This window comes from Mastacembelus armatus, chromosome 24, assembly GCF_900324485.2.
Source record: "Mastacembelus armatus chromosome 24, fMasArm1.2, whole genome shotgun sequence".
Lineage (NCBI taxonomy): Eukaryota > Metazoa > Chordata > Actinopteri > Synbranchiformes > Mastacembelidae > Mastacembelus > Mastacembelus armatus.
This window is the reverse complement of record NC_046656.1, coordinates 9451396-9690027: the sequence shown is the minus strand read 5'-3', so window position 1 is coordinate 9690027 and position 238632 is coordinate 9451396. Positions and strand designations below refer to the sequence as shown.

The following is a 238632-nucleotide window of genomic DNA, read 5'->3' as shown; positions in this document are numbered from 1 at the left end:
CGTGTTGACGTTAGTTATTCCAGTTTGGACAGATTTCGTAACGTGTTGACGTTAGTTATTCCAGTTTTGGACTGATTTCATAATGTGTTGACATTAGTTATTCCAGTTTGGACAGATTTCATAACGTGTTGACATTAGTTATTGCAGTTTGGAGAGATTTCATAATGTGATGATGTTAGTTATTGCAGTGTGGTGAAAACAGGGAAGCTACAGTCCTATCAGTGTCACTCCTACACTGTAAATCATCATTAGGCGGAGTAGCCAGGTTGCCTGAGGACCATACAGTCCACATGGTTACAGATAATTTGCAGAAATGTGACCCAAAATTAAATTTATTTAACACTTTTGATGTAGAATTGAAAAAATAAACCTTTAAACCTTTCTTCATTGCTGTTGGTTGACTGTGGAAAACATTGGGTGTGTTTACTATACATTCATTGTAAGGAAAGCAATTGTTAAAATTTGAAATCCTGAGACTCTTTTTTGTTTTGAAAATGGCCTTTTAATTAATAATTTATCAGTTTATTGTTTATTGTCATCTCATTAGTTGCTGATTAGTTGCTATTAGTCTATCAACTAAAGGATTAATTGTCTGATTATTTTGTGGTTGGTACAGAGGCAGTTACCTGTATTGAGTCTGATTTAGATGATCTTTTACGCTCAGAACAGACTGTTTCTTCAAGATAATTTCCAGTGTTGAAGTGGCTGTGGTGAGTGAAAAATTGGATTAAAGGGCTGTAACTCAAAAATGTTGTGACAGAGGATGATATATGGCTTCCATGTTGCTGAAACAAACAGGTGGAGCTGACACAAATGCTCTATTTGTTTTCAATTAGATTTGTTCATATTGCTCATTTGAAGGTCCACTGTCAGACAACAAAATCAATACCTCATCCCAGCAGCTTTTCATCTGACAGTGTATCTGTCACGTTTTACTAGACAGACTTTCATTTGAACACTCTCTCTTAAAACCAATACAGGACAGAAACAGGACAGTGTTGATTCCAGCAATTTATTTCAACAAACAGAATACTGCAAGATTGCATCAGCTGAGGTTTATGCATAGACTTTGTTTCTCAAAATATTAGACTTTTTTTTTTTTTTTTTTAATTGTTAACCTCTCTGTACTTTCATAAACATTTTCATATGGCGTTTGGATAAAGTCTCCACTCTTTAGCGAACAGTTTTTCATGTATGTTTATATATCTTTTCTTTTTTTAATGTCTTCCACACGTCAGTGTGGAAAAAAGATCGGAAGTCAAAGCAAGAACATCGCAACTCTGGATGCCACACTGCACACACTACACGACTTGTCCACGGTCAACACTATAACTGCATTCAAAAATTAAACAAAAGGAATTCTTGAACAGAAATATGATTAGCAAATACAGAGCCAACAATAGGTATTGGAAATGATGTAGCAGCAGTTTTAGAGAGAGAAATAGAGGATAAGACAACAAACTGTTGGCTAATTACAGCAGAAGCTCAGGCAATGTCTGATATTTCTTCCAAAGACAAGTTGGGTAAAAACGGCTAAAGTGATAAAGAGTCCCAGTGACGTTAGGGGAAGAATAGGTGAACCGTGACCTCAAATTGGTGCTTTTCAGATGACCAAGAACCCTCAGTTTGAACACAAATCAATTATATTTTCAGAAAAGCATAAATTAATATTTTATTTTGTAATCGTTGTAATGCAGACCATGAATTTATGGCATTAAGGTTCATTTCAGTAGCCAGGTAAATAAGGTTTTGGTGGGTTTACCCTCCAACTACATCCTTGCTAGGCCGCAGGCTGTCCCATCAACTAGTGTTTCAGCTGTTTAATAGTTCCAGTGGGCCTACAGTACAGGCACACGTTTCTCTGTCAGGGATTCAGCCCATGTCAGGGCATTTTTCTCTGTGGTGGTGGGTCTGGGATATCGAGGAGACAAGTCTTTGAGCAGGTTAGGTTTGGAGAGAGCTGAGGGAGCTGCCAACTACATGTTCTTGTACATGGAGCGATCTCTGGGAAGCTGGGGCTGGTTTGCTGTCAGCTTGAGGTGGAAGTGGTAGACAGTGAGTGTGATGACAATTATGAGGCCTAAAATGAGCCCCAGGATAAGAGGGAGGGTTTCCTCCAGGTGCTCCCGCTGGTCGGTGATACACTGGTAGGCTGCAGTGGAATAATGAACACAGTCAGCATGATAAGGTGATTGACCTTCACTGACAAGGGTTTATTTTTGCATTCCTGCTTGAAAAGTGATGCAAAGAAAATTGTTTATCAAAATAGTTGCTAGTTTCCTGTTGATTGGCTGATTTATCAAGTAATTATTTCACCTCTACCTGTTGTATCATTACATTGTTTTATTGAAATTGTGGATTAAACTTTAAAAAGTAGCTGATTATATGTATTTTGTTTAACACCTTTACATTTTATTTAATGTCATAATGTTAAATATTGTATAAGGTTAGGCTATTGTGATATTAATTTCAGATCATGTCCTTGATGGTATTTGTTAAATTCACAATGTAAATTCAGTCTTAAACAGATCGTACAGTGTGTGTGCGTGTGTGTGCTTCTGAGGTTTTATTTGCTAAATGACACAAATTTCAGCCAGACTGTTTCGGTCATGACAGCTGGGTATGGAGTAGGTCTATGTGGTTTAAAGTCGGAGGCGTTTCTCTTCTCTGGACAGCAGTAATGTTCACTAGGAGGAAGGCAGTGAAGCATAGCACAGCCTAGTTTACAGCAGCACAGAGCAAATGATTCTTCCAAGGTGATGGCTTCAGAGGACAGCCAGGTACTTTGAGTATGTCTGTATAAGCTGCATGGAGGGCAAGGGATGTGACTGCACTCAGTCCTAGTGACTGCCACCATTTTTTTCCCTTCACCTCTCTCTCTCTCTCTTTCCTGGTCTCTTCATGTCTTTGTGTCTCTCTTGGATCTCCACCCCGACTTCTTTCATTCCCCTGCCCCCTATGTGCAGGCCTACATAGTCCCCATACTGCAGCAATAATCCACCAGAGAGCCCAGACTGTGGATGTGTGGGTGTGTGTCAGAGAGATGTAAAGCTGTAAAACCCCCAGGATTTCTCTTCATGTTGTCATAATGTGAGACTAGACAAAGGTGCAGCAGTGTGTAGCAAAGGTTGACTTTCATGACTTTGTTTCTTTAAAGGTGTCATAGGATGGAGGTTCTTACGTTCACTGAAAATGAAGTCAGAGGAGATATCAAAGGGCTGGATCTGGGTGTCATAGATGGAGATGGTGACGCCCTTCTGGTGGTCACTAGAGATGAGTGTGAAGGACTGCTGTGCCGTGCACACGTAGGAGCGCCCGCTGGGAGTCACCAGGGCTGACAGCCGGTGGGTGCTCGCTGTGTGCTTTCCAGCTACAGAGAAAGAAAGTCGTGAATAATATTTATTCATGTCTTACTTACAGTAAACATCAACGTGAGGACTTTAAGTTGGTCTTCATCATGTATGTTAGAATTAGGTTTGGGTCAGGCATTAACAGTGTGACCATTGTGATAGGAGGCCCAGACATGACTGTGTGATTGACTTCCTGTCACTTTATATACAGTAGGCAAACAAGTTAATGATAATAATAATAATTGGATGTATGCACCGTTTATTTAGTAATGCTCATTTGTATATGATTTTTCAGATCATACACATACTTTTAGATAAAACGCTGAGATTAAAAATCTGTAATAACCTCGATTTAAAATAGTTTCGTTCTAAAGTCAAATAAGATACAGACGTAGGAGCAAATCATAAATCATAAATTGCAGCTGGATTAAAGCAGCAGGCGGTGGAAATGCGCTGAGTAGCTGTTAGAGCCTATTGCGGGTTACTCACGGTTGTATGCGTTGATGAAATTGGATGTCTCCGAGGTGTCGTAGACGAACTGGACCTTACTAACCTTCCACACCTCAGTGCCCTTGTCACGGAACTCCTGCAACAGGCAGACAACAGGCAGACAACACGCGTGAAACCGGGCAACAACATAAGCCTTTTTAGATTTCAGTTAATTAGTTAATGTACGTTCTTAGAATTAGTGAAGTCCTTGTTTTAACTAAATTATTTTATAATATTTAGAAAGTGTCCCAGCAGAATAAGAAAAGTCATTCCGCTGCTATGACCAGAAACACCTTTCAATTGAAAGAAAAAAGCTAAATAAATCAGAAACAATGTGGGAGTTAATTTCAAACGCCTCAGACTCCAAGTGACAGTAAATTCGTGAGAAGGTATGTTTGTTATATGTGGCGCTGTGTTGTCTTCATACTCCCGGTGATTCTGACTTTTATCACAAATGCAGATATGTTACACTTTATTATTCAGCATGGCCATTTCGTTGCGCCATTGCTCGCCCACCTTAGAGAAGTAGATGCGGAGGATGTAGGCATTGTTCTTCCAGCTTATGTGAATCTCTGACTCCGTGCTCCCACATTTCCCCTCGATTTCTGCTCCACGGGGCAGCGTGAACGACGCTTGTTCCGTGATCAACTGCAAATTAGAGTCAACACAAAAAAAAGTTGACAAACGGGGAGATGGACTGAAAATGTCGCTGGAGGGACGTTTTGTCATCAGCCCGTTTTTTACGCACAAATGCGTCACCAAATATCCGGAGAGAAATTAGTGGTTGTTACAAACGGAAACAAACAGCGATCAGTCCAATGAGGTTTGACAATGAAACAGTCTCCAACTTTCTGAATAACGGGACTTATATCGAGACGTCAGCATTTTACGCACCACTGCGGATCTGATGCAAATGTATCATGGTAGATGTTTGTCAATGATACGACTGAAACACATTGGACAATATTTTAACACCTTCCACATAAAGCGACGTTTTCTGCAGCCTTCATGCTGCCAGCATGGAAATGACCAGTGTGTTTTATTACATCCAGGATCCACATGTACTGAAATGCACGGGGGATTCCTTACGTCTATCCCGTTGAGCGCGAGCACGTCATATGGCACGAGGAATTTCACGGCGAACTCCACCATCAGGCATGTGGTGCCGTTCTCCCGCACCGCGAAGATCGCTTTGTCTGGGTTGTTGGACAGCCCCGACAGGTTCTCCGCTTCCTGCTCCGCCAGCACCACGGACAGCGCCAGCACACCTGCAGCAACACCGGAGAAAGGAGCAGAATATGGAGAAGTTGGCGGTGGGGGCACATCGTGAATCAGATAGCAGATGGGGCACACACACACTAGAACATGCCGAATCAGCAAAATCAGAACCGTAATGGGTTCCTGTGAGCTGAGCTGAAACCATTTAACACCGGGATCACTGGCATATCATACATTTCCTCACGGCAAAGTCAAAATGAGGACCGGAGACCGAGAGCTGCAGTATGAGCAGCCACTGCAGCCGGAACAGCGTCAGGAAGTGATGAACTCTAACTTTGATCACGTCCTTTTGATTCACGTGAGGAGGAAATAACAGGTGAGATACTGTGTCTGCTCATCGACAAGAGAACACGCACTCACACTCTGGCACACAGGCACAAACACACTGCAGTGAGGAGTCACGACAGCTGCGCACTGACACGCGCGCGCGCGCGCGCGCACACACACACACACACACACACACACACTTACCAAACACACTGAGCAGCAGGGGTCTGGCGCTCTCCGTGGTGCTGAAACCGAGTCGTCCCATCTCTGTCCACTTCCCCAGCGCTGAAAAAGGGGCTGACTGTGGCTGGCCTGTGCTGAAGCCGCGGAAAGAACAGAGAGAAAGAAAGGCGGAGAGAGGAGGTGGGAGAGAAAGAAATGAGAGAGGGAGAGAGAGGGAGGGGAGCAACCTACTCAGCTCCCAGAAGTCTCTCTCAGATCATCGTGAATGCAGCAAAAATATCTCCAGGTTGGATGTGAGATCCGGTTTGCGCTGCGGAAGCAGCTGGGACCGAGAAGTTGCGGCTGTTAGAAGCGATCTTCTTCTCCAGGTTGATGGGTTTTAACCCAGTGACTGACTCCTGCTCATCATTAACGTCAGGAACAACCAGAACAAGTCCGCACACTGAAATTGTCTGTTAGATGACTCACATGCAGTTATTCCCGCAGTGCTGTAGTCTGTTCTGTGTGGTAGCAGCTGGAGGTTGGGCTGAAATGATGCCTGGAGGGAAACCAGCCCCCCCCCCCAATACACACACACACACACACACACACAGACACCCCCAGACACCCCCCCCCCCCCCCCCCCCCCTCACAAACGCCACTTCTGCAATGTTGCAGCTGGGAGTGTGTGAACACAAAATCCCACTAATCCCATATATAACTTTTAATACTGGATGGAGCGATACCTCACAGCACGTTTCTTGTGGTGTGAAGGAAAGATCTTTGTTCTGTGTCATAAATCCTGAGCTCTGCAGGGAGACTGAGAAATGAGTTACCCTCAAGTTAACCTGGTACAATGTCCCTCTTCTTCCACGAAGCTCAGTTTGACAGAAATACCCCCAAATACTGTGCAAAACACGCACAACGGCAAACTGAGCCTTTCAACGCACCGTGCACAGTAATGGTTTGTGTCACACATGCACTACACTTACACACTCCCATCCAACACAGGGCATCATGTTCATTTCGGACACTGAGCTTTTATTCATTAGCGCCCATAGAGTACCACGCTCAGACTGTGAACCTGTATATAATTTATTGCACCTGCCCTAGTGCCGCCCCCACCCACTGCCAGAGGAGGGAAAACGCTGCTGGACACAGGAACAACCACATTCACTGAAACTACAATTTGCACCTTGCGCTCCAGTCCGTTCACTCTGTATCCAGCTGACTGTTTCTGACGTGCACGCTAATATTCTACGCACGGTACTTCCGACGTTGTTCAAGTCTTAGGTTCGTTTTTACTCCCTCTGTACTTCGGCTGATGACGAGCTCTAGCAGAGCCGGTGTGTTTTAGAAAATGTTGTCTCTTTGATCCCTTGTTGTCTTTACATTGGTGGTGGTTAAGAGACTTTTTACGCACGACGCACTGTGAGGTTTAAGAGCTGGGCGTTCTCAAATGAAAGTCAAACTCGCACTTTACGGAGCTGATGCTTTCGATGCTGGGTTTACTGCCAACCTGAGGATGGTTTGTGTCCTGAGGGAAAGTTTCTGATCTCGGGATCCGCCCTGAAGTCAACACCAGATCCTCATCCAACTCTTTCACGTCCTTTTTAAACTCCGGGGAGGTAAATCGGCGCAAGAGTTTGTTGCTCAACACCGAGAAAGTGGTGGTTGAAGTGGCGGCAGCTGGTGCGCTCACCCGAAGAGCCTCAGCCTTGCAGGGGGACGCTTCGCTCCGTCTTGCGGTTCTGGATTTATGCAAAGACACCACTGTGCGGTCTGGAGGTGTGGGGCTGAGGATACTGGTTGGGAGACTACACCTTTTCTGGTAGTAACTGTCGTGAAATCTGCGCACACCGAAGTCTAACATTTTCGGGTTTTCTGCTCTCGATTCAATCTCGCTGTTGTGGGCAAGAATGGGGGTCAGTAAGACGCCCAGGGCAGAGGGCGCCGCAGGTTGGGGCGTGTTTCTGCTCGGCCGAGGGGAGAAGAAAATGGATGTTTGAGCCTCACAGCTCTGTGTAAGAGGCGGGAGCTGATCCTTAGATGCTGTTGGCCTCTCCGTGTTTTTAGGGTGTTTAGGGTTGACAGAATACTCAGAGGTCCGTGGAGGGGGTCTAGGAGTTAGGACTCCCGAGAAGAGCAGCTCCTGTTGTTGAGGCAAAGTTGATCCATCGTTCTCCCTTTCAAACTCCTCTATGGAGTCCATCGATGGCAGCCGACTCTGCTTTATCCGAGGCCTTGGTAGCCAAGCGCAGTTTTGAACCAGCAGGTAATCTGCATGGTTGCACGTTTGGAGGATCTCAAGTTTGTTCACTAAATGTCCAACTTTCGTCTGTAACTTGTCATTTACATCAACACAGCACAAACCGAGTCGCAGCTGCGCATTTCCCAGAGCGCCTCCTGCAGACTCACGGCCCTGCCTGGTGTTAGTGAGCGCAAAGATACATTCAGTGTGGCCAAGAAACTTGGCAACCTCAACTGCAGAGTTGCCAACTTTATTCTGTCTGTGAATCTGGAGACCCAACCTTTTGAAAGCTCTCACCAGAAACTCAACAACGGGGGAGTGACCTGCTGCCGCGGCGTACATTAACGCAGTGTTCCCCCAGAAGTCCACAATCTCCGGGTCTGCGTTGTTTCGGACCAGGATCTTCACAGCATCCAGGTAGCCTTTCTCACAGGCGTAACTTAGCGCGGTGCGCCCGGTGTCGTCCTGGCAGTTGACGCTGGCCCCTCTCTGCAGCAGGAGCTCAACAAACTTGCACCGAGTCTGACCGTCAGGCAACAGGACGGAGGAGATGAGGGGAGTCTGTGCGCCCTCTGTTCTGGAGTCCACGATTTTCCCATCCAGCGCGTCCAGAACGAACCTCGCCAGGTGGACTTTATCCTGGGACATCGCCTCCAGGAGGATCTTGGTGCCCGCATGTCCGTCAGATTTCCCGGAAGACTTTAACATGATTCTGAAGTGGGTCAAGACTCACCGGAGAGATGTCATCCTTCTTTAATTTGGAGCGGGTTTGCAAACCTCCTCACCCGAGGACTGCTGGGAAAACGACCCCATCAGTCCTATTATACAGTGGAGAGGGGAGCCAAGGAGTTGCTGGGCAACGCAAACCTAATTACCGCGCGTTGTTTGTCTTTCTAATGGAAATACTTTGTTTATCATGACAATGAAAAGCTTCAGCAGTGGAGCCTGGACATGAATTCACCCTGCACTTGTTGAATGGGATCAGAGGGCAGCGGCCAGTCTTTGGAAAAATAAAGGTGTGGGTGGTGTGTGTGCGCGCGCCTGTGGGTCAGTGTGGCTGTTGACAGTAAATGTGACCAACGATCAGAGCTTAAAGCAGCAGACTGAGGGGGGACAGTCTCCATTGTTGGCATCAGGAAAACATTTGAACGACAATAAGGCTTTGATTTCACAGGAAGTTTGTGTTGCTCTTTTCAAGTATACAAACCCTCCAAGCACCAAAGCACCACCCTAATATGTAGTGTTACTACTATGTCCTCACAAATAACACGATTGCCCAAGAACAGACAGGAGCCACATATTTCCCATTTTACACCAGGATTTATTGGTACACATACTATAAAACAGTATTAAAGGAGCTTGATAACAACAGTATTTTCATTGCTATAAGTTTAACAATACAACATAAATAAAAAACACAGAGTGGGTTGTCGACAGGCTACAATTTAAATAGAAAACAGAGGATACAGTAGAAACTGAGGAACTCAGATCTGTGACATTGCTCTGCAAAAATAATCTGCTTTTTTTTTTTTTTTTGACAAACTAGAGCCAAAGGTTACATGTAATCACACAACAGAAACATTCAACTAGTGCAAAAAAGCCTCTAACAAACATAGTAATCTTAAACTACTCATTAGATCATATATATATATATATAATATATATTCATTTATTTATATATGTCTTCATATAAATAACCCCTTAATTTGGCATTTTATTGTTAATAAAATAATTTAAACGTCCTAACAGACAGAGTGGCACATTTGAAAGCAATGGAATAAAATTTAAAAGCACTTTTTACTCATTAATTTCTGCACTAGATATGTGGTGAGAGCTGTATATTGTGTTGTGTGGTGCAGTAAGGGCAGACTGGAAAAAAGAAAACAAGAAAACCCAGTGGTTGAGAAATGTCTTTCCCCAACATCCAGTAGACCCACACCATCCCCGAGCCCTTGTATGAACACAATTATTCAAAAAGGAAATTAAACTACATACATTCCAGTATATACAAGAATACCCCATCTACCCTTTATGCGGTTTACAGCAGAATTAAACAGAAAAACATTAGAAAGGCCAAAAACCTGGAGGTGCTTCTATTCCCATGTTTTTGTATGTTTTCATATCATCATAATGACGTCTTGTCATTTTGGTCAATCTTAGTGTTATTATGCTGTGCTGTGTGAATGCCTGGCTTCTTCTTGTGTACACATACATTATAGTGTAGTACCAACAGGAATTACATTACAATAGACACAAGAGGACAATTCATTGCAGTGGCTTTTTGTCCAGCAGTGTTGGCAGGGCTGATTACTATACTGCATCCTTAGACCTTTTCCCCACAAGCTGTTACATTTAAAGGGAACCATTTGGGACCAGAGGTAGACCTCGTCTGATACTCCTGATGTGGACAGCGTGGGGCAGCCATGTTGCAGGCTTTGTCACGGTCATTCTGCCAGATCTCTCCTGACCAAAGCCCAGCATGAGAACAATGAGAACTACAAGCTGAGGTTGCTAAGGTGCAGTCAAGAAACTATTAAGGGAACACGTCACTTCAGTCTTACTGAGTATTAAACTGGTGAGACTTGCAGTTATATATTTTCAGTTAGGTGTGGTAACAACTAAATATCATTGCCTCGGTTAACAATAACAAGTACAAGTACAATAACTTTCATCATTACATCAAAGGCATAAAAACACCACATTTTAGTTACCATTACTGTAATATTATGTACGTTCTTTTAGGTGCTGCTGTAAAATCTCCTGAGAATTTTTTACACCCTAAACCTTGAGGTATAGTGTCCATCCTTAGTACGTGTGAGTTCGAGGTCCAGATTAGAAGTATAGAATGAAGTATTAAAGTCTTTTGCAATTGTAAACCTGTGAAAATTGAGCATAAGAAAATTTGAGAAACTGAAATGTAATTTCCAAGTGCAAATGAATCGGCTATTATACCATCTTTTGTGAATTTCCCAGTAAGAAGAAAAACAAATTTGACTGCGAAATTGGCCGTAATAATCAAGGTGAACATCTATCCATTGTGATCCCTTTATTGCCACTCCTTCATGCAGAGATTTCTTTTGTATTAAATACATTCTTATTGAAATACAGAAAACCTACAGTAGTGCATTGCTACATTTTCCACATTGTTATGTCAGGACAGGACTGGTGTGTGTGTGTGTGTGTCATACAGTGTATTTCACAAAGTTTATTCATTTGTGCTGAAATAACACAGAATGCTTATACATGTTCTTCTCTCCTCTTCCACACTGTTTCTGGTGTGGTTCATTGGGTACTGATTTAAAAAAAAAAAAAAACACGTCAGAGGGCACAGATGTCTGCTTTATCCGATCTTGACTGATCCTGTTTGTGTTGTATCAACGTGTCCACCAATAGTTGCAGTTGTGTTGCTCAGAGGATGCAGAGAACAGTGAGAGTGATTAAAAAAATTAAATCTATGTACAGTGAATCGGGGAACGTGTTTGACTCTGTTGTTCGACTTAGTAACATTTTCTCGATGAGTGGTTAAACCCCTTGTCAGACAGTGATAAGCACCCATGGCTCAGTGGTATAAAGAAGGAGTGAAGGAACAACAGCTGAGTAGTGGGAAGGGCTACTGTATGTGAACATGGCAGGAAAACACAGAGACAGTAATACAAACAGGGATTTCGTCTTGGTTGAAGAGAGTTGTCCATGGTGGAGTGTTTCTGCACCTGTGTATGAGTATACTTATGGTTTTTTATTTTTTTGTGTCAGACTCAGTCGCTTACACCACTGTGGCAGGTCTGCGGTCCATCTCCTCCTCCAGCTTCGCCATCTGCTGCATGTCCTTGGCCTTTAAAGAGACATAATACATATTTGTGCAAACATAGAAACTAGTCTTAAGCAAATGTTTGGGCACCTGTGTGCAAATTCCACATTTTGTTAATTTTGGTAAAGAGAAAAGTAAATGGAAGTGAAATAAATACAACCCCTGCAGCCAACACAGCTTTCTTCCAATGTTAATGCACTTTTAATATTTATTTCTTGAACGTTAAAAATAGAAATAGCGGTAATTGTGGCATGTGCAGTAGTTTGAGCTTAGTACTGTAGTAAACCCCCTTTTAGCAGATATCACGACATGCAAGCAATGTTTGCAGCCAGTTAAGAGGCTCTGCTCTGGATTTTTTCTGGCATTCTTTCTGCAGCTCACTTGCAAGTTCTGTGTTATTTTTAGTGTCTGGCACACACAGCATGTCTTAGATCTACCCACAGATTTTCAATGATGTTCACAACAGGGGACGTGAAGTCTGTTACAGATGCTTCAGCTTGTATTTCCTGAAGTAGCATGTGTTGGATTTTGAGGGCTAGTTTGGATTATTGGCCCACTGTAGCAGTCAGCCTGCCCACAGCCACTTATTTTGCTTCCAATGTTGACATAATGATGAAGGTATAGTTTCTTCTGACAACTTTGAAGACACAGATTTGTAACAATAAATAGAATGATGCATATTTTTCAGACATATTTGATATTCAGATATTTGATTCCTATTTTTCAGTTTCAAAACCATACGTTACACATTCTAAATTTATTTTTAACCAAGATTAGAAATTCCACTTCTTAATTTAGGGACTGTATTTTGACAACACAAATATTTAATTACATAATACAAATATGTAATTTGCACAGGAGTGTCCAAACCTTTGCATACATTAGTTTACCTCACACTGAATGCAGACCTGTAACACTGCAGTGGCTCCACCTTTTGTCTTTTATTACCATGTGTAAATATGTTGTTTTACGTTCTGAATATTGCTCATCAGTTGATCAGTGACACATTTGTTTCTACCTCAACAATAAGTCTTTCTGTTTGGTGCCAAACCCCAAGTGCTTTTGCAGGTATTATAACTGTATACTTAGTAAGAGTGACATATAATGGTTGCCACAAAATGTCTGCAGTGAGACACTGTCACACAGTATGAAAGCGATTATGAGCTGGAGTGATAGCACAGTGGTTGTGAGCTGGAGGTTTTTGCTTAGTAATAACTGGTAAGTCACAGTGATAAATGACTTGAGCTGCTGGTTGGCAGTGCTGACACCCTGAGAGCTGCAGATTCAAAATGTAGGAATGTGATTTCCCAGTACAAAAGGAAATGAATCACTTTTTATAAATCTTGCAGTTTCTTCAAAGTGGTGGCTTGTGTTGTATTTTTTCCCCCTGCTTTACTCAGTGGTGATTCACTCTAAGAGTGCTCATTATAGTAGTCATTTAATGACAGAAGATTACACATTTAAATTGGCTCAGCAGAAAACCAATGCAACAAAAAAAACCAACATGACAGAGGCAGAAGGTAAAGAAAGATGAGGAAACATGATCACGAAGTGATGCACTGATAGGAAGGTGATACTGCGAGGGAGGCGGTATCAGAGGTAGAGCTGAGTGAGATGGAGATGCCTACCTTGAACCTGTTTGTTTGCATGGTGTGATTTCAAAAGCTGTGCCGGAAGAAGCAAATCATATTAAAAAACAAATGGATATGTGTATAAATGTAAAACATGTACAGGTAATGGAGTGTGACAAATGGAAAAATAAATTGGAAAAATGGAGGCACGAAGCCTTCAAAAACCTTATGGACTATGCTTTCATGTAATTTCTTATATTTGTCGTGTACAATTTTAAAAAAGGACAGCGAGATATGGTTTACTCAAGTGTTGTAGTGAAAAGACATTGTAAAATCAGCAATGCTGAACAATAGCAATACGTGTGTAAGAAGAAAAGTTGTTTCATGAGCTGAGACTGATTTTCTGATAGGGACTTTGTGTTTATTCTTTGGGAGCAGAATTGCTTTTTGTCTTTGGAGTCCCTTTGGACAATTCAGATGTTAGCTATGTGGAAGACTTCCTGCAAAACTAATTACTGTTTACATCACAAATGATACAAACTGCTGCCATTATCCACGGAAGGAATCAGCAGCAAGCTGCACTAATCCCCAGCTACAGGTTTCATTTACACTTACAAAGCCACTGGAGCAACAATATCCATAAACAGAAAGATGTTTGGGTTTGTGTGTCGAATAAAGGCTGTGGTTAGACGTTTTAGCAGTTCAAATGAAGAACACTCAGCTAAAGACAGGCCAATTATCTCCAGTTGTTTTCTTCTAAAATCAAGTTCATTTAGTGCTTTACCTGCTCATTGAACTTCTCCAGTTTCTCCAGCTGTTCCCTCTGATTTTTCTCAAGCTGCTCCATCTCCTTCTGATGCTTCATGGCCAGCTGCAGGTGATACATTTACAACCATTCAGTCTGAGTTTCAAGCTCTGATTAGTAGTCAGATAAATACCACTGAACACACTGGTTTAGGATTGATTAGACTGATGTATATATATGTTTTTATTCTTGAAACTTTGAATTAAGATAACTGAAAACATCAGCGCAATTTCATCCACATTGTTTTAGTGTCACCTATATATTTTAGAAAATGTATTGTTAAGGTAATCCATTAGTGTATTTTTAATGCCAACCCTGTCACCCACCATACATATTGGATAAGTCTGGTCTATCACAAGTTAATTAATATTAGAACATTAAAGCACAAAAAGATTTTGTTAGTGTTTAATCATGCCTGGAGTATTTCCTGCTAAATAATAAAAGCAGTGAATAACGTACCCTCTTCCTTTCATCCAAGAACTTCTTGGTGTTGCTGCTGTTTAATTCTCGCACTCTCCTAAAGAGCAAAAAGAATAAATAGGATAAAGTATAAAACTAGGATGAATGAAGGGACCCTGATAATACAAATACCGTACAACGATTGTCACATCAAAATTCAACAGCAAACCAGCAAGTAAATAAATACATGATAAAAGGCACAGTATACATTGTGTGTGACCCACCTCTCTCTCTCAGCCTTGTTTTTGATAGTCTTGTCTTGGCTGATGGCTTTACTGTTCTCCATGGACACCTTGGCCTGGTTGGCTCGCATTTCTTTGCTTTGCCTAAAATCAGGAAACCAAAATCCACATGAACTGTAAGGACATCTGATTACAACTATGTACAACAACAGTAGCTGTATATCACCTACAGTAGATATGCCAATATGGGTGTGTGTGTGTGTGTGCGTGCGCACGTGCACCTCACCGTTCATGGATGAGTTTGAGCTGCATGGTCTGCTGCTCCTGGACACCGGCCAGGAGTTTCTTGAGGTGCTCACACTGCTGTGTGACATGGCTGTCCTTCATTTCCTGCTCCTCACTGCTGTGACTGCTGATTAGCTCCGACCACTCTTTGGTGTGCTGTGCTGTGATGTCCTTTATCTGCATGCACACGTCATGTACACACCTCAGTCAGTTATACACAGCTACAGTAAGGCACTTGTCACCACCATAGATAAATCTTACTTTGACTTTGTGATCTGTGACTAGAGTTTGGATCTTATCTTCTGTCTCCTTCTTCAGCTCTTGGCAGTTGTTTTCTCTGGATGAAAATCACATACATAAAAGTGACAATTAAGGACCATGCAAGTCAAGAGGAAAATATTTGGATGGTTAAAAAATTGTGTCCTTGAAAAGGTTTCCATCAAACATTGTGGCCAAAAATGGTATTTTTACATTTCAGCTCAAGCACATAGTAAACCTGGCTGGTGTTGCTGACGTTAAATGTGTTTCACTTACCCTCGTTTCTTGATGGCTTTCTCTAATAGTTTCTCCAGGGTTGTCTTCTCCTTATCGTGCAGAGACACCAACTTGTCCACTTGGCTGCAGTGGGCTTTCTGCATTACATTCTGATCCTGTTGTGGGGGGGACGAAATCCTGTATCCCTTTGTATATATACTGTGGAAGTGCAGTTTTGACTTGCACCTACTCCATAATTACATACGACTGCTAAGCCTCAAACTGAATTTGAAAGCAACCTGGCAGGTGCAGTATGTAAAAGTTATTATTTTAAAAACATGCACATTGCTGTTGACTACCCTGGGTAATGAGCCATATTTATTCAGTCAACAGATGGGTCTGGATGGTACTGTTATACATGTGCAAAACGACTCAACACTATGATAATCAATCTGCCATTAAGAATGAGCCAGCACTCACCATAGAGACCATGGTGAGTGCTGGTCAAAGGAAAGGGGCCTTTAGCAAGTCTAATTTCTTACAAAACATTAATTATGGGTATGGGTGTGTGTGTGTGTGTGTGTGTGTGTGTCACCTGGTATTCATCACATTGTGGGCACCTAAGCCTTGATCCTTTGTTCTGTTTCTGTCCCTCTGAGCATCAATAATTATCCTTTATAAACAGCATCTTGTTTGCATTATCAGCAGACAGCTCTGCATCAATCAGTCACTCACCTTTGAGTGTTTCTTCTTTAAAGTGTTGAGCTCCTTCTGTTGCTTTTTAATCAACTTAAGGTACGTCTGCAGTGGGAGAGGAGCATATGTAGTTATCTTGTACAGGCCATGTTGAGAGAAGCCTTTGGCCATTTGAATACAGTAAAGTAGTTACTTCTGTGAGGTATTTCATCAGGCACAGACTAATATTGATGTAACCAACCTTCATTTGTTTTAAGTCATCAATGCTGACGTTAGGCACAAGTGCAGAATCTGAAACAGAAAGATTATATTTTAACTCTTGTTTACACACTGTGCCTATGTACAGTATTTGTTTCTTGTATTTATGTGAGTATATACCTTTCTTGGTTTCTGCTGTGTTATTTTGGGCAGCATTGGAGGTCTGGCCCATGTCCGAGCTTGCCTGCGGTGTCACACTGGCCTTTACTGTGTCTCCTTTACCCTTTCCCTTCTTGTCATTTTTTGAGCTTCCACTGGGAACATCTGCTATGTCGTTCTACAACAGAGAAAGGACAGCTTTAAGAGGAAAGTAATATTTTTACTGTATGAATCACCCCTAACTACAGAGTTCACCTATACTTAGTTAACACTTTCTAGTAGTCTAGTGTTGTTTTTGAACTTGTGTTTCTTAAACTGAAGTTTCATCTGTGTGTCTTTATTACGTTGTGAGGACAGATTTTTGTTTGATTCCATCAATGTGAGGACATTTAAGCCAGATTGCACAACTCAAAAAGGCTGTTTGAGGTTTAAGAAGACATTATGGGACCAGACGCTGGTATGTGTACATTTGTTTTCATTCCTTGTGGGGACTTTACATTGTTTTACATTCATTTCCTAGAGACCTAACCCTAATCTTAAACCAGATAGTCAGTCTAAAGTGGATGATTTACATGGTGGTGCCCATGATAAGTCTATAAACAGGTGTCGGTTGTCACAATGTAAGAAATACATTAATTACATTAATGTTAAGTCCCCACAAGGAAATGTGTGTGTATGTATGGTTGTTTCTCCTATATTGTGGGGACCAAAACCTGTTTACACATTCACACCTGCTTCCTTGTGGGGACTGAGAAGGTACATGCAAATCATGTAAATCAATGAATTTTAAAAAGACAACCTGATTTAATGTTATGTTTGGTTAAGGTTAGAGTAAGTCTCCAGGAAATGAATGAATGAATTGATCTAAAGTGTGTGTCCGCATGCTTGTTGCCATGTACCGTGTCAATCCCCAGTGCCTTCATCTGGTCAGCCCTCTTCTCAGCTATGGTCAAGAACTTCTTTGGATCTGACAGAGCATCCACAATAGCTGAAACACACAAAACATTCATTAATAAGAGAGGATTGATTGTTAGGCTGAATATCTATCTTTTAATTTAAAGAGTAACAGCTTTTTTTCTTCCAGTTCTGTAACGAGCCATAGCTCAACCACTTCCTTTTGACATAGCATAGTATTTTACTTTAGGGTTGCTAATAGTGAAAGAATGAGAAAATAAAATGATAATATGAAATCAGAGATTTAAGGTGTATGAGCCAGTAAACACAGTGTCCAGCTAATTAGAACGATCTTCTTCTTCCATGCTAAAATAACAGAGAAAGCACACTAGTAAAGATCTTCACTTTTGTGTTTAAACAGCAGGGCTACTTCAGGACAGGAACTTATTCTGAGCTCTAAGTAAAGTGCTGTGTGTGTGTCTGGTAGAGAAGTGATTCCGGCAGCAGATCTTATAGAAGAAAGTTAATGGTTCCCCAGCCCAAGCCCCTTGGCTTTATTTAATGACAACTCCAATTGTCCTGCTCATTTGTATGCGTCTGCCTGTTTTAAACTATTACTGCAGAATCACTGTTATAATCGTTTGTGCCATGCCATTACTCCAAATGTTCAAACCAACCTAACCCAAGGCAAAGTGAGCAGGAGAGAGAGTTGCAATGCTTTTCTTTTTCATTTCTCTCCCTATAGGTTACAGAAGCCACTTTACTATCAGCCATGAATAAACTGAGGCAACAATTTCCATATGAAACTAACCTGTAATTCTGTGCATTGATGAACATCCAGCAATATAAAGTTTGGTAATTAATATGTGTGTGTTCCTGTTCCCCTCACCTCCGAAACCGTCGGGCACGTAGGTCTTGAGGATGATTTGGCAGAAGATGGTGGGTAATGACAGGGGCTTGTTGCCCTCGTTCCTCAGAGAGATGTGACGGTAACCAGCCTGCAGGCCGTCCAGAGGCAGGATGCGCTGGCCAATCAGCTTGTTGTTGTCGTCGTAGACTGCGATGCGCAGTACAGCCAGATCGGGTAAGATCACCTATGAGGGAGGGATGAAGGGAATAGAGGGTGGGAGGGAGAAGGAACCAGAAAAAAAAAAAAGAAAGATGGGATGAGAACAGAGGGAAGACAAAGGGGTGTGAGGACAAAAAGTGAGACAGTCAGGAGTCGGCCCTATGGAACTGTGGGAAGTCTACTGAACTCATTCTGCTGTGAAAAGTAAAGTAAATGACAAACTATTCTGTAGTCATTGCGGTAAAGTGATGTCTCTTTAAGCTAATGTAGAAACGGTATCAAAAGGAGGAAGGTCAAGGATGAAACTGAAACACAGTCACAAAGTGATATTGGGAAAAGGTGTGATAGAGCAAAACAACATATCTGACTACTGACAAGGCTATCTCCACAACTACCACACATCCAGGGAGTATATGTTGTATATGTTTATGTGTGTGTGTATGTAACTTTGTGGCTTTTGTGTGTAAACCTTTGGGGGAAGAAAGAGCGAAGGAGTGAGTCTTAACTGGCCTTGTGTGTGTGTGGAGATAAGCGAATGGAGAGTGGAGGATGATTAATACCTAGACGAAGGGAAAGGTAAGAGATAAGGCTGAAGAATACTCAGTAGAGATGAATGAGCAGAAGCACCCACTTGTGTGTACGCTTACACTGACGTAGCTTTGCTGATGTACCGTGTGTGAGTACTGGTGTATATTGTTTGCTGAGTCATCTTGACGGTGCAGTGTATGCACAAGTCCTGATAGTGTTTAGGGCATTTGTGTCTGTATGTGCAGTTCAGAGTGTGTGTGTGTGTGTGTGTGTGTGTGTATGAATGTGAGAAACGAGTCTTGGCAGCAGCTCTCTATGATGCCCTCTTTCATAGTACTATAAGTTTGTGTGTGTGTGTGAGCAGAGCAGCACTGCGGCAGGCTGTGATTGATGGTGTGTGTTAAGAAGCTGGAGTCACAGTCATGGCTGAGAGACTTGTTTTGCTGAGAGCAGCATGTTTCTCTCTTTTTTTTTGCTATATTCAATCTATCTCATTTTCTCTCTTTCCTCCATCTCTAATTGTTCATCTGTTTTCTGTTGTTCCTTTCTTTGATTTGTCTTGTATTTCTGACCCTTTCTCCTTTCTGTGAACCAGAACACAGCCACCTTCGATATGTCTCTTCCATCTGCTTCCTTCCTTTTCTCTATCCCTGTTGAAAGGACAGCATGAGTGGCTTCCTTTGTCCCTGAGACTCTTGTTCCAGTTCAAATCCTCTCTTCTTCCTCTACTGTTCAAATATCACAGTTTTCATCACAGTGCAAACAACATTAAAAGGATTTAAATATATGAAGAACATTTGTTTTTATTATGTACGACAACAAACCCTCCTTCTCCTCGCCCAATATCTCCCTCCCACCCTTCTCACTACCTTTCTGAAGACAAAGGGCTCCTCGTTGTAGGCAGGGTTCAGTCCATTGTTCATCACCATACGTGTGCGAAACTCCTTTCTGATAGTGTCTGTTGGCAACCCATACATGTCAACCTCAACGTAGGTGCCAATTTTCTTGTCTGACAGAAACTGCCCAGAAAACACCTGAAGTGACAGGGAGGACAACCAGAGTAATTATTCACTATGATTAGATCAAAGTAGGTATGAGGTGCAGTGAAGCACAATTTGCATCCTATTTAAGTTTTCATATGAATACCTACATCCATATGTGTAATATCACAAAAGCACTTTTACAGTTAAGTTAAGCAAAAGAGGAATAAAACTAAATATAAGCGTCTCTTGGAAATAGGGCACAACACAGTACTAAACTACCCCTTGTATAAATGGTGGTATATTTACACTTTATTATCTTTTTTAATTTTCATCTGTAGGATTTAACAGCTTTCTTTGGTGATTGTAGTGCTAGATGACCTGACCTGAACGCTGCAGGTTGCAGCGATGACACCATCCACCGGCGTCTCTGAGAACGGATCAAACATCCTGTCTGACCGCCGCATGAAGTCAGGCTTCAGCAGGTAGCTGACGCACACACAACAGAAAGAGAAAAAATGCACACAAAATGAATCTACCTTTAAGATTAAATATGGGAATGTTACATAAACTTTTAAACTAATGATGAAATATTCTGTTTCTGTAGATATTTATTATCAATTAAATGATCTGAAGTAAAAATAGAATGTAGGTTCTGTGTTTGGGGGTGTATGTTAATCGAGGGCCATCGGAGAGGCATTAGTTATAATGGGTTTCTGCAAAAGCCCTGGTCTCCCTACACAAGATTTCCAGCATTAGCAGTAAAATCTCTGCCCTCAGGGACTGTATTAGAACCGAGGGATGAAGACAAAGATGGAGAGAGGAAGAGATGGATGACTGCAGAGAGCCTCAGAGGCAACTGAGGAGGAGCTCACTACTCCAAAGCACTCATTGGCTCTCAGGACACACAGCACCTACAGTTGCCGCTAGCAACCAGTAATAAGATGTGACAAGCTTTAATTGATGAGCTTCAGAGAGGGGAGGAGAAAGAGGAATAGGACAGACAGGATGAATGGGAATGAGCTAAGGACAGGAGTGAGGAGCTGTACTAACCCACAGGAGCCGTTGTACTCAAACTTTCCCTGGTTCAGCTGCATGGCCAGGTCTAAGAGAGAGGACAGTGTGAGCGGTGTTTAGAAGATGAGATGAGACACAGACATCAGATTCTCACATTACTTGCACAAACATTAAGTTTCTAAACAATAAACATTTGAGTTTATCCAAATCTTTAGCTGTGAAGATTTTACTTGGTCAATGGTTTAACTTTTGCCAACTCTTCCTCCCCTCAAAACCTTTTATTTCTCCATCACAGAAACTACAAATCATGTGACCTCCCCCTCCAGCTTTGCACATGCCCTTCTCCCAGCCGGCCATATGGTCTGACCCCGCGCCTCTGGATATAGGGCAACAGCTGTGGTACAACAGGCATCACTCACAGTATAGGTAAGTATGTGGGAGCGGCAGTTTGGAAATGTGTGAAACAGTGTGATAGTATGAAAAAAAAAAGTCATCCATACCATTTTAGGAACTAAGAAGTAACTGGATTGTCTCCACAGGCGGAGTGTCAATGCTTATGTAGAACAATGGTTGATTGAGGTGCATGATAGATTTCTATGTCACAAATATGATAATTTGCTCAATCTACTTTTTGCTCAATCTACTTTTTTCCTTTAAAGATTTAGTTCATTCAAATTATGTATTGGTTTACCTGGAAGTAACTAAGAAAATGTGCAATAATGCCTGTTTTGTTCATGTTATGCTCGTCATCTTTGCATGTGTACATGTGCAAGTTGGTGGGTTGTAGAGGACTGACTGAATGTGGCTCCATGTTCGTCCTAAGCTATATATGCATGTTTTAACAAGTTTATGATGTGTGAATAAGGTCAGAAGGTCACTGTATGTTTGCATGTGTTTGTAACATAGACACACATTGTATATGGTGTATTTGTATGGGTGTGTGTAAGGTCAGAGGTTACGTGTTGTGGTACCTGGGGTCTGGAAGTTCAGTGAGACCATCTGGCAGCCTGCGTTCCAGAAGATCTGAGGCATGTAATTACTGGAGTCCACCCGGCCCCCTTTGGGGTAGATACGGCTCATCTGACGCTTGTTGTAGCTGCACTGACGCTCAGGAAAAAAAAAAAAAAAAAAAAAAAATAGAGGAGACCATGTGTGTTCCAGCACATGTGTGTTTGATTTGAGTGCATGTGGGTGCATCAAACAGACTGCAGGACTATTTTTAGTGTGAACAGCTTGGGTCAAGCAGTCCCACTGGAGGGCAGGAGGGAGAGAGAGAGAGAGGGATGAAAAGTGTACGAGTGTCACACACACATACACAGTCCAAAGGCACACTGGCCCCTAGAGGTCTCCAGTTTTATGTCTGAAAAACATCAGCCCTGACCTACCACTTCTTATTTAGGTGACCTTAAAACTCTGATTTTACCAGAAAGCGACAAAGCTATGCCACCTGTCTCTGAATCGCTTCCTGAACATGGTGGAAGGTTTTATGTGCCTTAGCGTTCTTGGGGCTGTGTTGTCACAACCCTACATAGGCTCTCCCAAATTGGGGATGGGCCAGACGAAGAGCAATTTGCGGAACAGCAATGAAGGACTTTTTTTTTTTTTTAAAGAATTGTTACTTTGCCTGGATTAGTGAAACCAGGGCTCTGTCTTGAAGCCAGACCCAGGAGGGGCAGCAAACTAAATGTCTGGTGGCCAGACCTTGACCCATGCAGTTGGAGCCACAATCCTGGAGGGATAAGCATTGCAGTCAGCTGGAGTGCAAGGCAGATGAGTTCTAGGAATGTCTAATAAGACTCCCCTAGGGTAGTTGGGCTCTCCTCCACACATAGCACAGCCTCAAAGTAAACTCCTGGAGAGGGGCTGAATTCTGTCTTATTCCAGAGACGGTGAGGGTGAGTTGCACCAGGCAGGTGTAGGGATAAATGTGATCTTATCTGGCATCCTTGGAGTCTATGGCTAGGGTCCTGGAAAGAGAAGGAACAAGGGGTGCAGTAGTTTTGTTGGGGACTTTCTACGCTCACATGGACAATGATTGACAAAGCTGGAGGGGTGTTTTTTAACCTTTATTTAGACTCAGGGAAGCCTCATTCTTATCTCTGATAGAGATCTCTAAGGTAGTTAAGAAGTGGCAAGGTGATGTGGATGGGATTCAAGATGCTGAAGTCTATGGACATTAATTGGACTGTCTTGGCTGACAAACCTCTTCAGTGTCACATGGTTGTCAGAGACAATGCTTGGGGAATGGCAGACCAGGGTGGTGGTTTCCATGTTTAAAAATGGGAACTAGAAGGTGTGCCCCAGTTACTGGGATATCCCACTGTGTAGGCTCCAGGGGAAAGCATATCCAACAGGGTGGAGAAAGGTGGACACTGTTCTGGACATTGAACCACTGCAAGATTAGTGGAGGAATCAAAGGAGTTAGGCCATCCAGTGTAAATGTGTTTTGTAGACAACCGTGTTCCTAAGAGGGTCTTGTGGGATTTTGCAAGATATATATGGGTGTGTTGATGTCACTATGAACTATCATGTCCCTATATAACTGGAATGTCCATATTAATATATTCAGAAAAATGCACTTCAATTGACTGGTGTCACAGTTCAAAGGATACTTGACAAATTCTATGGCATTAGTCTTCAGATAACCGAGGCCAACAGACTCATTGAAAGATGACATGTTATGGTGGATGTTCCTCTCTAAGAGACAAAAATGCATTAGTTGTATTTGGCATCGACAGCACAGGTCATAGTTCGTGCAAAGGAAAATTACATTTTAAGCATTTTGCTTTTATTCACAGTAAATTATATAGTACAAAGATGCTAAAACAAAAATATGAGTAAGTTTTTTGAATGACATTAGTTCAGTCCCAGATATCTGTATTCATTCATATCATGGCCATAGTATAGGATAATTAAAAAGAGGGTGCAACTCACCCTCTGCCACATCAAAACTCTGGAACTTGACAGGCTGTGCGTAGTTCACCATGGCTGAGAGATAAGGGTGGATGTTAGTGGTGGCTCCTACATAAGTATACTGAGCTATCAGCGCCTCTTCAGAGTCCTCTGCCACTTCCCCACCCTGCACAGGAAAGGTACACATTCACAATGTTAGGGTTGTACTATGTAGCGACTGTGTGTGTGTGTGTGTGTGTGTGTGTGTGTGTGTGCGTGTGCGTGTGTGTGTGCGTGAGAGAGTGAGAGAGGAGGAGTTGGGTGACATGCTTGCCTTCTTGTTACTGTCTTGGTCTGATGCCTCAGAGATATCTGTTGCATCTGTTGCTTCAGTGGGTTCGGAAATCTCTGTCACTTCATCATCAGGTACCTGAAAACACAGATTCCTCATCAATCATTTGCAAGATGATGTGTCATTAGTAGGAAGATAACCTTATCCACAACAATTTCCTTCTTTTTCTCTGCATTGATAAACAAAAAGCTGTAATATAGCTGTATAAAGTAATCATTTTAACTTGTTAGACACTTCTAACCACATTTTCCTTCTTTTTTTTGTTTCAGTGGGTGTTTCAGAATGAGAAGTAGGTGGACATGGTACTCTTCTACTTTCTCACTGACCTAAACAACATCCACTTGTTTGTTGTCAGAACAACAGCCTTTCTAAATCTCACTCCCCCAGTCATCTGCTGTAAGGCACTATTGATATGTGGTGGGCTCAAACATTAATTTTGGTATTTTCAGAGGCCACTTGATCCTCAAAGTGACAACCCACCTTCTTGATACTGTTATTGCGTTCTTCCTCTTTCCTTGAGCTTTGTGACAAACTGTTGGTGTCTTTCTCACTGGTTGCCTCTGACAGACTGGGGGCCTCTGAATTCAAATCCTTATCGTCAGCCTCTTTTTCTCCTGCACTCACACACGGCACAAAAAAAAAAAGTATATTGGAGCACATATTCTTTCCAGTAAACTGTATTTAATTTAGTCGTTATTTAAATAAGCTGTGTCACACATCTTTAGTTTGCAATGTTCACTTGCAGATTTTTGAAAAGTGTGTTTATTCTACAAATGTTGTGATTTTTTGAAATTAGTGTTTGCAAATCATCTTGCTGTCGACCACCATTTAAAACATCTTTGATATTTGCATTTTATAAGCATGTTATTCCTACAGATATGTATGCAGGCATAACCTGAGGTTATAGGTCTGATGTTACTTCTACCTGTATACACACACACAGAGCATATAGTAAACCACCATGTAACTCACCATTGTCTGCTTCCTCTTCATTCTCTTCTCCCATAATGATGGCAGGGGTGTTGGTCTCTCCTGCCTCCATGTGTTTCTTAAAGGCCTCTAGCTGTTCTGTAGTCCATTAGAAACACATTTTATATCACAACATCCAGTAAAGACGAAGTGACAATAAACAGATCTTTAACAAGTTGAAAGATAAGTTGTGTACATACTCTGTTCCACTTCAGGTTTCAAACGTTTGTTTTTGATGAGAATTTTACGTTTAAGGTCATTGGGAGAGGGTAATGGACGCGCAGGTTCAATCTGTCAGAGAAAACATTAACATACATTTAACTACTGTAATTTAAAAAAAAAAAAAAAAAAAAAGCACTGGGTCAGAAGGATAGTATTCACCGGATAGTTTTCCAGAGGCTGTTTAAGGAGGAATTCACCAAAGATCTCCTCGCAATATTTGGCCATCTTGTACTGCTGTGGTTTACTGTGAAAACACACACATGCACAAATGCTCAGAATGAATTGTGTCCATGTGATATAGATCTCAATAAAACACTGCCACAAATAATTACAAAAGCACAATCACTATGCCTACCTGCAATGATTTTCGAAGGACAAAATAACAGGATAATCTGAAGTTACAAATGCTGTCTCCTTGATTGCTTGGATAACATCCTTTGAGAAGAGGTGGTTATAAAAACAAAATGATTAAACATGAGAAAGAGAAGAAGAAAAGTTAAGACAAGGAAAATACAGTAAAAGAAATCGGAGGGAAAAGGCCATCACAGATGCAATAACCATACTCTAAACACAAGGGGGCAGGCACACGTTCTGAAACAATATTGAGGCAGCAGTCACAACTGTTGCATGTGAACAAAGCACATGCACTGTGCTGTGGTGCGTGAATTCACCTTGAACAGGATGTCTGTGCACATGGCTTTGCCATGAGTGATTATGGGCTCCTGGTCCTCTCCTTTTCCGTCCCAGCAGTCCAGCTCCACACACCTGACCAGACAGGAAAGCACAGAGGAACACTGTAAATGCAGACATCCACTGACCACCACAATTGACATATACCACTGAGGAACAGCTCATCCACAGATTGTATTGTCTGTGTGTCTTTTTGCATAAATACAACGGTTTTTGTGCAGCTACACATTTACATGTGCATTCCCATCCTAACAGACCATGACACCTTTATGTACCTGCACCCAGACAGCAGGACCTGGCGATACATCTCTACTGAGGACTTTCCACCAAACTGTCGGCCCGTCAGGTAGGTGTTGTGCGAGGAGCTGATGAAGTAGTGCGCGAGTGGCTGGTCCATTTCCTGGTACAGCTCCAGACGGTCCAAGAAAACTGGAGCATTTTCATCTGACATCAGGTACCGGCAGAACCCATCACTGGACATACGACCTGGTGAAGAATAGATAACGAATCATCTCTATTTCATACTAGAATAACTCTGAATGATGCTGTGGTGGGTGCAGCTTTCTAAAACAAACGGTTCAATCTTTCTTGCTTCAGATTAATAGTATTAGGATCAAATTGATTGATTGAGCCAAATTTGAATTTAATTTAAAAACTATTACAATGATTGAAGAAATTTCTCATTGTGCTGTCCTCACTGAACTGCTAACATATGATGGATTCCCTGCTAAGTGCACTGCTGGCTCCTGGCTAGATATTAAACTCAGGAGGCTGACAGAAATGGCTCACTATTGACAAAAGCTTGTACACAAACAGAAACAAATTGATTATTTGAGCAAACCTTTTGCTGTGCAGTTTGCACTGATTATAATGATAATTACATTTATGAGGAACTAGAAGATGGGCACTATTTAGTGTCAAAGGTATACTCAGTTAATGTAGTAGCAGTACTACCAGCTAACAGTCTGTCAGTAAACAAGTCTTTATATAAGTAGGGAGAAGCAGAAATGAACTGACTGTACACTATGTGCACATTTATTAAGGAAATGAGTATTTTGACCATATTGTCATTTTAATGCAAATTTGCCAACTCCAAGCTGTATAAATTTGACTGCCTATTGGATTTCAGCATACAAGGTGATGTGCATTTGTGCATTGAGGGAGGGTGTGGCCCTAGGAGACTAACACCCTATATCAGGTGTGCACAATTGTTAGACAGCTTCTTTTCAACAGACAAAACGGGCCAGAAAAGAGATTTAACAGACTCTGAAACGTGTTGTGAGAAAAAGACGCAAATTAACTAGATTAAGATTAGATTAAGATTTGAGATCGCGGCTGGATCACCGATGGGCATAGAGCTCCACTCCGACTCAGACGCCAGCAAGGAGGAGTTGGGGTACTGGTGTGGGCTGGAATTATTAAAGACCTATTATTGGACCTTTTCGGGTGGAAGATGGACTCAAACTGAACTCCCAAACCTACTGTCAGTTTCTAGAAGGAACTCTCTTTAAACAGTGGTACAGGAAAAAGTCTGCATCTTTCAAGAAGACCATGATTTTTATGCAGGACAATGCTCCATCTCACGCATCGAAGTACTCCGCTGCATGCCAGTAAAGGCCTTAAAGATGAAAGAATAATGACATGGCCTCCTTCCTCACCTGACCTAAACCCTATTGAGAACTTATGGGCCTTTCTTAAACGTGAGATTTACAGTGAAGGAAAACAGTACACCTCTGTGCACAGTGTCTGGGAGGCTGTGGTTGCTGCTGCACAAAAAGCTGATGGTCAGGAAATCAAGAAACTGACAGACTCCATGGATGGAAAACTTTTGAGTGTTATTGAAAAGAAGGGTGGCTATATTGGTCAGTGATTTATTTTTTAAAATGATAAAAATGTTTATTTGTAAATTGAGTTGTTTCTTTATTATTCTAACATTAACAGACGAAAATAATCAAGTGAGATGTTGCGTAATAATTCTGCACACTAATAGTTGCCTAATAATTCTGCACACAGATATTTTTGTACAAAAGCCAAATCCTCACTTTCACTTCTTTAAATATTGAGGTTTGAAGTTCATAAACATTTTGGTTTGACCAAGAGCACTGCTGTTAAATAATAAATCTAATCCTCAAAAATGCAACTTGCCTAATAATTGTGCACACAGTGTAGTACTTATTTCAGCAGAAAACCTGACTAATTGTCTGGTGTTTCATACTGCAGCTTTGGGGTTACACTGGCAGATGGCAGCACAGCCTCAAATATCTGCCCCTTCCTTTTTTTTTTTTTTAACCTTTCTTCTTCAGCTCCTCATCGCGCTCATATTTCTCGATGATCTGCATGGCTCTCTTGGGGTCGTAGAATGGGAACAGAATCTCATTTAACCTCGGGTCACGCTGGTTCTGTGGAACAACACATGTACACACTGAGTCATCCACTTATGTACTGTCAACAAAAACAATTGTTTCCAAACACAAACCCGATCTACAAACATTTTGTACTGACACACAGGACAACTTCAAGCAACATGGGACATAGGGCCAACAGGGCTCGTTATCATTTCCTGATTTGGACTAATATAAATTTTCTTAAGATTGTTATTCTAAATCAGAATAGCTGCAAATACAGAGCACTTAGGTCTGAACAGGTTGTACAAAACAAAATTTCTTTATTTTCTTTTTCTTTTAACAAGTGTAAGTGTTTAAAAGCAAGAATATCTTGTGTGTTAGTGGTGTTTGGGGAAGCTCTACTTTGGAAAATCAACAGCATCACTACTTCTCTATAGTGCCATTGTCCACTTGACTGGTGAAAATGAATCTAACCAAAGCTGTGGCTCCAGAAGATGATGTACAGGATTGGGCATAAGCAACACACGCCACTGTGCTGTGGAGGGACTTAGCAGGTATTCAGCCACACAGACGAGCACGGCCACAGACATAGACAGCAGAAAACAACAGGATAGAAACTGCTACCCCCTCGTTACCATGGCAACACCAATCAGACACAGGGAGGCAAGCTGCGGTAGGGAGAACATGGGGGAATGGGGTGCAGGCTGGGCATGCAGAATAGGGGAGTAGGTTGAAGTTGCCCTTGCAGGCTGACTGAAAGTTAAATCTTTTGTCCGGCCTATTAACTGAGGGTCGCCTGATGTGCAGTCGAGGCTGGAGGACAACTTCTACCCACAGCGAGATGGGGGTAAAGCAGGGAAGTTGCACCGGCAAGTCAAATACACAGAAGTTTATAAATAATAAAGAGCTTACTTCATTCAGAAAGCTGACTAACTGGTCTACAGTTAAATAATCAGTTTTGTTCCCATTGCTGCAAAGAAATTAATTAGAAAAGAAAAAAAAAAACAAAATGTTATGCTTCTTTAAATAGACACCCCCATAGCCATTCAGAGTCAGTTAAATTACACAGCAGTCCCTACTTTTACACTTTCAGTAACATGTTAATCATCATCATTTTTCTAAATGTTGTCAATAGGCTCAATGTAATTAATGGTGAACTGTTGAAGCAGGTTAGGCTGTCCAGACATAGTTAGTGCAGCAGGCGCAGAAACATTTGTTCTGATTATTTCCAACAAGATGCAGTAGCTCACACTTGGAGAGTATGTTAACTGTGGATATCATTGTTCTATTTAGGCATAGGGTAGCATGGGTACAGTACAATGTAATACTACAGTAAGTTCTGGTTACTGTCGCATTATTATTTTTGAGGTACAAGATCAATACAAATTACCGTAACAAAGAAGAGTGCCAACTGGTTAAGAAGGGAAACTCACATTTTCTTGAAGAGTTCCTCAATGTCTGTGCGAGGACAGATCTTCTGTGTGAGTGCGTAGAAGATGTCAAAGGTGAAATCTGATGGTTCAATCTCATCATTCTGTGGATCATAATTAAGCCACCGATTGTTACAAACAGAGCTGTTTCCTTCAGCTGTTAATGTTTTAACACAAATTTTACAGTTTTAATCAAGAACACAACAGATTCATCTGACCACCACAGTTTATAGCCAATTTTGTCCAACCTTTCCACTTGGAAGGCCTAAATCCTTTAGAGCCTGGAAGATCCCTTTCTCTGTCTTCCCTGATGCAAATGTCCGTGTAATGCTGTAAATGAGAAAGTGAGGGAAGAAAAGACAGAACAGGCTAAGAGCCAAGGTGACTGAATTATGCTAGAACTAAGTGATTCTGGTAAAAACATGGCACAACAGCTGGCAAAATATCTCATCTACTAACACTTACCCTCTCACAGGGATCTTCCCATTCACATTAGTCAGGAAGCACATTCTCATCCAGCTAAATGAAAGAAGGAAGTAAAGACAGAACAACAGATTAGAGAAAGAAGCATATTTATGACACATATTTGGGGAAAGATCCTGTACTATTCAGGGCGAAGGGCTGAGGAAATTACTAGTGTGCAGTAAAATGCACTCACTGTTTCTTGAGGCAGGTCATTGGACAGACGTTGTTGGCCTTAAAGTTGTGAATCACTGACCTCAAACCCTCAATCCACTTCTGCAAACAAACAAGCACAAGTACTCAGGACACACAGTCTCAACACACTGACCAACAGGAACGCACACATGCGCAGCAGCCCAGAGGGTATCCAGAGTTTGCGTTGTGTTTAGAAGGGAGTGTCTTTGGGGAAATAAACACATGCAAATGAATTGCCTCGTTAATTCGCACATGGATGAGCGCCGGTACAGGGCAATCACGAACACACGCACACACACACACACACACACACACACACACACACACACACACACACACACACACACACACACACACACACACACACACACACACACACACACCAAAACACGCACACAGTGGTAAACACAGTGAGCTCTTTCAAGGCTACGCACAGTGACATAAAACAAACAGCTGGAGACGGCCCTGTAGCTTTACATGGACACGCTGCTGACAGTATGGACGGAAACATCACCGAGGATGATAATGTGAACAATTCTGACCATCCGGGCTTCCTGTCTCTGAACGTGCTCTGCCTCTTCTCCACTTCCACCGCAAATTATTACTGACATCATTGTAAACATTAAACAAGATAACGGCTGCAGCAGAGTTAGTCTGTTGGGTGTGTGTGTGTTTGTGCCAATGTATGTCTCTGATGTAAATAACTGCCATCTCCCGAGGCCTCCTGCTTGGGACCACCTCCATACTGGGAGGTGCTCATGGTGTCACAGTGTTTTTGTAGGAGGGGGACAGAAATAGCAGGAATTAATGAGTTTTAGTTTGTGGGAGACAAGGGCGTGTACCTGAATCTGTGTGTGCTTGTTGTTTACCTTCAGGCTTTTGCATTAATATCATCAGCAGCCCTGTGGCACTGAGCTCTTCAGAGGCCAAACATCATTTATAACACCCATCACCACCAAAACACCCCCTCAAGGGACCTGCATAAACACTAACACATTGGTGCCAAACAACAGATCTGTGCTGGCACAAAACTGGATTCAAACTGCAGACATTTTTCGACAGATTAAAAATCTTTTAAAGCATTACTTCAGAATATTTTCATTACAGCTACAGTGTGCTGGGACTTTCAGTCATTCTAGTTATGTTCCGTCACTGCCAGTGAACTTGCTTTACTGTGAACTATCTTCCAATACAAACAATTGTGGAGGACAAATCCTGTCCAAGTTTACAAGTTCTCTGGCATCAAAATTACATTTGTATGTCATTCATGAACTTTCTGGCTTGGAGTCTTTAAAACCTCTGGCCCACACTGGATGTATCACTAAAGCCGATACATTAGTTGACTTCTAATCCTTCTATTTTCTCTGTAAGTTTCTTTTGCTGTCTGTAATCTAACCAAATGTGAGAGAATAAAATAATAATGTGACTATTTTCTAGTTTTTTCATACTGTCAACAAAGCTCATGAAACAACCGAAACTAAACATGTCTTACAGAACACTAGTATCCACAGCCTCATACAGTTACATCATTTAGCCACGCCACTGCAGTGGGCGACATGTTCCTCATTGTTATGAACACAATAACTCAATGTCACATAGAGTGTGCTGCATGATATTAATCTGCAGTTAAAAATAGCCCCCAACAAATGAGTATTGTTTTATTTATAAACTACAGTGCCCAGCTGAAATTACTTTAATATGGACAAATGGCCTTGTTGCTGAGTGCCACAGAGAAGGTAGGAGTATTAAGAGGTCAGTCAACTATTATTGATTTTTGGTCGTGTCTGTGGTCAAATCAGAAAGGGAGTGATTTCACGGCATGAGGGAATCCAGTGCTTTTGCAATACTGTATCCAAATATGGTCACCCAACAAAGAGATTGGAATTTGAGAGCTAGAAAGAGAAAGATGTTTCTCTACTCAGCCGGTCAGATTCCTCTCAAGACTTTCTCCTAGGTAAGTGGGAAGAAAAACAGAGATAGACAGTGAAAGAAAGGAAAAAAGAGCAAGGAGGCTGAGAGCTAGACGAAAAGGATGAGAAAATAACAGCAAAAGCACGGAAGGACACAGCGAGTGAGAGACGAGGTGAGAAAAATGAGTCACTCTGAACGCGTCTATCAGTGTGAACCACAGTCAATTTTTTCTTGTGAAGGAGTTGGGACTAACCATTAACCTGGCATTTTATTTTATTCCTGATATTTGTGTCAGGTGTTTTTTTGGGAGGGCGGGGGCTTTTATATGCGATGTGAAAATGCTGAATAAACGAGGGGTGTACTCCAAGCACTAAACAGATTTCATAGTGTATTTGTTTTTTCAAAACAAATATCCTCTGACCATCAATGGCTCTGCCCTCTTAGGGCGTTAGGAAATTTGGCAAAAATACGTTTAGTTCTGTCCATGTTTCTGCTGATCAGATATCGACTTATTTCCAAAGGTGATGTACACTGAAGAGACTTGCACCTACTAACCTTTACACAAAGATAAAATTTTTTTTTTTTTTTTCCCCATTTCACACCGTAAATCATAACCACAGAGCCAACACACTGAGCATTGAAAATAAATGTAATTACCCTGGCTGTGTCTGGGTTGTCTGCCACCAAGAACATGAAGTTCAGGTTGACGAGGTCTGTGCCGCTGCAGATACAGATGATGCAACCCTCCAAGTCTGCCTCAGTCTTTCCAGTGGCCTCGAATGATGACAAGATCTTAGGGTCCTGAGGACGCAGGAGAAAGACAAAGACAGCTTAGTAGGCAAATAAACAGGCCACCGCAAAACAGTCAACAGTGATGAGAACACACCAGAGAACATAAGCTCAGAGAGGAATTTGTTATTGCTGTTGTGGAGAAGCTTCGGAGATTTAAATAAGTGTAATATGCAGTATTTTTCATGCTCGTGAGACTTAAAGCTTCATGTCTTTCAAAGGTAAATGTAACGATATGATAAACTTCTTGTGGAGGAACAAATTGAAATATTAAGTTCAGAAGCTGTTAACACTCATCACATTATTGTGACAGATTACTGAAGAGTTGCACTGAATCCAGATTTGGACGTGATCAGCAACACTTCAGACACCACTTAACCGGACGAGGGTGGAAAAGGTTAGCATAACTGTTGTCAAGTGGTAACTCTTAAAATGTTAAAAAGATCCCATAACATGATATTACCTTATCAGTTAGAAATAACTGACATGAAGTTTGGTATCAGAGCTATTATTTTTTGGTTTTGTGTGTTTTAAGGAATCAAAACACAATGACATGTAAGTCTGTTTTGAGCCATACAAAGAATAATAAATGCAAGGCTCTGCAAATCATAGTTCTAACAGTAGGTTTGTATTTACTTGTTGACAGTTTTTTCTGCTCTTATTATGACGTTAAAGATCAAATCAACAGGTTTCAGACTGCAAAACTGGAGACTTTCTGAATACCTTTACAATGCTAGCTGGTCAGTAAGACCAATTCAAAACCCCAAATGCTCTTAAGAATACAAGAATCTAGGAATACATTTATGTGTGGGTCATGTTTGATGGGAAAAACTTGTGATGTGATATACCACAGGAAAATAAAACTCAAAAGCATTCTCTCAGCATGACGACTTCTCATCTTTTCAACCAGATTTCAGCTCGTCACCATAGTCACCATGGAGGATAGTATTGCTATTTTTTTGTTGTGCGATTGAATTAACAGCACCAGGCAACAGGTTCTGTTGTTTTAAAACCTCAGCCAGAAATCATCCACTGCCATTCATCTTTTCTTGTTCATTGGATTATCTGAAACGGCTCTGAGGGCTTATATAACCATATTAGCCTGTGAGGAAAAGCCCAGCTACAGTATCAGTTGTTAGTCTGCTACTTATAAAGGAGCACACAGCATTTGGAGGGGTGCTGTTAGCCTGCGGTATCTGTAAACGTGCCCTTACACATGCACCTACACAGCCACACAGAGGACCAAACAAACAGACCTCCCACTGCTGTCAACAGTAACGGTTACGCATACAGCATGCACCACTGTCTCCTGTCAGGACTCTGACTTTGAGTGGCTTGACAGGTTAGCATCCTAATTGAAGGCAGGGATCTGCGTGGGTATTCCCATAATAGCTTTCATAATTCATTTGCTGTGCTTGATGCCAAATAGGACAATATAATGTGTCACTACAAGCTACACTGCACAAATCGATATTTAACATACAGAGAGGCCATACAGCTTTATGTTTGTGTGTATGTATCTGGCTCCATACCAGCTAAATAAATAGCTGACTAGTTACAGAAAATTCTGAATAGAGACGGTTGGCACATTCTGGCTATTTTGAGGTCAGCTTCCTATTACATGACAAAGAAAAGTCATTCTGACAGAAACAGAACATCTTATACCTGTGAGCTTTGAATCCCATAGTGTGAACGTTTTAACCCAGTGCTTCTCTGACAGCACATCATAATAGGACTGGAAGCCCAGGTGTCATTATTCCTCTCTGGGTCAAAAGCACAAGCTAGGACTGCAAATAACTTTCTGATACAGCCTGTGGCTAAACCCAGTCAGGGCTGTGTAAATATTGAGGAGTTAAATATTTCATGTTTATGTTCTCCAAGTGCCCTGGTTGAATCTGGTATTTCAGAGAGAATCTCTGCAGTGAGAACTTAACTGAGAGCCCGAGATCACTGAAGTCACTGAAGTCTTGGCTATCAAAGCATGAGTAACGTTCCTGATGTGGCGGTGTCACTAGATTCTTAACAAGACGACCATTATGGAAGCAAGAGGCAGAATGTGGGTAAGGTGGGCAGAAACTGTGAATGATGTGAGGGCAGAAAAGAAGAAATTGTTCTTCCTGAGGTCTCACCTTTGGGACGGCACCAACACGAATACTGTTGATGAGGGAACACTCAAGAACCTGGCCTTCCTGCAGAAGGACACACAAAGAAAGACAGAGAGAATGAGAGAGGAAGGAGGAGGAATGAAAAAATTATAAATACAAAACACATGGGTCACAGTTCATAATGTTTGTGACATCACTTCTAATACTCTGTACACAGCAGTAAAAGTACAACCTGTCAGCAACAGTTTAACATAGATCATCAACACCTGCAACAAATACGTTACTGGATCCTTTCTGAATTAATACTATACGTACAGAAACCAGCTTACTGTGTTTCTGGGTGCTGTGCCAATGTTATGTTTTAGAATTATGTGCACTAAAGCTGTGTTTTTGTTCTTGTTTTAAAGGTTTTCAATGAAAAGGGGAGATTTCTTAAAACATTTTGTTAGATGCAGTTTTCTATGCATAACAGATACTGTTTTTCCTCTTTACATAATCCCATGGAAGACCAGAGAATGCAGAGGTGTAAAGGTGGAGGATCTACCTTTCCCTCACTCTTCCAGGTGATGAAAAAGCCATACTCATCCACCTTCATCTGACAGTTGGGCTCAAAGATGTAAGGGTCCTGTGGAGAGGAAAAGCAGTTTTTTAATGAGATAAGGGCGCTTCATCAATCATCATTTGACATGACGAAACATTAAAGAGCCAGCCTGTTTAAAACACATAAGGTTTATGTAACCAGGCAAATGGACGTAGCACTAATTCCTTTTCTAATGCAAACCTGTCTACATAAAGACAGATGCATGCAAGAAGACACACAAGGTTTGTGCAAATACATTCTGTATGTACACATTACGTGCAGAGAGACCACGTTTAAGGCAAACACAACATGAGGTAAATGTGACTGCCATAACCTGTTTAATGCAAACATCATCTGGCTGGAACAAAGTCCCAGACCCAGGACGTGAACATGACTTAGATGCATCTACCCAGAATTGTCAGTTTATTATGCACATTTAACTAAAACTAATGCAACAACCCTGCAATAATTAATGGAACTGATCATGTTCAGCTTTTGTTCAAACAGTTTGACAGATAGGAGCTGATTCAGCTGTATAATCACTTAGTTTGTGCTGCTGCTGAACTGTATTGTATTATATGAAGAGGAATTTCTGTTATTTAGCCTTAATGAGAAAAGTGGGGTGTATAAAATAACCTGTCAGTTTAACACACTAAAATTCAACAGCAGCACAGCTGAATCAACAACTCTTTAACACAGAATGTTATCAACTTCATAAAGGAGGATTTTTGCTGGATTAGACTGCATTAGTTTAACTGAGCGAGTGTGTGTGTACGCACGCGTCTATGAGTGATCCTGGAGTGTGCTAACTATGCTACTAGAATGCTAATGCACACATATACTGTAGTTGAACATGCGCTGATCATTAAATGCTGTAGCAGTAAATTTACTAACATTAAATAGCTTATCTCACACATTTTTCACTCAGTTTAATTAGCTGCTGTAAGCTGTAACTGCTCTGATCAGTGACCTGGTCAAAGTGTAAATTCTTTATCCCATTCAAATCATACTGCTAAGCAGGATAAAACACAACCAAAAAAGGAGATCGCTCCTGGGTCACACTAATATTAGGAATGGAGAACAGTGTCTCTCACACACACACACACACACACACACACACACACACACACACACACACACACACACACACACACACACACACACACACACACACACACACACACACACACACACACACACACACACACACACACACACACACACACACACACACACACAATTTATTACTTCAGGATGTTACTGACATTAGATACGCTGCTGAAAATACGACAGATGGCTTATTATCTGGCTGTTTTTCTTACTGTCCTATCCTGTCACCAGTATAACCAATAAACCAATAGAACAATCCTACTTCCATTTAGGAAGACTTGAGTCTGCTGTAAGTGCTGTTAAAAGCTTGACTGGGGGAAAAACCCCATCTAAAACATCATTGACGGGGTTTTCAGTTGCACAGATTGAAGCCACCTCTATGAGGATGGTCCCAAACAAGAACCCGACTATGATTACACTATGGGGTAGCTAATTCTTGTAAAGCTAAAAGGGTTGTGATAACACTCAGTCCATCCTCATACAAAGGAGACATTAGATGAGGGTCCAACAAGTGCCGTCTCTCTCGGGAGGTGGACAGATAAAGACTTCTGGTTATGGTAGTCCAGGGAGCTAACACAGGCACAAACACACACACAAAAAAAGTCCTTTGTTTACATCTGCATGATCGACCATAAAGGCACCCTACATAAAACACTCAAACTGAGTCATGCACATACAGACGCTCTCATCCACACACATGACCTACAGCATTTAACAAGCAAGATCAACAGGAGCCACTGGCTGGGTGATAAAAACACTGCTGGTAGTCAGCAGTGAAACGGCTTAAATGATTTAACAAAAAAAAAAAACAAAAACAGTATTCATAATGCAAAAATCCAAAGTAATGACTGTCAATCTCTACTTTTTGTATTTTGTTTTTTAGCTGTATTATTACTAACTGACTGGGCAGTTCTGCTTGCAGCACTTCCAACAGTGCTGGCTGCAGGGCCATCAGGTGGGAGCCTCCATTCACCAATGATTTGCTTCTTTATGCCTGGAACATCTTGAGGTGGTGGGACTGCAGTAGGGATCTCTCCCTATCATCCCCAGCAACCAGTGCTAGGATCCTTGCTTTCTTATGCCTTGTCTTGTCTTCAGAGCCAGAGACAAAAGCTCCCTTGCTCTGTCTCCTCCACCAGCTCTGTGAAATCCTTCCACAGCTTGAAGCCTGTGAGATTGCAGAAACTGGTTCTTGAAGTCACAGAATTGGCAGGTTTCCTCTGATCCCTATCAGAGTTGCAGATTTTAGGGACTGGGAAGTGTATTACACAGAGCTCTGATAAGAAGGATCATCCTCACTTGGGGTATTCTCTTCATATCTGCCCATGTACCCTTCTTATTGATCATGGCCCCCCGGGTTGGACTGTCCAGTTCACTTTGTAGCTCTCCTCTCCTCTTGAACACTGCCTGGAGATGAGTTTATGGTGATTTGGAAGTGTATAAATAAAACTGAATTGAATCTTCAGAGATCACAAAGCTTATCCTCATCTGTGGCTAAGGATCATATATTAGGTGTTGATCCAAATCTGAGACAGGCCCTGCCTGGCTGTTGTAATTAATCCAGCAGTCTCAAAGTTTCACTCAATTGATGGCCTGGTCTACATGACACTCGCCTTCTCTTCTTTATAGACGAAGCTAATGGATTTTAGTGGAAGCTTCATGGCCTTTCTTCCAAACAGTGATGTATTGGAAAGACATCAAGTAAGACCAAGCCATTTACAGATGTTGGCTTTTAAGTCCATCTTCTGAGCTGTTGATAAGTTAATGTCACACAACTTCAGGGGCCACGTTGATATAAGGTGACATCTGAGAACCAAGTTGTAACAGAGGCAACCACATGCTTGCCTTCAAAGGTTTCGGCCTAGCTGATCCCCTCGCACTAACCCTAACCTAAACCTCAGTCTAACCTTAAACCTACAATCAAATCTGAACCCTCAATTCAAATCTATGAATGTCAGTGAGTTGATATTCTCATTTTCCAAAATATTTTCACTCTCTTTTAAAACAAACAAACAAACAAAAAAAAAAAAAAAAAACAAAAAAAAAAAACTCAAAAAATGTCCTCACCTCATAAGAGTACACACACGCCCAGACACACTTGCACATTGCCTGTCTCCACCATCTGTCACTCAGTGGGGTTTCAATCTGTATCTAAGTATGTATTACTCACCCACAACTCAACTCACACTTTGGGGAATCAGCATTTGGTTAATCAATAAATCTTAGGGTGATGACTTGGTTTAAGGTTTGGGTTAGGTTGGATTTAGAATAATGTTTTGGTAAGGGAATATATGCAAGTCAACGTACAGTCCCCATGAAAAATAAAAACAAATGGTGTGTGTGTTTGTGTATGAGTACTCATAGGAGTGAGTGATAAAGAGCATGTCTATGTCTGTTAGTGGATGAGCCATACTTTACTTCAATCAACACAGTTGTCCCCGGCAGGCAATAGAGCAACAGATATTCACTCGCTCACAGATATGGAGTTAGAAAAAGTCTTTACAATCCAAGAGGTTGCAACTAATATTAAAGAAACGATCTGCTTTCCTGATCAGATAAGTAAAAGGATAATATTATTAATTACTGTATCAATGTTAAGGATATAACTGACAAAAAGCAGCAGTGAGAGGCTAGCATTATTTCCTCAGTGACTACATTAATGATGACAGGTTGACCTTATTCCCATTCAGGCCAGTCTTATCCCTGTCCTGCCTGGCTCTCATCCACAGCAGCAACACACTGGACTTGCTTCAAAGGCATACCGGCCCAGTTTCAGAGCTTACTTTGACATGGCTGTGGATTCAATGATGCTTTTCCCTACATGCGTTCCAGTTTTTTCTCTAACTGGGATCTTCCTCCCTAAACTAACGCCCGTTCTGCTCATAAATTTACATACCCCTGGCACAATTTGAGAAATCCTGGTGACCCCTAGGTGACTAAAATAATCACAGAGGAAAACTTAGGGACAGTGGTCAGATTGTATCTTTACTAACTACAACTATTATGATTTCAAAAAGGCAGACATGTTCTGCATGTTCGCTTTTATTTCGCAAGGAAAATGGCCAATATTTCTCATTTCTCAGTGAGCACAACTGTATAAGTGGAGAGGACTGATGGGGGATTTCCTGATGTGTGCAAGGGGACGTACGCCTGTGTACGTGTGTGTGCGCATGTGTGTGACATACTTTGCCTTTGCACTGCACATGTCCTAGCTAAGTGTCCTGATTAAGTTAGTCAGAGGAAACGTGGGCAAAAAGACAGGAAGATATACATGGGGTCATGAATATATATGACTATACAGGGACACACAGAGAAAGGCAGACTTTGTAAAGCTATTGGCAAATATTTGTCATTATACCAACAACAGGGGCACTGTAATCATTTCAAGATTACTGCTGAAATCTAAGGATTTATGCATTTCTTATACACTCCACAGCTGTATTTTTTCTATATTTTCTGTTGACTTCAATCACATTACTCAAGTTTACTTGCACCCAAGATAAAACAGTGAAGAAAATGATTAACAAACATTAACAAATAACACTGATAATTTATTCTACTGTGTTTTCTTTATGCAATAATGAGTGGCCCAGTAGTGGTCATTAAGGTGGAGAATATTAATAGGCCAACACTAATAACCTTTGTGAGTATCAGCAAAGTTACTGACAGACTCGTACAGCTTGCAACACAGGCTAAGGTTTCACATGCTCATCAAGAATTGGCTGCAACAGAAAATGTTCAGATAAACAATAATGTGTAACAAATCTGGCATGAACAAGATAAAGGCTGTTTATTTCTACTGTCAGGGCTGTAGCTTTTTATAGAACACTCACAAGCTCACAAGAAACGTGTCATTTTTACCTCATCAAATCTGTCAAAGGAGGCGCCTTCCTGCATGAACTCAGGCAGGTGTTTCTGCCAGTTGAACTCGTAGGACTTTGTCATGACTGCTCACAAACCTGAAAAAAAAAAAAAGAGATACAAAATAAAAAAGAGAAAGAAAACTGTAATAACCATGTGCAGAAGCTCAAGGGGGTCAGAAGATGCTGCATAGTACAACTTTACTTTTCTCTCTCACACTCAGAAATTGAGATGCTGAATTCAATATGCAAGCTAATTTATCTAGCCCTTCAGTAATTCATCCAAAATATAGTCTCCTGAGAAGTAAAGTAACATTTTCCAATGAAAAAGATGTGATGTGCAGGATTCATGGGTTATTATGGGTTAAACATACTTGTAGAAAACTTGGATGTCTGACAAGAAAAGGAGTTAAGTTTGCATGTCACAGCCATTCGCCCACACCACCTCCAGCATAGGAAGGTGACAATTTAATATTTTAATAATAATTGGTTCTGTTTAACTAAGTAAATGAATACTGATAACTGAGCAATGATCTGAAAATGTCATATAAGTGCTTAAATTAGATTCTTTGTATTAATCTTTCAGTGACAACAGACTAGGGGACAGTAAAGCTCTCCCCCTTATCATTGGCCCTAACAGAATGTAGGATTTAACAAGTGATGTCTGCACCCATAGCATTTTAATTTCTTCAGGAATAAAATAAAAAACGTAGAATAGTGGAGGCTTGTGAGAAAGTGTTCTTATAAACAGTTCTGTATGCATATAAGAAAGAAATGTAAGCACAACCGTTATGAATCAAGGCATTAGATGCATTTCAACAAAAGCACTACAGAAAAAAGTGTAGCTGTTAAATGGTCACTAAAAAGTTGGAGCTGGTTGCTCAGTTTTTATTATTATTACATATTAATTTGACATTTCACTCATGCACTGATTTTACATTTTCTTTTACACCATGGAGTGTTCTAGTTTATAAAATAATATAGATTTCCTCAGTGTGAAATATAAATATAAACTGCTGATGCAACACTGCCAAACCCAATCAATCCTTACAATAAAATATTCAGGAAAATAAACAAGGCATCTTCCCAAGACATATTGTTTGCCACATTTCAACCATAAAACTCTGCAGCACATTTATGTCTGAATTCAACTCGTGGCATTTCCAGTCTCATCCTCTAGTCCTTAAACATTAACCTCACTGAGTTTTCTCTTGGCACAGACTTCTGGTCTTCTACAAGAGGCAGGGTGATTTTTAAAAAAAAGTAATGGCCTATTAAACGACAACATATTGGGTTAGCCTTAGACTAGTGTACAAAGACATTAATGGAAATTTCTTAAAGTAGAAACAAATCAATCACTACAGTCATAAAATTGAATTTTTGTTGGCATTTAAGTGGTATTATCTGATTAGGCAACAGCCCAACAGCACAATTTAACAAATATCTTGCAACTTAGCCCATCCCTCCTCCACAACTTATCTACAACACATGCACTCCCCTCCAAAAGTATTGGAACATTGAGGCCAATTCCTTTATTTCTGCTGTAGCCTGAAAACATTTGAGTTTAACTTCAAAAGATGTACAAGAGATCAACATTTCAGCTTTTATTTCCAGGTATTTACATCACAACTTAGAAGAATGCACTTTTTGTTTGAGCTGACCCATTTTTCATGTGAGCAAAAGTATTGGAACATGTGACTGGCAAGTGTGTTTTGTTGCCCAGGTGTGTTCTATTACATTGACTGTTCAAACAATAAATAGTGCTAATGCAGACTGCATTTATAGTTAGAGGTGTAACCAACATGAAAAGCACAGAGCACAGAGAGAACATGGAAAATCAATCGGAGGGAGCCATTGCCAAAATTGGTCACAGCCAGTACAACCATTTGGAAAGTCCGGAAGAAGAAAGAAACGACTGGTTGACGACAGCAACACTGTGAGAGCTGTAAAGACCCTAAAACCTCCAGAGGGCAGGAGTGAAGGTATCACAATCTACTGTTCGCAGAAGACTTCAGGAACGAAAGTACAGAGGCTACAGCTGAAGATACAAACCACTCATCAGCAGGGAGAAGAGGAACACCAGGCTGGAATTTTTTTTTTCCAAAAAAGTACAAATATGAGTTTAAAAAATTCTGACAGTTTTATGGACTGATCAGACAAAGATTAACGTTTACCAAAGTGATTTAAAGGCTAAAATTTGGAGAAAGAACACATCTGCTCATGATCCCAAACATACAGGCTCATCTGTCAATCACAGTGGAGGTAATGTCATGGTTTGGGCTTCTGGGATGGGCTCATTAATCTTCAGTGATGATGAAACACATGATGGTAACAGCAAAATGAACTCAGAAGTCTACAGAAACATTTTGTCTGCCAATGTAAAGAAAGATGCAACCAAAGTGATTGGGAGATCCTTCATCATGCAGCAAGATAATGACTCAAAACACACTGCCAGAGCTCATCAGGGGCAAGAAGTGGAAGGGTTTAGACTGGCCAAGTCAATCTCCAGACTTAAACACTATAGTACATGCATTTCACCTGCTAAAGAGGAGACTGAAGGTCTGAAAGAGGACGCAAAGCCTGGAAAAGCGTCACAAAGGTAGAATGCAAAGTTTTGGTGATGTCAGTGGGTCACAGGCTTGATGCAGTTATTGGAAGCAAAGGATCTGCAACTAAATATTAAGTCTTATTCACTTTAATCTATTTTAAGTCTATCTGTTCCAATAATTTGGCTCACCTAAAAATTTGGTGTTCCATTACAAATAATGCAATATTCCACGTTGTCTATCAGATCCAGATGTAAATACCTGGAAATAAAAGCTGAAATGTTGATCTCTTGTCTCATATTCATCTTTTGATGTCAAACCCAAATGTTTTCAGCCTACAGCAAAAACAAAGGTTTGGGCCTCACTGTTCTGCTTTTGGAGTGTAGCTTATTCAGCCTTTAGCCAACAGGATATGAACTACTGTGCTGTTGAGTTGCAGTCCAGAGCTTAGATAAATGTTTCTATTTATGCTTACAGGAATGCAAACTCGAAAAACTGTCAAAAGGCATAGACTTGTAAATCCAATACCATTTTTAAATGTTCACTTGGCCTGAAACAGTCTAGGTGTGGACTGTACTCTGCTTCAAACGCAAAAAGGAAGTCAGGCTTGATTCATGTGACATACCTGCACGTGTATTATCACATAAGACATCCAGCTTAGGGAGGGAGGGGGTCCTGACATGAAACTGTAATATTGTTGATGACACCACCCAAATATAGGATCCCCTTCTGTCAGCCTCAAATGTGTCAGGCAAAACTGAGAGGGAGAAGCGTACTTGAGAACGTGACATAGTATGTTTAGTCTAAGAGCTCAGGCAGTATTAAGCCATTACAGCAATACTCAAAGGTGCAATTTGATTAGAAGGTGTTTCAACCTATAGGGCTAAGATTCATTCAGCATGCTAATTACATACTAGATATACAGGAATAAATCATAGAAAACAGAATCATTTACTAATTGAGATGGCTATAATTTGCTCTCTGAAAGTATGCCAAATGTGTATTGAAGTTGTGATTTGTTTTGATGTAACCATAAGTTTTATTGGTGTGAATGTCTGCCTGAATGCCTGTGTGTAAGCACCCTGCAGATAGTGCACAGAATAAAGCCCCAAATTTCATGCTGAAACCACCCATTTTCCTCCCAGGAATACACAGAGGGAAACTGGCTGCTGATGGTTGAGATGCCAAAATGGGAGACATCAGAGGTGCAATACACAAAGAGAGAGGAACAGAGACAAACAGAAAGGAGAGAAAGCTATAAAGGCACAGGGAAAATGAATGGGCAGAGTCGAATAAGAGAGGCAGGAGAAAATAAGAGGTGCACTAAAAGTAAGAGCCAATGAAAGGTAGGAAAAGGTGAAAGGCAGATGGGTGAGAAAGAGATGAGGAGAGAGTGAAATGAGAGGTGTTGAGATAAAACAGAATAGTAGTGGATAGAGAAACAGACGAGTGAAACAGCTGTGTGTGACAGCGGCTGGCTGGGGGACAGGGTGCTGAGTACAGCAGGGGGGTGTCTGCTTTTGATGTGGAGAACACAAATCAGAGACAACATCAACATCGGCTACAGAAAACCACCGGCTGGGTGGGCTACAGTCCACCTCCGGCATGACAAATGCAGATGAAACAAGGTTTCAGAGATGTCTGTAGGCTGTCATGACAATAAAGAGTGTTTCAGAAAGGGTGCGCATTTACACAGCAGTTAATAAGGGCCAATCTCACCCCCACTGTACATGCAGCTTCATTAATAGATACAATTAGTCTTGATACAGAGAGTGGAAAATTGAAAATCACAGCAAATGAAAACAGTAATTTTTGTAAGACATTAGCACATTTTAGGTCCCAACACAAAAGCACGATCTGTTGTGCATCACAACGCTACAGGAGATATAGTTGTTCGGACAGGTCAACGGACCCAGTGATGTACGAAAAAGGCGCCAACTTCATCAAACTCAGTGCTACGCCATCTGTGATGTCCTACCAGGGGATTGTAAACAGACACACACTTCCTGTCAAGGGAATGAAAACACATATGCACATTTCCTGTGGAGATTAGGAACTGAGGGCAGGCAGAATGCCAATAACCCATCCCACAGAGAGAAGGGTAGGGTAAATAGGCTGCACCTTATCTAAATTATTTAATAATACTAAACCGGATTCAAATGTATTCAGATAGGACAAATCACATATCTAATTTGGACTAATTGGGTTGTGCTGACCTGTCTGATGTTAGCCTAGATCTTGCCACTCAACATTGTGCATTAGATAACATTTTCCTCAGCGGGATGAAATCTGTCCAATAGCAGTGCAGCATGCTGAGGTTCTGTAAGGCCATGCCATCATGCACAACAGGCCTCTGAGCGCCTGGACGCGTGAATGTGCACGTGAGAAGCCGAGGGAAACTGAAGGAAGCAAGTGAGGTCCGAGCCCCTGTCCAACCACTGACAATGAGATAATTACAATAGATAGGAACCCCGTGAGGCACGCTGTTCCCAGCCTCCTCATCTAAAATGGCAGCTAGGGTAACACCCAGCGGTCCCACACCTCATAAACTAAAATTAGGCTACCGCTACTTCAGTCAGCCAGTGGTGGAAGGGTTGACTGGGGACACACGCAAATGGACACAAGTGAACAACACACACAGAGAGGTACACCTGACAGTGCTGATACAATAACCAAAGCTCTCATTTGAAGAAAAATCCACATCAGTTATTAAATACAGGGCTTCACAATTTTACAGCTAATTCTAACAAAGTAAAACTACTCGAATTCTGAGGGGAACTTAGTCCTTTTTTAAGGTTGTTTTCATACCTCATTTGACCTTACAGCACACATCATCACATGAAGTTTTGATGATGTTACTGTATTCATTCATGCATTTAAAATTTAAAGGGATCTATACCATTTGAGCCCTTGCTGTGGAAAACACTGGTTCCACAGATGACAATCTCCCAGGGCCTATAAAAGATAACACCTTTGCCACATCTCTAAAGTATCTGGATTTCAAATAAATATTTTTAACTTGAATTAAAATTTATGGGTGACTAGGCAAAGTAACAAAATAATGAAACTGAGCATATTCCATATAAGAATAAATCAAGGCCATATCTTGTTCATTACTGACCCTGAATTTTTCCAATTTTTCCTCCTGCCACGAAATGAATGGCAGGCAAATTATTAAAAGTATTTTAGTTCCAGTTAAAACTTTCCTGCAGGCTGCTCCTTTCTTAGGTTCAAAAGTAGTAAAGACACTTTCTGACAAACTCCCTATCAAACAGATGGTTGGAGTTAGAAGAAAAGATAAATGCTATGCAGTTCAACATGGAACTGAACAATGATTCCCCTGTTGCTCAGTGTTTGACCATGTATGGTCTTACTCAAAACTTTGACGAGAAGTCTTGGTTGCAGAAGGTATCATATGCCATTAGCTTTATTTGTGCACATGTATTGTGTCTTTACACCTTTGAGAAAGCACCACAACCTGGTAGGTAAACATGTGACAGCTGAAATGTTTACACCAGCAGGAGAAGGTCAAGCATGAGCAAAAGCAAGGATATCCATTTATACTCTGCAGCACTGCTGTTAAGCATGTTTTTTATGTTTGACGCAACAGTCTTGCTGTTTTTCTGTATGTATTTTAAACTATATACCTCACAGGTTAAAAGTGTATAAGTCAAATGTAATGGAAAAACATACTGACCTCATTTGTTTTATTGAATTAGTATGTATAGCCACTTTGCTGTCATACTGCTGCACCTGGGTCTATAATCTGCACTATACATATTGCCATCATATCTTATCATCTGTTTGTCTAGGATATTTGTCTTGCAGATACAAGAGCGTGGAAGTGAAGGCACGAAACATCAATCTACATACAGAGAGAGATTTCTGCTGTCTACACAGACAAGCCTCCAAACAGCTGACCAACCATAACAATAGACCTGCCTGAAGACAAATGCATTTGTTAGTGCAGCAAACTGCAGTAGAGAAACACAACTGAAAATTATTTTTCTTTTTCATTACATACAAGTTTCGCTTATATGCATGCCTACCTGCTGGAAGGCAGAGAAAGACACTGAACATTTTCTTGGTGGTCCCCTACATTGTTTCATAACGGGCCTGTGCCTCAACACTACCATCAATTTTCCTCTCTTACTATTACGGTCAGAGCAGCCCTTGAGGCTGAAGCCATCTTAGGACGTATATCTGCCGACTCACCTACACAGACTCGCTGAAACAAAGCCACTGCCACTAAAAACATTCCTAATCATGCTCATCGTGTTCAAATACCAGAATTCTGAAAAGATTTCTAATGATGTTTACTTTATAAGCTTAAAAGAGAGCTAGCGCTACCATCTTTTCTACAGCAGGATAGTGAAAAAGCCTGATTTAAGCCAACGCAATCAACTACTCACACATTTTACAATCGGTCGCACATTTGATTGGCATTTTCATGCTGCTGCTAGATTTGGCTGATAAATCATGACTACATATTTTTTTTTACTACAGCAGAAATAGTAAATGATTAATTGCAACACACCAAGGTCACACGCAATTTTCCTAATAAATTTCCATGACTCTCAGGTAATTTTCCATGAGCACACATTCTGAAATATGTGTATAAGAAAAAATAAAGTATCAAAATTAACCACAAGTATGAAGTTTTTCTTTAATAAAATTACTGGCAATTTGTCATTTGCTCAAAAGATAAACAACAATATCCTGAGCTGATGAATGGCCCATAATGTCAGAGCTGATGTAATTTGTCTTCACCTCAGTGTTGTCCCATACCCGGACGTGCACGTCTATTTGTTCTGCCTGTAAGCAGTGGTTCAGGCTTTCATCAAATAACACAACACAAATGTGCATAAATATGAACACTTGCAAACACTACATGTAAATCTAGCTGCTAACATGAAAAAAAGTTGGCTAGTTTCTTCACATGACTTGGAATAATCATCTTTACATTCATATCTAGACTTTTTTTCTAAAATATTACTTGCTTCATGACACGTGAAACTCAAGTAAAACTTTTATATTAATTCTGCTGCATCACATTATATTGGGATTAAAACTGCATCTTAAGAATGAAAAATTGAAGATCATCTTGGCAGGCAATTTGCAATGCAAGCTATGACGCACGTGGCTGCTCCCAACCCCTGCTGTTTTTGGATGCAGAGGGAAAGCGGGAGACAGAGCATGAGAACAAGAATAAGAAAGGAATTAACTTCTAATTATCTCAAGATTTGTCAATGGATTGCGTGACTAGTTTGTCTATGATGTCCCACATAAATTATAATACTGCGGTGACCTCCAATAGTGTCTTTCAGATCTCGTTCCAAGATGATAAAATACCCAGATTCATTCAGTTTAAATATTTATCTAGCATGTAAAACATGCTAAGGCGTCAAAAATGAATTTGTTATTTTTCACATCATCAAGAATAACAGACACAAAATATGTCATGAAAGTCCTACAATCCTTCAACAAAGTAGAAGGCACATTTTTTTGTTTTCAACGTTCATTACTGTAGTTTGTATTAGTGTCAAACTAGTCTGGAAATTGGTCTGATAGAGACCATTTAGTTTACCAACATTGTAAGAAAAGCTACATTAATATTAAGGTACATTTATTGTTACACAAAAGTTGAAGCTTGTTTTGTCTATTTTTTTAAATTAACAAAGTAATGAAGTACTTAGATTTGGGAAGGGACTCAAAATGATTTGATAAGTGGATCTGGAACTGCAATTTCCACCAAGACATGAACATGTTGCCTTGAACTGCCTCCTGTATCAAAAGTCCATTTTGTTCCACCTTGTCTAACGCATGACAAATAAATACCAAAGACGAGACCCATTTAAAGGTGTGAATAGTACTATCATACAATACCTGCTAATAACAGGTATTGTATCGATCGCCAACCAAGAAACAAACAAACACCAACTGCTTGCTGCTCTGAGCTGACATCAACTCAAGACCAAAGACACGATACATCATTCTGGTGGTGGCTGGTTTGCAATAATATGAATAAGAGTAAAGTCTATCATATCAAACAGAACCCAGTTAGTAGAAGGGCTTAAAGGTTTGCAGCACACATCACTCAAACTCTCTCATGCTCTGAGACACAGAGCATTATCATGAAAACCTACTGTTTGCACTGAATAAAAGTAGTCTTTAATTCAATGAGAGCCCTTAGCAAGGAAAACAGTGTTGAACAAGGCTCCTTTTCTCTAAGCAAACAGCACAAATGGCAGTGAACTCAATATTTCGATCAGCATCTGTTTTTTTAATTTCATTCAGTGACTAAACAGAAGGGTTGTGTAGAAAGGACAATGATCACTAAGTAAATATGCACTTATCTCAACAAGGATGGAGATCATGTGTTCCTTTATACGAGCTCTTATTTCACTAATTATTGCATTTCCTGATCCTCAACTAAGGACTAACATACATGTAGCATGCCAACTTGTGGGCTACATGTTACTATACAGAACCTGGCATGCAGTGAATAATTTTAGAACAGTTCGAGAGAGAACTGCAGGAGTTGGGAAGTAAGAAGAAAAGCTGCAACTAACTACTAATCACTGCTGAAATTCTCAGAAATTCCCTTTTCACTGGTTTCAATTGATCTGCATTTGGGCTCTACTTTGTTCATTGACTGTCAGCTAATGGGTCTGCAGCCACTGCAGCAGTGTGTGACAGTGTGTGACAGTGTGTGTGTGTGTGTGTGTGTGTGCGTGGCCACAAGTATGTGTCTCTCTGCGTGTTTGTTTTATGTCAGTGTTTTGGATGAGCCACGTGTGTTTAGCTATAACACTAATTTCTTCCTGTAACTAATAATATAACTGATATAAATGATTGTGATGGACTGGTGACCTGTCCAGGGTGTCCCCCGTGCCTTCCACCCAAAGAGAGCTGGGACAGGCTCCAGCAGATCCCTATGACCCTAAATAGGAATAATCAGGTTTAGATAATAGATTGATGGATGTATGGTAAATACAACATACTGTACTGTACATAAGAAGTAAGCAATAGTTGATAGAGATTAAAAAAAAAAAAATGTTCTAATGTCATCTGGTTGATAGATGCTTTTCTTGGGCTGTACATACAAAGATCTGTAATTACCATTTGTTTCTCTGGGACTTTGGATGAGGAAGTATTATGCTGTTGGAGGGAAGAATGTATTTTTCCAAGCCAAATGACCCTGTCCTACCCTCTTTTTTGCCTTTTATAGTTGAGGATCACCCTTCTTACTCACGCTACTCGGTCCTGAGTTACATAATTAACTTCAGCCTGGGATGGAAATTGGCTGTCTTTCAGATACAGACACAAACTACAGTGTCCAAAACCATATGTGCACATACATGCATTTACCACACACAGAAATAAATAATACATAACATGTAAATGGCAGTTAATACGAATAGCTTTCCCAAACTCAAATACAGCACTAGGAGCTTAAAGAAAAAATAATTTATTGGGTCAATTTCTAGGATTCATACCTACTGAACAGCAGACGAAGATATAAATTAGTTCATAAAGCCCATAAACACATCCACATACTGTAATGGTTCTAGTCATCCACATTTACCATCTGCCAAATCATGTTACACAAAGAATTTAACACATGGCCTAATGGACAGTCAATCCACCTAATAAATAGTAGCCTAAAGCCTTTTCCAAATGGTGGATATTAGTGTGTGTTTGTGTGTATTTCTTAGAGAATAAGTCTGTTGACTAAAGTTCAGTACAGTACCTTCACCGAGGGAAGACAGAGGAAATGAGAGGAAGGGAGGGAGGTGAGAGAGGGGTAGGGGCTGTCCCTGTTATCAGCAACACTAATCAGAAGTATTTAGAGCACTACATGTTTGTCTGTGTGTGTCTGTGTGGCTGTTTAACATGTAATAAGGTAATAAAGGGGCCAGGCTGACGCATTAGCAGGCTTAACCCAATCCTGAGCCTGGGACATAGTTCTCTGGTCAAAAGCTTTCCTGCCATCTGTAAACAGACAGCATGTCAAAATCACAACTATTTTTGTTATTATTTATTTTAAAAATTACCATAAAACAATAGGAAACTACAGGAGCAAGAAATCAGCAAACCAGAAAACATTTACAGATTTCCTATAGTTCAAGTGAAATTCCTATTAGATGTTTAAGCAGCTTTACACAGGAAAGACGAGGCTAAAAATATCACTGATTCTAAGTGATGAATATGTGGCTTTCAGGAGGGGAAAGTGAGGAGATAGGGTCCGTGTCTGGTTAATAATAGAAATATCACGAGAAGACGAAATTACATTCTTGAAAATCAGCATTGAAATTAATTCTTTTGATAGACTAATAATGACAAAGTTCATCTCAACCACCTGTGAAGCAGATTTAACTGCTTTCATTACTTTAGTCAAAACTAACTCAGGAAAAAGAATCTTTTTTATGTGATTACAAGAAATACAGTAAATTCATTTTTGTTATGTAATTTCTACATATAGGTTAAATGTTCTACTATATAAAAGAGTAGTTCACATATTTTTCTGAAGAAGTATTTCTGGTTGTTTGACATCCATGTCATAATCTTGACCATCGGCATGTGAGGACACAGCCAGAATCTAACTCGAGGCTTAGCCTGGTCTTTGCACAAAAGGATTGATGCTTCACTTAAAGGTGATGAAGGTCTGTGTAGGTGAACCTGCAACCTGTTAATTTGGGCATGGAAGTTAAGTAACTGGCCTTTGCAGAAGGATGCCTGCAGAGTGCAAATACCAAAGGATCTCAAAATATCTTTGTTACATCACAGCCTCTATACTGCCCTGTACTGTGCACCACTGTGCGGTGTGTGTGTGATGGTCTCATTTAGACCAGATTAGAAGGTCAAAGGTCTGGTTTGCCCAGTTACACACACCCTGCGAAGAGCTCTGCTGAGAAATGTTTGACCAAACATGGTCAGAAATACTGAGGACACATAAACACACATAACATATTCTGGGAGACCTATGTGAAGTGCTCAAGAGGCCTCAGAATTTCATTTCTCCTCACATAAACCCAACCTGTTTGTCCCAGATACTGCAAAACAGCATAACAGGGAACCGAGGACAGTCCCTTAAGGGAATTAAAGTGTTTCAAATTCATGGACACTCAAAAAAAGAAAAAAAAAAAAAAGAAAATTGTAAAGATGATGGCTACACTTGAAATGCTAGCCAAATGAGTAACTCTGCACTCACTTTCTAAACTGTAGTCCATAGCAAAAAAGGGCCACAGAGAAATGAGGGATAACCCAGCAACAGAAATGAGTAATAAATAGGAGCCTGAGAGTTTGAGACGAGGAGATCTGGGCAAGAGGGGAACAGGGGGAGGGAATAGGGAGTAGGGGGTGCTCGAAAATATGGGATTTCTCCTGTTGCCCAAATAAGTACCTATTAAAAGAGAATTTGTGCCCTGCTGAGCTGTTGATAAGGTAGCCAAGAGACAGGAGCTGTGGAAATAAGAACATGTCCATATAGAGAGGAGAGCTGTGGAGAGAGGGAGCAGGAAGAGGGCAGGGGTTAAATGCTCCCAGAACGTGAAAACTGGTGCAAACCCAGTGAAAGAGTCCAGGGATCCCTGCTGACTGACAGTGTGAGTGCTGAGCGGGACTGGACATAGGCAGCTGAAACATCATCCAAGAATTTACAGGTTTTACCTCATTTAAGTGCTATGTTTATGAATGTTTGAAAACACTAATGCTGAGAGACTGGAGATTTTTTGACCAGGCTCTTGTAATTTCAGTCATTAGTCCTTCATGCCAGTGAGTTTTTGACCATGAGAGTGACAGAGAAAATAGACAGAAGAGGAAAACCTATCTCAACAAACAAACACCCCACAGATGTTGCTCCTTTCTGACACCACTGGTCTCCATGGCAACTGCACTGGCCAGTAATAGCCTCTAGCCTCCCTGGCTGCAGCAGCGTCATGCAGACACACACAAACACCATACATACACAAAACGACTTTGAATGGGATCCCAGTGTGTATTTATAGAGACAGAGGGACTCACTAGCCCACCAGCCCCTCCCCCAAGGCTTTACCAAGGAACACACATCTCTAAACAGAGACCATCCACCCCTATCATTAAAAGCCCTGGCCACACACACACACCCATAAAAACAGATCCACCAAGTCCCTTGATTCTAGTAAACAAGCCCTGTAATTGGCGATAACAGATAGCTGGGAATTATACATTAGAGCTGGCTTGTGTTCATGCAAAAAGCACTGGCTGTTGTCGGCTGAAAATTAAGATGTGCGGCCATTTTAACATACAGGAAAGGTTTTGCAAAATTTTGCATGGAAACATGAATCCAGAAAACATTTTCTGTATCTGTATTCTTCTGTATTTTCTGTATCTTCTGAATAATGAATAGAGTCGATCAACAATTGAATAGATAAACGTGATTTTTGTTCTGATTTTTGTTTCACAGTGAAAAAAAAAAAAACAATCCCATCCATATCCAATATTTGTATGTCAAAGCAAAAAAAAAAAAAAAAAAATCAAATCGATCTGTTCCAGATACAAAACAAGGGGTTTTAGCAAAGTGGGGATTGCTTCCACTGAAGACCTTGACATGTTTTTATTACCTTTATATAAAAAGGTATACACGTGTGTGTGTGTGTGTGTGTGTATACTACTGAACTGAATTTACATGCAACTGGTGGGAGGCAGGCCTAATGCCAGCTGGTTATTAGCTGAAACAGCCTCGTGTTTGGTCAGTCACAGAGACCTGAAAATGCCTGTTTGTGCCATAATTTAATTTAACTGTTTTGTAGCCAAATAGAAAGGCAAAGAGACCTCTCCAGAATTTTGAAGGAAAAAAGCATCAGGTACACTGGGGGACCAACATGAAATAAATTACATAAACAGGAAATTTTTCCTACATCCCAATTCCAGGCTACAGTTTGATTTTAACATTGTGTAAAATAGTATTGACGTCACTGACTTCTGACATTGTGCAATAAGTGTCTTTTTGTACAGCATAGAGCTTCATGTATCAAACGTGTAAAAACAAACAAAAAAAAAAAAACAGCACATTAACACTCAGAGGTATGTTCACTGTCTGCTGATTTCGTACAGTACTATTTAGTATACATTAACAAGAAGTGATGCTCTTTTTGATAAAAGTGGGAGCAATCTGCGCTCCAAGCCAGATTACGTAAAGGCTCTGTAGTGCACATGTGGGAGCTGAATCCCAGTGTACTTACCAGGTGACAGACAGAGCGACAGAAAACTGAGGGGAGGGGAAACACTGGAGGACACCGCTGGACCACTCTGAGAGAGAAAATAATAGAAGGAAGAGGAACAAAAAAGAGAAATTAGTCAAGTGGAACGTGCAAATGTCCAATGTGCTGCTGACTTCATTATTCAGCTTCATCTCATACACTTACAGTAATATTACAGATGCTTGTGATGCCTTCAGGGGATATATTAACACACAAGCACTTCTCTATAAGTATCTATAAGTATGCGTGCACAATGCGCACTGGGATGTAATCATTCACCCGCACCCCCTCATTCTCCTCATCCTAATTGGCTTCTGCTGAATTGTAATCATTCCTCTGGCTATTGCTAAATAAACTTTTAACAGGAAGCTGCCTCCCTTAAGAAAGGCTGCTTTCGTCATAGAGAGGTGGTGGAAATGAGCTGGCAAATTAGAGAAATGGCACCACCTCCACATCTGCTCTGCCATAGCTTATGAGCAATAGGTAAATTGCTCAGTATAAGAGCTAAAAGCTTCAATGTAAATGTAAAATACAGCTTGGGTTAAAGGGACAGATAGTGTGGAGAGCAACAGAACTAAACTATAGATGGAAAGAGGGATAATTATCCTCTTGGCAAGCCATTTTATATTCTTGTGCCAATGACGCCAATGACAAGACAAACTCTAACATTTCCTGTACTTGGCAGCAACTGTGATTCTGCTTGTGTCTTTTCACCTCATTGTTATAGCTCCAGCCTTTGCTTTGCCTAGTGCTGGACAGGAACTGTGGCAGTAATGGTTTCTTTATACAACCTTTTAACAAGACACACTTCGAGATAAGCATTGACAGTACAGGAAATAGGCTGCTGTTTTGAAAATTAATTTTATATCTGGGATTACCCTAGAACATACACGTAGATTTTTGTAAGACCTGTTTTCCATTTTACTGAAGGCTCATCATACACTTCAGCTCTTAGGTGAGAAGATGAAACAAACTGCTTCATAACTACTCTACATGAACCTTATTCAGCATGTTAAAGTGGACAACAATACTGAAGTATTAGCCAAATGAATACAAATATTTTCTAATTTCCATACAATTTCTAAACATGACTTTAATTCCTGAATTGGAATTTCCTCCATGATGATTGATTATTCCTTAATGATGGGTCTTTGCTGTGACAAGCATCTTTATCATTGCTTAACTCACTGAACTCACTTTATGCCAGTGAAGTGATTTCAAAGCAAAAGTGGAATAAAATAGTCACAAAGGTGTACCACATTAATTCTAAAACAAAAAGACAATTAACATCTGATTTTAAGAGTCGGTATTTCCTTAACAGGTAATCCACTATTGATCCAATCAAAACTGATCTTGCTCCACCTGTTCAGTCTCTGCAGTTATCTGCCTCCTAGCTTTGTATCTGTCTTTCTGACTCTCCTGTTCATGTTTACCAGCTTTGGCGGATCAAATATTATACATGGGAAGTGACCTCACTAGGTCCCAGAACGTGTAGATAATACGATGCTGAAAACACGCTATGTTCTGTAATGCTCACTTATTAAGCTGCGGGGCTTACATGGCTTAACCCTGAATATACATTATATAAATGTTATAGCAATAATTGAAACTCAATTTAGGCTACTCTGCACATTGGAAATGCCCACACTTAACCCTGGGACTTACAGCACTGGCAATTAATTTCTTAACGTGTCTAATATACACACCAATAAATGTTAAATGGTCTTATACTTGTATAGCGCTTTTCGACGCTCAAGTGTACTCAAAGCACTTTTACACTATTTGTCCATTCACCCATTCGCTCACACAAACGTTTACACATTCATACACCGGTGGAACAGCCCCCAGGGGCAACTTGGGGTTTAGTGTCTTGCCCAAGGACACTTCGGACCACCAACCCTCTGGTTCATGGTCGACCTGCTCTACCCCCTGAGCCACAGCCGTCCCCTAATACTTTTCAGTTTACTGTAAAGACTTACACTCATGGTTTTCTAAAATATTAACATACTTAATGTCTGCCTCCCTCATCTAGTGTCCAAACCCCAACAGCTTAGCCATGCCCTATTTAGTATTTTTAGTTATTATACTTTTAATATCACAGAGGTACCATATCAGCACAAATACACACACACAGGCAGTCAAAATCAGAGGTCACCAATTAAACACTGGCCATATGTTGTATTACAGTATCATTATCCATTCAGTCTCCACATTTTATAAGAGACAACAGAAAGAGCAATGTAAACTCTCAGCAAGCACCACTGCTATTATAGTCCAGTGATGGATACACAGTATTAAACCAAGGATGGATATACACTACTTTGCTACCTAATAGGCTCTCTCCCTCCACCCTTTCTGTCTGGGTGTGTTTAGAGTACATGTCTATTTTTAGAGGGTGCTATTCCAAGTAACATCCAGCTGCACTGTGAGAATTCCTTTGATTTGGGCAACAGGTAAGAGGCTGGTAATCTCAGCCCAGCAGATTTAAATGGTATAAACAGTGGCAGCTCTACTATCACCACTCAGACATTGACAGCTCTACAGGGGAAACAAAAGGGGGGGGGGGGGGGGGGGGGGCGCTGATCAGAAGGACACAGCCAAGCATGCACACTCCAACAGGTGTCACAAGATGTGATGTGGGCAGGGGGAAGCGACACCATGCATGCCACCTGGAAAAGCCTAATCTGCAGTACAAGAGTACAATACAATACTGTATTGTGTAGTGCTTTACATAAAGACATTTTTAGGTTATTCAGCCTAGCATCACAAATATCATGAATAAAATAATACAAAAGTGTCTATATAACAAATGCAACTTAACCATGCACACAACCTCCAAAACAGTTTGAACAAAAACTGAACATTGTCAGTGAAGAATTTAGCGCAGGGCTGTTGTATTGGACCACATTAGTTTTAGCCTGTTGTCCTAAGATATTTACACTGCGTGTACATATTAATGTGCCTGTTTGGATGTGAAGAAAAACAGGTGGCTCGAGAACTAGCAGTGGATGTCCCCACCGCAGGAAATCGGCCCAACCCATTGTCTGACGCTCAGCTCCCTGCGGGACTCCATTAGTTGCTTTGCTGCCATGAACAGCACCTGTCAGGGTATTGACCAGTTAGCTCATTTTGTCCCTGAGGTCAGCTATCTTCATTTTCTATGCGACTCTTGTGAGAGTAAGAGGAACAAACAACACTACCTCGCCGTCTGACGGAGCACTCTGAGAAAACCCCACCCCCTGTTTGTCATGCAGCTGTGTCCCATAGGGTGCTGGGGCTTCTGAGAGGGTTGAAGGAGGGTCAACAGATTGGAAAGTGATTCTCTTGGTCTGGAGCAATGACATCTAAAAATAACAGCGGTTTATTCTAGTAATATATGTTCATTTCAAATCATGATTTGGTCAGATGGAAACCCAGACAAACAGGAACATAAAAAGTAGTTGTACAGCTGTAATAAAACTGAATGTTTTATAACATTGTAAAGTTATGTTAATATTATCACTATAGTCTGCCCTAGAGTTGGATGAGAAGATCAATGCCATACAGATGATACAATTTGCACAACTTTGTTATATTGTCCCTGTTTCCTTAGAAACAGGGGAAAAGCTAGCCTGGTTTTGTCCACAGGTAACTAAACGTGCCTACCAACACCTCAGCTCTCTTCTGTACTCGTCTTGTGAATGCCCGGTCCCATCAGATTTTGGAGGCTAAGTAAGGCCAGGCCTGAAAACAGGAAGGTTAGTACCTGAAGCCTTCCTTGGAAGGCCAGTGGCCGTCAGACTCAGCCACTGAGGTTGCACAAGGCAGTGCAGTCTTAGCGTCGACCCCAAGCCTGAGTAAATGAGAGGGTTGTGTCAGGAAGGGTATTCAGTATGAAACATGCCAAATCAATCATGTGGATCAATTGATCCGATGTGATGACCTGTAATGGGAGCAGCCGAAAGAAATAAAATGCTAAGCTAAGCTGACCAGCTGCTGACAGTAGCCTTAATTTAATACAAAGGCATGAGCATGGCAACAATTTTCCCAGCAGACATGCTGTTAGAAAGTGAATAAGAGGATTGAAACCATTTTGGTTTCAAAAATGTATAATGAACAGCTGCTGAAAATGGTGAGAACAATGTTTCAATAGATGGTCTGGATGGCCAGCAACTCTGCCAGATCTTCTGGATTTCGTAAAACTATGTCCAGTTATCTGCAGTTAACTACTACTGTTTATAAAAGCATTTAGCTATGTACCAGACTGTAAACGTGAACAAAAGGATTGCCGACCTAAGCCAAATGACTCAGTCCTTGACATACAGTACAGAGCATTTCCATATTTTGGATTCTGCCAAAAGTCACCAAGACACTAGTCTGTCTAGAGGAATTTCATGAAGGAGTTTCACAATTACTATTTTTACTTAAGATGATAATTGTATTTTCACTTTTATTTTTATAGTGTGAAATGTGCATGGGGAAGGAATAGAAAAATACATTATTAAATATCTAGGAGAACTGATATTGGCTCCAAGTGGCTCAAATACATCACTTGTTTTTATAGATACAGTAAAACTACGAACGACCCAAAACACCAACCCCAATCTGATCTGAATGAATGACTAACACACTTTGTTTAATATGCTCTTCTCACTAGAACGTGGGTGAAATTGAAATGGGTGGTTAGGAGAAGAGGAGATGCGCCTTGAGAGCATGAGGATGGTTGAGGAGGAGAGAAAGGTAGTCAAAGAGAGAGAGAGAGCTGCACACGCACCAAAACATTTCACATACACTTTGACTTTTCAGTTTTTTTTCTTTCTGTGTGATGCTGTCAGGAGCCAGCTCCCTGGGGGCTGAAGAGAGACAGACATCCAGAGAGTAAAATCCAGGCAGAGAGAAAAAGTAAGAGAGGGAGTTTTTCTACTTAGAGAGATATAACACAGAGAAAACATCCCTCCTTTTGCCTGTGTGGATGATGAACGACTGTCTTTAACAAGGACAGAATTAGGTCTGGTTCACTGCACACATGCATCGCACACAGGGAGAGCACTTCTCAACATCCACCGCTGTGCTGGCTAATTAGTGAATTGCATTAGCAGTGATAGAGTCCAGAATCCAGGGCCACTGTCACAGTGACATTGTCTTTATAATCAATAACAGAAACCCTCAACTAATGTAGAGATTTGCATGATTTGAGTTGGTAAGACACTGAAAGCTGTATGGATGAAGCCTGTACAGTATGTAGCACTTCAGTGGTACAATAGTACCTTTCATAGAAACTGCTGTCATTCCAGCTTGTGGCACAGTAATTTGTATCTGCTCATATTATGTTCCAATACTTAAGATTATAAAATATATATATATATATATATATAAAATCAATCAATATCAAACCCAGTTCTTTAAACTACAGGAGCATAGAGTTAGAGTGCATTTGCATTTTCCTTCCAGTCAAAGCCAGAATGTATTTGTATCTTGAAATTACCAATCAATGCAGGATAATAGGGTTCATTGTTACTCGTGGATTTTCACCATTCCTGTACTGGATTCCATTTCCTGTGAATGCATATAACCCAGTGGTAATTTTCTTCCAATTTAACCTTTAATGGTTACAGGCTCTCTGTTTACTGCTCACTCACTCACAGCGATATCAGAGCTGACATGTTACTGCCAAACAGACTACTGTACATTCAGAGTGTTCAACAGGAAAACACAGGGTGGCTTTTCTTAAGGTCTCAGGAGGTCTCAGAAAAAGCACTTTGTCACAGGTTAGCTCTTATTGCAGTTATTTAGCAAATCTGATCATTTCTGACATTTTAATCAGAGATTTTTAATTTTTGCAAGGGAATGAAAACTAGAATTAGTGACGATGATGGTGTCACCAAATCAACAAGGTCTATTCTAATTGTCTGTTTTGCTGGAGATTCATACTTTTTATATTACATATATTTTTTTTAGAAGTAATTTTGGAGCGAACTCATAGGTTTGACCTGCTAAAATTGCAATCATAACTTTTTCAGAAAGGTAACTTGCAGGCTTATTTAAACAATTGCCAGTACACTTACATAATGAAATGCATGTCTGAAAGAGGCTTTTAGCTCAGGCCTTAAGTGAAAATAGCTACAATTCCTTTTAGTGTGTTGTAGTACAATGGAACCAGTCAGAGTTTTTCATCTCACTGCTGACTCAAACTCTCGTCATTTGTAAAGCTGGTAGTTAATATCTTTATCATTTAAAAAATTACCGAGTCAATTCTTCCTGAGCCAGGAGAGATAAACTTTGGAGTGAAATGATCAATCACCTCTTCATGAAATACACAACAGCTATTGTATTATTTCACAATCTTTTCCTTTCCTGTTTTCTATTGGTCTGATGGGATTTCTCCAGTCGCACTTTCTAGATACAGTGCATAAAACCTACAGTCTTCATGTACCAGATAAGATCTCTGGGAAGTACAAAGGAGCACTGAGTCAAGTCAAGTAAGTTAAAGCTGCTCAACAGGGTTTCCCCTGAGTAATTGCCTTTAAGATAAACTAAGTGCAGCCTGGAAGCCCTGTATATATCTGATATATAAACTGTAATTTCCTATTCTTCCTCATGTTTTATAATAGTGTCACTCAGGAAAATATGTCTACCAGCATTTGCCAATAAGGAAGATTTACAGCACTCCTCCTTTTTGATTGTGACACTTTTCTAAACTTCACATTACTTCCACAGTTTGTTATGGTAGCCATCTAATGGATTTATGTGCTTAGCCCAGAGGTTTGTTTAAGTGACATGGGAGAAGCGTCTGATGAGAAATAGCCATAGGTCCTTGACAAATATCTGGCAATGGTTACGACTCCATGTGAGTGAACTGTTTGCCTGTTATACTGTGTGCTTACATTCTGCCTAATATGTATTCCCTCAGTCCCTCAGAGTCAGAGACCATTTCTAGTTTATGAGTTGTAAACTCCAGTCGACAAAAACACCATTAAAATCCACTTTGTCTACCAATATATAGAACAAATGAAATAAATTAGCCCCACATTAGATACTTCACACTGCTCCACTCAAGGATGTCTGCATAAATCTAGCATTTGCTTGCAGCCATTACGTTATGCAAGGGAATGCTAAAATAAAGACAACGGCGCTATGCTGAGTATCCTGCATTTCAACTTAGCTGAGCAGGATAAATGATAAGCTCAGCCGCTAAATGTTGCATAATTACTTGGACTTGTTATCTCATACAGTAGTGGGCTGATTGAAGATGCCCTTCTGTGTGTGTGCACACACGCGCACAAACACACACCTCGCTTCCCCCCCCCCCAAGCCGACAAGAGCAGTGCTTATCCTCAGAGGAAAAAGCCACATTCTTGCTGTGTATCTAGTCATCTGATCTGGCCAGCGAGTCATGTGTCAGAGCCATGTTAGAGATTGGGCAGAAGGCTTCAGGCTAACCTTGGACTAATGATTTCTGCTGTTTGTGTAGCATCTCAACTTATTCTTTGACATCACTCTCTGCCTTAAAGTGAAGTTGGATTTTTAAAAACACAAAACAATTCTACATTTTTCTTACTGTTGAAGACCTCAAACATATTTGTAACCTACTAGTTTAATGTTGCTAATATATGTATTTACCAACAGCTTTCTTGGCTCACAACCAGCACTGCTTTCTCCTTTTCTCTGCTTATTAAAGCCTTGTAACAATAAGCCTTATAACAATAAGAAGCCTCTAACCACAATGTGCACTACTAGAGGTGGCATCTCTATAAATGAATCACTGCATACTCAGACAAAAAAAAAAAAAAAAAAAAAAAAAAAAAAATCAATCAGCGTTTCGAAAGGTTTCTTAATTTCCCAGCGCAAATATTGACAGTGTGATAAACACAGCAATTATTTTGCTGACTTCAGAGGTCCTCTTCAGCGTGTTGCTAAACCTTATTCTCCATTATTGTGCTTGCTGGGTAATAGGAGCTATCTAGGAGAAGATGGCATAAAATCAAGTTTTGCAATCTAGAGCGAAGGTCGACAGTTTAATTGGAAGAGCAAATTGTGTTCACATAGATCGCCACACTGGATTGAGCCATAGGTAAAGTGAACGTGCACACCATACACATTTAAAAGTATGTGTGTGTTTGTGTGAGAAAGAAAGGGGGGTTAAAAAAATAAAAACATGTAGGGCCTGGTAATAGTGCTCCTGTTTAGTTCCAATGTATTTTTAGAGTTACGTGTGTAGCTGAGCTACAATCATTATCAGTGAAGTGTTGTTTTTACTCCTCAAAGCCTCTTTCACACAAACCAGGATCCTCCCGCTGCCTGCTGCTGAATAAGCTAGGTTAATGCTGCCAATTTTTTTGTTAAGAAAGAGTAAATATTGACTTGATGACTACAGCTCCCATCTGTTGGTGTGAGAGTCAGCAGCTCCCTCTTTTTGTCTGCTTTGCTTTCTGTCTCCATCTCTGTCATGTTCTCTGCTGCTAGTTGAGCGTAGCCAGAGAATACCCCCGTCATATTTATCCTCCAGACACTTACCCTTGTAGTGAATCATCACTGATCCTTTATTTCAAGTTGCAAACATGCACTTGCATATTAAATTAAAACATCTGGACCAGTGAGGGTTGAGGCCAGGTTTTGATCAACTATGTTGTGCCTGAAGCTGAGACTGATTGAGTGGAGCTGAGTGGGTTAACAGCTGAGAGAGCAGAGGCGATGCTGGGATTTCCTGAGCCTTTTAGCAGAGTCACAGGCCAGCAAGTGAAAGATTTTTAGTTAGACCAAATATTAAAAAGTTCTTAAGATTAAAAAAAAAAAAAAATCCCCAAATCACACCTAGTTAATTTGGCTTAACTATATGTAGATATTCTCATATTTGAACAGACATATAAGTCATACAAATATGTGAACCCATGCCCTTTATAACAGAAATGCATAAATGTTAAAATGATTAAGACATCTCCCTTCACTTTTTTAAAGGAGCTACTTTAGCACATGTAGATGAACATGACGGTGCTTTGGTTTCATATTAGAGAATCATTTTCTTCCTACTGCATTTAAAGATCCTGTGGCCTGAAAACAGCCTTCATTAACTGTCACATCTATATTTTCTATGAATGTCAAAGTTTGAAAACGCACCTGAGGGTAATACAGGGTTTGCAAACATTTGCACTGTGGACTGATCTAGGTGCAGTATGTTTACTCTGCTGGTGCTGCTGAAACATTACAAGCAGTCTTGCTGTACAACTGCTGCTGTTAGTTTACATTTTCAACCTTTGGAAAGATCTGGTGGAGGTGTTTGATCAAAAAGTAGCATTTCATTTAACAAAGGATGAACCCAGTGTCTCTGATACCTGTGAAACAGACTAACCTGCATGAGTTCATTTTCATTGCATATTCCCAGGGTGCAATGTTTACAAGAATGCTGTATTACTGACATTTGTATTGCTGAGTAATTTCTATCAGCAGTAAGACAAAATATATAAGTAGCCAGAGCTTTGTGTCACTGTATTATATTCACATTATTTCTATTTTTTTCAGAAGCTGGATAGTTAATATGCTACCCTAACCATGAATGTTGCTTTTTCCCCTAATCTACCAGATACATCATGAAACCAAATGAACCACGACCACAAAACTGAGATACATGAACCATGCCCATTGTGAGCCATTTTATCCCTTTTTAGTCTGCAAAAAGTGAAACTATGTTCCCTTCTCTTATATCTGTGCTAACATGCAGCTCTATTAGGACAGAATGGAAGGAAATGCAAGTGTTACAGTGCTTGTTTTTTCTTAGTCCCAGGATTGTGAACCGCTAGAAAATCTTGGGCCAAGAAACTTCACATTTTTAAAAATCCCAACAAAAGGTAACACACTACTCAATCAATAATCAATGACCTGATAATGTTGTCATATGCACATATTAAACCCATGCATGTTAGATGCCTGTATGTGGGAATTGTAGATTACAATGGGAACCAAAAATATGCCAAAAATAAACAAGCTTACAGTGAGAAAAGAAAGACATGATACTAAAATATATTAAGGGGAGCAACTTACAATGCACCCTACAATGAATTAAAAAAAAAAAAATTGCCATATTTCAGCAAGTAAATACTGTTATATATATATATATATATATATATATATATATATATATATATATATATACATAGGAAAGGAAGTAATAGATATATATAGCATATTTATGAAAGAAATACAAGTGTGAAAAGTCTGTCTATACAGGATGTGATGCTTTGTGTTTTATAAATAGTTTAGGATTATGAAATCTCTGTGTGCCTTGTCTTTGACCCCTGTTATGCAGCACCATGATGCTTTTGCAACCAGACCTTGAAAAAATATTATTAGAATATTATTATTCATCTCACCTTTTGTTTTTTTAAAATCAATAAGTAAACCTCCAAATAATTTTAGCAATATTTTCCTATTCATTGTTGTTGTAAAGAAAAACTTACAATGGAGCAAACATAATTTAGGGATAATGAAAATGTATATCTCTCGCCTTTATGAAAATTAATCGGGCCCTGCCAACACAGCCTTCATGCTAGACATTACATGATTAAAAGAGGATGACATCATTAATACAGAACGTATTTTAGATAGCAATCACCTCTTTGCCACAGTGCAGTTTCTGCAGCAGCCACACCATCTGCTTATCAATAAATGATATCTGGCTGTGGCCAGGCAAACATTGCATCAGTCTTCTATGAAAGATAGTAAAAAAAAAACAAAAAACACTGGCCTCTTGATTTCATCATTCAACACAATTCCAATAAAATGTCAGTCGTTTCCAGCTCGCAGTCCAACTTGCTTACAATGTGGAATGCCTGGGAGAGAAAAGCATCTGTATTCTCTAATGAGCAAAATAAAAGTCAGATGGACTTCAGTGCTAAATGTTAAAATAGCAGAAAAATAATTCTTATTTTCTTTTAGCTTCAAACATATTTTGTTGTGCGTCATTCCAAAGATTAGAGCACACACTGAGATGTCCACATTATATAACTTGTCAGGTAAGCCTACAGGAAGAAATGTTGAAATGAAAGAAATGTTGCATATACTTTATGCATCCACATCAATCAACTGGCTTAATGCAAACTTGGTCAGTAATAAGCAATCATGAGTTGGATTCTCTGGAAAGTAGAAACTAATACTAAAGAGGCAGCCTGTGTTAGACTAAATTCTAGATAGAGAGTCTCTTTACCAATTGCTACTAGATGGTTATTAGACAACCGTGCTGTTAGACAAAACCTAGTCTAAGTGGGGCTAAATAAAATTAACAAGAGAAAGAAATGTGTATTCCTACATTGATCTCTCGTGGTGAACAAGACCAAAACTCACCAGTTTAGCATCAATAATGTTCAGGGGGAGAAGCTCATGTCTTGTCCTGCAAAAGACAAAAAAGGACATACGGTAAGAAGGGGAGAAAAGTCCATAAATCACAGAGGCCTGAATCTGGACTTATTTGACTGAGATCTAAAACCCTGAAATACAGTATGAAGGGCAGGAGCAGAGAACCACACAGAGAGATGAGCACATACCACATTCTACTACTCCCTTGCCAAAGAAAACAAAGTAATTTACAATATCGATAAACAGCTTCACAACAGCCTCAGACAACAGCCAGACTTTAACAATAAGAATGGACACGTGGAGAGGTGTGATTCAACATGTTTTGAACATACTACCACAACATTAGGGCTGGCAGTCAGAGTGCCAGTCGGCTTTTCTGTTGGTCTACCAAGCCATCTGGGTGTCTATCTCTATTTCCACATTCATAGATCTCTCTGCCCCTAACACAGCCATAAAGATGACAGACAGGGTGGTAAAGGCTGCTGAAACCAGAAAGTGTGCTGTGTTAAAAATGTAATAGCCTCAAAAAAACAAACAAAAAAAACAAAAAGATGTAGTACTGAACGAAGACAATCAAGACCAGGCCTGTCTAATCAGAAAATGTAAACAAGCTGCACATATAGAGGGAAAGCAAGCAAAAGAGCACACCAGAGATCCCAGCGTTTAAGATGTACAGGCAGAAGAATGGATTCCCACCAGAATAAACCTCTAACCTTTGAACAGTTCAATATAATGTTGGCAAGTATGCCACAAACAGAGAAAAAGATTTTCTTACTTCAGTGGTTTGGAACAAGCCCTGGAGCTACATTCAGGCTCACCATAGAAATACAAACATCCCACAGGATAACATGGGTCAATGTGTGCCTTAGACACATTTCTTAGCCTAATGATCCTAATATGACTGCAACACAGCCACATTTGTAAACCTTAAGACTGTAAAGCCAAGCTGGGCTTAGCATTATGTGTGCCAGTACTCAGATATTATTTTAGTTTTCTTCTTTATTTCATCCAAGTGTCAGCATCTAGTTTTCTTGCTTCCTCTCTGGGACTCAGTGAACAGAGTTGCTGAAAAGAATACAGCAATGTACTTCAATCCATCCAATTCTGACTAGTAAATGAAATCTCAACCACACCTCCTACAGTAAAATACATGCAACATGTTTCAAACGGGAAAGGCCGGGGATGATTTCACTGTTTAGAGCAAAAACAACAACCAAAAAGGGACTGATGGAAATGATTTCATTTCTCAAAGACAAGCTCACGAAAGTGGGCCAGCAGCGCTCATAAGATCTAAAGTATTAAATTTGGATTATTGAAAACAGTTGTTTTGTAGCATGATAATAAAAAACAAAGAGGATACAAAAAAGTGCAGTCAGTTACATTATAACTAATAACAGCAGGTGATAATCCATCCCATTACTCAACAAACACTGTACTGTGCAGTGCTGCCCGACAGTTACCTGAAGTTTCTATTAAAAGCACTGACCACTGAATGCACCAAAGACATAACACAATATGATCTGGCCCAAAGATAATAAAAAAAAAAAAAAAAAAAAAACACCTGTACATCCTCAGTTAACCTTTAAGCTTCTTAGTCCACCTCTATTCATCAAAATGCTCTACAGTCGGGGTTTAAGCCACAGGTAAGAGATTGTTATTTTGCGACAGAGGGTAATGTTTGCCTCCGTAATCACCAGTCAAACGTTTATGCGACAATGTCAATAAGCCAGAGCAGAGTTTCTTTTTCTTTACATAATGGCAGTTTCATATGCAGCAGAGGACAGACTCTGGAAAGATGGATGGGCGATAACCTTCTGCCATGTTACAACAACAGATCCACGGCCAAAAACCTGTAGAAAAAAGTGGCCAAACAACAAATGCAACACACCTGTGAAGACCTTTACAAGCCGGAAGTGATCCTGTGTAAATATAATGATGTATAGGTGGACAAATGTCAGCGTGAACAAACACAAGTCACTGCAACAAATTTATTAAGGCACCATTTATGCCCATACAACAACTAACTCTGGAGGTTGTGAACCCAAACAAAACCCTCAACAAAACAGATTATGGGCTATTTGCACTGCAAACAAGCCTACGGAGTAACCCATAGGTTATTCCTGAACAAACAACACTCTCTTCCTCCTGGCTGTTTGTGTTAAAACAGGTTTTGAAAATAGAAACCAGCTCTCTGAAAGCACCTCAAAAAAAAAAAAAGGCAAGAAGGTCCAGACAGAAAGATGACATTGACTTCACCTATAGTTAATGTCAAGAGACACACACACACACACACACACACACACACAGACACACACACACACACCTTTCACTCACCTGGTGCAAGTAGAGCGAACAGACTGAAAACACACACTGATATTACCTTTCTGCTCCGTGTGATATTTGACACACATTACAACAGTTGACTTCCTATCTGCAGTATTTACAGTAAATCGTTGACACCTTGCTCTCAGCTGCTGTATCAGTTTAACGATATTAAATTAACATGACGGTAAAAGTCTCCAGCAGGTCAACAGGCTGTAAATATTACAGAGCAGCAAACCGCAGCGTACAAAGCCCAGTGTGACTATAAGGCGATAAAAGCCCGTGTCCTATATCTGTGTCCGCTGACTTTTATGGCCACTGTCATCGGCCGGCTGGCTTCACTGTGTCCCGCTATCAGCTAGCTCCGGCGGCTAGCCTCGCAGCCGTCCGCCGGTCACACCTGCGGTTAAATGTGTCAGCAACCCGCGACGGCTCGCTGTTTTAGCTTCTTTACCTGGAGGAGAAGCCGCTGCGCCGAGAAAAGGGGCAGTGAACGTGGTATAAGGCTGCTCAAAGGTCTGTTTTAATGATGCATCTGGCACGTTAGCTTAGCTAGCAGAGGCTGCTGTCTCCAGCTGTGACAGTGAGGCGGGGAGAGGATGTGGTGTCCGAGCCTGACAGAGACACCTGAATCAAAGGTCCTGGTCCGCTGCATCCGCCTAACCAGCTAAACAGGTTGGATTAAGCGCAGTCTACACTAGTGTCCGCATGGCAGCGTGACATTGACAAAGGCTGTTTGTTTCTTACGTGATTTCGGTGTCGGAGACGGGGACGGGTTTAATCCGCCGGCGGAGAGAAAGGATGGTTTGGTTTGCAGCGTCCGGGTCGGGACTGTCTCTGTCTGTGTGGCTGTAACTGCTGTAACTGCTGTAACTGCTGCTGTTGCGGCGGCGGCGGCGGCTGCTCTCTCCCGTCTCCGTGCTGCCGGAGTGCCCCGGTGCTCTTGTACCAGCCGCCCTCCAGTGGAGAGTGAGCGGCCCCGGTGCGCTTTGATTAGGGACAACTCTCCAGCTCGGCAGCGCGCGCACCCCCCTCCCCCTGTCCTCCCCCTCCCTCTCCCTTAACGTGCCCGCGCGATTTGTGTAAGCGTGCACAAATGAGTGAATGAGTGCGCCTTGCGTTGACAGAGTGAGTCATCCAGCAGATCTAGATCCAGCTCCTCCCTGCTCCTCCAGCAGCTGAGGAGTGTGCTGACACAAACTCTCCCCCTCCTCTCTGTGGTGGCACCGTGTGGCACTGCCCGTCTTACAGAGGCTGCCGTGCGCTCACTCCCATTTCTATCATAGCATCACTACGTGGACTGCAGGGATTCAGTAGCTGATTTTTCTGTTTTTAAAATGTGATCCAGAGTTTATCCCAATTTTTCTACATACATGAATTCAGAATCAAAATAAACTCATCTATTTGAGGATCTAACCCCTCGGGTGAAGTTTTTCAGTGCTGTTTCTCCTTATAGATCCCAGACAGCTAGGCAGCACATTAATTTGTCATTGTCATATACAGCAACTTTTGCAGTGATAGAGTGACCTGAAAGTATTCACACCCCATCAGGCTTTGTAGTTTTTATTTTCTTATTGATTTCATTTTTGCCCAAAACACCTAAAAATGTTTGCAGCGTCCTTAGGACAAAAGCACAAAGTAATCATAGTTTTTGCTGTGACACTTTAGGGTGTGGTCGGGTTTAGGATTAGGGTTGGATTATTATATATGAGCAATGTGGAGTGGACTAAGACTATATTTAAGTAGTCCATGAAAATCCATTCAAGTGGACATGTCTGTAAATGTGTCGATCTGTGTGTGTCTGTGTGTGTGTCTGTACCTTCTAAGCAGCTCTCTGTGGTCCTCTCCTCATCTGCTGTCCTGGTGTGCCTCATTAAAGCCCAGTTACAGGACACCTCCTACTCCTCATCACAGCCACAGATGGACAGGCGCAGGGTGATAATATTCCTGGGAGTTTGTAGGGGCGTCACTGTTTATATAAGCCAGAGAATCTTATTAAAAAGCCACTCTCCTTCCACCCTGAACTCGGGGTTAATTAGCTCACTTCCTAGTTGCTGGCATGCATGGAGTCCTCTGAATGGTCATGGTGGTTGTTACTGGGCGACTGGACCAGGCTTGTCTTATCTCCTGTGGCCTATTGGGATTCTGCTCTGCTGAGGAGCAGGAGACACACACACACACACTCACCACACACCACCACACACAGCTGAAAATTCACATGCACAAGCACATGGACCCAGAGTACGAGCACAGATACGTTTAGGCTTACACACAGAAAACACCAGCACTCACACAATGTGTAATATGTTAAAGAGTGAAAAGTAGATATTCCTGTGGCAGAAAACATACTACAGGTGCGACATAGTACTACATACACACATTTGACTTTTGAGGGACAAGAAAAGTCAAATGGGCACAGGATGTATAACACAAACATGTACGTGCACATGCGCGTTATCACACATAGCATAGTGACCAATACCACAGCAGATTTGAGTGATGTAGAAAACTATGCCACTAATAATCAAAACTATGATTTCAGTGCTGCTCACTCCTCAGGTGGTGACCAGTGGTTAAATCATGGAGGTGCTTTACCTAGGAGTGGATCATCAAAGGGCCTCCCTCGCTTCTCCCGCCCCTGAGTGTGACATACAGACCGTGCATACACACATACTGACAAACACATTCTCTAGAGCTGGATTCGGAGGTTTTCTTGCAACTGCATTTACATAATCTTTTTCAACATGTTTTCAGTCTTCTTTGCTGTGCTCTTATTTCTTTACCATTATTATACAGCCTTTGTTACGAAGGCTGTGGGTTAACAATGAAATCTCTATTTCAAGTAAAACCAGAAAGCGTGATAGGACAATAACAACTGACACATTGTAAGGCAAAGAAAATGCAATCAATCCACAGTTAAGGAGTGGATGAAAGAATAAGACATACAACATGAAAAAGCTGAGAAAATATGGCTTCAAAATGATGAATGTATGGCAGTATTTTGAAAATATATCACACGTGTAGAGGTTTAAGGTGATAAAAAAATAAACATGAAAAAAACGACATAAAGATGACCGATGGCAAATTAAGACACACAACTCATCTTAAGCAAAGTACAATAATAGCCACATTTATTTTAATTACAGGCAATTTCCCTTTACACTATGTATTTTTTAATCAACTTAATGTTTTATCCTTTATGTCATACATACATTTACATTTCCAGAGTGCATACACTTAAGTTGATGAGAAGGGGAGGACTATTAAATAAAGTGGACATAGGAATAGGAAGTCTCGCATTTCTTATGAGACAATTGTCAAATACTGCTCATCACAAGCATTACTCAGTAGTGGAACTGTACTAAAAGTGCACACGGTCTATTCAATATCAGACAGCTTTATATTATATAATGTAATTTCAACAATGATGCATTTCACACATTCAACATCAAACAAGGCCAACCTATTCAAAGGCACAGGACTCTCACATCAATATCGTTTTTAAAAGTAGTTTGTACTTACATGTTAGGTAATCCTTTTTTTTTTTTTAAAGGAAAATCAGCTGAAATATGATTTGATATCAGATGACACCTGTGAGTTAAATGGCACTGGACAGTTAGGAAGTAAAAAACACTTCCTTATGGTTCACACATGAAAGAGGAAATAGTCCAGTTATTCATGAGATCATGTTAAGGCTGGTGTTTTGCAGATATAAACTGAGCGTTTGAAGGCTGCCTAAAAATAACTGAACTTTTTTTTTTCCCATTTCAAAGAAGAGCTACCAATTGTGGGTGAATACTGAAAATAATGCCAAGGGGTGACATATTTCCTGTGGTCCCGGGCATCTGCTCTGTGAATTGGGGAATGGCATACACATTCCCCAGTAGGTACACATGAACCAGTTAAGAGGAAGTCCACTTCTATAAAACTACAGCAAGATCCTCTTCTGTTTAGGTGTCCTAGTTTTCCTGTTTTAATTCATGGGGACAAAGGTAAAGAATACAATAAACAAGCTGTTAACTTGAGCTAGCTAATGTTGGACCTAAAAAAAAAAAAAAAACAAAAAATGTTTGTTGTTACTTATTTTAGTTCAGTTCAGCTTACGGTATCAAGCCACACTGGGTCCACTTCTTTCGCAGGTTACTTTAAACTGTTTCAGAGAAAACAGACTTATTATTTTAACGAACATCTCTGCTACGGAGGTACTGTAATGCTTACAGTTAATCCAAATACATGCAGATACTGTACAGCACACTTTCCCTTCACTTCCTCTCTAGGCAGGATTGCACACAACATGTTAAAAACTACCCAAACAAAAAAAGAATGACAGAGGACTGCATACTATTACCATGCAAAATATCATACAAACCCAACAACTGTTAAAAAAAACGATGGGTTTTAAAACAAAATAGCAGCAACACATAGGCTTAGTTCTGTGAGAACAAAATTGAGAACCAGCAAGCCACCAGTGCCTCTGGGTTAAAGAGTTACATAGTTATGTAAAGAGCCTTCAGTGCAAATATGTAAAGATGACCCTAAGACTTATAAAGATGGAAGCTTTAAAGGCTAAATATGTGGTGTTTTCTTTACAGTACAAATGTACAAATCGACTCCACTTAAATGACAATGTAAGTGAGTTCAAAACCTTGGCACCACACACCTCACTGATCGCTACGACTGTCAATATCATGATCATAAAAAATAAAAAAAGAAACTACTCTCTCTGTGCAATAGTTCAAATAAGTTAGATCTTGCAATTAATTAGTGCTTTGTGACACATCCTGTGGCCGTACTGAAAGAGACGACAACATACAGGTAACATACAAATACACAAAAAGTTACTATTTACATAAAACATTTTTCTGGACAAGACTGCACTCTATGCAGAGAGGACCTCTACTCACCAGTTCAGGCTCAGATCTGACCTAATCCTCCCAGTGGTTAAAATTAGGGCCAAAGTTGAGGCAGTCTGATCCTAGATCTGTGGCCACAAACACATCCACCAATCAGTGTCCCAGTGTGAAGCAAAGCATTGAGGTCAAATCTCTAAAGGGGTGTGTCGTAGACTCTTTCCGATGAGCCTTCCTCCATGTCGTCCTCTGACTGTGACGCCTTGTGGTTGAGCTTCTCGGTGGTCGAGGACGCAACAAGACTTCCGTGGACGCCATCGTCGCTAAGTTTGGCCTTGCTGCTGTCTTGAACAAACTCTTGGATCTCCACAGGTAGCCGACGGAATTTGTCCTGGTATTCCTGGTCCAAGTCACTCTGCAGCTAGAGAGGAAGAAAAAGCACATAAACCAAGGAGATACAGTAGGAGAGGGTAGAGGATTAAATCTCAAATCTGGACTGTGTTACATTTCTGAAGTTCATGATCTTCACCAAGTTTGTCAAGACAGAAAACTGCTCCGATTGTGTCCCTATAGTCACACAACTAACATTTTGGTAGCCACACTAGTTTTTGAGAAAAAGCTCACTTCCCTGTGGAGGTAATGGAAAATAAATCATTAATTCTCTCCAACTCTTACAAGCTACATTCAATGTTCCCTCCAGCAAGAGAATTAACCACCTCCCCATTTAGTTGGCCACAGTTACGCTGGTAAACAGGACTGTACATGAAGGATGATCACTTGACTTTCCCTATGTACACTACGTAAAGGTCATTAAGGTGACCAATAGGTTTGTTTAACAGCTAATTTCACCTATTTGCATTAAACCCTCTGCATGTAAGTAGCACCCAGCAGAGGATAAAGTGAGTAATCACAACACTCAGTAACAACCACATGTCATGGAGCTGCTGAGTCCAGGAACAGCAGCAACAAACAGCCTATTTGCATCGCAAGTACTGTAAGTAACAAATTTCCATGATCCTTTAACGTGGTGTGCACATTTTCGAATTGTTTGTCTTCAGAGTTGGGCAATAAATGTCTTGGATGCAGTACAGAATCCAAGACGTTTTTTCCTCTTGGAGTGTTATCCAAAGATTATTTTCACAGGAGTTCTGCTTCATTAGAGAAATTAGATAGATAGATAGATAAAATAGATGGGCCTTGGACCTTGATATTGAGCAGTGAACAGGCACAGCTGAGCTAAACCAGGATGTCCTCTGCATCCATGTAACAGACACTACCTCTCCTAACTCAGATAGGAGAAACTGTTTTCTCCCAGGCATAGACTCCCCCAATGATTACAGATGACAAGATTGTATTCATTTCATTATGAGCCAATAATTGCTGTAATGCTGATTTCTCTGTTTAACTACCCGGCTGGCTCCCATGGGAGAGCAGTAATTAAAAGAAAAGCTGCTAAGATGAATGGTGTCAGAGTCTCAACAGCTCAATACAGTCACATCAGCATTATGAAAGATCGAAAACACCTGCAAGCTCTGAGAGGATTTATCTCTGATCCATATTTTGTCTGAGACCCCCGTGTTAATCGAATAAGGCCATACTTCAGACTCAGACCTAACTTCTAACTCAAATGTGAACACAGTGTTAACAGGGAATACATGCTGGACCGGCTCAGGGTCAGCAATACTAATGACGCTATAAACCTGAAAAGTGTTTTGAGATGCATACATGCTTTTGCAAGGACTTCTGACAGAAAGAGCTAAACAACACAAAGCTGATTCCCCTGGATGATTTCACCTACACAAAACCTCCAGTCAATACAGCAAAGCTGGGAGACAAAAGCCCTGGTTCATTTAAGAAATATTCACAAAACCTTTAAAGAACAAGTAAATAAGACAGGAGAGAGAATAAAGGTCAAGAACTGCCATCCTGCTCTTTTGACGTCCCAGTGTTCTGCGCTCTCTACTTCACTTTATGACCTAGTACATCCATTTTATTTGTGAGTGTTGCATTGTTACCAAGTGCTTCATGTTGACAGCATTTAAATGCAGAGACATACAATAAACTGGACTGATACTGGGTCATGTAGATTATAAGTACTTATCTATGAGTTTGGGCTGGGTATTAATTGTTGAAAGTTTCCTACACAAAGAAAATGTTAACTTTTTAATCACAATTTTGTACTTTATTATAAACTGTAAACTGTGCAACAACTCACAGTTGTTACACTAAACCAGTTAAAAACATTTTCTAAATAGCATATGTAAAAATAGATTTACCCTAATTATAACAAATCTCTTTTTTTTTGTAAGGCTACTGCTGTGGAAATTATGTTGGAAGAATAAGTGTTAGAGTTCTCCATTAAAATTCAGAGATAGTTAACATGTGATAGAACACAAAAAATCCATTGGCTACTGAGAAATGAGGAGCCCGACTCACGCCTGTTTGATACTGTTAGTGGTACAGTCGAGCTTGCTAAAGCCCCACCAAGCACAGCATCTCAAGGTGACCTTCTCTGAAAAATGCCTCCCTCCCTCTCCCTCACTCTCTTTTTCCTCCTTTCTTTCTGTCACTCTCTCAGTGGGTCTCACAGAGCGGACATCCAGCACATCACAACCAGATGGTTAAACATGCACTACAGCTTGTCTCTCTCGCTCCCTGCTCTGCACTGCGCATGACCTACTTAGGGGTGGGACAATCTCCACAATGTGTATGTGTGTGTGTGTGTGTGTGTGTGTGTGTATGTGCACGTGTGCAGCTTGCCTTTACCCTGCCCGCTGAGGCACAAGCACTCTCTGATTAAAGCTGTCATTTTTCTCTCATCTTACACCCTGGCACATGTGAAGGAGGTGGGAGAAGGGGGCAGGGCACCAAGTGTTTCTCATTAAGACGCACGCATGTATGCGCGTCTGTTGTGTATCTAATCAACAGCTCGGAAGCACACGGCTTGAAGTTTGGGTGCACGTTGCTTTCACCAAGGAATAGTTTAATTAAAGCTCCTGTTAAAGACACCTACAGTTAAATACAATCTATTGAGAGTTTCCCCAGTCTATGGCTTTATGATCACTACCTTTTATCTGACGTTTTATCAGCTTGGCAGTGAAGAAATATCAGCACACGAGTACAGGGTGAAGGCATCAGTAAAACTTAAAGCTTCCTGGAGCTGCTGGAGCAAAGTTTTGGTTCATTCTCGTCATGCTAAAATTGACTGAACTAAATTCTAACTTGGAACATCAAAAGCATCAAATCTTTAAAGTGTAATGAGGCCAAGCGTGATGCTTTAAGTTCTAGGTCTCTTTGAAAGGAAGACTACTGTTAAAACTGAATGACACCCAAGGTCAAAATAGTGTGCACTTGCTGGTGTATTCTACATGCACATGTTGTGTTGCATGCATATATATGTGTCTATGTGTATGTGCGTGTGGTCCAGTTTCTGTTTGGACACCAACCAACAGCAGCAGCATCTTTCCAGCCAGCTTTTAAATCTGTCTCTCATCTCTGAAGGTTTGTCATCTGTCAACAAACTACATGCACACACACACGCACACACACACACCTACACACACACCCACACACACACACTTCTTCTTCCTTTCTTAAAATACAGCACTCAGTGACCTTCTTCACCAGCTGTCCTCGTTTTGAGAAGCTATCGAGGGAAGCAGAGAAGGCCTCCAAAGAGCCAAATTAATTCTTTGCTTTGAGACATGACATAACGCTTGCTGCAGCACCACCACCAAAAAAGCCTTCAACCAGCAACAACCTGCACGGCATCTACAGCTTGCTTTTATGTTAACTGTGCCTCATCTTGCAGTCATAATAAGATGATCTAAGGAAAACAGGAGCTTTTCTGTCATGGATGTTTTTATCCAGTGCCTGCTCCCGTTTGAGCCATTTCAATGAAGCTGAAAGCCCCTAAGCAGAGAAATCAGATTTTGTGTGATGTGTATAGGTGTGTGTGTCCTGTCCTTGAAATAACATGCATATCCAAACAAAGACCAATAAGACTAAACCAAAGATCCTATGTCCAAGAGATAAGACAAGGTCACCACCCTGTCACCAGACTTTTCGAAGGAAAAAGGTGGTTTGGTGGGCAACCCCAGAGCTGTGTGTGTGTATTTTAAAGAGTAGGAGAGAACAGACAGTACAGGGAATGCCATTTTTTCATTCACATTCTTTAACTGTATTGGTCAGAACTATGCGAATGAACCACAGTAACTTAATAAAAGAGAAAGGATGACACAAATAATGATAAAGAAACAGACGCAGCCTCTACTTGGAATAGGTTAGGTGCTCTTTTTCCATCCACCATTTCTCTTTCTGCATATCTGTGTGTGTGACAGTGCCCTTTCCTGACTGTGCTCAGATAATTCATCTGCTGCTTTGCAGGAGTTTTTCTTAGGTTCTTCTCTTCAAGTCCAGGAATTTAAAAAGCACTCCTGCATACCTCTACTATGCATGAAGAGTATCGAGTGTTTCCCCTAAAAGGACTGGTTCACACGGAAAGGTTAGCAGTGAAATTTGCTTGGTGGTGTCTTGATGTTTTTAATTCAGATGTGAATGGGATGCCATCTACAAAAAAACTACACGTACCATGTAGCATTAAACATTAAAATATGCTGTTATTTGAAATGCAATGTGTAACTTTCATCAATTATCATAGTGATGGATGTTTTATTTTATAATAAAACATATAATGTAACGTTGCTTTGTGTTAGCACACATATTTATATACATTTCCAGCACACACAGAGAAACATTAGTATTTGTATTATCTGTAGATGTGTTTTGGCAGCTAAATTGAAGCCTTGGCTGTTAAAGCTTCCATGTCTGTGGTTTGATGCCTTGATGGAAAGGAGGTTGATGGTGGTGAGCGGCAACCGAAACAGTAGGTGCAGGTCACTTAGATGGGCAATGAAATGAAATAGGCTCTGCAGTGTTGAGTGAAACTACAGATTTGTTATGTATAGATTTGTCACTACAAATGACCCCTTTCACATTACATGTACAGTAGTTATTTGAGCTATTGTTAATGTTAAATATTAATTAGTGCAGCATTAAAAACCTGCAGCGTGTCAGCTTGCAGTCTCTTGAGGGCAGGCATGTGGGGAATTAGTTTCTCCTGACTTTTCTCTACCAGTTCCATTATATTTATCCTGTTGCTGTGAAGCTGTGCTGGAAATTATTGAAAAATCTAATTTGGTGTAACACAATAATGCAACATGTACTGTTAAGAATAGCTGAGGCTGAACATCATCTGCAACTTCAAATCCATATGGTAGAAAGGATAGTTTCCTGTAGGAGTTCTTTAGTGAATGTTCCTTAGACAGAGCATAACCCTGGAGAGCTTCATTAGCACATGTAGCATTCATAATGAACCCTCGTGCACTGATCTAAAATAGCAGCTAGCATAACAGAGCAGAAGAGTAACCGAGCATGCAACATGCACATGCACTCACATATACACAATGGATTTTACTTCAGTGCCTCTGGTTCGCACACAGTGTTCCCTGTAGGGTAGTGTGTGTGTGTGTGTGTGTGTGTGTGTGTGTGTGCGCGTGTGCGCACAAGTGCATTATTGATGCAAACCCACTAGGCAGAGATGATGCAGATCAAACTCTGTGATGAGGGAACAGAGTGCCCACCCCTACACCCAGTGAGAGAGAGAGGGACACAGAAAGAGACAGAAGAGAAGCGAGTCACATACTTGTTCTTCAGTTCCAGACCTCCAACCTCCTTCACCAACCTGTTTGCCCCCCTCTCTTTATCTCCCCCCTCCTCCTGCTTTCTTCTACCTCCAGAAACCATCCCTGGGATTTCGTCATGAGGGCTCAGTTCCAAATTAACAGATTGCAGAGAGTCATGAAGGATAGAGCAGGAGAAGAGAGGTGGGGAGGGGGGAGGGGGGAGGGCGCGGGGGGTGCTCAAGTTTCCATGACGACTGCACAGGATCCTGCATGTTGAACGAATGAGTGTGCGTGTGCATAAATGCGTTGTTCTGTGTGTGGATTCAAAGCTTGCAAAGTGGGGAGACACCATCATATAGTTTTTTTTCTTTTCATTTAAGCAGGAAAAGAATTACGATGCTTCCTACACAACAACGTACATTCACACCTCACACACATACACCAACGCACACTGCTGTGAAACATATTGCCTATTCACAATTTCATACCCCTTTCACAGCCAAAAGTGGTGTGGAGAGGATGACTAGTACAGAGCAATAACAACATGGCCTGATAAGCCTTTAGTCTTGTCCAATCAAAACAACGTTCAGAGGCTTGAATTCTTTTCACGAGATGCACATCTATCTAATTTGGTTGAACAAGAATGAGATACACAACTGTATGAAACTTAAAGTCATACCATACTAGACCTGAAATATTAGGCAGGACATGCTAGTCAAGTCATACTCAAATTAAATGCTATTTGTTGATGTCAGTCTCAAAATACAAACCTCTTTAGTAGGATTCATTTGCTTTGACAATTAGTACTACGCCAAAAATAAAACATGGACATATGGCAAAGTGAACGAGACCTTGTGTCTGCAAGCACAGTATGAATTAAAAAGAAGAAGAAGAAACACGACAGGCTAAAGGATCTTGAGGTGTGCCAAAACAACATTTGCCATCATGCTGGGTGCCGCTGTCTCCTGGGGGCATTTTGATTGGATCATTAGCAGGACAGGACAGTGACACCTGAGGCCACGTGCTGCGAGTGACGACAAATCTCACCATGTCTCACTTTCATTCTCTCTCTGCTCTTTTGATGTAGAATGTGACCCTCACACGATCGCCAACAAGGACGTCAGAATCTTACAAAAATATACGCAGGTTCCTAATAATGCTGAAGTTGGAGCCAACATATCTGTCATATTTCACAGCCCCTGGAAATTGTCTCTCATAAAGTCAGTTAGCTGCTTAGTTGTATATCAAAGAAACTTTAGCTAGTTGGTATATCACATACATGTCGCTACACATGCACACACACACAACTACTATTATTTTGGGCTGCTCAGCTCTCGGGGTCTCCACCAGGGATGGTTATAGCTGTCCATTAGTGGCTGCCTTGAGCCAAGAGGAAAAATTGGGTCAGAACTGTATGAGAGAGAAAGTATGTTGTATCTTCTCTGTGATTCATAAAGGCCAACATACACATAACAAAATAGACACACAAAAAATGAGATCATTTCTGCCTTGGTTATTTATGCCTACATTCATTAGCACCCACTGGAATTTTCAAAGTGGATCATATGTGTCCATCTATCTGTTGTTGTTTACATTCACCCAATGATTTAATGACTTTTTTTAATAAATACTTTTACTAGGAATGAGGCTGCCAACTATATCTTTCTGCCCTAAATATAATTTGGGGGAATTTTATCAATGGTGAATGGACAGCATTCACATAGCAGCTTTATTATTAAGAGCCAAGTGTTCCACAATGCTTCATATTCATACACACACACATGCAGATCTTGTCAGGGTTGCCATGCAAGGCTAATGACCTTCTTATTAGGAGCAGTTTGGGGCTCAGTGACTCACCCAAGGATGCAGCCACATACTATTAAGCAGGACTGGTAACTTTCACACAGATCAATATTACCAACATTTATAGGAAAAAACTGGTCTCTCCCTCTATAGGGCTATACAGACAAAACTGGCTGAGACAACAGAACTAGCTGCTAAGTGTGGAACTGATATCTGTCAAGGCTAACTCATACAGAAAACCTCTGGTTAAGTCTCTTCAGGAATAGTCATGGTCTCTGTGAAAACAATTGTATAGCTGCAGGTGAGTAATATTGTAAGAAGCACTAAAAGTCCAGCCCAGTGTTGGCCATAAGCTGGAGGCTGTCATTGCTCTGAAAATCATCCACTGTTGTTTCACCTTAGCAGCTACAAAAGGCTTTATAGACCTTTATGCAGCAGTATTTCCCAAGACATGTTTCTCTTAGGAATAGTATGAACTATGTTGTTTTGTCACAGTATTTTAATACCATATAGCTACAGCTTGTCGCAAAAATGTTTCCTTAATTTTGGTTGTTAGTCCAGTGTTGTGGTTAGCGAGCAGAAGTTTCTTAACAAACACAGCCTGAGACATTTGTCTCCAGAGCTGTGTCCTTTGACCTCCTCTGATCTGTTATACATTTTGCAGAAGTACAAATACTGCAGATGAGGTTGATTACTATGTAATAGGCTTCTTCAGGCAATGACATTTGCCATGTGTCCGGATGTCGATTTGGGAAGTGACTGTGCAGCAGGTCAGGTGCTGAATAATCAGTTACAATTTTGTGGAAAACAGTGACCGCCCACAGAAGGAAATCTGCTCGCAACACTGAAGTGCTCAGGAAAAGAAAACAGCAGCTTCCCACCCTTGGAAACCTACTTAGTTCAGTGTTCAGTGTTGATTAAACCATGACGACACTGTTTCATACAGCTCATACTGATTCAGTGCTGACTTATGAAATCACTGTTATCATGGTGCTATGAACAAAGATGCTCGAGCAACTCAACAATGTAAAGATGATGACAGTCAGTACAGGATCACATAGAAATGAGTGCAGTTTGACAGATTGATTGATTTCCAAAACATACATTAGTTAACAAGACTAATGTGTCATCTCTAACACTACCTGCTGTTCAGCTTGTTATTCTCCCTACTGAACCTTTGTGGGAAAAGTGTGGAAAAGCTACAGTTTTTGTCACGTTGTCAACTCGAGGTGGTTTCAAAGAAAAAGGGCGCTGTCCCTTTGAGAGTGGGTGGTTATGTAACTTCATCAGAAACCTGATTCATGTCTCAGTAGATACAGCAAATCTACACAACCCTCTTCATTTGACAACACAAGTAAAAACATGAGCCCAACATTATAGTGCTATGCATAATATGGGTTATACTGCATTAGATTAATAGAGAAAATGACTACTTTGTGTTTAGTGGCTCAATGATAAACTGAGGTTTGATCTCTGATCATGGCAAACTGCATGTTGATAATCAGCTAAATGTCTTCGTATTACAAATCTCTTACGAGTAGGACAGCTGTGCCTCCTGACTGGGGCCAGAACAAAGTTGTGTGCTACTCTAATTCCTCAGGCAGCCATGCATTTAATAGAACAAACTGTGAATTTGATTTGATTTTATACATTTCTCCCCCTTATTCTCTGGTTTGTGCTCAAGGCCACATCAACAGGCGGGATTAAATTCGAGCACTCCGACTGGGGTGTGATTTCACCATACTGAGGCCAATCTGTTGCCTCTGTTACGATGTTATGCTGATTACAGCTACATTACAGAAATACAACCACATGGGTTTTGTTGTTCACACAGCATATATATGCAATAATTTATAGTCATCTGCACTGTACTAATGACTTTTTTTATTATTACTGCCACGCCGATGCACATGTATATTAAAGCTGAACACTGGAAAGCAGCAGTCGTCTTAATGCTTTCCAGCTGTAAGGTCTTGCTACAGTGACAGCTATAGTGACAAGGATGGGGATTGTGAAACTTCTACAGCGAAAGCAGACCTTGTAAAAGTTCAATAAACACAATGAAGCATCCACTTTGAAAATATATAGCATATAACAGGGTGGCAAGACGGCGTTATGTAACAGCCAAGGACTGATTGAGTCACAGCAAAGAAGCTCTATGTAACAAGGTAATAAATCAATCTTCAGAAATATACAATCCAACAATTCTTTCACCTATTGATACTGTTTATACTGTAGGCAACCACATCAAGTACACCAGAAACTGGCATTTATGCCTGGCCAGGAAGGCTTAAGTGGAAAAACACTCAACTGTTATTTTGCAATCAGTGGCTTCAACAAGCTTCATATTCAACAATATTCATTATACATTTTAATACAGAAGCACCAAACAGTGCAGAATCTCACTAAACCTGGCCCAGGTCGCCACCCAGTGGTAAAGATGAGAAATGAGTGTTTAGTTAGAGAGTTTGTGTCAAGGTCAAGCTTTTTGTTCCCTTCACAATTTATAAAAAAATATAAAAAGCTAAATACTGAGTGTGGCTGAGTGAAATAACATGTACTGTTTTAGTGGCAACATTAAGCCTTAAATGAATTAATATTGGCCATGTGCCCTGAACACCCTGATGCTAGAGCCTGCCATGCAATACACCAGTAACTCATGTGATAGCACAAAAAAATCTCACTATGTACAGTATCAGCCTCACGAATAAATATTCAGTTAATGCTTAAGCTTCATTTAACATTTTCTTACCTTTGGCCTTTCATCCAAGATTTGCTGGCGGATGTCCTTGTGCTTCTCCAGTAGTCTCTCCTGTCTTTTACTCTGTGCATCTTCCAACTACACACACACACACACACACACACACACACACACACACACACACACACACACATACACACCATTAAGTCTTTGCATTCTTGGCATATGTATAGCTTGATAAATAAATTGTTCTGAATTCATACTGTTCATACTGGCACAACTCCGCAGCTTTCAATTTAGTCATGATAGTATACATTAATTACTTTAAGTTCTCTGTCATGTCTTCTCTTACCCGTTTGATGTACTGCACCACCTCATTGACAAAAGATCTATTGATCTCCAGCTTCTCTCTGTGGGGAAAATTTTACCCAGTCACACCAAGGGACCACAATGGAACTAAACCTATGGTAATTAGTGACATCTAGTGGTTATATAAATATAACATCTGAAACCACAAAGAAAGAGACCATATTCCTGGTCAAATGCAAAGACTTACTCCTCTGTTACATTCTTGTCTCTAGATTTGGCTTCATTGATTTTCTCTTGTCTCTTCTTATCCATCTTTTTCTTAAGCTCCTTCTTTTCTCTGTGTACAGCGACACAAAAAGAAAAGCGTGATATAAAAGGAAAGAAAATGTTGGACTCCTGTGTGTTTGCATGAATTGCTGAACAAAATCTTACTTCTCACAGATGTCTCTGAGCTTCTTGAGCTGAGCATTTTGACACTCCTCTGCTATAGTGGTCAGTTTTTCAACCAACTGGAAAAACAGAGAGTGAGTCATAATGTGACAGTAAGAAAGAAAACAGAGGGGGAAAAAAAACATCTGCTTTTATTCTAAGCATTTTAGTCCACTTTTCATTCCAAATCCAGCTACACCGATTAAGATTTAAGTCATGACCGCCCTCTAAGAGCACAGGTGATCTCCTCTCCAATGCTTGTTTTCTTTAGCTCGACTAAACCTTTCTGACACCTCAGCTGTGCAGGTGTACTGGAGCAGAACACATTCATTTTTCCACCCCATACCACAGAACATGTGCACAAACAGGAAAACAAAGCCTGTAATGTTCTACAGGGAGTGATCCGTCTTTGTTTATTCATTTGTTTGATGAAGTTAATGTGTGTAAGCCTTTCTGAGCTTCGGGACAGTGGGAGACAGTCAGCATATTATCCCGGACAACGTAAGAGCTTAGTGAGGGTTCATTAGAGAAAAGTATGTGGCCATACATTAGAATCAAACAAATGTACAGAGATGACATAGAATTAAGATTTGTGGACTGTCTTAATACCTACTCTTGCTAATTTTTAAATTATTATGCTTATCCTTATTCATTACAAAATGTTTATGTTTTATCAGAGCTCTTGAGTTAATATGAGCCTTGCACACAACGGTAAATGAATATTCCAAAGGGATTTGTCCATGCTAGCGTCAGTAGTGAAGGTAAATAAGGACACTGGAGGCGTAGATGAAAAAGTGCAGATGTGCTTTCCTTTGTAATCCTCTTACTACTGCATCTATTTGACAACTAGCCAACCCACTTGCCCTGTGCGTATTTGTTGAACATTTGTGAGTACCTGTTTGATGTGTTCTCGTTTCTGGTACTTTTCACTGTAGTACTGTTCCTGGCGAAGTGTAAGGAGCTGTTGCTGCTGCTGCTCCTTCAGTTCTGCAAGCCTCTGGCTGCACTCCTGATCCAGCTCACACAGATCCTGGTCCAGGGTCGACAGAGAGTGTTCGGATCGACTGCAGACACACACACAGACACACAGCCACCCATAAAAACAGAACATCTGCAAATTAAGAAATCTGCATTAATGTCAGTGGAGTGGTAACTGCATAAAGTAAATAAATAGATGTAATATTTATTTATTTATTAAATTAATTTGCTTTAAACCTCAGATTTTTACATGGATCCCCTCAGTGTGTCTACTGGTAATTAAAACAACGTTTGCAGAGAACTCTCTCGGGCAGTGGTGCTAAGAACACCGAGTACGTGTCCTTGAGGCTTGGAATAAAACCTTATGCACTCATTTGTATTCTACGCATTGCTCAGCCAGAAGTCAATATCTGCCCTGTAGTGTTTCTGGGCAACACCATATGAAGCTATGGATTTTGAATGTGTATTTTAAGGTGTTTGTGTGGATGGAGGACAGAAAAGAAGTCGTAGAGGACGGTAAAGAACTTGATATACAGCCTTAAAAAGTATCCAGATACACTATCAGTTAAGTTGTGCTTTACTCAAACGTCCATTTTCATCTTTTGAATTAATGAAGAGAGATGCCCTTGTTCTTTGATTCCAAATGCCTTTAGTGAAAATACTAACTGACCACTTAGCTGTGTTGATTTATGTTTGTGTTTTGGCAAATTCCCTTAGAAGAGGAAGAGAGCACAGAAAGACAAAGACAAAGACAAACAGCATGGTCTAAACAGGAGAAGAGGGGGGCTACCTACCTTTTCTTACCATCTCGTTTGTGGCTCTTCTGCAGGACAGCACGTCGACGCTGGTGCTGGCTCTGTAGCTCCGACACACGAGCTGTGTGCTCCTTGATCAGCTCACTGGTCTTGCGGTGGTGTTTCCGAACCAGCTCTTTCATTTCCTTGTACTGCTTTCTTTGCTCTCGAACGAAGCCCTTCTGTTGCTTCAGCTCCTCCACTGTCTGAGCCTCCAATTCTAAAGACAAGGGATAGAGGACAAATTTCATTTGAATTAAGATTCAAATGAAAATTGAGGCAAGTCAGTAACAGATATATCAGAGCAAGTGCTCAAGGCTGAGGTTTTTGAAAACATTATCTTACCAGTGAGAACACTGTGAATGATGTCTTCAGTCTTCATCGATGGTTTCAACGAGCCTAGTTACAAAAAAACAAATTCACAAGGGAACAAGCAACATTTATATGAAATAGAGAACTTTATTAACATCAAAACAAACATGGACTGAAAATCATCTAGGAGCCAGACTAAAATATTAGTGTTTTTTTTATCTTTAACCAATCAGATAAATGATCCTTTTATTTTTATTATTTTTATTTTATTAAAGCTGAAAATAAGAGGTTGAATATTAAACAGATTTTCCCATCTAGGAACAAGGCATGTGCATTTATAGTACAATTGTAGTGTAATTTTGATGTTGAAATGAAATGTATTTAAAACAAAGGGTTATGAAAAGAATGTACTGTTTCAAGAAAATGCACATCCAACTTTCAAGGCACTTTCAGTGGACTTTGTCTGATATTTTGGCTATTGCTCATGCGCTGATGGGATTTACAGGCTGGTCACATATACAGCACCTGCAGACTGAGTCTGGCCGGCCATCGATGGGGGTTTCGGGGCAATGATGGGTGTGTGGCTCAGTCCGTTCTCTGCAGGCAATGTTACCCTCTGGTCCACCTTAGATTCTGAGGGGGCATCACTTCCTGCCTCCACCTGCACATCATATGATAGATTTGACATTAGGATCAATCCAGTCAACTCATCTGTACATGCACATTTTCCCACCGACTCCTCTGCAGTTGCTTCATACAAAATAATATAAATACAATCTTCAGCCATCTTCATTTGCCTTCCTTCATTTGAGCCTCTTAATTGTGAAGCACAATAAAAGGGATAGCACACATTTGCCAATGTTTGCCAGTGGTGAAACAGATATTTGCCACATGTACCTATTATATAACACATTCCTTTGCTGTTATTTCATGAAAAAACAATGTAGCAGAAAATATTTTTCTTCACTCTCACAAAGCCTTGAATACTTTAAGAAGAGTTTAAAATACATTACAGAGGATTTTTTTGGATAGCTCTTTTCTGAAGTCTCCCGTTGTACCTGTGTCGCGCAGGATAGTGTGTAGACATATCTTTGGTAACCCACTCTCAGCATTGCTTCCCGTGCAGCAGATTTTAATTTCCCTTAGGCTCAGTTGAATCTCGGACTATACACTCCTATCTCTGAAAGGTTAATGCAATTTTAAATAATCTCTATTACAGTCACACTCATCAGATCTTCTTTCTTGCTCTCTTTCCATTCATTCTCCTACACTGTGCTCTGCTCTTCTATGCTCTACCTCTTTCGGTGACTGTTGCCATGGTCGCAGCATGAAAACATCTCTCTGTTAGCCATCCTCACGGGTAATCATATCAGCTTACAAATCAGATGAATGTACCCCTCAGGAACAGCCCTTCCTTCTGGTCACCTTTTGGAACATCGTCAGACAGCCCTCAGTTCTGTCTGGCCTCTCACCCTAAATGTGTCCTAACTTCAGTCGTACAAATCGTCACTTATAGATTGATATCACCCCTTTGTCTTGTCCCTGTGCCACTGCCCCTTCATTAATCCTTCACTACTTGTACTCTCCATCAACTCCATTTACCATTTATCAAGACTGCTGCTACTTTACCCTAAATGAGCTATTTATGAGTTAACAAATTCAGAATAATCCTTTCTCCTGCCATTATTGTAATGCTGATGGAGCGTTAGTGTGACATGTTACATGTGCAGTCTTTCTTTGGATGCCACTTGGGACAAAGCAGCAGGTCAAGCAGCTACGCCTTGTGGCACTTAGGTTGTGTCCACACTGAAACCTGTGCTCAAGGTTACATTTCATATTGTTGATATCTAAAGTGAATCACATTGCAGTTGGTCACTAACTAATTTAAACATAAATGTATGTGCTCTTATCTTATAAAGTAGATATGTGTTAGCAGGCTGGTACTTATTTGCGTATCCAGCACACATGAAGCAACACTAGCATGTTGTCGTGCAGACAATGGTGTATCAAGGTAAAATCTCAAATAAGGGGCATATGGAGAGAATGAATGATGGTCTATAGAAACTGGAAGAGGCTTAATGAAACACAGTAATAATACTGTTGCAGCTTTGGTTTACACTTTATCAGACAGACTGGATATTGAAAAATGAAGTGTGTTGATCATGTATATGTGGATCTGTGCTGGAAAAGTACTTTGTGGAGATTTCAAAAACCTCCTTATGCTGCTTTATTCTAGACTGCATTATAATAATGCTCTCTGCATCTTCTAATTCTGCCTACCATATGTTTTAAATTTCTGAAGCAGTTGATTCCTGACAGTGAGAGTAACAACCAGCTGGCAGAGAGACTGGCTCCTCTCCATCAGCAACTGTTCAGTGGCACAAAACTTTCCACACATACACTTACGAACAGACACAATGTGGGATGAAGTGTATGTGTGATAGAGAGAGTAGTATAGTGGACAATACACACCTCTTTGTCGCCCTCTTCCTCTCCTCCCTCCTCTAAAGTGAGAGCAGCCAGCTGATTGGCTCTCTGCTCCATCAGGTTGACATAGCGGATGGGATTGGACAAGGCTTCAATGACATCTGAGGAACATGGATCAAATGGGATCAAACCTTTTTTCCAAACGCTGAACATGACTCTGAACGTGCGCTTTTTGTTCTGTACAAAATATTTACATTTTTGGTTTAAATATGATCACATGACTTACCTGCAAATGTGTCTGGGACATAGTCCTTTACTTCAACATAGACAAACAGAGTTGGCAATGTCAGGGACTGGTTCTTCTCGTTTCGTAAGCTAATGTAGTGATAGCCTGCAAGGTTTTAGTAAAATGAATGTCTATTAGTACAAAAATAACAATTTAGAAGATCCACCTACAAAGTAAAATCACCAGTGTTAAATTAACACTGAAAAGTGTGTATATGTGGACTTTGGACACATTAAAACATTTTTTAAATTAACACTAAATTAATCCTTCATCACACTGAATCCATGTTTGGAAAGATTTTGTCAAAACAAAACTTTGTTACCTGGACGGATGGCTGACACAGGAATAATCCGATGACCAATGAACTTCCCTCCCTCTTCAAACACAGCTATCCTTAATGACGCAAGTGTGGGCAGAACAACCTGGGGAAAATTTATGAAATCCGTTCATTATTACATCAAAATCCCACTGCTAGAAAGCTGTTTTGAAAGGCAATATTTACATTCCATGTTTTCTTCAAACCCTTTATTGGATATATGCATATACTCTATACGTATGCTTACACATTCCCCTGTGCATTTACAGAAATAGATTTTATATTAGAAATTCCTTTTATGCGTCAACAGACTTGGTCAGTAAAGTTGATTTAACCTTGATTTTTACACACGTTAAACATTCACACACTTCGTCTCACCTTCTTGAAGACAATGGCCTCCTCTTCCCAGACAGGGTTGATTGCGTTGCCCTGAGACGTCTTGGTCTTGAAAGCTTTCCTCTTGGTGTCCACTGGTAAGCCGAACATGTCGATCTCCACGTATGTGCCTACTTTTTTATCAGACAGGAACTGGCCTGAGATTATCTGGAAGGAAAAAGTAATAAAGAAACCAAAATAGAAGAAGGAAGGAAAAAGTCAATAAATCACAGAGACAGAGCTACACAAAGAAAAGATCTCACATAACCTATATACAGACACCTTCACAGACAGCGTGTTGGCTACGATCCCATCCACTGTGCTCTCAGTAAAAGGGTCAAAGTGCTTGTCTGGCCGTCTCATAAACTCTGGCTTGAGTCTGTAGCCACATTTCCCATTGTACTCATACATGCCCAGGTTCAGCTGCATGGACAAGTCTATGTAGTCAAGACAAAAATGCATTTGTGTTACAAAACCAGATGTCTAGACAAATTCTAATAGCATCAAGAAATAAAAAAGTTTTACGCAGTGTGAAAAACATTCCTTCGCTATCTGCCCTCACCGATGGTTTGGAAGTTGAGCGCCACAAGCTGACAGCCAGCGTTCCAGAAGAGCTGAGGGTTGTAGTTGGATGAATCCACTCGAGTGCCTTTAGGGTAGATTCTGCTCAGCTGCAGCTTGTTGTATCTGAACAGAGCTGAATTAAGGAAAAGGCTGCATGACCCATATTACAGAAAATACAACCAGTACTTCTGAAACTGCCACCAATTCTGCTACTGTTTACTGTTTTGCTAGTTAATTGTACATTATCGTTTATTACTTTTATTCAACGAGCTGAGCCACGGCAGCAAAATGATAAAAAGCAGGCTACAACAAAGAGGGTATTGCAGCTGTAGCTCCCATAAGTCATGACCATAAGGAGCACAGGCTGACCATAAGGCTGGAAGAAAAGACACTAAAATCTCAAATTAGATTAAACATTGTGAGTTATATTAGAGTTGCTACACATTTCTCCTAGCATGATTAAAAAATGCAAGAATGAAGGAGAAACTACTGTAGATGGTGTAGCCTTGTGGCTATATAATGTGATGTAGAGGGTCTGAGGACTGACGAGTGCTGAGTGTAGCATGGTCACTAACTCTACTGGAGTTACTTAAAGCATGTATAACGGGGAAAGTACAAAGCAGACCTCTGAGTCCTGCCTATTGCATCAAAGTAAGGGAGGTGCCAAAGGATTCGGAAGATTTAGGAAAAGTCACCAACACAGTATGTTAATAAAACCCTATGTCATTTGTATAGCACAAAAATACATTTAGAGTGTAGCTGCACTTTAACTAGTACAAGGCATCGTTGAATTCATCAAGCCTGAAAAGGATACTCCACAAACTCTACAGGAGATTTGGTCAGTTGCTCCAAAGCTTTAGTCTCTACGAAGGATGACATCTGATAGCTGCGATTGATCTCTGTGGACAGAGGTGGTGATATGTTGATGAGAGTTATTTATGGTCACTGGATAAATTGTAATCATTTAGGTTTAAAACACTGCAGTAAAAACACTTACTAACTAACTATTAGTTAGTTAGTAACTAATAGTTAGTTACTAACTATTAGTTAGTTAGTAACTATTAGTAACCTAAATATTCCAAAAAACAAAACTGTTTTCTCCCAGGAGGAAATAAGTCAAGTTTGGAGACATGGACGTGAATACAGTACACATTTAATCATTATTTTGTAGGCAAATATTTGAAGAACAAATGAACTAATCTCTTAAGCGTTGTTTCAGATGTAGGTTGTATTCAAACTGTGGGTGTTTCTCTTTGGGCTATATTCCCAGTAAATCTTTTCTACATACTTTTGGAAGCTTCAAAGCTGTTGTACTTGACTGGTTGAATGTAGATAACCAGGTTGGACATTTCTTCTGTGGCAGATGCCTCCCTGCCTACTGTAACCTGTACATGAAAACACACACACACTTAAATGCAATGCAGCAAAAGGTCTTTTATATCCTTGAAACAATGAGAAGAAGACGTGCCAAGTTCACTCTAGACTGCAAATAGACTGCAAGTGTCAGGCACATCAGTAGGAATAAAATGTCTTATTAAATATGGGCACTAGAGGGCAACATTAGTGCATTTGATGCAAACAGTACACTGAGCTGTAAAGCTCCCCTATATCAAGGACTTGAACTGACTGCTGATTGGCAAGATACACACCTCATCCATTGAGCCCTTTTTACAGTCATAGTCATCATCATCTTCATCTTCGCTTTCTGCCTCCACCTCACCTGAAACATGGCCCACAGTTTTGGTCAGAGATTATTACAATAAATAAAACTAAATGAACCAAAGTTAAATATGTGTAAATTTGGGACTCACACAACACAGTCAATAGAAATGTTAGAGAGATTGGTTTGAAAGCCGACGGCTTTTAAACAAGTTTTTATCTAGAATTATTTACATGCAACACAACCACACAAACAAAGCTTATACCAGTACCAGACTGAGGAAATGATTTTAAATATTGTTTTGACCGAGCTGACACAGCCAGCCTCTGCACCCCACATAATGAGCGATCTCATAATGAAAGATTTTCTACTGAATGTGAGGCCACACTGACTGAGAAAACTCATTTTAACATTGTAATGGTCAAACTGACCTAGAGCTTTTGTGACGGCCTAACAAGGACTCTACAAAAGATTTGCTTCTGATCTGAGGTCGTGTACTATGTATGACTCACCAATAGACTTTCTGCCCTGCGGCCTCAGGCTGAGCTCAGCACCCTCAGAGGGCTGCGAGGAATCTGCCATCTCCTCTTTCGTTGAACCTGTGAGAGGAAAACAAATCTTATCAGCAAACAACCCGCAACCTACAAGGTCAAACTATGATGTGTTGTCAAGCTTCATTTGGCAATGTAGTGTTTACACTATTATTATACACTTTGCCGAGGCTTATCTGCGCGACAGCACACCGTTTGATTGTTATAAAACACTTAAAGGTTACTGTTATGATTCTTACACCAGGGGGCAGTGTGTGTGTGTGTGTGTGTGTGTGTGTGTGTTTAAGAATGAAGTCTGCAGCTCAGACAGAAGTAAAAATCATCCTGACTGACCACAAGTTCCATTAGAAATCTACAGCTGAATTATATACCAAAGATATAAACATGAATAAAGACTAGAAAACATAAAGTACATAAAACATGATTGAACATAGAAACATAAAAAAGACATGGATAGAGTGTATTGAACACCAACGCAAACAGAAATGATCCAAGGAAAATTAAAATCAAAGAACAGCTGTGAACATGAGATGTAAAATTTCACAAGTGGCAATAAAGTCATTAACACACAACTGCGTGCACACACACTGACACAGTGAAGGAAAGTACTGGCTAATTTTTAGGATGCCCCAATGAGTAGCAAAGTGTAGGCCTGACAGAAAGTGTATACAAAAGGCAATAACACCTTCAGCTGATGGAGAGGGCCACGAAAATGATGAATGATAAACAACAGCACTGTTTCGCTCCAGTGATTTGCTTTTCTGGATGACACAGAGGTGTTGGCCCATAGTGCAGATGGTGCCAGGTAAGTGAGGCTACATTTTTTGGTTGTTAGAGCGAGCATAGTACCTGCACTAGGGGAGGACGGCTCACACACACTGGAAGAATCACTGTAGGTGTTGGAAACCTGCTCTGATAGTTTTTTCTTGGTGCTTCCATCCTTCTTATGGTGTTTCTTCTTGTTCTTCACCAAGATTTTCCCCATCAGCTCCATCGGGCTGGGTAGTGGCACACCAGACTCCAGCTGGAAGCAGTGTGGGAAGAGACAGAGGCCGAGACATTATTAGAAAAAGAGTTTTTGAAAGGTTTCTGCAGAATAACATCACGCTCTGTCGTATGGATTTGTTGGTAGATGGAGACGTGCAATGTTTTTTGTGACCAGCACAAAAAGTCATTCTAAGAAAATTATAAAAACAAATGTCAACATCTAAAATGTTGCTCTGTTGTTCGGAGACAAATTAGGTAATTAGCATTACTAAAGTTGTTTACTGGAGTCCGACATTTAACATGTAAATTAGTAGTTTTAGAAAAAAAAAAGATTATTCTGTTCAAAATTCACCATGGAAGATTCTGTAGAGCCTGTCAGTGACCACAAGGACTGGTACTGAGCATTAGAAAGTGTTGATGTATAACTCAAAAGTTTACACTTTCAACATTAAAATCAGCTTCCTGGGGAAACAACATTAAACACAAACCCTCTCAAGGGAGCTGACTAGAAGTAGGCAGATCACTGATTTATTTATTTATGGGGTATGCCTGTTTTTGGATCACAGTGTTTAGGGATATTAATAATGTATTACTGAGAAAGTCAGCACTGATGGTGAATACACACACACACACACACACACACACACACACACACACACACACACACACACACACACACACACACATCCACACAACTTATCAGCTATAAACATAAACAAACTTAAAATGTTACTTTTCTTAACTACTCAACTTCTTTAAAGTTAAACCTTTTCCATCTACTTTACCAGCAGCCACACACATCCATTTACACCTTCGTACTGTTGTTGTTGTTGTTGTTGTTGTTGTTGTTGAGATAAAGTAAAGAATAGACGTCCTGTTTGCCTTAGCTTCATTGACACAGTCCCACTTAAATATTAACATTCTAGCCACATTGTATTGTAGGCAAACATTGTATTTCTTACTCCACCATTATATAACATCATTATACATATTGTATAGTAATGTAAAAATACAAGTAGCAAAGCAGAAAGGGTGTGGGCATTAAGTGAAAGGTCAGTGATAAACTAATGACATGTAATTGTTTGATAGAAAGGTGTATTGTGTCCATTGTTGGCTCCTGCTGATCTTCCCACACTACCACACCACTCACTTGTCCTTCAGCAGCATGCGGGTACGTAGCTTAAAACTAACCCACAACAAGACTGAACAAATAAATAAATAAATAGAAATCACTTCATTTCTCAACGTTTTGAATATTTTTTTCTGCAGTTATAACTAAAATATTTTGGCAATACTTCCTTCATCACCATAATGGATGCAGGGATGAGGGCAATATTAAAAAGAAAACATGGCAAGTAATTTCAGCTATTCAGCTATGCTTGTTTTGTTTGTTTGTTTATTTATTTATTTTTGGAAAATGCAGATAGCTTAAATGAAAAAAAAAAAAAAAGAACAAAACCTTGTTACCAGTCTTTCCCATTCAACACAAGTGACATCTTTGTGAAGACAGTCTCTAAGAAAACCGTAATCCTCTTTATTCTCATCCTAGGCTCAGCTGGAACCAATCTAGCTATATTACCCGATCTGCCCCTGCCCCTATGGACTGAATGAGTTGATATCCCATTCGATACGCTGTATACGCGGCTGTCTCAGTGCCAGAGGGGAGTGGCTGTCATTGCACTCACCTTTCCCAGTTATTACATGCTCACTGGTAGAAATCTGATTCCTCAATTGCATTTGCTCTTTTTGTCTCTCTCTTTCGAACTTCTCCCTTGGTGTCTGTCTCCTCATATCTCTCCCTCTCTCTTTCCCTATGCTACTCCATTCGAAAGGCTTCTCCCTGATACTTCAATGTCAAATCCAGTCAGAAGGCTGTAATTCTCAGCGGGTTTGCGTCTTTGGCAGGCTGCAGTGCTGGAAGACCTCTCTGTATATGTGAGATAATGCTGCATCTGACTGCTGGGAACTTTAGCCACTCAACTACACCTCTCTGGTGAATAACATAAGAAGAGTAGGTGATACGTTATAGAGCATATGTGTGCAGGACTGGATGTGTGGCAGCCGTTCATGTGTGCACTAGAGACCATGAGAGGCATCTGTGTGTCTGGGTGAGAGTTTGTGCGACAAGTGTCTACATTTGCCTCACGTAAGTGCCTGCGTCATTACACACAAAGACGCCTTTTGGGGGGGGGGGGGGGGAGAGAGTTTGGCCACAAAGGGACAAAGCAAGCTTTTGACTGGTAGCCATGGAAACTGGGAAAAGACAGATAAAGGGCTGCCAAGAAAAGCCATGTTTAGATTACAGCGTAAAACACTTCCATTTAATCTTACACGGCTGTCGTTTGCAGTCTCTCCCATGATAAGACAGAGATGATGCGGAGGAATAAAAATGATGAAGGGATGAGTCATTAAACACTGGCTTCTGTATGTAAATAGCTACAGGTATGGATTTGTGATTGGATATGAAAAGAGAAACCAGAGAGACAAAGTCTACGATGATATTTAGGCGCAATGCTTTACAGTCACAGAACGAGGGAAAACAGTGAAAACACATTTTGCCAGGTGCTACAGGCCATGTCAATGTGATGCTGTATGTGAGAACAACCTCCTTTACATTTTCATCCTTCCTAGATTTAAATCCCACTGAGGGTAGAAACCTCATTTTCAAAACTTACAGGCTTCACTAACGATAAAACATCAACCATGCAACTAAGCAATACTGTATGTGATAAAATGAAACATATACAGTATATAGGTGTGTGTGGCATGCTGGGGCAGCAGTGTTCAAGGACACTTCTTTGTTGCGTTTGTCTGTGTGATCATTTCTGCTGAAACGTCTGCTGCTGGCTAAGCCACGCACACAATATGTGTGTGGCAGAAATAGAAAGAACAAGAATATGAAATGAGAGAGAACATGCACGTGTGGGTGGATTGTGTATTTAAGCATCTTATGTACTCACAGGATATTTCTCCAGAGGTTCGGTCAGTAATGCATCTCCAAATATTGACCGGCAGTACTCTGCCATCTTAGCCTGCTGCTTCGGCCTGGGAGCCATCACATACAAAAACAAACAAACACACACACACACACACACACACACACACACACACACACACACACACACACACACCATTGTGATTTGTCTACTAAATATCAATAGACACTAAATCTGTATGTTGGTCTTCAGAAGCCTCTTGGAGAATTTAAAAATCAAACCAACCAATGACAACCTTCTCCCTGATGCTGTGCAGATGTTTACACAGCTGTACAACAAAATGGCTGATTGGGCTCATTGATGAAAAACCATCCATTGGCAGTAAGGATGACAATCATGCTCTAGCCTTTGCACTCTTCACACGAAATTACATGCTGACTTACGAGTCCACGTGGTTCTCAAAAGACAGGATCACAGGGAAGGGTGAGGTCTTGAAGGCACACTCTGAAATAGCCTCAATCACCTCCTAAAAATATAAACAGAAAACAAAAATGAATAATATAATGAGAAACTATGTTGAATACATTGTGGGACATTGTGTTGGGTTAATGTTGAATTGTTATTTGGGTAATATAACACACAATCAAAAACAATGGATTTCACATTTCACATTTGCTTCATGTCAGGATATTCTGTAGACATTTCATAACGCTCTTGAGCTTTGATACCAGCCACAATAATCTCCATTTACAATGATGTGATTCCCGACATTTCCCAGAATGCTGGAGAGTGTCCCCCAAAGAACATGCCCAAACATGTGGAAATCAATACCCATAACAAAATCAGTAGCAACAGTGATGACACATGAAGTCATCCACTCTAAATACAACACGTGTTCTGGCTGCATGGCTTTAGCTTCTCTATTGTAGCTGCCAGTGCTGGATGAGGTGGTGTTACTGCACAGCTGCAGTGAGGATAGTTCAACATGTGATATCAGATTTCTAAGTGACTGACTGTCAATTACAATCTTTAACAACAGTGTCAGTTCAGTTTTCATCTGTTCCATCTCCAATAAAAATCTTTTTCTCTAACACAGCATCCTCCTTTTGTATCTCTCTTTAAACCTGTCTTTTGCAACTCATCTCTTTTTGTACTTCACTCACACTAATACCATTCAGCTTGTTCTACTACTTCTGTTATTCTCATTAGAGCAAAATTTCCTCAATTAATCAATCCACCCACTGTGCGCTTTTTTCTCCTGACACCTGTTCTGCCCTGAGAATTTTATACTCTCTCTTGCTTTTAAAGCATTTTTTTTTTTTTAGTTTTTGTCTTCTCATCCTCTGAGACATCAATTAAGCGTCGCTCAGTGCTTCTCTTTAGGGTCATTCAGTGCATCCCTGTCCCTTACGATTTGCCATCTGCTGCCCCACTTTTTGTTTTTCCCACTTCTTCTCTGTCTCTGCTTTGCTCTGTACTTACTTTCATCTTCTGCCTCTCTGTCTGTTTGATCCCTGCCATATAAAAGTGTATTATAGCTGGATCCTAATGACTTTCATAAAATCATACACGTTTTCTTCGATTTATGGTCAGCCTGTAATGTGCCTACAGTCAGGAATTATAACTCTTTAGTGTATATTTTGTCACTAATGGCAAAATCTGGCATTCCTGTGCTGGATTCAGATCTGCTACCTAAGCACAAGATTCACACGAAAACAACATGTGCATGTAATCCAGCCCGATTTTATCTCGCTGATAACAGTCTGTTTACTGTTTGCTTTGTTTGTGTCAGGGCTACAAGCTCCCATAAACGCACAGAAACATTTCCATACGGCTCTTGCTTCATATTAAAAGCATATCTAGTTTTAATTGCAAAACAACCACTCTACTCACCATAGTTAGTGCTGACATTTCCAAGGAAATAACATAACAAGCCAAAAAATAATGTTTGAAGATGCAAATGTTCACATTGGTGGCTGCCAACACACTTGTACATAAACTGCACACTAAAGGACAAAATCATGTTTACCAAATAGAATCTACTGGAAATAGAGAACCCTATGAAATCAGTTTTTAACCCATAACACAGTGGATGTTGGCAATGGTCAAACCCATTTACCCCTATCAGCATTTGAGTGAATGGATTGAGTGGAGCATGTGCATAACGTGAATTACGTCTTTGTCTTTGAGGTCTGTTCACCCAGAATGCCTCTGCCCTCTGCTCCCCAACCCCTCTCCGACATCATTATCACACCGCTGCTGTCCTTGTCTTACCTTGAAGGAGATTTCAGTTGTCATGGTGAAACCGTGAGTGATGACGGGCTCCTCTTCTGTGGTACGACCCTTCCAGCAGTCCAGTTCAATGCAGCGACACCCTGACAGTAGAACCTGCTTGTACATTTCGACTGAAGAGTTCCCCGCCAGTTGGCCGGCTGCATCGTTCATGCAATGAAACACACAAACACCACATCACCCCTTTCTGTTACATTTATGCCAAAAGTCCCAGAATGCCTAGAAGAGCATGCCCCCCCACTTTTCAGAAGCTTTAATGTTAGAAAAAAAACCGTTGTTATCTGAAGCAGGCAAACCTCATCATCTTGTCACCATTAGGGAAGAAATGATCTCTTCACAGTAGTAGCGTACCTTACTACAGGGGGTGGTAATGTACAGTGAGAGGTCGAGCGATGTTTTCAATTTAGGTGGCATCATTGGTTTACTGACTTTATTTTTATTACTTTTCTATTTATTCCTCTCACTCCTTCCTTCTCTTCCACTGAAAGGCGTCATGATCCAAACCCATTAGAGACATTCTTCTTCCTAATTGTGTTCATGTGTTGTACACTGATTTAATTAATTAATTTACCATTGATCAATAGATTGGAAATAAATCATGAATAAGTGCGCAGGTTGTTGTCAGTCTAATTATTTTGTGTGGATCTTTCTTATAAAAATGTTAAATATATACTGCATGGACAAAAACGCTTTCTGCAATGTCTCACTACTCTAGTATATTATCACCATGTGTCACTACCTAAAGAAAAAACTGAGTTTGTGAGGAGAGACTCAAGAACCTGTTGTTCGATTTTCTCGTGTTCTTTTCGAAGGCTGTGAGGCTGGTGTACAGCAGAAATTCCATTTTTTCCATCACTGGATAAATTTGATCCACTTGAAAGATTCAATGCTCTTCAGTCCCCCCCAGAATAGATTTGAATAGATGAATTCTAATATCCATTGAAAAGAAAATGCCATGCTTGTGCACTGCCAGGAGCCAGTTACTGTGACTACCAGTCTAAAGAAATATTTAACTCATGAATATCAATGAATCGAGTCTCATGGTATGAGTTGATTGGATAACCTCTTGAGAGGTAACACAGCCTGATATTCATCGCCATATTTGATTGACTGACCCGCGAGGTATAAAGTCGGGTGTATTCACTTGTGCAACCATAATTGTATTTCTAAATGAACGACTGCTCTGTTCATGTGTAGAAGAACAAAGGATACGCGTGTGCAACCAGTCAGGAGTAAAATTGAGCTATGAGTATATGAGTGCAAACCAGACAGAGAGACAGGCAGAGGTCCTTACATGCACAGCTTTTGACAGGGTATGTGTGTACCTGTGAGGTATGTGTTGTGTGAGGAGTTGATGAAATAGTGGGAGAGGGGAAAGGTCATATCTTCGCTCTGATCCAGCTTCTCAGGGGGCATGATGCTGTTCTCCTCTCCGTTCAGATACCTGGCAAAGCCTTCCATCGAGATCTGACCTGCAGAGCCAGAGCACAGCACACAGACAAGTCAGTTAAAATGATATGTTTGGAAACTTTATTTTAGTAGGGACAGGAACTGTACAGGAATAGTACATGAGCAGTGGTTGCTGAGAATTGAAGTGCCCTTCCTTGTATACCATTTTACAAAACGCTGATTCTTACGATTTTTTGTCTTTATCTTTGTCTTTATAAAGAGTAAGTGCATGTGAGAGTTTGCATATATGTGTACACATGTATGCAAACATGTACTGTAGGTGCACTCAAACAAACAGCTAGAAAACTGTGTTCAAATGCTTTTAAAGGTCACATAAAATATAGCATAAAACATTTACATAAAAATGTTCATAATGACTAATTAAAGCCACACCAAGATTACATTAGTAGCTCAGTTTAGCAGGAAGCCTGATTCACCATTTGCTGAAAGCCTTTGTGGTTAATCCTTAAAGCCTGTGCCTCAGTGTTTCAGCTTCTTACATTTACTGTACTGTCAGTTATTAGCCTTCATTACAATACTTCCAGGGTCCAAGTGGATAAAAATATAAAATGTTTCCTCGTTTCACAAGGCAGTTTACAATGCAAACTGGATTTCTTACATTTCATGCTTCACTAGCTTACATTGCTTCTGTTCATAATAAAGTCTTACAGGGATATAAAAATGCTGAACTGCCCTTGATGTTGTTCGTTCCTTGTTTCTGATTTTTTTGTCAAGGGCACACACACTTTGCCTTTTTGCTGTTGTCACTGAGCTCATGTCGTAACTAACCATGCTAGAGGAAGGGAATAACACTGAATACATCAGTAAAAAGCAGAAGATGAACCAAACATCCAGACACAGATTTCAAATTTGCATACACGTTACCATGCCACACACATCTCTATGGATAAACAACATACATGTAGAACATATAGCAAGCACTCAAGGTTGCAACTCCTCCACCCACATAGGCACACATTTGCTTGAATTTATGCTAAATATGCTAAATGATGCAAACTTGACGGGTGCAGCAGGTCCCTCCGGCCACTTTATGCTAATTAATGCAGTGCCGCCCTCTGCAGAGTTGCTGGACTAATTAACGCTGGCTGCTGTCTGTGACATCTGAGCTCAGTCATACTCAGCATCTTACTCCCCGCTGACTACCAGGACCTCCCTTTGCCGGGCTGAGGCCTAACCCCTGCACCTCACGCACGTATAGACAGACTATCCCCAGTTCCCAAGACATTTGTAGGTCAAACGGAGAAAAATGATGTTAACATGGCTGTGATTAGAGGTGCACATGAGTGACAACCAACAAGTGTTATTTGAAAGGTGAAGTCAGATCTGAAAGAAGAGAGTATGAAAGGCTACAAGTCAAACTGAAGCGCCACGTTTTACAAAAATGAGGAAATTAGGAAACTGCAGTGGAAATGTAATTAATTCATCTAATTCATCTAATTTTAATGATAACCTTATGACAAGAGTAGACCCACACTGATAAAAAACATCCCTCAAAGAACTTCCTCTTTGCAACCACTGAAGATGAATATGTGATGATACGCCACTATCCACTCTGGATAGTGACTTTAAAAGTCTTTATTCATATAACAATCTATTCATCTGCCTTCATACAATGTTGAAATACTTGAGTAAACACAGACTAAAGTATTCAAAGATAATGACAGTACTGAAATGTTGAATGAAACGAAAAAAATCTGAAATGAAAATGGACAAAGAGAAAGTGACAAAGAGAGTGAACAGAAAAAAAGACACTAACTGCTTGCCCACTTCTCTTCCTTATGACACTTGATACTCTAGCTCCAATGCATCCATGCATCTATTCATATCAACTGCTTTGCATATGGGTCCACATGATGTTATTTCAGTCCAATCCAAAAGTACTTGTTCAGTATGCACAAAGTCACTCGTAAATTCTTGTACCTTTCATTATGCATGTGAGAGTGTCTTTGGGAGAGGAAAAGCATAGACATAGACAGTATGTGTATCTGAATGTGTGTGTGAAGGTAGCATGTGGAGCTCTGGACCCCTTTGCAGAGCAGATGGCAGCACTTCCTCCGGCTAGATAAATACTTCACATGGCGAAATCTGTCACTGGGACAGAGAAGGGCATGTTTCCAGAGAGCATGGGACAGGATGAACACACAACATCACAGTATGATCAGTCAAACACTAGGCAGTCAGATAGGATATTTAAATGTGGTTTCAAATAATTTCAAATAATTTAGGCACCAAATATTTATTTTGTCACACATTTGAAAAAATGTATGTACTTTACTCAGCCTGGGTCAATTTAGTTTCAGTGTAATCAGTAATAAAATGTGATTGGCATAATGACAGACACATCTGGCAACAGTTGTTAACTAATAAATAAAAGCTTCCAAAGGAAATAGTTTCTTCTCCACATATTTGTAAATATATTGAACTATATGTACTAACATTTTTGACAAAACATTTTTTAGAACAGTCACATGCAGGTAATATAACGATCCACAGTGCTAGGGTATGAACTGCATATCATGCAATCAATTATTTGTTTGAATGTTTGTGCATACTGATTTGAAAGAGAAACTGAACTTTGCTTGATTACAAACATAACATGGTGTAAAGTAAGTTGCTGAAAATAGCATATATTGAAAAGAAGAAAAGAAGATAGAATATACTGGATCTATAATATCAGGTATAGGTGTGTGACTTATCTACAGTATTTTGGCACATTTGTATAACATGGTATTCAGCAGAGATAAAATTTGAATTGGCACATGTCCAACCTTGATGTGTGATATCTGCTGGAGGAAGATGTTCTCCAGCTTTGGCAGCTGTCTGTCCACTGACACTATAAACAACGAGAAGGCACAACATCTCCACAACATGGGATGTTGGATTCCCTACGTTCATCCCATTTTGTTATTCATGAAGTTTCTGTGCCACTGTTGATTCTTAAAATGCTATACCTACAATTAATTCTTCGGATGTGCAGTTTCATAATTTCATGATTATTATTTGAATTCATTGTTTGGACACAATGGTTTAACATATAGATCTATGATCTGCATAGGTTTGCATACAGTGTAATACAGTGGCTGTGACACACGCAAATGGACAAAACACAAGCAAATAAAAGAACATGTTCACACATATGTCACACTAAGTAATTTAGAACAACAAAAAAAAATTCCCACACATACACACAATACAGAAAGCATTGCAAAAACACAATTACGGAAACACAACAAGCTGCAAAAAGTACTACTAGTTGCCTGGCAACTGCTCCTAGCTAAGAAACACCCATCGTAAAAGAGCAAATGGCCATTTTTGTATTCTGCTTTACAGATATACAGGTAGCATGCTAATTAGTTGGCTTTAGAGGTACTGATTTTATTAGCATCGGAGAGGCTGGACTGCTTCTCCCTATCTCCAGTCTCTTTGCAAAGCTAAGCTAACCAGCTGCTGGTTCCACTGTATTAAACAGATGCAAGAGTGGTATCAAACTTCTCTTCTATCATTTGTACTTCTGCAAAAATGAAACTATGGATTTAAGTTGCACTGTCTTAAGCACCCCCGTGACCCTAAATAGGAATAAGTGGGTATAGATAATGAATGAATGGATGTCTTAAGCTTTCTCAGCCACCAATGCTACCTCTCACACAGGATTATTTGAGACTGCTCAGATTTTTTCTGACATTTTCAAAAAGTATATTTATAGTGAGAGACGAATGGATAATTTGTAGATTATCCAAATACGCAGTAAAATATAGTGACAAACTACTGTTTGCATGTAAATTTACTCAAGTGTATATTTGTGTGTAGCGGTGCTACATAGTGTGTGGGTAAGTGTAACTCCTGCACTCAACTCGCTACTGTATTTGTTCAAGCTCTCCTGAAAAACAAACACACACTCGTCACTCTCTCTTTCACAAGCTCTGTCTTGCCACTCAAGGATTCTACTCATGCAGTCCAGGCCGTGTAAATTAAATGTCAGGGATCATCCACACTAAGGCTGGGAAATGTTTTGAGGGGATGAAAAACTTTGGGAGGGTTTTGTGTATGGTATTTATAGTCTTTCACCATTCAGTGCTGTGGCACCCAACTACGTCCCCTCACTTTCCGAGTTTCTGGACACCAGGCAACGGGGCTGTCGCTATGGTAACACCCCTGCCAAGTTTATTGGTGGTGGGGGCTTGAGGGGTAGGTGTACTGTTAGGACTCATACACATGCACACTTAAACTTATGTGTTTGCCCAAGTTTTCAAAAATGTTTCACTGTAAAATAATTTTAACTCAAAACAACGGTGTTTTAAAAGGTACGGCTGACTGTGTATTACATCCATTTACAGATATACATGAGCAAGTTAGTGTGCCTGTGTTTGTACTGACAGACATTTGAGCCACTGACCTTTCTGTGCCAGCGAAGTATTGGGTTCATATTTGTCCACCAGCACCTGGACTTGTTCTGGTTTGAGAGGAGGGTAGAGAATCTCGTTCAGGCGAGGGTCTCGCTGTTTACTGTTAATGAACTCTGTCATCTGTTCCACTGTGAGGTAGGGACGGCTCTTAGCCCCCCTGAGGAGAGGAGAAGAGAGCGGGGTTAGTAGAGGGAATGCAAAAAGGGAAAAGTGGGGAAAACTAGGGAAACGTGTGGCAGCAGGAACAGAATTCAAAAGTTAAGATACGAGAAAATGAAATGAGGAGAAGATGATGGAGAGGAGGAGTGGTAATTAAAACGGCAAAGAGATGTGGAGAGGGAGAGCAACAGACACGCAAAGGAGCAGAGGATTAAATGTTGTGTTGAGTAAATTATGAGATTTGATTAAAATGTCTTTCATTTCTATGCCTGTTCCACTAAATTATCATCTTCATATCCCCCTGGCTCCCATGCCATCTCACTTAACTGTGATTAAAATCCAGATTTATGACTTAAAGAGGCCCTTGTTGTGCTGGTATGCTGCTTCAGCTCATGGTCTGAGTCCCTTTGGGCCAAAGGGCAGCTCTGCTTCTTCAGCAGGATGGTACACACAGCCAGGCTTGATGAGTCACAGTAAAGGCCATTGCACTACATATTCCTATGCTAATTAACTGCTTATAATTAATCTAATGGACAAGGGCAGGTGTCTTAAACCTGTAAAGCAATATTTCCCAATGAGGACTGTCAGGTTTTATCCAACGTCTACTCTGAAAAAGTGTTTCAAAAAAAAATTTAATTGCTCTTACCTGGTTTCAAATTTCTTTAATGTTAAGAAAAATATGGCACTTACACATCAGAGAAGATGTGGTCCAGCTCAGGGCGTGGGCAGATGTTGCTCAGAAACATGTTGTACACCTCTGGAGTGAAGTCTTCCTGGGGAATGGAGTCATTCTGCAACAGCAACGTGATCAGTTAAATCCTCTACGTGTACACGACTAGTGTGAAGAACTACAAATCTCTAGTATCTGTAGGCTTGGAACTCATCCAATAGCACTTCAAAGAATGGATCTTAAATGTGCAAATTCAAGTCTTATTTTTATTGATTTTACCATTTTTATCTATACTTATATGTAAATATAACTCCCTGACCCATTGGTGTGCTCCTAATAGAGAGATATATTTTATTTCATGGGATGTTCTATAGCTGACCTGGCCTCTTGTCTCTGTCTGGAACCAATTAAACACATATAAATTTCAAATGTAAGTAACTAATGAAAAATTACTGCCTGCAACATTCATTTAGTCTTAAAAATAAAAAAATAACAGTGCCCACAAGAGATCCTTATAGAGCTATCAGAGCCAAACAAGCCTAATGTGCGAGCAATAAAGAGATCAGAACCAAACACTCTTAGAAAGAAAAGGAGAAAAAACAAAAGATGAGGAAGGATGCACCAATGAGGATACAGGTCAAGCCCTGCCAAAACTCAATGAGTCATTTTAAAAACCTGGTGCGAGCTACGCTGTGTATGCTCACTCTGCCTCTGAGAGTGTGTGTTTGAGGGATTAACAGCACCACCATTTAGCTGTAATTACGTGCACGTTAGAACCACAGCAAATCCCACCAGACCTTCATGCGGCAACACGGTTTTACCTTCTACTCTCTCTCTTTCCCTGCACTAATTATGTGTAGCTTGTCTGCGTGTGTGTATGGGTTCATTCTGTTTGTATTCAGAAGCCATTCATTAGAGCAACAATGTGCCTGACCTACTGTATGGGCATATGGTTCAGCATGTGTTCAGAAGTGCATTAAATGGCATTTTCCAAATTCAGACATGCAAATGAACTGATACTGCTGGAATACAGAGATTGTTTGCTGTGTTGGGAGTCTGTTTACACGTCTATGCATGAGGGGGCAGCTTCTCTCGAGTAATATCTGAGAGAGGTAAAGATAAAACAGCTATTGTCATCACTATTGCTCCCACTGGGTTTTTTTTTTTTTTTCATTACAACCAGGACTAAATCAGTTCTGTGTGGGAAGTCATGCAGACATCCAGAAAATAAGACTTCATACAAATGAGCAAAACACAAATCAATAGCAGTTTTAGAAGAATAGAGAACAAGCTGAATGGTGAGAGGACCCACTTATGGATGGGTGGAGAAGAGGAAAGAGCTAAGAGACTAGGACAAGTCAAACATGCCAAAGCAGAGAAAAAGGACACACAGGTTCAGAGACAGAGGAAATACAAGGACGCGTTAAAACTTCAAAAATCAGGAGGATCAGTATGTTGGTGTCTCACTCTGCCAGAAGGGAGGTTACAGTTTTCCAGGGCTGTCTCCACTCGTTTCCTGTCGGCCGAGAACATCCTGAAGATACTGTGGGGACACAAAAACACACAGAAGATGCCACACAAGCAGAGGAGTTTTCACTCTGAATCTGTGTATCAAACTGTTGAAACCGGTACATATTATGACAGCCTATGAGAAAATTCTGTTTAAGCAGCAAACAGAAGTAGAAAATCAAAACACCTGAACCTTTGGTACTTCTAAGTAATTGCAATCATGAACTCCAGGGAGAAATTACAAATTGAAAAAGGAAATGAGGCTCAGATCATGCATATATGAAAAACAGAAATTTAATGTACGCAGAATAAGCAGGCAGAGGTGAAGGGAGGCATACCTGACTAAAACTAATGCAGTAAATATGTTGAGTCAACTTACTTTTTGCACTTTTAGTTCATATATGTAACTCCATATATGAGCTGTTAGGTTGTAGTTTCTGATGCTGTTAAATTATATTGTGTATAACTCAATATAGTATTTCCAATATTTTATACCCATTCATTTTTATTAAAGGGTAGAACGATATAAACTAGTGTACTGCACCTTCCCAAATATTATTGAAAAATTTTCACGCTTTTCATTTTCAAATCTTAATGGTACTTTAATTACTAAACAGAATGAGCTGATTTGATTTCTGCTGTTCACACACATCTAAACTCCAGATGGCAACACCATATTTACATAAAAAGTGATCATGTTTGTAGCTCTTTATTATTATAATACCACCCCAAATAATGTTTACAAAGATGGTAAAAAAAGTTGCTTCCACAGTGTTGTCTTTTCATATTGTCATTGCCCTCATTATGATTTTTGTTATTATATCAGTTACATAGACAGTATTTGTAATTCCTCATATCCTGACTCACCATTAGCCTAGTGTGAATAATCAAAAGACATGTAGATGGTTCCAACTTGATGGAAATTGACAATGTTAATGTTCTGTGAAATCCATGCATCTCTAGTTCCACACTTACAAACAGGTTTGTGATACTGCATTATTCAGATAATTCGACATGTTTTATTTAGGATATGCAGAGCGGCCACATCAGTCAGTTCTTGTGTAGCAGGAGACATCACTTCTGTGTGGTTGGGCTGGCTATACTATTGTATCCTATTGAAGTGTATACAGACAATAAATGTGATTAACTCCAACACTGATGCAGCTGCAGCTGACTGTTTAGGTCTGTTTCTGCTGGCCATAGTTGGTGTTAATTACAAGCAGAGGTATCCCTGGGCACACACTGTATGCTCAGTGGGAGAGCAGGCTCCAGATGACATTAGTCAAGCTGACATGTCCTCCCAGCTAGGAGGTTAATTCCCTAAACAGCAAGGAGTGTCTCTCTGCCACGGCTTTCCTCTGCGGGTCTGATGGAGGTTATCACAGAAGTTCTCTATTGCCTGCCTAAAAACTCAACTTGACTAATGGAGACAGAAAGAGCTGGACTTTCAAAGAGCTGATGACAAACTCCCAGATAAGTGAAACGGAAGCTGACGTTGACAGAAGTGAAATGCACCGAGTGAAATGCTCACACACATCACAGACAGGCACAAATTAGAGCTGATTTTAGTGACAGATAAAAAAAGGGGTTTGCCCAGGAGCAAGTTTACTGCAGAGCTGCAGAGTCAGGAAAAGAATGAAAAGAGGAATATTGTGATGACAGACGAGAGGGACACCATATTTTTAAAAAATGCACACATATTCACAGAGCACACATATTCTGTGTATACTGAAGAGTATACATGCTGAGGGCAATGAGAGAAAGCAGAGGAAGTTATGCATTGATCAAAAGAGCTGAGGTAGGGGAGCGAAGGATGAGTCAGAAAGACTTACTTCTTGACGGGGATTCGCCCATCAGGGTTGAGTTGTAGCTTGAGCCGAGTATATCTGCATTGGACAAAGCAGACACCTTACACAACAGGGAGTCAGCAGTTTTTCTGTGTGAGGATTTAATTTCAAATTCTGTATTTGTATTTGCTTGGGTTCACACATGTGACTTGATGCACATAATCATTTGTCGTGTCTGTCTATGAGCGGGAGCATATTCATATAGCACAACGTCGTTATGGTGAAATATACACTTCAAGAAATATAGCACCCTGTGACTGGCTGCAGGTGTAGAGTTCTTTGTACATACCATAAATAATTGGCTTTACATGACAGGTAAGAATGGCGGTTAATCCCTGGAAGCCGTGCACTGGCAGCACAGAGCCATGCAGCAGCAACACAGGCAGCGCAGCCTGGGCTATAAATAGCTCAGCTGCAACAGGAGTCATCATTGCAGGCTAGCCTTTAAGTGGCTGCTGGCTAATAATTAATATCCATTACAGTGTCCACTTCACAGGGCAGGCCAGCTGCCAGAGGCAAAGTCACCGATGACTGTAATGGTTAATGGGGCCAGAATGGGTTTTGTCAGAGGCATTTTTTTCTGCAGAAGGAGAGGGCTGAAGTGTTGGCCAAGAGGTAGTTGACAACAGCTGATGTCACTAAAGCTGCATGAGGGTAACTTTTGAAAAAAGCATAGAAAATAGAGGATAAAACAGTTAGGAAGGCAGAAAGGCATGGCTTAAGGAACGAAGGAGGAATCAGTTAGGTGTTTCTTGATGCCCTCATCTGCTTTACGAGTGCTTGTATCATTCATTAAGACAAGTGGGGGGAAACAGATTAATTGCATCTGTCTCCTTTCCATTTATTGCACTACTTTCTCAGTCTCTTTTTACCGACTGTCTCTACTCTCTCTCTCTAGTTAATGCAAAACCAAGGAGCTTTCCATTTCACCTGTGGTAATACAAGTGCTTATTCATGCACATCAGCTCTTTTGGTATGGCATATAATGCAAAATATAAAAAGACCAAGCAATACTTGGGAGATTCCCAATTTTCTGACATAATCACAGGTCACCCCATGATGTGTAGTGCAATTGTAACTGTAATCACTGATGCAGAGGTTATCATATTCCAAGGACTGTCCTCAGTTCTTTTGTATTGATGTGAAAGGAATATCCTGCAGGAAGGAGCCATTTGATGACATGCTGGGTTCTGTTTTGTTTCCTGTTGCTGGAGACATTTCCCATCTACCCTGCTGCCCGCCCCCCCCCCCATAAAAATGTATCACAAGCTAGAGCAGAGCGTTAACCACATGCAGAGGAACATCAACATCACTTCAGGGATGAATCATCCTCATGCTGCAGTGGTGGTATGACAAAGAATCGCCTTATTTGTAACTAAGCAGTGGCCAACAACTGCTGCTGTGAGCAACCAGCATGAAACCTTTTCTGTTCCAATCTCTTCAACTCTGTTTTGGGCTATGAGTTCGATGGCCACTTGTATTGCCTCAGAAGTCAATTAACTTCCTCAGGGGTGTGAGGTAATGGCTTCTGTTCACTGATCAACATCAGACAGCTGGGTGTTGTCAGCAAGCAGAGCCTTGCATATTCTCTCAAAACAATATAGCTGATTCCTGTTTTAGCTCCCTCATCATTAGCTCCATTCACTGCACAAATAAATCAGTTGTGGACCATAGATCATAGGTCCAATCAGATCAATGTGGCTGTGGGGCTGTAAGATGTCAGACAGTTATTGCACAGGATCACAGGTGGTGTGAGGGAGACTAGTGATAAAAACGGTCTTACTGGACAAAGAGCCATTGATGAGGGTTAGGGGGTGATTTTTATGACATGCTGAAAGCAGAATATGACAACTCTTCTCTAACACTTCCACACCACCGCCACCTCTCAGCTCAGGCCAACAAATTGACAGCACTATACCACACCTGAATGCAGTCACATATACACATGGGAAGCAAATTAGCCAACTGACATACACAGATTTGGGTTCATGAACTAACACATATTTCCACCTGTTTCATTTATTCATTTTCTTCCTTGGCTGTTTTTTCTCTCCTTACTCTCTCCATCACTGTGAGGTGAAGTGACCTTTAACAACTCAACCCTCAGGCTAAGCAACGTCTTACCTCCTGTGTGTGTGTGTGTGTGTGTGCGCAATACATATTTGCCCGGGTGTACAGTGTGTGTGAAGGTGTTTATGTGTTTTCACAGGGTTTGTGCTATTACATTACATTGTGCACATATGCATGTTGAAAATGTGTGTAAACATTGACTGTACACAGCTGTACTGTGTAGAGGACAGTGATATATCATGAATGGCATTACTGTACAAGAGGTTTAATTTGCTTTATCCTGTTTTGTTTTGTGTTTATTAAAATACTGTGCATACCTGATGCGATGCTGGTGATGAGACATTCTTTTGTTTCTTTTGTGCAGAACTCATTTTCATATTTATTTTGGGGACTGGAGATTTGCATTTGTGTGTGACTGCTTGAGCGAGCGTGTGTGTAGAATTCATGTGTGTACAGACGACATACGCTTTCTCAAGGCAAGCCTCTCTGGACGTGTTCTGCACCAAGAGATTAGATGCCAGGTTGAACAGCTCTTCTGCCCATTCCTGTAGTAAATAAAGCAAACGCACACACATAGAGTCAGAAATGCTCAATCCTAGTTTGACTTGACAACTGCTGAGGTCTAAAATGTGGTTGTCAGTTATCACTGCCATATGCTAGGAATAAATTAAGATATTAGCTCATACTAAACACATACAGTACATAGGTAGTGTCAACTAAAAAATTATATTATTATTATGCAATCATCATGTTAAGTTTTTAGTTCTGCAATAATAATTAATGCATAGTTTTACTTTTGTCATAATTATCTTTATCCCACCTAGTAAATCATTATATTTATTTGAAATCCTTTCCAAAGTCTTTTCAGGTAAATGGTACATACGACCCTCAAATAAAACAGTGAAATGATCAAAATCTGAAGCAAAATAGTTTGACATAGTACAATAGTTTTCATTTTCTGTTGTCATTCTTAGGAACAATTTTTACCTTGGCTGTCTCCTCCTGGAAAGCCATGAAGTTCAGGTAGGTGATGTTGACCATGTCAGGGCCACTCACCACCGTCAGCATCCTGTTCTCTATCTTCCCCGACAGGGTACTGACATCCAGGAGCTCACGCAGCTTGGCATCCTTGACAATGAAACACAAACACAGGCAAACATGTCATAACCACACTCAAATAAAGCAAACTAACAGAGGTTATCAAGCGTTTGACTCTTTAATGCCATAATAAATGATATCCCAGCTCATAAGCCCAGCAGTATATACACTGGGAACCGCTCCATCGTTACAATAGCGCACTACAGTTCGGCCTAACCTACAGCCAAACCTAGGAGGTTAAAATAACACTTCCATCAGCACAAAGGCAAACGACATAAAACAGGCCATGAGAAAAAGACAAGGTATAGTTGAGAAAGTGGGAGACATTACTGTGCTGTCACTGATTTCTGTGATTAATGAGCGGTCAGACAGAGACTGAGACAGAGAGCATGAGAAGCAAGGCAGGAGGCTACAGCCCCAGTGAATCTTAATGTCACTTACAGGTTCCATATTAGAGGCAATAAAGTCAGCAAACAATGTGGTTCAAGCAGCATTATGCTGGCAAACGTATTCATTTGTAAACTAATTAACAATACTGGAGGCACTGAAATGATAAGAGAAGAACAACGCTGGTCGTACAGCATGAAATCTTTTACTATTTAAAAGCAAATAAGAGAGCTTGCTGGTTTTCAAACCTAGCTTTGCTCGTAGGTTGGAAAACATGCTCCTGTCTCCTCACATTTTCAGCAGGTATAAAAAGAGCAGCTGGTGCAAAAGCAGTGCCTTGCACAGCATCACTTTTCATTAAAAGTGATTGTTGGATTTACGTAGCTGAGGATATCCCATGAGAAAAACATCATTTAGAAATGTTTCCAACAAATGCTTTGATTCATGAAAAGAAATGATCTCCACCTTGAGCAATCTCTCCACCTGAAATTCATTCAAATTAAAACTCTGCAACCTTCATCATCCAAGAAATGCAGCAGGATAAATGATTCTGTTGTAAGAAGTCTGTTGTCTTTTAGAAGAAACCACTGGTTGCTGGCAACAGTTCCGTTCACACTAAGTAAAATGGAGGAATTTGTATTCAGATGAGACAATTGTCTGAGGAAACCTAAACCAAACTAATTTTAGCAAATATACACTTAAGCAGCTCATCTTTGGTGCAAATCATACAAAAAACAAACTACAATGCCTCCGAGGTGCAGGAGAGGAATAACAATGATTTTCTTCTCTCCTTTGCCGCCCAGGACTCACGCAGCATACAAAATGGTTGCTCTGGCTTAATTAACACAACAACAATCTCTGTAAAGGATTTTGCAGTGAAAGCAAATGAGCTCCCACCAATTTAACCAATCAAACAAAGAGCACTGTGTCCTGTGTCATGCAGATAAATGTCCTCTACACGTCCTTCACGCCCCCCCCAATCAAATTACGCAGTTTAGTGGCACCCATTCTTATTGTGCTAAAATTTTCGGAGGCAATGCATTTTCCCTACTGAAGAATCCATTTCCTCTGACAGCCTCTGCCTCTTTAACAAGCATTTGAAATCGTGTGTTGCTGCGTGGAGAGCTGCTGTCTTGAAAGACATATGCCTCGCTCTAATTTCAAGAAAAGGAGCCATAGCTAACTGTACATTGCATATATGACAGCTTTCCTATTGTGTGATTTGTAGATAACTCTCACTTAAAAGTTTAGACTTACATGACCCCGGGCTTGACCACCAATCAATTGGACACAGAGTGCTGATCTAAATGGGAATCCATCACTGTCCACTTATGTATTCTGAATGCCACCAGCCCTATCAATCACAGCATAAAAAGCCACTTTCAATTTGCTAAAACACACAACACCAAAGTACCCTTTGAGGGCTGGTTTGGCAGACTGCCGAAGATGAAAGGCTTCTGAGAACAGACAAAACAACAGTGAGATGCATATCTCATTTATTATGGCCCGTGGACGTCAATACAATTTTATACTGTTTTGATGCTACTTGTAGCCATTAGCTGAACATTCAGCTCATCTCCTTGTAAGCAGTCAGCGTATGGCTGATCTGGGAGGGAGCTGCAGGCTCTCACGGCACATCAACTGGTGAAACATCAGCAGTTATCTTGGGAAAGGACACAGCCGGAGAGAAATGAGCTGATGTCAGAGAGGAGGGCCTGGCTGGAAATGAGCAGAGGAGAGGACAAGAGAGAAGAGGAAGGATGAGGAGAGGAGCAAAAATGAAGAGAAGGAAACTCATTAAAGTGGTTGAAAAGAAGAAGTGGAGAGGGGGCTTGACCATGTGAGTGAAATGTAATTTGTGCTGGTGCATTGTGGGAGTTATTGGAGGCACGCCTGAAGTCCCAGTTGCCACAAAGATGGGAGATTTGGAGCCAAACTTGCAAAGGGTGGGCTGTGGGATGGGATTTGGAATCATAGTGCGGTTGAAGTGAGAGGATAGTTCGTGTTTCACTGTGAGAGCTTAGGCTCAGCTGCACACAGCCGTACACCACTGATGTGACTCTCTCCTACTTTCAAAGTGAATGCGCGTCATCTATCTGTGTTTATTTAGGCATACAAGGCACTTGTGGCAGTATGGGATCTCTTCTCGGTCAGTTAACGTGTGAGTGGAGCTGCAGCCTGAGGACATGAACTTCCTGTTCCTGTGTGTCACAAGGCCTCACCTGGCCGTGCACTCAGACTGTGTCTCCCTTGGTTGGACACAAGGGACAAGATTCAAATTGGCAAAGGGGTGTCAGCAAACTCCTCAGGTCAATAAACCTGCAGCATGGTACCTAATGGTACCATGGTCTAAACTTCCACAGCAGAAGAGCTCATGTCCATAAGACCATAGTCAAGCAGACACACATATGAATCAGTCAGACGTGTGCACATAAATACACACTCAGGAACATCAGATCAAATGAAATGTCAGTATGAAAGATTGATGATGACCCAGCTATGTACACAGATGCCATTCAACACTTGCCTTTACTGTACTGCATCACAGATTGATGTGAGGCTGTATATTTAAAGCTACAGCCGACACACTGCACATGTTATAAACAGTTTTTTATTTAAAAGAGGAGGGGGGAACATTATTCAAAAAATGGTCTTTTAATGGTAAAACCAAATAGCATACGTAGTCCATTTATTTCCCATTATTTTATGTGTCCCGGTTTTTGGGCAAAGGCCAGTTTTTCCATATGATTTATCTGATTCAGAATTGCAGTCCTTTGCTGGAAGGTTTGACTGCACCCACTTCCATGTCATGGCATTCCTGCTGTCATGACAGCGTACTTTAAAAAAGGTATTCACCCTGAGCTATGAGATTGTCTGGGATTTTGCCCAGGAATAATTTGACAGACCAGCAATTGAATTCTATTCTAAATATTTCTATATAAAGGGCAAGCCTAGAAAATATAAAAATACTCAAACATACTTTTTTCCAACTACATTCATATTGTCCCTGATAACCCCTTTGAATAAATGTCAATTTTCGTGTCCCAAAATATTGAGTTCTTCCAATAGAGCTATCTGAAAGCCCTTTATTTATAAGCTACGTGCACATACAGTTTTGTGTGTCAGCTGTTTGTACAAATGTTTCCATGCATAGAAGGTGATTTATCAATATTACCTTGTGCGTGAGTGTGCATAGATTTAAAAGCACTCCTGACCATACTTACAAGAATAGAGGAGGTAATTACAATGAGATACAACCCAGCTGGGTTGGACTGGATATTGAAATTTCCTACACAGATTAAACTTCCCCATGACTCTTCGATTAATATACTGAGTACATTTTTGGTAATTTATCATGAGGTAGTAGAATGTATAGAGCAAATACAATAACTTCTTTGTGATCTATCTTCCCTCAAAACTAAAATGCTGTGACCTTCTTTAACTTTAATCTGAGCAATTAGAGCTGTATTTATAAACCAATTTTGTAGAATATTTCATGCTCTGAATTAGAATAAATTATTCTAAGTCTTTAAAGTCATTAGGCATGGTGATTAAACAGTTTACCCTGTTTTAGTTGGAAGCAATCAGCCCACCTCCCTCACTGCACTCCCTGTTTATTCAGGCCCCTTGGGGCTGCAGTGGAACGCGTGCAGCTTCAGCCTTATCTGCTCTGGTTGGGATGCACGTTGATGGTGTTTGACTTCTACCATCTCACATGCAGCCTTCTGCAGTTTTGGAGCCAGGTTGGGCTCTCTGCTCTGATCCTCTCTGTCATCTGCCACCTCTCTTTTGTTATAATAGATCCATGAACTGCTATCCAGCCACACAGTAAGCTTAGCCTCAAACCTAAGGGGTTGGTTGGGGGGGGGGGCATGTCTCCCTTTTCGTGTTCTTCTTATTCCAGTACACTCTTTTCTTCACTTTTTTTTTTCTTGGGGAAATCATTCTTAAGTCCTTCTAGGCAAGTTAACATCTTTTCTGGTCACACTATCTTTAGCTTTTTTTAGTTCATCCGATCCCATGACTTTATCAGCATTCATACTGAGTTAGCTGGCATTCTTTACAGCTGACCAGAAGTCATGTTGTTTGAAATGTTTAAAAGGACAGCGACACAAAAGCGTTATGCAAACTGAGCTACTAAAGCAGAACAAATTATGTTTCACAAAAGAAGCACTGTGATTCTTATTTGGAAATAGTACTAGTGGCAGCATTTCATGTTTTGCTTCCCTTAAGCCTAGGCAGTTGAAATAATTGATTAGGTGTTAAGTGAACAGTGCCTTATCCAAGGAAAGTGCTGAGTACAAGCTGATGTTACAGACTCTTTATCAATCATGTAAAAAGTTTTTTTTCCTTTTATTAACATAATGTGTTAAGTAGCCATTTTGGTTGGTATCTTGAGAAATGTTAAACTTTAGCTGGGCAGTCTGTGCTATATATTTTAAATCATCTGCACTTGCTAAATGAAATGTTTAAGAAGAACAGGGTTTTCAGATATTTAGCGGAAACATATATTGAATATTGTATGATTTTTACTGACTGTATTGCATTTGGAAAATGATGTAAATAAGCTAATGTCATTATCTACTGTGGATTATCCCATCTGGTATCTACTTGTACACACATCTCATAAATTCCTAATCTCTTCATCTAACAAAACACCCAATTACGGACCTCTCGACACAAGTAAACCACAGGTGAAGATGAACATAACCTCACTTAAAAGAAAAGGCGTAAAAGTCATAAATCCAACTTTTACATCAGGATTCAGAGAGGTCCATCTTAACACCTGGAACCATGACACTGCAGTGCAGTACTGCAGGTTCTGAGCAGGGCACCAGTTCTCTTGTTGCTGGCCAGCCTTTTTAACTAACAGAGCAGCAAAACACCGCCACTGGGCATTTGGACTGAGATTATGGGACATCAGGCTGGGGGTGATGTTCTCATTCTGCCACATAAATACTGTGCAGATGTGCACAGTATTCGCAGTCATGTGTTGGAAAAGATAAGTAATGGTAGTTTGATGATGATCTGCTCTAAGTAAACTACTATTACTGTATGTCAACTTATTCCTCAAGGGTTTGCATAAGTATTTGTATTTGTGTGTGTCTCTGTGTGGGTGTATATGTGTGTGTGCGTGCCCATTTGCTGTTACATGTGCTTTACTGTTTATCAGCCAGCATGAGTCACAGAGTGTACAGAGCATTTCCCCCACAACAAAGCTAATCCTAAAATGACTCCCTCTCCTGGCGAAGCAGTCATTTATTTAAGAGGGTCACGCTGCATCTGCAGAGCATGTTTTAAACATTAGCCACATCATAAGTTACAAAGACAGAACGCACTGAAAGATTGATCCCATTAGAAGAAAGAGCCCTGTCTTTCTCGCCAAGCTAAAGCTGTTTCCCGCAAATGACCTTCCAAATCACCCACATGAACGCATATGCACACAGAGACACACTTGTGCATTGCAAGTCATAGAAGTATAGCCATCATGTTCTTTAAGCATACAGATACGCTGAAACACAATCTGCACACACAAGTAGACAAAAACATAAAGGCTATAAAAGCAAGGGTTGTTTTATTTATTCTCACACACTGACGCTGTATATGTTCTATATTTGCCCTTCAAATGACACTCGGTACATGGTTCACATGCCTTAACAACAAAATGTATGTCATAAGATCTCAGCATAGTATGACCATACAAATTAGCGTATATACATATATTTTAAAATATTTCCTCAGAATGGTCAATAAGGTTACAAAATAAAGAAATAATGTAACCTAAACAACACTCCCTGTAGCAATTAGGGGTTTTTAGTGTTAAACTGAGAAGCTATGGGAAATAACCCTGCACCTACACGAACTGAAGAAACAGAGACAGACAAACACACCTTCAGTTCTTTAAAAAAATCTTTCACCCTCAGGAAAATACAGTATGGAGCATTTCTGCTACAGGGGGATAACATGTCGTTCAGCTTAAAGATTTTCTGTTGCTCAGACAGACTGATTCAGCCCCAAAAGCAACAGCGTTTAAAATAAGGATGAGCTGTGTGCTTCCATTAGAACTCTGCAGTTTTATATTTTAAACTTTGCCAGCTTGGAAACGGTCTCACTAATTTGTCTAGCTTGGAGTGAAATTCAGAGTGTGCAAATCGAGGCTACACCACAGATAAACCTCTTAACAACTCCTAAACAACTCCACTGCAAACACCATAGAAGCATGTAAATAACAATAGGAGAGGATGAGATGGAGGAGAGCTAATCAGATTGGGTGATCAGCTGAGAGTCTTTGATTCTCGCTCTCTTTTCCTCTCCCATCATTTGTAAGGCTCACTGTCTATGCTTCCTTTTATTATTTTCCCACATGATCATAATTCATTTGAGCACTCAAGTTTCCGTGGATGCAGACCACGACAATTTCATGAGGCAGAGAATTGCCCACAAGGCCAAGAGTAAAAGGTCAGTGCTTCATCAGTCAGCTGTCAAATGATGCATCATTGACCACAGTATGAAAATGTGTGTGCGCTCACATTTGTGTGTGCACTGCAATCGTGAACCATAAAAGACCTTCTGAAAAATCTTGCGTTAGGATTTGTCATTGGTTGAAAGTTCCAAAATGATTCTAATATCTTGAATGATGATTATGTTTCTTTAAGCCATCTGGTGCACTTGCCTGTGATGCAGCTGTAGTGGCTACTGTCCATCACTGAAGCATCAGTAAACACAGAGCTCAAGGATGCTTAACAGTGTGTACGAGCCAGTGTAAAAACTGAAAGATATACCAATTTAAACTGCATTATTTTTAAAAGCTGCTAGCCCTCTTAAGCTAAATATTTTCTCTTCGTATTGTATGTAGGATTGATGTATAATGGCTAAAAAGATTAAAAACACAAAAATAACATCCTGATTAGAGGAAGGATTTTAAAGCTTTAGCTCATCATTAGTTCTTCACTGGAATATATTTGCCAGTGGTGATGTGTGTGACGCTCAGGCATCATGGCACAGGTTGGGAAAATGCGTGGGAGGAGGCTGAAAGCTCATATGGACCCAACAATCTCTCATTTCACCTCTTCAATAAGGGCATTTCATTAAATCCCGAAGCAATGAGACATGAAAGAAAAGATGGAGGGGTGCACTGAAAGCACATTATCACGCCTTTTCCAAAATGCCAGCACATCACCAGTAACTTGTACTGATAGGCAACCATTTTCAGGTCTTAGGAAAGTGGCCTATCATTCACATGCATTGCTAATCATCTTATGACGCAAGGTGGGACTGAGCACCACAGACTTTAAGGAGAGAGTGAAAAATGCTTTTTTAAAACAGCAGTTACACAGCCACTGTATTTCTCATTTGATCATGAATAATATAAACATAGACTGTGCAAATGTATTAGAGTAAATCCTCCTACTGATCAGAATTCATTCTACTGCACAGCTAAACGTCTGTCAAACCTTCCTTATGTCCCCCCCCCAGGGCAGCTGGACTTCAACAGTCCAGGTGAAAGTCTGTAAGTGACAAATTCCTAGTCTGATGTATCGTGCCAGAAGCTTTTATAATTTCATAGAACTACTACTAATTCCATTCAGTGGACTAACTCGAACAATTTACTAAAATCTAATGCTTAAAAAAAACAGTTATCATTTTGACCAGGAAGACAATCCGCAGCTTGTGTGTCATGGCTTTGCGTAAATGTAAATCTGCTTTAATCACAAATCTACGAGCAAACATTCTTAGGCTCAAAACGTTAAAGACATCCACCTACATGAGAATACTTTTCCTGGAGGTTTGAAAGGAAGACAAAAGTCACTTGCTTACTATCCTAGTGTTTAAGTGGAATAAAATTGTCTCTATGTCTGACAACTGTTGACAGCTGTGCCTGCAGCCGGGGCCAGAAAATGGCAGAAGCTCCTAATTCAGCCTGCCACCCTGCATATAAAACCTCTTGACATCTCATTCAAACTGCCATGTCATAGAGGAGAAACACATTCATCATTGGAAACATAAGGAATGCCTGACAGCATCCGACTGCAAATCACAGCTCCCCTTAATAACTAAATCATCTGATTTAGGTGTCACCCAACTGACATTGTCACAAAGACTCATCCGCAAAGATATTCTCATGCTTCTGACGTTTCTTCCAACTCAGTGTGTTTCAATGTTTCAGTGTGTGTGTATCTGTATTTGCCTTTGTGCAAACCAATCTCCTCAATTATCATAACATAATCAAATACCTACTGTGGTACATAATGTGTTCAAGATATTTTCAGTCTGATATTCCAGCATGCTAAACAAATGTTTTCATTTGATGGTCAACATGACCCCAATCTTTCAAAAAAAAAAAAAAAAAACAAAAAAACGAAAAGAATGTCTTCTGGCTGCATATGATGACCTCAGGGCTTTGAAGAGAATAACAATTGACATCAAATGGGAAAGAAATTGGAAAGTCTGCTTTGCTCTTGCAGCAAAGTAACATGAGAATCATATGAGTAGTGACTATTACAGCTTTAATAATATAAAACAACCCCCAACCTCCAGCAAGGATTATACCTAAAACAATGCATTTAATACCAAAACTAGTGAAACAAAAGTATTCATTTTTTACTCATGGATGAGATGAAAAGTTAGTGGCAACCATAAAGAAAGTATGTTTTCCACTGAATTACAAGGTTGACACATTAGTCATTCTGCAAACCCTCTACAGGATGATTTTCATTATTAACAGCTGTTCAAGTCCTTATGTATATGTTCAAAAACATCCAATCATAACTTACACCAACACCTGAACAGGACACCAGAGAATAAAAGATTATACTGCCACTAATGGACAAAAACGGACGTTCAGAGCAGACGCCTGGGTAACAGAAAAATAAAAGACCTGCAGGCAAGCAGACTGCCAGCATGGATTAAGAGGGAGGATAAAAGCTTGGAGGGCAGGACATAACAATAATTACACAGAGGAGACTAGCCACATCTCTGTCAGAGAGAGTCCCTTTGCCCCTCAGTTTCTCAGAATGTAACCTGGATAATACTCTCTTTCAAGGGCACATGTTTGGTATGCAGCAGCAAAATGAGGTTATAAATTTTACATGTGATCATACACTTGACTCTGTCCACAGATGGGAGCATCTAAAGGTAGACTGGTGTCTGAGAAAGAGATGGTTGGTAGGAATGAGAGAGAATGAACACTGAAAAAGAAGTGACAGGACGATTCACGCTGTGTCTGAATCACTGTGAAGGAAAAACGAAGAGACAGAAGGGGCAAGGGGCAGGTTTGATGAGGTGGAAGTAGTCTACCTGGCATGCACTCTTCCATTTGCTGGCTGAGCTCACATTGGGCAGACAGGAAGGCAGAGACAGAGACAGGAGGGAGCTGACCTCAGATACAGCACATGAACTCCAGCAGGAGAAAAATAATCAACCGCTGTGACTCACCAGCTCAGCACCTCTCATTAGAACAAGCACCCAACAAAACTGGGAACTAAGCAGTGCATAAGTCAAACAGATGAGCAAGTACTCAAATACACAGGTCACTTTGTTGAAGTATTCAGTATTTGGCACGAGAAGTTGTGCAATGAAATGACACACTGCCAAATACATAGGTGGTCCCATTTAATAAACAAGAAATGTTGCCAGACATACTTTGGTCCATACCCATAACACTTCTAAAAGTTCTTTCAAGCCAACAAATTAAGGTAAAAATGAGGTAGAATAAAGTCATGATAAAGCCCCCACGTCATTTTGCCCCAAGTAACTGATGTAAAAGTAGAAATGCCATTTTTTCCTTGTGCTACTTAGAAGTACTTCCTCCATCTCAGCATGCCCCAGGTATTCTGGTCGTTATGCCCACCCACTCTGTGTGACTCATTCCCATCAATTTGTGAGGTGGATGAACCCCATTCTGTTACGCTGTCCATCAAGTGGCAGACGTTCACTAAAAACAGCTCCTGGGCACCAGGTACTGCACCAGATACATAACTGCAGTAATTATCCTGTAGCGATAAAGAAGGTCTAAAATTAGTGCAGACAGATTTCTGTAAATGCAGATAAAATGCTACCAGCAATCAGCACATACATTGTGTTCAGACATGGAAATGACACATACGTATGTGCTGACATCTAAGAAGACACAGAGGAACACAACACAGCAACACAAAGATGAATAAACATAGTTGGTGAAAAATAGATATGGAATAATAAGAGCCAAGAGACTGGTGGAACAAGCGTCGATATTGCTGATACATCCTTGGGGTTGACACTGAATTTCCACCTGCTGTATTCTCTGAGTGTCCTTATTACTCTATTACTTCCTCATGGAGTGAAAACCAATATGAATCAATAAAGTATTCCATTATTTGCAACTGTGTAAAGAGACAGAAAAGACAAATCTTGTCTTAAGCTCAATTTCTGTTCTATCAAAACTAACCTTTTTTCCTCAAAAAGGTCTGCAAAGACTCACAGTACACCAGGCTGTTTGAAAAGAAGGCCATTTTCAGCCTGCAGCCCTCCCTCTGGCACCTGCCTTGGGTCCTCCAAGAGCCAATAGCCCCACAGAGAGAGACCTTGCAGGGGAAATGTCCACAATGGGGTCCAGGAGTAAATCATTTATAAGTCCCTGTTGGCACAGTGAAGCCTTCAGGCTGTAGATGCTCTGCCATTGTTGCTGTACATGTAGGCAGCATACTGTATGTCCTCTGTCTCTAGCTGTTTCCATTCCTGCCGTCTTTTACTTATACCCCCACCCCTACTTCCCTCTTCACAAAATTATCAAATACACTCGGCTCCTTGCTGCATAGAGGACACTAAGCAGATTCCAGTCCTAGCGACATTTTTAATAAATCTGACCAGAACCAATTGGGTTTATTGGGGGACATTCCTTCAGGACTAAGGGAGAAGGCTGTGCAACATCAGAAGAAGCTGACATGCTGTATAAAGTAATAGTGAAGCTGAAAAGAAGGTGCTGTGCTTCGTCTTTCTGCTAGATGGAGATATACAGAGACCCAGCTTTATTCCTCTCTGAGACATAGCTTTATCCTGATTTGTCCTAATATGAATGACGCGCAGGTGCTCAGCAACAATACAAATTTTTACATTTTCTAATAATTAGAGTTAGTCACAACAAGTGGTCCACGTGGTCCCAGCACAATATAAAATGGCAGCTCTAAATTGCAACAAAATAAACAAAAACAAACAGGCAAAATGAAAAATGAGATAGGATAAGGATATGCTGTTTCTTTATTATATAAAGGCTCTCAGGCATAGGATGAGGGAGAAATAAATAAATTGAGACTGTCATCCCATAATAATGATGCCAAAGGTTGTTGTGCGAGTGCCTTATCACAACCCATAGTGAGATTTCACTGTTATGCAACATTTAGCAGTCATGTGACAGCACCAGTCCTGACTGATATTGGGCAAGAGGCGGGGTACACCCTGGATGCATTCCCAGTCTATGGTAGGGGTGACATAGGGTGAATCTCCGATATTTTATTGCTACTCAGCCCTCTCTCATCCCGAAGGTGTTCCAGTTAGTCCAGTCTGCCACGATGAAGGATGTCCCAAAACTCTTTATTTCTGCTCTGAGGTCCAAGGACCGAGGAATGAGAAGGCTGTCTGACATTAGACTTTAACATGGAGGACCACTCTTCATTTCAGTATAACCCAACAACAAATATCCTCTAACCTTAAACGATCCTTTCCCAAACTTTCAATAGAGAACTGTCATATGACAAAAGTGTTAAGTTTTTGCCAATTCAATGAGCCACTATCTACCCACAAGCTATTGGCAATCTAAATTTATTGGATATGGTTAATTGGATATGTAATGTAATATGTATGTCCATGAGTTCAATGATGATTGAACGTCTGACAGAAAGAAAAAGAAGCATTTAGATATAAAATAACTTTTTTAGCATATGTCAATATCTGATAACTGATGACAAAAGGACACAGCATTAAAATTCACATTGTCGTTGTCACATTGAGCACCTCAGTAGTCAGACTTGAATTAAATCCTAATGTGGCTTATCAAAATTAATGTAAAAGCCTTAAAGAATTCAGGTCTGCTGCTAAGCTAAGACCCAGGACTACCCCACTGTTCAAATCTACAACACTGCAGAACTTAAGTACAATTGCAGGTTTCTCACACCAAAGCTTATCATTTTTGTGTGAAATCACTGTGAAGCTATTACATGAGTCTTTTTCAGCCATCAAGTAAAACAATCGTTATTTGGCATGATTCTTTATACCAACAGGGATGCAAATGCAAACATTTGAAGATGCTTGGTAAGCACTATTCAGTGATAGCTGCGATTTATCCACTGTCTGTGGTCATCATTTAGCCTTTTGCCATCATTAGGTTTGCTGTGACATAGAGAACCTGCTGTTCTGACATCCCTAGACCATCTGCCAGGCCAGGCTATGCCAACCACCAAGCAACCAGCCACCTACCACCATCGCATAACGCCCCATTTGGTATGGCATCTGTGTGCGCCACTGATCTGCCAACAAAGGATTACTGAAAATTTAAACAAGCCCGTAGATATTAAACAATTTTCAAATGGTCATTTATTCCTATGGTTGATGAGCTGACAGCTAATTTCAAGATGCCACAGTGTTAATGACATGCATGATGAGAGAAATTTAACACTTCATGCAGAACTATCCTCCATATCTGATTAGTTCTGATTCTCTGTGACTGATGTCTGATAAAAAGATAATTATCAGTCCACGGTTGTTCTGTACCAAACAACAGACACCTATGACACCTCTGAGCTTAATTAGTCTTTTAGTCTTAGTTTCCAATGGCAAACCAAAAGACATTATCAGAGAAGCCTGTGAATTTTAATTTGTGCTAATATCAATATCAGAACACTCTAAAGTCACAGTAAAAATTGTGCTTGTTAGTCCTCCTATGAACTCCAGAAACAACTGAAAGTCATATCTAACTATAAAAACACACTACTGGGGTATTATGATCAAGGGTCAAATCAAAAGGCACATGTTACCTGTTTACTATCATAACAGATCACAGCCAATTTGCCAATTGCATTGCTTTTTCTATTGTCAGCTACATTATGAGCCTACCATACTAAGCAAGGATCATTTGGCCAAATCAAATCTCACATCTTTTCCACTTATACTTTGATGTGTAGAGCATATACAAACTGTCTTAGTTACTGGACATAATTACAACTGCCTCACATTGCTGTTACTGCATGTGGACAAATGTCACATAATGTATTGTCAATATACACAGGACCAGCCTGTGCTCGTGACAGTGGCTCCTGGAAAGGATCATTATGTCCTTTCAAAGCTAAACGACTGCTAGATGCTTTATTTACTAATGTTTCCTAAGGCTCAGTATGTGACAATATGTCTTGAAGCAGAGTAGCTTGTCTTGAAGAAATGTTTCCATAATTGCAGTACATTACACTAAACAGTGGGATAAAACAGTCTGTTGATGGTGTTTATTAATTTTTTTGATGCTAATGGTCTGGTCAGCCTTACTATTGAAGGTTAACAAAAGACAATGTTTAAAAATTAATGACGGCTTATCCCACTGGCAGCACTTTCATTTGTTTTTAAGAATACAGAATCTGACATGAAGAAGAAGACTGCACATGAGGCTGGTATACTAAGTGGACATGTTTCTCCACAGACTGTTGTCAGCATCTCTGGTGAGTGTTACACTTGTGAAACAGCACCTGCAGTCTGTCAGCTACAAACCATGTGGCGTCCAGAATGGAAGCAAGGAGACTGTTTTGGCCAAACAAATGGTTACAACTAATGAAATATAACATGTAGAAACTGAAACGTGAAAGTGACAATTCCTAGAAAGTATGGTCCTTCAGCAAGAAGACACAAACGCTTTTGTTTTTGTTTTTTTGGGTTTTTTTTTTTGCATCCAAGCTTAGTTTAAAAATCTGAATCTGTATTCCACCTCCATTTGCTCTGGTCTTTTGGAAAAGAAATAGTTGAAGAGACCTCTGTGGTCTCTGGAGCAGCGGCATTAAGAATCGGACACTTCATTAACACTCCTGAGATTTACTAACACCAATTATGTCTTTGGCATGCTTGTGTGCTTGGAAGGGATTGCTAAAGCAAATGAAAAAGGTCACCTGTCTTTTGATTTCTTGGCGTTGGAAAAATCTCTAAATACGCAAACACACACACAAACACATTTGCAGAGGCGGTAATGTACTGTATAAACTTCCCAACAGTTCATTCTCTACAATCCTGTTCCCCATCTTTCTGTTCTGAAAAAAATGGACGATAACAGTCTGGTGAGAAACTTGGAAGAGATACTGATCACCTCAATTAAAGCTGCACAAACTATAGAGGGAAAAACACATTTCTGTCTGCAGGCATGTATGGATGTTTTTTTTTTAACTATCTACATTTCGAAACCATCTATGATCATTACCATTGCTTCATTAGCATTTCTTATCATTAGCAAGGTAAGGCAGATTATAGTTTTCAATTAAAGACATTTGCTCCCAAAATCATCAACTTTAGAAAGGTAGATCCATTGGTCCAAAGGTCTTTCAAGTAGATTAACACAAAAATGGTTTTGAAGCTGTGCCACTGCATCTTCAAATCTCCCAGTCAACGTAATAGCTTTTTGCAGATATGAGAACATTTGAAGGACTGCAGAACAAGCTATAAATGTCACATTCGCTGGGTTTAACTGAGAGCAGATGCTGCTAAGGACTGTGTTTTTGTAAGTTTGATACTTGAAGAAACTTTGAGAATCAAAAGTCAGGAACAGTTAACAGACCTTAGCAAAGTTTGCTTCACTTAGTTCACTTGAACAAATGCTCTAGACAGAGGTAAACATCTGCTTTTCCACGAGGAGAAGAGAGGAGAGGAGAGGAGAGGAGAGGAGAGGAGAGGAGAGGAGAGGAGAGAAGAGAGAAGGGTTAAGTAGTGTTTAATTTGATTGTGCCTATGCTTGTCTGTCAAACACAAAGGAGCTGTGTGTCAGAGCACCTTTTCTGTCCTTGTTAGCGCTATGTTCTTTCTCTTCTTCTTATGGTTTCCATGGTAACAGACCCCATCAAACTGGTCACAGCCTTCATATTTCACACTCACCTTCAAGGTGCGCACGTTGGTGTGCGTGTGTGTGTTTGTGTACAGTAATGTGTGCACAGATTATGCATACACGTCTCCACTCTAACTTAATTCCATTGTTTGGTCAGTGTTGTCCATTGTTTGTTGAAGAAGGAAAATTATATTGATGTATCGCAGTAGCTGAGATACTCCTGTCACTCTATACATACATATATTATTATAAAGCCTGCCTCTGAGTTACATTAAGATTAGGTAAGTTAGTGGTTAGTCTCTCCAATGTGGTCAAGCATCAGCATGCTAAATAATGATCGGGATCTTTTACTTGATGGCTGCAAAAGAGCAACTGGGTCAATATATCGACAACAGTGACACTCGGTCCTGCATAGAAGAGGCAGTAAATCAAGATCTAGATCAGTCGATAGTATAACTGGTGGTGGCCAGCGATTTTAGATTTATAGCAACTCAGTTGTCATCGGCAGGTTAGACAAATTGCTGTTACGATTCATGGCTGTTACTCCCAGCTACTCCTCACTAGTACTTCAGGGGGTACTGCTGCAGTCACCAGGGGTTTAATGAAATAATGTAATGAAAAAACAGAAATTGTCATTTGATTTAAAAAACTATATCTTTAGGGTGGTCACAAGAAAAATAAAATAGACAGACTGCACAGTACAAACCTCCACTCAGCAAGCTAGCAGAGAAATAAAAACACTTAGCTAATAGTAGTAGTACTAGTAGTGGACAGTGGTAAAACAGACTAGGGAGTAGGGTCTTGTGTGAGAAGTAACCGTCTCGGCAAGTTCTAATTTGATCAGCTCTAATTCCACTGAGATAACCTTAACACAATGTCACATCTGATTTTACTGCAGGCATCAAGTTCCACTACAAAATAACTGAGAAAGGCGACAAAAAACAAGGCGTCATGAGCCAAAGGGACATTCTGACCTTCAGTCAAGCTGCTGACTGCTCACTTATACTATAGGTCTCACAACAATGCAACCTTTTTTTCTTGATTCATTTGTAGATTTTTTTGTTTGCCTTCTACTCCTGTTGCTCTGTGTCTAAAGTGATTAATAATTAAATGAGACTCTAACCAATGATCTTTGAATTTCTGGGATACAAACATATCACACAGCTGACAGTTAAATTCAATCTCAGGGACAACTGAGAAACAAATACAGGATTGTGACTGTCTCATCTTAGTGATGTTACAACTTCTCTGTATAGCTTAATGTGAAAAAAATATTTGATTTGATTTGTATATAAAGTGTATAATGCAGACAATCCAATCACTTATTCTCTCTTTAACGTTCTTTTAGATAAGGTTCCCTTGTCCTGAGTAAATGGTTCAGGACATTCCAGCTCGGGTTCTGTTAAAGGTGGGAATTTTACGTGCACAGGCTCACCATTGTCCTCCTGGCTTTTTCACCAAGATAGTCATCTCTGGACCTACTCAGGTAACTCCCTCCACGCACTAACAAAGGCTCCTCTGTTTATCATTACACTTACCATTTCATCTGTTCGTATTTCTTTTTTCTCATTCATCATCAGTGTGTGATGGTCACTGACTGCTGTCAAAGGGTGCTGCAGGTTCTTCAAAATCAATGAATCTATATCTGCATTGAATCGCCTCTTGCTGCAAGCTGCCATTGGCCCTGCAGACAGTCCCACTGATGAAAACGACAGCCACGAGCAACCGTATCCGTTTCACATATTGGCACTGACTGAACTGACTATCTGATTCATTTCACTTTGTGTGTCAGACCAACTAAGAAGAGACAGAAACAAAGTCTAACATGAAGATGAAACATGCTTGGATACTGTGATGGCATGTTTATTTCAGTGACCACAGTAACACAAAGTGTCATGGGTATAGCTGTGTGTGTGCTATTGAGTACTGTGTCTATTTGTGCGTGAATCATGTCTAAAATGGGAATGTGTGGGAGTTCTCTCACCAGACCTTCAACTGACAGACAGTTTTATGCCTCTGTGCACCACAGTGTCTGTGAGCAAGGCCTGCTGGGGATGACGGATGAACATACCTATATTGATTCACATTTACCACAGATCTCTCACCTTTTTCATCAATTGCACAGTATGGGTCTGGTCATTTCTACCACAAATGCAAAAATTTGGGGTTTTGGATCTGGCTTGGTGCGACAAAACAAGACATTTGAAGACATCGCAACGGTGCTGGACATTCTCCATTATTTTATCCACCAAACAAACCATTATAACCATCACAACCATAATGTGGCTGCAAAAATCAGATTACTTGAAAGGAAATAGTCATTAGTTTAAGTCTGTATAGTACTGAATCATGCTGTAATCATGTTTATTCTTTATTCTTTAACTGCAAATGTCATCAGAATAACAAGGATAAGATAGGATGTATGGATCCTTGGTTTGCTTCATAAAAATAGTTAAAAATCTGATCATTTGTTTTGCAAGTGCATTCCTTTTTTTAGATTTTGAACAGTAATACACAGCTCTTACTGAGTTTGAGTTTGCTTCAAACTTATGACTAACAATGGAGAAGGAAAATAGAAGTGTGGGGGTGTCTAATCTTGGATAACAGCTAAAAATGATTATTCATTAACCTGCCTTTTATATTCACAATTAAATAATCAATCATTTGGGTAACAAAATGTCAGAAAATGTAGAAAGTTTCGCTCACCAAAATTTCCTAAAGCCCAAGGTAATTACATGCTTCAGCTGAACAAAACAAAAAAAAAAAAAGATATTTGATGTGAAAAACAAAAGAAAAAAAACAATCTTTTGCAATTTTTATTGACATACATTTTTAATCAATTCTCAAAATGCTATTTCTTAATCAATTTTCCACTAATTGTTGTAGCTCTACTTTAAAGCCCTAACTGAAGTTTCAGCTCTGCACTACCACTGCCAAAGTCAGTCAGCAGACCTGCAGTCTATTTCTCAATCTGTCAATTGACTACACATGCATATGTGCACAAACACACACACACACACACACACACACACACACACACACACACACACAGCCTTTCTAACAAAGTCCCATAGAGAGCCATTATCATTGATTGTCCTCTTAAAGTTTCCTTTTACATTGAGCTGCTCATCTCTTAAAGCATCAGAGCTCATTTGCACAATTGTTATTCTTAAGGATTTGATCATTAATATGTAGCAAAATACTAATTGTCTCCAATAATAGTCCACTGTTTCAACACACTGCCATGTGACACTAATCTACTGCCCGTCAGTGTAAGCAAGACGGGCTGCCAACATCCATCTGGCTAAATCTCATAGGTTAACAATTATCTCTGCATGCCAGCCTGTAAGCAGTGATCAACTATGCCTCCTCTTTGACTTCACTATTTAGTTGGGCCACAGGTGAGAACAGGGTTTGAATTACAATTTGTCTCCCTGCGATGTGGGTGAGTTGATGTTGTAAGCGTTTCCAATGCTGTTTCTATTTTACTGCATTACATCTCCTCAGGCATATGTACACATCACCACATCATTGAGATATACTAAAAACAAAATCACACATACATTAAAGAGCACAGATATGATCTTACTTACACACACTCAACTGGAATAGCTATGAATGTAGAGCACTACAATGCCACCACCAGTAGAAGCAGCTAGATGCATCTGAACACATTTCTGTCATTACTGTAAGTTATGGTTGGTGAGAGATTTTAACCTTTCAGGGATTCCAGGGAATCTCCCCTTCTTCTTCTTCTTCTTCTGTAAGGCAAACCCTGAATGGTGTCATTGTAGACTGGTATGGAAGGTTTCACAAATCAACAGAGGGCATGCTGTACATCCTGACTGTCTGTATATTTGTCATAGTTTTAAATGAACCGATGCCTTGCTTCCCAAATCCTTTCCCATGTGTCACGGTATTAATGATGCGAGTCGCTGAAAGTGAAGGCGAAAATTTTCTTAAAGTGTTCTTTACCCTCTTTCATGTTTGTCTGAACTATGTAATCACAGATTTAAACACTCAGATAAAACAGCTGATTTGAACACGCGCAGAGTTAAGTGTATTACAGAGGGCAGATCTAAATCATATAGTAGCTTGCTGTGCACTCAGAGGAGCTGTTTAGCACTTACTGCTGTGGGAGATAGAGCGTTAGCCTACTTTGTTGGCCAGACAGCGCAGTGGTGATAATGGCCTGCTGGCCTCTCCCAGATCCTGTTACACTGCTGGGGACACACAAGCTGCTCTGTATTTAGCAGCAGTCCTCTCTGCTGCAAGCTCAGATTGTAACTGAGCTGGTGGCCACTTCCTCTAAAGTCTGAAAGAACAAATAGCTCTGGAGAAAATCTAAAACATAACCTTGATTCTGATGCCAGCTTTGACATTACATTCATTACAATCTTTCCCTTATCTAGACAAGCAGTGAAGAAAAATGAAATGCATTTAAATATTAAGTGTTATTTTTGATGTATGGTATAAAGCAAACTATCCATCTTTTCAAATCACACATATCCTTCATTTTAATGGCATACTATAGGAGCACAGTCAGCTTGGTTTTGCAGTTGTAAGTGGTTCCCAGGTGTTTCTAATCTGATAACAGTGGCCGCCTCAGTCCAGACGGTCCACCTTTGTAAACTATTCTCTCCGACAAGACTCCAAAAATCAATTTGCTCCCCTCTCAGTTGAATGTGATTAACCCTTTTTGAAAGCCTTTAAATGCAGGCGTGTGTGGATTTCACCAATACAACTAAAACTAGCACAACGTTTCTGTCCATGTCTGACATGTGAAAGTTTATACATTCATCCATCCATGTTACATTCATCAGTCAGCAGTTCTTCAGTCTGATCACTCATGCATAATGGAATAGATCAAATATGTATTCCTCATGTCATGTTTAACAAACACAGCAAAATAATCATCAAATGATAAAATCAGGCTGGGGTAAGATAAGGATATCTGAATTATCAGACCGTGTCCTGTCGGCACATTATGCCCTCCCACAGCGACTGTGCTTCACTGTCTGTGCCTTACTTCCATTATACAAAAAAAACTAAGAATGAAGTCTGCGATACAGAACACTGTATCATTAAGGTTTTTTCAATTTCAAGATGTACAACACAGCCTGAACTACACAGACATCAAGTAGACTCAGGACAATACAGACAGATATCTGTTTGGTTCTCAAAGAGACAGAGGATGAATATAATTTTGTTTGTAAGACACCTACTGCAAGCACCATGGTGAGATGCTGATTACATTTTCCTATTGCCAGTTCTACTAGGAAAGAACAATTCAGTCAGAGGAACACTTTGAGAAAAGGGAAGGGCTGAGACAGACTTACAATATGGTCCTCACAGTGTGCAAGTAGGCAAAATGAAGCACAGGGGACAGAAAAACTTATCTGAGCACAGTTCAGTTATGTAGAAATAAGTCGGCTTGTACAGTGGACACCAGAGATTGCAGAAGTAATTGGCCTTAGCTGCTTTGTTGCTGCTAAGGAAAGGGAACATGCTGTGTAGGCTATAATCAGACAATATAAAAGGTATTTATGGAACAGTGAGGCCTGATACAGTGATCAGAGGCTTTAACACATGTAAAACCATAACCATATTTAAAACTACTTGAACTGATGTCAGTATCTGTAGTAAATCCTTGATTTGCCAGGTAAATACTGACTCTATAAAGGTTAGTATATTATATAGTATATTTAGTATATTTCAGTTAAACTTTTTTCTTTTATAAGTAAGAAAATATGGTCTTATAAAAACAGTATTAAAGGTGCTACCACCGATCATTGGTCAGTCAATATGCTTGAAATTTCAGGTGGTCCAGGAATTACAAATATACAGAATCTAATGTACTGTACTAATCTAATCTCTACAGTAATACTAACTTTTCAAAACTAACTTTGCTCAACAGACCTAAGGGTGTGTGATTTATTTCTAGAGCTACCCGTCAAACAAATATTGCCTCTTGTCATTCTGACATGAAGCCAATCTAATCAGACTGAATGATGTTGGGATGGACACATACTAAATAGCATCAGCAGCCTGAGCATTGAAGAACAAAGGACACTGCTTCTGTCGTCCTTTGTTATTCTAGTCATTGCATGTGTTTATGGTCCTGTGTGGGAGTCTGTGTATGCAAGTGAATGCAATATACCGTGTAAATGATAGTGAGCATTTCTTAAATTTCTACGTGTTTTGTGTGTGTGGGTGTGTGTGTGTGTGTGTGTGTGTTCAAAGGGAAAACATACAACATGTGAGTAGCTGAGTAGCTGGAACTTGTGCCTATGCTGTAGTAGAATTGAAAGCACAAGGGGAGTCAAACCAGTCTTTTCCATCTGGAGTCTATTTGAAGTCAGTCTGCTGAAAATGACTGTATGTGAGCCACAGTATTCAGCTGAGACGCTGGACTCTTGAGCAGCACCATGAAAGCACTTCTGAAGCTTGGCCATCACAAGTGCAACATCTCATCTCATCTTGGTAAGTGTGTTGGTTTCCTGAAATTTGCATAAATGACTGAATGCTGCCATGGGAGCCCTCAAGTGAGAGCACAAGGAGCAGTATGAGCTTTAAGAGTAGACATCATATAAATGAAAATAAAATCCACAGATGGAACAAACAGGAGTGTGAAGACTGATATGACTTGCAGAGTATACCTTAAGTTAAATGATGGTTGCTTTTACCCTCTCCTATACATAGATACAACCTGAAACAAAGTATACTGATACATCACTATTACTGATCAGTTTTATTGATTTTTGGAAGGCAGCATTTTTAACCACGGTTGATTAAATTCCGCCGTTATTTTGCCATGAGTCATTATAGGATATTTTTGAGCACACATAGTATATGGCACTGAAATTGTTTTCAACAATTCTGCATAACCAATACATTTACTTTAAACAAGTGCTCTTAAGTGGAAAAAAAACTCTTTTCAGGCTTTGTGCATTTCTTCAAGCTGAAATTAACACTGCAGTGATTCTTCACCGTTCAGGCAAGACCCTTAAGAAGCGTGAAAGAGAAATGCTTGTGTACAATTTAATGTGCTTTCCATTAACCGCAACTGCTGTCTGGTGTTATCTGTCCTTCTTGCCTGACATCTTCCTTTGACCTCACATCATCTCAGTGTCCTTCCTCTATTCCTCTCATCCTTTCACTTGCCTTCTTCAAACATTATGTAAACAACTCCTTTCCTTTCCTTCTCCTCTCTGCTCTTCCTTTCCTTTCATGCCCACAGCCTCTTATCACCCCCCCCCCCCCTCATTTCATCAACTCCTTAGACACTGTGTCTCACCAACGCTCCCATTACAATACCCAGGGTGCATCAGCGCTCCATCTCCCAGTAATGGATTTCCAATGCTTCGACCATCTTACCTGTCATGTGGTCATGTCTCCTCCTTGGGTAGCATCACTCTGTAAGCTGTTTAGAAATGCATGAATCCTCTCTGTGTTATTGTGCTCCTTTCATCATTACTCAATCCCTAGATAGAGCAGCAGTTTGTGACCCCCACTCGCTTCTCCTGCTGCAGCAAGTCAAACTGATGAATACTGCCACTGCTATGTAACAACATCGTAAGATTGACTACATCCAAAAGCCATATAAAAATGACTAATTCCTTGGAATATAATAGGAGAGTGGGTATGAATGCAGGTTACTGTTCTAATGATCACTTGGTAAGTGGGAAGTTAACTGTGAGAACTGAATTTGGCTTTGTAACTGCACCAGAATGTGCCAAATTCCTCAACAGTTGCAGTTTGCCTGTTTCAAAAATGTGGGTACAAATTCTTCTCTCATCACTCAATATCAACCAGATTTTAATTAGCTGTGAAACAGCAATTTGGATACCCTGGATTGGCTTGTTTTCCTGGGAAACCAACCATGTGCTGTTACTGTGTGGGTTTGAATTTAAATCATGTTTGTCAGTCTTCAGTGTCATTTGATCCTCACTTCATCATTATTGTCTTCTAATCAAAAACTATGCCAAACTTGCCGATCGCGACTAGCACCCACACACCCCCGCACACACAGCTGTGCGCAAATACTGTACATATCGGTCAGTAGTCACTAAAATGCTAATTCTGAAGGTTATATACAAGACAGTTACATTAATTTCACCATCCCACACTGCCATACCAGCAGGAATGAGCAGACACTTTTACAGTATGTTTAAATGTCAATCATTATAACAACCTGAACAAATCCCTGTGTTGCCGAGTTCTAGATGAGATGGATACTGTGTCTGATTAATGGTCGGGCTCACACCCACTCATGGCTTTCATTTCTGTGCAAAAATAAACACAAAGCATATCATCACCCGAACTAAGCCCTCCTCTGTCCTCTCACTACTGCTCATTTTTTCCCCAAAGCCTCAACAGACAAAAAGTAGAAAAGAAAAACAGTAAATAGCGTTCTTGAATCAAAACTTAATATTGTATAGTCGCAGAACAACTAGAAGGCATCTCATTTACATCCAAGTAATGTGCTGGGCAACCCATTCAAACTAGTGAATTGTGGGCTTACCTTTGGCATTTTGGTACATTTTCCATTCCTGGCATCTTTTATGTATGCTATATCCAGTAGGTCTGTATCCTGTAAACAAAATAAAGCACAGCTTAATTAGTATCAATAACAACCAAACAATTGTTAAATCACAGGCTCCAGTTTCCAAAGTTTAGCACACAAAAGACTTTCACTGTCTATGGGAACAATTAAAGATCCAAGGCAAAGGGAAACATTTCACAGTCTACAACAATTTCCAAATCTAGCACCTGTGTATAAAGCATTGTGTCTTTTGTGTGCAAAGGACAACAAGTGTTTAGGGACACATGCTGGCCTCAATACTGGATGCCATGTGGGACTCATTCAGTGTGGATAAATGCAAGCCTAATGACACTGTCCCTGCAAATGTGTCATTGTAATGCTGTGCACAAAATTAGGGGGGAAAAAACGGTAATGCTTTAGCTCACATTGAGCATTTCCTCTTGTCAAGCAACAATATTCAAAATATGTTTTGGAAATGTTACTATTATTGGACTCATGTATCACAGAAATCAAAAGAAAATGTGCCGACTGTACATTGTGACAAATCAGGTTCAGGTGTATTGTCATTTGTGTACTGTGTACAGGAAACCTCATTTCTCTTGCACCCCAGTGTAACATAAAACAGAAATAAAGACGAGTACACAATAAGGAATATTGCAATATGTCCAATAACTTTAAAACTAATGCAGAACTGTAATGAAGAACCTGGTAATGTGGTGAGAATGATCCACTCTGCAACACACCACTGCAATCAGTGCTGGCAAGGAAAAAACTGGTTGGATGAAAAAGATTCACACATACATTGGTATGCCGTTGCATGATTCTTTGCCATAACAACTTTCCACAGCTTGGCTAGAGTCAGCTGTTTGTACGGTAGGTCATCTGGCAAAGAGACACAAGGCACTACGATGAAGTCAGTATTCAAATGAGATGAAAACACAGTGAGTATATTCATTATGAATTTCCCAAAAACAACACTAACTATCAAGAGCAAGACTCCCAGAAACAGCATAAGTATCACTGTTAATTGAAATGCAAACAATGTGAGAGCAGCTTGTTCCATCTTACACTCCAACATTTCCCATATCACTATTGTAATGCAGAAGGCAAAATTCAAAATAAGAGTGCTGAAATATTGACACAAAAAAGCATTGTACATGAGGAACCACAGTGGCATAACATTTAACTTCCCTTCCTTTGTCTAAAGCAACAGATGAAAATGCAAATGTTCGAAACGTGATTCTGAAAAGGTTCTTACAGTATGCCGACCAACTCTGAATCATGTCTGCAAGCCTTTTGTATGTTAAACAGCGTGGTAAGTAATAAACATGCACAAAATTCAGGTCTTACAGATGGCCTTTTTTAACTTCCTTCAGTCACTACATACCTTTATCTGTCTAGATTATCGCTCACTGTGTGTCTCTGAGAGAGAGGCAGGATATGAGGTGGGAAATTAACCACAGTGAACTGTGTGTGCACTCAGCATTATCTAGAGAGACAAGAAGCAATGGGTGCTTGACTCAATCTCTAGCCGCAAATATCTGGCCATCTCAAGGCCATGAGGTTGATGGAAAACTGCACCTGAGAATTCTTCTTTATCTACAAATCCATAGCTACACTTTAGTGGCCCTCCAGAACAAATTTAATTAATTTAATTAATATTTATTTTTTAGTTAAAAATTTGGAAAAATAGGGAATCATACAACCCAACTCTACATCCAAGAAAACAGGAGGTACAAACACCCAAATCAGTTACATTTTTTATGAAAAGCATTTGTGCTATTTTAATTTTAAAAGATAATTTTAGTGTGTGTTAACTTGGTTTTTGTCTCCTTTGACTTCTTCCATATGTAACGGTTGATTTATTTTTAAATTGGAGGTACTGTGACGATACACAAACTTCGACCACAGATCATTTTGTTTAAAATCAAACATTGTGTAAAAGCATATTTAACCCAAAGAAGGTTGAATGAGAAAAAATTGGATTAGCATTTTTGCAGCCATATAGAGAAGCATTAATATGCTAAATATTGGTCACTAGGGGTCATAAATATTGCCATTTTTGAAAGCACTCTGTTCTATGGCTGTGGTCCACATGGACATATGATTCCTTTCCCACAGTGTGTAGCATCAATTAGGCTGTCCCTGTTTGCACAGAAAGAGCCTCTGAGTCAAAGGTTAACGCCTACATCGGATCTGCAAATGCCTGCCTTTGAAGTCTCTTTAGAGAGATGGAGCTCCACATGGGGGCCTGGTGGAACAGTGGGACTTCAGGAAGCAGCTTGCTGATGGGTTCCTTTTTATGCCCTTTGGCCCTACACAGTTAACACAACTCTAAGCAGGCTCAGCGGTTAAGTGTTAACCTGTAAAGCTGACGCATTAAAGGCAAAGCAAACTGCCTGTATGGTTGACCAGCTGCTCATTCAATGTGCAGCAATACACATGTAGCCATTACTGTAGCATCCAAAGGACTGTATCAGCATTTGCTACAGTGTGCAGATATAAATAAAGGTTGCTGCCATATTTTATTAATATTGACTTGGATTTATAATTGCACACACTGTACTGTTAGTTAATTAATGCACATTCTTTCAGTGTAGCAATCCAGCCATTATTTCTCCTATTTAATCCAGCTAATTTATTTCTTATGACATATGTTCTTCATTTGTTCACTCCTGTCGTCCCTCGTTATTTATCACACCCGATGTCTCTCTCTCTTTCTCTCTTTTATTTCCCTCCCTCTGTCAGGGCATTTCTGTGTGCATCAAAACACTGAGCAGGGATCCAAAACCTATTAAGATCCATGGCACGTTGAGAAAGCAAGCAGGGCTAGAGAGCGAGAAACTACAAAAATTAATGAACACGCCTAACCTGGACTGGCCCTGGGCTCTGCTTACTGTGCCTGTTTGTCTATTTCTGTTGTGAAATCACTCTGCACCCGACATCTGCAACATGCTGCCTTTTTTAAAAATTAAACTATTTCCTTCATTCGTTTTCCAAGTAGAAAGGAAGGAGACTAGTGTTTATATGAAACTTCAGGAAATTCCTTGTTTTATTGTCAATTGTATCTCTAATCTGATATACAGAACATGTTCTTGTGTTAGACCCCTCTCTGGTATCCTTTAAACGATGTCCCTGTTACAAGGTGGTTTGAATAAAGCAGTCCTCTCTATAATGGGGCAGGAAGTCTGGCCAAGCTGCTTGGTTTTATAACAATTTGTTCTGTTGCCATTTGAAGCAACAAGCTTTCACAGCTTTAGTGGTATAAGCAAAGGAGGGATGTGCTGCTGAGAGAAAAGAGGGAGAGAAGGTTAAAGGAACGGAACCGAATGGAAAGCAGAGAATGAAAAAAAGTATAAGTGGAAGTGGGAAGACTAACAGCCACAGGTTAGCTTGCTCATTTACCAACAACATGCTTGACAGCCTCCAGGTTCAAAATGGATGTGCACTCTGCAGGGCTCAGGGCCTCTGCTGAGCAATGAAGACACGGAGCAAAGAACGCCAGGCCAGCATGAAGGGAGAGGTGAATAAACAGAGAAAATAAAAGGAAAGATGTTGGATGATGAGGCAGAACAGAGGCCTGAATGAGGAAAAGCCACAAGTAGCCACAATTTCTGCGATCTGAGTTTTATCACTTAATGATGAAGATTATTAAGTGCAATAGTATAATTTAATCTATTTAAATAATGAAAAAACAGAAGAGATCATCGGTCCACTAACAGGAATTTAATGGTTAATTCCATTGTGTCACGTTTCATCTACAGCCATGCCTGTCCATGTCTTGAATCAGGCTGTAGCCAGTCAGATGCATTTTGCTTACATTACTGCTGATAAGCTGCTGGGTAGACGCCCAGGGAGGCTCTACAAAATTTAAAAATAGACACCTCTGTATATACATGCAGCACACACAACCTATAATACAACAACAATAAAAGATCAAATAGAGGACAGTTGTTGAGGCAAAGCTAAATACGACCATTGCATAACCAATTATGCTGCCGTATTCTCTAAGCATAAGAGTCTTCAAAGGCCCACTGACTCAGGGACAGAGGATTCTGGGCATGGATGTATCCCAGATTCATAAGCAGAGCTATTACTTATGTGGAACAAACACACTGTAGCTCCGCAGGTGCTATGCCTGTCCCTGTGAGTAGCCCTCCAGTGCCACTCGGCTGCCAGAAAACACATACTGTTATGACGGAAAATGGTTTGTTGAGAGCTGTGCTTGAACTTGGTTGAGAGTCACATCCACTCTGCTGCTCCACACTTGGGTTCCCACTGCGACACTCTAACAGACCCACAGTGATAAAAGTCACAAACCTCCTCACCTGAAGTGGCTGACTATAAAGAGAGGGAGAGCAAAAAGGTTGCAAACAGTCAGACAAAAGAGCAGAAACCTTGTATGTAGCAGGAAATGATCTTCTGTACATTTTGCACATACGTTTGTGCACATATGCCCACGTAGCCGTGAACTGCTGGTCTGAGTGCTGCTTAGACTACTGAGAGCTTAGTATCTACAAATCACAAGAGAACCTATTTCATTTTATATGGCTTCCATAGATTAAATGCCGTGTTAGGCAGTCTGACGCTGAGAATGACAAGTTGGTGACAAAGGAGGTATTGCATGTGACAAAAGCCCTGAGCCAAATTGGAGAGTCCTGCATTGCCACAAGGCCGCCTGAGGGCCTATTTGAACTGAGCGACTAATTCACTCTGTTTTTCATGTATCTACCCGGTGCCATGACTCCAGTTTGATCCCTTTTTTCTCATCACTTGAAACATCAAAAATATGAAACACAATCTTTAAACAAAGCAATGCTATGTAACGAGCAGCAAAACATTCAGTAGGACAATTTCACTTGACAATGGAAATGAAATGAATTTAAAGTATTTATCCTGAATGGCATTGTATTTTCCTCAAATTCTCAATGGTTAGTGGTCATACAAAGGAGAAATCTCTATGAATAAAAAACAGGCCTCCAATATAAATGTGTAAAACAGATTCCAAACTTGCAATCCCTCAGGCAAAGTGTTCTGCAGCCACTCAAAGAGATGTTCAAACATTGCTAGTTTGGGGATGATACTAAATTTTATTGCAAAAGTCTGCAGAAATGTCTCCAACATTTCTCAAGCCAACATGCCAACGTCCCCTCGAGCATCTTGAAGCAAACTCCAGTTTTATCTGTCCCCAGTTTCAGAGTAACATTTTAAATGTAGTTGGACACTTGATACAAGAGTGGTGGTAAGTGTAAGAAAATGTGGTTGATGTGCTGTTGTGCAGTCTAATGAGTATAAACTAGTTTTTATGTACTTTTCTTTAAGAGTCACTTCTTTCTGCTTGTGTTTGTTTTGTATATTCAAGTAATGCTCTTAAGCCAGAAATACTTGCCTTATTAATGTCATTTTTTAGGTTTATTAACCACACATGTCAATAATCTGTGTTGCTGGATTTACTGTTATTTCAATTCCACTATACACTCATTTGTAAGTAACACAGAAATGTAGAAATAGAAATGTAAATCTGTCTTTTCAATGGGGTGACTGAAGACAACTAGAAATATATACTGCACGTAACAAAGTCATTAAAACGTGACTTGAATTCTAAATATGTGGGATGACGTGAGTTTGGTAATCGGTTTAAGATGGGTTCAGGGTCATACAGAGGAGGAGAGGACATAGGGATTACAGATCTGTGAGAGTGAAAAAAAGAGGAGAGGCAGTGAGGAAGGCGTGAGGGAGCAATGGCTATATAGGACAAAAATACTGAGGCCGAGCGATGGAGGAGCGTGGCTGTGGCTGATAGTGGATATCAGCTGCCGACATGCTCCACAAAACAACCAGCACTGAGATAAAGGCTGCTGGAAGCTTTGTTCTATACATCAGCACGCACATCCATGCTTGCACACACACCACATGCTTCCAAACACGAGTCTATAGTCATATACACACACAAACTCTGACTCATCTCTATCATCAATCTGCAGTGTCTACTGTGTTCAGTCACTATAAACACTCAGGGACTGAGAGCGATGGTGTGACCGGCTCTTGAGCTCACTCTGGCCACCATTTTCCTTGGAGCGTGCTAGACCAATCAACTTGTGGAAGACACACTCTCATATACACAGTGACGGATGGAGTGTAGTGAGGGATGCTGGAGGGAGTGTACTCTTCTCTGATAGATAGCAGAACTGAGTGGGCTGACAGGGAACGCGAAGCCGCTTCCCTGATCTGTCCATCATCCTCTGTTGTTCCCTGTCTCTCTCCGTCTTTGTTATGCTTCTGGCTGAATTTTTGCTCCACCCTCCGCGTTCCCTCACTTGCTCTGTCCTCTCTTGTCCATTTCTTCCCCCACTGTCTTGGACTTGTGCCTCTCTTTCTCACACGTCTCGCCCGTCCTCTGTCCCTGGACGTCTGCCTCCGCTGTTCCACCTCATCCTCCCTCCCTCCATGCATCCCTGCTGTCTGCTTGTATCTTAACAGCAGCCTTTGTGACAGTGGCTGACAGTTCACAGCTTGTCTGGTGTGATCCCTTCACCGAAACACACACATGTGCGCTCTAACACACCACACCTCTGCCTTCCTGAATCTTCTTCTATCCTCACTCCTCCAGACCATTTAAGTCTGCTCCTCCGCCCGTGTGGCTTCCTTCAGGCACACTGTGGGTTGTTCTTATTCTTAAAATCCCCAGAATGGATGAATGAAGATAATTAAAGGCCAGATACAGACTCTATAATACGAGGGTAGACGAGGTTGAGAGCCATTGCCCTGCTTGTTTTCCAACTATCCCTGCCCTTACAGCTTCTGAATGTCAGAAACACACCTGGATCAGCGCTGGCTAACCTTGCTATAGTACATATGGAAACTAACCTACTCACACTCTATAATCCACTTGTACACTTGTATGCACAATACGAGCAAAGGTCTTAACCTTCTTTCTACTGAGTTATAAAAATTCTGTTCCCTCTGTGCATCTGTGCCCCACATCCTAATACTCTTCTTCATTCAGAGCACATAACTCACTGCATCTTTCACACAAAAGGAATTCTTGGTATTCAAGCAATGGCTAAAAGGTACATTCAACCACACTACATCTCTGTGGCTGTGTGTGCATATTGCGGAGCTCTCCATTCAGGTCCTTTGACAAACTCTGCCTGTGGCAGATAGAGCACAGCTCTCGCTCTCATCTTTCACATCACCTCATTTAGACACCTCCTATAAGTGCAATCTATGGGCCCTTTGAAGTGAGGACAAAGCAGACAGCTAAGAGAAATGTATTTTTCACTCTATTTCTCCAGGCTTTGTCTATCCCTCTCCCTCTGTCTGTCTGTGCCTCTTCATCCCAACATCCTTTCTGCTTATCAGCCCTCCCCTCCAGAGGTTTCACTCCTTCTTAAACTTCAGCAGTTTGATAAGAACAAGTGTAAAAATAAAAACTTTCCTATATATGATATACACAAATACCAGCGTGAATTTTCGAAGTTGAGTGTTTCAAAATTCTCAGTGCTATTTCCACAATAGCATCTGAACAGTTTATTTAAATACCCACTTAAATCATAAAATAACATGTTAAGAGAAGATTTAAAATACATCAGTTCTCTGGAAGAGAGGTACACAGATACTGTATTTTTGAGGCAATGGCAACATAACAGCAGTCAAATAAAGCATTTGTCTCCTTATTAAAACTAACTTCGATAAAGATAAAACAAACAAAATCAAGCAAACAAAGAACATCAGTAAAAAGATAAATGCAATCAACTTGGTGCAAAAGGTGCAAATGCAAAGACTGATCTAGGTATTTTAAGAATCAACATCTGATTATTCAAGTAAAACTCAGCAATAACTGGAAAAACAATGTTTTTATTCAGCCCTAGTGATCCAGCCAACAGTATCTGGCTGCAGTGTGTCTGAGCTGAGTGCTTTCACTTTCGCATTTATAATTTTTATTAAATTATGTAGTCCATGCAAGAAAACATGGATTGCGAATCTGAAGTGTCTAAAGTCAGAAGTTGCCATTCATCATTTTTGAATTGTTGCCAAGCCTCAAGTGTTCCTGGAGTCAACCTGCCTGAGGTTGCGATGGACAATGAATGATCACCCTCATCTCTGAAGTATTTAGTAAAATAAAACCATTGGCAATCAAATCCCCTGGGCAGAAGAGTGAAATATTTTACAAGAACTACCCGTGCTGTGACACAAATGATGTCTTTCTGCCAGGGCCTCATTAAAACAGTCTACTATCATCTGTCAGAGGAGACGATTGCCAACTGGTTGATCCAAACATCTTTGCTTCCACTGTCAGTCAAACTGCATTTAGTTCAACTGTGCCACCACCGTAATGGCAGCATCATTAGAGAGCAAAACACATAAATCAGGCAGCAAATTAGCGTGTATAATCAGCCATGCTGATGTATCTGTCAAGCTCTACTCCCAACCTACCGCTACTCTGAAACCAAGTGCCTTTTTATCGTCTTTCCTGTCAAAGAAACCACAAGCAATTATGTGTGTTTGTCAACAGGTCCTAAAAGCATTTGATCCAGCAATGCAAAGAGAATACAGAAAGTGAAGAAAATCTGTCTAAAGGGTTTCACAGCCACCTCAGCTTTAGTTTGCCTGCTAATGTACTGATGAAATCTAATTCTCCGTGTGCCTCTCTTCCGCTATTCTGACGGGCCAGGTGTTGTTCCTCTCCCTCCTGTCATGTAACTCTCTCGAGGAAGACTCTCGGAGAGGAGCTGGTATTTTAAGCATGGCAGACAGCTGCGCTTCGTGTCTTGCCGCAGAGCACCTCCAAGCTGTTTAAATTTGATACCTTCTTATCATTCCACCAAATTGAATTGACTTAAGTGGGGAAAGAAAGGCAGCTGACCCATATCTGTGACACATTTATTTGCTTGAGCAGAAATAGAACAGTGAGGGGAATTTGGGGATCAACAAGAGTGATTGCTTGGCAGAAAACTTTCTAAATTTACTCTAATACTATTTACCAGTTAAAAAGCACTGAGGTGACAGGTCATGTCTGTAATGTAAAATACTACATGTATTACACTGCTATAGTGGTTAAAGTGCCTGAGTGTGAACACTACAGAGCCTAAACATGTCTGGCAGTGTTGATGCAGGCTTGAAATGAAATGTCTGCTGTTGAGGTACCCCTTCGTGTTCTTTATTTGGCCGTAACAATTGTTTTTCTAACTTTTATTTAGTTTGCAGATGTATGTATGTAGAAATGTTAATAACCTGCGATAAAAGCCAAAATGAGCTCCTCAGCCCCTGCTGCTAATAAGCTCTCTGACATTAACATTTGGAAATGGAGAGACAGCAGCCAGATAATTGCTACAGAGTACAAAGGAATTCAGCTTAAAATCAAAAGCAGCAGGGTGGCATGAAAACCCAGGAACCCCTGGCTGGTGGGAATTACAGCCCTCTTAAACATCACAATCTCATCTAATGTAATTATTTCGATTAGTCTGCATCAAAGAATAATAGTATAAAGTGAAATCTGTGAAAGAGATTAAATAACAAAAGCTATGCAACCCTTTCTAACATGCTTGTAAATGATTAACAAGGCCAGGCAAAATAAAACTTACTCTTTGCTCTCTGTGATTATTTATACTTAGTATCAGATTGATCACATAACATCTGACTCTCTGAAGTAGAGTTAAAAACCTCTTATTTCCAGTCACCCACTTGAGCCATTGGTCATTCATTTATGTGCACTGGAAACTGTTCGAAAGCAAAAAGCCTGTAATTGCCTTATTAGCAAATGGGACTTGAGTGCGAGCCATCCACTGGCCTGATTCCTCCAGCAAAATAAATTAAATAAAATGTATTGAGGCCTTTCAATGAATATGGAAAAACCTGATTGTAACATCAAGTGAGCGGAAGAGAGTGAAAGAACAGAGACGGGGAGAAAAACAAATGACAATATTAACATGATTTTAAAAACTAATGCAGTGAGTTACTGTACGTACAGTGATATGAGAACAAACATGATACAATGAGGCCTGAAGAGGCTCATCATGTTCAATCAATACTCTGTGACTTTAAAGAGACCTTGTGTTATCTTTCTATTAGCATAATGAAACCACTGAGCTACTTGAAGTCTCTTCAACATTTCTGAACAGGAAACAGATAATCTTTTTATTAACTCAGATACAACCTTTAGGGTATATGTGGGGTCATTTTACTGAATGTGATGCATATATTTTAATGATTTCTGACTAACATCCACTGTGTAGTGCCTAATGCCATCTACAGCATATAGGCACCATGTGCTATTGTTGCTTGTTGTGTAAGATTTTCATGATTTTTTTTGTATTGTTCATTAAATGGTTTTAAAGAAAATATGTCATTATGTAATGGTTTACTGGACATTTTACTCCACCTCTTCAATAACAAAACAATTTTGATGTCAAAGCTAACTTTGACTTTTGTCAACTTCACAGCTTTCTTCAAAGGAGAAAGGACTAATGTAAGACGTGCAATTCTGAGTTTAATATTCCTTTAATTGCACTTTTCATCATTTTTGTTCTCAGCCACACTGTACATGAAAGAGAAGAAAAAAGAATTGGAAGAACTTCATTACTGGGTGAACTTCTGAACTACACTGCACAGTCAAAGACCCAAAATAAAAATTTTATCTAATTGCTTAACAAAAGAGATGTATTCTTCTTCTATGTAGCCTTTGAATCAAAGTTTAATAATTCTTTGAATACCTGGCTTTCCTCCAGCAGTACCAAGACCAATACAGAAAATCAAGTGGGCTGGTGACTCCATATTACTTATAGATACAACAGTGAGTGTGAAGATACGATAAGAATTGATAAGAATTGATAAGATAAGATAATCTAAAATAATCTAAGATAAGATAATCCTTTATTTGTCCCACAGCATGGGCATCAGCAATAGAAATAAAGTACCGGCCAGGTATTTACAACATTTGTCCGTCCCTTTTTTAAATTTATAACTGAAAATCTGTCCAAGGTTCAGGGTGTTAGTTGAGGTGGTTACAGTCAAGAAGCTTTTTGAACATTCAATTTTAACCATTAGGTTTAAATCTTTTAGTACTTTTTTGGATATATTTTAGCAGCTTTAATATCAGAACAAACTGATGAGTAATATGAGGTTATTCCCCAGTCAAAGCCTGGGATGGAATAGGAAAGTCATGTGTTCTCTTATTGAGAGCTTTTCTACAGTGGGACTTCAAAGTCTTTTGGCTGAATGCCTTTATTTGAAAAGGCTCCCTGAGGAAAGGAGCCACCTGGCTGGGTACAGTGATGGCAGTCAAATCTCAGCAGCAGGGTTTTGAGTACTTTGCAGCATCAAAAAACAAGCTGCACGGATTGGATTGTCATGGCAACTGGGCCGGGTTAATGTTTGAAGTGGAAGGAAGGGAATGGAGGAAGCAAAGGGAGTCAGTCACTCTGTGTACCAGTTGATTCATAAAACAGTCCTCATGAATTCTAAACTTCGTTATAATAGAAACAGCACTGTTTAAATGTTAAGTTCTCCACTGTAATCGACTTAGTGTAACTACAACTAGCAGAGCAAATCAATGACAGAGATTTAATTCATCCCACCTGACCTGTGGTGATAGCACTCCATCATTCTCAGAGACGGTTATCTGAGATCTATAAACTACCGTGGCCAAGAGCACCCTGATTTCTAACCCACAGTCCAAATGTCAGGTCATCACACTGCAACAAACGAACCAGAGCCTTTAACACATCTACATATTTTATTCACTGGTAACCAGAACAGTCAGTGTCCAGCCGTCATCTCATGAAGACACACAACAGCATTCACATGGTGTTTATTAGAGATAAGAAAAATGACTCACAAACTGAAATTTTCATTTGACAGCTTTTATACAAGGATCGTACAAGGTTGTGGATGGCGTCTGACACCCACTGCATCAATTCATCCATCAATTTTTTGTAACTTTCCAGAACAGACACTCCAGAAATACAGCCCACCTTACACAGAGACCGCTCAGGTGTGCATGAGCATGAATGTTGGCAAGGCTGGCTGCATTTCTTTATTATTCCCACAGCTACCTTTGTCAGTGCTCGTGTACAACCAAGAGCAACACCATTAATGCTACCATTAAATAAGGAGAGACTTAAAATGTGAAAATTTTTTAGTCTTGTTCTTCTCTGTCACGTAGAAACTTAGTGCTGTGATGATAACGTCATAGTGGCCTTGATATGACACAGCAGAAGCAAGGATTAATTTCTTTCTCACAGTGGTTATTCTTAATCTGACATCGTGCACTTTTTCCATGACTCTTGTGCACTGCATGCAACTGTTCAGCTTTGTGGCACTGCCGGACTGGTGCAGAGCAAAAAAGAAACAAGCGTAAACAAGCTGACACTGACTGGTTCAGCTGTGTTGTGATGCAGAACTCAACCGAAGGCTCAGTTCATTCTCAGCTATGCAAATATCTAACTGACAGCTACAACCACAGCCTGGACTCCGCTGCACATTTAAATCTATTCAAATCATGGCTGTGTCAGAATGACAACTCCAAACACCAGCAAACACTGCTGCCTGCGGGCCCAGAGCACGAGCTAAAGAGCCTTCTAACATTTCATGGGGTAGATTCAAGGTTCACATTCGATTCTGCTTTTTTACTGCATGTGATACAATGATTCTGGTGTTTTAAGACAATAATGTAACTTAGTAAAGGAATATTAACATCAATTAATACAGAAGTACAAAAACTGTCATTTCATTAAGAAAAAAAAAAAAACATCTGAACGTCATGAAATAGAGGTGGCTACCTGTAGTGCATGTCATTTTTTAAAATCATCCTTATCTAAGGTAAGTCTCTATTTGGGTTGCACAGTACACCAATACTAGAAAGGTATCGCAATACTCCATTAAAAATGGTACCCAGGACAGTTGTAATAAGAACAGCATATTCCAAGTTGTGTGACAGTGGACAGCGCTGTGTGTGTGTGTGTGTGTGTGTGTGTGTGTGCGCGAAGTGCTCTGCCTCCACTCCAGGCACAGTGGGTGTGTTAATGTTTTTATTCTCATATTTCTCTCTGTAAACGGCTGGCAGCTTTCATGGTAAAAAAGAGGCAGGCTGCAACTACAAGTGGTCTTGTAGACAAAGCAGATGTATGAAGTGAAGCACGGCACTATTTCGTTTATGTAGCCAACACTCAGGGTAACTGCGAAGCCAATCGGTAAAAGATGTTTCAAACCTACACAAACCAAAGGAGCTAACACGTCAAACTTGGCGAAGCACCTCGCTGACAGACATGCCTATTTGTATTAATAATTTAAAAAGCAAGAGGTCAGCAATTAGCAAATGTCACAGATAACATTTGCCAGCTGAAAGGACTATGATTTTTTTCAGCATTGGAGTTTGACGAGGAAATTAAAGGCAACCGACTATTTCTTAGTTAGATACTGTGACAAACATAATTCACTCCTGTTGCTTTATGGCCCTTTTTCCACAGTCTCCATAATACTGACATCTATAATTCCATTACATTTATTTTTTTTTTTTTGTGGTATCGTTATCGAGATATTTAAGCAGGTATTGGTATTGAAGTCATAATTTTGGTCTCTCTTTCTTCATTCACTCTTCATTTTCCACTCAGCAAACTGTATGTGCTTTGTGACTGGGTACTACACCTCTGTCACACAAGTACTGAGAACTCAGTGCCAAACTGTATTCTGTGTGAACCATGTCAAATAAAAGAAAGCAATACGATAGAAATCAGTTTTGAATAAGTAGCGGAGAAATGGGCCAGCATAAATGTTATAAATACCTGGACCCATGAGACAATGAGAAGCTTAATCATCCTCTTTTCACTGTTGTCATTTTTTTTTAAACAGGCAGTCAGATCGAGCACCTTTGGTTAGGCCAAAATGAGCTGTCGTCTGCTGGTAGTACATCATGCTGCATGAGTCTAACTGTCTAACAATAAGTATATTATGCAACCTATTTTATTATAAATTCATTTATGACAAATTAAAATAAAATAAAATAAACATTTTTACATATTAAATATTGCCTGCCTATAATGTAACTGCAGTTATCTGTGAATAACTCTAGCATGACATTTACAACCCAGGGCTATCAAAATGTGTTGGGTATGAATCTTGAATTCTGAGCTAAGCACACATTTTGTGCAGTTTTATATCAGGTAATAGCTTTACTGAAGCCCACAGCAATGAAATTATTATTTAAGATGGGGAAAAGGATATTAGTATCATGCAATTAAAAGCACAAATAGGATTTTCACTTTATGCACTTTTTAGGAGTTAATTAAGGGTACCAAATGCAAACTGAGACACAAATACCCCAAAAAATATTATATATGAGCTATTTATAACACATAAAAAACACTTTAAAAATATCAGCAGTCCCAAACTTCTGGTTAAGGCAACATCAAGGGCAGAACACAACATGTTTATTCCTTGTGGGCATTAGCACCAGTGCTAATGATAGGTGTACACTACAATTATTATACCATTTAAACATCAGTCTGAGTATTCAGAGTCAGCATTTTGTTCAGAGCCAGTGGTTGCTAGAGTGAGAAAGTAAATAGAGACTGTGGACAAAATAAGATAAAGGTCTTACCATATAACAAATGTTAATGCAAACAAAACATAGTTGAATCAGTGACCTTTCAATCTCACAAAGGATGTAATGCATTAGATGACTTATTTGTCTAGGACTTCATTGTATTTTAAGGTGCCCCTGTTATTTTTCACCACCGTCTGTACAACACTGACTGTTAATACTGAGTGTGGGCTACTATTAACTGTTATCCTTCAATTGCTGCTGCACCATCATCATTTAAAAGCCATGTAATTGGGTAGGCTTATCATTTCAATCCAGGGTGTCTTAGTCAGAGCTGGTGCTATTGCTAAGTCACCTCCGTTACCCTGGCAGACTCAGCTCAGGCGCTGAGCTTCACACTGAACACTGGCCCCAGCAGAGCCTTTAATCAGCCCAGAGGCACTAAATGGACTAAAAAGTCCTCTTTCCGGAACTGCGACTCCAAGTTTTGTGAACGAACTCCAGTTGTTCAGGAGAGGAAATGAACAGAACCACATCCCTCCTGCACCTCCTCCTTGGTGTTACTTTGTGTGTGTGCATGCTTGCCAGCTTGAGCATGTGTTTGTTTACCCCTAGATGAGCACAGTGCAGTGGAAACGAAGTCCTAATCAGAATTCAAAGAGCAAAACAGGGGTAACTCGAGCGTAAAGAAACCATTCTAAAGTCACTCAGGAACTGCTAATCCAAAAGAGTTTGGCAAAGCTTTTCTTCTTTCAACACGTTTCTTTTTCTGCTTTTGACTCTAAGCTCTAACAAAGACAGATTCGCTCTACAAAGTCAACTCCACACATATACAGCAGACCACTGTTCTTCTATACAGTTCAGATCAGATTCAACAGTTTACATTCATTTGGTTTAGGACCAGCGCTCTGAGTCAAGCTGTTGTTCATAGCACCTAATAAAAACCGCATGATGGAAAAAAAAAAGAAGCTATCCTTGTTTTACATTTACATTTTGTTGTAGGAACATTTGCTCTTCCCAAATAACACTGTAGAGGGTGTCTGGCTTATGTGTCATAATATTTAAACACTGCAATGACAACAGTTTTAGCGTACCTGCAGAAAGCCTAACCCTGTCAGGAATTGTAGTGCTAAGTAACTATGGTTAACTTTACACTTGTCATCTGAAAAGCATGTTCTATCACCTATGCGGGACAGACGCATTAGACATTTGAGACAGAGCTTGGGCTCAGTTTGTGACCTGAATTCTGTACATAATCTGTATGCAAGCCAACAGCTGCAACAGTTTATGTGCCTACAGTACAGAGCAGAATCATATGTTAATAACTCCATCAACTGTCACCTACAGATATGAACTTGTGTTACCTCCCAAAAGTTAAGTTGAAATGACAGCTGTAACTTAGAATTTCAAAAATTTTTAATGTCATCCACTACACATTACTGTATGCCTATACAGATTCTCAGTGCCTTCCTGGTATTTTCAAACTTTGTATATTGACTGACACAGCATGCTTTCACACGCAGGGTCCCACTAGCAACTGTCAAGTCAGGGTTGGTATAATTAACAGGGCCGGGCCATTTAAAAGAAGATTTAGAACAAAAGATGAATGAATGCACAAAAAATGACTTCCAGTGTAATAATTAACTGTACTAATACATGAAAATAAATTGGAGGCTGTATAATTTTAGGAATTTTTAAAAATAATTCTGCAATGTTTATCAGTATAATTAAATTTCCATATGCCTGCTGTCCAGTCTCCTACAAGCCAAAAAGAAATGCCAGCCTACATTATTCCACCAAATACCCATAACCCATGAAAGTAACTCATTCATTGATTTGATTCCATAGCACAGCTAACAATGGGCATGTGACCTAAGTCATTTTCTTCATCATGATCACCATCTCTTTTTTTTTTGCTCTGTGTCTCCCTCTCTCTCTATACTGGTAAGATTAAATAGGGCCTCTGCGTGCCAGACTATAACTTGGCAGAGGTCACAATTCACTTTTAGTAGATTGGCTGCAGATTTATGCCTTGTCTCTCTCTCCCATATAGTGCTGACAGAGGTAGAAGAGCAGCAGCCTCAGTAATCACAGAAAATTGCTGTGTTGGGGAAACAGATGTGTGAACTCTGCTATGACAGAGAGAAGACTGCAGAATGTGTGTTTCTACATCAAGTGTGTTACGGTTTAATATGAACCCAAAACAGCCTTACTCGTGTTCTGGATTAGGTCAAGTCACAGCTCATTCAGAAATGTCCCATGCACACCAGTTGACAACTGTGTGAGTCTGGTTTTGGCTCAGGGAGGACTGTCTTTACTTTCTGAACATCATTCATTGCCATATGCTGACGCTTGTCCAGTCAATGTCCTGAAATTGGCACACTGCAAAACCAACAATCTTTAGAGAGACAGCATTTAACCTTATGTTGTAACCACAGAAAACACACACACACACACACAAGGAAACACTGATATCACTTTCAAAGTGGCAACATTCTCCACAATATGAGCAGGGGCTGAAAGACAATGGGACATTTCCACGGTGTGTGCCGTCCCTTGGCAACCCTGGCAACTAATTCAAAAGCCTTTTAATTTGACTGAGTCAGTCTACCTCTCGGTGGTGCATAGCTCCTCCCCTTGAAAGCAGGCTCAACCAACAAGAACCAAAATTATTTTTAACTTACCAAAGAAGCACCTGTTCCCTGTTGGACATTGCAGGAATGTTGGTGTATGTGTGGGTTTGCAGGTGCTTACACGTGTGACTGTGTATTTGTGTATGCGTGCACTGAGTTGGCTGATATGTGTGTTGACACATGTGAGTCTGTTACCTGAAGCTTGACTGGTATGTAAATGTGGTCAAATGAGCAGGGTCTAAATATCCCAGGCTGATTGATGGTTATCAAGGGAAATATAAAGCAGTCAACCATATAGTGTAAAGCAGAAATGGTTACTTAGTGACTTGTTTCATTAAAGTAATGGATGATGTAAAGTAACACTGAGATTTTTAGGCTACCCCTGCCTCATTTCACAAATTCATTTTAAGTAGAAACCAAACCATCATAAGCTTAGCAGCAGGTTTATAAATTTACCAGTATGCCATCAAAAGCAATTTAACAAAACTATGTAATTGCCTGTTTCTAAAACACAGATACAAACTGTAACAAAACTCCAAAGTACTGTTATTGCAAGGCTCTGAATAAATTTATTCCAGTTCCCCGTTCTTAAGCATAGTCTACATTTTCTCTAAAAAATGAAAGCAGCTCACTGCAAGAGGATTGTTATTTTATAGCTGTGGGAAATACATTTCACAAACTCATTTTAAGTAGAAACCAAACCATCATATGCTCAAAGCAGCAGGTTTACAAATTTACCAGTATGCCATTAAAAGCAATTTAACAAAACTATGTAATTGCCTGTTTCTAAAACACAGATACAAGCTGTAACAAAACTCCAAAGTCCTGTTGTTGCAAGGCTCTGAATAAATGTATTCCAGTTCCCTGTTCTTAAGCATCGTCCACATTTTCTCTAAAAAGGGAAAGCACCTCACCACAAGAGGATTGTTATTTTATAGCTGTGGGAAATACGTTTGAACAATAACCAACTTTTGATGATTCATAACTATGGGGTTTGTTCGTCTTTATCTACAATATTTCGGATGCTGTTGTTAATGAATTGCTAATGTTGGGTAAGAACATGTTGACATAAGGTCACTGCATGGTACTCATTTACACTGAGCTGAAATAATTTACTATTAATCTCATTGTTACTGTTACCATTATCACAGTTGTTAAGTTTCATTTCCATCTGTGTATGCGTCTGTGCTGTTTGCACGTCGTGCATGTGCATGTGGGTATGTGTGTATTCAAAACACCAGGTCTTTCAAGGTGAATGAGAGAACATGCAGAAACATAAAAAGCTGACCAAATGGACTCTGAACCAAACACATACAAACATGGGAGAGTTATGACTGCAGGAGTTTACATAGCAGTGCCCTATTTAAAAACACAACAGTGTGCAGAGATAGAGGCAGAGCTCACGTCACACTAGAGTCTGCACAGTCTGCACCTGTTTCCATCCACAGAGGAAAAGGGGAGATTTTGTAATACCCTTCAACTCTATCAGACTATATTAACTTTCTTCAACAAGAGTAGCGTTGTTCAAGCCCCTGTTTTGGTACGCGTCCAAAGATTTCAACCTGTTCTCTCTCTGCATTAGTGCAGAGACGGAACAGAAAAATCGAATTAAGCTCACCTCTGGATCCAGGGAGTCGCAGCTCATCTCCTGAGCTGCTGCCATTATTAAGTCACCATGATTACACTGACAGACTCATTCAAGAATCAATAAAAGTATCCTATTAGACTTCTGACAGTGCTTCCACAGAACACTGTTTTTCATGGTGATGCCTTACTGTGAACCTACTGTGACTATAACAAAGACATCAAGATGAAACTAAAGGAATCCTTGAGTCTTGAGTCACCAACTAAAAGGCTAGCCAGAAAGAAAAGGCAAAAAGCATCATGCTTAAACAAATCTGACACTGAGTGTCTTCTGCTGTCAAATGTAAACTGCTTTTTTGACCTTAAACATGGCTGAAATCCACTGCAAGATCGAACAGAAAAACGCATCGCCTGATGGCAAATAAAGTCATTACTATTACGTCTCTCTATCTCAATCAATCCTTAACACACCAACATAATACATACGTCACTGCTTTGAAAGTCCCAATTGAATGTCCTGACTCTAATACGAGTCATAAGCAAGTCATGGAATTAGGAACAGTGGAAATGTTAGTCTAAGACATATGGATAATGTTAGACATCACCAAATGGATTATTGATTGTAAAAGATTCTGTTAAGAATACGACTCTAATGTAGACTTGAGTTTATATCATGCAAAGGTAATTAATTACTAATGTTACGTAACATTACCATAACATTAGATAATGTTAGCCTCAAATTACCATTTTTTGTCAAACCTCACATTTTGCTACTAGGTTTCTGTGATTTCTGAGCTTAACTAAATCAAACAAAAGTTATATGACTTTAGTTCCCACCTCTGACATATACTTTTAATATTGTTAAAATTGTGTTTTACATAGCATGAGTCAAAAGGTCATTTTAACAAATATATTGAATAATCTTTTTTTCTTCTTTAAGAGAATAACTTCTTAAATATTAAGCTACTCAGCGCCACCAGATAACAGAAAACACACACAATCCTAAAAACATGTATCCATCAGTGTCTGTTTGAAAGTAGGAATGGTGGGCATACCGAATACAGTGCAGCTGTGCTTCTGAAGAATGTGAGGAATGCTTTTACTCTGCAGGCCATCTAACATAACTAGATAGAACATCATAGGTTGTTTAAATTGGTCTGTTGGCCAGATGTGTAATACCATCAGGAATAAACGTGAGTGAAAACATGAGACATCTTTCTAAACACATACAAACATGCTTTTGAGTTGACTTTGGCACTGAGAAATATAGCAGGTGCTTTTCTTTCTGCCCTAATAGAGTTTTGTCTGGGCTGTACTTGGTATCAATTTGAGTCATTGTGTGTGCGGCAGGACTGCTCTCAATGCTGAGAGACAGAACAGACACCCACACATGTAAACACACACACACACACACACACACACACAGAAGTCTCATCATTCAAAATCCTCGCCTTTTGACAGAGGCACAGGAAATAATGACGAATTGATGCCAGAGAGCCTGTCTCAATTCTCCTAGTGGAGAATTACACACAGTGCTTGTTATATCAGACCACAGACACACAGACATCAGCAGCGGACTTTGAATTGTTTTTATATGCCTCTCTCCTTCCTGAAATCAAGTATTTCCTCATTTGTTTAATATAACTGTATATATGCCTTGAAGACATCTTCTATTTCTCCACATAATGTATAGCCTATTAATTTATAGCAGGCTGCCAACAGCTGCATTGTACACTCATAAATACCATGTGTATGTGCCTGTTGGTGTATGACTATGTGGGTACAAAGGTAAAGTCTCGGTCAGTACTCCTGTCTATGCTCTGCTATGGCTGCAGTGAAATACCCTCATCTAAGCAAACCAAATCAATGGTAGCTATTAATTAGTCTACCTCTGACTGCTGTTGTTGATACAGTTACACAGAAGAACAACAACAACAAAATGAAAACACATTACATACATCAAGTTACATCTAGTTGGCACTAGAGTTTAAAGAACAGAGGCACTGTTCTTTAAACTCTTTAGAGGATAAAGAAACTTGCACTCAAGTGGTAAGTCAAAAAATACAGAGCAAACAACAACTTGGCCAGACTGGGAAAGCCACTGCTAGTTATGGACATGTTTTAATGTTAAACTGAGTCTAAGTGCTTGGAAAGGTTACGTCCCGTGATAGCATCTAATATCTTAAATTTCACAAACTTGTACCTGGTTGTTATGAAAGTGATGACTTTAGCACAGAAAAAACACAATGTACAATGGAATATTCTCACAGGTGTCAAGTTAAGCGCTGCAGGTGCAGCAGTTCAAATTTCCATCTTTTCCAACACTGCCTTTTAATTGCTAAATTTAGAGTGGATAGGTGCCCTACGAAACATGAGAGAAAGATGGGTCAGTGCTGTCAGTCACAAATTCAAATATGATAACCAATAAGAGAAAAGCGCATTACAAGTGATTTTTAGCTTCAGACTCAAACACGTTTGGCAATAGAAAACAGAAAAAGAAAAAAAAAAACAAATATAGACATGATATTATGCACCACAATGTTGCAATTGCCTAATAAACTGTATATGTTTAATCCTGCTTGAGTCTGTCTGTCCCAATTTTCATGTCAACACAGTTATGGAGGCGAAGTGGTTCCTTCCTAATAATCTAATAATTGCTCTATAATTGCAACCAGATTTGCAATTGTCTCTCTCTCCCATATAATGAGTACTGAGTAGTGATTTATGCAATGACATAATAAAGTTGCATAGCTTCAAGAAACTGCCTAAGAAACATGTGGATAAATAACACTATTCCTGTCATAATATAGCAGCTTCCCAAGCCTGAAGTGTTATAACTTTCTATGACAATACCATTCAAGTACTGTAGAAATCACTTTCCTGACAGCCAACCTGGATGACAAAGGAAGATAATGTTGTGTACAGTGTGTAAACACAAAGGTCCATTTTATTTTCTCTTTCCAATTGTGCCTGGAGATGCACATTCTGCTGATGACACCTGCTTTCAGCCATTTGAAGAACAGAAGATAATTTGGTGTTTCGCTAGACTACCTTCTCATTGCCATTCACTGGGGAGTTCAAAAGCTGGTTGACAGCAAAGCTTCTTACACTTTGATGTAGTCTAGATACTGCACTATGAAAAAACACAAGCTTCCTCAATTATTTTAGGGAAACCACTGTTTGATGAATTACAGGCTCCAAGTACAACGAGCCCCAGGATAAATATGCAGCGTGAATAGCAGAAAAGGTTAGTCCTGGCTGTGCTGATACCACAGTGCAGTGCAAACTACTAACTGATGTCTCGCACTGGACAATCATACAATATAAGTGCAAGTGTACAGTCTAAGAATATCAATGTTGTATCATGTACCTCATAGCACTGTGTAAATTTGATGTTCAACAAAAACAATAATTAAGGAGTGCAAACTGTTGAGGATCCAAATATAGATATATTTTTTGACCACGCTCCTTAGTAATAAGCAAGTCTAATACCTACTGTGTACTTGAGACTGACCAAAGGACAGGCATGGGAAATTTGCTTAATTTAAGTTATTTCAATGCCCTTAATGTTTAGTCTTCAACTTATGAAAGTTGCTTAAACTTTACATAACTAAATCTCCCAAAACCTGCAGGTTGAAAGGCACGCTAAATGATTTTCACAACCTGTTGCTACAATATGAAAACCAGTAACACTGAACCTCATCATTCCTCAAATAAATCTTGGTGCTAAAGATGTTCAGTATACATAATAAAAAGAAATATACATAAACGCAAAAGGTGTCACATTGACACACTTAAAGCCTATACTCACTTTGGCACACATCATTTTTCAATTTTTTATGAATACTTTCAGAACTAAAAGTTAACGTGCTTGAATTATTCACATATGAATAAAATTTTAAGCTGTGATATTCTGACTGCTGAACTATGATAATTACAGCCAGGGCACCTAACCACAGAAATGTAATAGTGTTGCCATGGTAATGAGTACAGCATGACTGTAATGACAGTACAACATAATAAAGTTGCATAGTTTCAAGCCACTGCCTATGAAGTGTGTGGACAATGATAGCTTTGCTGTGGTAATATAGCCACTTCCCAGGCATGAAGTGCTTGAATTATTGAAATGGTATTAATAAAATTTTAAACTGTGAAATCCTGACTGCAGAACTTGATGTCAGCTGAGATCTTTACTCGACAAGACATCACTCTGATGGAGCTAGAACCACAGAAGCACACGGTCGACTGATTTTTCAACAGTTACAGAGTGATGCTTCTTTTACCTCATAAACAGTGTCAGACAGCAGTTTTGTGTTAAAGCCTGTTTCCCACCCAGTTTGCACAGAGCATACAAACCCAATAACACAAGTTTCACTTTGGCATTTTAACTAGTGACAACAACCTTCAGCACTTGCTAAAAAAAGCTGCTACTAGAATGTTTTGCACACTGAGCTTGTTTTGCACACTGAGTGTCAGCTAGCACTGGTATGCTCAAAGAATTTGTCACATTTGCACACTATAAATTTTTTCTTGCAGGCTTAAACTCATTTGTGTTGAAAGACACATATGCAGCATTGAATTGCAGCAGGTGAGCGAGCGGGGATCTGATGTCTGTTAAAAAAGGGTGAAGTTGATGATTATTTGGATAAGAGGTAAACCCTAAGAATTACAACACTGGGAGAGGAGAGAGGGTTTCAGGTGACCTTTAGGAACACAAGTTTCAAGTGTTGGCCAGGCCAAAATGGTTAAATTGGGTATGTGGGTGTTGTGTCTCACCTTGTTCTGGTCAGTCCAATACAGGAAGTATCCTTTAGGGTCGACTGTTAGATTCACTGGGGTCACAGCGGTAGAATCCTGTAGGAGAGCAAAGGAAATCTGGAGTCAGTGTGTATATCTGCTTACATTTGTGTTTTAACATAAGTGCAAGTTTCTGAGTGTATGACAGAATATAAATCAATTAATTCTTTCCTAGGAACGAAGCTTTGTTTCTGTAATACCACATGCATACCAGAATCTGAAATGACATTAAAAGTGCTGTTTATGTTGTAAGCATGCACACAATCCTTTCCTTCTAGGGTGCTTTCCCCACCATGACCTGGCATCACTACAAATGACCAAGTAGCCTTGTGTGAGTGTGTGTATTTGAGATGACTACAATCACAAACTGCTGGATGTTTCGCAGCAGTTGCTTCCCTCTTGCAACAGACAAAAGCTTTCCCACAGTCCTAACATACAGACAGTTCCAAGCCTCACACATGCAAACACACACACACACACAGTTTGACCCTGAGGCATACATGGCAACACAGGTATTATTGGACACTTCTATAAAAAGAAATAGCCTTTGCTTTTTTTCCCCCTCTGTGTCCACAGTGGCTGTGGTTCAGCTAAACAGTACTATATTATCCTTCTCAATCAGCCACTACTATCATATCAGAGATGGAAACCACATGTAATGCAAAGAGCAACAAAATCGTCAAAGTGTTTTGTGAGGCTTCTAATGATGTTCCCATCACAGCACTGGGACACAAAGCTAATGGTCTGCATCTGCTACACACTTGGCATATTTAAGGGTGAATCTATGCGCCTTGTAGTGTAGGATACAGTTGAGGGGGTTGATCTCTAAGCTGGTAGAGAGTGGAGGAGTCTGTGTTGAGGTGTAGAGAACATTAGTATTCTGAAATCATTTCATACAGTCTAAATAAGACAAGTTTTTGTTATTACAGTTTATGGAGCCTGGCACACCTGCTCCATGATAGACCAATACCGAGATCCACTCTTTTATAAAGCCATAGTGAAACTGAAAAAGTAGAGAAAAAGAGAAAGAAAAAAAGGGAAAGGAGTGAGAAGAAAATGAGTGACTTGTTTGAAGATGGAAATGGTAAACTGCCGCATCAGAGGCATTTACTGTAGTGACATTTACTATGGCAACCCACCATTCCTGTGAAATCTATTAGAGACTCAAGAGGAATCATTTTGGTTCCGTTCACATGATTGCACAATCTTTGCAGGCTTGACTGAATGACAAAAGACACAGTTCATAACACTGCATGCATGCTGCATACACACATACACACACACACACACACACACAGTGTTTACAGCCTGAGGGCAGGAAAAGAGCCTCATGCTCGCAGTTCTTAGATGTAGCATTGCAGCAATTATACCCATCTGTCTCTGAAATCTATTAAGATCCACAGCCCAATTTATTTAATTTAGTTGTTACAGATTTATATCTCTTTTCCATCATGTATGAATGTAGCAGTTACTAGCAGAAATCTTCATAAAATGATAATGACTGGTATTAAAAATATGACAGTATTATACTTTATATTTCCAATGAACGACGTAAAGAATTCACTCAGTGGGCAAGATGTGGCTATTGATGAACTGTCTGTGATGTCAGAGAGAAAGACAAGATGGCTTGAGAGCACTGGAATTCTACTTAATGATGTGAAAGCACTAATTTTCATCATCTTCTTTCTTAATGTCCCAACTCTCCATGGCCACCACTGCAAACACATTAAGCCATTATGGACTCTTTGTAAAGATTTCCTCATGGGTCTGCACATTTACGAAAAACATAACTACTTATAACAATGTGGATTAGACTTTGACAATGATTAGCTGAGATTACTACCCCAGGAGCAGTACTGGTCATGCTTTTTATTGTCATTTGTCCATTTTTCAGACTGTTACTGACAGAACGAAGAGATTACTGACTGACACGCAACAGTACACACACCCTCAGGGAACCGATCCTGGACAGAAGACGCCTGAGGGATGTGTTAGTGGGGAGATTTGATCTCAGGATATTTTTGTTCTGTAAGCTAATGACATATTTTACTACTTTTCAGCTGAAGAATACTAACAAAATTGTTTTAAAATACGACTACACATTTCACAGGCTACCAGAGCAGTCGGCTGTCTGCGAGTGGCAGCAAATAAAAAAAAAAATAATAAAAAAAAGAGGGATGTGTGTATGTGTGTGTCACTTTGACTTTGAAGCTTTCACAAACATTTTCTATTCGCTCTTCTATTCTTTTCCAACAATAAACCACCAGTCTGTGTCCTGAAGTTTACAGTGTTTCTCGTTCATCCCTTCAAGCACTCTGCTCCTTAATACGCATTGCTGTTATTCGTGCAATAGTTTTCCTCACACAGAAAGCAAAACATTCAAAACATTAAGCAATTTCTGTCTCCACTGAAAGTTCAGCAGTGACAAAATCTGTCATTTTCATACTTAAAAACGTCTGACCGAGGTAAAGAACAAACACAAAGCTCAGACATTCAAATATTAATATTTTACTTTGTGTACTGTACAATTTCTTGTTGAGAGAGGTTTGCGTGAAACTATGATTCAACTGTTTTTCACAGTTGAGTATAGCTTTTCTCTCTGTCTCCCTGTCCTCCTCTGTGATTCTTTCCATGAAATGACACAGAGAGGAAATAGGAAGGAAGGAGTGCATGGGAAATAAAACAGAAAGTATCTGCATGTATGTCTGTGTTTTCACAGGAAAGGTCTGGTGAACATTTGGATCTGAAGATATGGACCACATGCACAAACTGCAGTACAGAGTTCATACTGCTGGGAAAAAGACACACACCTCACACACCCACTTCTCGCAAAACACCAACCTCATTTCTAATTACAAGTTAAGCAAATATGTAGGTTCTCTTATTTAAGTGTATGACTAATGATTGACAAGAGTGTCGGGTTTGCAAGGGTGCATAATTTCCTCCCTGCCATCTGTAGTGACCACATTAACACCCCTTTAACACTGCTCAACCAGTGTCATCTGTGCTGTGGTTGAATCACCTGAACTCAGTGAATATATGAATATTTCATAGAATCATAAAATCAAAGTGTCACTCATAAAACTAGCATAGCATAACAGCAGTTCATCAAAATCTATCTGCCTCTGCTCATAACCCTGAGAATTACATACAGTGTGATCCTTAATACATATGTGATTTCTCTTTCTCACTATAACAGTATAGTGTTGGGCCCCCATCAGTTACAGGTGGGCACATCCTTGTACCTGCAGTGAGCGAATACAGCAACCTGTTACCCAAAATGAAAGTATTCACGACTGTGCTCACATTCAAATGCTCGCACAATAAACATGCATGAGGGTTACAGAAACCAGAGGAATTCAAGCAGTTATTCAAATTAGATGTTCTGTGGAAGGATGGGAAACAAATATCACAGAAAGTCCCTTTCAGAATATACAGAGCTATTATACTGACAGCATATGAGATGAACACAACCATAAATACAGTAAGGTCACTCCATTTACACTGGTTGCAAGCGCTGTGGGATTAATAAAGGGGTGTGTTGATTTGTTGCTTCAGAGAAGGTGCAGTGCAGCCATAGCTGTCTATTAAAAGGCTACTACACTTATCTTTGTGCCAGATTCTCAACAACAGTGTGCAATCAATTTTAATCAAGGTCATTTCACTATAGCTAGAGCGCCGGTTGGATGGAAGAAGGATAAAATAAAAAATAAAAAAATGTTTTATTGCGTTGTCCAGTCTTGCCTGGTGGTTACACTGCGATCCGCGCGTTGTACCCCGATACATTAATTAATTGTAGTTAATTGATGAAACGTTCAGTGAAGGGGGAGGGGCGATCTTAGTTCAAATGTTTCATTTGATCTAATGAGCGGCGCATGCATTCTCTCACACACACACACGGTCACACACACACACACACACGAGCGCGTGTGCACAAAGGCACAGGCCTGCTAAAAAACCGGGAAACGTAAACATTGTACATGTCACTCCACATTGGAGCTGCTGCATTTCTTTATACCGGTAACCACCGAGGCAAAGGCGGGCAGCGTCTGTCTGTCAGTGCGGTCTCCACTGGCAATTAAATCTGTTGAATTAGTAGATAGGTTTTATAATACATCCTAATAGTATATGCATTCAAACAAACTGTGCAGAAATGATGCGACGGTGAAAAGACACACTGCAGGTCTCTCTCGTCATTACTTACATCATCCCATTTCATAAATTTGTTGCCCTTTCTCAGACTCTCGGGCACGGACACCGGCTTGAGCTGCAGCGCATGAACTCCAGGCTGTGCCCCTGCCATTGACTCATCCACGCTTCTCGACGCACGGCAGGGGTAGAAATGAGTAACTTCACTCGACTCTACTCTTACTTCTCTTCCTCTCCTCTCGTAACCTTCTTAAAAGCAGCCTCACGTAAGTCCACTACTGCTGCCAGTATGTCATGCCCACTGTGACGGCGGCGGTGGCGCGTCTCAGCTTTGGAGAGCTGTGGAGGCGGATGCAGGCGCAGAGGACCGGGGCCACTGACTGACTGAGCGACATGCAGCTACTGTAGAGCGAAGACGGGGAGAGAGGGAGGGAGGGAGGGAGGGAAGCAGGAGAAGGAGGGGGGTCTGAATGAGTTGCACGTCTGGGTTTCAAATTGTACGAGTCAATGCAGGGACAGGATCGATGCATGAAGTGATCTAGCGCCTCCGTGCGTCCGAGGCAGTATGATGGGTATAAGTGGCCGAAAGCGTACGGCAGACGACCCTCCAGGGAGGTGAAAATCTTGGAGTGATGTCACACTCAGAGCGGGTGTATGCAACAGGTTTTTTTTTTTGTTATTTAGTTATTTAAATTATATATATATATATATACATATATATATATATACATATAGATATATATATTATGTTGGCTCTTTAGTATTAATTGTGCTTGGAAGTTCCTTTTAAAACAGACTTACTGCTCTCACATGTAAGTTGTGGTATGCTTATCATTTGAGTCCTGTTGGTGCTGAAGACCATCAGCATTGAGGTTCTATGAGGTGCAGTGATAGGGACAGAGGAGGTGTGAGAAGAAGACTGATGAGCCACCATGGAAGCCAAAGTCATGTCCATTGTTTTCTTCATTGGATCTGGGACCTGAGGAGGAGCAAACTTTCATTTGATGAAACCCAATTTTGTGGTTGGATTTTTTTGTTCGTCTATTGTTCCTTGTATGTACAGTGCATTCTTATATTACCTTGCTGTATAGAAGTTGTTAGAGTCCCCTATTCCTGCATTGGATTTAAATTGCCTACGAGTTTTGCACTATCAACAGCAGCAGCTGTAGCAGAAAGTGACAGCATAGTTTACAAGCAAACAGTTTGGCAGTGAGCGTGCAGCATGAGCAGAGCACTGATGGCTATAAACACACCACGGTAATGAAAAGGGCGTGTTGCTTGTTGCACTGATACGAGTATGTGAATTTCAACTCGACATCTTCATGTTGGTTGATGAAAAATAAAGTCAAAATGTCATATTTGTACTCAACAAAAGGCAGTTTCACATTAAAATCAAAAGTGTAGTCTGCCCTTATAGGTAGACTATATGTAGCAGTGAGGAGGGCATTGTAATAGAGTGATAGAAATGAATATGTTTGTAGGTTTTTCTGCATCTACCACATATATGAAGCATCAATGTATATTTGAATAATAAAATAAGGTTTTTGTAATGTTAGTTCCAAGATGTTAAGTCAGAACTAATGATGACACCCAGATTTGTTGTTGTAGTTGTAGTCACAGTGTTGTAGTTCTCAGGGAAAAAGAGGGTGTAAGAGAGCATATTACCTATGGCTAGAAGCCAGTATTGGCAGTATTAAATCGTAAGCAATTATAAGACATTCGGCTGTTTATGTCCTTGATGCATTCGACTGGTGATTTCATCAGCATAATGATAAAAAAGAATTAGAATGACAAAATTATTATAAAATCCTGTCTTCATCACAATAATGTAATCTGTCTGTTCTCATCAGATGGCAAGCATGATCTATGGTATTTATTCCTGTATGAAAGGCCCCAGGTGCTTTATTTAATTTAAGAAATCAGTTCATACCCCCCAGTTAGAATGGACAGTAATTTCTACTTCACTGCCCAAACATGGCTATAGGCCTTTTTACTTCTTCATGACTAAACTTCTTCAAAGTTCTGTGAGTCAAGAGTGCGTCACCGCCTTTAAGACATTTTTGAGTTTAACTTTCTTATTAAATAAAACATATAACTCCTTTGGGGTTTGTAGTGCCCACACTGTTTATTTTCTGGCATTTCCAAAAAGGGACTACAGACTACTGGAGTCCTCCAGTTTTCCTTCTGCATGTCTCTGTGGTCAGTCACTGGCCTGCGCTGACCTTCATACATGTGAAACTAGTTCAACCTATCCAATTCTGACTGGCACTATTCATGTCAGTCATAATACTAGTTTATATGAGCCAGCCTCCTGTCATTAATGACTGATTAACAGTGACAGTTTGGAGACCATACCCTAAATAGTCATAATCAGATCACAGCTTAGCAAAGTAAGCAAGGGAGACGTGGGTCTGTGAGACAGAAAAGGAAAAAGGAAGAGGAACAAAAGCATGATAAAAAAAAAGAAGAATAATCACATTTAAAGACAATATTTTATAATGAGTCAGAATTCTAAAGTAAAAGCACTTGTTTTAGCAAGAACAACAAAAGACCAGGATGCCATCATATCAGTGTGGAGACACAAATGTTTTTATATTGAGAATGAGTCAGTTGTCGGCCTTGCCTCAGACTTTGTTACCCGTCATCTGTTTTCCCATCAGCCCTGAGGTCCCAGCTAGCTCTAAAGTCAGCCACAGCACTGTTGTGTGAAAGACAAGGGCGTACAGTAAAGTGAAATAATTGGATTTCCAGTGTATACAAGCACATAAGACAACAAATTACTTTCATTCGAAGAAACACTGAGCTTTTGAAATGAAGTCATCCAAGTTGTCAGTGGAGTGTTTCTTTCTTTTTTTTTTAACTAATTATTTGGATGTTGGTATAAGAAGAAGAAGTTCAAGAAACCCAAAACCACACATGCACACATGCACATATACACAAACATCCACATCATGATTTGTTCCTTACATGTTTCTTGGATAAATGACAGCAGTAGCCGAGCTGGAGGAAGGGACTGACCTCAACTTTCATTTCATTTCAAAAAGAGAAGCTTATTCTTAAACATATTCTCCAACAAAAGGCTGCATTAACCTGCTTATGCTCCCTGCACAACAACAAACTGTGGACCCCTGTTGAGCTTCCTATGCATAGTCCCTGAAAACAACAACATCCATCCATCCATCTTCTATACCCGCTTTTCCTGGCTCAGGGTCACGGGGATCTGCTGGAGCCTATCCCAGCTCTCTCTCGGGTGGAAGGCAGGGGTACACCCTGGACAGGTCACCAGTCTGTCGCAGGGCCACATATAGACACACAAAGACAGACAACCACACACAACAACAACATTATACAGAAAATTATTGCAGAATAGATGCCATTTAAGCACACTATCAACTGAACTGAAATGTTAAAGGTATCAACTCTAGATCAAGTAACCATTATGCAGACTACCACAGATTGCGTAGAAGTGCGACACCTTTCAAGTTTCGATCTTCAACAAAAGTCTCTAACCTTCATTCATCCAAGGTTAGAGCTTTTGTTGAAGGAATGGGATGATGTAGTACTGAAGTGGCTTTCATGTTAGGAATCTCCACTATGAAGATTTATCAATATGAGTGATCATGTTGAGTAAGGATGAACTGTTTCATGTTGAAAGGTAAACTGCCTTCAAAGCCAATAGTATATGGACCTCTGGTTTGTGCTTTTAAAAAACTTACTGTCATATTACTCTTTTGCTGGGTCAGTAAGACATTAGTGGATCTTAGAGTTTCTACATTTGAGCTGATCCTTTTTCCTCATGTTCAAAGCTGATAACCTCTACTTTAATCTTTAGGCAAGATCACCAGCTGTCTAGCGACTTGTTGATGGTCTGTAGTCCTGGGCCTCTGTAGTGTTTAAGATCTGTTTAAGGTGAATGGGGTTGTCATCTACACACTGTACATATTACACTGACCTTAATCTTTACCATCAATCAGTCATAATCAGTATACTAGACCCGTCTACAGGCTCTTACATTGGTATTGGTGTGACAGTGGGATGGGTGATTTGCAGTGTGTGAGTGTTTCTACATGCACAAAATGAGGAACAGGTGTTCTCAAATGACTGCCTGCTGGAGCTTTCATTATCAATATTAAGTCAAAGTCTCTGCTAAGCTGCACATTCAGTATACCATTCACTATGCTGAATTATGGGCTAAATCCCAGTATATCACAGCTGCATGTCTTCCTGCCATTTCACTTTTTTTTTCTTCAGTCATTTAGCCTTAGATGAGGGATGCCCCAAAAGCTGAGGGATTACAGCAGCAAACCATATGCACGAGTACAGTGCGTGTGTGATGATGGCTCTTCAAGTCATATTTGTCACAGGCCTCTCTCTCTGTATCTGTTTCCAACATTTCCTGTCCCCCTACTTTTACCTAAAAGGTAAAAAAGCTAAAAAGTATTACCATGTAAATTCCATCCATCCATCATCTATACCTGCTTATTGCTATTTAGGGTCACAGGGATCTGCTGGAGCATATCCCAGCTCTCCTTGCGTGAAAGGCAGGGGTACACCCTGGACAGGTCGATGTGAATTTCTGTTTGACTGAATATCTTTTTATGAAATAACCTTTGCAGTCACAGTTCAAAATAACCAACACACCAATATTGACATCTGTAGTTGATGATACAATATTGTTTTGCCACTAAGCTGACAAGGGTCTGACAGGATGCAATAAACATCCCATTCAAAAAAATCTGAGAAGACTTTGAAATCAACTCTGTGGTCTTTCAGATGTGTCGGGGGCAAGAGAATCCAGCACCACAGTTTATGAATATATAAACATATCCTGTGTTTAAGTCAAAGCCTACACCCTCTCTGTGAACCTAAACGCAACCATGTAGTTCAAAGGTAGTTCATTAGCAGCATCTTCTGGCTAACTCCTGTAAGTGCAGTTTGTGATAGCACGTTTCATACTGCTCTACTGTGCAGATGAGGTGTCATAAATTAATTATGCAGAACTTGGAAAATCCTTAATTAATTATTAATCATTATTTATGCATACCTGTAACTAAGTTATTGTCCTAAGCCGGCAGTGTGTGCCACAACAAAAATGGTGATGTCTGCATATAGGCAGAAAAATATCAGTAAACTAAATACAGTAAAAAGACTTTAAATACTCCAAAGCCATGTGTTTTAAAGTATTCAGCTAATCCACCTGTGCAAGGGAAAACACACAGTAATTAATTCATGGGCAACCCAGCCAATTATGTCACTATAGTCAATTTACTTCAGTATTATGAAACCATTAGTCTTGTGATTCTAAATGGGTACAGTTCAAAGTGTTCCTCTCCCTCATATACTTATAAAATAGTGAGTAAGTACTGGCAAGCTCAACTACTACTTAGTGAATATGAGCCCTTCAAAGACACCAGGGATGTGGTTTCTCATGTATAAAAAGACCAAAGCCACAACGGGACTTTCAAAGCTTCTGTTGCAACAGTGTAGGAGATTCACCAGCAGAGAGCGCTGTGGCACAACTTTCCACTCCCCTGGTAGCTCTCCTCTGCTTACGATTAAGTATAATCCTTCTCTCAAGGTTCAGGAACTTCATTGTCCATTCAATCCAAATTCCTGGTAACTAACATAACACGGAACATATGCAGTGAAAAACGATATGTTAAAAACTTAACAGCTTGCAGAGGGGGCCCAGGGACTGTGGTTCAGGTCAAATTATGACTTTAAAGCAAAATGCTGAAGCTCCCCAACCCAAATCTACTGAGAGAAAAATGTGTTTTTTCTGACATTATTCACACCTGGAGACTTGCACTGACCTTGCAGGCAAGACAGGGGAGGTTTTAATATGGCTCATTCCTTGCTCTGTGTAACCAAAAACCTCTACTATTTCTATTGTCTTATTTGAGATTGAGGAGGGAAAAACTGGCAGGTGTTCTTACCCTCAGGCTACAGACTTCAGAATGAAGAAAATAAAGGGTGGGAGTTGGAATGAAAGGGAACAAGCATACATGTATGTATAAATACGCAGCAATGCAGATTGACATACATGCACACTATGCCACACATGTTTGACTGTGTTGCAAGATCACACAGTCACTGCTGTTACATGTAGAGTAAACATGTCTGAGGGTGTGTATTAAATACTCATTACAGAGAACTGGGTAAACTCTGGGAGAGACTGGGAGAGAAAACAAACAAACCCTACGGGGTGGCTGAGAGGGATGGTGAGGGGCCAAGGGAGGCCTCTCCCAGTGTAATTCAAGTTCAATAACTGACCTTTAACCTCAGTCTAACTCAGGTTACATAGGTCTGGTGAGACAGATTATAGGCACAGTTACCTCACAGCTGTGGATACTATATACCTCCACAGAAGCTTTACAAACACATGCACACATGGTATCAAAAACAAAGAAAAAGGTCAGCTGGTAATGTCAACAATCCACTAAGTATTCCTGAATATCAAATGGCAAATGGGATGACAGGTTCCCAATCTGCACACCTTTTGGTATGATGTAAAGAAACTAGGACCACACAGAGCCCTTTCACAGCCAGGAAGTAGAAGACATCATTCACCTGCAGAGCTGCAGCTGGGCCAGTTTCACTCTGTCAGAATGAACTCATTAACTGCATGTCAAAATACTCATAGAAGGCAACACAGCTACTTCAGACCATTGGGAAATACTAGTAAGTGTTCAGTTTTCACCCTTGCAGTAATCATCAGCATTTTACTGGACTAATGTGTCTGCAAAGATCCTGCAGAAAACTAGTCCTGAAAAATAAGAATTCTGAGCTTGAGCTTGGCTCTGAAAATTACAAGAGAACGTAATGAAGAAGATGAATGAATTGCATTTTGCATGTTTTTGTGCCTGACAGTGTTTATGTTTTTGGAGTAGGTTAGCCACATTGTGAAGCAGGTGTGTGCATGGTAACAGTTGCTCTGGCAAGTCAAATCAGTTGTAATGAAACATCGAAGCTTATTACATTCTAGGTCTGCAAACAAAACTCGTGTTTTTCTGTGTTTGAATTAATATTGACTTAAATATATCCATTCACCACATGAATCCAAATTTTGCAACTTCCAGATGAGGCCAGTGGAAGGGTTACAGATGCCATGGTTGTGGCCACAGCCTAAAAATGGTTCACGTCCCATGCTGTGTTAGCATAACCATGGTCACATGTTTGAGGCAGAGACTGAGCGAGTGGGGGAGAAAGCGAGAAAGAGATGTTGCTACTGAACGCTCATATTTACATGGCAGTTCTGAACAATAACAACACATGACAAACAAGAAAGAAATGTCTGGCCAGAATTGATGGCCATTCACTTTAACCACTTCCCTCCTAGATGGCATTGCTTTGGTAAAGAGACAGGCTCACCCCAGACATCTGTGCCTCTGGGCAACTTTGGTTCCTATTGTGTGATGCAACAGTAGATGGGGCTGAAGCTCTGTAACACTACAACAGAATACAGTTCAGTTGTTTAACCCAGTCTTCTTCTTTCTTCTCCTTTTTCAGTCTTTTTTCTTTTCTTTCCAAAGTCCCCATGGACTCAATATTTATGGATTGGTAAAATGAACATGGAACAGGGAGTTGACCAACATATCAAGTGTCAAGGTCTTGTCAGAAAGGCCCTAAATTTGCATCATTACAGCTCATCCTCTGGGGAGATGGTGGGGCTAATTCAAACCATCGCCAAACAGCTGGAAGAGAGATGTGGGCTCTCTTCTGGAGACAAATAAAACGGAGAGAAACATGTTTTATGTCTCTACAGCCATTTATTATTTTCATATTCATAGCTTGCCTATATGGCATTCCCCTAATCATCTTTAAGTTACACAATGTCCAATTGTAATTTCAAAACTGGCATCTTCAGACAAAGCAAAAGGCATTATTGCGTCTAAATGAAAACCAGGATTTTTCAGACCTCTGCACCACCCACTGTGTCTTTACCATTTAGTGTGTTTGTTATGAGTAGATCTGCCAATCAGCAATACACAAAGGGTCTATTGTCCAGGGCCCACTGTGGCACAGTTCCAGAGAGGGTGTAAAACTCCTGTCTGCTCTGATAGCAATCTGTAGCTAAAGCACTTCTTCCAATCCCTACAAGCAGCAACAACCCAGCTCTGACTAAGCCTGGGCCACACTAAGATGCTGATCTAAGGTCAGTTTTGTGCCCCACAGATGGTTTTAAATGGCGGATTAGTTGGAGGTGAGCTAGTCATAGGTCTGTGCCTAAGGCCAGGTGTGGAGGGATCAGGCTTTGTGCTGTGGTAGAGTTTTTTCCCTTCAAGTGAGCTTGAATCCTTTTAAGAAAGAAAATGTTGATGTTTACATCCTAGCTGTGACCCCCTCTTGGCCTCTCTGCTCGAGCATTCCTGCCATAGCTGTGACATCTAGCTAAGCTTTAGGACACAGGGGGGATAGAGAAAACAACGCTTAAGCACAGCCACAGGGCACCCCAATGATAACAAAGAAACCCCTAAACTCTTCTGTGTTTGTGCGTGTTACTTTATGCATGTATGCATATATGCAGGCATGTCATCATTGCTGTGTTTGGATTGCATGGATGAAAGTTGCCCTCATTCCTAACACAAAGATTTGTACTTGATTTTCTCAGAATTCATGTTGAGCTTGGGCAGCACATGTGATTCTACACAGATCAGGCATATTTACTGTACACCTGGAGGGGAGGTTTATCTAATAAGCTCTGAATGGAGACTAACTTCAAGTATAGCACTGGTTTAACAAAGCGTAAAAGAGCACAATTAGTTAGTTGACCAAAGAACAATATTGCACTCCCTGAGATCGAAGTATCATCAGTCATTATAAAATACAAAAATGCGCCAACATACATACAATGCAGTAGATTTTGTTGTTGGTGGATGACTATGGGTGCAAGGCTCTGACTGTGGACGGCTGAGCTTGAGGGGACAGGTCAACACAGGTCAAGCAAGTCCAGCTAAACAAACATACGCTATCAAAGAGGAAATTTCCTGCCTAATCTGCAAGTTTTCTCTTCACAGTTAGTGTACATTCACAAGATGATCCCAAGGGATGAGACGACGGGTATGTGCAAGTCGCTCTCAGTGTAAAGGAAATTTGTTGATTGGTCAATGGATATGCAGTGATTATGTAGAGATCATAACAGTAAAGAGCGGAGAGATTCCAAAGGTTTAACCATGCAATGAGTATAACTAATGTATTGGCTATTTTATGAGAACCTTGAGAATTTAATGAAATACAGAAATATGATTTGCATTGTATAAAAACGGCATTAAGGATATAAGCATTTCACTTTCATTTCACATCAGACATTGCTTTGTCACACAGCCATTAGCCCCAAGTGATGGTTTGGATTTAAAGCCTTGCTGCATTTTAAATTGCTTCCCAGCCATAATTCCTTCCTTCTCTTTGACTCAGTTACCTGTCACCTCACCAGACAAAGGACACACTATGGAAGGCTTTTTCTTATGCAGACATATACATTAAATATTAAATATTAAATACACTCACGTCCCCCTCCCCTTCCCACACACACACACACACTTATAGACTTATAGACCAAGGAAGTGTCTGGCGGGGTAGAGCTGCAGGCTTAGCTCCACCTCAGTGTCTTCCTACAATCTGATGTGCCTTTGCTGACCAGTGGAGATATTCAGCAGAATACAAGAGAGAAGTGAGCACTCGCGTAATGTTTGGATTAACTATAAAAAGTTTGTAGGTGGTGTTTTTCTATTGAGGCAAGCCCAAAATTTTCTGGCCTGATTTAGATTTTGAATGGAAATGAATATGAATGTAAGGAGGAAGCTGCCAAACAACTAGTATCTTGCTTTCCAACAATATCACATATTTTCTGAGACTGTCAATGTTTTTCAGAATTTTCTCAGTGTGCAAATATTTTTTCAAATTACTTTAAATTATTTTTCAGGTTTAGAAAAGTGATTTTCAAATATATTCGCATGTATTCATAGTTTTGAATATGTGCTTTCAGTTACACAACAGATCATGTTTTTGTTAATACACCTGTCAGAAATACTGCTCGGTCTCATCAGATTTAATAGGATAACACTGTTATTTCACGGTGTTGAACCACTTTTTCCAACATATCTTTCAGAGTGCTTGTGTATGTGTGTTTGTGTGTGTGTGTGTGCTGTTGCTATTTCTCTCTGGTTGTGCATGGATATCTTACTGAAAGAGCATGTTCATAGCACAGTGTGTGTTCATGCTATATTAACATGTATATTGTACATGTGTGTATCACTGACTGGACCTCCCCCACCAGACTTCAGAGATTTTTTATCACATAAAAGCCAACAGGGGGTGGTATGAATGCAGGGCGAGTCGCTTCCATCTGCCCTGTCCACTTAAATTAGTGGGGCCTCACATCCAGCAGCATCTGGTTCCAATATGGAGCCAGGCGGAAGGGTGGGTGCCTCACTGTGCGGCGGAAAATACAGCCTACTGTACCTTTAAATAGCCCTCAGGAGGCTCGGGACGGATGCTGGCCCTATAGTCCTATCCCAAGATTCTTTGTATCTGGCCTAACACTTCTTCCCTTTGAAAGAAGACAAATGTACAATTAGGCAGGAATGCCTGCAATGCTGTTTTCCAAGTGTGTGTTCGCAGAGCTGGCTTCAGCAAATGGTGGATCGACCAGTGCGAGATTACATGCCGTCAGCCTTCCTCACTGTTCCGTGGTGAGATGCACTGTATGACCCTGCCCAGGCTGGGTTTCTCCGGTTCTGCTGGTCCGTGTTTGGGTTAGCCTCTTGTTGTTCTGGTTCCGCTGCAGTTCACCGAGCCAGGCCTCTGTCAGCACTCCTCTGAGGCACAAGTATGTAAAGATCCTTCCTCCTACTCTTCTTCTTAACCTGAACAAGAGGCACTTCAGAACTTACCCATAATTCAAAGGTTTCCATCTTAACCATAATTCACACTGCACTCTGACTAACTAAAGGGGCTGTCTGTAACTACAGTGATTGCATGTTTGTCAAACGAATTGTCAGTGCAGCAGATTCAGGGGGGTAAGAGAGTAAGGCCAGAAACATGATGATGACACACAGGAACATACACACAATTATCATCTATAGTCCTATAAGATCGGTAGGATGAACATGAAAGAACAATAAAGACACCACTGTCTAAATAAATACATACACACACTGTAAACATTTGAGTTGCTGCTGGATGGGTGGTAGTTACAGAGTTAAAAGGATGTTGGATCTTAGTATGTTACATTTAAATGGTAACTACAACCAAGATTTGAAGTCTAAATGTTTCCCAAAAAGTTGCAAACTAGTTTGACCCAACTACATCAATCAACGAAAGAAGGATAGTTTGTGTAAGCCATTGCGTGTATCTATCCTGCAGTGCACTATTGACAGCACACATCTCCTTTTCTGTTCAAAGTACGTTGAAAAATGATTGAAATGCTAAAAGGGCTAATTTTAAGTGACAAACAAACTCAAATCATATTAACGTGACGTTGAGCTGGTGTATGGTGTGTATTTAGGAAAATAAAAAAAATATTATAAAGAAACCCTCAAGTTGTTTAAGGGACCCTCTGAAGGCCCTCTGTTGAATTTCCTGAGCAGAGGGAGTGTGTGTTTCCATTAACCATGAGGGAAAAGAACATGGAGTGAGAAACACATTGCAACGAGATAAGCCCGATGACAAGGCAGAGAGAATTGATGACAAACTTTTGACAGCTCTGGCCCATGTCTTCAGACCCAGCCCTCCTGCTGAAATATAGATCGCAGTGTGCCTCCAACACACATGCATACATACGCTGTCAGGTCTGCAGATACTTGTGTAATGTGTGAGTGATTAGCCACACAAACCACAGGAAAGCAATATAGTGTCCATGTCTGACCAGAGATGGTCATCTGAAATGCCTGGATTTTTGGATTTCAAGTTATTTGAGTATGTGAAATATTATCTTTGTGTATCTGTTCACACTCACCGCAATTGTTACAAAATCCTTGCCCTTTGACCTTGGAGCGCACACATGCGCATAGCAACAATCACGGTATATCCAAAACAACAGGAGGTTAAACTTTCTCTCTGTGACTCTCGAATGGAATATTGAGATATCGACACTAAGATAAATTACTTAAATAAACAGTTCACCAGCCAAAGATAACTGCTACACCTAAACAAGTGCTAACCACTAGGTAATTTTATTAAGTTGTGACTTCCTTTCTTTTCCCTCCTTACATCGGGAGTTCAGGGGTCAAGAGGATCTGTCAGTGGTGACAGAGAGGATTATGGGTGTAGGCATTCCATTGGCAGTCATTACTGCCCTCAGTCACCACCTGGTACTCTCTCCCCCCCGTTTTTCTCATCCTCTGTCTTTCTGTCTCTTCTCTCGCTTCTCCTCTGACAGACTAAGAAGCAATTAGTGTCACATTAGCATTATCCAAGGTATAATTCTTATTCCTGCCAAAGCTGCTGCTGTTCATCCATTTGTTTAAATAAGCAAAAGCTCTATGTGAAATTCTTGTTTTAAAAAAAAAAATCAAAGTTTTCCAACCATCTGGGATGTATCAGAACAAATTTCTCATACATACTTTATGAGCAAAGTGTCACCTTTGTCAGCAGCTATCCCCAGAACTGTTACTCTACATTCCAGTTGCATTACAATCACCTATCCAAATACAACAAAAAAATGAGTGTGAGCAGCACTGTGAGGTTTGGACCCCTGCACAAGAACCCCAGCCCAGTAGGATTCCTCACATTCCAGCCCATGCTGGAGCTGGAACTGGTAATAGATCTGAGCAGGCCTGCTGGGCTCAGTGCACTGTGGCCTGTCCTCCCTTCCTCTGCTTTCTGCTTTGGAACAAGACAGCGTTTTTTCCTTGTAGGACACCTTCCTGAGAACACCTTTGGATACAGTCTCTCCTTCTATCTGACACCGAAAAAGCACAGATTAATTCATTTCTTCCCTTCCTTTCTGCCACCTTTCTGATTTCCACTCATGCGACTGTAACAGGATAGTGGGAGTTTACATCATGGAGTGAGGGGCTGGATCTTTCTGACAGTAAAGCAAAGGACACCTGTTTATCTAACTTTATGGGTCACACAATTTAGTGGGGAATGAATGACTTCATTTTTAGGGTTTAAATTAAAGAGTTCCTCGTCTCTTGACCATAAAACAAATTTGTGCGTGCTTTGAAATGAACTAAGTGTTCACTCAGTACACAGACCTTTCCACTCTGACTGTAATGATAACACAAGAGGTGAAGAATTGTGTGACAACAATGAAGTATAACTGAGGTTGCCTTCATTTTCATAGAACTATAACATTCCTTAATATCATTTTACTATCTTAACCCTATGCATACATATTGTAAAAAATTCTTTCATTCATCCTGACATGGTATCAGTTACTTCGACTGTTATTGGGCTTTGCCATATTTGAGGGAAATTGCTACCTTATGCGCTTTTTAAAAAACCCACTGGGTGTTGAATGGGACCTTTTAAACAGGGGGTAGTGTTTCATTTAGAGTTGGCGGTCATTTTGGCAATGCGATTTTACCACCAGGGAGCTTTGGAGTCATTTACACTCACACATGGCATCAAGGCCTGCTGTGGTGGTGATCAAGTGCTTTGGAGATGCCTGGACACCATGAGGACACAAATTAGAGCCCATCTCTTGCGTATTTCCCCCACACCAAAATGTTCAGAGCTATAAGAGCATGTTATCCCTCTCCCTCTCCCTCTCACTGCAGCCTTTCATGCTGCTTGCTCGTCAAAGGAGAATTGATTAAAGGACTGTTTAAATGACTTCCTTTTCAGAGCTATTATTTCCCAATAACCAAAAGGAGAGCAGATTGAGATCAGTAGTCTAATCTGTTGTTTCCCTCTCCTTCTTATTGGTGTTTTTGTTAGAACCCAGCAAAAGAGCTCACCCCATTTTTCCTGTCAGTCATCGGGTTGTAATACTGGGGCTCATGGCTGTAACTTTAGACTACTTGAGCACTCACGCACAGGCCTTTTTCAGGGAACAGAGTGAAACAAGTCACTCTCCAAACCCTCTGACAAATAACCCAGGCCACAAAGAGCCTGTAACTCTGCCGCACAGGAAAAAATGCTTTGAAGCTGCAACAGAAAGGAGGGCTTTTTCGCTGCGGCCAGTGCAGCACTGGGTGCAGCAGCTGAACTTCACAACAAGAGGAGGTAACAGCAATCTTTGGAACAATAGAAATCCTTGAACTCTTTATTCTGCAAAGAAAAACACAGCCACTGACCTGGAGGTTAGTGTGATGGATTCTTTCTCAGGAGGCAAACAGCAGCTATTTTGCTATCACTGTTAGTATAAAAAGGCAAAGCTAGAGTATGTTTGGAATGGCAATATGTTATGCTTCCCCTGTGCCAAATTGAGTTGAAAGTCAAGTTTAGCTATAAAAACACATAGCAGATGGGAAGAAGAAATGAAAAGATAAGAAGGGATGAGGACTCTTCAATCTGTGTCAGCAGAAACACCTACAGTGTCCGTCATCCTGATGCCTGTAATCGGAACACACCATCTCCCTTCAACTTCAAACATTCCTGTAAACACCTACTTGTATCTCACCTCTGCATCTGTGTGGGTAAATACCACCCATTCTTGTTCACCTATGTTCAGACAAACCTCCACTAGCTACCTCTGGACAGTTATTTCTTCTGTAGTCATGCATCACATCTCTTCTCAAGATGAAGCGCTGGTGGAGATGAAAAGCAGACTCTCTGACTCTCTGGGGGGAAACCCATTGTAAAGAAGAGACCTTCAGGTGAGAAATGTGCGGTTTTGGCAAACAAAAGTTACTTTCATCCAGGTGGTCCCAGACGCCCTATCCAAACAGAGGTCTCAGATCGAGCGGCATCAAGATTGCATAAAAACAATGGCATGGTATGTTCATATCTCTCACTTTAATGATTAATCTGATCAAGACCACTTTTCATCTGTCGACGCCAATGTTCTAGGAGCTCTTTTGACTTGTCATCTGGACAAGTAATAACAAGAAGTGTTGTGTCTCACAGCAGGCTCACATGCGCCTTTCAAAAACTGGGACGCCTTTCTCTCAGACAATTGTGATATAGTGTACTCACAACATTAATGGTTAAACTACGTCAAGATCATCAGCTGTATGTAAAGCTTCGGCACGTCAGGAAGTCAGCTAAAAGATTACGTTTATATTTTACAAGGATTCCTCTTTCCACTGCTTTCACATAATTGTTACTTTAAGGCGCTGTGAGTCAAAAAGGACAATTTCAAGAATTTCTTGCGCAGATCCAAGAACTGCCTCTAATACTCTGTGTTTTCAACGCTCACTCCTTCATTATGGCTTGGATTGGTGGCTTAGCACTCACTTTTCACTCATTCCTGAGCAGATTCTGTGCCTGCTCTTTCTCACCTTCGTCTCTTACATGCAACTTTGCCTGACATGCTCTGTTTGCACACAAGTCACCGCTCGACCGAACGAAAATGTAAACCCTTAGCCACCCGTGCCACTGAGGCGCGAGATGTTACTTTTCTTTCAGCATTGATTTCAATCGGCAAAGTACCAGCAATGTTTCAACCAAGAACCACAGATGACTTTTCTAATGGCGAAACAAAGCGGGCTTTTGTGCATTGGTTCTGGGAGGCCGCTCACTCTTGTCATGTACATGTGAAATTAATTAGGAGGAAATACTAAAACACTTGGGTGGAAATTGCTTTTCACCAGATGTTCTACATATGACGATCAATTTAGTATTCTTAGCATAGCAAAATAACTATGTAACTTTTTTGCTTGACTCTTTGATGAAAGCCAAACTGTCACTCAAGGCATATAAAAAGGAGTCCGAGTTATATGCTACTGTTTGTTCCACTTTATGGAGTCTTAGGTAATGTGATTGCTTAACCAGGTTACAAAAATACTGTGTTTCATTCTGGGGTAAAATTCAGCATACTGACAAGAGGTCCAGTGTTCTTCAAAGACTTATGCCTTTTCTTTGTCCCTTGCCCCAAATGCAGACAGGCCAAATAATAAATAGAGTAAATAGATAAATAACGGATAAATCATTGTCAGATGTGAGAAAACCATCATAACAGAGGTGTTTAGGTAAGTCTGCAGCTGACATCTCATATGTCATGCATATGTTTTTAGTGTGTTTTGTAAAAGAACCAGCCTCCACATGTGTGTTTGTGGTGCTGTGGCAAAACTCCCCGATACAGATATAAAAAGCACAGTGTGCAAAGACAAACAAGAACCAAGATTAATGGGGAAAATCAGAAACACTAATTTCTTGCCTTCCGTTTACATTGCATCCTCTGCTGCACAATGTCAAAGATGTGCAAGGAACAAGGAAACTGCTTTGAGGTAGTGCACCACGCTGCCAGCCTGACAAATTTAAACATTAAGGAAGAACAGTACAGGAAAAACTTTGGATATGGTGGCAAGCTTAATTATCTAGTTTTACTGTAAATGACAAAACGCACACTAATCACAAATCCTATAACCCCTTTTAATCATTAGCTCATTCCCCGTCTCACTTTGTTGGACTCAATACATATGTTTTTAAGGAGTTAATACACGAGCCGTTGAAAGAGAGCTGGTTTAGTTATCTGAGGCAAAAGTGACTACACAGTAAAATACAGCAGCTCTCCCCATAGCTTCTGTTGCTCTGTGTATATTCATGAGAATCCAAGGCATCTGGAGTCTGTTTATTGTATTACAAATGACACATAATGGTAATCTGGCATGTGATGAGAGAATGTGAATTACAGACAGGGGGCATGAAGCAGGTATTAACCTTCATTTGATTTCCTTTAAGGAGGACATTTAATTTAAGGCCACGTTTTATCTACCTGATTATTCATTACAGTAAGCTCACCCATAACTGTATGAAACAAGATAAACAGAGGAAACTGCCAATTAAGTCACATTCCAGGAAGATTGGGGGGCTTACTGTATACAGAACTGTTAGTTTAGTGACATAAATATTTACACAAACTGCCACGAATTAAGACAAATGTTACCAGGAAATAGGCGACATTGTGAGGGGCCATAGCGCGCGTTTGTCGAAATTTATTGGCCTCTGTTGAGTCCCAAATTTCTGAAAACTGTTTCCCAGTTTTTCAGAGTGAATTAAAACAAGACAACTGTCGCAGCTCTGTGCATGTCCACACATTAAATCATCCCGCTGAGCTTGTTCTCCTAAGATGATGTGCTTTTCTTTTAAATGTTGAAAGCTTAATGTGATGTGAACATTCATTTTCCATTGACATTTACAGCAAATAGTAACATGGATCATGTATCTCAAGCAGACAGAGGGAGAGAGAGATGGGCGGAGATATGAATAGTTGCATCAGACTGGCCCTAGTAGAAGTTAAAGATACATATACCAGGGAGTGGATGTCAGTTAAATGTTTATACAGCTGCTCAGAAGATTATTATTATCATGAAACCACACAGCTATAATGTCATTCTGTGGATGCCAGAGTACAATCAGGTCCTCCCTATAGCTCACTAGCCTCCTCGCTCCCCCTGACAGACAAGCCTGCTGTTCTGCTCCCTCCAGGCTCTACGGCTGGGATCAGACTCAGCACGACACCATCATAATGAAATGTGACAATGAAATGGGTTTGTTCCAGCCTAACTTCAACTGTGTGAAAGCCAGCGTTTGCACTGTGCTACAGCTGTATATATTTATATATAAAGACTTTTTTTTTTTTTCCACCACAGCTGCACTTCACAGCAGCACTAATAACCGTGTAGGTGTTCAAATCAAGGTGAAGAAAATAAATTAAAAGATTTATGGACAACTATGTGTTTTGCCAACCACAGCTTGTCAACAGATATGGATCACAATTTGTCCTTTTTTCCATTATAGGAGTGACCCATTTAGCTTTAACTTTGAAGGCCATTAAAAAAAATGTCTGAGTACAACATCAGCAGTAGCATTGCCAGTGCATGATAACATGATAAAATGTTCTGCTCTTATATAATATAAGATTGCTAAACACTACTCATGTAGCTTAGCTCTTAGCTGTGAACCACCACTTTCTTTCATCTTGCCCTTAATATGCATTAATTAATTCTTCTGATTACTTGGGGCACCAGAAACGAGCTGTAAACACAACAAAGACATTATGTTGACATTATCATCTTTTAAGTTCAGTGGCAAACTTGTTAGCAAATGTGCTTATTTCAGAGCAATATTAGCATTCATTTGCATCATCTAACTGCTATCTGGCAAATCTAAGTCTGATATACACCCTTTTAGCTCTGTTCTGGTCTGCATCAGATCCTTAGGGAAATATTCTGCTGTATAGCAGTAAAATGCAAGCATATGTTCACATGGTAGCTGCTGATTTTCTGTGTTGGCTGTTTAATGATTGGCAGGTAGTGCATATCGGATTATCCTGCATTAGTTTTCTGATTAGAGCTGTGAAAATGATTAAAATAGTGAAGTTGTGTTACATAAAACCAAAACAACATGCTGAAAGAGCCTAAAATGTTCCATAAAGATGAGGGGAACTGCAGAGTTATGTGAAAATTTGTCACAACAATGCCTTTTACATTAGATTTTAACTTTATATTTTAGTATATTATAGTATCCACATACAAAAGAACCCACCTTCACAGCTTTTGTTGTTATCTTTAGGAATATTTACTCTAAGAATTGTTGATATACTTTACTGGCCTTGCTTCACTTCATATGAGATGCTTGGTTTTGTCTTCTTACACACACACCAATCACAAACGATAAATCCCACAGATTCAGGCAGGTTTTTACATCATACTGTGGTCTAATCTCATTTTGTGTAGTTGAACTGGTTCTACTGACGGTGAAAAACATTTGAACTCACAGTTCTGTTGAAAGTGAACTTACAGTGTTACTGCATATGGCTTGGTGCTGCCAATAAACTATAGGAAAACTGCAAACTATTGCTCTTTTTTTATCCAACGAGTGATTGAAAATGCTGTCAGGTTTTGTTTGCCTGTTAAGGTCACAACACTTCAGGATGTTTCTGTTTGTCTTTTCAGTTTGCATTTGCACAGAAACATGCTTCATTTTACACTGCAATGTAACTCAGCTGCATACACATATTAAAATGTTTACAATCTACAAGTAGATTAGCTTTGCATTTGATCTACATAAACAACTATTAAATGAAATCATCTTCGCTGGAGCTGTCAGTTGCCAGTTCTCTCTCATGCATTGATACTTTCGAAGTGTTTTCCTTCCTTCTTTGGCTGGTAAACAGCTGCTCGTGCTTAAGCAGTAAAATGTAAATCTTGACGCTGGCTGTTTACGTAGTGCAAGCTTCTAATCATGCAGACGTATAATTGAGTGACGTGTGGTGTCTTTATAGCTGTATTCAAAGGGCAGATCCCTGTATTTATGCCCCTCTCTCTCTCTCTCTCTCTCTCTCTCTCTCTCTCTCTCACTCTCTCTCTCTCTCTAAGATGGAAGTAGCTCCCTCTCATCCCAACAAGTTCATTAAATGAAGCATGTGTTTATTTGATTCCTATTGTAAGTTGTTAAAGTGTGAGGTCTGTACAGAGCTAAATGTTGCTTGCTGGCATACAAGTTTTATAACTGTATGGTGTTTTACTGTTATATAAGCATCAGGTATTAAGCTGTTTTCACCTTTTTTATTATGTGCAAGAACAAGCAAAAAGGTGGTACTGGCTTCAAAACAAATGCGCGTGTAAATACAATCCAGTCTTTGCATTTTTCTGATACAGAACAAGTGACAGTTGAGTTTTTACAGTGATTTGTCCTTTTATGGTTTAAAAAATCCTAACAAAAGCATTTAGACAATATGATAATCACGATATCTATACAAATGATATTGATAATTACAGATCTGGGTAAAGGACTACCACTCACTGCCTGATCAAAGCTCCCTTGTCCCCTATTTACATAGATAATTAAAACACAAACAAATAAACTGTGTGCCAATTTGCCAAATTGCTTGCACAACTTCTAGTCAGCAACCAACCTCAATGTGCTTCTCAATATTTGAAACATGCTAGCAATGTTTGGACCCGTTCTTGTGATCTATGACAGCCCATATAATCAGGAGGTGGACTTGTTGCTCAAATTAGTGGGTAGAGAAGTGTGCCACATGTTCAGTATCCATAAATATTGACTCCGGCTTTCGAGCTGGCCGTCTCTGACCTTGGTGGGTTTCCATTTTGGGACCAACCTATATGAAATGTGTCCCATTTGCCCACAATCTCTTTCATGAACTGTGCGCACGTGCTCAGCCTACCAGACATGCTTCTGCTGTCAAACACATGTGGATTGATGAAGATTTTATTGGTTTCCAAATTAAAAACACAACTTTGCTCGTGTGTGGAATTAGAGGTGAGTCACAGCAACAAATTGCTCCCTGGTTTCAAGCAACATCTCTGAAGATTATCTCCTTGTAGGCATGTTACTTTGTGTTAAGACTACAGATGGCTCAAGACAGAGGAATGTGGGCCCTGTGTCTCGCCAAGTTGCTGTTAACAGCAGGTGAAAGGCTAATAGTTGGATCTGCAGTGTCATCTCGGGGCTTCGTCTGCCCCCTGACTCCTGGAATGTACGTGATGACAAGAGAAGCCTGCACCATCCACATCCAGCAGCGCATGCATACACAGACAGACAAAACTGTGCACACACATGCAAAGAACTGTTGCATGCACAGGACCCTAGTAAACACAGGACAATAAACCACATCTTCTTCTCTTCCTCAGGATGTACGTATTAAAACAACAAAACACAGTCTGTCCTAACCTCCCTCAAATAACCTCAAACATTCCCCCTTGAATAGATTCATTATACTTTTGTTATAAGTGTTATGTATTACACATTGTTCTCCCTTAAGGGGGATTTCCATACAAGAATTAGATACATCTATTAACTGAAGCACAAGTACATGATAGTGGTTTACTGTACTGTATATTATTCTTTTGTTTACTGAAGATGATTTCCCCAACACTGAAGGATGAATAGAACATACCAATGATGAAATCTGACTTTTAAATGATTAGAAAAATATATACTAAGTATGATTTTTGTTCACCACTAACCAGAACTTTAGGTCAGCATTGTTTTCCACTCGTCAAAGAAGGATAATTATTAAGGGTGACATGGGTCAGAACATAACAAAGACAATTTAAATCAAACAGCAGCTAGAGAGAGTCAGAACAGGGTGATTCAAGACACAGCATTCAGATGTATGAAGCATAGACTGCAGACCCAAATCAAGAGACTGGTCATATTAGTCCTTGGTGCAGGGACAGAAGGATTTTCAAGAACTCAAGTTTAAGCTGATAACTACAGTCTATAGCTAAACAATTGTTATGAGGACGTACAGATGCTCTAATGTGTTGTTTTTTCAACCCACCTGTGGGTCATGGAAGACTTTGAATGTCTGACCAACGGATTACAAAATATTTACCTCATGTCAGCTGACGTTTTTTGCTGCAATTGATTCCCTCTTTCCTTCCTGCAGTCCAAAAGGTTAGATGTTACTTTTAAGAAACAATGCTTCATTACATTTTCAAGCTCCTTTGTATGGCAAAGACATTTTCTTTGCAATAGTGTGTGTTATACTGTAACGAAGTCAGAGTGTACCACCATAGAAACAACACTAGACCCTACATTGTTACATGTGTGTATAGAATTGAGATTAAACATAATTGTGGGAGACCAATGTTGTTCACTTGTATAATGATTTTCCTCCTGTAAGCTGTGACTAAACACATTATTGCAACTAGACATAACTTCAGAAAAACCTTTGTACTAATGGGTTGAGCGCCTTTTCCGTTTTAGTACAGTAAAATGTCTGAGCATCTCTGTTGTGATTTTAGGACAAAGACTTATGCTGCAACTTTGAGACTATGTACAGCCATCATGGACTAACAAATGTGTGCCTGAAGAAATGAATCCCTTTGTAGATGGTGGTGGTCATGTTGGGTTAAGACACTTTAAACTATTATTGCCTTCTTCAGTAGGTTGTTCATTTGTATTTCAGATAACATATCTCTAGTTTCCCTCTTTGACTGCCAAGGGTTTCACTCTATGATGTTGTCCTTTTAATCAGCATGTAATTGGATCAGTGGCAGCGATTAGATAAGCATGATGTATCTGGCTCACAACAATAACATATATGGTATCAGAGTCTCATGATCTTCTCACTCTGGGCATCACTGATCAAGTCCCTGAACAGCCTTGGCTAGACACAAGTTGTGCCAAAACACACACGAACAAACACATACACACACACACACACACAAAATGTGTAAATGTGCAGCAACACAGAAAGAAAAAGGGAGGAGAAAGCATCAGATAAAGCTCTCTCTTTCTAAACCTCACACTTGGGTAATTAAAGATACTCATGGCTTACTGTGTGAGGCCTAATCCCCCAAACTAAAGCAAGTAAATGCCAAGCAGCTTTTACCTGAGGTTGGGTTTAGAGGTTCACCGAGTGGTGTTTTGGCAACAGTAGAGACCTAACTATCAGTGCCAACAGATTAACACAACAATAGTGCAAATCCGAATGAATGTTCTCCCATACCCTGACTTTATGAATGAATGAAAGAATAAATTAATTAAGTAGACTGGAATAACTTTACTGAAAAGGTTTGGGAGAAACTGTATAACACTTTTATATGATTTGGGTAATTAAACAAACGGCAAAAGCAAGCTGGAAAGCAAAAAAGCATATGAGATTCACACCAAAAAAAAAAAAAATTATAATATCAGCTAGGGGAAGGCCAGGAAATAGTGCACACTCATGCAGGTGATGGCATGCACCTACGGGCCTCTCTGTATTTTAATTGCTAAGTGGATGATCTGGGATTATCCCTCATAAAATGTTATTGTTCTGAAAAAAGACAAAGATATCTTGTGATCTCTGTGGGATTTAATCTATTGCCATCTCTGCAAAGAAAACAGGTCTGGTGCTTTGGCCAAAACACAGCCCCCTGCCCCACCATCATCACGTAATGGAAGTTACTAGAGGGAATCAATGGGGGCTTTTCTTATGGAGATGACCCAAACATTAATGCTGTTGGCTACACCCTAAAGGCTAAATGCAACAAAGCAAAGTTTCTCTCATCCCTCTGTGCCACTCAGAACATGCACTGTACAAGTGCAACAGGTACTGTCCCAAGCCAAGATGCAGCTTTCAATGTAAATAAAGTCAATTTATATTAGACCAAGTAGCCTGTTTTACTCACTATTTTGGGTAAGTATAGTGTTTTAAAGTGAAAAACTACTGCCTTCTCAGGAACTTGATGTTGGGGTTCTCTTCAAACTGTCTCACTTTATAGATATGATACTCCAATATATATGAATTACTATGAACTGGGATAATTTTTTTTTTAAATGTCCACCCAGGAGAATACATGTAGAAGCACACACTTTGTATTTGCCCCACACACACTAGCACACACAGTGAAGTGCAGCAGAAGGATGTTATTTTGTATCTGCAGGATCTAATCCTTTAAGACCGCAAAAGCACACACTGTGAAGCCTTTATTGATTAGCCTTATTCCAAAAACGGAACATGTTTGAGCCTGCTATTAATATGTCTTGAAAAATTAAATCTTCATTGAAAGAATATTGATAACAAAACAAGGGCAAACTTGTTTCTTGCTGTGTGGTCAAATCCACAGGAATATTACACCATCTAGGGACTGTAACAAACCAATCTGACATCATTTGGATTTGGAAAATCACCTAAAAAGAAAGAACTGAAAACAACTGCTGTGTTTTAACTGTTGACTTTACAACTATTTCTATAGTGTGGATTTTTCTGGATACATAATATCATTGAGCAAGAGTTCTCAGTATGAGGAATCATTTATTTTCATAAAGTATAAAAGAATAATTTACTCAAATTGGACATTCCCTAAAAATGAATAGTCTCCCTGTCTGAACTCTACTGATCCATGCCCTAACAAAACAAAACGTTGCTGTGCGGGTTTCTGTGACAAATTCTTATTTTAAAAAACGTAGATGTGTTGACGGGGGTTTCTGTGGCTGTAATGTGTGTCTATTTTAACATCGTCAGACATAAAAAAAAAGGTTTGGAGGCTACAGGAGGTGCTTTATGGTGGACAAATGATTGACAGCCCGTGGTGACATCACTGTATGACAAAAAGAGTCGCTGGGGGAAGAGAAGGCACCAATCAATAGCACCACTACGCTGTGGCACACAGAGGAGAGCCGACGCGCTCCACGATCAGCAGCAACAAGGTCCACAGGAGCGACACTCGAGTGCGCTTATCGCTCCAAAAAGCCAGCTCCGCTCCACTTTTGCCTCAGCGAGCTGTTCTCGTTTAAAGATGTTCAACCAAGATGCTTTATACTTAGATCGGTCCTGCCTACGCGAACCCGCTTCCTCATAGACTTAACAGATTTTTTTTTTTTTTTTATTTCCGTACTGACCAAGACCTAACCCGAATTTGCAGCTGACGAGAATATGTGCAAGCGACGATCGGCGAAGGGCATGGGTTGTCTTTGGTCCCCCAAGGAGAAGAAACGTGGATTAAACGCGAATTAATGTGGAATTTATCGGAGCCCGAAGGTGGAACGACGACCGGACACAGCGCTTCCTCGTCAGGTAAAACAAGGCTGACGGGTTTTGCTAAACTCTTAAAGTACTCCCGAGAAGTCACATCTTAATAATTGTTGTCCAAAACAACTTCCTTCACGAGGAGACCTTTCCTTACAGCTGCAAATCGCAAGTTCTCCCACTAAATATACTTATAGGGTGTGTACGCAAAACTTATAGTGGTCTCGTTTCGGACCATGATGAAAAGTGTAACAATTTTTAAAAAGTTGGTTCTTTGGAAGTTGTGTTAGTCAGATGATATTTAGTTTTTGATGTTCCTGTCCCGGGCTACATCTGGCCCTGGTACGCACGTCAGATCTAACACCTGCGAGCCTTCTCAAAGTAACTCTATCCCTTATGATTATACATGACCGTCAAAGCCTCTGCAAATAGAGGCTTGTAGCACCGTCTGCCTGCCTCTCCTGCTGCTGTGTATTCTAACCCTCAATACATTCTTTTATGCTTCTTTCGGGCTATGCAGACTTGCATTCCTTTTCTTTTCATATCACTTTTCTCAACATGCTTTCGTATCGCTGCTAATGAAAGACTTTACTGCTGCAGTCTCCTCGCAACTTTCGTTCATTTGTCTCTCTAGTTATTTTTGTTCGTCTCTTTCACAACTTCTCCACCTTGATATTTCAATGCTTCTGTTCATGTTAGGATAATCTGCTGCTTCTGTTAGATGCGCTGTATTACCCGTGGGCTCTGTATTTATAGCCCCGTGTTTTTTTTGTTTGTTTGTTTTGTTTTGTTTTGTTTTTTTTTTGTTCTACTTCAGCGTGAAGTAACCTGCTCTCGTTTCTGTATAAGGGAATCACAGAGTTTGGGGAATGCTGTAGTGAAGCCCCTGCTGTGTCAATACCTCAGCGCTACTGTATTGACAGAAGCCAACTTTCTCCACAGGGACTGACTGATCATGGTCGCCGTGGTCCGCTCTCTCATGGTACTGCTGCTGGCTCAGGTGTTGCTGGAAGGTGCTACGGGACTAATTCCCGAGGTCGGCCGGAGGAAATACAGCGAATCCGGGAAGCAGACCCCAGAGCAGTCAGAGAGCTTCCTCAACGAGTTTGAGCTTCGGCTTCTCGGTATGTTTGGACTGAAGCGCAGACCCACCCCGAGCAAGCAAGCCGTGGTGCCGCAGTACATGGTGGACCTCTACCGCATGCACTCAGCAAACGGAGACCACAGCACTAAACGACCCAAGAGCATGGGAAAACACGCAGAGAGAGCCGCCAGCAAGGCCAACACGATTAGAAGCTTTCACCATGAAGGTACGTATTAGTGACATACCTTAACCTGTCAGCCGGAGAGCTCCTCTCTCAGACACCCCAAACCTATATTTAAACATGACTCAATGCGTCAAAACTGAACTTTAGAGTCCTCACTGTTTTATGGAGGGTTAGTCATTTACGCGTCCAAGTCATATGGAACTCTGAAATAAGTTTGGGATTGCTTAAATCTCACTGACATGATTTACAAACAATCATTTCATGCACAATTAAATTAAAACTCAAATAGTGACGCAGTCTCTTTAACCAAACATTCCCCTGGCGCAGCTGTCACAAGTTTCAAAAACATCAAGGGGTGGTTGTATCCTTGGGGTAATTTGTTTCTTAATAATTGATGGTGTTTGCGTGCGCTCTGAAAACAGTTTTTCCTGACACGCACCACGGGAGCAGGATAAAGGGCGGTGTGCCTTTGGGCAGGTGACAGTCATCACACTGTTACTTCAATAACACACGACACAACATTATACTAACACGCGTTATGACAAAATCATCGTGTCAGGCTGCATTCTGAGTCATTTCTAACAGGACTGAAATTAGTCCTTGGTAAAAGAGGCGGAGGGCTTGTGCGCCTTATTCTTTCCAAATCACCCCTCTCTGCGCTGTGCGCCATTACGCACGTTCCAATAACACCATAATTGCTCACTTAGTTTATATGCTGGATACGGGCTAATTCTTGTTCGGCAAAATTCGGCATTTCAGTTCAATTCCTTTTTACTTAAAAGATAACAGCTCAGATGAACAAGACTTACTGAAGCTTCCTAGATCCTGGGTCCAGGAGTCATACAGTGTATGTTTATACAATGTTTCTGATGAAGTGTGCTACTGTAAACAGTCAAAAATAATCTAACAGGTGACATTTAAACATAGCCATTGCTTTATTTATATACACATTTATCTGCAAATCAACAATGGCACACCTGGTGATAACATTTAAATGATTTATGTGTGATAAAGAAGATTCCAACCTATGCTGTCAAACATAAAAGAATTATGTATCAACCATTTAATTTCCTATGAGCCATGTTTCAGTTTTTACATCCTACAAGTTAGTGCGACCATAGGGGCTGCATACAGAGTCCTTATACAGAGTTCTAAGTGTTTGAGTGGGGAAGTTTCCATTAGGGGTGAGTCAGAGGGGTGGTAGGGTGGTTGAGTGGTTGCTTGGTTGCTCTCCAGAGGCCTAGTGCAATGACACCCAGTGGCTACACTGACACATTACAAACAAACCTGGCCCGGGGAGCAAGGCTGAGTGACTGCTCCCTGCCCACTACTGGAAACCTCTGCACCCAGCCAGCACACACCTTGACACCACCAGCTATTATGAATGTATTCAGACTATGTTTACATATGCTCCCCTGGCTTTTTCACCCATTGCTAACAGGGCTCCAGGGTTATTAGTCTTCCCATCTCAAGACGTGCGATTGATGGCTACTCCATATAATAAGCATGTATCTACAGATGTAAGCGTAGCACATCAAAGCAAGCAGCTCTAATCATTCACCACATCTGCCTGCTGATATTAATTTCACTAGGATAATTAGTTTCACTGCTATCAGTTTTCAAAAATAACCATTTTCCATGCCAAATAGAACATTTCCACTATTACACAGGAAGTGGCTGCCAGAGACAGGTCCATGATGAATGACCTAACATTAGCCTTTATCTTTTGTTTTGGCATGCAGCTCAAAAAGAAATTAGGAATGTTGATACACTCATATGTGTGGTTCACACGTTTCTGACAAGCCTAAACTTGTTCACACAGCCTTTCCTCCATGAAGAGACAGACAGGGAGAGAGTGAGAGTACAGGCGCAGATAGAAGCAGAGAAATAGAGGTGAAGAGAAGACGACAGAATGAAAAGAGGATTTGGGGCTAAGAGAACAGAGGGAGAAGGGGATTTGGGAGCTGAGGAAAGAAAGAAAGAGGGGGATTGGGGATGGAGGAGAGGGAAAGAGGGACAAGGGGCTTTCCCACATCAAATGAGGAATGATAGGCCTAATTGAGGTCTTTGTGCCTGTGGAAGGAGGTTTAGGGCGAGATGGTGGAATTTCCTAAATGCCTCCTTTGAAAAGGCACAGAGTTCAAAGTTTGTGTTTATTTTACCACACCAAACAGATTAAAAAGTGTGTCTATACATCATCTATGATCTTCATAAAGCAGGCGTTCAAAGTGGCACTGCATCAAAGAAGAATTAAGCTTTTAATAGGTTTTCTATCATTTACTGCACACTATAGACAGGAACAGCAAAGATCTTAAGCATATATGTACTGTCTTTAATATACTTTTATTTAAAGAGGGGATAACAGTTCCTGCCTTAGAACTGCAGAAGTTAATAATAAAATATTCAACACTGTATATAGTTTAATTGCTTTTAGAAAGAATTATGAACATCTGCATACCATTTCAATACTGAGACTTCTGTAAAGGTTAATGCAACTGTTGACATTTGTGTTAGTGTTTACCTAATCAATTTTAAATTGATTTCCATATTACTCTTTTTCCATACTGACATTTGATGATACTTCAACGTATGGTACTTTTTTCATGCATGCTGATGTGGGGATTGTATGCAGCAGTCAATTCTCATAAGGCAAATGTGCCATTAGAAGTAAGATTGACTTGCCTGTCTGATTTTATCAACAAATAGAAGCTCACTGAGCTCACTGCTTTCATCTTCTGACATTTAACTATGTAAATTTATGAGCATGACATTAATGACTGGCATGAGAATTTGACTGCTATTACAGAGTCATACATGCAAATTGTTGATGTATGCGTTATGCCTGTGTGACAATGGCCCACACCTACTCACTATAACCACGTGTCAGCTTGGCTGGCTAAACAGAAAGAAAGCTGCAACTTGTGTGTGGGTGTACTGTGTGCGTGTGTGTCAGTGAGAGAGAGGGAGAAAAAGAAACCATGTGGGAAACCATCCTTGGCCAATCTTTCCCTCCTCAAAGTGGAACTATGAAGCTAACTAGGCTTTAATCATAGATGTTGTTTCTCATTCTTGTACCATGCATAAATGCTTTGTTGCATCCTTGGCATGCATTTCACACCCCTATCATTTAACACTATGTTTGTCTCTCTGCTGTCTTTTGTAGAGTCTATGGAGGCCCTGGCCAGCCTGAAAGGAAAAACCACCCAGCAGTTCTACTTTAACCTCACTTCTATCCCTGACGAGGAGCTCATCACTTCTGCAGAACTACGTATCTACAGGGATCAGGTCATGGGAACTGCAACCCACAACAATAGCTCCAGAAACACACTAGGGCAAACTAGAGATGGTGCTCATTCAGGTGGCTTCCATCGTATCAACATTTACGAGATATTCGGAGTTCCTGCCACAAATGGTGGGGAACCTCTGGTTCGTCTGCTGGACACGCGGCTAGTACAGGACTCTTTAAGCCGCTGGGAGAGTTTTGATGTCAGCCCTGCTGTATCTCAGTGGACCTCTGGGAAAGGCCACAACCATGGCTTTATGGTGGAGGCGATTCACCCAGAGGAAGGGGAAATGGATGGGGAACATACCCACAGACATAGTAGGCACGTTAGGGTAAGCCGGTCACTGCACCAGGACCAGGACTCATGGCCTCAGGCCCGGCCCTTGCTGGTGACATATGGTCACGATGGCCGTGGAGATTCAGTACTTCACACACGAGAAAAACGTCAGGCAGCACTCCGCAAACAACGCAGGAAGCACCAGCATAAAGCAAGCTGCAAGAGGCATGCCCTGTATGTGGACTTCAGTGATGTGGGGTGGAACGAGTGGATAGTGGCACCCCCAGGCTATCATGCCTATTATTGCCAGGGGGAATGTCCGTTCCCCCTAGCAGACCACCTCAATTCTACCAATCATGCCATTGTGCAGACACTAGTCAACTCAGTCAACTCAAACATCCCCAGAGCTTGTTGTGTGCCCACTGACCTCAGCCCAATCTCCCTGCTGTACCTGGATGAATATGAGAAAGTCATCCTGAAAAATTACCAGGACATGGTGGTGGAGGGATGTGGCTGCCGGTGAGAAATTGACAGTGGTATGGACAGAAAGAAACTGACTGAAAGACATCAAAGGTTACTATGGACACCCAGTTTCCCAATGAAGACGTTTATTTATATGAAAGAAAGACAAAACAGAGCTATTGTGGAAGAAGAAAAAACTATATATGAATATATTTATGTCTACATAAAGTTGGGAAAATAAATATTTTAATCAGAGAAATATTCCTTTACTGGTTTTGAAAATGTATTTCTGATGTACATTTTGAAATGGGTGCAATACCACATGAAGTATAATGCTCAGATTTTTATTTTGTATTTATTTCTATTATAACCACTTTATTTGTAAATAAATAATGCGTATTTATCTTGAAAAAAATTGGTCACTCCAATTTTCCAAGATCAGTTACAGTGAATTAACCATTGTTGATGTATCTGTGGCAGGGTCCAGGGGCCAGTGACTAACATTAATAACAGTTTCAAATTCTGACAGAAATTAGCTACAAAAATATAACAAGACAAGAAGCTAACACTTACACTAATTACAAACCAAGCACTTAACTCTTTTGGTAAAAGTAATTGGAAACCAACAGCGATTGAATTGCAGAGAGGAAAGTAACAGGGCCATGGTGCCACTGGTGTAATTAAATGCAGTAGGGTGTAGGGTCACGGGACAGAGTGACAACTTAAAAGCTGACAAATGTGATAGACTCCCATGGGAGGATTAGAAAAACATGCAAGTATGTTTTCATTCATTATATGCCACTGAAAAAATATCTGGGAAGGCTTTTCTAAAAATTACCTTGTTTTAGAAATGAAAAAAAGCAAATCTGCAGTGCTTCTAAGGAAGGTCTGATAGGACGAAAATGTATTTATCATGATATTCAAGACTGAAAGATTTGAAACTATGGAAGCAAGAAATGGGCCTACTGGCACTTTAATTAAGACAAACAAACACACACCTGCACCTGTCAACAAACTGCACATGCTCAGACAAATTCGGCCCGACATCAGAGTTGGGTTTGCTTCCTTTGTCGTCTCTGAGTCATGAAAGCTCTGATCTATTTCAGCACTAAAGGAAAAAATCCAGGAGTGTTTCACAAAACAAGCCAACAGCAGCAGATAGTGAATTGCAACAGAAACAATACTATGGACTGATGCCAAAAACAGCTTAAGAGTCACGTTTTATTCACTAAGACAGCTGGCATGGTTAACAGATTGTACGTTGCTGTAAGACAGTTTGAAACATGAACACCTGAGTCAATATCGTCATTCTACCATGGTTTTGGTGGACACAGTGTAATATGTAATATGTAGACCAAAGTGAACTGACTAAAACTGCTCCAGAAAGACAAATGAAAATTTATAGTGTAGCCACAATAGCAGATCAGATAATGAGAGGGAGAAGAGAAACACAGACGGAGAGTTTTTGACTGACTGCATTTTCTGCTGTGTTTGCATTAGAAAGGGTTTGGAGGGATCACAAGGCAGCTCAAAATGCTCTAAATAGAATGTTTTTTATGTGAGCGCACATTGGGACCGTGGAATGTTGGTTTTCAATCTCAGACACATGCATACGCTTGCATGGAAAACCAAAGCGCTTGTTTTTTCAATCATCTATTCAAGGGTTTTCTGGTGGGCTTTTTCTCCTTCAAAAACAAATGTGCCTTGAACAAAGATAGGGTTGTTACATACATAGAAAATGTAAATCAAAACATTTAGAAGGAGCTGTGAGAGCATTCACAGGCAGTAAAAACACCAAAATGGACCTCAAATCATGTCTGTTTACCCATTCTTAACCTCCAACAGTGTACAGCACTAGTCTACACTAGATGATGCAACTATCCAATTATTTTATACCCTTCTAACATACACATACACACACACCTCTTCCTCCTCCTACCACAGTTTCAGTTTCAATCTTCTGCATGTGTTATTTTATTCCACCTTGCATCTCCACCCCCTTGGTCTCATCTGGTGTCCATTTCTCCTCTGCGGACCACACCATACCACAACCCTGCACATGGGCTACATATACCTCTGCCAGTAGCAGCACAATTTTAATGAACTTCAGGAGGAAGTCCCTTCGCGGGCAAACTTAATGAACATTTGATAAAAATCAGCACTAATAACCTTAACCCCAAAAACTTCTGCCAAGAGTTTCAGGAGTAACATCAGGAGTGGGATGTGGGGAATTTTTGTGTTTAAAAAGTGTGAGATTTAATGGTTTGCCTTTATAGTTCAAGTCCATAAACCTTACATTTGGCTGGATGGAAATACTGCTCCTAGGGTGGGTGACACATGGGTAGCACTCCTGAATCTCCCTTTCTGCACCACTTCTCGGCTGAATTGGGATGCAGTTATACAGTGAGCAGCCTACTATTCCTCCACCCTCCAGGGCTTCTTATTTTAGAAGCACACTAGTATCAGACAACTCCTCAGAGACCACTTCTAAACTTCTCACTAAGAACAGGGGTCAGAGTTCAAAGTAATAAGGACCTATTATCCACCATTACTGACTGACTTCCAGGCTCATCACGTCATCATGGTCTAGTGTGTCAAGTGTGGTCAGCCACTGGCTGAGACTGAAAACATGTTTGGATTTCAAAATTTATTCTTTTTATCCTATTTGTGCACAACATGGATTATAAAATAATGTATTTTATTGCATGAAATAACTGGTGATGATGATGATAATGATGATGAGCTAAAAATTTAGTCTGTCTGTAACTGTGTACTCATGATGTAGTTATAAAGCACGACTATGAGATATGTGTTCTTGGCAAGACTCTCTTCACCTGCTGAACAGACCTTAGCAAAGTCCCTTTCCGAAAACAGATTTTCCCCTTCCTTCTCCATGAACATCTGGTAAATCAGTTAAAGGTGTCCTTCACTGCCTTTGTACATCACACAACAGACCAGCCACAAAACTGATGAACATAACACTGGAAGTTGGGATTACTAGCATGGCACAGCTCATTAATTTTGTTTAGTGACCAGCAAACCACACCAAACCTATCTGTGGCTCCAAACAACCCAAATGATAAGGGTTATAAAATCAGATTTCCAGATTTCTGGCTCACCCACAATTGGAAAGTATGTAGCGTGCCATGTTTCTTTGATGAAACAGACAGCTCAGTCACTATGGGAGATCTTAACTGGCTCTGTGCCAAGGTGGGACACGAAATGTAGAGGAGAGACAGAGGCCACTTTAGAATCTTTTCTAACTTTGGAACTTTTTTACTTCATGTGCTGTGCACACTAATTTTAGAGGTGGTGCACATGGTGTTTTTTTCTGTATTCCGAGAACAGCCAGTGAGATGACGTCCAGCATAGCTAAGACTGTGGCATCTGTACTGCAGCTCTGAACACATCAAACAGATGGGTGTCTACAGATTCAGGAGCAGAGCAAATATGGAAATTACTTTTCCAGAGTGACTGCACAGATGATAGTGCTTTTACATATATGTAGTCTTTCATTCTTCCACATGCATATGTCTGCATGTATAAGTACATGTGATATCTGTGAGCACAAATGCCATGGTCTTGCCTTTTCAAATGTTGGCACATTCATGTTACAAAAGACAATTTGAAATGACAGCAACATTACTGAAAACAATCACTAACTTGCTTATGAAATATGTTCTGCTGCTACCATTACAGTAAGAGCTAATCATCCCTACAATCACAGTGGAGTTGGACTGGAGTGGCATGCTGAAATCATTACCTCTTTCTGGGACTCAATGGAAGCGACCATTACGGAGCCTATACTCACAGCAGAATAGCCTTGAAGTTTAGCTATAGTGCAGAAGACTGTCTGCCAGTATAATACTCTCAAGAACAGGAAAGTGAAAACTTATAAGAGGGACAAAAACTTAGGCCAAACAAATTTTACAAACTAACAATTTTTTTTAATTTGTGTGTGTGGGAGGGTGGGGTGTGGGGGCTGGGGGGCATAACACTGTGATCAATTAGGAATGAGCTTCAGTTTTGTACCTTTTTGGACTAACACTTCCACACAGAGGACACAGGAAGGAGTTCCATATGGATCACACATGAGCTCTCTAAAAAATGGTTTTGCCTGTAGACACTGATCTAAGGTCAGTGTTGTGTTTACTACTCTGATGGTTACAGTGGGGTTTGGGGGGAAGGGTGAATTCGACTGATCCTGGAACCTTGCCGAAGGGCGTCTCCTACACCCCAAGCTTGAAAAGGGTTTTGTGGTTAAAAGAGGCGGCCCCCATCTTTGTAGCAGGAAGTGAAGAGATCAATCAAAGGAAGCTACATGACATCCCCCAGCATGCCTGTTAAATAAATGTCAGTCTTCAACACAGTAAATCTCATGCATTACCACGCATACAAGTTCAAATCAGCAATGTTCTCCTTCCAAGCTGGCAATGATGAAAAACCTCTAAAATCATCTATTTTGTCTGTTGACAGACAGTAGACAGAAGCTCATAATACAAAATGAATAATGTCAGATAGCTAGAATATACACAAAACAAAACATATCCTCTCACATAAATTCATATCTACAACTGAACAAGATATCTCATTCCTATCTACAACGGCAGCTGCTGCTTTTTCTCTATTTTTGGTATGCTGGAGAGCAATGAAAGAAAGGTAATGTAAGTTTGACCTCCTTATGATCATAGCACACGTTTTCACACTATCACTGTCACATATTGCAACATATCAATGTGGCACCATGAGTTGCTGTTAGGGGCCTGTTAGGGAGTTTGGGGCCTCACTTGGTGGTGGATAAGAACAAGCTGGTTTTGAAACTTTTATAGTTACAGCACACGGCTAAGAGGCTGATTTCAGATGCAGTGCACCAGGGGAAATGGGCTCTCCATCCCTGGGTGATACAGGACAGATCTATTCCCCACTTTTTTCTATAAACCACTAGACTGCCATAGTCAATGATATATTCACCCTCTCCTCCATCTGTCTATACATATCTCACAAAATCTTTATATGCTGGAGATATGCACTTTGGAAAATGTTCATAGAAAATGCTGAACATTGTCCAACCTGTATGCATGCAACCTCTAGCCATTAAGCATCTGCTGTGTTGTATTCATATTTGTGTGTAGGAATTATTCAAAATGATTACAGCAATGATAATAATATACAGAAGCTACATTTCCATTCCCATTAGTTATACTGAAGGAAGACTTCATCGGTCTGATTGTACAGGGAGGTGAGAAAAGCCTGTTCAGAGAGCAGGGCAACATCCTAAAAGCTCCAGCCAGCTCATCTACTCAAGTGTAACTCACGCTCCTTAATTTTGCTCTCCCACAGCCTGTCAGTGGCATGGCAAAGTCTGCCTCATCGAGCTTCCTGTGAGTCACTTCCTGTCCCGGCCCTGCACCTGCACTCCCCTGGTATGATGTCATGGCAGGTTTTCTTCTTGGAGTCGCACTACTGAGCACACTCCCCGTCTGGTATAATGCACATGATGCTGTGTGTGTGTTTATATGTGTATATCCACCAGTGTGCCTGGCTCAGATATCAGTCAGTGGACTTTAGGTGAATGCGACCCTTCATAACTGTAGTGATGACCTCTTCTGTGAGGCAAAGGCTTTGCAGTGTAGAAAGGTACATCAAACAGAGAAGAGGACAGGAAGAGGTAGATGGAACAGTCCCAAAACTGGATTATTGTGATTTTTTTCCCCCTTTGCTTGTTTTTCTCAAATATGTCCTTTTATTGCCTACTTGTATCTGTGCATATAATTACTTGTAAGAATCCATCTGTGAACCCTTAGTGAGCTTCATGTAATGAAAACTTGACCTTTATAAGAACGGAGTAGTTCTGTTTTCCAGTAAGCAGAAACAACCTCTAGATGTCCTCAATATCTGTAGGAATAATTACAGTAAGCCTCTCTACCATCGGTGACCGCAGTGAAAATGATAGATTGAGGGGAACACACTAGTTGGACAGGCCCATGAGTAAATGGAAATATTGTATGAGAATGAGTGCATACTTTTTTCCCTTATTCTAGGCTGTAAGAAATGGAGTTTTTTTTCTTTTTCTTTTTTAACTAAACCAACCTTTTTTTTTGCTCTTTTCTCCCTCCAATTGAACAAGTACGTACGGGAATGACAGGAAATGCCTTTCACCTACCGTCAGAAAAAGAAAAACTGTCAGAGGTCAAGGGTCACAAGAAAATAGTAGCAGGTATATATTTATATTCATGTCCTTTTCCAGTACATTCACAGAGGTCTTGCAAGTTTCACTCATTTACAGAGCATGTAATGGATTGTTAGTTTATGCTAGCTGCCTGATGACATTACCTGCTCTAATGTCCATATCCTTCTTGTGTGTGTGCCTTCCATCTGGTTCTCATGCTTATAGGTGGTACAGACCAGAAAAAAGCCAGTGCAATGGTTTTCTCAGACATCCACATAATTTTCTCATGAATGGACTGGATTAACGTCTTTGTCTCATCTGTTTTGAACAAAGCAGTCTTGGTGGAAATGCAGTTGCTATGTATTATTATTAAGAGCCCACAGTTTTGAGTACGGAAATTGATCATATATATTTAGAAATATCTTCTCGTTATTAGAATGGCCAGCATTTAGAAAGCCACAGTTTACCAACATTCAGGGGTTGACATTGGACTGAATCTCTGTACTGTCACTGTACAAACAGCGGGTGTTCTGTTGACTGGGACATAAAATAGTGCTGTTGGGTTTTGGGTTTCCAGAGCAGGATCAGGGTTGCAGTATATTGAGTCCATGTGGGGAGTGCGTTTTTAATCTGAGCTCTACCCACAGTCCTTCCTGTTTCTAATTTGGCGCTGCAGTGGTTTTGTCCCGAGGCCAAGAGCCTCTCTTCCACAGAGTGTCTATTTCCTCTGAAGTGAATAGTAGCAGGTGTGCTGGCCTGAGATCCCATGGAGTCTGCTTATGAATGGCCCACATCTCATTCTGTCTCACCTGTCTCTCTTTTCTTTTCTCTGTTTTTCATTCTTATTCATCATCATGCCTTATATTATTTTTCTTGTTGTCACATCCTTTATTTTTTGGCTGTTATGTCTTCTCCAGTCTGTGATCACTTCATATCCCTCATCTCTTCTTCTCTTCATTCTTCCCCTTTGCTTTCCCTTTGCTTTTCTGATAATTCATAAAGATGGAGCTTGTGCTAAAGAATAAATAACAACACCAAAAACAAGGGCAGAACAATCACATATCAACCCTGTCAGACGAGGGATACAGTAAATTAAATAAAATGGTTAAACTGCCAAATCACCCAAATTAAGTTTAGAACTAGTGGATTTATTGGAATTGCCTCTGGTATGGCTGACATAATACCACAAATCCTTTAGCATTTACAATCATAACTCTCCTGAATAAATTTAAATGTGTGCATATAGTGCAAATCACAGAATACATAAATATTTTACACCTTGTCATCAAATCAGCCTGATAGCCGAGTACCCATCCAGTCTGTGAGCAGAGGAGACACGCTGTCATGTACTTTCAAGGATGTACTATGATTGGAATTAACCTCTGATGACCTTCCCCCCCCCCCCACATCTCCCCTCCCCAAAACACACTCCCTAAATGAGTTGGAGTAGAAGGGGTGCAGCCTTTGCTGTAAGGAAAATAAATCCCATCAAGTCAAAGTCATATTCTCACTTATCTCTGAGGAAAACAAGGCAAAAGAAACCATGTTGGTTGCCAAAGATTTATGACTTAACACAGGGGTGAAATACAGCTGCAAAGCCATTAAGGAAATGAGAGTCTAACCAAAGGCTTGTTTAACTGGAACACATGAACTCTTAATGATGTTTGTGTTTATTCAATTTTGCTTCCACATCATTTGCCAAAGTAGAATTTGGTGTAAAGGTTATGAGGAGAGGTTGTAGATTTTGTTTCCAGAGGTTATGAGTCTAATAGGACTTACATTTCATAGAATTTCATAGCATTCTGGGTGTATTTTTTTCTAATGATAATAATAATAACTTGTTGTGGGTGATGCTCTTCTGTAATGGATAATAATTGAACAAATTATTAGAACTGTTCTTATTGCACCAAGTTTAATTAATCTATACCATTTCAGTATACTCACATATACTCAGTAAATAGAAAAAGTAGCCTTTAACTCTCTAGTAACAATGGAAGCTCTCCAGCCTCTGTTCAGGCCTCATCCCCCCTTCTGCTCTACTGATTCTCTGCCAAAGTCAACCACGGGCATTTACGTTTCCAGTCATGGTGCTTCCGGCATCTGCACACGCTTGTGTTTACACAGGATGTTCAAACTTGATACAGATTAAACAAATCCAATTTGGAGGCTGAGTTCAATCACCTCCTTTATTTCAACATCAAGTAGATGAAGCTGGGGGCCAGATCACCACTGACATTTCCAAGAGGATTGGGTGGGGGGAATGATCAGTACGCCAGTAAGTCAAGAAAGTATTTTGAGAGTATTTATATGTGGATAGATGTCATCCGCTGGTTCCCACAGGCTTGCATGTGGTTGGGTTTGCTCAGTGTGGTGTAGGGTGTTTTTTCAAAAATCTCCAGCTCTCCCTGGCAAAGTGTTGTGGGCCTTCTAAGGGTCCATGGGTAGTTTGGCATTGCATCTGTTCCCACACTTATGGCATAAATGGAGGCCTGGCTTTGTGCTCACATGCCCAGACCAGACACACGTAGCACAATTCCATGTTATGAACATTTAATTTTGCCAGGACTTTTTTTTTTCATCTTGCATCAGATAAAATGCTGATTAGTTAAACTCAGGAAGCACAGTATAGGTCAGACGCCAATCGTGCCAAGTTCACTTTCTCATATGGGAGAGTAGACAGCTTCCAAGTTTGGATAAGGGCGGTCTACAGGCTTGTCGGCCCAGTCTTCTGTTTGAGCCAAGCTTCAGCGCCAATGGTTCAAGGCAAGATTGGGATGGGAAATGCCACAGAAGAGCGGATGGTCTCTGACCTTTTCATAAGTACAAAGAGACCTTCTTTGTGTCAAGAAGAGCAGTCATTTGTTCAACAGGATTTTTAATTGTGGCTCACTCCAAATAACGCCCTGAGTTCGGGTAGTGTTTGTGTCCTCGACTGGGTACTCTTAGCACTTGGGAGGGGTTTTGACCTTCTGTGCCACCTGTTTGGCTAGCATTCGACTTCCCATCTGCTCCTAGCTAATGCAGCCATCCCACTTCGACTGAGCAACTCCATTCAGGATGGCTAGCTGTCCGACTAATTGTATCACATTCTGCAGGCTTTGTCCTGGCATTCCTTCACCAGCTAAAGGTTGCCGAAATCGCATCCGCCACTTCAGAAGGACCCTATTAACCCCTGACCCCTGGTTGGTGTGTGCGGACAAGGTCACTCCTCACACCCAACACTGGGCCCATTAACACGTCGCCCCACAGTAGAAAAACTATTTTGACGGGCTGTAATTGGCGCTAAGTGATGGTGGACAAAGGCCCCCTCTGTGCTGCCTGCTGGACTGAGCGGTACTGGCCACTCTCAGAGCTTCATGCTTGACATTTCCGTTCTGAGTTCGATGTGAGAAGAGAGAAACCAGGGAAGCTCCTTCCTGCTCCACAACCTCCTCCATTTCTCCATCGCTTCTGCCCCTTCTGCTCCTTTGAAAACATGAGATAATGAGGTTCTAGTGGGAGAGCTGGCCAGAGCCGAATTACATGGGCCAGATATGTGGAAAGCGATTAATCCAATGGCGGGCCATTCCTTTCAGAGCCAGCCTAATTAGTTTATGTTAGCTGAAGAAGGTCAGGGGGCGTGTTTGACTGAGGCCTTTTCGTTAAATGCCACAATGGTGTGATGATCTGTGGATGCAGGTGCAGCAATCAGCTGCTTTATAGTTTCTTAGTTCCTTAGTATTGGTTCTGTAGCTGAGTTGCAAACTGGCAAAGACAATGTCTTTTAGATGTAAGTCTGTGACATTTTCAAACAAGTTTTCTAAGTTTATTAGTCATGAACTCAAATGTTAAAATGCACTAAAAATTATCAAGGAAAATCCCTCAATACTGTATGTGGGCAAATAGTTAAAAACACAACAGATGGCAAGCCAGGACTGCCAAACAACTACAAATTATGAATAATAATTTTACTTTTGGCACACCTGTAGTATTGCTAACCACCTAGTCCATTACAAATGACTTAGAAGGAGTCAGGATGTTAGTATGTAGTAGTTCAATTTTATCAGCATTTACCTTGACTGTATTCATATTCATGGCAGCTGTAAAACCTTTAATGATTGACTGTGATCCCAAATCCCCCTTCGCTGTGTATGGCTTGTGTCCTTAGCAACACTCCAAGGGAACCCAGCCAGACTTCTCTCACACAGAGCTGTATACTTAAGACAGGTCTCCCTTCCCCAAAGGCCATGCCATGCTCTCATCCCCGTATTTAACATTCTGACGTCAGACAGGAGCAGAGGAGGCAGCAGAGGAGACTTTAATACTAAATCTCTCCCCCTGTCATTACCGGCCTGTGTGACCGCCTATCAGAGGCCCTTGAGTGATGTGGGAAACCCTGGGCTCTGTCCTCCCAACCCCTGTAGGCCAGGCCGCCTGTTCTATCCAAACCAAACTGAAAACTACAGGATAGGCACAGCTAGGATTGACATCAATGAGGCGCCGGGCTCTTTATGCCCACTCTGTGGTCAAGAGGAGCAAAGCCTGGATATTAATCTCTCCCTCTTGTCTTTACTCACATGCTTTCCTCCTCTTTCCACTTCTTACCACACAAGCCATATTTCTGAGCTCTACATCCCATTAAGGCTAAATCAAATTAAGCCAGAGACTGTTTCTAGTGATAGCTGTTGCATCTGCAGTTGCAGCTGGAGTAAGGATCTTCTCAAACACTGTCGCTGTTGATTAAGAAACAAAATCAGTGTTTGAGAAATTAATGATAATGAAATTAATGATTTGCCCTTAGTCCATTCCAGAGTGATGAATGTTACCAGCAGCTCAACCTGAGGGCATATGTTATATTTTAATGTTAATCTTTCCATTAATAATTGTCTGCACTGTTTTACTTTAAGATGAATAAATCAGCTACATCTTCCTTGACATTCAAGACCACTGAATCCAACCACATTCTTGTTAGATCCACACACAGTTCACATTTATTGGTACCATAAACCACTGCAGCAAACCATGATGCCAACAGCATTAAAGTGACTGGCTGATAAAGTGCTGATTGCTTATTTGCACACAGTGAAAATATGAAAACACAAAGTCATTATTCACAGCTACTCTTGTAATGAGAATATTGCACTTAATTCATTTTCCCCACACCTTTGTATGTGGAAAAAAATCATCACAGCTCAGTCACGTCAGCCCATGTCATGTGGGTCTTTATTACAAGACACCTGCAGCACCAAATGTCCCCAGTTGGCTTTGTAAAAGTCTGTGAACTAGTTGGGGGATAGAAGGGAGAGCAAAAGGGCCAGACCCAGGTTTGGCCCAGAGGGTCTTAACTATCACTCCAGCCCATGGGTTGCCTTTGGCCTTGCTAACTGTTCCATGAAATGGGCCCCAGAAACAGTGCAAACCTCCCGGAAACAGGCCGCTCAGTGTTAGCCAACAGTGCGCCCTTTGTGTGAAAATTGCCAAAGCTGGCCCTTTTCTGCATTGGTCCTGTCTTTCTTTTCACTCTCAGCTGTGAGCAAACAAAGCTGGCTTAAATGTTTGCATGATGGTTAGCTAGCTAGCTGGCTAGCTGTGTTTATGTCAATGAGAGCAATGGAGTTTGTGCTTCTTGTGTTCTGCAGGTGGGACTTCAATGGCTAATGAGAAAGCCCAGTCAATGCCACACTGATGGGGCCATCAAGACAAACAATAACCCTATATTTTGTGGCTAGTGGGGAGTGAAGCTCAAGGATTCATAATGCAATCCAGATTAACCACTAAATGGCTTAGCTGTCCTTGACATTATTATAAACTGAAATGTTCAATGCCAGGAGGTAAGTGTTCTATAAGCCTTCCAAAAATACCTTACTCACAGACTGTTTACAGATAGATAAATTAGTAAATACAGTAGTAATACCTTAAAAACGTTAGGTGACAAGTCCTAAAAAATATTGCTAAAATATTGTTAGAATCATTATTCCTATCATTTATCTTTTAGGGTTTGTTCTAACCATATTTCAGTTTTTTTTATTGAATTCCTTACATTATATACTATAACCATTTTTACCTATAGTAACTGATGATATTCATCTGTCAATACTGTATATTTACTGGTTTTGCATTTATTCCACATTTATCTGCCCTTAATTTATCACAACATAATATTAGTAAACATTATAGCTACTTACTAGTAATTTCATGTGTTTTTTGTATTCATTATCAACATATATTATATTGATAATATAAGTGATGATGTTATATTAATATTATAATCAGTTTTAATCATATGTTTTATGCTTTATTGAAGTTTATCTTCAGTCCATGCATCTTGTCCAGAGTTTGCAAAGAGAGACTTGTTTGCTAGTTGGCTGTCAAAAATGGTGATGCATTAAACCTGAACTATGAAAACAAAAAGACTATCTCATAATGTGTGTAGCCATTACATAGCCACGTCAAAGTTGCCACGCCCGACATTACGGTAATATAATAAGTAATTCTGTTACCTGCTAAGTGAATATGCAGCATTGGTTTTCATCAGCCAATTCCATATAGGACATCATACCCATGGGCCTCTGTTTATTACTCTGCCATAACTTTGAGAAGAGAAAAATAATGAACAGATGCATAAATCATACTCTTAATAATTTCATTGCAAATGCAGACATGATTGTTGTTTATCTCAAATGATATTTATTGTGTTGTCAGAGTATAAATGTTCTTAGGAAATAGGAGAAACATTTATTAAATGCCATTTATTATGGGGTTTTATCTGTGGTTGAAATGGACCATCAAGTCACCACAGCTTTCGGTTTACATGAACAAACTCCCCCCAAAAATGTATTCACTTTTAGGGTTGCGTGTAACACCAAGACAGTATACAACACTACAAAAATGAGCTATAGCTACAACTGCCAGGCAAAGATGAGTGTTTCAAAATATTTATTACGGGAGATAAACTTTGCTAAAACAGCTTTTTCATTTTGGATGGAAAGGAAAACCAGTAGCACTTGGTTTAACCATGTTTCACTTTGCATAATTGTTCCCAAGGTTGCTGTTTTTTATTTCTAGGCTTTCTGTGCCAATATAATTCAATTTCTGTGGCCAAGCCAAATATTTGCAGCATGGCTTAGACTTCTAAACTGAGCTGTAGTTAGGGCAAAAGAGGTCTGGCTTGCCAGCAGCACTGCACAGACAAGGCAATAAACAGATTCACTGCTCATCGAAAACTCTGCTTCTAATCGCACTGTCAATCTCATTACTTGTTCTGCAATAAATTCTTTAGTGAGTGATGACATAAATACAATAAGTCTAGGCACTGAAATTTTAATATACTTCAATCCACACCTTGCATTACAGCAAGTTACATACTGCTTGGTTTGATGGTAAACCGACTGTTTACTTCTTCTTAGGAACAGATGACACAAACTGCAGGGAGTCAGAGTCATTTACAGTTAGTTAAATTCCCTGCTGAGAGGCTCTGCTAAATGCTTCTTCCACAGACCTTGCTGGGAAATATTTGCAATGGTTTCCATCCAGATCTGGGTCACTCAGTTCCACATTCACTGCACAGGTGAGCTGGAGCAGGTTTGTTTGGCATTGGTTATTGGCTGTCCTTTCCTTTCCACAGGGCTGGGAAAGCAGCACCACAAACAGCTTGCAACAACAAGAGATGCTTTTGTCCCCAGCTTACCACAGCTAAATGACACCACTAAGCCGCCTGCTGCCAATGTTATCCAGGTCTCCCAGGACAGTCCCTGGGGGCTGCGAGACCTGCTGCAGGTCAGTCCAGTAGAGGCAGAAGGAGAGTGAGAGCCCTCGGGAGAATAGGTAACTCTGTCAACCAGCTGTGCTGCAGCAGCACGCAGATGAAAACAACTCTTTCACATGGAGTGTGTTTTGGCTTCCAAGGCTGTAATCATGGATGATTAGCCTAAGAACTCAATTCAGAGCGGGGACTATTCCTTATTCCTGTCACACTGTCAGAAATTAGACTTAAAAGTCTCATGACATAAAAGGAGACCTGTCTGATCAATGGAAAGGTCTGTGATATTGATGCAAATATTAAAAAGTAAAGTATTTTAGAACCTGACATGTCCAGGTATACTCAGATGTAAGGTGTTTAGGATGAAGATAGTTTAAGTTAGTCTGACAGATACAGAGTTTTTAAGACCGATTGCGATATTTGATGATTTTAAAATCTGATATATTGGCCTATATTCTTTTTCTTTCCAGAAACATAGAATATAAACAGTCACTACTTTTTTATTTTACTATTTTTTTCTTTATATTTTAAAGCTATATTAGAACATATTATTAAAATGTGTATGCAGAACCTTCACTGGGTTGTAGCGGGTTAATGATTCAAACAGCATGACACATTAAGAGGACTGATGTCATCTGTGGCCAGATCATCACCCCACAACAGGTGCAGCCTCCTCTCTTCACTCTTCTCATACTTGTGCTGCTGCAGCTTGTTTTCCTTCTACATGTGGAAAACATCTGCATAGGTGGTCCTACTCTTTCTTGCTGCCCCCACCCCGACTGTCCCCTCGCTTACTCCGTCCCCCCAATTCTGACTCTTTGTCTCCTTATGTCTTTCTTTTTTAATGCCGGAAAAGGGTAGTGCTGATTGTAAATATGTTGAGGTGTCAGTGCCAGAAGAAAAAGGCAGCGTATTTCTGGATCCAAGCTGTGAGGTTTACCAAAGCATATTTTTATCAAAAAAAGCCAACATGGAATGGGACGGCCATGTGCAGCTGCTGGTCTAATTTGCTCTAAGCATGTACAAATAGGACGGCCCACACAGGCCATAAAAGTGGAGTGGAGGTTTTGCTCAACGCGGCACTTTTGTCTGACCAGAGGCACAGGGACGCCTTCCAAAGAACAAACAGATCACAAAAGAAATGAGAAGAGAAAGCACACAGGCACACTCACGATAGTTTAAAATACAGTAGAATAACTCAGAGGAAGGCATCCTACTGCTGTTTCACTGTTATTCCACACGTAAATAGTGTTTCGTGATTTGTTTACTAACACCAATTCCACTTCATACTTAATAGCTAAAATTATGTAACAGACTGTTTTCATTTTTCCTCCTAGAAAATATTACAATGTAATACAAATGTACTTTGTTTCTAACGTCACATATTTTAAAAATATTTTTATTTAAAGAGTCAAGGCCAGTGTCTGCCAGAACATATATATCAAGTCCTTATATACATTATATATACAATATACATTATATTTTTTTTCAGCAAATTCTCAAAGAATGTTCCTTCCTTCAAAGCTATACCAGTGTCCCTCCTGTTCATTCTACATACATTTTATTGCGCCATCAAAGTTTTATTTGCTCTTGAGCAATTGGCTCTGGAAACCCCCTGTCAATCCAATGAGTACTGTACATTTGCACAAGTACACATTACATGGCCATGCATGGATACACACACAGGCACACTTACATATGTCTGAACGGGGTTCCCCTTAAGACACCGGATAAATAAGTAACTTCAAACAGTAAACTAGGTGCTAATGAACTGGATCCTGACAGGGTTTGCTTTTCGCAAGCAGAGACCCACCCCACAATGGATCCATTCACAGGATCTCAGCCATGGAAAGTGTTGGTAAAGTAATCCCGCTAGAGTTTATGTGACCTTTTCTACCTCTCAGTACGTCTTTCTCCCTTCAGGTCTTTAAGTCCCAGCCAAAAAAAACACTGACCTCCATCAGCTGATACAGGCAGAGGCTAGCCACATTTGCATGATTCAAAATGGCACCCATTCACAACCTGTTGGCAAACTGATGTGGGGAGGAAAGGAACACAACGCCCTGCTTCCTCTTACGCTGTACCTGTGACATCAGTCATGGCAACTTCAAGGCCAGTGTCAAGGGCCGTTTCTTCCATGTCACTCTGCAATGCAGGACGTGGCTATAAGGCATCTGAAGGTATCAATGCCCATGTAGCCAAGTCACCCAGCATCCTCTGAATACACAACTTGACTCTGACAAACCTAATTCACATCACACCATTGCTTTATTCAACACATCTGATATTCACACAGGAACAGAAACAACAGCTGCTACAAATGTTCAAGGACACCTGCTGAAACTGACAGTGGAACACAGATGTGATCAACGGCATTTTATCATAAACTCTAGCAACAAAAAGGAAAGTAAACTCATTTGCTATCTGCTTTTCTTTCTTTCACTTCTGGAGTAGCAGAGTATCTGCCTAAGGTGAATGATCACCTTCTAACCATATGGCTGTGTTCTTCTATATCCTTAATGCTTCTGGACAGCAAAAGGATGAAATACTGCCGGTGACAGGTAAAGCGATACCCTGTAATGGAAGTTGTTTTACAGTAGCCACTTTTCAGAAAGAAGTGCAATATTTAAACATGTGATATCCTGTTCCAAACCATGGCTCAGGACAGCCTCTCCTCTAGATGTGAGGGTCACACTGTGCTGACAACCTGTATTTATGGCTATCTGACCTGACACCATGAAAAGTTTTATTTCTCTCAGATGTTTCCATGCAAAGAGAGGGGAAGAGAAAAAAAAAGGAATATCAGTCTGTGCCATATGGAAAGTTCAAATGTAATTGAAAATGCATGAACTTTCTGCATGTTTTAACTTCTTTTGCACTTTTTAAGAATTTGTATAGCATTGGACCTGGCTCAGTAATATTTTTAATAGCTTCAATGGAAACATCCACAAGCAAGAATGTAAGATGCCATTTATTGAAGCACCTATAGCTCCACCCATGTAAATAAACAATTAATTTTAGAAATAAAAGAGCCTTTATACTGAGCCTTCACTGCAGTGCAAAGAAGTCCATCTCAGGAAAGGCAATATTTAGGCAAACATAGGCACTTTTATCAACATACAAAATCTACATTTAGTCAATCACTGTGCTTTAAGACATAAATCCTTTCTTGATCATCACACCTGGGTGAGCTTGATTCTCATCACAACAGTATATGAAATTATACTGAACAAATAAGGTTCCAAGTATTCCAGGTTTGTCCTTTAAGTTTTATTTTTGAATAGGAACTGGCATGGAATTTCATGACAGCTATGAAGGTTGGTGGCTTAAAAATGAACTCTACGCACATTAAAAAAGAAATTAAGAAACAGAACAAAGACATTTCATTTTGACAGCCCTGAGGTGAGTAAATAAAGCAGGTCTGTAACACTTTGCAGGCCACAAGGCCATGTAGACTTTATTCCCCAGAGCCCTGTGCTGTCAAAAGACTCTCTTCCAGTGCTGTTTCTCAGGACTCCTGACCCCACCAGACCTAATCTCACATAAGAATCATAGTTGTGTTTGGTTGTACAGATGGGAATTTCAAGAAGATGTAGGGGCAGAAGTGAGGAGATGCGAAAGGTGAGCAATAGTCAGCAATCTCATGAAAACAACACCTTTGAAAAGCATTTATCTCCAAACTCATATTGTCATTAAAAAGCCCTCCATCAACACGTCAAAGAAGGTGGTGAGGTAAGTTAGTGTCTTGCTACATTCATTACTCCCTCTTGCATTTCCCACCTCGCCACTATATCCTTAGAAGAACAACCCCCGACCCCACCTCACCCCAATAGGAATGGGGTTCGGCAGCATGAATGGGGCATTGTGATGTGTCTCTGTCACGGCAGTGAATGTTTTCACTTCCATTTGATCCGTCGGCGAGGCTGCTAATTGGGTAAGCGTGTTCCCAGGTCACCGGGAGGTTTCTCTTTCCATAAATACAGAAAGCCAGGGAAGGCTTCTACAGATGTCGTTTCCCACCCGCTTCCAAGTAGGTTCAGACCAGCTTCAGGCAGTAGATGTAATTTATTGTGTCTAAAACCACAGTCCAAAATTTTTCCTTCTCTCTCCCCATCACTCTTCTGACTGCATTTTATCATTCTCCCAGGCACTGCAGTAAAGTTGATATTTGTCCTTTCCTCTAGCTTGGACTGTATGTACTCTGTTGCTATTAGAACCACAGGTGTCATGATGACATGACATGGTTTTACTTTGTCTGTACTACATCCAGGCTTGACAGGCCCAAAATGATGTTATTTTCCATGCATCTGTCCACCAATGACACAGTTTATGAGGCTCAGGGTTTATTTGTTTGTTTTTGTCATGGAATCTACATTTCCTCTCTTACACAAGGACTCAAGGCGACCTCATGTGCCAGGTCTAAACACTCAGCTGGAATACAGAGCATAGACAGACTCACGGGCATGTTTGCTTGACTTAATCTCTAGGGTGTGGTCAGCGGTCAAAAAAAGTGTCCCTCAACTGGAGCACCCAGGTTTAAGCCCTTGTGTTGGCAAGCACTAAGCATGCCAAAGTGCCTTGAAAACTTACCAATTCTTTTTAGTTGTCGCATCTGTTCTCCCTGGATGCGACAACTAAAAAGAGTCAAATACTATAACATCAGCCTATCAAAAACTCCAAAAGTGGTTCATATTTCATATATCTTATTTGAAGACATGAGGAACCTTTCTTTCAAAAGTGGTTTACAAACTCTCCTACGCTGTTCTCTCCTCTAACTCTGCTCTGGTGTGATGGCGCCACTATGTGGCAGAAATTGAACTCTTTCAGTATGTTGTGTGGAGGTGCCCTGGGTGAAAAAAAAAATCTTAATCCACTAATATCCTTATGACCTCTTCCACTAACCTATCTAGTTATTTCAAATTCATGCTTATTGCCCCTTTGAGCATGAATGCTTTTATGCAGAAAAAGCCATAAAATACCATTAAGGTCTGCGTGAATACTACTGTGATACTTGTCTCTGCACATCTAGTCGACAGGTTATATTGATATTTAACTTGGTTGCAGTACCAATACCATGTGAAGGGATTGATTACATTCTTTTACAATTGTCATTTATTCAAAATACAGTTATCTCAAAAATTTATATCATTGTCATTTTCAGTCTGTGCTCAAGTTGCTATATACCCCCAGGATACGTAATTTATTGTTTTTCCATTTACTATCTAATAGTATGTGTTTTGCTCAAGTGCCAATCAAAGCAAAAAGTTATGCTCTTACTACCCGAAACCAGCAAGTGGCAGGCTTCACACATGTGCTCGCATCATGACCAAGTCATTTCAACAGAAAAAAGTGCACACCCTCAAAAAATTAAACAAAAAAACACACCCACATATTAAAACCTACATGTATGAACCACTGTACACCATCTGTAAAAACAGCAAAGATGCTAGCCATCAGTTTTGATATCTTAATGTAGTTTTATAAATTGGTTATTCTGTGGGAAAAACACACTGATGATTCATTTTGATTAACCTTTTGGACAGGATGTGGGCATTAATGATAGTGGGCCGATTCATTGGAGGTAAACTATTATTCATCATGTTGTGGGCCTGCCTCTATGGTTAACACACTTGTACTGGAGCAATAACCCTGATTTTTATATTTTAATTAAATATATAAAAATAAAAATTAAATATTTTTTAACATTAAATATACCAACTTTGAAAACTCAATCCCTTCAGACTTATTTAATTAAAATTGGCATAAACAGGACAACATTAGCTAGATGAAAACCAATGTGAGTCAAAATTTAAAAATAGGCACAAATACTTCCATCATGCCACACTAAACAGTGGAATCACCAGGATTATTTTTTGGATTTTATTTTTTGGATTTTAATAAGACAAAGAAATGTGTTGTTTACTGTTTAACTAAAACTGGTTAAATGCTCCTGAAATGTCTGTATATTTGTTCAAATATGCATTCACAAATAAATTAGCTGTTAGTTTATTAACATTGCTCTGTGGTTAGGCCTAAACAAGTGACTATATCTTGCTGACTATTAGAAAAGTAAAAGCACCGTTCCTGACTGAAGATGTAAGTTAGCTAGCTAGCTAAGTTAGCTATCCTGCCCAGTTATTTTTTCAGTTTTGCTTAATTTTGGTTAATTTATCAAAATACTATCTATGGTGTTATGTTAGCTAAAGTTAATTATGTTAGCTAGGTAATATTGTTAGCTAGCTAACGCTAATTATGTTAGCTAGCTAACGTTAATGTCATCTAACTAGTTACCGTTATGTTAGCGTTAGCTAAAGCTAGTTAAAATTAATAACGTTAGCTGGTCAAAGCTAGCTAATTATGTTAGTTAACGTGTAAGTTAGCTATTTATGTTAACATTAGCTGGTAAACGTTAATTAGCTAACCGTGTTAACTAACTAATTAGGGGCTCTCCTGAGACCACCAGCTAACGCTTTGTATGTTCTATAACTAGGCGGCCAATTGTAATTCTTATTAAATATTTTTAAGCTATTAACGCTAGTTACTTTCTACAGGACAACGTTTGGACAAGTAAATGAAACCAGACAAAATAGTATCGAGTGCTTACGGGGCTGTGAGCAAACTCACCTTTGGTGCCTACTGGCCTCTTCTGCTCCGTACCTGTCTGAGCGGGGCGTGTCTTTGCTCCAGAGGAAGACTTTCCTGGGTCCAACTAGTTTCAAGACGAAATAGTTGGAATAGCTCACCGACAGAAAACTTGGAATTAAGGTAAGACTGGGTTCAGATTTTTGACTTCCACGTCAACGTTAGTTTTCCATACCATTAACCAGCCGTGTTTGATTAAAGCAGGATGATCCCTGATGAAAAATCAAATCATATGATTAGAAGTGTCCCAGTGTGTTAGACCTACACGGACTGAGATTAATGATTCATTTGTCGACCTTTATTGTGCTATTACTGTTATACTAAGGAAGGGCTGACATTGTATTCTCCTAATAATATAACAGTAATGTAAAGGCTCTGAAGAAAGCATAGGTACGTGATGGAATTGCCATAGTGTTCTCTATCATAATTTCTGCTCTTTCTTCTAGGATATTTGCCTCAGTGTTGAACATTTTTTATTATAATTAGAAAAGCAGTTTTGTAAATAAGGTTTTTTTATATATATATAGGATGTGGGTGTGTTATTCCTTTGTTGTATCTTTGCTGATATCTCTTGTTTCAATTTGAAATCTACTCTTTCAGTGCAGTTTTGCTTAGAAATTATCAATAAAACTATAACCTGTACATTAGAAATACTAGATTAAAACTTTTTAAAATAAAACGTCTTTGATGTTGTTATTTAAGACATCTGGATGAAAAACCTTTGGATTGAAAAACACATTTGATTTGCTGGTGTTTGTATTTTGATGCACACCAACTTACATTGTATCTTTCATTACATATGGTCTGTTCTGCAGTACAGTGTAATAATTTGGGAGTCTATTTGTCAGGCTCCAACACATCTCAGCAAATCTTCCCTCAACCAACATGCAAGCTCAAACTTTTTACCCTACAGCAGCACAGTGAGGGAGCAGCACAAAGAAAACAGAGTGTGTTCATTTAACCGAGCCTCCCGGCAATACAGTTTCACGCAGTATAAGTTTCCACTGGGCTACCCAGGACAAATGAAACAGGTATTTCTGTTGATAGCCCCAGTGTAGAGTAGTATATGTGTATGAGGTTGCATCTCTTTCTTCATGAATTTCAGAGTTCAGATGTGAAATACAGTGAATTTGGTGGAATGTGTGTAGATTGTTGTTTCTCATAGTCTCTCCTCATTCACCATATTCGTGTCCTGGCTCGTCATACATTCCACAGCGATACCCTCCCTGCTCCTCCTCCAATCTTCTCCCCTTTCTTGTCTCCCTGATGTCTTTTATGCGTTCACTCTCTCACTTAATTAAAATACAAAATATCCACCATTTTTGTGCCTTTATGTGCAACCACAGCGTGTTTGCTGTGTGTTTTGCAGTCTCATCTCTTTTTCCTGCTGGCATTAGCCTGTACATCTGCCAGTCTGTGTTCGCTGATCTCTTATTTATAAACCCATCAGCTGAGAGGAGTTCATTAGGTGTTGCAGTGTCATTGCAGAGAAACTGCAGAAGAAACTGTAAAAATCTGTTCCAAATCTGTTCCACTACTGGGCACTTCCAACAGAAAAACTGAGAGATGTGCATTAACTGCTGGCCAGCTTTAGTTGGACATTCCCTTTGGATGGAGAAAAACACTTATGACTCATGTTTTCATCCCAGATGTTTTCTAATTGTCCAATCACATGAGAGCAAGAAAAGAAGCAGCATATTTGAGAGGAATTCCCCCACTATGTATCGAATTAGAGCTGTGGTAGGTCATTCCTTCCAGTAATACTGGCGGTGTGCTGCTGTGATGGTGACATCTAAGCCTGGGAGTATGCTGTCTGTAATCTATCCACTGTCTAACGTCTGTCTTTCCAAAACAGAGCCATGATCAAAGCGGCACAGGTTGGTGAAACATCATGGGAGTTGTCCATTCAGGTGGATCAAAACGAAGGAGATGAGTCCATGAAATGTAAGCTAAGGGTTAAGGGAGACTTGCACGTTGGAGGCCTCATGCTTAAGTTGGTGGAAAAGATCAGTAAGTGTCCTTGATGGATGAAAAACTACCATTGTGTGTTCTGCACAACAGGTCATATTGCATTCATGTCATTAAAATAGTGAATGTGGCTGACAGACGGTAAAGAGACACACTGAAAAAAGCACATTTCAGTTACAATGGGAATAAAGTTCTCTTCTTCTAATTGCTTGTTTTTAAAACACTGCAAAAAGCATAACTCCAGTCTATTTTAACTACACTGCCTCAGTCTCTGCCTGCTGCTACAATAGGTCTGTTAGTCAAGCCGCACCCTTGTTTGCCCTGCATTTGTCTTGATAAAATGCATTGGCTTGTGCAGCCCTAAGGGCCAAAGTTCAGCCAGGATCGGCTCTGATATCTCTGTTTATAAGTTCCCCATAAACACTGACAAGCTAATACCACATGACAGCTACCTTAGTAAGGTGGTTTAAAGGGCATGAGCTAAAAAAGGTGACTAAGTAGCTTGTCATCGACGGATTACAGTTTCAACACAGAACCATAACATGATGTCAGGCAGACTCATAAAGCCACACTTTAATCATGCTCAGCCACCTGCGCAATAGTGTGTGAAGGAAGTGTTTTTGTTAGTAACAAAAGTATTACCTGCACTTCAAAAATATTTAAGCTTGATATGTAAATGGTAATCATTTTGTGTGTGAAGTATCTAATGCCCTAATTTATGCCAGTCATACGATAGTAATACTTGCAGTAACATGTTTTATTGACTCTGTCTACAGAGGCTCCTCAGGACTGGTCAGACTATGCCCTGTGGTGGGCACAGAGGAAATGCTGGCTGCTGAAAACCCACTGGACCTTGGACAAGTATGGAATTCAGGTAATAACTAGATATCAAAGTGATCCACAGAAAAGCATTCCAACATGATATCAAATGTGAAAAAAGCAAACGTAAAGGAACAGAGGAAGTTCCCCTTCGACCACCTATATGACCTCCAAATCAGCACAAATCGACAGGGAGAGCATAAATTTTACTAATCCATAGGTAACTTAAATAATTTTGCTGCACAGGCTGATGCTGACCTGCGCTACACACCCCAGCACAAACCCCTGTTGCTGCAGCTTCCCAATATGAAAACCATCAAAATAAATGTCAGCTTCTCCAGTGTGGTCTTTAAGACGGTTGCAGAGATCTGCCGAATACTCAGTGAGTTTCTTTCTTTTCTGATCACAGTACTCCTCTCTCCTTACTGATGTTATAATTTAGTGTGTCCTTGTTTGATCTAAAATGAAGATTCAGCTTGCTTTCATATTCTTTCTGATCCCTCACACCTTCTTCTTTCATACTATCTCAGACATCAGGAGACCAGAGGAACTGTCTCTGCTGAAGCCTCCAGATGATCCGTCCAAGAAGAAGAAGAAGAAGGACAAGAGCTCATCACAGGAAGACATCTGGGACATTGATTTAGTTGGTGGGGGACCAGGAGGCACAGGTACTGTGAGGCACAGGGCTGTTTCGTCATAAGGCTGAAAAAGTGTAATGTGTGTAATGCCTGTCCTGGTGCACGAGTTTACCAATTGAAGGGTGGTGTGTCTAATTACAGTTTAAAGTCCATAGCTCTTGCAATGCTTGGTATTCATTTCTATAAGGAGTAATTATTAATGTGAAGATTTTTTACACTATGACCAGATTATTATTAGTATTATTATGGACTAAGCCACCCTAAATTTTGTCAAAACTGCTTTGACTAAATTTAGATGAGATTTATAATGTCTGTAGTTCAGTTAATTTAGATTATTATCCAGCCCTAGAGGGGTGAGTGTCTTATTTTTTAGTTACTTGTGATAGAGGAGGAGAAAAATCCCTGTGTAGTGCTGCTGAGAGCTGACAGGCCACAGTTTTCATCAGTGAGATCTGAAGGAATTGTTCAGTATGCTCTGTATGTCATGTTCTTCAGAAACACCCCCTCTCTCAATCTTACCTCTCAATATCCAGTTCAGGTTTCAGACCACTGTAAAACTGCCTTTAATATTGACCCAGTTATTGTCATTTGAGTTTCATCATGCTTTATTTTGTTTTAGTCAGCTTTTTATTCTAATTGTTCTTTGAAACATTTCTTCTGGTTTCCTAAGTTTTCTCTCTCCCCCTATACTATCTGACAATGTGAGCACCTTTTGGTAAACCTGATTGCAATTATTAATCTTTTTCCCCAAAGGCCCCATGTACAGTAAGACCATGACAGCAACCTATGACCCAGAGAACGGGATGCCGGCATCCGCTACCAGCCTTTGGTTTGGAGAAAACCCTTTAGCTGACTCTCAGCCAAACTTGCCGCCTGCTGAGCTGGCAAAGATGTACCAGCCACTGTCTCTAGTGGATAAAGCAATCAAAAATGCAGGGTAAAAACAAAAAGCGTTTAATAATATTTTGGAACTAAATGTATGGCTGTATGTTTGGATGAATTCTTTTAACAGCTCATCTGATTAGTTGTTCCTATGACTGACAGATGGTTGGACTCTTCACGTTCTCTTATGGAACAAGACATCCAAGATGAAGACAAGCTGTTGCTTCGCTTTAAATACAATGTCTTCTTTGACCTAAATCCTAAAGTAAGAGTCACCAATGTATCCTTTAGAACAAAACAATTGCACCCTCCTGAAATAACAGCAGGACTGTTTGGTTCAAAGTTACTGAACTAGAGTGTGTGTGTGTGTGTGTTTTGTGTTTTAGTATGATGCTGTCAGGATAACCCAGCTATATGAACAAGCTCGCTGGTCTATTCTGCTGGAGGAGATAGATTGCACTGAGGAGGAAATGTTGATGTTCGCTTCACTACAGGTGAGTAATATGCTGTCATAGTTATTTATTATTGGGAAATAAGTTGTTTGTTTAATACAACTTACTCAGTAAAAGCATTTCAGATTGTTTGAATTTCACTTATTTAAAACTGTAACATCATTATAGATTAAGCTGGTTAATTTTCTGTACCTTCCTTATGCTTATTTAGAGTAACAATGGGCTGCTCACAGGAAAAGAAGGCAGGGTGCTTCAAAAGTCAGATCCCTTTCCTAACTGGAATGTAACAAAGTCTTAGCTGTTTATCACTGAGAGGTGCTTAAATCTCCAACACGATGAAACCAAGGACAGATATATGAACCAAACATCCATAACCATTATGTTTAATTAAAGCTACACCCTTAACTCTTGTACATGCATTTTTATATCGTGAAGGTAAATTTGCTGCTGGCACCCGTAGTAAATGATAAAAAATCCTGATATATATTGGCTGGTAATTATGAGCCTCAATTTCCCAGGGGAACAGAAATGTGGACTACTGTAAATTAGTATATACAGTAAAATAAGTATATGCAGTATGTGTATTGGAGCTCAGGATATTATCTGTCCGGGAGAGTCTAAATCCATGCAAGGACATGTTAGGACATGAGGAAAATCCCATTGGAGAGGAAGAAAGGCAGGGAGACACAGTGAAACAGGTAGAGAGTGTGGGAAAAGTAGATGATAAGAATAATATGTTCCCTTCAGACAAAATGTATCTAATAATCTAATTACTGTTACACTTTAAAGTTTTTTAAAGAGTTTGATATTCTCATAGTCTGAAATACAGCCCAGTCCGCTATTGTTTTGCAACTTTTAGGACAGTGATTCAGGAATCAGTGATTCAAAGCAAGATCAGTGTTGCACTCACCTACACACTGAAGCAGCGGCTGGCACACAGGGCTATGCTCAGAGCTCTCTCTGACTCATGCCAGTGTTGCATAACCTTCATAATAACTTAGACTTGTTACTTGCAAAACTAAGTATGTGATCGTTGTTCGAAAAACAAGCTGAGGCCTTTTAAAAACTTTCTCTTTTCAGTATCACATTTGTAAACTGACCATGTCAACTGAACCACTCGACCACTCCAATGAACCTGAAATAGATGAAGTTGAGGCTGCCCTGTCTAACTTGGAGGTGACACTTGAAGGGGGACACACAGACAGAATTCTGGTAAACATATTTTTTTAGATGGTGCTATATTAGCTTCCTGGTCTGTTTCAGCAGAACACCTGTTTTTAGCTGATAGTTGATAGGTAAGCCTCTGATGATTACATGTCTTAACATCACGAGAAGACACAGAATAATTGCCTGTTGTTTGTAACGCCCCCAGGAAGACATTACCGACGTTCCAGAGCTGGCAGATTTCCTCCGGCTGTTCAGGTAAACCACCTTTTCTGACATTACAATATATTATATGACTTGAAGATTGGGATACTCTCAAATACTCACCTCTGACATTGAACTTTTACAGCCTTTTAAACCTTCACTTGTTATGTACCTTTAAACCAGCCCAATTAGTAGTGTTTAAGATCATTTTAGATAGGTGTGAAGACAATTTATGATGCAAAAACCATACATACATAGATTCTACATACATTTCTCTCAAGTCTTCTCATTTGAAATGCTGAAAAGGAAGACTATACTTGTTTTGAGCTGTTCACTGCTGTGGATATGCACACGGTACTATTTTTTTTAGATGTATCTTATAAACGTGCTAAAATATATTTGCAATTTCATGTACAGTCTTCAGTCTTAGATAAAGTAATAAACTATATTGTAGACAAAAGTAATGATTTTAATATTCTTATTTTCTGTTCTGAATCAGGCCGAAAAGACTAACGCTGCGCCCATACAAAGAGTACTGGTTTGTTTTCAAGGACACCACCATCTCCTACTACAAGAACAAGGAGGCGGCCAGTGGAGAGCCAATAGAGCAGTTACACCTCCGAGGTTAGTGAAAAAAATTTTGCATCCTTGTGAGCAACAGCAGCTCTCTATGTAGGGTAGAAAACAGACATCCAAGATGTTCTTACAGTAAAAGTAAATTTCACATTCTTCTTCACGCTGCAACAGTAACTGCAGTTTTAAGTAATGATAATAATAGCAGATCTACTATATTTTGCTGCTGTGCTTCTGTGGCTGAAATCATTACAATATATTCCTCCTCATTCAACAGGTTGTGAGGTAGTTCCCGATGTTAATGTCACAGACAAGAAGTTTGGCATCAAGCTCCTGCTTCCAGTTGCAGATGGGATGAATGAGGTGTACATCCGGTGTGACAATGTAAAGTCCATCTCCTCATTCACGTTTTCCTGCAACAAGCAGGAAAATGGTTCATTTTAAAAGAGTCCATATTTAAGACATATGTGGCTCATTTTGTCACACTGTTATTTTCCCTGTGCTGCAGGAAACACAGTATGCCAAGTGGAAAGCTGCATGCATCCTCGCCTCCAAGGGCAAGACCATGGCATACAGCTCCTACAAGTCAGAAGTGAAGAACATTCAGTCCTTTCTGAAGATGAAGAGCCTAGCACCCCCTCCTGGTCAGGCCGCTCCCGACCTTGATGCAATGGAGATGAATGCAGAATGTTTTGTTTCCCCGCGTTACGCCAAGAAACAAAAAACCAAACAGGTTTGTTTAAGGACTGCATGTGTTATAACTAACCTAACAAAAAGGCCAACAGCCATCACTGTTACATCACTGTTATAATTAAATGTGCTTCTGATGATTGCTTCAAGCTGACAGCACGTATCTTGGAGGCCCATCACAACATAGCACGGCTGTCCTTAACAGAGGCCAAGATGCGCTTTATCCAGGCCTGGCAGTCACTGCCAGAGTTTGGTATCAACTACTATATTGTCAGGTAAACTGCTCATTTTAGTGTTAACAGATATGTAAAACTAGTGACTCGCTTAAAAAGCTACATTTTATTTAGAAATGACAGTTTCAGAGGTTAGCTTTGTGGTTGTGTTTTAGATTCAAAGGCAGTAAGAAGGATGAGATTCTGGGGATCTCGTACAACCGACTGATTCGTCTTGACATGTCCACTGGTCTGCCTGTCACCACGTGGAGGTTCGCCAACATGAAACAGTGGAACGTCAACTGGGAGATAAGACAGGTGGGGGATTATTGTATCATATAATATGATTTAACCTGTCTCTATATTCAAAGCAGCAGTTTTGGGGTCATGTCTACAAAAAGCATCATCTCAGAAACGTGATTAATATGCTGTATGTCATTCCAGGTGACCATAGAGTTCGATCAGAACGTGACAATAGCCTTTTGCTGTTTGAGCTGTGACTGTAAAGTGGTCCACGAATTCATTGGCGGATACATCTTCCTGTCTACACGAGCTAAAGACCAAAATGAGACCCTGGATGAAGAACTGTTCCATAAACTTACTGGTGGCCAAGAATGAGAAGTTAAAGAACTGTGCTTGTTTAAGTACATCTGTTATTTAGTTACATACATGTTACAATGTGAAAGTTCAACACTGCCATATCTCTAAACACTGAGCAAGTCCCGTCCAGAGGAGATTTCAGACTATCACAGTCAAACAACAGGTGTTTTCACTCACAGAACAAAAGTATCGTTGTTGTTATATATCCTGCTGTAAATGGTTATAACAATGTACTCTGCACTAGAAAAATAATAGTGTCAATGTAAATATGTAGTGAAGACCTCTCTTTCTCTCAAAACTTGGATGAACTTATATTTGTAAGAACTGAGTATTTTTAAGGTGAAGAGATGCCCTTGTTTCAAGCAAACACAATGTTTGGACATTAGAGCAGGTGAAACACTGGAGATGTTTTATATTTTACAGTTTGTGACATTTGTCCATTTGCTGAAACACACACTAACCTTTGCTTTTACATTGAAGTAAAATAGACTGTACTCAGCTTTGTGGCTGACAATGATGGATGATAAGAGGTAAATAATGAATAAATGCATGGATGGAGGTTTTGGCTCAAGCATCTATGATTCACTGTCTACTTGTTTGGTCATTTGAAAATTATGTCAGACTTGGGGATGTGTTATTATTTTGATTGGAACATTCATTAGGTTATTTCTTGTACAGTGTGGGATGCTGTCTTTTGCTCTTTTAATGGTCTCACTGCTACACAGTTGTACAATAGTAGTGGGCAGGTTGAGTTGGAACACCCCTACATGCAGTTATAAAACACCAGATTCTGGCACCATGATGGGACATGAAACATACCCACCCATGCTGGGTGATGACGTGGTCACACATCTGCCATGTGTGCACCCTACAAACTGTTAACTTTGTTGAAATGCCATCCAGAAGTATCAGCTCCCACACTGCTAGATGATCTACTAGGTGTATTCATTAAATTCTATCTTGAATTCAGTTTAGATTTCAACAGTTTTCCCCAATCAAAACTAAATTAAAAGGTCAAAAAGTCTGTCTAGGATTAATGCACATCATTTATTTTCCAAATATTCAGAAATGTATGGTAAATGGAAAATATATTGCCATATTTTGATGCAATGTTTGTGCTTCTACAACTATATTTTATAGAAATACTATATTATATGGATTTTTTTTCCAATAGCTTCCATGTTATAAAACTCAGTACAGTATGAGTAGATCGTATTTCAATATGAGTAGATCGTATTTTGCTGGAATAATTTATTGAACAAATACTTTATGGGCATGTTACCTGGAAGCTGTTAAAAAAAATACACACAGACTGTAGCTATATGATTATTGCATATTGTCAATCACAGTTCTGTCATTAACACAGTAAGTTGGAAATGTATTGGTAGTCAACCAGACTCAATGCAAACCAAGGACGCTGCAAACCCCGGTGAATCTGAGGAAAAAGACTCAGCTACACCCGGAATGAATCCAGTTTAAATTTAACTGGATGAACGCAGCGGACAGGCCTGTATCTGAATCACGTGTCAGCCCGAGGGTTATCGATGATTCTGACATCTAAACCCAGTCATCGCATATCGCTCCTATTGGCTGTCACACTCAGCGACGTCATCCTTTCAGCCAATCACAGAGGACCGCTGTGAGCATGGCGCTAGCTACAGTCTGAAATCGTTTAGCCGTCCTGGGCAGCTAGGGAAATGATAGCTAACACGTGGAAATAGTACTTTGCCGTATTTGACTTTTACTTCAGGGGCAGTGTGGTGCCTTTTTGAACCGTGCCTTGATAAAGGTGGCTCTGTGGAAGTAGCTGAGGGCGGCATTTATCCCCGTAGTTAATTAGCAGGCTTATCTGTGTTGTCATGGCGGACGATGAGTCTCAGTACACAATTAAAGAGGGCGACTATGTTGTGTTGAAACGAGGAGATATTTTCAAAGCTGTGCAAATTCAACCACGGAAGTAAGTCAAAAGTATAAAGCATACGTTGTTAGGGTCACTAAACCGGACCTAAGCTCCAGTTTGCGCGTCTTAATGATTTGAATTTATCGAAAAGGCACAAACTATAGTTGGCTTAACCATGACTGACATCTCAGCTCTGATATCTTTCTGTCTGGTTTATTCACAGGAAGGTGATTTTTGAGAAACAGTGGTTCTTCCTTGATAACGCAGTGGGTCATCTGTATAGTTCCACGTTTGAGATCGTGTCTGGAGGAACCCTGCAGCCCCAGAAGCTCCGGGGAACAGAGAGCAGCACTGGTGTGTATCCAGCTGTTAAATACTACTCTTTTATTTGACTCATACAGCTGCCTTTTGTAAACTTCAATGGGATTCATTTATGGCAGTTCATCCAATGAATGTTCATGCACACTGTATGTGTATGTGTATGCATGTGTGTTGTTGACAACCTGCTAGACTTTCATTTTCACTTTGAGTAATGTCGTTGTGTGTGTCCTTCCCAGATGCAAAGGAGGCAGGCACAGACAACAGAAACATTGTAGACGATGGTAAATCGCAGAAACTGACGAGGGATGACATTGAGACGTTAAAAGAGAAGGGTCTGAAGGGTCAGGTACATCACTAACCTTGCAATTACCTTCATTAATGAAAAATTATCATGGTACTTTCCAGGAGGTGGGTCTGTTTAGCAGAGCAAACACTGGTGACATCTTGTATTTATTATCATCACATTCCACAAAAACTCCAAAACCAGCAATTACTAGAGCTGACTAGATAAGTGTTTGTGTAGCCAAGGCCTGATGTCGCTTGTATCATCTGTTACAGACATTTGATGTTCAATTCAGCCACACTGTTAAACTGGGGGTCAGCGCTGGGGATTGGTGGTTAGCACTGTTGCCTCACAGCACAAAAGTTCATGGTGCGAATCCCAGCAGGAGCCTTTCTGTGTGGAGTTTGCATGTTCTCCCTGTGCTTGTGTGGGTTTTCTCCAGGTACTCTGGTTTCCTCCCACAGTCCAAAAACATGTATGTCAGGTTGATTGGTGACTCTAAATTGCCCATAGGAGTGAGTGTGAGTGTGTGAGGTTGTTTGTCTCTATGTGGCCCTGTGATGGACTGGTGACCTGTCCAGGGTGTACCCCTGCCTTTCACCCAAAGAGAGCTGGGATAGGCTCCAGCTGATCCCTGTGACCCTAAATAGGAATGAGCAGGTATAGATGATGGATGGATGTTACACTGGGTGACATGTTCCTTTTATGAAAATGATCACCACCACTGTTGTTTAACTGGAGTCAGTCTACATACCCATGCTACTAAAACACGCTCTAATACAAAATAGTTCCTAACTCATGTATTGCTAGTCCACCTACAGTGGCCAGTTTAAAGAAATTACCCAAACTCCTCTCTTTTAAATAAAGGTAAAGTAATATAGTATTTGTGACTCACTGTTAAAGATCTACATCTTAAGTAGGAACTGGTGAGTGTTTTTTTTTTTAGTTATTAGATAAAAGGTTGAAAAATAACAGAAGAGAGACAAAAGAGAGTTTGTGCATGTGCTCCACAGGAAATCATTCAGCAGCTTATAAAGAACAGCTCCACATTCAGAGGTAAGACTGAGTATGCCCAGGATAAATACATCAAGAAGAAAAAGAAGAAGTGAGTCACTTCTAATTATACAACAACAATCTGTTACAGACTTAAAATAATGTGCCGTGCAGTAATTAGTGTTATCAGTCGTTTCCATCTTGTGCTTTTTCAGGTACGAAAATACTGTTACGATTCTAAAACCGTCTTGTCGCATCCTGGCTATGATGTACCATGGCCGGGAACCAGGGAAGATCTGGTGAGTCAGCAACATTATGCGTGAAAGTTGTCCTTTACAGAACAGAAAGAGATGACTCTGTGATGCCTATGTTTCTGTGTGATGCAGCCACCTGCGGTATGACACGCTTGCCCAGATGTTGACTCTGGCAAACATCCACGCTGGCAGCAAAGTTTTGGTGTTTGAGACTTGTGCTGGTCTCGTGCTGGGAGCTGTCATGGAGAGAATGGGGGGTACGTTACGCTAGTGCACTCTTCTGTAGTATTTATATATTTTGCCACAGTATTTTAGGTTTTTCTGTAAGAATTCTTTAAATATGTACTTTATAAACAAACCCTTCTGCTTCATTTTTATCTTCCTGCCCCCCGCCCCCCCTTTATCCAGGATATGGCTCTGTGATCCAAATGTACCCAGGAGGTGGGCCGGTTCGGGCGGGTGTTGAGAGCTTTGGCTTTCCTGCAAATTTTCATGATATGCTGCATGAATTTCCCATCTGCCATGTCAATTCTCTGCTGGCAGGCACTCTGGACACCACAGCCAAAGACCCCACTGCTGGTAGTGCAGTTTATAAGATTTTTATAGGGTTGTTGTTTTTAGATGAAACAGAGTAGCTGCGAGCTAGTATTGAAATTCAAACATTTTCTTGTGCAGAGCTTCAGTATTTTAAAACCTCTCACAACTAAAGCAGCATGAATCAGTTAATTCAGAAAGTAAAGCAGATGATTTTTAGAAATATGAAAGAGATTCACACTTTGTTGTGTGTATTTATTCTGTGACACTTTTCTGACATAGTATCCTCCATAGTCACAGATGAAAAGCAGTCCAGCATGGTTGCGGAGGAGCAGCAAAGCCAGTCTGGTTTAGAGCATCAAGGCAGTCCAGAGGAATGGCTTAGGGAGACCAACAACAGTGATGACATCGGTCAGGACCAGGAGCAAAAACAGAAGGAGAAACGCAAAGAAGCCAAAGTATGCCGAATCTACAAATCCCACAAAGGACAGCTTTAGTTTTGTTTTGCTTAGTCAGGTTATAGCTTTCATTTCTGTCATGTAATATTCTTGTTGTTCTTGCTAGAAGACAGTACAAACAAAAAATGAGTTGTCTTAAGAGAGCATTGATGCCATGACTGTTTTTTGTTTTTAAGGCTGAGGAAAAAAAGGTGAAGCTGGAAAAAAAACGGAAGAAGCTGGCAGCTGCTGCTGACCTGCTGAAAGGCAGGGATGCAGACGGGTTGGTTTCAGACCCCCCCCCCCCCTTTTTGGCCTGTTGCCCTGCTCTGTTCTCCTTATTTCAGCACCAGCCTCTTTTCTGTTCCACCTCTACTTAAATTTTTCTGAACTGGGCCTTGTAGTAAACCTTAATTAAAATAGATCTACAGGGATTACTAACTCTTCTATCCATAAACCCTGATTTATCATTGCATTCCTCTGAGCCGACACACAGTGATTAGCACATGGTGCCTTTGCAAGTGATTGCTTTTCATTTCCTGTCATACGAAATGAAGAACTTGATTTACAGCCTTTTTATGATTGATGGATGAAGTGTTGTGGTGATGACATTTCTGCGAGAAGTACAAGAATTGATTCGCTTGGGCTATTGACTTTCCTCTGAATCTCCTCTACATCATAGCAGCTATATCATAAATAACACCCGCTGTTCTAAATCAGCCTTTTTTACTGACTCTCATCCAGTTAATTACAATCTGAAATTAATGTCTCCAGTAAGAACATACTAAACCCGGACATCGTCCATGAATACGTCACATGCAGCAATAGGCTAAATTATGATATTGCCTACCTACATCTATTGCCAATAACCAAGTGCACTTCATCAACAGTGTATTTTATAGTGGACAGGTTTGCTTGATCATCTGTTTGTTTCCCTCATGCAGGTTGGTTATTGCCAGTCGGTTTCACCCGTGTCCAGTCCTAATGGGTCTGCTCAAATTCCTCTCCCCCTCTAGGCCTTTTGTAGTCTACTCCCAATACAAAGAGGTAAGCTCTTCATGACTAGTGACATTTACTAGAAATACAGCAACACCGTTGATTGTCCTTGCTCGGTGAGGATAATTCGTTATCTCAGAAAGGTCTCTCATTTGCTGCCTCTGCACACAGGCTTTTATTGCTTAGAGTTCCAGTGGGAAACACTCCTTGTACATTACTGCTGCAGACATCGCTGTCATTGCCAAGGGATTAACAATGCCTGTCACGTCCCTGCATTTATTGCCTCAGTTGTGCTTATGTTGCTGCAACCATCATTGCTGGCTGTGATGTGTTCCTCTTAATACTTTTTTTTCTATCTCTTCCCTCTCCCATCTCTGCAGCCTCTTATCGAGTGCTACACAAAGCTCAAGGAACATGGTGGCGCAGTCAGCCTCAGACTCACAGACACCTGGCTCAGACATTATCAGGTAAAACTTTTGGTAGTCTGTGTTTTGCTTTGCTTTAAGTTAAAGCTGCTTCAGTCAATGTTTTAATGTTAACAATAATCAAATGTGGAATGGTTAAAAAGTTGTTTATAATAGAGAGTTATCTACTGTCTACCATTTTAGTGTTTTTAAGCTCATTGTCTTGGTTTTAACTGTTTTGACTGTGTCCCTCTGTGTTATTAGAGAGATCAGGTGTAATTCAAGAGATGATAGTGTTTACAGCTTGTGTTGCAGGTTTCCAGCTAAGTAGTGAATAGCAATAATCCAATACTTAATTTGGCTACTTTGTAGGTACTTTTTTATTAACCCTGTTAATGTCAGATTATTGTCAGAAAATGAATTATTAATTAATTAATATTGGCTATTATATATATAATATTGGCTATTGACACAATTATATGTCAGAAAATATTGGAAAATGCTTGTCAATTTCCTATAGTCTATGGTGACATTATTAAATTAGCCAATATAAAATAAAATGAAATAAAACTGCAGGTGTCACATTTGTATAGCAGAAATGTGTTTAAAGAAATGTTTTGCATTTTTGCTTAAAAAACTTGTTTAACGCAAGTTCACCAGAAATGTTGCAGAAGAATTTTATGTTGATCCTCTAATTCTTCTAGTATTTATTGATATCCAAGATTTAGGAGAAAATCACTGTTGCACAATCTGTGTTAGTTGAGGCCTCATCTTAATCAGTGAGGCAGATATTTAGCATTTGAATTTGAGTCTCCACACTTGTTCTTTCTGCCCAGCTTTATTTTTTCTTCCAGAATTATATCCAAGACAGGAACTGGATGATACAAATATATTTTTCCCTAGACCTCCCTATAGAATTAATATCTCCTGACTGCATTTCTGTGCCATATCTCTAGGTGTTGCCTAACAGGACGCATCCTCTGCTACTAATGAGCGGGGGCGGGGGCTATCTCCTCTCAGGGACAACGGTCACCATGGACGGCGCCAAACCTGCAGGCTCCCAACGAGCAGAGGAGCCAGCAGCAAAGAGACCAAAACTGACACACACGGAAGGATAAATGAATAGAGAAGCATCCTATGTGTAAAGGGCACATTTCCAGTGACCTGTATGGATTTTCCTCCAGCATTTACTGAACTGATTTGACACGTCTGTAATGAGGTAGAGACTGTCTGGTTTGCGTTTATCAAACCCTTTCTTTTGTGCATGCAGATCAGTGCAGTAATGCTGAGTAGTAAAGTGTTAAGTCTGTTGAGGCTGAGTTCTGAACCTGGTATATGTGTTTTGTAAGGAACTGCTGAAATACGTTTCGGTGGTGAGAGTAAGTGGCAGGTTTGCGATTTATGACTTGAGACCAGGTGTAAAAAAATTTTTGTTCCCCCAGTTAATGCTTGCCACCTTTTAGGTTTCTAACTTTTTTTTTTTATGTTTTTATCCCTGCAGAAAGTACCATTTGTTATATGATCCAGTTGCTATTGCAGTTTGACTGTGCTCATCTTTATCTGCACAGAATTAAAAAAAAAAAAAAAAATGCAGTACTAAAAAGCCTGATTTCTTTCCACTGAGAAATAGTTTGACAGACTTTGTTTGGTCCCAGAATAACTTTTTATTGAGTGCAGACTGAACAAACTCTTCAAAACATGTTTTTGAATAATTTGTCTGATATTATTTTCTATTTATATGTATAAACATCAAAACCATTCCCATGCTGATTTATTTGATAACATCAGAATATCACAAATACACTGATAAACAAGTTGACTGGATGTTGACAAGGCAAGGCTTTTATGTTATGTATTTTTTTGTCTTTTTGTTAACACTGTAAGCAACACTATATTGGCAGACATATTGTAAGACAGAAGCGTTTATCCACTGATAGCTCATGTTGTCTTGAAGTGATGTCCATTCTGTCTTATGCGTTGTTCTCATGCAACTTGGCAGCGATCTTCTGCAACTCCCTGTCCATCGCCGCTAGATTTTCCAGCTCTTTCTCCTGAAAAAGATAGTATGAGTATATCAGACACTAAATACACCTGCAGTCTGTTTACACCATCATGTGATATAGAAAAAAAAGGACAAAATGATCATGAACTGTGTTTTCCAAGCCTATTTTAACATTTACATAATATGTTGAACTGACCATTTAGGCTAAACATGACTATTTGAGTTGCAGTGCAGTAGAGCTAATAAATTGCCATACCTTCTTTTATGATTTGTTTTCTGATTGTGATAAATATGTTGAAAGATGGGGAGATCTGGATCACTTTTTAATGGGCACACTATGACTTTGATTGCTCTGAGAGTCTATAATCATGAGGTTCCTAGTGTGATTACTGCGGTAGTCATAAAATGCTGCGGTGGAGTCTTAAAAGAAAAAGGGAATGAACAAGCTGAGAGAAGTAATGTGAAGAACTGATCTGAAGATAATAGTAGATCCTCAGAGAACAAATCACTGCCCATAAATATAAAAAATATTTTTCCTTAGATTTTTCCTTCATGTATTTGGGCCATGCTCATGGGGGAAAGTTTTTGCTGGGTATTTGCAGAGATACATATTGAATCATCGGTTGTGGTTCTGAAGTCTAAGTCTCTGTAGGCTAGAGTTTTCCTTAATGGGCATTGCTGATTCCTCCCTAATTACATAGGGTGGTGGTCATATGTGCTTCACCTCTTAGGTTTTAGGTGAAAATTGTTTCTAGAACTGTTTGCAGAGTAGGTGTTTTTACTGTATCTATAATCCCTTATCTTTTAAGGTAGATTCTGACTTTAGCTTTTCTATCTGATTCCTGACTGATTAGTCAGTACTGCTCAGTATAAGTATCAGTTATTTTTAGACTTTTAGATTAGCTCTTTAGTTCTAAGTTTCAAGAATGCAAGTACACCCTCACTTCAGTCATAAAAGTAATTTTTTGGTTTGTGTTTGCAGTTTTTACCTCCTGTGGGGTGAGTGCTCTCTGGTGCATGAGCCTCTTTGCCTCCTCCTGATTGGAATGGTTGGCCAGCTGATTTATCTTATAGCTCAGCAACTTGGCCAGTTCATCCATCTGAAAACATTAAAGACAGAGCCACAATATGTCTGAACTCTACCATGTAGAGCAAAACTGAATTTCCCTTTGGGGATGAATAAAGTTTATTTGATCTTTTATCTTAAAACATCAATCTGCTACCCACATGTTCTGGTCAAATCTTTGTGCCATAGTAATTGATTAGAGAAAGTGGTCTGTCCATGCCTACCTTGTTTGAGGTTGCAGCATGTTCATCTGAATCTCTTTTAAACCAGGCAGGATGGTAGTAGCCTCTGTAAATCCAGGGATTGCGCTTCTCTGCCAGATACCTAAAAAACAGCTCTAATTAGATGTTTTGCCACCAGTATCACATCAGAACATAAACACTGATTAAGGGGTTTGTTCATTTTGTTTGTGCAAATTTTGTCTTCTGAAAAATATCAACTTCCCAAATTAAAAAGAAGAAATTGATTTGATACAGGATGATAGTACCTCAGAGCTTCATCCCTGCCCTGTGCAGTCTCGTCATATTCCTCTGAATCACCCCTCGGCTCTTCCTCTTCTTCAGATGAGCCTCCACCACGCTTGTGAAGTTTCTTTTTGTGGTGGTATCGGTGTGTTGGTTTCCATATGCGCTTTTCTGTTTCTCCCTCTTCCTTTCCATGTCTTTTTTCAACCCCCCAGTACTCCTGACTACGCTCTCCATCCGATTCTTCTCTCTTTTCCTCTGAGAGTTCTTCATCACGCTTGTGCCTCCTCTGGTGGTATCTGCCGGGCCTCCAGTCTCTCTTTTCTCTTCCAGTGTCAAAATCCCAGTACTCCTGGCTGCGTTCTCCATCAGGCTCATCTCTAGTTTCTTCAGACGGTTCTTCATCACGTTTGTGCCTCCTCTGGTGGTACCTTCCAGGTCTCCAGTCTCTTTTTTCTCTTCCAGTGTCAAAATCCCAGTACTCCTGGCTGCGTTCTCCATCAGGCTCATCTCTAGTTTCTTCAGACGGTTCTTCATCACGTTTGTGCCTCCTCTGGTGGTACCTTCCAGGTCTCCAGTCTCTCTTTTCTCTTCCAGTGTCAAAATCCCAGTACTCCTGGCTGCGTTCTTCATCTGGCTCATCTCTAGCTTCTTCAGAGATCTCTTCATCACGTTTGTGTCTCCTCTGGTGGTACCTTCCAGGTCTCCAGTCCCTCTTTTCTATTCCAGTATCAAAATCCCAGTACTCCTGGCTGCGTTCTTCATCAGGCTCTTCCCTGGCTTCCTCCGAGAGCTCTTCATCACGCTTGTGCCTCCTCTGGTGGTACCTTCCAGGTCTCCAGTCCCTCTTGTCTCTCTCGTTGTCAAGACCCCAAGATTCCTGGCTGCGATCATCATCTTCCCCCTCCTCTGATGGTTCATCACTGCGTTTGTGGAGCTTTTTCTTGTGGTGGTAGTGCTGTGTGGGTTTCAATACGTGCTTGAATTTCTCCTCCTCATCCTCAATCCCATGTCTTTTTTCTACATCCCAGGACTCTTGACTACGTTCTTCCTCCGGCTCCTCCCTCTCTTCTCCCAAAGGTTCCTCATCTCGTTTGTGTTTTCTTTGGTGGTACCTTCCAGGTCTCCAGTTCCTCTTGTCCCTCTCTTCACCTTCCTCCTCCTCTGATCTCTTTACTTCCACCCCCCAACTTTCCTGACTGCGCTCGTTGTCTTCTTCTTCCTCACCCCGTTTGTGTTTTCTTTGGTGGTACCTTCCAGGTCTCCAGTTCCTCTTGTCCCTCTCTTCACCTTCCTCCTCCTCTGATCTCTTTACTTCCACCCCCCAACTTTCCTGACTGCGCTCGTTGTCTTCTTCTTCCTCACCCCGTTTGTGTTTTCTTTGGTGGTACCTTCCAGGTCTCCAGCTCCTCTTCTCTCTCTCTTCTTGCTCTTCGTTCTCATGTCTCTTCTCATCACCTAGACTCCAAGATTCTTGGCTGCGCTCATCCTCTGGGATATTTCTCTTCTCCTCCACGGATTTGAGGAGTGCCTCGATATCTTTCACATCTGCTGCCTTTGCTATGGGCTCTTCGGCATGTCCTTTGACCACATCTTCATGAGTTACTACCCCCTCCCCTCTTTTCTTGTCCAGTGGTGTATGTTTTACCCCTATAACAGAACAAAAGACATTGTGTAAATTGTTAAGAGGGATTAGTTCTGGTGTATTTGCCATTTGATTTCAGTCTGCATTAAATAGATTAGGATTTAGTGAATCACTTGTTTTATATTTCTTTAAAAATACTGTGGTATAAAACAGTTTTTAAAAAATTTTTACCAAGATATTTAGAGCAGATTTTTATTTATTTATTTATTTGAATCTATCAGCTCCTTATTGTCTGAGCAGCCTGACAGGTTAGGAGTGCTGCATTAACAAACAGCAATCTTTCATTTTGAGTGGATCAGGATTTGAATGATTTTGGCAGAACGAGCATAAATAAAATACCAGATCCTAAAAAAACATCCCTTGTGCCACAAACCTGCTTGGAGAATGTCTTTGCATTCCTGATCCAGCTGGGAGTCCGGTTTGGAGAGAGCTTTGGACAGGACTTCAACCAAACACCGCGTCACCTGTAAAATACATTACATTTATTGCTGCCTGCTTTTTTCTTATAATATAAATAATGCTTTAGAAAAACATACCACATCTTCTCTCTGTCCTTCCTTTCCCACTGGAAGCGCTAGATTTTCTGCATTAGAACAAAGTGCCCATGTTAAAATGTGTGAATTAAATACCAGGGTGCAGAAGGAAACAGGACTGCATGCATTAAAGTGGAGGAGCCGCCGTTGTCTCTGTCCATGGTCCTGAACCGATCTCACTAACTTATTGCGCTCTGCCTGAGGAAAGCCATGACGGGTTCACCTACCTGTCAGCAGAGCCACAACAGCAACAAAAACAAGTCTCATCTTGGCGAGATGAGGGGGGAATCCGACAAATGCGAAAAAGCACCAACTCCCGTCGCTGCGTGTAGCGGCAGGAGGGCGCTGCGCTGACTGGGCGCCTGCTGCTCTGAAGGCTGGAGCAGAGGAGCGCCTCAAATAAAGAGAGGAGTGGGCTGAAGAAGCGTGGGAGGAAGGCTTTAGGCTCTATTAATGTCATGACTCATTAGATCTGGGAAGAGAGCGACTTGAGTGAAATTCGATGTGCGCACATTGTCGGTTTTTTTGCGAAAAGCGAATCAGTAATCCGGTTACTGTCACAGCTCGTCCAGGTGATAGTGTAAAGAGGTTTGCCAGATGATGGGATCACAGCTCGTGGAGCGTGGTTGTGTTTAGTGCCTTGAAACGCCCGAGGGGTGGACACAACATCACGATGATTCCCGTACTCTTTGCAAAACAGCAGTTTCTAATGTTCATCTATCCGAGCCAGAGAAGTTCAAATCACTGCTGTTGTTTTTCTGCTGAAACACATTAGATTTAGAGGGATCGATTTTAAAATCATCTGCTTTCTGTTTATTGCACGTCTGTTGTGTCAGATTGTGGTGGATTGCAGATATGTTCGTGATGTTATGTTGCCATACCATTTATTAAAAATAATCCAAACAGAGCAGTGCAGACTCCTCAATAATTCATCCAGGCTTCAACACATCCCGGCCAGTTCCCCTTAGGAGCTGGTGAGCTTCAGCACCAGTAGAGGAAAACTAATCAATCACACTTGGATCGATACTCGTTATGTTTAACACGTAAGTGACACGAACCTATTGTAATAGTAATGTGCAGCTTTTTACTGTTGTTGTCCAACTTCATTCATTGCATTAGCAATAATGGTAAAAATGAACAGGTGTGTTATGTGAGTGGTATGCCTCCCCTAACCTCAGTGCAGCTGCAGAGATACATTAAAAATGTACATATTATACTGACGAGTAGGATTTGTCTGTGTGTGTGTGTGTGTGTGTGTGTGTGTGTGTGTGTGTGTTTGTGAAAGGACAGTGAGCTGATCTTTACTTTACTTCAAACTTCTTTTAATACCCAACTTTCCATAAAACCAGGCTACACATGAGTATCTTAATCAGTGACTGCTGCCGTCTTCATAACAAACCCTGACATGTGCAGCGCGTTGTAGGTTCAGTTCAGCTCAGCACAGCTCAGAACATTCAAACTGACAACTGCTGCCATCTTGTTTTTGGCACTTGGTGTGATTTGTTTTCTTGCTTCCCTGTACGGCAATTTGTTTTTCCCCAGTAAATATATTCTCACGTTATGACACAAGAAAAACACAAGTCATAAATTTAAAATGACTTACAGTATCGTCTATTATACACAGTTGGCATTTCACACCTAGTTAAAACTAATGCAATGTAATACAACAGCAGTACAATTAATCCACCCCTGAAGTTATTAATGTTCAGTTTTTGCTTTAACTGTCACATCGGTGATGATTCAACTATATGATTGTTTTGCCCCAACATTTATATGAGTGGGTCTAAGCTAAATAACAGGCTGTAACACACACTGCAGCCTGCTTAATAAACTGGCCACAGATTGTGTGTGAGCCTCTGTAGATGCTTAAAAAAATGCATGCTGATAAATATTTTTACTTGAGGTGTTGACATGACAAGCACTGACCTTTACGTATGGCGAAGTACATTCAAATTTAATCATGTCTTAGAAACCATGAGCCCAGAAGCTGCAGCAGCTGCCAGCCCAATGGGAATACCGTGCTCCATAAATCTGCTCTCTCGCCCGTGCGTCTTTGGCTACATGAGTGGTCACTGACATCTATCTTTGTTACTGCTGACACTCTCCAATGTGGTGATTGAAAATAATTACTGGTCATAACATAAAACTCAGACGTAGCATACTGCATCCAAGTAATACACACTGCTCCAAGGAACCCAGTGGTTTTCACACGACACGTATTTTGAGTGCAGTGAGCAGCAGCAGCAGCAGAACAGTGTTGCAGTGTCTGGGCATGAAGTGTTGGTGATTGGGGCTCAGTACTCCACTGTGAGCCATCCAGCCACTGGATATCAAAATCACTAAATTGTACCAGTACCATGACCTCGACAACACACGCGATGCTGTGTGTGTGCGATTTGTGGCCTTTACTGTTATTGCTCCAGGTCTGATTAATATTTTAGTGAGCTGTGAAGATATAGGAGCTCACAGGCAGAGACATAGGGATTTGAGCGGTAAAGCTCGATGCATACAGACAGCCTCTGAGAGCACGACTCAGACCGGTCCCTGCCTGCTACAGCACCACCCCTCTCATCACGACCATTTACACGCATGAACAAAGAGCGAGTGGCTCACGATGAGTGCTGTATAAAAGCCTGGATTGGGCTTTGATCTTTGGTGGGAACAAGCTTTATGTTTGGCTCCAAACTACTGAAAGACTTTGATGCTATTCCCAGAACAATAGAGCAGTCTGTGTACGGTCACTGGTCATATAATGCACATACTTTTGCTAATGCCTGTCTGGTTAATCTATCATTATTCTGTGACAGTTTGTAGAGTTTTATTTGTGTTATGAGGATCCACATACTGTGTTATTGGGTTTTAACATAGTCCAATGAAGATCTAAAGCAAGGCTGTAATTAGCAAGCATCCATCCTGAAAATAGCCCATGTGGTTTAAGACATTATGTTAAATTTTTAGAGGAACAAAAACTTCCAAACAACGTCTTCCCTCTGTTGTCTGCTGACACTTTTCATCAAATGTTGATTTTCGGCTGCTCTGTTGTGTTAGACCTTTTAAATTTGAATTTAAACTAATCTATTGCAAGCCAGGCCGTTTCACAAACACACTTTTTTTTAAAGCCTAAAAAGATATCCAACCTACCCCCAGGCTAATTTTGAAAAAATGCCCTAATTTACCAAGAATTTAGAATTAAATCAAATTAGTCCTTAACTTTGTGCAACAGATAAATGTAGTCATCTTTTTAAATCAGCATTATGTGAATTAGTGTAGTGACAATAATGAAGGAGGGGCAGCGAAGAATATACATTGTGGCTTGGGATGAATAATGCAGGTGTCATGACAAAGCTGCCTTGTTGTTTATGCACTCATCAAATGGGATGATAAAGACCTTTGAATCATTAATATAACGTCTCTGTGTTACCAGGCTCTGTAATCCTATTAGCATCCCTATTGTAGCAGCAGGGTGCTTTCTCAATACAACACTCAGTAGGACCCAAAAGGCCAGATTGAAATGGCCCATAAAAAGAATTGCCCTGATTTATTGTACAATACAGGATTTAGATTATCCTCATTAGCAGAAAACAGACTAGTTATAATATGTTGTACTTAATTATTGAATTTCCTTTTCAGATCCTTTAGGGCTTCTCACTTCTTTCTGAAGAAAGGTCACCAGAATAGGACAAAACCAGTGAACCATGAAAAATAAAAGTGAAAATCCATTTCAGTGCTAAGACGCTCGTTTAGGATGAAAATGCGAGTACTTGTGGTGTGCTCATTTGTGGATTGTGTACTCAAGGATCTGCATATCTGAGACCTTATGCCTTCACCCATGCATACTGATCTATATTAATGCCACATGTATTTAATAAAATAGTTTCATTTTATTAATATGGCTAAAGGTCAAGACCCAATGAGATATTTGGGGACAAAAGACAATGTGAACAATTGAGGAAGAACAATTGTGAATAAATTATGAATGGGGCAGAGCAGACCAGTCTCCAAGAATGTTGTGGCATATATGTATAGTTTTCATATTTCATATTTAAAAGTAGTATACTCTACTAAACTAATTTTCATAATAACAATTTTCAGGTACAAAGCTGCTAATCACCCAAAACATAACAAAAAATTGGCTGCAACACGTGTGAGGATGTTTGAAAACCTTTTGTACCAAACCTCTGCAGTGGATGAAAATTTAATGGGTCAGTACTGCTGCATATGCTTTCCTCTCCTGGGTTTTCATCATGAGCATTGATTTTGATGTGTTAATGCAACTAACCCTATTACAGAACCCCGTCAGCTGGGCAGATGCGCAGTTGTAAAGAAGTGATCAATACAAACTTTCCACTGGGGCCATCCAACAGCTTATCAGTGTGTGAGGCAAAGTTGCCAAGTGAATAAATTACAAAACTAGAATTCATTGAAATTGTAAAATGAACTTTTTTTTGTGTGATCTGCATGATCTTGTTGTTTTACATGTTGATGGCAGATTGTGTATATTGTCGTATGCTGTTGTGTTACTTGCAAGAGGATGAGTCTTCACAAATCACAAGACCATATAACCCTAACTCCAACTGCTTAGTCTGTTCTAAATAGTCACAGTAAACAAAAACAAAACTTACACTGAAAAAAAAACCTAGTTAGCTTTCCAACACGGTGTCTATTTGAGTTTGACACCCTTTAGGAAGATTACTGCTGAGCTACTTTAAATCAAAAATGACCACAGCATTTTTATGTCCCAGATTGGTTTTCTGCTAACGTCTGCTGTGGAAAGGCACTGCAGTTTACAGGTAA

The 238632-nt window shown here is 40.3% G+C and overlaps 7 protein-coding genes across 12 annotated transcripts; 3 read left to right on the top strand and 4 right to left on the bottom strand.

Annotated features, from left to right (window-relative positions):
- Positions 1-1105: 1105 nt before the first annotated feature.
- lamp5 (lysosomal associated membrane protein family member 5) lies at positions 1106-5999 on the bottom strand. Its single transcript, XM_026319081.1, has 6 exons — positions 5589-5999; positions 4929-5107; positions 4356-4487; positions 3840-3936; positions 3182-3370; positions 1106-2152 (listed from the first exon to the last, which is right to left on the bottom strand). The coding sequence occupies exons 1-6, from the start codon at positions 5647-5649 to the stop codon at positions 1977-1979; spliced, it is 834 nt and encodes a 277-aa protein (XP_026174866.1). The 5' UTR covers positions 5650-5999; the 3' UTR covers positions 1106-1976.
- A 5538-nt stretch (positions 6000-11537) lies between these two features.
- On the bottom strand, positions 11538-70212 carry plcb4b (phospholipase C, beta 4b). Of its 4 annotated transcripts, XM_026318275.1 has the most exons (41): positions 69018-69264; positions 65937-65982; positions 58369-58455; positions 54606-54672; positions 40836-40933; positions 35829-35909; positions 35309-35368; positions 33048-33191; positions 30481-30560; positions 30288-30341; positions 30071-30152; positions 29826-29926; positions 29305-29362; positions 28338-28446; positions 26323-26533; positions 26029-26122; positions 25713-25792; positions 25517-25601; positions 25336-25426; positions 25139-25234; positions 24647-24780; positions 24149-24244; positions 23857-24001; positions 23535-23619; positions 21894-22018; positions 20959-21010; positions 20292-20394; positions 19795-19959; positions 18218-18422; positions 17334-17422; positions 16456-16612; positions 16319-16368; positions 16117-16182; positions 15442-15557; positions 15169-15244; positions 14909-15084; positions 14665-14766; positions 14441-14498; positions 13961-14047; positions 13234-13270; positions 11538-11629 (listed from the first exon to the last, which is right to left on the bottom strand). In XM_026318275.1, the coding sequence occupies exons 5-41, from the start codon at positions 40917-40919 to the stop codon at positions 11553-11555; spliced, it is 3711 nt and encodes a 1236-aa protein (XP_026174060.1). In that variant the 5' UTR covers positions 40920-40933; positions 54606-54672; positions 58369-58455; positions 65937-65982; positions 69018-69264; the 3' UTR covers positions 11538-11552. The 4 variants fall into 4 exon arrangements, with proteins under 4 accessions (XP_026174060.1, XP_026174061.1, XP_026174058.1 ...); XM_026318276.1 differs by lacking the exons at positions 58369-58455; positions 69018-69264 and adding an exon at positions 70090-70212; XM_026318273.1 differs by lacking the exon at positions 58369-58455.
- A 1316-nt stretch (positions 70213-71528) lies between these two features.
- Positions 71529-163794, bottom strand: plcb1l (phospholipase C beta 1-like). Of its 2 annotated transcripts, XM_026318272.1 has the most exons (33): positions 163483-163794; positions 159258-159335; positions 135705-135773; positions 111640-111780; positions 111118-111197; positions 108568-108621; positions 106694-106769; positions 105247-105347; positions 104388-104554; positions 99850-99996; positions 98507-98664; positions 96676-96758; positions 96257-96341; positions 93159-93333; positions 92271-92357; positions 91748-91818; positions 91387-91483; positions 90913-90997; positions 90097-90221; positions 89817-89971; positions 89538-89702; positions 89166-89265; positions 88844-88948; positions 88603-88718; positions 86656-86791; positions 86164-86217; positions 85819-86038; positions 84942-85110; positions 84050-84126; positions 83865-83954; positions 83661-83718; positions 83360-83446; positions 71529-73541 (listed from the first exon to the last, which is right to left on the bottom strand). In XM_026318272.1, the coding sequence occupies exons 1-33, from the start codon at positions 163579-163581 to the stop codon at positions 73317-73319; spliced, it is 3735 nt and encodes a 1244-aa protein (XP_026174057.1). In that variant the 5' UTR covers positions 163582-163794; the 3' UTR covers positions 71529-73316. The 2 variants fall into 2 exon arrangements, 1 of the variants encoding a protein (XP_026174057.1); XR_003296321.1 differs by lacking the exons at positions 71529-73541; positions 83360-83446; positions 83661-83718; positions 83865-83954 and having other exon boundaries at positions 85829-86038.
- Positions 163795-187592: 23798 nt separating this feature from the next.
- Positions 187593-193664, top strand: bmp2b (bone morphogenetic protein 2b). The gene is made up of 3 exons (XM_026319496.1): positions 187593-188013; positions 188908-189275; positions 192397-193664. Exons 2-3 carry the CDS (start codon positions 188921-188923, stop codon positions 193314-193316), a joined length of 1275 nt encoding a protein of 424 aa, XP_026175281.1. The 5' UTR covers positions 187593-188013; positions 188908-188920; the 3' UTR covers positions 193317-193664.
- Positions 193665-213837: 20173 nt separating this feature from the next.
- On the top strand, positions 213838-222555 carry fermt1 (FERM domain containing kindlin 1). Its single transcript, XM_026318571.1, has 16 exons — positions 213838-213927; positions 215660-215814; positions 216549-216646; positions 216838-216973; positions 217122-217259; positions 217983-218166; positions 218274-218376; positions 218498-218605; positions 219644-219775; positions 219936-219985; positions 220431-220555; positions 220782-220888; positions 221013-221237; positions 221345-221469; positions 221583-221724; positions 221851-222555. The coding sequence occupies exons 2-16, from the start codon at positions 215664-215666 to the stop codon at positions 222022-222024; spliced, it is 1998 nt and encodes a 665-aa protein (XP_026174356.1). The 5' UTR covers positions 213838-213927; positions 215660-215663; the 3' UTR covers positions 222025-222555.
- Positions 222556-223637: 1082 nt separating this feature from the next.
- Positions 223638-230438, top strand: trmt6 (tRNA methyltransferase 6 non-catalytic subunit). The gene is made up of 12 exons (XM_026319063.1): positions 223638-223963; positions 224130-224260; positions 224464-224573; positions 225524-225615; positions 225719-225802; positions 225890-226014; positions 226166-226336; positions 226586-226749; positions 226926-227011; positions 227673-227775; positions 228105-228191; positions 229085-230438. The coding sequence occupies exons 1-12, from the start codon at positions 223866-223868 to the stop codon at positions 229244-229246; spliced, it is 1413 nt and encodes a 470-aa protein (XP_026174848.1). The 5' UTR covers positions 223638-223865; the 3' UTR covers positions 229247-230438.
- On the bottom strand, positions 230053-234195 carry chgb (chromogranin B). 2 transcript variants are annotated; one of them, XM_026319062.1, is made up of 8 exons: positions 234066-234195; positions 233842-233888; positions 233679-233769; positions 233052-233310; positions 231684-232913; positions 231421-231520; positions 231120-231230; positions 230053-230179 (listed from the first exon to the last, which is right to left on the bottom strand). In XM_026319062.1, the coding sequence occupies exons 1-8, from the start codon at positions 234103-234105 to the stop codon at positions 230099-230101; spliced, it is 1959 nt and encodes a 652-aa protein (XP_026174847.1). In that variant the 5' UTR covers positions 234106-234195; the 3' UTR covers positions 230053-230098. The 2 variants fall into 2 exon arrangements, with proteins under 2 accessions (XP_026174847.1, XP_026174846.1); XM_026319061.1 differs by having other exon boundaries at positions 231684-233310.
- Positions 234196-238632: the final 4437 nt, after the last annotated feature.

What these genes read in the sequence shown, in the direction of transcription:
- fermt1 (XM_026318571.1), top strand. Translation starts at nt 215,664, where the DNA reads ATGATCAAAGCGGCACAGGTTGGTGAAACATCATGGGAGTTGTCCATT. An exon ending in AAAGCAATCAAAAATGCAGG is followed by an intron (nt 218,167 to 218,273) that starts GTAAAAACAAAA and finishes TATGACTGACAG; the next exon opens with ATGGTTGGACTCTTCACGTT. An exon ending in TGTACATCCGGTGTGACAAT is followed by an intron (nt 220,889 to 221,012) that starts GTAAAGTCCATC and finishes CCTGTGCTGCAG; the next exon opens with GAAACACAGTATGCCAAGTG.
- plcb1l (XM_026318272.1), bottom strand. Translation starts at nt 163,581, where the DNA reads ATGGCAGGGGCACAGCCTGGAGTTCATGCGCTGCAGCTCAAGCCGGTG. An exon ending in GCCGTCCTCCCCTAGTGCAG is followed by an intron (nt 92,358 to 93,158) that starts GTACTATGCTCG and finishes TTCCTCTCACAG; the next exon opens with GTTCAACGAAAGAGGAGATG. An exon ending in AAAAGGGCTCAATGGATGAG is followed by an intron (nt 91,484 to 91,747) that starts GTGTGTATCTTG and finishes TTTCATGTACAG; the next exon opens with GTTACAGTAGGCAGGGAGGC.
- bmp2b (XM_026319496.1), top strand. Translation starts at nt 188,921, where the DNA reads ATGGTCGCCGTGGTCCGCTCTCTCATGGTACTGCTGCTGGCTCAGGTG. An exon ending in TAGAAGCTTTCACCATGAAG is followed by an intron (nt 189,276 to 192,396) that starts GTACGTATTAGT and finishes TGTCTTTTGTAG; the next exon opens with AGTCTATGGAGGCCCTGGCC.
- lamp5 (XM_026319081.1), bottom strand. Translation starts at nt 5,649, where the DNA reads ATGGGACGACTCGGTTTCAGCACCACGGAGAGCGCCAGACCCCTGCTG. An exon ending in TCGCGCTCAACGGGATAGAC is followed by an intron (nt 4,488 to 4,928) that starts GTAAGGAATCCC and finishes TCTAATTTGCAG; the next exon opens with TTGATCACGGAACAAGCGTC. An exon ending in TCCGCATCTACTTCTCTAAG is followed by an intron (nt 3,937 to 4,355) that starts GTGGGCGAGCAA and finishes TGCCTGTTGCAG; the next exon opens with GAGTTCCGTGACAAGGGCAC.
- plcb4b (XM_026318276.1), bottom strand. Translation starts at nt 40,919, where the DNA reads ATGACAAAGTCCTACGAGTTCAACTGGCAGAAACACCTGCCTGAGTTC. An exon ending in CTGCAACCTGCAGCGTTCAG is followed by an intron (nt 19,960 to 20,291) that starts GTCAGGTCATCT and finishes CTGTCACTTCAG; the next exon opens with GTGTTTTCTGGGCAGTTTCT. An exon ending in TCTTGGATGAAAGGAAGAGG is followed by an intron (nt 14,048 to 14,440) that starts GTACGTTATTCA and finishes TATCACCTGCAG; the next exon opens with CTGGCCATGAAGCATCAGAA.
- chgb (XM_026319061.1), bottom strand. Translation starts at nt 234,105, where the DNA reads ATGAGACTTGTTTTTGTTGCTGTTGTGGCTCTGCTGACAG. An exon ending in CAAAGACATTCTCCAAGCAG is followed by an intron (nt 233,311 to 233,678) that starts GTTTGTGGCACA and finishes GTTCTGTTATAG; the next exon opens with GGGTAAAACATACACCACTG. An exon ending in GAGCACTCACCCCACAGGAG is followed by an intron (nt 230,180 to 231,119) that starts GTAAAAACTGCA and finishes TATCTTTTTCAG; the next exon opens with GAGAAAGAGCTGGAAAATCT.
- trmt6 (XM_026319063.1), top strand. Translation starts at nt 223,866, where the DNA reads ATGGCGGACGATGAGTCTCAGTACACAATTAAAGAGGGCGACTATGTT. An exon ending in AAAGGCAGGGATGCAGACGG is followed by an intron (nt 227,012 to 227,672) that starts GTTGGTTTCAGA and finishes TCCCTCATGCAG; the next exon opens with GTTGGTTATTGCCAGTCGGT. An exon ending in CCTGGCTCAGACATTATCAG is followed by an intron (nt 228,192 to 229,084) that starts GTAAAACTTTTG and finishes CCATATCTCTAG; the next exon opens with GTGTTGCCTAACAGGACGCA.